Consider the following 288,358-nt stretch of genomic DNA (forward strand, 5'->3'; position numbering starts at 1 on the left):
GTGATTTCTTCAGAGAATGGATTGTCCAAGGTCAGTTTCTCCTGGGGGGGGGGTTGACGCCTATTAGGTCAGTGCCTGCTGGGGTTGGGCCCTGGGATTTGCCCTCCTCCTGTTTGCTGTTTTGAGTTGATAGCTCTGCTAGCCTTTTGACTTCCGCTTGCAGCTCGGCCATTTGGGCCATAAGTTCGGCCTGGCTGAGTTGGTGAACTCCATTGTCAGCCATGCTGGAAGGTTGATAAACCCTGCGTAAGAGAGGAAAACAAAAGCACACTGTGAAAATAGAGTGGGGTTAGATATCGTGCCCCACAAATAGAGTGGGGTTAGATATCGTGCCCCATGGTGGGCGCCAAATGTTTCGTCCTGTAAGTGCCGAGATTAGTGGCCTCCAGTTGAGCACCTGGATTCGTGGCTGAGCTGAACGTCGTCCAGGTATGAAGGTACAATCTTAACCTTGGCCTTCTGAAACACGGCGGCGGGAGCACCTGCAAAGAGCACTCCGACACTCAAGTAAGTATGAGTTATAATCAAGTAAGGAGTAATAATCAGAAGTAAACGTAGAACCTGAGTCTTTATGAGTTAGAGGACTTAATTTTATAGACGTTTTTGGATTGATAGTGGATTTTGTAGGTTTCGATATTCCTGGTGAGTGCAGTTATCAGTATCTTTCATACGTATAGAGGCGTGATCGTGTAGTGTAGTCTGTTTAGCGGTAATGGTTTGGGAGATAAGATTATTTTTCTATTTTGTTTGTTTCCGCTCTTTGAGGTCGGTTTGCGACTGAGTTTGATTGCCGAGATCGCGTGATACACGTCAGATGTAATAAATAAAATTTTCAAATTAATGGTCATGTGCTCCCCTATACACCTGCATATCTGAAACTAAATGGCATCTATTTATATTTCGTGGTAATTTATTTAAAGTAAAGAAGAAAAAAAAAAAAGTGGAGTGCGCAGAGTCGGAGACTCATGCGATTCTTTTTATTTTTTTTGTTTTCGTAAAGCATTTATTGATGTGAGCTTACACCCCATAATCTTTTTATTAGTGCTAGTACTTTTTTACGAGATGACTACATCTTTGAAAAAACTAAAGGCAAGAAAAGTAGATAATGACTGGATATAATTAATAAGATTGTGAGAAATTATTTTATTTTATTTTATTAATATATATGTAGGGTTGAGTTGAGAAATATTTATGATTTTAAAATATATATTTAATATGAAATTATATGATCATTCATGCATTTTTATTGTTTTACTTTTAACATAAATATTTAAAAAATTATAGGCATTAAATTAAATTAGTCTATATCAGGATGATAGTATTATACTACCATCTTGAAATGAACAAGTGGCAAGTTGAATAAATAAAGGTTGTCTATAAACAATGCTCCAATGTGTGTCTCAGATAAGGCACACTACCACATGTTAAATATTGCTATTAATAACGTAAACTACAAGAACATTTATATGCAAAAACCAAATCTAAGTCTAGCTTCGCATCCACTAGCAGCTTCGAACTTTCAAGTTTGAATTTGAAAAATATTAATACATAAAATATAAAACTAGTACGTGTTCGTCACAAGACGTCGTGTATTTATTTATTAATCATTTGAAGAATAATTACGAATTTTAATCCATCTTTTTAATATTTAAATAACTAAGAATTTATATTTATATTTATATTTAATTTTTAAAATATAATTTACTCCTTGACCCATTAGATTAAAAATTGAAAAACCAAAAAAATTAATAAAAAATATTACGTACATACAAAAAATTATAGATAAAAATCAGTCATTATGTATTTGTGTATAAATACATATATTATTTAATTTATTTTTAATATATATTTAATATTTTATATTTTATAGAATTGGTTAATTTATTGGTTATTTTTTGTATACACATAATATAATATAGTTAAAATTGACACATCTAAAAATTTTAAAAACTATATATTTAAAATTGAAACGTTAATTAGTTTGGTTTTAGTTTTATTTGGTAATTACTTCCGGAGTTTGGGTTAAATTTATTTTAAATAGTTTAAATGCAAAGTAAATAAGAAAAAAATGCGGGACATTGTTGATATTTAAGAGGAAACTTCTCAAACGAGACAAGCTGAAAGTTGGACCCCCTAATACTAAACAACCAGAAATCTTGGTCCACTAAATGTGGAGCCTACAAATGCGACAATAACTCTTATGTGTTTACTCATAATATATAATATGTGTTTACTCATAATATATAATTATTTATTATTGGGTAATAAATTACTAGGTACACAAAATAATACTCGAATCCCAAATAATCCAAGTGATTCTCTTAGCACTAAGTTAAAAATCATATGTGATACATAATGGGTGTTCAAAATCGATCTGGATTGAACTAAACCGACGAATCGAACCGAAATAATCGAAAACAGGAGAAATCGAAAATTGAAAAAATCGAAAAATTTGTTTTGTTTTTTGTGGTTCGGTTCGGTTTTCAGTTTTGTCTATAAAACTCTAACCGAACCGAACCGGTTTGGCAAAAACCCTAAAAATTACTAAGCCCACTCCCCCACACCCCCACACCCCCCCCCCCAACGAATGAAACGAGTGCTGCTGCGCGAGTGCGCGTCCCTAACCCCCAAATCCCCAATCGAAACCTAACGTCCTAACCTAACTCAGTAGCTCTCTCTTTTCAAAATATCTCCCTCTGCGCACCCAGCCAGCCACCCACGTCCTTAAGTCTCCACACCTGCGGCACCCACGTTCCTCCCAAGTCCCACCACCGCGAAGCTTTCCTCCGAATCCCAACGCCGAAGCCTTCTTCTTCGCGGACAGAGCAGAGATCCCCCACCGTCAGTGCACCACGAACATGAAGCTGTCGCACAACAGGCCAGCACCCACTGACCCAGCAGGCCAGCACCACGACACCACCCACTGACAGGGCAGCACAGCACCACGCCAGTGAGATGCCACCACCCAACAGCGTTTCTGGGTTCTGGCCACGATCATCAGTTCAACACATCTCCTCCCAAGTCAATATGGAACCCGAGCCACCGATTCAGGTAATGTTTACCATTTGCTGTTTGCTAATGCATTGTTGCTACTTGCTGTTTGAGTGTTTGTTAGGTAAGGTTGGTAACTTGGTATTGAATTATTGATTAATTATTTTATTGTTGATATTGTTGCTTGTTGCTGTTTATTGTTCAATTGATTGAAATAAGTTTATTGTTCATATTATTGTTCAGTTTATTGTTGTAATTTGGTATTGCTAGTTATTGAATTATTGTTCAGTTTATTGAGATTAGTTTGTTGTTCAGTTTATTCTTGATAATTTGGTATTGCTGGTTATTGATTTATTGTTCAGTTTATTACTCAGTTTATTGTTGAATGTTGATAACTTGGTATTACTGGTTATTAATTTATTGTTCATTTTATTACTAGTTATTGATTTATTGTTCAGTTTATTGCTGGTTTTTAATTTATTTGTTGTTGTGTTTCTTTCCTTGATTTATTGTATTTGTTTATGTAGTTTGACGTTAGTTCAAGTGAGAATATGGGCGACACCGGATTGCCGTCAGTTCCTCTTCCGAATGAATCAACAAGCATCAGATCTCTGACTGCATTGCCTCCTGTCCCAGCTCCTTATCAAAACACAAGGAAGCTTGCTAGTAGAGACCGAGAGAAAATGCGGGATGTTGAAGAAGCTCCCGTTGATGACTTCGTTGAAACTGAGACCGACGAAGGTAAGAGAAAACCTTGTAGACATAGGTCTTGGCCATGGGATCACTTTACTAAAGATGAAACTAGTAATCCACGGTATCCTAGAGCTAAATGTAATTGGTGTGGGGCTAGTTATGCTTGTGATACACATAAAAATGGCACAAGTAACATGAAAAATCACTTGTTGTCGCAATGCAAAAAATTTCCGAAGGAAGCATTAGATCCTACCCAAAAGATTCTTTGTTTTCAAGATGTGATAAAAGATGATAGGAAAGGGATAGGTAGTTCACTTTCTACCGTGTCATTTGATGTTGATCGTTGTAGACAAGCGCTTGCTAGAATGATTATTGTGGATGAATTGCCTTTTTTGCATGTTGAGGGGGAGGATTTTCGTTATTATACGAGTTGTTTGCAACCCAAGTTTCCAATTCCTGGAAGGCTCACAGTTGCTAGGGATTGTTGGAAGCTTTATTTGATTGAAAAAATTAAGTTGAAGTCTGTTTTCTCTCAACCAAATCAAAATATTTGTTTGACAACTGATTGTTGGTCATCTGTGTAAAACTTGAACTATCTTTGCCTTACTGCTCATTACATTGATGCTAATTGAAAACTGAAAAAAAAAAAAAAGAATCTTGAATTTTTGTGCCATCAAGAATCACAAGGGAAAAATAATTGATAGGAAGATTGAGAGATGTTTGTTGAGCTGGGGGATATCCCGGATTTTTCTATCACTGTTGATAATGCTAGTTCAAATGATGTTGCACTTTCTTACTTGAAAAATAGAATGGAGGATTGGAACTCACATCCATTAAGGGGAGAGTTTTTACATGTTAATGTTGTGCTCATATTTTAAATCTTGTTGTGAATGATGGGTTGAGAGAAATGCATGAGTCAATTTTAAGGATTAGAAATGCAGTTTGGCATGTGCGTGCATCACCGGGTCGTACTGAGAAGTTAAACTATGATTAAGGAAGCTAGAATTCTGGAAAAAGGCACTGTCCATTTAGATGTTCCTACTAGGTGGAACTCTACCTTTTTTAATGCTTGAAAGTGCTTTGAAGTTTCAAAAGGCATTTAAACGATTGGGGGAGAGAGATTCTGAATATGCTATGATGGCTGGTGGAATTTCTAAGCCTGAGAATTTGGAGAATGCAAGGCATTTTGTCAAGTTTTTAAAAATATTTTATGAGGTAACTAACAAAGTTTCTGGTTCAATGTTTGTGACATCTTCTCAACACTTTAATGACTTTTATATAATATTGTCTACACTTAAGCATTGAATGGAAAGTTTAGATACGGTGCTTTCAAGCATGGCTGAGAAAATGAAGTCCAAGTATGATAAGTATTGGGAAAATATAAAAAACACAAACATGATGATTTTGTTTACAGTGGTTCTTGATCCTAGGTATAAACTTCAATTGATTAAGTAGAGTTTTGAAAAGTTGTATGAAAAAGAAGATGCTGAATTCTTAACTTCAAAGGTGAAGGAGATGCTTTTCAAGGTGTTTGATAGCTATAGGCTATTTGGTGGTAACTATCAAAGATCTACTTGGCAAGATCCTCCTGAAATTGGCACACAAGAGCTTGAGGCACATGAAACTTCTTTTGCTATAGAATTTGAGAAGGAAATGCAATTCAACGAGAGTGTTAACAAGAATAATGAGGTGGAGTTATATCTTATGGAGGCATTAGAGAAGAGTGGCGTGCAATTTGACATTCTAAATTGGTGGAAAGTGAATTCCACTAAATATCCAATTTTTGGGCAGATTGCAAGAGACGTCTTAGCCATGCCAGTTTCCACAGTTGCTTCAGAATCGGCATTTAGTATTGGAGGAAGGGTGTTAAATAATTATAGGAGTTCTCTAACTCCGATGACAGCTGAAGCGTTAATTTGTACACAAAATTGGCTCCGAAATTCTCCAAAACTTGTCCTTGAGGAACTCATCGAGGAATTGGAGAAGTTGGAATTAGGTATGGTTAAGTTTCTACTTATAATTTTCTTTATTTTAATCTTGTTTTTATTAATATATATTATTTGTTATGATTGTTTCTTGTTTTATATATTTTGTAGAAGTTGCACCCAATCCTGATCCTAACGAAGAAGATTCTGGTGTTGAGTCTGATTGAGTATATCTTGTTATGGTAGGAATTGTTCTCTTTATTATTAGAATGTATAACTAGATTAGTATGTTTTTCTACTAGTGTTATATTATTATTATTGTTGTTCTTATTATGTAACTGCTTTTTTATTTTAGGTTGGTTTGCGTTAAGAATTTTTATTTTCAGTTGTGATGACTGTTAAACTTTAAAACTTCTTTAATTGTTGTATTTGAATTCCTTTTGTGGTTAAATTTTATTATACCAAGACTTTGTTAGCTATTGTATATTTGTGTTGGTCGATTTCAATGTTATGACTTTGTGAAATAGTATAGTAGTATTTTTTTTTAATTGATTGAAAAAACCGATCAAACCGAACCAAACCAAACCGATTTTAATTGGTTTGGTTTGGTTCGGATAGCTTCGATAAAAAAACCGAACCAAACCGAACCGCAGTTTAATTAAATGATCAGATTGGATGACTTTTTCCTCAAAAATTGAACCAAACCGCACCGCAAATACCCCTAAATTACATATACCATTTTAAAATAATAATAATAATAATAATAATAATAATAATAATAATAATAATAATAATAATAATAATAATAAAATCAATATTATTTTGTTTTTCTAAAATTTTCATTTGCCGTTAAACTACTACATACCATATGTGGTAATTTAAGGTCTTCAATAACTACTAGTTAAAAAAATGTCATGTACATAATAAACAAACAAATATATATATTATTGCAATTACTCCAATGCCCTCCTTTATTTCATATACCTACCCTATCATATTATTAGCGAGCCCACTAATTCATCAAGGTAGTGTGTTAGTTACACTCAACTCAACACAACAAGTTTTATATATATTTACTAATTTTATATATGTTTTAAAAATTGCAGTTTGAGTGAATAGCACTATACAGTGTCTATAAATAGTGGTTCCTAATGGCTATTAATGCAAAGCACAAACAACATAACACATATATCATAGATGATGAAGTTCCTTTTGGCTATTGTGTTGTGTGGTGTGGTGGTTCTTGGAACATTTCCTTTATCATCAGATGCACAAGCATCACAACTAGACCCTTCCTTTTATAGCGCCACGTGTCCCACTGTTCATTCCATTGTTCGTGAAGTCCTTAGAAATGTCTCTAAAACTGATCCCCGTATTCTTGCTAGCATCATGAGGCTCCACTTCCATGATTGTTTCGTACAAGTACATATACTAATCCGTATATCTATACCTATACCTATACGTACATCCGTGTTATATATGTTGGAATTATATATAATGCATGTATATGTATGTAGGGTTGTGACGCATCGCTTCTGTTGAACAACACCGCTACTATAGTGAGTGAACAAGGTGCAGCTCCAAATAACAACTCCATTAGAGGTTTGAATGTTGTGAATCAGATCAAGACAGCCGTTGAAGCTGTTTGTCCAAACACTGTTTCTTGTGCTGATATTCTTGCACTTGGAGCTGAGATTTCTTCTGTTTTGGTACGTCTCTAACCATATTTTTTATTAATTTTAAAAATAAAAATATTACATGTCCATACAAAATTAATTGATAAGTCAATCGTTATATATTGTAATATATATTTATATTCTATATGAGTTATTAATTTGATTCATACGTAATATATAATTGTTTGAAAATTTTCATTTAGTACTAAATTTATAAAATTATTAGTTTCTTCATTAATATTAATTAATAAAATGAATAATCACAATATAAATTAGTCAAAAGAGAAAACAAATGATAGTCAAGGATATATTCAGTGTCTCACCCACATCTTTGAAAACCAACAAACGATTATAATGTTATTTAAGTTTCAAATTGTATATAAATTTTAAGTCAACCATGTTTAAGTTTTGCATTTAATTTTATTATTATTTTAAAGAGTCTCGCTAGGAATTTAATGGTTTATTTGTAAAACCACTCATTCTAAAAGCTAAAGCTGATTTTGGGGTTCACCAAAAATCGAACTCTTGACCTTTCAAATCTAGAACTCTAATACCATGTCATGATACCACTCATCTAGAAGCTTACGCTGATGAAAAAAAGTAACACTAATAATTATATTTCTAATACTCCCTAAACTTTCATTATATGTATTGTACAGATATTCAATTGGCTCCCCATATTTTTCTTATTTTAAAATAGTACCTCTATATATGTTGATTAATTACAGGGAGGTGGTCCTGATTGGAAAGTTCCATTGGGAAGAAGGGATAGTTTAACAGCAAACCTCACACTTGCCAATCAAAACCTTCCAGCTGCTTTCTTCACTCTTCCACAACTTACAACAGCCTTTGCTAATCAAGGACTCAACATTACAGATCTAGTTACACTCTCAGGTATATATAAACATAAATATCATAATAAAATGTGAGTATTAATTAATTTGAATTGTTCTAGTAATTAACTTATTGACACATTTAAGTAAATGTTAGGAGTTTAAATTTTGCCTGTTGCATATAACAGCTCAAAAAATAAAAAAAATAAAGGATGAACATTTATTAATTGTTTTTTTTTTGGTGAAGATTTATTAATTAATTACATTCAACAATAATGTTAATTAATCACACTGTTAAAATAAAAAAAAAATACATTTTTTTCTTTTTTTCAATAAATTGTTAAATATTATCATTGTATTTTTCTAACACTAGATATATGAAATTAAACATATAGCGATATCCGTTGGTTCCAACACAATTCTAACAATTTTTATGCTTAAATTAAATAAAAAAGTAATTTCACATTGATAGTATAATTTATTTTTAAAATACTGAGTGTAAAGTAGTATTATTGACATCATTAAAAATAATTATTTTTAATATTGGCTATATAAAAAGTTATCCAAACCAACAAATTAAATGTAATGAGACGACTGTATAAAAGATTGTGTTAGCATTATTTTCTTATCGTTAGTGTGTAATTGTATAGGTGCTCATACATTTGGGAGAGCTCAATGCCAATTCTTCTTCGCTCGATTATATAATTTCAATGGCACTGGCAATCCTGATCCAACCCTAGACAGCAGTTACCGGCAAACACTACAATCACTTTGCCCTATAGACGGATCAAAGAATACTTCTGTGGTGAACTTGGATCTAACCACACCCGACACGGTCGACAACAAATACTATTCCAACCTTCAGGCTCAAAAGGGTCTGCTTCAAAGTGATCAAGAACTCTTCTCTACACCAAATGCAAGCACTACCGCCATTGTCAACAATTTTAGCGCTAACCAAACCCTATTCTTTGAGGCCTTTAAGGCTTCCATGATCAAAATGGGTAATATTGGTGTGCTTACCGGAACAAATGGTGAAATTAGAAAACAATGTAATTTTGTTAATAGCAACTCTATGGGGTTGGCTAATGCTGCATCTAATAAGGAATCTTTCTCAGAAGATGGCATGGTTAGCTCCTACTAAATAAGTTGATTAGTGCTTTTTAATAAAGGGTTTCTATATATCGGCACATGGATACAATGTGTGTGCTTTAATTTCCCATGGATATGTAACTTTGTACTCTATAGTCAATGTGCTTTTTCTGTGTATTTTTATGGGTGAAAATTCAGGTGCAGAATACTTGACAGCCGTTAAATGATTTGACTGATTTGACTAAATTTTTATCTAACAGCTCTCAAGTATCAACTTCACATGAAGTCGACTTCACCTGAGTTTTTATCATTTTTATGATATCTATTGAGTCGTGTCATGTTGAGAATCGATGTATGAACGAATTTAATATCTTTAACAATAAATGTATTTCTTCGTGATCTAGTTTGTTACTTTTGATTTTTAAGGGTAGTAGTTTAATTTTAACATTTTAACATCCATATCAATCTATCTATTTATAAATTGAGTAATGCTAAGAAATAACATTATAACAATCAGTATTCTAGCATGTTGTTAAAAAAATTCATTGTGAAATCCACTAGAAATAAATTTTTAATTGAATTTTGAATGTTTTTATTTTAAAAATTTTAGATTTTTTTTTTGTGTGTTGAATATTTGCTATAATGTTGGTCCTCAAGGCTTTTAATTTTTTATAAAATTTTAAACTAATTTAATATGTTACGATACAAAAAATATAGGGATCAATTTTTAGTTAACACACTGTAGTTAGGTTTATAATTTAAGATTTAGAATTAAAGTTTATGATTTAAAGTTTAAAATTTAAGATAAACAAAATATAATTTTTAAAAAGTTAACTAATATTGGTTAAAAAAATTGGTTATCTAACATTACCTGTCACGATATTATTTTATTTTTACATATATATAATAATTTTCAAAATACAAATAAATATCAATTATTATATTAATATCTTTTAATATTTAAATTTTCTGAAATATGGTATAAATTTTATTATTCAAATAATATATAACATAATTTAATGATTGAATTGATGAATTCATAATACATAAAAAAATAAATTAGCAATGTAAATCCACAAAGCTTACACCTAATACACATAACTAAATTAAAAGAGAAATAATGGAAAATATAATAAATTTTAATTTGCATCCTACAAGCAGGTAATACTGAACCAACTCTTGGAATCACTTCTCTTCTTATGACAACATGCATGTGTATTTTATGGTTTAGTATATCAATCATATTTGTTCTGACTTCTTTATTATATTTACTTGATTTAATATATGAATTAATTGATTTTTTTGTGACTTATTAATTAATTGATTGATAGATTTAATATGAACCCTACGAGTGTCATTATAGGATGAATTAAAGATCAACGGTCGGTCGACTCCATAATAATTGAATTTAGGGGTGTCCATGGATCGGATCGTATCCGCAAATCCGCGGTAAATATCCGTATCCGATCCGAAAATTGCGGATACGATCCGATCCGCAAATTGATCGGATCGGATCGCGGATATCTGCTCTACATCCGCGTATTCGATCCGCAGATCTGCACTATAATAATTAAAAAATAAATAAATATATATATGTTTGGTATTATATTTACTTGTTTGTATGTTTTAGTTAGTAATTATTATTCATATATTGTATTATTTTATTTTTGTTATTTAGAGAGAGTTTGATTAAATATTTTAGGAATAAATAAGTTTAAAAGTATGAAAGAAATATTTTTATCGAATTATTTTACATAAAAATATGATTAAAAAGAGAAGGTTTAATTATGCGGATATATCCGATATCCGATCCGATCCGAAAATGTGCGGATCGGATCGGATCGGATCCGGCACTAAAAAGTGTGGATATCATATCCGAGATCCGATAGAAACTGTGCGGATCGGATCGAATTTTCGACCATATCTGATCCGATCTGATCCGCGGACACCCTAATTGATTTTCCCTTCAGTATTACTAATTAAATTATAATCCGGAAATTGCAATGGGGTCTATACTAGACCAAATGTACATTTTATTTATCCGTGATTAAGAAATCTTAAAAGGACAAATGAAAGAACGAATGAAAGAGAAGAAAGAAAATCGAACCTGAGTCTCTTATTATTAATAAAAAAATATTTTGCTATGTTGTTACCCTTGCATTATACACGTGTAGCTAACTATTTTTAGTTTAGCTAAGCTAGTTAGTACGCAGAAATAGAATAAATCACTCTTCAAGCCAAAAAAAAAAAAGGAACAAATTTCTACCTACCTATACAGCTATACAGCTATATACTGAAAATCAGGATATAGATAGTCTTCATTACGTGTTTTGTTAAATAAGTTAATTTCGCTTAGACCAAGAGTTCTTTTGAAAAATTTTAAAAGTTATTTTTTTTAATTTATAAAAAATTATATTAATATTATTTGATATAATTTTTTAAATATACTTTTTAAAAAACTATTTAAGAATTTAAAAAAATAAAAAAGAATTTAATTAAATTATTTACCTAAATTGGCTCAAGTCTTTGACGTGTTTATCAAATTTCTCTAGACTTAAAATCTGTGACACGCACTTAGTTTAATTTGATTAGAGCACGAGATTAGAGTAAAACATGTGCAACCGGCTTGGCAACAAAAGTCTAATGGATTAGGTTGGCTCCTAACTAAAAGTTTGAGAAATAATACACTTAATAATCTTATATACAGAAAATACAGACATTTAATTTTTAATTAATTAATATTAATTAACTTTAATATTTAAGTTTATAATTTATGATTTGAAATTAAGTATATATAATTTAAGATAAACAACTTAATTTAAAAAATAATTGATATTAACTGAAAAAATTAATTACCTAATGTTCGAGACATTGTTGTAGTGTTAGCTTTTTCAAATTTAGATTATGAATTATTGAAGCAAGTATATTTTACTCACCACAAGATGATGATGACCTTTTTCTTTGCCAGCAATGAGGTCCTATCAATAAATGATGATCCATTCATTCCTCCCCGCTCCCCCTCTCACTTTTTTTCTCAAAACAATGCATTATAGTAATGTCTAAAATATATAATAATATACAGAATAACATAATTTTAACTTCGTTCCCAAAATTAAAATTTTTTTTTTTATTTTACACAACACATATATACATACTCATACACACACTATTATTACAAATTCTATAATATTCTGAACTTATCCAAGATTCGAATCCTTGTATAGCTGTATGTTTATAAGACATCTAATATACTCTAAGATAAAGGGACTATTTTTCAATCTCAAAAAGATGTTTATGGTACAACTAAAATTTCAAAAATTTTTTTGGTGCAAATGACTAATCTCAAATATTATTTTAAGAGTTAACTTGTATATATTACTTACTCAAATTTTTTATATCTACTAAAAATTCATGCCTCAAAATAATAAAGACTAAAATAGAAAAGGAAAAGCGGCCAATCTCAGATATCATTTTCAGGACTTAAATCTCTTATATATCACCTACTCAAATCTCTTATATCTGCTAAAAGTTCATGTCTATGTCTAAAAGTAATAAAGACTAAAGCATTTGTTTACGTTTCGTAAATGAGGTAAACATTGTTTTCAGTTTTGAGTAATAAATGCTAAATATAATTGCCCTTAGATACAAGTTTTGCCTTATACTTCAATATATTATCATTTGGATGTCTCTTAATTGCAAATATTCATCTGCATCCTAAGAGTTGGATAGAGCCTATGTAATTCTTCCCTCATTGTTTGGTATCAATTAATGTGGTGATTGAAACCGAAGAGGGAATGTTATTAAGGAGATTAGAGGAGTCAACGTTAAAAGTAGTAAGATTGGAACACTCCTGGCTTATTAGTTCTACATGAACTAGAATTCCTATCAGTGAAGTAGGTATTAGAGTAATTCAGTGTAGGGAAATTTGGATTCATCAAATAAGGCATGTGTTGTAATCAAGACTTTCTTTCCCTTACTTGTGGTATGAGATATATCTCTTGTGATTTGTGTATGCAAATTTAGTAAGATTGTGTGGCCTTAGTTAAGAATAACATAGTTAAGGATAATATGAAGAGAAGAAAAATATTAATATAGTTTGAGTGATACTATGTGTACAAGTTATTTTGTAATTAAATTTAACAAAGTTGGTGTAAAATCGAGTGAAAAAACATACGTGCATATATCACTATTCTTTTTTTTTTTTTTTTTGCGTTTTGTGTAGCATACAAATTTTTATTGAAGAGCACAAAAATTTATTGATATAGCACACAAATTTTCAAAACATAACACACAAATTTTGTAAGTAACACAAATTTTTTAATGTAGCACAAATACTTTTGCGTATAGCACACATATTTTTGCACATACTACATAAATTTTTGTACATAATACAAATTTCTACTGCGAATATATTTTGTTAATTGGGTAAATCAATATTCTAAGTACGTAATTTTCCAAAAAATTTTATCCTACGGTACATAAAAAATTATACGTTATGCAACAAAGATTATTGTGCTGTTAAAGAAATGTAAGAAGAAAAAGAAATAACAGTCGACAATCGTTAAAAAAAAATGACGCAAATTTTTTATTTTTAAACAACTTAATTAAATTTATATTAGTCATAAAAAAATTTGGACACCTAACATTTTTGAATTTAGTTTATGATGATGCATGAGTTCATATGGAGAAACATGATGAGTATTAAGAGAAAAAAAAATCTATAATGATGTAAGAAGCAAAAAGAAAATCTTCATTCAATATAACAAAGATAAGGAACGAATGTATGTGTTATACTGTGAGGACAAACACCTCTAGCACAATTTAAATTTTTTTTTAATAATATATCATTAAAATATTTATTATTTTATTGTATTATTAAATTTGATTTATTATATTAAATTATTATAAAATTTATTTTATTATCATATTATATATTTTTTATTTTCACTATCAACATACATTTTTTAAATCCATCCCCTGCCAATTCTATTTCAGTAACATATTTATGCTTTTCTTGACATTCACTCTTCTATATATCATAAAATATTCATTCATATATTAATAAACATATATGCATGTGAGATTTGAGAACCCACTAAAGGTGCAGCCCTCCTGTGAATTTGTGACTTTAAAATGGTTAAAGGAAGTAACATTATAACAAATTATAGGTATAAATGAAATGGACCTAATAAAGTTCTTTATTTATTTATTTACTTTTTAATATCTCCCTCTAGACCATAATATAATGAAGTCAATTATACTGTGGAAAATTTAGAAAAGAAGCCTGTTACCTAATAATAATGTCCCATGTTACTGTCATTAGTCATTACAACTTTAACTTTTTTTTTTCTCTCTGTGACTGTTATATACGACTTGTTATAATAAAGCACCGTCAACAAAAAAAAAATAACGTTTAAAGCAACCTTATCGTTTTTGTTGAATTAGATATGATATTTATTCAACATGATGCTTTTACAACACCCAATTTCCACAAATTTCATGTGAGAGAAAAGTCATTGGTACACGCCTTTCGTCAATCACAGCTTCTCATACAATAATTTCTATATGTATGTTATATATATATAGAAATGAGAAATTATTAAACAATGCATGAAAAGACTTTGTTGAACTTAATTGTGGGAAAAATTATATTTTTCATCCATGCAATAGTATATACGACACAAAATTCACACTCCTCCATCAGAAATTTTAATATAGATGGACCAAATGTTAGATAATTTTTTTTATTCTATAAAAATAATTAACATATAATTATTAGAGTTAATTTTTTAAAAAATTTATTAATATATATATATATATATATAATTATAATTTTTTTCATAATTTTATTTTAAATATTACATAAAAAAAATAACAATATCAATAGTACATTATAAAATTATAAAACATCAATAAGTTATAGCGTATTTAGTTAAAAATTATCACAAATCTTATTAATTAAAATTAATTCTTCTAAAAATTTTAAAAAATTTGAAAATAAATTATAAATAATTAATTATTTGAAAGACATGGTACTATTATAAAATACAAGATATAAGATATTTTTATAAAAAAATTTTTAACAATTTCAATTTAAAAGAAAAATAAATATTTTTTACAAAAAAAGAATATCTAAAGTACATAATATAATTATTAAAATATAACTACATAAATTATTATTAATATAATAATATATATGTTAAATATTTTAATATAAAAAATAAATTATTTTTTTAAAATAAATATAGAAATTATTATATAAAAATTAATTTAAAAGGTACAAAGACTTGAGAGTATAATATTAAATTAGTTAAGTAAAAAATATTAGTGAATTAAACAATTAAAACATAAATTCATCACATAATAAAAACAATTTTGCTATGTTACCAACAGTATTTCTGCCAACTTATGCTAACTCTAATTTATAACGGTATTTAATGGAAGTGTCTTTATGGATGTATCTAATAAAAATAGTTTATTTTATGGCTGTGTCTAATAGAATATCTTTATAGATATATTTTCTGAATGTGTCTCTTTATACATGTGTTTAAAATATAATAATTAAACATTATTGGTAATAAGTTGGCAGATAATATATTGGTACCCTATATTTTTTCTAATAAAAAATAATACATATAAAATTTTTAAATTATATAATATTTTTTTAATTTTTTAAACACGTATCTTATATATAAATATAAATTTTTAAAATTTTGAGGGAGCGAAGTCACTACTCGCTTCCCTCTAAGTCCGTCCCTCTCGCCTAAATATATTAAACAAAATTATAAAAAATTAACTATTAATTAGCCAATTTTAACGTTTGGATTTATAATTTGACATTTAAAATTAAAGTTTTATGATTTAGAGTCAAAATAAATAAAATAATTTAAAAAAATTAGCTGACATTGACCGAAAAAAACTTAGTTATCTATCGTTACTCATAAGTTAAATCCATAAAAGAAAATTATGTTATGAAATGTTTGAATATTGGATGTGTTTGATTGTAATGGATCAATTTAGTTAAGATTTAATTTGAAAATATATATCAATTATAAATTCAAACGTAAATTAGTTGAACCAATTATTACCCCTTGACTATAACTTTATAAATAGTCTTTCTAGATGTTGAATATTACACATTTGATAATAATATCATTAATAAGAATTTTCTTGTACTCTCTTCTTGATTATTTTCTTTTAGTTAGAGATATAATTATTTATGTATTTTTTGTTATAATTTAAATTTTTAAAATTAAATAAATAATTTTATGACATAATATTAAAATTTTTATAAATATATATACATATATAATATATGTATAGAATTTTCACATAAATTTAATAAAAAAGAAAAAAAAATCTATGTAAAAATTATACAACTTCAAATTTTTTTTTGTATATATTCTTTTATTAGTTTAAATTTTTTGAATAAATAATTTTATAATAATTTTTTATTCTCTCCATTATTATATAACAAATTTATCTTATTTTGTTGAATAATTATTAAGGTAAATTATTAATATTGAAAGAATTGGGTTATATCTTAAATTTAAGGTTTAATTATTCTGTCAGTCCTTATAATTTCACTAAGTTTTTAATTAAATTCCTATACTTTTTTTCTTTTCAATTGAGTGCCTATACCATATCTGATTTTGTAATTAATTCTCTACCGTAATAAAAACGCTGGAATTAATAGAATATTTCGTTAAACAAAACGAATATGTCTAATATTTGACTGAATATTCTATATAATTTAACAGAATATTCCGTTAATTTTAACGTTTTTGTTACGGTAGGAACTTAGTTATAAAATCTTATATGATATAGGAATCTAATTGAAAAGAAAAAAAATATAAAGACCTAATTAAAAATTTAATAAAACTATAAGGACCGTAATTAAACCTAAATTTAATTTCAATGTATTGTTATTAGTACTAACACTTGACTAATCACTCGTTATTTTAAAGTTTTACAAATTAAATAAAAGTAAGAACATGTGATTTGATAGTTAATGCGCTAACATTTAGATTCCTAATCATTCTCAAATATATTATTTATAAATGTTCATAAATTAACTATAGTTGATGACCACATCAACTTGCTTATTTATTTAGATAATAAAATCATTCTTCTTAAAAATTTAAAAATCAAACAATTTTTTTTATAATCAACAAGAATTAAACTCTAACTTTTTTAAGTCACAAAAACTTTAATATTATTATATTATAGTATCACTTTCTTTTAAACACTTAAATTAATAAAATAAAATACATAAATAAATATATTTCTAACCATTTATTTTTTGGATTATTCCCTTGTCACGGCGCCGTAGTACATGAAAAATTAATTTGAAACAGCAAGTGCGTGAGACATGAAACGAAATTAGGTACACAGAGGGCATTGTAGTATTTAGTAAAAATTCAGGTGAAGTCGACTTCACGTCAAGTTGATATCTGAAAATCGTTAGATGAAAATTTAGTCAAATCAATCAAATTATTTAACGGCTCTCAGGTATCAACTTCACATAAAGTCGACTGCACCTGAATTTTCACCTTGTATTATTCATCATGGGTCATTGTTGTGCATTTGAGTCTTTCTCTAATCTCTATAAATAGAGAGGCCCTTCACCATATCTATGTCTTAAATTCTCCCAACAAGAAGGGAAGTTAATTAAAGAAACAGCAAGAACACATCTATCATGATGAATTCCCTTTTTGGTCTCACTAGTGTTTTATGCTTTGTGGTTGGAACACTAATATTACCCTTTTCAAATGCACAACTAGATCCCTCCTTCTACAACACCACATGTCCCAATCTTCATTCAATTGTGAGTAACGTCCTCACAAATGTCTCAAAATCTGATCCAAGAATGCTTGCTAGTCTCATCAGGCTCCACTTTCATGATTGCTTTGTTCAAGTATGTATACTGATCTTATTTTATACTATATACTATTAAAATATTATATTATTATTTGAGATATAACTTAACTTTTAAAATAAGTAATTAGATTGAAAATATATTTATGTCGAACAACATATATCCATTTGATTCAATTATTATTTATTAAGAAATGGGTTAATTTTATTTTAATAATTTATTATATAAAAATATAATAAATAAAAGGAAGTATAAGTAAAAATAATATATATATTAAAAATAAAATTACAAGATCCACTCGATATTTTTATTCACTATAACACATGCGGAAAATAGTGATAAAAAAATTGGCAGCTAATTCCAAAACCGCCACAAATTAAAAAAATAAGAACGATTCAATCAGCGTTTATAAATGTGTAGCAGAATACGATGGATTAGCGGAAATTTTGTGGACAAACTACATACTACTAAATCAAACAATTTTTTAATAATATAACACATAATATAGTTGACACACGCGCGAAGACATCATTCCATACATATCATACTATCATATAAAATAAATTTAAGGAACAATGTTTTTCTCTACAAAACGTTGCTTCTTCAATAATAATAATAATAATAATAATAATAATAATAATAAGGAAAAAGGACATGATCTGCAGAGGGGTGTACGTAGTACTCTGTAGGGTGGGTACCTTTGATTTGGTTTTCTCAATGAAACTTCAGTGTAGTGGTTGGCACTAACATATTGTGCTCTGCCTTTTTTCTATTTACTTAAGAAAAAACATTTTATTTATTAAATAAGGAAAAGTTTAGGCGTCAGCAACTTTATTAAATTCTGGCCAGCATATAATCAGCAAAAAAAATGAGCTATTGGATGAAATCTCACATCAATCTCATATCATTAAAATCATCATTGATGGCTATTTGATGGTTACAAATCACAATAGTTACTCCTAGCATTTCTCATTAAACAATTATATAGCACTTACATATAACAGTAAAAGAGAAATGTTAAGAGTTAAGACTATCAAAATTTATTGTTTTTAAATATTATTTAATTATTAATTTAATTTTTTAATTTAATAATTTAATAATATATTTTATTTTATAATTTGAAATATTAATGACTAATTAATAATAAAAATAATAAATTTAAATAATTTTTAAATATTTTTTGTAGTAAAATATTAAATTTAAATTTCAAAAGAAAAATTAAATATTTTTTATGTTAAATTAAAATTAAAAAATAAGTCTAATATTTGATTACATTTAATCTTAATATATAAAAATAAAGATAAATGTTAATCTCTTTTTTTTTTAATTTAGAAAAGAAAATTAATACAAGATCAAACAAAAAAATTACAAGAGGTTATTGAAAACTAACAACAAAAAATAAAAGAAATCAATAATAAAACAAGGAAGCAGAAAGAAAAGGGGGAAGGAAAAGTAGAAAGAATGATGGAAAGGGATTGGAGGAGATGAAGGTGGACCATGGCTGCTTTGTAAATTGGTATGGTGGCGACAACTCTCCAAAGATTACTTCATTCCTTTAATTATGAGAGACAGAAAAAACGCAGAGAAATTTATTTCAGAGTGCAATTTCCTTTCCCCAAAATGATAATAATCAACTATTTAATTTGTCCTTGTGTTCTACCATATACAGGAAATAAAATACACTATTCACTTTAAAAAATTCAGAAAATTTGAAATGGCAAGAGATTTTCCTATATATATTGGCAGGGTTGTGATGGATCAATTTTGTTGAATGACACAAGTAGCATAGTGAGTGAGCAAAGTGCAGTACCAAATAACAACTCAATAAGAGGTTTAGATGTTATCAATCAAATCAAAACAGCCGTGGAAAATGCATGTCCTGCTGTTGTTTCTTGTGCTGATATCGTCGCTCTTGCAGCTGAAGTATCTTCTGAGTTGGTATGTAAAAACTAGTTCCATTCACCTATAATATTCTTATTCAAATGAATTTTATCTTATTATGCTACTCATGTCTACCTTGAATTATAGAATTACTTTAGTGTTCAATTATATATTGAATTTAATTTTAATGTATTATCAATATAAAGTAATTTTATACGTGTATTTAATTATATAATATTACATCAATAAAAATAATTATTTTTTATATCGAGGGATCTCATAAAGACACGTAAAACGTCTTTTTGTAAAGACGTTTATATGTCACATTATTATTGGACTTATTAATGAATCATTTATTTTTAAATTTCTTAATAAATTTGAATAACATTGATTTTTTTATTACAATAACAATAAATTCAATTTTTTTAGGAATTTAATTATAATTTTAAATTTTTAGGAATTTAAATGTCTGAAAAACAAAAAGTTAGGAATATATTTGTCTTTTTATCAAAAAATTTAAAGATATTCGATTTAGATCGTGTAATTCGATCGGATCAAATCAGGTCTAATAATTGTAATACAGACCATTAGATTTATTATTGTTACTATAATAAATCAATTTTGTTCTAGTTTATTAAAAAATAAATTATTAACAGGTTTAATAAAGATGTTCAATAATAAAATAACACATATAAACGTCTTTAAAAAAAATATTTTAAGTATGTTTATTAAAATGGTCTCTTTTTATATTTACTATATATAAATAGTTATCTAAATAACAGATATAATTGTACGATTATGTAAAACATTTTGTTCTATCAATATATCAAAATTAAACTCTTATATATTTGTGTAAAATATTTATACAATTATTTAATTATATATCTTTTAAAAATTAATATATATTCACGTATAATAAATTTAAAAATGATTATTTTTATTAATATAATAACGTGTCTAAAAAAATTCTTTAGACTTATAACGTGTTGACAAATTAAATTCTTAATTTTTAATTAAATGTTGACTAATTATTTGCTTTAATTTGTAGAGTTTATCAAATAATTTATTTTGTGATGCATGGCAGGCGAATGGTCCTAGCTGGCAGGTTCCATTAGGAAGAAGGGACAGTTTAACAGCAAACCAAACACTTGCTAATCAAAATCTTCCAGCTGCCAACTTCAATCTCACTCTACTTATATCTAGATTTGCTAATCAAAATCTCAACATTACCGACCTTGTTGCACTCTCAGGTATATATCATAGTAACCTTCAGTTCTCAAGAGGTTTCAATTTTTTGATAAAATGATTTTTAAAAGAAAGAAATATATTTTGTCTTTTTAAGATGATCTTAATTTGATAAAATGCATTAGATATTGTGAAACATATTCCAAGAAGAATTTTAAAGATTAGATTTCGATGTGATTTTAAACTCTGTATTTTTTAAATTTCGTAATTTTACAATAAGTAATTTCTTTTACATAAAAAAATATTCCAAAAAAAATTAAAAAAGGATCTAGAGAATTTTTTTTTGGGGACTTTGTATATATTTTTTAAATAATTTTCCAAATGCTTCAACAAAAGATTGAGTTGAATGCATGTTCATTCACAACTTAAAAAAATATATATTGCATTTTGTAAAATAAAAATTATTTTAAAAAATTAAAATATCATTTCCTTTTTTAGGAGCCATTTTGTCAAAAGTTAAAGTTAAAGTTTTTAGAGGTTCAAGGTCGAAGTTTAATTACCATATAAATTGAATATTTTAAATTTTCTAGAAATTAAATTTACCCTCTATAATTATTAAAAACCGAAAATACAATCTATCGCTTTTTCCCAATTTAATTGTCATAAGAGTAATTGAAAAAATAAAATAAAAATTATATTAGATTCCATTTTGAAAATTTAATGTGTGTGTATATGTATATAAAGCACAAATGATAAACTTTTGTGGTAAATTATATATCTTTTTCATTTAAAGTATATGATAATATAAATAGAACTATGCTACGTGTATATTAAAATCAGTCACTAAAATTAACTACTAGTATAAAATACATGTTGAAATATAAAATATATATTAAAAATAAGCTAAACAATATATATATTCATACACAATTCTATGATGACTGATTTTGATAGTTAATTTTAGTATACAAATAATATTTTTGTGACTGAAAATATAGATGAAGTTGTGTTAAAAAATTTGCAGGGGCTCACACAATTGGCAGAGCTCAATGTAGATTTTTCAGCAATCGATTATACAATTTTAGCAGCAGTGGAAACCCTGATCCAACTTTAAACACAAGTTACCTACAAACACTTAAATCAATATGCCCTAATGATGGCGGGTCAGGGACTAATCTCACCAATTTGGACCTAACAACCCCTGACACATTTGATAACAACTATTACTCCAATCTTCAACAACAAAATGGATTGCTTCAGAGTGATCAAGAGTTGTGGAACACTACAGGTGCATCTACAATTAGCATTGTCAACAGTTTTAGTAGCAACCAAACTCTTTTCTTTGAGGCATTTAAGGCTTCAATGATTAAGATGGGTAACATTGGAGTTTTAACTGGCTCTCAAGGTGAAATCAGAACACAGTGTAATTTTGTCAATGGGAATTCTTCTGGATTGGCTACTCTAGTCACCAAACAATCACAAGATAATGATGGAAGGGTTAGTTCAATCTAATTAGAGGGAATTATCTATGCTATTAAGATATTCAGAGAATAGGGATTATACCAATAAATGAATAGATAAATGTCATGTGCTTATATTATGGTTCATTATATTGTTGTTATTATAACTTTTTGTGCACTATTCTATATATGGTATTGGTTGCTTTATTTGTACTGTGAGAATTGAGATATTGAAATAAAATATTCCTCTCAAAACGAGAGCTTCTTAATATTCAAAGTTCAAACCCCTAATCTTGCAAGTAAAATTCACCCAAGATACAACTCATCTCAACTTAACTAACTGTTCTAGAAGTGCACATGGGTCGAGCTAAATAGAATTTAACTAAATTTAAATTCAACTCAAATATTTTATTGGATCTATTTTTAAAATTTAAATTTAGGGATAAGTATTGTTTTGGTCCTTAACGTTGATGGTCAGAATCAAAACCGTTTCCATCGTAATTTTGGATTTAGAATCATCCTTAACGTTTTTTTTCGTATTAAAATCGTCATTTTTAATAAAATTTTTAATTTTATTCCTAAACTACCCTTATTTTAATAAAATAAATATAAAATAAAAAAAAATAAAAAACAGAACGCGTTTTGGGGGAAGGTGATGAAAGGAAACGCGTTTTTGTTGGGAGGGGGAGGGGGGAAGGGGAGGGGGGGAAGGAAACGCCAAGGAGGGAGGGGAGGAGGCCATCGCCTTCACCGTCGGTCTCCGCCTTCATCGCCGGTCTCCGCCGTCGCTTCTTGCCATCGTGGCCACCTTTGGGTCCTTCGCCATCGAGCACGAGCAGCGAGAAAGGAGATCTGAGAAAGAGAGAGGGAGCACTGGTGGAGGGGAGGAGGCCGCTGCCATAGCTGCCGCCACCATCCGACACTTGCATCGTCGCCGCCAGAACTGCGAGCAGAGGAAGACGTCGCCGCCGTTGATGCATGCTTCTGCCGCCGCCGTGGAGTGCGTTGCCGGCAAGGGGGAGCCCAAGCTGCCGATCTACCCAGCCGTGGAGTGCGTCGCCGCCGTTCATGCATGCTTCTACCACCGCCGTACTACCCAGCCGCCGTCACTCTGTCGCCCACGAGCTGCCGGTGGTCCTGCTTCGGCTTCTGCATCTGCTTCTTCTTCTGCATCTTCTTCTTCCTCTTCTGCATTTGCTTCTTCTGCATCTGCTTCTGTTGTGTTGATTTTTTCTACTTTCTGCTTCTACTTGTGTTGATTTAGTTATTGAATTTGTGGAATTTGTGTTGATTTGTTGAATTTCTGATTTCTTGATTTGTTGAATTTTTGCTTCTGCATCTGTTTCTGCTTTGTGCTTGATGTTGTTATTCTTGTTGGTGCTGGTGCTGGTGCTGGTGGTGGTGGTGGTGGTGGTGGTGGTGGAGGTAAAGGTGCCGATAGTGGTGGAGGGTATTTTTGTCCAGAAAAAATTAAAAGGACGATTTTAATACGAAAAAAACGTTAAGGATTATTCTAAATCCAAAATTACAATGGGGACGATTTTTATTTTGACCCTCAACGTTAGGACCAAAACAATACTTATCCCTTAAATTTTTTAAACTAACATAAAATAAGGTGGAATAAATTAAGTTGACGAGATATACTACCAAAAAATTTGGTATTACCAATAGTATATTATGTTGGAATAAATTTCAATATCCCAGATCATCCATATTGAATCATAAAAAAATATATCATATCATAATGCGGAAGCATACCTAAATTCATAAACATGAATCATACGATCGGAAGAGTTTGGATCTTGTGATTCTTTCGATCTTCCTCAACCAAAGCCTTCTGTATTCCTAGGTGGTTGAACTGCAACTCTTTTGAGCATGGCACCCATTAAACCCTTAAGCCCAAATAAAATAGTATCTAAAGCCCAAAAGATAATTATCTAAGGAACAAAAGATAATATCCGGTTTTATTCTCATTTAATTCCAAATCAAAAGTAATAATGACTTATTCAATTTAGCATTTATAACAATAAATGAGATCACCATTATATAAGTCATTTAATTTGAAATAGCATAATTTGTGATTATAATTAATATATGTATTGCCCACAAATAAGTTAGAAAATCAAATAATTTCCTAACAATCTCCCACTTGGGCTATACATATAGTATTTCTTGACATAATCACATCTTTATAAACTTTATGCGCGCATCTGAATGCTATTTCTCTCATTACTTTAACAATCTGGTCCGTCTCATACATTAGATATGGAACTACCGCAGCTTTTATCACATTAAATGCCGTGACTAAACCACGTCAATCACCATCCTAATATACTTAACGACATAGATCAAATTTGGATGAGTAATATGGAAATTACATGCCAAGTGATCTCATGCATGTCTATTTCCAGCTGGTCCAACTTTATTGAGATCAAACACAATATAAATATTGCAAAATGAACATTTCACATAACATGAAATAAACCATCAACTTAATTCTGCAGAAAAAATAACTCAATATCTGTCATAGGACATACAGCATAAACTCCCACTAAACCAAGACATCACAACTATTGACACCCATCCGAGCAGTGTGCTCATGAAAGACTTTAGGGATCAATCCCTTGGTTAATGGGTCTGCTAGCATATACTCTGTTCCTATATGTTCTATGGAAATCTGTTTTTCTTGAATTTTCTCCTTGACAACTAAGAACTTGATGTCTATATGCTTCGATTTTGTCAAGCTCTTATTGTTGTTGGAGTATAATACTGCTGAATTGTTGTCACAGAATATCTTTAATGGCTTTTCAATGTCATCTACTATACGAAGCTCAGTGACAAAGTTTCGCAACCATATGCCATGTTTGGATGCCTCAAAGCAAACAACATATTCTGCCTCCATTGTTGAGGAAGCTACAAGAGTCTGTTTGTTAGACTTCCATGCAATAGCTCCTCCAGCCAAAGTGAAGATACAACCTGAAGTAGAGCGTCTACTATCTTGGCATCCCGCAAAATCAGAATCAGAATACCCAATGATCTCCAAATTTTCTGATCTCCGATAAGTAAGCATGTAATCCTTTGTTCTCTTTAGATAACGCATTACGCGTTTAACAACTATCCAATGATCCATGCCTGGATTGCTCAAGTATCTACTCAATACTCCCACTATAAATGATATATCGGGACGTGTGTAGACTTGAGCATACATTAAGTTCCCTAGTGCTGATGCATAAGGTTTATCATGCATTGCTGTTCTCTCAAGATCATTTTTAGAAAATTGCTTGAGACTGAACTTGTCTCCTTTAGTTACGGGTGTGTCCACTGGTCTACATCTTTCCATGCCATGTCTACTTAAAATCTTTTCGATATAGTTTTTTTGTGATCATCCAAGAATACCTTGAGAGCGATCTCTTAGTATCTCGATTCCTAATATAAAAGAGGCATCACCAAGATCTTTCATTTCGAATTTGTTGATAGAAATTTCTTAGTTTCATGCAACAAGCCTATATCGTTGCTAGCAAGTAGAATGTCATCAACATATAAGACCAAAAAAAAAGTATTTACTCCCACTGAACTTGTGGTATACACATTCATCTATAATATTTACCTCAAAACCATGAGGTAATGACTTAATTAAACTTGTGATACCATTAATGGAAAGCTTGTTTGAGACCATAGATAGATTTTTTTTTTTTATTTTTCTATTGGATCTCCTTAATGACACTTCTTGAGGTTGTTGAGCTTGCTGTATGGGTTGGGGTTGATGAGAATTCTCATCATTTTCTTGTACTGTAGCAGTATCTCGAGCAACAACAATATTCTCATTGTTCTCTTGTACTGTAACTGGATCTACAGTAGGATTCTCATTTTTCTCTTGTACTATAACTATATCTTGAACAACAATAGGCACAAGGACCTGATCATTGTCAGTTACAGAATCCTCATCAAAAGCAACATTTCTAATATTTTCTTCCCCCCAAACTCAACATCCTCAAGAAATCTCGCATTTTCCGTTTCAAAATAGACCTTGATGCAGGATTGAAAAACTTGTACCCCCGTGGGCTCAGCGTAACCAACAAAGTAGCAACTAATTGTCCTTGAATCTAATTTTCTTTCATGCGGCCTATAAGTTCGCGCCTCAGCTGGACATCCCCAAATATGCAGATGCTTTATACTGGGCCTTTTCCCAGTCCAAATTTCATATGGGGTTTTGTTAACTGCTTTGCTTGGCACCCTGTTAAAGATGTACACAGCGGTCTTTAAGGCTTCTCCCCAGAGTGATTCAGGCAAGGAAGAATGACTAATCATACTTCTCACCATGTCCTTAAGAGTTCGGTTTCTTCGCTCTGCAACACCATTCATGCTAGGTTTGCCTGGCATGGTGTATTGCGGAACAATACCACACTCATCTAGGAAAAGAGCAAAAGGCCCAGGACGTTGCTCACCTGAACCGTCATATCTTCCGAAGTATTCACCACCACGATCAGATTTGACAGCTTTAATTTTCTTTCCAAGTTGAAGTTCAACTTCAGCTTTAAAAGACTTGAAAAGATCCAAGGCTTGGAATTTTTCATGAATTAAATATAGATACCCATAACGAGAGTAATCATCTATGAATGTAATAAAGTACTGTTGTCCATTCCAAGAGACAGTAGGGAATGGGCCACATATATCGATATGTATCAGTTCTAAGACATCTTTAGCTCTCTCGGCACCTAATTTCCTTTCGTTTGTCCTTTTTCCCTTTATGCACTCAATACAGACTTCAAAGTCCGTCAAATTTAGGGGTCCAAGAATTCCATCTGACACGAGCCTCTGAATTCTCTGTTTAGAGATGTGACCTAGGCGTTTGTGCCATAATGATGCCGAATTCTCATTTAGTTTTCGTTTTGTACCCGTTTGCAGTATTTCATTATTATAGGAATTTAAGTCAAGCCTATATAGATTATCCACCAAATGACCAGAGCAAATATTATTTGAATTATAAAAGAGACTGACTTTATTGTCTCCGAACGAATAAAAATAACCTGATTTGTCCAAACGAAAAACAGAAACCAAATTTTGTCTAAATGACGGTACATAAAATGTCTCTAATAAATCCAAGTAAAATCCACTCGTGAAACATAATCTAAAGGTTCCTATAGCTTCGACTGCAACTATATTACCGTCTGCCACATAGATGTATCTTTCAGCATCACTTGGCGGTCGGCTCCACATGCAACCCTGCATAGTAACACTTACATGAGTAGTAGCAGCAGAATCTACCCACCAAGTATCAACAGGTGCATAACTTAAACTAGCCTCAGAACAAACGAAAGTAAGAATTATACCCTTCTTTACACGGCAGGTGACATATTTGGTACAATCCTTCTTCATGTGTCCCACCTTCTTACAGAAGAAACAAGTTGAAACTTGATCCTGTTTCTTAGCCTTTTTTCTGCTGAGAAGGCACATCCGCAGTGGTATTACGCTTTCTTCTATACTGAGAAGATGAAGTCATGTGAACACTTTCAGTCTTATCTTGCTGTAGCCTCTCTTCTTCTTGCACACAGTGAGATATAAGCTCATTTAAGGACCAAGTGTCCTTCAAAGTGTTATAACTCACTTTAAAATGCCCAAAGTGTGCAGGAAGGGAAATCAAAATGAAATGCACGAGTAAATCTTCAGACAACTCTAACTTTAGTGCTTTCAATTTTGAAGCAAGATTAGACATTTCCATAATGTACTCCCTTATATTCCCTTTACCTTTATACCTCATGGAGACAAGTTTGCTCAAAAGACTACTTGCCTCCGCCTTTTCATTCTTAGTAAAGAATTTTTCAACATCCTTTAGGAACTGTTTGGCATCTTTATCCTCAGTAATTGAGCCCCGAAATGCCTCAGGAATTGAGCGTTTCATGATCATAATGCTCATTCGATTGGATCTCTCCCACTTCTCTATTTTAACCTCATTGAGATTTTCCGGAGTGGAAGTGGGTTTCTCCTCTCGAAGAGCTATATCTAGATCCATACAACCGAGGACAATCTCCACGGTATCCTTCCAAACTTTAAAGTTTGAACCATTCAGCATAGGGATACTGCTAATTTGTGTAGAAACATTGGTAGCTGAAGCCATAGTTTCTAGATTAGAACAAAAGGAACATGTAGTAAACATTAGTTAATTAATGGGAAAAAATCCATATTGAGATATATAGTACAACATTAATTTTCAATCTTTGGATAGAAAAATTAACTGTAAGTGATACTCTCATTGCAGTAATCAAATATTGTCAAAATTCCTGTCACACATTAAGCCTTTCTTTGGACCGACTTAATGTGCACATGGACACTTAAACTTTGCAACCTACTTATTACCGCATATATTTTCTATTAATTGGCCAAACAATAACCTTCCTTTGAGCCGATTATTAATTGCATAATTAATAGAAAATAAAAAAAAGTGTGCAATGCTTATTATTTGGCCAAACAATAAACTTCCTTTGGGCCGATTATTGTTCGCATAAATAATAAGTATTACTTTATTTTTAGTTAGTTACCCAAACATTTATTTACCATCAATATGTGTATGTAATTCGGCCAAATATAGGCCTTCCTTTGGGCCGACCAATATTCGCATGAATTACATAACACCATATTCCTAATGTTTTAAATAAATCAATTTTCACAAAAGAGGCTACTTTGGCAGCATAATGTTCAATCAATTTATTCCAAAACCAAATCTTTATAAAATAAATGGGTATACTAATCCAAATTGTTACTAGTTTCTTTATGTAACAATTAAATAATATTTTCTATTATTCAAATATTATTAATATGTATACATAACTTGGCCAAATATAAATCTCCTTTTAGATCGATTAATATTCGCATAAATTACATATACATGATAATTCTTATATCCTAAAAGGATAATCAATTAACTTTACACTAAATTAATGGCACACATAATTAAATCCAAAATAATCATAATAATATTCTTTAGAATAAAACATCTATTTATTACGTAAATTAATTGTTATATATATATATATATATATATATATATATAAATAAAGATTGCAATCACAGCATTAGAATAAAAAAATTGTTAACCTTTAAAGTGATTATATATCCTTATACTGTGAAAGGTTATATATACATTGCTGTTTGCGTTGCCTCTCCACAACGCATATATATGTATAAATCTAATAAAATAAAATTGAATATTTTCGATGATTAAATTATGGATGGTTTTGATATTAGAGTAAAAAATTTTGATATGGAAATAAAATGAGTAATATACTTTAACATGGTAATTTTTGGTGTTTTTTAAAATTGTGGGAGTACACAAATCAGACCCTCCGATTTGTGTTTAAAAGTTAAAAAAATTCAGAGTGCACAAATCGGAGGGTCCGATTTGTGTTAAAAAATTTGAAAAAATTCAGAGTACACAAATCGGACCATGTGAGTTGTTTGATTTTAAAATTTTGCTTAATAAATCGCATGGTCCGACTTGTGGTTAGGCAAATATGAATTTTGGAAGCTAGAAAACGGACCATCCGAGTTGTTTGTTGTTATCAATTTTTTTATGAAAAGAAGAACTCGCATGGTCCAAGTTCTATTCACTGACACCACATGACTGTGAAGCATCTGTATTTCCCACATCTGAGTCCAACACCATTTCTTCTTCCATATTCAAATTAAAAAGTGTTGATATTACTTGTTGGAATAAATTTTAATATCCTAGATCATCCATATTGAATCATCAAAAAATATATCATATGATAATGCGGAAGCGTACTTGAATTCATAAACATGAATCATACGATCGAAAGAGTTTGGATCTTGTGGTTATTTCGATCTTCTTCAACTAAAGCCTTCTGTATTCCTAGGTGGGTGAACTGCAACTCTTTTGATGGGGAAAGAGTAACAAAGGCGGCTTTGGTATATTGGGGACCGAAACTCTCAAGGTCTATTTATATTTGAGCATGACACCCATTAAACCATTAAGCCCAAATCAAATAGTATCTAAAGCCCAAAAGATAATATATCTAAAATCCAAAAAGATAATTATCTAAGGAACAAAAGATAATATCCGGTTTTATTCTCATTTAATTCCAAATCAAAAGTAATAATGACTTATTCAATTTAGCATTTATAACAATAAATGAGATCACCATTATATAAGTCATTTAATTTAAAATAGCATAATTTATGATTATAATTAATATATGTATTGCCCACAAATAAATTACGAAATTTGTAGAACCTATGCACAATTACTCAAGAGGGGGGGTGAATTGAGTATTGCAACAACAATGAATCTTTTTGCGAAAGTTAAAGACAATATACAAAAGTGTTATTGTACTAGTATTTTTCCAAGAGCTTAACTCAATTGCTAAGCATTTATAAGGAGCTTTTACTTTCCAATAGACACCAACTCAAATAAATTGATCAAGCTTTTCACCAGTCGGACTTAAGCTATTCCTTAAGTACTTACGAAGCTACTTTTCGATCACAATTTATTTGCTCAAAGGTAAAAGACAATAATATTGAAGAGATGAGTTTGGAGAGATGCAAACGCTGTTTAGAGTGGTTCGGCACAATCCTTGTCCTACGTCCACTTTCTTTCTCAATCGCTATTGAGAAGTTCCACTATTGCCAAGCTTCAAGGTGCTCGCGCAAAACCTTTTACAATCCGAGTCCTTAGTTTCTAACACCTCACGGTATATGATCACCACTCGTATACTAACCCACTCCACTTAAAGATACCTTCTCTAAGATTTGCCTTGAGTACTTAGTATACTTCTTTGGTATCCTCACCGACTATAGTGTTTATAACTCTTGACTCAACCTTGGAGATCACACTCCAATTTACAAAGTGTACAAGAAAACAATTCTCAAAGAATTGTTGAGACGAAATGAGTACTCTCTAGAAGAGTGTATGATTACAAGTTTAGCACTATTGAACCAATTGATATTGCTCTCTCAAATTGTGTATTATAACACCTTAAAAAAATGTGTAGAATGAAAGAATATGAACAAGATAGTTTGCAAAATACTCAAGTATATGAAATAAGGCTTCAATCCATCTATTTATAGACTCCCCAAACCTTAGAAACGTTGGGGAGTTAATGGGATGGAGCCTTTTTGTCAAAACTAGCCGTTTTTTATGTTTTTGAATCATTTGCATCGATGCATAACACTTTGCATCGATGCAAATGTGTCTTTGAAGCTGAAATTTGAATTTTCAGCTAGGTTGCATCGATGCAAGATGAGTGTGCATCGATGCAAACCTTAAAGAATGGCTTAAAATCACTTCAAAATACTTAGGATTGATCTCAAACTTGTTGGAGTCAATTCCTATGCTTTTGTACCTTTGAAAACAAGTTTTTAAACCATTTGGCTAGCATCGAATTGCAAGATGTGCATCAAAACATTTTGTGAGTGTGTGTTGAGAGATTTAGCAATTGGTTCTTAACAAGAAGTTACCTAAGTCCTAAGACACTATACTTGTCTTCAAATGTTGTGGACTTGAGTTTCTTGTTGTTGTTGTGTTGCTTTCAACTCTTCATTCCTCAACGTTGAATGTTGGTTGATCTTTCAACATGCTTGTTCATTCAAGTTGTTTGTTAATTTGTCTTTCATATCGTTTGTTGGTTTGTCATTCATCAAAACCTACGAATACAAACTTCGCATACAAGCAACATGATTTACAAAATTAAATAATTTCCTAACATATTATCGATTGATAGTCAAGACAAAAGTAAATATTCATCGCACTGATCTTTGTTGGTAATTTTTGAAACATCGGTTACTCCAATTAAATTCCAATAATTTTTTTCAAACATCATACTCAAATAATAAAAATACACTGAGTACAAATTATAAATAATGTAAAAAATATAAACTAAAATAAAAATAAAATACATAAAAAATAAAGTCAATTGTAATTTCAACAATGTAGGGGTCGTTGTCCTCAATCACAATCCACGTTCCTACTCATCACTCCGTTCTCTAACACTATATATCTTTGACCATGTGTCCTGATATATAATCAATGTATATAATTTAATAAATTTTATATAATAAGTTAATCAAATATTATATTTAAAAATTTAATTTAATAAATATACTAGATAAAAATGACGAATTTAAATCCGAAAATATATAATTTGGATCCAGGTTGAATAGGAGTGAATTGGATCTTGAACACTCTTACAAAGGACTATCCGAAAATATATATCGCTCTCATTAATTATTAAAAAAATAAAGACCGAATCATATAGAATTTGATGAATTGAATTATATATGACCATGGACAATTATTTTAGATATTAGAATATACAAAAAAAATATTATTTATATATTAAAATTAAATCAGTCATCAAGATATTTATGTATAAATAAATATATAATTTAATTTATTTTTAATATATATTTATATTTAAACATATATTTTATATTAGTGACTAACTTTAATGATTGATTTTAGTATATGTATAAAATAATCATAGAATATAACTATGTACCTACATCCTAAGCGGCATATCGTCATCTTTCACCATTTTGCTCTCTATATAAAGGTTCATTATTTTGCATGTCTCTCACATAAATTAAAAGAGAAATCAAAAGTGTCTTTAATTTTAGAGGAAATAAAATTAAACATGAAGATGATGAGTAGTTGCCTTGTGTTTATGTTAGCAATAACGTCGTCATCAGAGGCACAGCTTGATCCCTCGTTTTACAATGAAACATGTCCCAATCTCCATTCAGTTGTGAGTCAAGTCATAGTCAACGCTTCACAAACTGATCCTCGCTTTTTTGCCAACCTCCTCAGCCTTCACTTTCATCAATGTTTTGTTCTTTGTAACTTGTGTAAGTATATATACTTATTAACTTGCGCATAGGGAACACATAATAATGCAACAAATTCATTCTAATAACGGAATACATACATTTAGTTCGTTATTACTTGGTTCTTTATAACTTCATCACTAAAATTTTAATTCATTTTTTCTATAGTTTAAAGTTGTTACGGCCTGGTCCAAACTCACACGGGTTAACCCGACCCGAGTTCCCGCCGGCCCAATAACGCGTCCTTCACCCGATTCGGATACGCGTCCCGTACGGCTCGCACATAGCCGCGGGACAGCGCCCTTGGGGGTATGGGCCTGACTACTGGAGGGGCCCACTACTGACATGTATATAAGGGGGAGACTGCCTCTCCCCCCAAGGTACGTTGCATTTTTTACACCACCTTCTTTCCGCCTGCACATATTCTGACAAGAGCGTCGGAGTGTCTTTGCAGGTGGCACCCCCCCTCTACACGCGAAGTGCTCGGGACCTCGCATACCCGGGACCAGGAAACCACGACCAGACGAGCCTCTTCACCATTCCAAGCGTTGACCCCAGGGTCCCAACCCGAACCGTCCGGTACCCGACTTATCGAACATTGGCGCCGTCTGTGGGGACTCGTCCATGGATTTCGTGCTGGTCCAGACTGGGACAGGTTCTGAGGTAGCGCCTCCCGTGCTCGGGGGAGGCGCCGCCGCGACGGAATCCCGACAACAGCAACGGTCACCCCCGAGGGATGCGACACAGACTCACGAGAGACGCCCCTTCGGGGGGACGGGTGATAACCACGCCAGGATAATGCAAGAACTACGCCACAGAATGCAGGACTTAGAGCGCAGGCTAGCAGAAACAGAGCGCGACCAACGCTCCCCGGAGCGGAGCCCCACCCGTTCCCTTTCAAGGAGCCGCTCGAGGCGCACGCCGAGCCCCCAATACGAATCGGAGAGCACTGGGGGGGCGGGTACGCCCCAGAAGAAGAAGTCGCGACCCCATTATCTACGCCCGACACGAAAGACGGCGCGCGTCGAACAGGGGCGACGAGGAAGCTCACCGCGAGAACAACGAGTCGAGAAGAACTGCCCGAGGACCCGTCATAATAGGAGCGACTCCTTTCCACCACTCCGTACTCGAGGTCCGACTACCGAAACACTTCGACAAGCCGACAGACATGAAGTATGACGGAACGCAAGACCCCCTGGAACACTTGACGGCCTTTGAGGCCAGGATGAACCTAGAAGGGGTGGGAGACGAGGTCAGATGCCGCGCTTTCCCGGTCACCTTAGCGGGCCCGGCAATACGGTGGTTTAACAACCTCCCGCAAGGCTCGGTGACCCAATTTTCCGACATCAGCCACGCCTTCTTGGCTCAGTTCACCACTAGGATTGTCAAAGCCAAACACCCAATTAATTTGCTGGGGGTGACACAAAGACCCAGAGAGCCGACCAGGAAGTACCTGGACCGTTTTAATGACGAGTGCTTGGAAATTGACGGTCTGACGGACTCAGTGGCAAGTTTGTGTTTAACGAACGGACTCTCGAATGAGGACTTCAGGAAACACCTCACCACAAAGCCCGTCTGGACAATGCAAGAGATCCAGTGCGTGGCCAAAGAATACATTAACGACGAGGAAGTCAGCCGGGTTGTGGCTGCCAATAAACGGCAGCCGGCCTATAACCAAGCCCGGCACTTCGAAGCCAGAGAAAGACCAAAGGAACACGCCAGGGACGGCGGCCCGAGTAAACCACCCAAACCGTTCCCCCGAGTTGGGAAGTTCACCAACTACACCCCCCTCACGGCATCGATCACAGAAGTTTACCAACAGATAGCAGAAAAGGGGATACTGGCGAAGCCCCGACCACTGAAGGGCAGGACGGGAGGAAACAAGAACCTCTACTGCGAGTATCACAAGGGTTATGGGCACAAGACCCAAGACTGTTTTGACCTAAAAGACGCCCTCGAGCAAGCTATCAGGGACGGCAAACTCGCCGATTTCGCCCACCTTATAAGGGAACCAAGGAGACGCAACCGAGACCACGACACCGAAGATAGATCCCGATCAACGAGGCGACGATAAGAACCAGAAGGTGACGACCACGGCCTCACGGTGGTAAACGTGGTAACGGCCAGAAATACCGCCCCGAAGTCGAAATCGGCACAGAAAAAAGATGCCAAGGTCCTAGCTATCTCCACCTCACCCGTTAGAAGTCTTAAGGGTCTCCCAACTATCTCTTTCGGCCCGGAGGATCAATGGTTCGACGAGGCGCCGGAAAGTCCGCCCATGGTCATCACGGCTAGGGTCGGAACTGGCCTCGTCAAACGAATCCTGGTAGACACGGGGGCAGACTCAAATATCATGTTCCGGAACGTTTTCGATGCCTTGGGATTGAGAGATTCCGACCTGACGACCCACCAGCACGGTGTGGTAGGGTTAGGTGACCACTTCATCAAGCCGGACAGAATCATCACACTCCCGACCTCTGTGGGACTAGGGCAAAGAAGGAGAACAGTCATGGCATACTTTGTGATATTACGAGATTTGACGGCTTATAACATCATCCTGGGGAGAAAGACCATTAACGACTTGGGGGCAGCTATCAGTACAAAACTACTGGTGATGAAGTTCATCACCGATGACGGATCCGTGGGATCCCTCAGAGGCGACTTGGAAACGGCGGTCGCTTGCGACCACGCCAGCCTTTCTCTCAGAAAGAATCCAAAGAAGCGTCAGGGGTCTTCCTGGCCGACCTGGATGCCAGGGTAGACGACAAACCCAGACCAGAGCCAGAAGGAGACTTGGAAAAGTTCAGAGTCGGCGAGGAGGACGATAAATTCACATTCATAAACAGAAACCTCCCCCACGAGATAAAGGAGCCTTTGATGGAAATGATCAGGGCCAATGCCGACCTCTTTGCCTGGACACCTGCCGACATGCCCGGGATAGATCCCCAGCTCATGTCGCATCACCTGGCCGTAAAGGCAGGAGCCAAACCAGTGGCCCAGAGAAGGAGAAAAATGTCGCAGGAGAGGGCGGAAGAGGTGGCCAAGCAAACGGCCAGCCTCTTAGAAGCGGGATTCATCCGGGAACTGGACTACTCGACTTGGTTGTCGAATGTGGTTCTGGTTAAAAAACACAACGGGAGGTGGAGAATGTGCGTAGACTACTCTGACCTCAACAAGGCTTGTCCCAAGGACTGCTACCCCCTACCTAATATTGATGCACTCGTCGACGCGGCGGCAGGGTACAGATATCTGAGCTTCATGGACGCCTACTCAGGGTACAATCAGATACCGATGCACCGACCTGACGAGGAAAAAACGGCGTTCATAACGCCAGGGGGCATCTACTGTTACAAGGTAATGCCGTTTGGTCTAAAAAATGCCGGAGCCACGTACCAAAGGTTGATGAATAAGATATTCAGCGAACTCATGGGCAAAACAGTAGAAGTCTATGTGGATGACATACTCGCAAAGACCGCACGACCTGACGATCTCCTGAGTGACCTTAACGGTGTTTTCTCGTCCCTACGACAACACGACATGAGGCTTAATCCGCTCAAATGCGCGTTCGCCATGGAGGCCGGAAAGTTCCTGGGCTTCATGATCACTCAAAGAGGAGTGGAAGCCAATCCCGAAAAGTGCCAAGCGGTCCTTCAGATGAAGAGTCCGGGTTGCATCAAAGACGTCCAGAGGCTTGCCGGAAGACTGACAGCTTTATCCCGTTTCCTCGGCGCATCGACAGCAAGAGCCCTACCCTTCTTCAATTTAATGAGAAAGGGAATAACGTTCGAATGGACCCCAGCTTGCGAAGAGGCATTCAACCACTTCAAGGAAATCTCGGCGGCACCACCAGTTCTCGGGAAACCCAGAGCCGGAGAACCGCTCTACCTCTACCTGTCAGTAACCGAGGAAGCGCTTGCCGCGGTCCTCGTCACAGAAGTGGCAAAGACACAACAGCCCGTTTACTTCGTGAGCAAGGCACTCCAGGGACCAGAGCTGAGGTACAGCAAACTGGAAAAACTAGCGCTGGCGCTCCTAGTGTCCTCCCGAAGGTTAAGACAATACTTCCAGAATCACCGTATAGTCGTGAGGACAGATCAGGCGATTCGACAAATACTGCAAAAACCTGACTTGGCTGGTAGGATGATGACCTGGGCCATCGAGCTCTCGCAATATGACCTACAGTATGAGCCCCGACTTGCAATCAAAGCCCAGGCAATGGCAGACTTTTTGGTGGAGGTAACAGGGGATCCTCCCGAAGAAACAGGCACACGGTGGAGGCTTCATGTCGACGGAGCCTCCAACCAAACGTCCGGAGGAGCAGGGGTCATCTTGGAAAGCCCAGCAGGGGTCATCTACGAGCAATCGACCAAATTCAAGTTCCCAGTGTCGAACAACCAAGCAGAATATGAGGCTCTCCTAGGCGGACTAATGCTGGCTCGGGAAGTCGGGGCGACGAGGGTCGAAGTATGCAGCGACTCCCAAGTCGTCACCTCACAGGTAAACGGAAGCTACCAAGCCCGGGACCCCCTCCTCCAAAAATACTTGGAAAAGGTTAAGGAAATGACAAGACAGTTCCAGGAGGTCATCGTCCAGCACGTTCCAAGAGAAAGGAACACACGAGCAGACCTCCTGTCGAAGCTGGCGAGCACAAAGCCAGGATCGGGCAACCGGTCGCTAATCCAGGGCATGATAAAGGAACCAACGGTCGCCCTCCACTTGACGGAGTCGAGCCCCTCATGGCTAGACCCCATCACCAACTTCCTGGAACTCGGCAAGTTACCCGAAGACGAGAAAGCAGCCAAAGCTTTGAGAAGGGAGGCGGCCAGATATGCAATCATACAGGGACAACTATTCAAAAAGGGACTTAGCCAGCCCCTATTGAAGTGTCTACACCCCGACCAAACGGACTACGTGCTCAGGAAAGTCCATGAGGGGTGTTGCGGACACCACATCGGGGGCAAAGCCCTAGCAAGGAAGCTCATCCGAGCAGGATACTACTGGCCGACAATGATGAAGGACTCAAAGGAATTCGTCAGAAAATGCACGAAGTGTCAACAAAACGCCAACTTCCACAAAGCACCGGCCTCCGAGCTAAGCTCGCTAACGACTACACGACCTTTTGCACAATGGGGAGTCGACCTCCTGGGACCTTTCCCGGTCGGCCCAGGACAAGTCAAATACCTCATTGTGGCCATTGACTACTATACCAAATGGATAGAGGCTGAACCGCTAGCCACGATATCGTCCTCCAACTGCCGGAAGTTCATGTGGAGGCAGGTGATAACCCGTTTCGGTATCCCGGAGGTCGTTATCTCAGACAACGGGACCCAGTTCACCGACAAGAAGTTCATGGAATTCCTCTCTGGCTTGGGGATAAAGCAAAAGTTTTCCTCAATAGAACACCCCCAAACAAACGGGCAGGTAGAGGCCGCAAACAAAGTCATCCTTCTTGGCCTAAAGAAACGCCTAGACAGTAAGAAAGGAAACTGGGCTGACGAACTCCCCTCTGTCTTATGGTCCTACCGGACAACCGAGCAAAGTGCCACGGGGGAAACTCCCTTTCGCCTAACATACGGGGTCGACGCGGTAATACCAGTCGAAATCGGCGAACCAAGTCCCCGACTACTACTCGCGGGCATGAGCGAAGCGGTCGAGAAAGACCTGATTGAAGAAACAAGGGAGATGGCCCACCTAACAGAAGCGGCGCTGAAACAAAGAATAGCCCTGCGTTACAACGCAAAAATCCTCAAACGAGACTTCGAGGAAAAGGACCTCGTCTTGCGGCGCAACGACATCGGCGTCCCGACCCCAGGAGAAGGTAAGCTGGCGGCAAATTGGGAAGGTCCCTACAGGGTAAGGGAGGTACTCGGCAAAGGCGCTTACAAACTCGAAAAACTCGACGGCAAGGAAATACCCAGAACATGGAACGCAGGTAACCTAAAGAGGTTCTACTCCTGACCCACCGGCTCACCGACCAGGGAGCCTAACCAGATAGTTGACATTTGCCCTATCTACACGTTAATTCATCTTGTTTAATTACTTGGTCAAATACTTGCCCAACTGATGAGTAATTTTCACTTGTTCAAATTTTTTACTTGATAAAACTTTCTTACTTCACATCTGTTTCACATGACTAAAACCTAAAACGGCACCCCGGGATTGATCACCCCGGAAGCCAGACGGCTCATAGGCCTCAACCAATTCGACGACGACGCGACCAAATCGGTCCAAACTGTTACCAAATGTGAAAACGGCGAGACGGGCACAAGAAATAAGCCCGCCCAGAATAAACGGTAACACGCTAACGGCAACACGACAAAACAGCGAAATAAGTACAAATCACAGCAATCAAACGACGATAACTTATAAAGCGTCAAAATATGGAACGGACAAGTAAATTGTTCAAAACAAACAAAACGACAAAATATCCTAAGTTACAAGACTTCACTTCCTCGGCATATCAACAAATTTTCCGTCCTGGATAGTCTTGAAAACACCAATTGACGACGTCTCGAAATCAGGAGCAGCAATCCTCAGCTGAGCCTTCAGGGCATCTTCGGTCATCAAGATAGCATTCTTCCCTTGCTCCTTGGCCACCTTAAGCTTCTTCTTAAGCTCAGCGGCCTCTGCTTTAGCGGCCTTCGCCTCCGAGACGGCCTGATCCCGCTCCTTTTCCAAGGCGACAACCCGACCCTGAGCGGCGTTCAGTTGACCGTCCAATGTCATCTCACGCTCAAGAAGCCGGGCCACGGTCTCATCGGACGCCTTCAACCTCTCCGCAACAAACGACGACTTCTCCTCAGCAGCACTGAGCTTCCCCCCCCCCATCTCGGACAGCTGACCTTGGAGGAGCTCAACTTGAGCCTTAAAGTCATTGTTCGCCTTAGCAGAGGACTCAAGCTTCCTCCGAAGCGCCTCCGTACCGGATAACTCAAATTCGGCCTTCCGAGCTATCACGGCCCCACGAAGCAAGGTGCGATACATCCACCTCGCCTGCCCGGACAGCTCGGTTTCATGAAAATGCTCTTCTGTCCCGGGTATCAGTTGGGAGTCAATGAATTTGGTAGCATCAAAGTTCCTCTCCATTATGGTAAGGGCCCTTTCCGGGCTGGAAGACATCTTTCGCTTCTTAGGAGTATGGATAAGCTCCACGTCACTGTCCGGATGAGGGGTGAGAGTCACGTGCCCATCAGCGGGCCCTTCATCGCGGGTAGGGGAAGCCTGACCCCCTACGGTCTGTTTTCCCGACGTTTCGGTATCCCGGGTAGGGGAAGCCTGACTCTCTTTCTCCCCTGAAGGACCCTCCGACTTACCGACGTCCTTCTCTTGGGCATTCTCGTCATCACTTGCCCCAAAAAAGGTCTTCATCAGATTCTCAAGACCGGTCACGGTGGCAGACATTTCCACTGTAGCAAACAACAAGCACGATTAGTCGTTAGATCGGAAAGAGAAAAACAACGACTAAGAAACATAGGCAAACAAAGAAGACAACTCACGAATATAGCTCCTGGCGGCCTCCCGCTCACCCATAAGAAGATGTGGGTTCACGGGGTTCTTTTCAAAGATAGCAAGAAGGACGTCAGCTATCTGCCTATCTACAGCCGACAACCTTTTGTACGACACTTTGACGAAAGGATTCGACCCCGCGCCAAAACTCCAGTAAGTCTGGATAAGGCGCTCCCCCTCTAACGACAACCAGAAGGGGTGACGACCCTTGATGGGACGAACCTTGAAATACTTATCCTTAAAACCATGGTAGGAGTCCTCAAAAAGGCTAAAAATCTTCCTACCCTGGGCAGCACGGAAAGAAAGAAACCCTTTCCTCGCCTTCCCCTGTTTGGAGGGGTTGGTAAGGTTGAAATAAAAAAGAAAAACGTCCACCGACGCCGGCAGCTCCAAGTACTCGCAGACCATTTCGAAGCAGCGGATCGAAGCCCAGCTGTTCGGATGAAGCTGAGACGGGGGGACGGATATCCGGTTCAGCAGTGCCATTTGAAACTCGGAGAACGGTATCCGAACGCCAACTTGCGTGAACATGGACTTATAAAACCAGATCCAATCGGGGACGCGAGGAGAGTGAAAATTGAGCTCATAAATACGCTCATGGGGAGCAGGGACAATGGCCTCGTAGTTGGCCTCTTCGTCAGTCCCCCCACACAAGTAGCCGGCTTGCCGGAACTCCGTCAATTCCTCCAAACCCATCTGGTTGGGTGAGCTCCTTATATCATCAGTCACCCAAGCATACGAGTCGTAAGCCGCACCAGATCCGGAAGACCGGGAGACAACGCGAGGCATACCTACAGCGGGGGTACCACTCCGTTAGTCTATGAGGTCGGGAGCCCGAAAAAACTCAGAAACTACGCCTGTTCAACTCAATCATGACCAGACACGGCTAAAAACTACGCCTACCACACAAACCACCCAAAAAACCTATCCTGGAATGGTACCCCTTCCCTAACTCACCTACCCCAACATTGAAAAACCCTTCAACAAAAATAAACTAGCCATGCAACAAACGCAAGCAACAATCGCACAACAACAGGACATAACACAGATACCAAAGGAAAGAAGCCAGAAAATTACCTGGAACGATGAAGGAAACTTGGACTGAAAGTTGAAGCAGGAGGGAGTTCGCACTGGAAGCTTTGGATGTTAGGGAGAGAAGGAGTTGGAAATAGTAAGAGTGGGAGGTGGACAGGGAGAAAACTGTTTAAAAACCACCTCCAAAAGCGCGAAAGGAAGCAGGGGCAAGATAGTCTTTGCGCACAGGTTTTTTCAAATCATTATGAGCATTAAATGCCCAGCGCGGAGAACGAAACGGCAAACAGATGCCACAGCAGATCAAGAGACACGCGCACAAGAGACGCGTCTCTCCCACGACCAGCCGACCCAACGACAACGTACGAACGTAGACATCACGCGCCACCAATGGCCCTCACGGCCATCGCTGATGCGTCGGGGGCACTGTTACGGCCTGGCCCAAACTCACACGGGTTAACCCGACCCGAGTTCCCTCCGGCCCAATAACGCGTCCTCCACCCGATTCGGACACGCGTCCCGTACGGCTCGCACATAGCCGCGGGACAGCGCCCTTGGGGGTATGGGCCTGACCACTGGAAGGGCCCACTACTGACATGTATATAAGGGGGAGACTGGCTCTCCCCCCAAGGTACGTTGCATTTTTTACACCACCTTCTTTCCGCCTGCACATATTCTGACAAGAGCGTCGGAGTGTCTTTGCAGGTGGCACCCCCCCTCTACACGCGAAGTGCTCGGGACCTCGCATACCCGGGACCAGGAAACCACGACCAGACGAGCCTCTTCACCATTCCAAGTGTTGACTCCAGGGTCCCAACCCGAACCGTCCGGTACCCGACTTACCGAACATAAGTTTATAATTAACTTCTTATAATATATAGATAAAGAATTATTGTTAAATCATCTCGATTAATTGTTGCCGTTTAAAAAAAAAATATTCGAATCAAATATCTAACTATTAAAAAAATTCTTTTAAATTAATAAAATTTAACTAAAAATTTCATAAAATCATAGAAACCTGCTGAATAATTAAATCAAATATATATACATAATACAGAACTTAAGTGGCTAAGGTCTTTTTACGCCGTTATTATGAGAGAGTAAATAAATTTTAAAGATATAATTATTTTTATGCATCTTTTTATCAGTCTAAGTGTTTGAGAAAAATAGTATTAGACATTATATTAGAGTTTCATAACTAAAAAGTTTAGAGTTACACTTCTATTTTTATTGAACTTCAAAAGATAAAGAAAATCATTATAAGACAAATAATAAAAAAAAAAGAAACCTATATAAAATTTATGCAAACCCGAACTCAGAAATTATTATATGAACGAACATATTAGAGATATAAATAATCATTCATCTGTCTCCTTTTATCAGTTTAAATTTTTAGAATAAGTAGTCCCATGACAATAAGAATTAAGTTAATTATTATGTTACAACTTATATGATTTTGGCAGGGGTGTGAGGCATCAGTGTTGTAAAACGCCACTGCTAACATGGCGAGCAAGCAAGACGGTAGTCCAAATATCAACTCAATAAGAGATTTCGATGTTGTGAATGAATCAGATCAAAAAGTGGTTGAAAATGCTGGTCCTGGTGTTGTTTCTTGTGCTGGTATTCTTCCCCTTGCGGCTCAAATAATATCTAGTACTCAGGTAATACAGCTAAAAAAAAAAGAAAAATAGTTCTCATAAATTAAAACCAATTAAGCAAGTAGCTGAATTTTAATTTAATTAATTAATATGAATAGTCTGATGGTCCTTCTTGAAACGTTTCACTGAGTAGAATGGATGAATTAAATGCAAGCCAAAGCCTCGCTAATACAAGCCTGCCAAAATTTTCATTCAATGTGACTCAACTTTAATCAACTTTTGCTGCTCAAGCCGTCAACACTACTGATTTAGTTGTACTCTCAGGTATATATCTTAGGAAGAAGATTTTACCGTTAATCTTGATTATAAATTATATACATAATTGAAATAAATGGTTAAAATTTCTGTAACATTAATATTTCTGATATACTTAAAAAAATTTCAATATCTTAACTAATAACATAAATTTTTTTTTAATTATATATATTGACCCTAGCTACTCAATAAATTTAGAATTCAGAAATTAAGTTTTAGGCAAAATAGAAATATCTTTAAATTTTGATTTTTATTATAAAATTATTTCTCTCAAAAATTTAATTTGATAAAAAAAGGTCATAAATATTTATTAGTAGTCAAAATAATTTATTCATACATAAGAAAACATATTAGGTAGGTAACAATTTTATATACTTCTACCTAAAAATTTATAAAACCTTTTAGAAGAAATAGTTTTTAACATACTACCAAAGTATTTATAACTAAGAAATTATAATTTAATCCTTATTGTTTTTATAGAAATATTAAAAAAATCAGCAGAATTTATTATTTTTTGTTATTATTCAATTATTAATTTAATTTTTTTAGTACATCCTTTTAACTTACATCTTAAAAATATTAATAATTAAATACTGGTAAAAAAATAGGACAAATGACCCATATAAACCAAGCATTGGTTAAATTTACACAATTCCACCAAAGTAAAAAATATTGCAAGGTTCTACCAAGAGCACATTTCTATATAGTTCGAATTACACTAATTTAAATTACACATTCATAGTAATTCGAATCACACTGATTCGAACTACATACACTCAAGCACTAATTCAAATCAAGCTGATTCGAATTACACACAGACACAGAAAGAGACACTAATTCGAATGGGCTAGGTTCGAACTACTCAAGTTTTCGTGCTCATAGTAATTCGAAACAGGCTGTTTCGAATTACTCCATGTTTTGCCTATATAAGAAGTTCGAACCAACCTCATTCGAACCACTATTCCAAATCCATACCCCACCAAATTCCAGAGAAAACCCTCTAAAATGACTCCAACAAAGGTTTGAGCAGAATATTTAGCCGATGGGGGATAATCTGGACATACTTTATCGATTGGATGGAGTAGCCCATATAGCTGGTGTCATCAACGAAGAGGTTAGTGCGAACTTGTTCTTTTAAAATAGGAGCGAGTAACTTAATTTTTTTATATATTTATTGTTAGTGGTTTTGATAGTGAATGATGTTAATGGCATTGTTAGTGAATGATTTTAGGGATTTTATTAGTAGTTTTGATAGTAAATGATGTTAGTGATTTTGTTAGGGGTTTTGTTAGTGGTTTAGGGGGTGAATGATGTTAGTGGTTTTGGGGGTGGTTTCGTTAGTGGTTTCGTTAGCGAATGATGCTAGTGGTTATGTTAGTGATTTTGTTAGTAGTTTTGTTACTGGTTTTGTTGGTAGTTTTGTTGGTGATTTTGTTAGTAGTTTTGTTACTGGTTTTATTGGTGGTTTTGTTAGTGATTTTCTTAGTGGTTTTGTTGGTGATTTTGTTAGTGGTTTTATTAGTGGTTTTGTTAGTGAATGATCTTTTGTTAGTGAATTATTAAAGTTGTTTTTTATTTTCTGGAACATTATCTTTGCAGCCCCAGTGATGCATCTCGAGCATCCGACGGCAGCAAGGTATGCGTATGGACGAGAGGTACGTTCCGTACTTGCAGATGGTCGGCTTATACCATCTTGCGAGGCTGAACGAGAGATGGTTCAGACTGGATGAGCCCCTGATCAGTGCGTTCGTTGAGCGCTGGCGTCCGGAGACGCACATGTTCCATATACCGTTCGGAGAGTGCACTATTACACTGCAGAACGTGGCGTACCAGTTAAGACTGCCAATCGATGGACGTTATGTTAGTGGTTGCCTGGCAGATTTCCAGACGTACATCCAGGGTGGTTGGCCAGCTTGGGTGTGGTTCCAGGAGTTGCTGGGTATGTTACCTCCTGCGAACCAAATCCAGAAGTTTGCAGTGAACTGCAGCTGGTTCTAGGAGACCTTCGGAGAGCTCCCTGAGGGAGCCGATGAGCCCACAGTTATGAGGTATGCCCGGGCCTATATCATGATGCTGTTAGGGACTCAGCTATTTGTCGATAAGTCCGGCAACCGCATTCACATTAGGTGGCTCCCATACGTAGCTAGGCTTGAGGACATGGGTGGGTACAGCTGGGGATCAGCTATTCTCTCATGGTTATACCGGTGTATGTGCCGAGTGGCGAACAGACATGTGGTGGAGTTAGCCGGACCGTTACAGCTACTTCAGTCATGAATCTTCTGGCGCTTTCCTAGATTTAGACCCGCTGGATATGATATGTTCAGCTAGCCGTTGGCCTCGAGGTACTGTTAATTTATTCTATCGTCTACTATTATTTTATGATATCTACGTTTATACTATTATATTAGTTGGTGATATTTTCATTTCGTGATAACATGGGAGTGGGTTGCAAGTGGTCTGGTCACAATCCTACAGCGAGCGAGAAGGGACCTCGAGTGCAGATGTGGAGGCTCATGATAGACCTCTTACAGGCTGGGGATGTAAGTATTTGAACCATTCCTTCTGATTTAATTTCTCTTTCGGATTAGCAAGTGATCTTGGCTAAACACTGATGCTATGTTTTCACAGTTTATTTGGATGCGGTACAGCTCTCCGGACGTTCTTCAGGTTGTGCATCTGGAGATATTGGAGCCTCGGCATATGACGTTATGGAGATGTGTGACGGCCCTGATATATTTTGCCGTCATAGAGTGGCACTAGATAGATCGGGTGCTACCGTAGTTTGGTGGAGTACAGCCTCAACCCCAGCCCGCCCTCGACATCGACTTCTTGATGTCCAAGGATGGCAGAGGTGGTGATCGTTGGTTCCCGTACAGCTTGCAGTTCTGGCATCTTCATTGGGAGAGCCGGGCAGATCATGTGCTCCGGTTTGATGTTGTGCCAGACCTAGGTCCGTCACATGGTGGGAACATCCAAAAAAGCCGGTGAAAATAGGCTTGCAAACTGTCCACATGTCCCTCCATTAGAACAATACTCGTCCTCAGCACTGCAACACTACCAGGCATCGTCAGCTGCACTCCCAAGACCCACTGTGGCAGCTCGTTGTATGACTCATCTCAATCTCCGTAAATATGGGCGATAGCCTTCTGCTTGGCCAACCAGACCCTCTTATAAGTCGGCCTGAACCCAAAGTGTGCCTCCGTCGCATTCAGCAGTACCTTGATGCACACGGATGCATCAGCTCTAACCATCTGCAAGATGAAGGCCGAGATCACATGATAATCAAGACTCCTGTGATCGCTCGAGATCGACGTCGCGAGACAAGTATGAGGTCCATTGTACCATTTTACCTCCCAAATACCCTTGCGTTGCCGGAGACTTAGCCTAATAAACCATGTGCACCCGTTTCCAAACTCAGAACACTTCCCTACGTACCGGCGATAATCGGACTCCACCACTTTATACTGTACCCCGCGTCGGATGCTATACGTCTTCACGCTTAACACAACCTCCTCTTTATCCTGAAACTGCTAACCAACCTGAAACTCTGTAAGACCCCCAGTTCCCTGGGTATCTCTAGCACCAAATCCAGTGGGTTCCGCAGGAACCCCCTTCTGTCTCATGGCATCCAAGTCCAATGAAAAAAGTGCGGAGGGTACTGCTGAGTCCCAGAGCTAGAACCACCACCAGCCCCAGCTGGGTTACTCGCTGCAATGTCATCGCCACTGTCATCAGCAATGCGGTCAGGCTCCACATCATCATCCAGCAATGCATCACCGATCCCAGCCGGTGTCCCATACTGCAAAGAAATCGGCACCCTCTCTACGATACCAACCTCTCCGCCACCACTGCAGTTGAGATCAACGACGAACGACGGGGACGCCATATGCTCCTCCCTAGGTGCATTCACGAGAACGGACGAACATGTACCAACGGGTCTCAAGCTTGAACCAGCTACGGTGCCTAGAGTTTGGGTATTCCAGTTCGAACCTCCCAAGCTAGATACAACATCAACCAACTTTACCAACACCTCAGGTGTCCTGACCTCGAAAAACTGGCGACGACAATAGAACAGGACCTGCAAATCCTCGTCACTCCCTATAACGAAAGAATCGTACTTCATGTCATCTCTAAGCACTAAGATCGGAATGCGGTAGAATAGCTTCTGAACACGTTTCACGCCTTGTAGCCCAAGTTTCTGTATTATAAAATTCAAGAAGCCATCGAATTTTGTCGTTGGTCTCATAAAAATACTCAGAGGATCTTTATCAGTAAACTTCACACCGGAGCGTGTCTTTCTCTTAATTGACCCTCTATAATGCACCAACACTACAAAGCTCTCCTCACTATCCATTTAGTCTCACTCAAATGAACTCAATTCACGTTCGCACCATATTTATACACGTTTTGGGCTTCTTAATTCGAAACAGTCCAATTCGAATTATATACACATAATTTGAATCAGATACATTCGAACTATAATCAGAATTTCTCACCATGTAATTTGAATCAGATAGATTTGAACTCCCCATGACTAATTTGAATCGAGGTAATTCGAACTTCTCCTTACATGGTTCGAATAAGTTGGATTCGAACTATTCACACTGCAAACTCCCTCACTAATTCGAACATGGTTGATTCGAATTACTAAGTTTTTTAGTTCGAAAGGGTTTGATTCAAATTATATAGAGACATGTTTTTGGTTGATCCATGTCTCATTTTTCTGTTTGGCTTAATCACGTAAATTCTCATGCAAGCTGGCTTAATACTGCCATTTGCCCCAAAAAATAAATTCTGCTAGGTATTTAGAATTCGTCTTGTTTTTATTTTTCTAAATAGAATAGTCGCTTCAAGAATATATATATATATATATATATATATATATATATATATATATATAATTTCCGAGTGAAATAACATCTTAGACATAAAATCAACTAATCTAAGACAAATTTTGTTTTTTTCAGGTGCTCATACAATTGGAAGAGGTCATTATTGCTCTCACTTTGGTGACCGATTAGATAATTTCAACAACACCGGCCAAGCCGATCCAACTCTCAACAAAACTTATTTAGAAACATTGAAACTAAATTGCAGCAACGATACCAATAATCCGGTAACATCACGAATTTGGACACAACAACTTTGACAACAACTACTACCAGAATCTTCAAAACCATGAGGTTCCAAAGTGACCAAGTATTGTTCTCAACAACATACCGTTAGCATTGTAAATGGTTTCATTAATGACGAGAACGCTTTCTTTGAAGCCTTCGTCTATGATCAAAATGGGTAACATTAGTGTGTTAACTGGGTGTCAAGGTGAAATTAGAAAGCAATGTGACGTTGTGAACCCATCTTCTGTTGGTATGGTCACTGTTATCTCCCAAGAAGAAGAACAACAAGAATCCTCTCAAGAAATCAGTATGGTTAGCTCCATTTAAATTTAATATATATATATATATATATATATGGAAATTAAATGATATGATGTGTGGAAGTGTCGCTAATAAAGTGCTGCTATATGGATTCATTTTAATTTCTTGTATGTATGCTTTGCTTGTTTTAGAATGTCGCCTTTAGTTTCCTTGTCTTGTAAAATGTTAATAATCATGTAATATTTAGTTATAATAAACTTCTCCCTTTCTATCTCATTTTCTTTGCGACAAATGTTAAAATATACTTTTACTTAACAATTTAAATTTTTTAAAAAAATAATTTTTTAGAATTTTAATAATCGAAAGAGAATATTATAAAAATTTTCATTAGTAATTATATTAAATAAAAAATTTTACTACAAGAGACACGCCGATTAGCGGCGGTTTTTTAGGAATTTGTGGCGGTTTTTAACCGCCGCGAAATGAAATTCCAGCGGTTCCACAAGCGTTGCCTATTAAGGGGTGGAGATTTGATTTTGCGGCGGCTTTGAAAAAACCGCTGGCACAACCGCCTCTATTTTGATAAGTGGATTTAAAAAAAATCTGCAGCAGTTTTAAAACCGCCGCAGATTTGGGTGGTTTTTTAAAAATTGCGACGGTTTTGAACCGCCGCAATTATCATACATGAGCTAAAAAAAAGAGACACCAATTATAAGTGATATTATTTAAAAAGGGTGTAGATTCAAATTGTAAAAATTTTTTAAGAGCCATTTTTTTTGTTTGTAAATAAAAAAAAACACTTAATCAATTAAATGTAGAATTGTAGCTATCAACACATACAAAGAAAATGTAAATGGCTTGCTAGCATAACCTTTCCTTTAGGTTCTTCAAGAACAAATTCAGAGCAATCATGACTATAGTTATCAATGGCCCCATAATAGCTCCCTACAAAATAACACACTCCTTCAATCAATCTAACAATGTCATGGAATACAAAAAAAGTCTATCTATACAAGTTGACATATAGATTAAACCAAACATGATCAGAATGATGCCTTCAGAACTTTCAGAAGTTAGAATCTCTTGGGAATTCGGCATTTTATACCGGAAATTATTAGCAAGGCGATACATCACATTGCCTCTCCAAAAATCAAAATTGAAAGGAAAAAAGAGTAATGATACACCCTTCCAATCGCCTTCTTAAATATCCTCCTAATTCCTAAATAAGGTTTAAAAACAGAAAAACCAATATGCCAAAATTAAAAAAAGCAACCACATTTTTTTAATCATGGTTACATGAACTATTCATTGGACCCTAAATGTTTGGCATATTATATCTTAAAGTTGTTAACAAAAGCATAGTCTACAGAAGTCCACATCACAGTAGCCAATTCCAAAGCTCAAAAAAATAAACATGACAATATCAAGTTATGCAGTTAGGCTAGTCTTCAAGTCTAAAACAAAAATCTTCCAAATGAAATAAGTTACTATAAAATGCTTAAATTACTAGTACTTGATAATTTTGTTAAATTCTGAAACAATATTATATTCAATTTTCAATGACGAATATAATAAATAGTGTTGGATGATTCTTATAATTAGAAATCACAATTTGATCTATTTTATGTAGAAGATGACTCAAAAGTCAACATATATTGGCTCTTAGGTGCATGCAAAAAATAAATTGTTAATTCATATGTGAAGTGGTGAATAAATTTGTACACACAACAATACAAACAATCACATTTCTCAATCACTGAATCAAATATTCTGCAGAATTTATTAATTTGCTATCTTCTTACCTTCTTGTTAAGTTTTCTTGGTATTATAGAGCTGAGGTCACGATTCCATTGCAGCTCTCGTTCCTTTCCATAAGGAAAAAAGAAAATAAAAAAAAATAAGTAAGCCAAATATACTAAAATAGTATCTAATAAATTCAAAAACACCAAGCTAAAGGCGGCACCCTCTACATAGTATTTTGAGGAAAAGAAATTACATAGAACATATTTAGACATCAGACAAAACCAATTAAGATATATAAAAGACACAATTAACACATAAAAACTTGGAATTGGACTGCAGAAATGGGTAACACAACACTGACAAAACACGTTCATTGTCCATTAAGCCAGATGCTCACAATTTTAATTTTCAAATGGGTTCATACTAGCTATCATACTGTGCATGGGGTTGTCTGATTTTACAATGGGAGAAGAAACTTCAGCAGAGAAAAAAATAATCATAGAAGATCTCATACCAACTGTTCTGACTTCCTAGTCAGTGACAAGTCAAGATTACTCAACCTGTAGATGCCTCTAAGTATATGAATATAAGCTCGTTTTGTCACTATCTCACACAAACATACATGAACATGCACAATCATTTTCTGAGACTTCTTATTCTAGGTACTCACTTAAACATCAGAGCTAGATCAAGGAGTCAATCTCTTGATTGCATTTACCCATGATTTTCTAGACATAACCAAATTTGTCAATCACTTGATTACATTCACCCCATGATCACCTAGACATAACCAAATTCTGTCAATCTCTTCATTACTGCTATCAAGCCAAGAATATAGTACCTTGCCATAACTGATTAAGGGATTAACTATCAAAGCCCTATCTTCCCCGAACCCAAATAGAACGACTGGTAGCTAGCAACTATATTTAATAATTTTAACAGAAACCAATTTCAAACATATAATTGCCTACAGAGATTTCAAGAAAAATACAATGACAACATGGTTATTAAGCTCTCAGTTACTAAAAAAAATAAGATAAAATCTAAAGCTCATAAAATCCATAAAAACAAGGGAATTCCAAAAACTAAAAAGATAGAACCACCATATTTGAGGAATCATTATTATCATCCTCACTCATATTTTGGTCCTTTCTCACAAATTAATAATCTTTTACTAAATCAACATCAATTACTGCATTTAGTGAGAAAAAAATTAATAAGTATTTCATCAAACACTTGGAGTGCTTAAGAATTTGAAACAATTCAATTAAGAGAAACTAAAACTCATTAAATATTGTTATATCAAAGAGCAAATCAATCAGAATATCAGAATAAAAAACAAATAAATGAATAGAAAGGGAAGGAGAAAAGATAAAATTCAAGTCAAAAGCAAGGTGATATACTCTGTCGGAGTATATATACTCAAAGGACCAAAAAGAAAAGTTGACTACTCTAGCACTAACTAAAAACAGAATTCTTAACTAACTTGCTATAACTCTAACTAACTTTGACTCTTTCATCTCTCTTTAACAGCTCGAAATGGAACCTCAACTATTCTAATCTTGACATTATAATGATTGAAATATAATGATATTCAAGCATTGCATTGTGTTGGCCTTATTATATTAAATGTATAATATGATGGCTAAATAGCAATGACATATATACATAACATAAATAGAGCTATGATGAGGGAGTTGGGGGTTAAAAAGAGATTGGCATTAAAGTTTCATGAAAGCCGTAAGGAATTTTGCAGGGCAATGTAATCTTGGCAATTGCCTCACCACTTAACTTCTTTCTTTCAATTATATGAACCTGTATTCATGCATGCAATTATAATAATTATTATTATTCTACATATACATGGCATGGAACATAATTAAGAAGTAGTTCCTACTTGTGATAAGTTAGTGTCTTCATGGTGAACAAAAGCAATGATCCAACCATCATCTTCTTCTTCTTCCTTTTCAATACCCTCTTCTTCTTTAGGGACAAAGGCGAGTCCAGTGCAGAACACATTGCTGTTTTCAAATGCATGATATTCCATTCTTATAATCTTTTCCTAATTTTATTTACACATTATTCAATTTTGTAATTCATCAAATTAAACAATACTCAATGCATATATGATTATTAATTGTACCTCAGATTATAGTTATTTTTCAAAGTATAACTTAGCTAGACTTCCGTATTTTAACATATCTAACAACTCAAACACACAAATCCAGGATTATTAAACACAAAAACTAAGCTTCAGTAATTTATAAATAAATAAATAGATACCTACAGCAAAGTTTGCATTGGGATCCACCACTTGGGTGTACGCGTATTTATTCATAACTCCTATAAAATTTTCATTGAGCACAGAAAAATTCATGAAATATAACCATACATCAACTCTCCCTTCTTTATAACCTCTTATAAAATAATTTTAATATCATCGTCTGAACTACAAGACTCAGTACATTCTTTTGAACATGCTAACATTCACTGAACAGGATTTCCAAAGATGAATGCATAGTGCTAAGCCTATTAATTGGTTCCATTGATTTCCTTTAAGAATGCTAAACGGTGAAGAGTAGTCACTATTTCCTTATACTCTGTGCTTCCTTACTTACACTTTAGACCCCGCAATGCAGATTTCTATATTCTTGAAAACTGACATGGATGGACCTAAGTCAATTATATCTTTGCTAGTAAACTCAAAACATTGAGCTAGAATGTGTTGCAATGATAACTACTATTATTGAAACTGGCATCTAGCTCTTGCTTAATGTAACAAAATTCTCTTTTCAGCTAACAATTTTAATACAAAAAAAAATACGTAGAAACAAAAAATATAACTCTAATTCAAAGTTTAAATTAGGAATCTCAAATTTGACACACTTCAAAAAGCTTTCCATACACAGAATCTAACACCACCACTATGTATACACATAATCTAACAACAACACCATGTTAGATGATGTAGATAGAAACTTTGTTTTTTTTTTCTTGATTCTGTATAGTTATACAATTGGGGCAAAATTGGGAGCAACAAAATTAGGGCAGAATTGAATTGGGGAAAAAGAAGAAAGGGGAAGAACGAACCATAGAGAGGGGAGAGGGAGCGATTGAGCAGCACACAACAGCAGGGTGGGAAGGGTGCCGACGATGACACCAGGACGGACGGACGCCGGCGACTACACGGACGTACACCTCGGATTGAGGAGACTTGGACGACCGCTTTAACTTTCCTTTCGCGCGACTGAGCTAGACAGCGTAGGGAGCACACGAATGACGAAGAAGAACGACAACACGGACAAAGTTGTTGGAACTGACGGAGGGAATGAGTTACGGTTGCAGTGTATCTTAGAGAAGGTGATTGGCGTCTTTCTTTCCCTAGGGTTCGAACGAAAAGTGAAAGAATGACGTCTTCTGTTTTTTGCCAAAAATTTTATTAAACAGTTCAAAAATATGTTCTTTGAGGCAGTTGGGAGATAAAAACGCCACTGATTTCATCAGTCAGCAACGCTTCAGGTGCACACTCCCATCACCGCTGCTATTCCGTTAATTGGCGGCAGTTCCAGAAACAGCTGGTAATTCGCGGCCACCATTTGCCGTGTATCTTGTAGTGATTAAACTAATAGAGTTAACTTAATACGAGGAATTTAGTATAATTAATCTATTTATCTAAAATAATATTTTTTTATTTTTTAAACTGTTATATTATTATTATTATCATTATTATTATTATTATTATTATTATTATTATTCAATCAATTAAAAACAATAGGATATCCATGATTTAAAAAAAAAAAAAAACATATACACAGCAACATATGATATCAACTTTATATTGAATATAATCAGGTTGTGAGATTTTATATCTGCACTTGATTATTTTCTTTTTTTTTCCTTTTTTGTGGGTTTACTAATTTTTCTAGTACATTGCTGTGAGTCAAAATATAGGAGCTTAAAATTGGGCATTATTTGGTTTGATCTGATGAGAATATGAGATCATCATATCAATGGAGTAGAGAATACGTGCAACAGAGTGAGAGGATTAGGGATTTTGTAACATCATAGATAGCAAAGTCTAAAAGAATATGTGCAACAGCAAAAGTCTAAAAATTAGGTTGGGATATCCTAACTAAAACTTTGAGAAAATCTGTAATAAATTAAAATATTATGTGACCCTCATTTGGTTATGCATGTGTTTCTAGATATTCTTCATACAAACAAAAGTAATTTAGCTGTCAAATTAAATTAAAGTTTGTTAGATGTATGAACTAAACATTATACCTCATCACTTAAGGTAGAGTAAAGGAAAAATAATAATAATAAAAAAAACCAGAAAAAATGCAAGAAAATAGATTTCAAATGTAATATTAATATTTCTTAATGGCACCCAGCCACGCAACCACCTCTATATTTATGTTGATGATTTCAGATGTAGAAATTACTCTATTTTCAAACACAGTTATACGAAATAAAAAATACTCGCACGATGATATTTTTATATGAAGATGATATTATGAACCTTTAGATAATTAGTCAAACATGTTTAGTGTATGTTTGGGCGCCATTATTTTGTTAAAAAAAAATCTTTTTTCAATGAAAAAAGATCTTTTTTTTATTTTTTAACGTGTTTAGCAAATTTTTAGTAGTAAAAGTAAAAGCACTAGTAAAATAAAAAAAATATCTTTTTTGAGAAGCTGTAATTTACATCTTTTTAAAAAAAAATTCTTAAAAAAAAGATATTTTTCATGTAATAAATAAACAAAAAAGTACTTTTATATTGTTATACCCAAATATAATTGATTGATAAAAAGACCTTTTTACATGAGATATTCAAACATAAAATTATTTTTACTTCTCTATAAGATCTTTTAAAAAAAGATAACTCAAAAAAAGATCTTTTCTTAAAAGCTCACTCAAACAAGCCCTTAATCAAATATATTAATTTATCTAATGATTCACAATACTATCTTCATGTGAAGATGTCATCACCGTACTAAATAAGTCTTTATTTATTCTTGCCAAGAAGTCGTCAGACAAACACGACCAACGAGTGGGGTTCGTGCTTATTTCCCATTTTACTTCTTTTTTTATACATAAATAGAATTTTCCTTATTTGTGTGGGTTTTAATTCCAAATTAGTTGATTCTCGTTTTCGTGCGAGTCTTTTACTTTAAATACTTTATTGTTGTTTATTGTTTGTTATTTCTCTTTTGAATGTTCAACGCTACGGTCCTCTCACTTTATAAATATGTAATAATACACTTCCTCATCACCCTGTTACCACAGCTACATATATATTTAAAATATTCTGAAATATTATTATTTTATTTTTATATAAAAAAAGCCTTGGGTTACACATCAAATGCATACTCTTAATGAGAAACGCGACAAAAAAGATAAAGATAAACAGATATTCACACAAAAGATAATGCAAAACATGCATGATTAGGAGGGAATTTGCTTTCTAACAAAAAGCATATAATGATGCGTGACTTTATTTGTTTTATAATGGTTAAAGGAAACGTTAGATGGGGTAAAGAAAGAAGACCATTATTTAGGTCTTATTCTACTCTCTTTTTAATTACTTAACCAACCTACCACACGAACCAAAAGTAATAAGTCAATGTTAAAAATTGACTCATCGAAGTCTCCAAGAGAGATCTTAACTTATTCATTGTGAATATGTACGTACATTCATGGTAACTTGTGGTTTCAAATGCTACTTGGTAATGAGTTTTATCTTTTGTGGCAGCCCGTAAGGGTGTTCAACACATGGTCTCCGAACTTAAAAGTATATTTTATTCGGTTTTAATTTGTTATTTTTATTTAGTGTTATTTTTAAGTTGAATTTTGTGTATATTTAAAAATATATATTTTAAAATAAAATTGATAATATTATATTATATTTTTATATTTTAATTAATATTTTTTATATTATATAATATTATTTTTGTTTTAAAATAAATTATTTTAATATAAATATGATATAATATTTTATCAAATTTAATTTTTAAAAATAAAATTCTATTATTTTAATATATAAAATTCATAAATTTATATATATTGATTTTATATTAAATCAATCTAGTTTCATTCAATTTATATCAGATTATTTTTGTTAAATTAAAATAAATTCAATAATTTTTAAAATTAAATTCAAATTTAATTAAACCCGATCCCATTCAACATGCCTCCAAACAGGCAAACACCCCTATTTTGTGAAAGAAAAATATACATAGGAAACTATCACAGTGCAAAATTGTAGAAAAATCATCGATTCTTGGCCCACCACGTGCTATATTTAATTTGTGTATGGCAACTCTTTTTTTTTTTTCATGTAGGACACATTATTTACAATTATTGTTGTTGTTTAACAGTCAATAATTTACTTGATCTGTCTATTCTATAATATCTACAGTAATGACTACTATGTTGCAAAATATTAGTGCATTCTAGATGAAGTGTACATATATATATATATATAGAGGAATAGAGGGCTGCTATGTAAGCAAAATATTAGTATATTTTAGATAAAATAATTATAAAAAGTATATCGTTTTTAAAAAATGTATTGCTTCTAAAAAAATAAATAAAATAATAAATTATGAATTTTAATTTTTTATTATTTTATAAAAATATATGTAACTCTCAACTTTTTTTAAAAAAATAATATGTTCAACCTTGTTAATAGTTTTTTTTTTTTTGAATTTCAGTTATTCATATAAAATATAACCAAAATAAAATATTAACATTTATTTGTCTAGTAATCATTATTCAATAAAAAAAATTAAGGATAAACCCTGCTATATGTGCATAATTAGAACAAAATGTGAAGTGTTGCGTAATTAGCTATTGGTGCGTCAGTTTAAAAAATTATTGACTATTGGAGAGATTTTGAAAAAGAATTATTTATTTAAATGAAAAAATATAAGATAAGAAAAAATTGTATCCAACTCTAAATTTTAAGACATCAAATTATCGAATATTTCATCTTATAAATTCTTAATTTTTTTTATACGGAACTAATTTCATTAACTTTTTCACACCTGTAACTTTAATAACGAACTTTTTACAGCTTTCTTTTTATAGTTGTACTATTTTGTTAGGATATTTGTTAATCAAACTTAAATTATCTATTATTAAAATATTTTGATGTTTAGGATTTAAAACTTTTGATGGATAGATTTATAAATATCCAATAATGGTACCGTTTACCTCTTTTTGTAAGGGTTAAGCGTGTCATAGTTAGTAAAAAAGGTTAAATTCAATACTTATATATTTTATAATATAAAATTAAATATTAATATTTTTTATAAATAATAAATTAAATTAATTCTTTTTCAACGGTTAAAGCGTTTCCATGCAACTTCAAGGTTACGAATTCAAGCAGTAAAAATAATCGATCATTGATGTGATTATCAATTTAGGCTGGGTGCATTATATTTTTGGGTAAAGTATTAAATTGATTTTTTATCGTTGAGTTTAATTTTATTTTGGTCTTTAAATTTTAAAATGTTCTATTTAAATTCAAAAAAATTTTTTTGTGACTAAATATACCACAAAAAAAGACCTAAGAAAAAGAGTAGCACTCCTTTCTAATAATAATGTCTAAATTATTAGGGGACAGTAACCACTCTAGGTACACCTGCTTGTTTAAAGCAGCAGTCTTAGCCATTAAATCAGCCGCTCTGTTTGCTGTGCGCTGGATGAGCACTAAAGTAGTTGTCCAATTACACTGAAACTTCTCTTTGATTTTATCAAGCAGATCAGAGTCATTCGTAATCATGCTGGTTGTGCCTCGCGAAACAAGAAGAAACACGTCAAGATTATCAGTTTCACATATGACCTCTTTGCACTCGCAATCCCAAGCCATAACAAGCCATCTCCAAATAGCATGAAACTCACACAACAGAGAACACTAGAAAGAGATATACTGGCAGAACAATCTTTCATCCAAATTTTTATGCTATCTCTAATAATACATCCAAAGCCAGCTAATTGCTCATTTTCAAAAACGCTTGCATCGCAGTTCACTTTACAGACATTCATTGGAGGTTGGTTCCCAGTTATATTGCAAAGAGGAAGGAATAATATGTTTTTGGTTGGTAACAACCTTAGAGAAATCTCGAGCAGTATGTTGAACTAAGTGAACAATTTTCTCCTTACTTCATAGATCATCTTGATGGAAGATGTCATTGTTCCTATCCCTCCAAATCCACCAAAAGGCCGCTGCAAAGAGAAACTCATTTTTGTTGAGATTAGAACGAATCCAAGACACAAAATCCAAACTAGAGTCCTCAGCGGTCATTCCCAAATTTAAGCTAATCCAAATCTGACGAACTTTTTGACAAGTCCTAAAGCAGTGGTTAATATCCTCTAGAGCAAGATAACATCTCTGACAAAAATCAGAAGTAGCAAGACCTCTTTGAAATCGGTAACTAACTGTGGGAACTCCGTTATTGAGACAAAGCCAGAGCAGGCACTTTATCTTCTCCGGTATTCTCAAGCGCCAAAGCCAAAGCTAATTTTCATTATCATTACAACCAAATTTCTTTTTCAATAGCCATTCATACCCGCTTTTAGTCGAGTAGGTGAAAGTATTTGAATTTGTCCAAAACCAGCCTGTTTTATCTCCTGCCTGCTTGATAGGATCAAAGAGCATCAAATCAAGTTTAACTTCTTTCGGAATCATTGTGCAAAGAATATTTCACCGTCAATATCCATGGTGCCATACATCTTCTAGCTTCAAGTGAGAATAAGAGATGTGCACAAAAGGAACCAAAGGAGATAGCGTTCCACATGGTCGCCAAGCATGATACCAAAAGGATTGAGACATCCTGCCTGTACACCAATCAAAACCATCACGAAGCTTTTCTATTGTCTTATAAATCGCTCGCCAAGTGCTTGAAACATTATTAGAAAAATTGGGTGAAAAGCAAGACCTCCTAGATAAATATTTTGCCAACATAATTCTTACCAAAAACTTATATTTATTATGTCGTAATTACCAAACAAGCTTTCCTAATAATTAACATTTTATTTAGTTTTAATATAGTTCTTCCGTAAAGTTAATATTAAATAATTAACGTCACCGTTCTACCAAACTTTAATGTCCTTTTTCAGGAAATCAAGAGGCACACAATTAGTCACTGTTCTTAGTTCAAGCACATGAAGAACATCTTCGAAAACACGTTTTTCGCAAAAAAGTTTGCTGGTGGCCATGAGGACAAGACCATCATCGCTTCTACCGCAAGAAATTTTTCTCGGCAACTGAAGAGTTTGGTTATATAAGATTTACATATCTGAAAATTGAGTTTCGTTAATTATTTAATATTGACACAGTAGAATTACATCAAAATTAAATGAAACTTTTTGAATTTAAATAGAACACTTTAAATTTTAGAGACTAAAACACGATTAGACTCAAATATAAGAGACTAACTTTGATATTTTACCCTATATTCACTGGATGTATCTAGGGGTGTGCATGGGTCAGGTGAAACCGGGTTTGATGTGACCCAAATCCGACCCGAAATATATACCGGGCTTATTTGTTAGACCCGAACCCGACCCTAGACCCGATGAAACCTGTACACTTTCGGGCCACGATTATACCGGGTAAAAATCGGGTGAAAATCGGGCCGTTAACATTATATTACCTTGATACCTTCTTGTAAGTTAACATGTAAAAATATCCAAATTTTCAAGACTCCAATAATTATTTGACATGGTAAAATTCACTTAGAAAAATATAATAAGAAGCAACTCTTCTCTAAAATTAAAGTATAACCATAATCAATACTAATATTGCCTAATAACACCAAATATTTAAATCAATACAAATAATACAAGATTATGCATTAGTCTAAAGTCTTATGCATTTTAAACATAAAACATTAACTTATAGTCTTATATATAATGACTAATAACACAAAATATTAAGATTTACAACACTTAAATTTCACATAATAATAGCCATCATCTATCACTAATAACACAAAATATTAATTATGTATGATGACCGGGCCACCGGGCCGATTTCGGGTGACCCGAGCTATAGCCCGGATCCGACCTGAAATAATGACCGGGTCTATTTTTGAGACCCATACCCGACCCTAGACCCGATGAAATCACACCAAATTAGCCCCTAAAATGTTCGGGACCGGACCGGGCCATGCACACCCTTAGATGTATCCCTTCTCCGAACCCTGTTTTAACTAGAGAGATTTGCGTTTTTTCCAAAAAAAGTGTGTAGACATAATAAATCAAAGTATATTAAACCAAACACGCTAATAATAAAAAGATATTTGCATAATTTATCACTTCTATTTTTTTTTTAAAAAAAATCCCTGTATATACATTATACACCTAACACGCTGTACATACACCAAATCAATTAAACCAAAGTTCAGATAGTACACACTACACACACACAGGCTTTCTCAAAAGTTGCATTGCATGTGATTGAAAATTTGAATCACAGATGAAATAAATTAGTTGTATTTATGACCCATATAGGTCTATAATATACAAACATGCATGTTTCTCTCTATAAATAGGGCCTTCTATGCCAGGTAAAAATATGAAGCAAATCAGACATAGAAGTACGATTCTTTTGTTGTGAACACTTTAAAAATGAGGTCCTTTCATGTAAGGTTGTTCTGTTTCGTGGCTATGACTATGCTCATGCTTGGAGCACTTCCATTTTCCTCAGATGCACAGTTAGATCCATCATTTTACAAAAACACTTGTGCCAATGTTCATTCCATTGTTAGAGAAGTTATAAGAAACGTTTCAAAATCTGATCCAAGAATGCTTGGTAGTCTCATGAGGCTCCACTTCCATGATTGCTTTGTTCAAGTATGTTTTCTCTTTACTTTAATTACTATATATGCCTTTATGAGTTTTGGTGCCACACTCTTTCTTCTTTAATTTTCTTTATTATTATTATTATTATATCATAAAATATATTTTTTTATAAAAATATCATGTGCACATTAAAATCTAGTTCTTGTTGGATGGCTTTTGCTCCCATTTCGTCCTCTCTTTGAAGTTCTTCTCCACCTTGTATTCAACATTAATAATATGGAACAAGTGGTCCAAACATTTTAATTTGTTTTATTTCTTAAAAATCTAGTTTCTCAACTTGTTTCTTCACTCCCTTTAATCCAATCCTCAATAGGCTTGTAAACTATTATCATCTTTAAATCTTCTCCTCTTGAATATTTATGTGTAATATTTCCCATGAAGCACACTTAACATAATTATTTTTGTCTGAGACATTTTCTGAGATTTGCAAGACATTTGAAATAATTTATTTCAATTAGCGTCTGATGTGTTAACTCGTCTATTATTAATGATAGTTATATTATGTTACTTTTTGGCCTTATACACAATATGTAGCTAATTAATGACTGGAAATAATTGGTCATACTTTTCCTTATTCTACATATTTCTTTCTTTATTTTTCTCTATAATTATGACCCAAAACTAATACTAATATTTTAGTTTGACTTCTAATGTTACTTATGCTATGTGCGTATAGATTATAGACTAGGCTTATACACACTTATTTATTTGTTATATTTACACTAATAGTCATTAAATAATTATTGTTGCTTGTGGCAGGGTTGTGATGCATCAATTTTGCTGAATAGCACAAGTACCATAGTGAGTGAACAAGGTGCAGGACCAAATAACAACTCAATAAGAGGCTTAGATGTTGTGAATCAGATCAAAACAGCGGTTGAAAATGCTTGTCCTGGTGTTGTTTCTTGTGCCGATATTCTTGCACTTGCTGCAGAAATTTCATCTGTTTTGGTAGGATCTTGATCCATGCATTTCTTGTTTGAATTTCACTGGTATTTAGTTTATTGGAACGTTTTGTTTTGTAGGTTTTATATTACAATCTAATTATATCATGCATGGAAAGTGTTAAACCGGTTTTATGTTGTGACTTGTGAGCTAATAAAAAATTGCCAAGTAATTATTATGAAGTTGTATACATGTCTAGTTTAAATTTTAAAAATTACCCAAAATAGATAAATTATCAACTATCCTTTATGTAGCTACTAGTTTCTAGGTAGCACTTTATTCTTTTGATAATATTGTTTTTAAACTGCCCCAAATGGATTAGTACAACCACTACTTTTTTAAAGGCAAAATTATGCATACCATTCCCACTTCACTTTCACTTTAAAATTTGTAAATATATGGGTACACCGGTATTTCGATAATTTTTAAATATTGATTTTAATTATATATATTATATTTTTTTTATAATTAAAATTAATGATAAAAAATTATTAAAATATCAGTGTATCAATATACTTGAATAAAGTACTTTTTAATTTTAAAATACTTTCAATAATTTTTTATCTTTTAAAATAACAAACTATTAAAACAAAATACTTTTTAATCTCAAATTTAAATTTAAATTAAGTTCTAATTCATTTCTAAAATTTAAAATATTTTATTTTTATCTCAAATATTTTGTTTTATTTTATTTTTATTATATAATAAAATTTATCTTTTTTAAAAAATAAATTTTTATTATTATAATAATAAAATATAAGACGTTTAAGACAAAAATACAATATTTTTAACACAAAAAATGAAATTAAAACTTAACTCAAAATGTGAGATACTAAAAAAGAATTTTATCTAAATCCGTTAATATACATTTGGCTTTTGGTCATTTGATGCTATATCCCTTAGAATTTAGATTTCTTTTATTGGGAATAATGTTGATATACTGATCTAGTAACTAAACAGAGGAAATAAAAATTAGCTTGAAGAAATAAATCATTAGAAGGCACTAACTACAACTTACATATATAATACACCAACTAAGTTTTAATTTCATATATTTTTAATTTTGCAGATCTGTTTTAATATTCTGAAAACCTTACTTTCTTGTTAATTAATTTGTACAACTATATATATTTACAGGCTCATGGTCCTGATTGGAAAGTTCCATTGGGAAGAAGAGATAGTTTAACAGCAAACTTTACCCTTGCTAATCAAAAACTTCCGGCTCCAACCTTCAATCTTAGTCAACTTATCTCTACTTTTGCCAATCAATCCCTCAACATAACTGATCTAGTTGCACTTTCAGGTATATGATTTTTTTTTTAAATAATTATGTAGTTGCTTCATGTGTTTTAAATTATATATGATAATATATTGTTAATTTTATTTGAATAGCATTTTTATTTGATGTTATTTATTACAATGACTCATTTTTATTAGAAATATAACCATTTATATCTCTCTTTTCTATCATGTTAAACTTCTGAAAGAAATGACTTGATGATATAGGATCAGAATTTTTATGATAAAAATGTTTAGAGTTTGATCCTTATTATCCCACGAAAAAAGAACAGTATAAGATAAATAAAAGGAGAATAGAAAGTCTGTAGAAAAAAAAAATCACGCAAGTTCGAAAAAAGCTCTTGCGTAGTGCATGGAATTTGTTAGAGATATGATTATTTATGTTATTAGATGTCAGTCAATAAAAAATGAAGATTGTATTTATAAATGTTTAAAACATTGTATATATATGAAAATTTGCAGGTGCTCACACAATTGGGAGAGCTCAATGTAGATTTTTCAGCAGTCGATTATACAATTTTAGCAACACTGGAAATCCTGATCCAACTTTGAACACAACCTATCTACAAACACTTAGATCAATTTGCCCCAATGGTGGACCAGGGAATACTCTCACCAATTTGGACTTAACAACCCCAGACACATTTGACAACAAATACTTCTCCAATCTTCAATCTCTAAATGGATTGCTTCAGAGTGATCAAGAACTTTTCTCTACAGTTGGTGCATCTACACTTAGCATTGTGAACAGTTTCAGCAGTAACCAAACTCTTTTCTTTGAAGCATTTAAGGCATCAATGATTAAGATGGGTAATATTGGAGTTCTAACTGGCTCTCAAGGTGAAATCAGAAAGCAATGTAACTTTGTTAATGGAAATTCTGGATTGGCTACTTTTGCTACTAGAGTAGAATCATCAGAACAACAGGGTGTTAGCTCAGCCTAAAAAGATTATATATTTATTGTGGGTTGGAAATTTTAAAGTAGTTCTTCTATATTCACATACATAAATAAGTCATGTTGTTTGTGGATTGGGATTGATTTTGTACTTGATAGATGTATGGATATCCATTTGTGTTTTGTATCATTTAATTTCCAATAATGTTATATGAGAATCGACTGTTTTTTTATGTTGTTGGATTTTTACGTATACCCTTCTAGGCTTTTATATACAATAAGTGCTTATTTGAATATCATTAAATCGACAAAAAAAAAATTAATAAAAAAATTTTTTTTAGTGTGTTTAGTAAATTTTTAATAGTAAAAATAAAAGTTTTAAAAAAATAAAAAAAAATTTGTATATAAAATATGCAAACATAAAATTACTTTTACTTTTATAAAAGATTTTTTTTGAAAAAAATGCCCCAATAAACCCTAACGTTAATTAAAAGAGAAGTCATTTGTTAGAAAAAAAAAATTGAGGAATCATTTGTCATTTTAGAAATAACCAAAAATAACCAAAATAGCAGTTAATTGACTTAATTCTTTTTCATTGATATTTGACAAGGCCTTTCATAATTTTTCTCCACAAAAATTCCTTTTTGGGTTGCACAAAGCCCAACTAGGGTTCACCAAAATATTTATTTATTTTTTGGTAATGCTTCAAAATATGTAAGAATAATGATTATAAGAAAAGGGCCAAAGGCAGCAAAGACCATGGATGAAGGCAAAGTTTTGATTGAAAACCCAACCAAATTAAAAATGATAAAGCCCTATAATCGGAGTAATGATTATGGAAAACCGTGCCATTCAGTTGTCTTTGCTCCCATAATCACATGAAGACGGTGTGATTATCGATGCAGGAAAAGCTCTTGTTGAATCAATTTTGTAGTTATGTATTTGTTGGAAGGGCCAAAGTATGAAAAATGGTTAAGGATCTATAGATGATTGAGATTAATTTATCACCTTTTAGAGTAATGTGATTTTTACACATTTTCTTGTTTACTTTTTATATATAAGATCACTTTTTCGCTTGATAAGTCATTTGTTATAATTTTCAGATGCGTGTATTTGTATGTTAAATATTTATTGATTGGTTAGATGAAGAACAAAGTATAGAAAGCATGACTAGGGAAGAGTAGAGTGATTGACCCTAGATATTTGAGAGTTAGAGTGATATACACTACTAATGAGGGTTCAGTGCTTGGTTCTATGTTCCCTGCTTTCATGAGTTATCTTCTTACAAGTTTACTTGTCCTTACTATATAATTTGAATTAGTGAAATTTGATTTATATTTGTTTTGAAGAACTTATTTTCTTTTAACCAAGTAGACAGAATCATCATAACATATAGTTACATTCATAGGTTGCATCTCATGAATCTTACTTTCCCCATTCATTCTTTATAACTTCTCTTGAGTTTAGCATGAGGACATGCTAATATTTAAGTGTGGAGAGATTGATAAACCACTATTCTATGGTTTATCTTGTGCTAATTTGAGTGATTTTTATCAACTCTTTGCTCACTTATTCATATAAATTGCATGGTTTTACGTTTTCCTTCCTGATTTTGTGCTATGATTGAAAACATGCTTCTTTGGCCTTAATTTCACTATGTTTAATCCTCTTTTATTACCATTCGATGCCGTGATATGTGCGTTAAGTGATTTTAGGGATTATAGGGCAGGAATGACTTAGAGGATGGAAAGAAAGCATGCAAAAGTGGAAGGAATACAAGAAACTGAAGGAACTCCTAAAGCTGTCCAGCCTGACCTCTTGGTACTAAAATGGTCATAACTTGAGTTACAGAGGTCCAAATGAGGCGGTTTCAGTTGCGTTGGAAAGCTAACATCCGGGGCTTCGTAATGATATATAATTTATCATAGCTGTCCTGAAGTTAGGCAATGCAAACGCGTAGATGACGCGCACGCGTCGCATCTGCAAAATTTCAATCCACGCAAACGCGTGGACGACGCGTCCGCGTCACTTTGCCGCGTGCTGAACGTAACAGAAATCGCTGGGGGCGATTTCTGGGCTATTTTTTACCAAGTTTTTGGCCCAGAAAACACAGATTAGAGGCTATAAAGTGGGAGAATGCATCCATTCATCGAGGAGAACATAAGACAACATTCATTCTCATAATTTTAAGTTTTAGATGTAGCTTTTAGAGAGAGAGATTCTCTCCTCTCTCTTAGGATTTAGGATTAGGATTAGGATTTAGGATTTCTATTATGATTAGGCTACTTCTCTTCATCACAGGTTCAATGTTCTTTTAATTTACTTTCTACTTCTATTTATTTTATTACTTTAATGGGTATTTATCTTTCCAAATTGGTTTATGAACCCTTCATGTTAGGATTTTCTTAATTAATATAATTTGAGGTATTTCAGACTTATGATTGTTTTATTCTATTTATGATGCTTTCAATTTAAATTAGATTTATTTTCCCTTTTGGTTTTGGTTAAGTAATTGGTAACACTTGAGTTATCAAACTCAGCAGTAGATTGAGATTTGGTAATTGCTAATTGATTTGGATCGCTCTAAAGCTAGTCTTTCCACAGGAGTTAACTAGGACTTGAGGATCAAATTAATTAGTCCACTTGATTTTCCTTTATTTAGTAAGGGTTAACTAAGTGGGAGCAATAACAATTCTCATCACATCTAATAAGGATAACTAGGATAGGATTTCCAGTTCTCATACCTTGCCAAGAGATTTTTCTAATTATTAATTTATTTTTCTTGTCAATTAAATTACTTGTTCAAACCTTTTTAAAAATCCCAAAATATACCTTTGCATAACCAATAATAAGAACACCTCCCTGCAATTCCTTGAGAGACGACCCGAGGTTTAAATACTTCGGTTATCAATTTTATCAGGGGTTTGTTACTTGTGACAACCAAAATTTTTGTACGAAAGGATTCTCTGTTGGTTTAGAAACTATACTTACAACGCGATTATTTTTACGAATTTTTTTACCGATAGAAATTCGATCGTCAGGGACAAACCCATCACTAAGAAAAGGATTGAGCATACAAGAGAGTCCACTCATGGACCTCAACAAGAGCATGAGGAAGTCCCTCGTTAAGAAATCCCTGAGATGCCTTAAGGGATGCATTTTCCTCCACACAACTATTAGGAGCAACTCAACACCTCTTTAGGAGAATTGAGTTCTAACATGGAGCAACTAAGAGTGGAGCACCAAGAGCACTCCATCATCCTCCATGAAATCAGAGAGGACCAAAAGGCCATGAAAGAAGAGCAACAAAGGCAAGGAAGAGACATAGAGGAGCTCAAGCACTCCATAGGATCTTCAAGAGGAAGAACTAGTCGCTGTCACTAAGGTGGACCCGTTCTTTAATTTTCTTGTTCTTATTTTTCTGTTTTTCGTTTCTATGCTTTATGTTTTGTCTATGTTTGTGTCTTCATTACATGATCATTAGTGTTTAGTGTCTATGTCTTAAAGCTACGAATGATTCCATGAATCCCTCACCTCTCTTAAATGAAAAATATTTTTATTTGCAAAAGAACAAGAAGTGCATAATTTCAAAAATTATCTTGAAATTAGCTTAATTATTTTGATGTGGTGGCAATACTTTTTGTTTTCTGAATGAATGCTTAAACAGTGCATATTTTTTATAGTAAAGTTTATGAATGTTAAAATTGTTGGCTCTTGAAAGAATAATGAAAAAAGAGAAATGTTATTGATAATCTGAAAAATCATAAAATTGATTTTTGAAGCAAGAAAAAGCAGTGAAAAACACAAGCTTGCGGAAAAAAATGGCGAAAAATAAAGAAAAAGAAAGAAAAAAAAAAGAAAAAACAAGCAGAAAAAGCCAATAGCTCTTTAAACTAAAAGGCAAGAGCAAAAAGCCAATAACCCTTTAAACTAAAAGGCAAGGGTAAAAAGGATCCAAGGCTTTGAGCATTAATGGATAGGAGGGTCCAAAGGAATAAAACCCTGGCCTAAGCGGCTAAATCAAGCTGTCCCTAATCATGTGCTTGTGGCGTGAAGGTGTCAAGTGAAAAGCTTGAAACTGAGCGGTTAAAGTCGTGGTCCAAAGCAAAAAGAGTGTGCTTAAGAGCTCTGGGCACCTCTAACTGGGGACTCTAGCAAAGCTGAGTCACAATCTGAAAAGGTTCACCCAGTTATGTGTCTGTGGTATTTATGTATCCGGTGGTAATACTGGAAAACAAAATGCTTAGGGTCATGGCCAAGACTCATAAAGTAGCTGTGTTCAAGAATCAACATACTAAACTAGGAGAATCAATAACACTATCTGAATTCTGAGTTCCTATGGAGGCCAATCATTCTGAACTTCAAAGGATAAAGTGAGATGCCAAAACTGTTCAGAAGCAAAAAGCTACTAGTCCCGCTCATCTAGTTGAAACTAATCTTCATTGATATTTTGAAATTTATTGTATATTCTCTTCTTTTTATCCTATTTTTTTTAGTTGCTTGGGGACAAGCAACAATTTAAGTTTGGTGTTATGATGAGCGGATAATTTATACCATTTTGGCATTGTTTTTACATAGTTTTTAGTATGTTTTAGTTACTTTTTATTATATTTTTATTAGTTTTTATGAAAAAATCACATTTCTGGACTTTACTATGAGTTTTTGTATTTTTCTGTAATTTCGGGTATTTTCTGGCTGAAATTGAGGGACCTGAGCAAAAGTCTGATTCAAAAGCTGAGAAAGGACTGCAGATGCTGTTGGATTCTGACCCTCCTGCACTCGAAATGGATTTTCTGGAGCTACAAAAGCCCAATTGGCGCACTCTCAATTGCGTTGGAAAGTAGACATCTTGGGCTTTCCAACAATATATAATAGTTTATACTTTTCTCGAGATTTGATGGCCCAAATTGGCGTTAAACGCCAGCAAGAGACCCTTTTCTGGCGTAAAACGCCAGAACTGGCACCAAAACTGGAGTTAAACGCCCAAACTGGCATCCAAGCTGGCGTTTAACTCTAGAAATAGCCTATGCACGTGTAAAGCTCAATGCTCAGCCCAAGCACACACCAAGTGGGCCCCGAAAGTGGATTTCTGCACTATCTGCACTTAGTTACTTATTTTTTGTAAACCCTAGTAACTAGTTTAGTATAAATAGCACTTTTACTACTGTATATCTATCTCTAATCATCTTTTGATCATCTTTTCACTTTTATGTTACATTTAGGAGATTGGCCATTTGGCCATGCCTAGACTTTTTCTCTTATGTATTTTCTACGGTGGAATTTCTACACCTCATAGATTAAGGTGAGGAGCTCTGCGGTTCTTCATGAATTAATGCAAGTACTATTATTTCTCTTTCAATTCACGCTTACTTCTTCTCCAAGATATACTCTCGTACTTAATTCAGTTAAATCAGAATGAAGAGGTGACCCGTGACAATCACCCACTATTTTCGTTACTCGCTTAGCCAAGATTCGCGTGCCTGACAACCACAAGTGGTCTACATGATGTTCAACATAATCATTGGACGACAGCCGGAGTATAATCTCTTGGGGCTCTAATCCACGATTTGTATCGTCTCTCCTGACAACAGAGCATCCAAATCCGTGAGACTAGAACCTTCGTGGTATAGGCTAGAACCAATTAGCAGCATTCCTGAGATCCGGAAAGTCTAAACATTGTCTGTGGTATTTCGAGTAGGATCTGGGAAGGGATGACTGTGACGAGCTTCAAACTTGCAAATGTTGGGCGCAGTGACAGTGTGCAAAAGGATAGAGAGATCCTATTCCGACGCTAGTGAGAACCGACAGATGATTAGCCGTGCGGTAACTGTACCTGGTATTTTTCATCCGAGACGAGAAATCCGAGAGTTGATTAGCCGTGCAGAAACCGAAAATGGTATTTTTCATCCGAGAGGATTATACAGCTTGCCATGGAAGGGAGCATGCATGATTGGAAGAAGACAATACGAAAGCAGAGGTTCAGAAGCAACAAATCATCTCCAAACGCTTATCTGAAATCCCCACCAATGAATTACATAAGTATCTTTATTTTATTTTATGTTTTATTTATCTTTTAATTATCAAAACCTCATAACCATTTGAATCCGCCTGACTAAGATTTACAGGATGACCATAGCTTACTTCAAGCTGACAATCTCTGTGGGATCGACTCTTACTCACGTAAGGTATTACTTGGACGACCCAGTGCACTTGCTGGTTAGTTGTAAGGAGTTGTGAAAAGTGTAATCACAATTTCGTGCACCAGCGAGTTGAACGGCGACGGCTCCCTCTCTTCTTCTCTTCTCCCCTATTGCAGCTCCCTCATCCCCGGCGCCCTCTTCCTCTCGGATCTTCTTCTCCCTTGCCAATAGCGGCGGCGGTAGTGGCAGTGACACCCACCACGCCGCCGTCCTCTCCTTCCCCCTCTTCCTTTCCTGTGTCTCCCTTCCCCTCTCTTCCCTTTATTTCTTCTTTTTTTTTTTCAATTGAAGCTGTGTGTGTGTTGTGATTTGGGGGTGGCGGCTAGGTTAGGGTTTGGTGAGGTGAGTGTGTGTAAAAATTAGGTTTAGGGTTAGTTTAGTAATTTCAAATAAAAATATGAATAATATAATAATTGAAACCCAAATTAAATCCAACACTAATTATATTTAGAAAATACTATTTGCTCATTAATTTTATAAATTACTTTCAATTAAATGCTCAAATCCAAGATTTAGAGATGACATAATTAATTTTCTTTATTCACAAAAACTGAAGTATTAAATTTCAAAATCTTAATTATTTAAATCAATTCATATAAAATTCTTACTGTTTTAAAATTACTAAACTTTATAATTTAAATATAGAAAACCTCAATAATTGTAAGATTGGATAAGAATCTTAATTTATTTCAAATTCAATTAATTAAAACTTGTATTAAATATTCTTTAATAAAGAAATCTCTGGAATTAAAACCACAAATAACTAATTGAATTTGAGATTAATTTATAATAAATCTTTTCAAAAGTTTTGGGTCTTACATGAAAGATATTAATTAGATGTGCTAATTTATCATATATGTATTTACGATAATATTTGGTAACAAAAAAATAACAAAAAATAGTCAGAATTTATCTTATTTAATATTTATTAATTATTTATCTTATTTAGCATTCATTAATTGTTGTAATAATTAATGAATGTTAAAAAGGCAAGTTTTGACTTTTTTTTCCCTCCCTATCATTATTTATGTATTAGAAGTATCACCATTGCAAGGTCGATGCACCTTTTTTTCCTTCACAAAAATGGTATAATCAAGACAGGTTGAAAGACACAATGTTGAGTATTGATTTATACTACCATATTTTAGTCAAGCATGTAATATTGGCAGATAATGCTTCTAAGCAGTTGATTAAGCATGAAAAAAAAAAACGGTTGATTAAGCAACCGCATAAATCTAAATGTTATTCAAGTAAAAGCAATTGTATATTATTATGAAGCATCACTTATTTAATTTAGTTGTCATGAAAATTTATCGTAAAAATTGTATTAGTAAACTCATTTTATTTGTTTCTGTGGATAGCACGGATTTATTTACTAGTAGTCACTTATTTTTTTAGTATTGAAACGGGGCTATTAACCCATTAACTTAAGACCAGTAAACAAAACACCATTAACTTACATCATGGTCCAAAAAAAGAGGACTATTTGGAATTTATTCGCAAAAACATTAAACTAACTACTAGTATTAAATTTTGGCCCAACAATGGTTATTTGCCTATAACGGAATCTGTTATAGTCTTATGCTCCTAAGTGTGTGCAGTGCTTCTAAGTTAGTGCAGTAGTGTAGTGCTATAAATAGGGGTGTTTATAGATCGGATCCGATCTGCATATCCGCGATATATATCCGAATTCGATAAAAAAATTACGGATATGGATCCGATTCGTAAGACTATTGGATCGGATCGGATTAGATCTGCACACTAATAGGATCGGATCACGGATTTCGTGTAGGTATCCGCATATCCGATCCACATATCCGCGTATCCGCAAAAATAAAAAAATAAAAAAATAAATATTTTTTTATGTTTTATTTCGACTAATAATTATGATATATGTTGTGTTATTTTAATTTATTATTCAAGAAAAGTATGATTAATGTTATTTTAAGAGTAAACATATTTAAAAGAATAGAAAAATGAATTTTTATTGATATTATTTTAATAAAAATAACCTTTTAAAAATAATTGTGTTTTGCAGATATATCCGCTATCTGATCTGATCCGATCCGCAAATGTGCGGATCGAATCCAAACTAAAAAATTACGGATATTGGATCCGATTCGATAATTTTAATGCGGATTGAATCGAAATTTTGGCCATATCCGATCCGTGTTCACCCCTACCTATAAATATAAAACTGCTGCATAAAAGTTAATGTAACTCTAATCTTCTATACATAATAATACTTTTATTCTCTTGTATTCAAATAAATTAATATTTCTTCCATCTTATCATAAATTCAACCATAACACTTTGGACATAAATAAAATAGAAATAACACAGTTGTCTTCACATTTGAATTCATGAGAAATTAAGACTTATTTATTGATTTTTTAGAACAATATTTTTCTATTTATACTTGTGAAAAATGCACATAACTATTTAGATTGATACATAAATTAATAGAATTGAAAGAGAGTGTAAAATGTTTTATCAAAGCCTGGTGTACTATAATTGCTTGACAAACAATCATGCATATCTAAACTAATAATGTATAATTTTTAACAACTTAATTAAAATCTAACTACTACATAACCAATTAAAAACCTAAATCAACTAATAAATATACATCAAATTAACTACAAATTAATTATTATATAAAGATTAAAGAAAATTGAAAGAACAAGAAACTAACTAAACAAGAAAATTAAAACTCACCAGGTCGTAGGACGAGCAGACGATGAAATCGGCAAGAAGAAGATAGTGTATGCAAGAAGACCAAGCAACAATGTAGGGGACGAGAGGATAAACCAAAAGCGAGATAACATGAGCTGAAGTGAGAATGAGAACACTCAATTGTGATTTTGATTTGCGAATCATAAGATAAATGAAACAGAGCGAGAGATTAAAGAGGTGGAGCAAGAGATGATTAAAAAGGAACTAGAGGTGATTTAATTTCACAGCATGCATGAAAGTGACAGTGAAAATGATTTTGAGCGATTTCTAGTTTCAAAACATGAAAATTTGTTTATTTATATTCTAATGGAGAATAGATAACAGTTTTAGTAAGTTTTTAAAAAATTTAAATATATTTGTTAACACATTAACAAATATTTAAAAGAAAAATATTACTAAATGTATATATTTAAACAAAAAATTAATACAGAAAATTTTCCTTTTAAAATTAAATCAAACAAGCCCTAATTTTAGAGCGTATTTTAATTTTTGTAATGGCTATTATATATTTAAATAATAATACACAATTAAATTTTTTTATAAACTAAGTCCAATCAATTTAAACAATAAGCTTTGAAATAATGTTATTTATAACTAATTTTTATTAATTTTAGACCAATTTAATTGAACTTAATTAACAAAACGATTTAAATATATAGTATTATTCATATTATATATTAAAGAAATTTTAACTATGCAAAAAGAATTGTTTGTTTGACTTACAATTTAGTATTATTCAATAGTAGGCCATATGTAGGATTTTTGTGAATCGTTCCCCATGCGTGGGTATACGAGGCTATTCAACTTACTCTTTTAAGTGCGAGAATAATCTTTAATTGTAGAAAAAAAAATTTAAACGGTCCTAATAATTATCTTGAAAGATAATAAAATTCTTAATAAAAAAAAATATTATTTTTTATTTTTAATTTTTATTTTTTGATTATCTCCTTTATTAATATTTTTTTTCTGTATTATTAAAGATTTATTATTGGTGTCGTACAAAATAGTGTAAATTTATAAAATGTTGCTTTAAAATTGTGCTAATTACAAAAGGATTAATTGGATTTATAAGTAAAAAAACTAATAATTTGGACCGTATTGGTTGAAGATTACTTGTATTTTAAAAAAAATGTTTTAACATTATATTTAAAAAATATTAAAATATTCTTTATGTAAGAATTTTAAAATTATTATAATATTTTTATAGGAATAATTAATTAGAAAATATTAGATAAACAAATTAATTTTATATCCAAGTTTCACCAAATATTTTTTTTTTCCTTTCTTACGTATTTTTTCTTTCTTCTCCAACTGATTTTCACTGTGGCCATAAATTATTGAATCAATTTTGGTTGAACTTGATTACCAAAATGACTTATTTAAGTAGCATTTTTGTAATCAAGTCTAAATAAGTTGGTGCAAGCCCATAAAAAAAGTGCGCGCATCAGTCTTTACTTCTCTTTTTTAGTGCTTTTTATACCACACAAATTTTTATTAGAGAGTATACAAACTTATTGATATAACACATAAATTTTGAAATATAACAAAAAAAATTTCATATAACACAAATTTATCGACATAGTATAAAAATTTTGATATATAATAATAATGCTCATATTTTGTATATAAAACAATTTTTTTCTACGAATATATTTAATTAGATGGATAAGTTAATATTTTGAGTATGTATTTAAAGAATAAAATATTTGCATAGTTCACTTTAATAGGCTAAACAACTTTTTTAACATTAATTAGTTTCAAAGAGTCCTCATAGTTCATATTTAGTTTTCTAATAGAAGAAAATCTTATGTCCTAAGATGTTTAAGTTGTGATATTGATGATTTGTTAAATCAGAAGGGATTAAGAGAGGGAGAAAAATAATTTTTTCTCGTTTTAAAAAAAATAAAAAATCTCTTCAAAAATATTTGTTAAGTTATTACACATTTATATATTATGTATTTCTTCTATACTCTCACTAAAAAAATTACAACAAACCTACATCTACTATTGATAAAAAAAATCTAAATAACACTAACATATCTCGTAATAATTAATTTTAAAAAGACTAAATTTTACATGATTCATTAAAATTGTATAATTGTATTATAAATAGAAATCTTACATAGGAAAAAAAGACAAAAATGTTTTTATACTTGACTTTTAAAAGACTAAAATAATTTTTTAAGATGAAAAATCCTGAACAACTAAATACCTTTTTATAATAAAACTTGTTTAATTATATTAAAAAATATAAATCTCATCTTTTAAAGAGACTAAAATATTCTTAAATGTTTAACAGAACAAAGCGATCAATCTTATCTTAAATATCAACGTAATCAATATCTCTTTTCATAAGCTTTCTTAGACTTCTTGTATATAACAACCACATGGATATGTACCTCAATATCCATATAATATCTTTATCTTTGTTTGGATGATACTCGTATTGTCGTTTACTATATAGGGAAACATAAATGATAATAACATTGAAAGGAACTTGTTTTAAAACCAAAACTAAGATTGAATGGAATTATAAAAAAGTTCACGACTTGACTTATGCATATTTTTTATTAAATAAATTTTACTCAACTTTTTCTAAAATAAAACGTAAATTATCCTCTTTATATAACATGTCATATTATTATTGAATGAAATATATTATTAATTTTTAATCTAACCTAAATTTTGTTAACATAATCAACTGGCTATAGTATAACTTTTTTACAAATTATAAAAATTACTAGCGAAGTTTTATTATATAATTTTTTTTTCAAAAAATTTAAGAAAGAAAGAGAGAAAAAATTTTGAAAATTTTAAATTTAGTGCCTCTTAAATTGCTTTTATGTATTCTTTTTATCTTTTGATTTTTTTTATTTTGTGATTGAAATTGATTAATAAATATATAATTTGAAAAAAAAAAACAAAAATTACAAAGTTAGACTTTTTTAGTAATTTTATAATTTACAAAAAATGTTACATCATGATTAATTAATTAAATTAACAAAATTTATGTTAGATTAAAAGTTAAAGTTCACCATAATAAATCAATTCATCATTTCATTTTTTTTTGTGACTATTCATTTTATTTTATTTAATAATAGAAAGAAATGTCATAAAAGATAATTTACTATTTAATTTTGAGAAAATTTAATAGAATTCACCATTATTGACTTATTGTCCTACAATAACCTTTAACATTATTCAAATCTTTTCTCTTTTTTAATATATATTACATTAAATATAAGATTAATATTTTATTGAGTAATTCGCTATTTTTTACTACTAATAAAGATTTAGGCAATGATCGACAAAACTAATCATATTGAATTATTGAAATTTATTCTAATATTCTCGAAAACTAAAATATCTTTAACAAAACGTTAATCTTCTTTCCAGAAAATAACATAAATATTTTTCTTCATTCTTCTTTATCTTCCTCTTATAGTTTTTTTTTTATTTTTATTATCATTTTTATTACCACTAATGCTGTTAGAAAAATTCTAGAATTTAATCCAAATAAAAAATCATAATTCTACATCACAATTTCAACACTAGACTGCTATTTATTCCTTAAAAAAAAAAAAAAAAAAAAAAGCAGACAGGAAGAGATAGATATTAGATAAGGATGCACATGAGGATGCCTCTTAGATGTTGTATCTGGATTCAACTCCCATAATTTTGATACTTTGTATTATATTGAATTAGATTGTTAATTTAAATTATATTCATCTAAATTTTAAATTAAAAATTTATAATTTTAAAATTTTAAATTATTTAAATAAAATGATATGAAATAGAAAAATAAAAATAAAACCAACACAACAAACACTATTTAAAATATTATATCGATATATTAAAAGGTTTTGCACATATCTTAAATATATTTTAAATTTTAAATATTTTAATTTAAAAATTTAATTTGTGATTTTTTAAATCAAATATTTAATTAATCATACGAATACAATAATACGAGTACTTAAAATTCTATTACATAAAATTGGAGGAAATAAAAAATAAAATAAAATCAGACCATATAGTACATTGTGCTGAATTTTTTTAGCTAAATACAAAATATAAAATACATATTTTTTTAATTTACTAAACATAATTATCTTTTATTTTTTATTTTTGAAAAACTTCTTCTAACAACGCAACAATTATTCTTTTTAGGCTAAATTTTTTTATAGTTACGTTTTATTTCTTGCGCATTAAATTCGGATATTAATCTACTTATGGTTATTTTATTTTAAACAGAAAACGAATACAGAAAAATTCCTCTCTCAAAATTAAACCAAACAAGCCTTAATTTTAGGACATGTTTTAACTTTTGTAATGGCTATTATATATTTATATACATACCATATTTTTAAAAAAGAATGTGCTATTTTAACTTTTAGAGACGATGGTATCTAACTGTCTATGTTATCCTAATACACACGTAAGAAATTCAAGATTTGTCGTATGCATATTTTTTATTATCCTACAATGACTTTTACATAACTGATTTGAGCAAACATCAATTTTTTTCTTTTTTTGGAAATACATATTGATATTCATTGATAGAGGAATAACCTTATTTAAACTGAGATTCTCTATCATTATTTATTTATATCTGTTGATGATTAATGTTTTTACTGTAGGTTATATCTATTTAAGAGCAAACGGTTAGTTACAAAATACTTGCTATTTCTAAAGTGGGATCCAAACTCTCTAGGTTCTTTTCATAATATCTCCAACCTAACCTACTAAAGAAGAATTTGTTGTAGATCGAAACTCCATTCATAGATAAATTTTCTATGAGGATGCCTTAAAATAACTAAATTTAATTTGGGCTGGTAGAACCAACTAAACTTCTAAATGTTAAATATAGTTAATCCATATTAAAAGTAATTTTTTCAGGCTGATGGGCCAAGATAAAAAAATAAAAAACTTTTTAAACTGTTCGTATACATTATAGTTAGACATAAATAGCAGTTTGAGCATGTCCCAAAAAAAAAGCAGTTTGAGCCTATGACCCAAAATAATAAAAAATAAAAAAAGTAGCAGTTTGAGCCCAAGTTGAAATGGCACAAGAGGATGCCTCCTAGATGTTGCATCTGGATTTTACTCCCAGATATCTTATGATTTTGATAATTTGTATTGGATTGAATTAAATTATTAGTTTAAATTATATTAATCTAAATTTTAAATTAAAAATTTTGTAATTTTAAAATTTTAAATTATTTGAATAAAATTAGATGAAATAAAAAATAAAAAAAATTAATATTAGTTAAAATATTATATTAATGTATTAAGAGATTTTGTATATATCTTAAATGTAATTAAAATTTTAAATTATTTTTTAATTTAAATTTTTTTAAAAAAATAAAATATTTAATTAATCATACAAGTACAATAATACGAGGACTTAAAATTGTATTAAATAAAATTAAAAGAAATAAAAAAATAAAATCAAATTAGACTATAACATATCTAATACATTGAGCTGAATTTTTTTAGCTGCATACACAATATCATTGTTCGCTTGCTCGGGTAAATGACGTTTCGGATGGGGTTGAGGTTGGAGCAATTGGTGAGATGGTAGATTCAGACTTGAGCGCAAGTTTCTCGAGGAGGATGATAATCTGAGTCATTGGTGGTCAGCGGATGGGGCCACCTGTAAAGATATTCTAATGTCAAAATTAGTGTCCGTATGATGAGGAGGCTGAATAAGGTAAAAATGTTACAGGTAGGTCCCTCCCCATTTGTACTCTGAACTCGGGTGGGTTCCTTTCTCTTAGACCCATCTACCTGAAAGTTTTTGCTAGCTGTCCAGGTTTCCTTAGTAGGACGTGAGGTGGCGCCTGAATTCAGGTTGAGCAACACGCCGGGTTGATGGTTCGTGATTGGATCTGGAACCCTTGTCGGGTCAGTGCCCCCAAAGTACCAGGCTGTGAAGCTCAGAGCTTATGGTTGGTATGTTCGAGTCACCTGCACTTTCACGGGTCGAGTCTTGTCTAGCCCGAGAACCCGTTGACAAAGTCTATGGCTCCAATGCGCGTGAATTATTCCCAATCGTTACTTAGGGCGTCACTTTGATTTCTGTGCCGAGAACATTAAATGCTCTTTAAAGACTGATTTGAAAGTAGGGAAAAGTCAATTGGCAACTTAAGAAATCTCCAACTCCTATATCTCTTGGGAAACAACTTCACCGGTGGTCTTGGTCTCCTCAATTCACTCACACAATGCAGGCAATTGACAAAGATTCTTTTAGCATTTAAATCCCTTGGTGGAACACTTCCAAACGCCATTGGAATTCTTTCACAATTTCTTTAAAGGTTTGATGTGAGGAGTTGTAACATCAAGAGTGAAATTCCTCCACAGATTGAAAACTTGAAAAACCTATATGATTTAAACATGTATAACAACCAATTTGTTAGAGAGATTCCAAGCACAATTGGAAACTTAGACAGCTTCTCCAACTATTGGACCTTTCAAAAAATAGGCTAAATAGTTCTATCCCAGAATAACTTTTCAGGATTCAGAATTTGAACCAGTTGACTCTTAGCTATAACAAAATTTTGGGACAATTCTAGAAAGTGTGGATCATCTTTCTTTTCTAAAAATACTTTACTTAGATTCCAACAATCTAACCTCCACAATACCTTCCACACTTTGGAGTCTTAGTAATATCTTGGAGGTAAATTTATCCTCCAATGGTCTTGAAGGATCTTTGCCAGCTGAGATAAATAGCATGAATGCTGTGATCAATTTGGATATTTCACATAACACGCTTTCAGAAAAAAATTCCACCGGAATCGGTAGCTTACAAAGAATATTGAATCTCTCGTTAGCTTATAACATGTTATAAGGGCCTATTCCTAATTCAATTGGGAACATTTTGAGTTTGAAATTTCTTGATTTTTTTCATAATCTTTTATCAGGAACCATTCCTAAGTCTTTTGTGAACATTGTTGATCTCAAGTTTACAAACTTGTCTTATAATAGGCTACATGCTAAGATTCCTTATGGTGGCAAGTTTATAAATTTCAAATATGAATCATTCATTATGAATGATGGACTCTGTGGAAGACCAAATTTTAGAGTCCTACCATGTTCCAATGATGGTGCAAAACATAGTAGGAGATCCAAAGCTCTGAAATTGGCAATACCCTTAATTGTATTATGGATGATTCTTGCATGTGCAGTTATTTTGATATACAGAAGAAAACTAAGAAAGGGTTCAGTTGCTGAAGACTTTCCATCGTTTCGATTTCCAAGTCGAATTTCCTAATTTAAACTCATGGAGTCAACACAGAAATTTGATGAGAGCAATCTTATTGAAGAGGGGGTTTAGGTTCTGTTTTCAGAGGTGAGCTTTTAAATGGAACTATGGTTGCTGTTGAAGTATTCAACTTGGAGATACAACAAGCACCAAGAAGCTTTGATGCAGAATGCGAAGGGGTGCGAAATCTTTGCCATAGAAATCTTGTTAAAGTCATCAGAAGTTGCTCAAATTCCATTAATTTCAAGGCCTTGGTGATGGAATTTGTAGCAAATGGGAACTTGGAGAAGTGGTTGTATTCTCATAACTATTTCATACCGTTCATGCAAAGGTTGAAGGTAGTAATAGACGTTGCATGTGCATTGGAGTATCTACACCATGGTAACACTAGATCTGTGGTACATTGTGATCTGAAGCCAAGTAATGTTCTGTTGGATGAAGATATGGTTACACATGTTTGTGATTTCAACATTGCTAAACTATTAGAAGACGGCCAATCTGAAATCCATACAAACACCTTAGCCACCCTTGGTTTTACGGCTCCAGGTATTTTGACTTGCATGCTCTTATTTTTCATTAGTTCTTGTTAAATAAAGCTTTTAGAAGAAGTAATTTAATATTATAACATCAGAACTTGCAATTGTGATTGTAGAGTATGGATTGGAAGGAATAGTGTCCCCAAAGGGAGATGTATACAGCTATGGTATTATGCTAATGGAAGTCTTCACAAGAAAGAAACCAACTGATGAAATGTTTTGTGAGGGACTAAGTTTAAGGTCATGGATCCAACAGTCATTGCCACGTGGGATAATTGAGGTTGTGGATCCTAATTTGATGGAGGGAGAGGAACAAGTTGTTTCTGCCATGGAAGTAGCCTTATCAAAAATCATGGACTTGGCTCTGGATCTCATGACTCTCCAAATGAGAGAATTAGTATGAAGGAGGTCTTTGTTCTGCTAAGCAAAATTAAAACCACATTTAAGCAGAGATGATGATGACACAAGGAAGAAATTGAAGTTAAGACTATCCATTATAATTTTATGTTTTTGTTGACCTCTATGTTGCTTGTCTAAACTTCTATTTATATATACTAGTATATCTACCTATACTTGCACGAGTTAATATATGAAATATATAAAGTATTTATTTTTTTAAAATACAAAAAATTATTACAATAAAAATTTTAAATTATAAAGTCACAAGTAATTAAAAAATTTAATTATTTTTAATATAAAAATTATTTAAAATAAAAAATAAATATTTTATGTGTGTTTAAGTTAAACATACTACTTGATGCATATCAATGGCTAAGAGAATGAGCGTTGAATCTTGGCCTCTTTGCTTTTACTTTCAAATTGAAAATCTATTATGAGAGATTATGCTATCTAAATTATAGTCTGTTGGCTATGAAAATATAATAATTATTATTAATTAATTATATATAAATTATTTCTCTATATTAACATACTAAAGAGAAAGCCAATGAGTTATAGCTCAAATGGCATAGTCTTTTCATACTTATCTAAAAGGTTGCGAGTTCAAGTCTCCTTATCTTTGGTAAAAAAAAAAAAACTAAAGAAAAAGCGTATTAACTCATTGACAAAACATTAGAGTCAAATAGTCACAACTAGAAAATGGATTAATACAGACAGATTTAGTCTTTATTACAGACGGATTTTTGGTTACCGACGGATTTTGTCCTTCTGTAAAAGCCCCGTCAGAAATTATTTACCAACGGATTTTTTTTTGTCGGAAAATTACAGACGAATTTTTACCAGTTACCGACAGATTTTCCCTTTGTAAATTTTCTATCCATTTCCCAAAGGCGACGAACTTTTCGACGAATTTTCTGTCTGTAATTACAGACGGATTTTCAGACAAATTTTTCGTCTGTAATTACAGACGGATTTTCCGTCTGTAATTACAGGCAAATTTTTTGACGGATTTTCCGTCTGTAATTACAGGCAGATTTTTCGACAGATTTTTCGTCTGTAATTTGAACTTTGAAAAATCATCCCACGTTCTGATTACAGACAGAAAATCCGTCTGTAAATCCGTTAGTAAGGTAAAATAGAATTTTTTTTATTTTTCTAATTGTAAAATAAACTTGTTTTCATATAAAATAAATATAAATTTAATACAAATTTTTATCTAATTTGTATTCGAATATTTATAATATTTCAAAAAATAAACAAATTCATCGTATTATGAAGTACTATAAACAAGCAAGTCAATATAATTCAAAACATAAACAAAATGTATTGATCATCAACTATAATTTCTAGTATATTGTTCAACTATACTAAAACTATCAGCTATAGTCTTCATTGTCATCTTCATCCTCATCATCATCATAGTCCTCATCCGAAGACATTAAGGGTGGCGGCGATGGTAGTGGAACTGCACTAGAACTACTTGACGCTCTAACCTTCTCATAATAGCTAATCTTTCTTTTGTGACACATTTAACTTAGACAATAAGAGCTATATTTCTCACTGGAAGTGCTAGTTTCCACAACAGGACTTCTGGTTGCCACAGGAGAAGAATCAGGTGATTGTTTCTTCTTCTCAGTAGTAAGAACTTGAGAGAGAGCAGCTACTACTGCTGCTCTTTGTGATCCTTGACTTCTTCCAGTTGTCTTAGGGCTAGAACTTTTGGTTCCGGATGATGATTTAAATGCAGAGTTTAAAGCAGCCAAAGTTTCTGCTCTTTGTCTTGGTCCTCCTTGATTCAGCCCATTCAATCTATTCTGTGACTGTGAGAGTAGAAAGTATTAGAAAGAAAGGCAAGTTCCAACGGAGTATGAAATCATCATGATTTGTGACTTGATTTGGAGATATTCAATTTAATTTAAAAACTATGATATCTTTCCTTCATTTTTCTTTTTGGCAAATTTAATTTAAATACTATGATATTCTTTCCTTCAATTTTCTTTTTGGCAAAGATGGAAAAACCTGAACCTGTACCTACCTAAATATAATTATTAAACTTACCACTAATAACAAAAGAAAAGATATCATATACAATATTCTTAAATGCTTCATCATTATCCTACACCCTCTTGTTAGGAGAACCTACTTTTGGTTGAATTTCATTGACTATAAAACAACAAAGAAAAACATAGTTTATACAATCTTAAACATGTTGCCATACCATACTGGATGTCATATCAGAAGATGAATTAAAGGCATTAGACAAGGCAAAGAAAGCTTCAGCTCTTTGTCTTGGTCCCCCTTGACTTGGCCCATTAGACTTTTCCTGTCAACATATTCAGCAAGCATAGTTAAACAGATATTCATTGCACAACATATTTACTGTACAGCATTAGAGTAAGAAAAACAGCAAAACTTTTGTCATCAGAATTAATAACTCAGGTCTATACCTCTACAGCATGGCGAATCCCGAAGAGTAATGTCACCTTTTTCTGGAAAGAGTTTCCCTGAACCTGCATTGCATCAGGAAATAATCCATAAAGTGGCTCATTTTGAAACATGGACATGCACATGGATTACCTAATCAATTTCATAAATCACACATATATCTGATATACTTTGGCTAAGTATATGTATTGATAGCATTATGTAGCACTATAATAAATATAATAGTAACTTTTACATGCAGAAAACTGTAATCAACAACTGCAGATGATAATAATTGCCAGAACAAAGTCATTTCTAAGAAAATAAGACAAATAAAAAATTAGAATTCTGTTATGTTGTAGCACATACCGAAGCTTTAGCATTGTCCCATGGAAAGTATGTTGTGAAAAGCATGGTTCATTCCCTTCTGTTACTTTATATAGCGGTACCCGAGGAGATAGTCCCTCCAGTGATACAGCCTTATCTATATAGCTCTGAGAAAATTTTTCAGAAGAAATCAAGTAAAGGACAATATGAGAAATAAATGCTCGAATCTGTTGAGCATGTTTACCTGGCCAATTTCAAAAGCATTTTGTTTTTCTTTTGGGTCCACAGACTGGCCAATCCAAACAAACACTTCTGCACTTCTTGTACAAATCAATCAAATCATTTTTCTCTGAGTCAGATCCCCTATAGTTTGCTTCAAACTCCTCAATATCAGCTTCAGTGACCTGTTAGCAAGTATCATAAAACCTTGTAAATGCAAATAAGAACTGTGCGACAAGAAATCAGAACAAAATCAGGATCAATGCAAACAACCTTCTTGTACATTGTTCTAAAGTAGTTGTGAAGATTCTTGACAACATCCCCGGCAAGGTCCTGATTTTCAGAAACAAATATAAATGAATAATGATGTACATGACACGGAAAAAAAATGCTGAAATGCTTATATTGCATTCTGCTGTACATAAAATCATCATAACAAGAGCAGATTCCTCCACCAACAGTTGACAGACCATAAAAGTTTAATTTGAATGAATCTAGAAAAATGCAAATTACAGATATGTTATCTTGTGGCTTCAATGTTGTAAATGCATCTACAGATACGAGAAACCAAGAACACTCACAGCATCATCAACACAACCAATCTGATCATAAATGGCTCGCTTTTCTTCATCCCCAAGAATCGTGATAACATTTCGTAGTTGCTGAAATTTTGCTTTAGCCTCCTGTAAATGATTAATTGAACCATAAACATCAAATTTAATAGATGGTCAGAGGCCTAATTAGACAAAAACATGTTTGATGCTATTGTTAAATGGAGTGTTCAAAGAGCTTCAATAGTATTTTGCTGAGAAGATACTAAATTTTCATGGATATTTCAAAAATTTTCAGAATATTAAAGGGTACAATGGAATCTTTGGATATCAACGTGGCTCCACCCTGCTTACTGTAAAACAGAAAACATTAGATAAATACCTCATCACCAGGGTTCTTGTCAGGATGCAGCCTCAATGCTAACTTGTAATAAGCCTTCTTTATTTCCTGTTGTGATGCTGTTCTCTCTACACCAAGTACCTAAGAGCAAAGAAGCAACAGGTCAGTGTCCAAAATATCAGTGCTCTCTGCGCATTGATACAAATCAAGAAATGGAAACGGGTAATGTCATATACTCATATTTCAAAGAGTAGATGATCACCTAAGTCTTGATTAAAAACTCGCATCTGCAAGAAAAAAGCTATTTAAAACAGAAAAGCATTCAAGGAATATTTTATTTATTATTAATTATAAGTTTATAACTAGCATGCCAGAAAAGAAAATGTCCTTAACACCAAGGTGGACATAAAAAATCTTAACTCAATGCATCAAATTGATCTATAGTCTTCATAGAAAAATAACTCATTCTATATGTTAAAGACACAAGTACCTTATTATCAATAAACTCATCTACCATCAACAAAAATATTCATGAAAAGCATGTTCAGATATAAATTAAGAGCATGTGAAAGTGTTAGGTTAGGCTTAAGTGACATAAAAAAGATTCATCCAACCTTGATTAGCTCTGCTCTTCTTTCAGGATCAATCCCAGCCACACCAAATATCATATTTTCAGCAGAAACATCCATTTGTATTGCGACCTCATAGCCCACAAAAGCAACATCTCGTCTCCACTGCACCCATACCCACAATGAACAAGAAGTAAAAGAATTAATTAATAAATCTTAAAATTCTAAAAAAAATCCAGAAATAATCAAACAATAAATAAATAAACAAATAATAACTATGATTGTAAATCATTAAGAGCTTGAAGAAGAAAAAACTGACCTCCAATTAAATCACAATCCTAGGGTTTATCAATCCCAGCTACTGCATGCACCATCAAATTTCTTCAAAATTCAAACAAAAGTATGGATCATTGTAATTGTTATCTCCTGCTGCTACTATTTCATGTTTCAATGACAGGAAAAACATTATTATATATAAATAAAACCCAAAGTAGTAGTACTCTTTACTACAATGTTATCCATACTGTATGAAAATTGGAAAAAACCTCACAGCAAGCTAGCTTAGCATATAATAATAATAATATTGAATTTTGAAGCTCTCTGCTGCATCCTACTCACATTGAACTAACAAGTGCCAAGTTTTAAAAATTATTCCAATTGAACTTGCTTACATTCAATATTTTTATTATAAGTTCAATTTTCCTAAAACTTTCTCTAAATGTAAACTTGCAATTTGTCATGAGTTTGTACTTAATTTATTGCCTAATGCTTGAAACATATCTCATTTAGATTATTCTCCTCTGTAACATGGCAATGATGGTTCTTAAACACATCAATTAACCTGATTACATCATTCAGAGCAGAAAAAGGGCAAAAGATTTCACATCAAAACAGCAAACATCATCGGATTATTAAAAACTGAAATTCATGCAAAGAAGAACATGAAGAAAACTCCATCAGCAGAGAACATACTAAGAAGATCAATAATCCTTTTACCTCTGAGGAAAATTAAACTTTATACGTTAGAAATGAAAATTTAAGAAATTAAAAAGCCTGAAAAAAACAAAAACTGAAAAGAAGAAAGCAAAGTAAGTTTATGTACTAGGTTCTTACTTGCAATCAGCAGCAATTGCAACCAAACCATCAGTGCTGAAACCATCACAATTTTGAAGGGAAATAGCTTTGAAGTTTGGAAAAGAGCGCACCAAGAACTTCAAACTCTCATCAGTAACAGTCATCCTCTTAAGCCTAAGCTCTTCAAGAAAAGGGTACTTTTCAGTAAACACCACAAACCAAAAGTGAATATCAGCACCCTAATTTGCAGGAACCAAGTTGAAATCAGAGAAACGTGGCTTCCCTTTTAGTGTAACACTTCTTATGTTTGGGAACCTTCAGGTTAAGATCTCAGGGGACACAGAGTAGCAGTTACCTATGAACACGTTCCTCCTTGACCATCTCTCAGCGTTGTACCACTCCTTGCAAACCAGTGACATAGAGCTTCTGTCCTTTCTTGATTTCAGCATCCCAACAACACGCTCAAGAACCTCATCTGGAAAACACGATGAACCTCTTAGAAGGATCACTATCACACTGCAGCAAGAAGCAGCAGCAAAAGAAAAAAGATAGTGCAGTGAAAGGAAACACCAAAAATTGAAAAATCATGAGGAAAAAAGTTTCAACAACAAATTTTAAATCAAACTAATTATTAAAATCAGAAAAAAACAAATCTAACTAAACCTAATCTAATCAAAACCTAAAAATCCACTAATCAGAAAACAAATCTAACTAAACTAATTACTAAAATCAAACTAATTAAACAAAATTAATTGAACTTAACAGAAATTAAAAGAATTTTGAAACCAAAACCTGGAAGCATTGACTGGAGGAGATGATGGTTGCGGCGCTGAGAAGATATGCGAGCCAGAACTGAGTGGGGATAAAAGGAAAGAGAGAGAGAGGCACGGCGGTGGTGGGGATAGACGCTGCTGCAGGTGGCGCCGGCGTGCTTGAGCTCACCTGAGATGAAGAGAATAGGAGCTTGAGCTTGATTTGTTCTGTGAACGAGAAAGAATGAGAGAGACAGGGGCTGTGTTCTACTGGTTTAGTGTTTAAAAGAGAGGAGAAGAAGGAGAAGGTAGATGCGGTGGTTAGGGTGGCGGCGGTGGCGCTCTGAGTGAGGAAAGGAGAAGAAGAAGCTCATGCGTGCGACGGAGAAGTTCCTAGAAGGAGAGAGGAACAACTCTGATCTCTGATATTTTGTGTGTAAAAGGAGCTCGATTGGGTGGTGATAAAATTAGGGTTACTTTAATATTTTCGATGAAAAATTTAAATTACAGACGAATTTTTTGTCTGTAATAATTTAATAAAATGCAACGTTCTGTCTATTTAATTATAGACAGATTTTTCGTTTGTAACTATTTTTTACAAAAAAAATTAATTTTACCGACAGAATTATCGACGGATTCTATTTTTCGTCTGTAATTTATGTTAATTATTTCTTTTTGTTTTTCGACAAAAAATCCCTCTAAAATTCCGTCTGTATTTTCGTGGGATAAAATTCGTCGAAAATATCCGTATGTAATAACTAGTTTTCTAGTAGTGAGTGTTTATTTATTTATTTTTTAAGTAAAAGAGTTTAACACAATAAAGTGGAGCAACAACATACCAAATATAAAAAACTAAACAACAAAAAATAAAAAAAAATCAATCCATAATTATCTTTGACATTACCATCAACCACTATTAAAATTAAATATTTGTTTAATTTATTATTTCTCAAACTTTTGCATGTGTATCTTATATATAAAATTATTGTATTTTTATGTCGTTATCCATTACTAAAAGGGCTTGACATAAGAATAACATCTAAGAATTTTAGATCTTTTAGTTATCTTAGTCCTTACTTAATTTGACATGGTTTAAGATAATAATATTTTTGTTCATTGCGTGCCTCAATACTATGGTCCAGGTCCAAGTAAGTCAAAAAAGGCCAAACCCAAAGGTTAGCCCTTACCGCTTACCCGACCTCTTCAAAGAGGTCGGGTTCGACATAAACTGGCAGATAACACTTATTCAAATAAGTAACTGCCCCTTAAAAATCTTTCATCCACTTCTAAAAGAGATATCTCAACAACCTTAAGATAAAGGGACGATTATCCACATTCAGAAGTGGAACTACTCCAACGGTGGTTATTAGATCATCACCTATAAATACACTGACACACTCAAGTAAAGCTAAGTTCTAATATATTAAACCTGCTTAACCCCTTGCTGACTTGGGCATCGGAGTGTCTTTGCAGGTACCACCCCCATTCCTCAAATATACAACTCGGACGACGGCTCCCAAACATAGAGCAAGTCGGAGACCACCATCTTCTAACGTTAGGGCCTTTCATTCAAGCCCAGTCCATCTAGTTTAGGTTACCCTCGTAACATTAGCGTCGTTGTCGGGGACCTGGGGGATCAACTCATAATGGCGGATGACCAGAACGAGGATGGACATACTGCATCAGAATCTGAGCAAGAGCATCAAGATGCAGTCAACAATGACAGAGCAATAATATCTCCGCAAGGAGCGGACAAACATCACAGAGAAGGTCTCTCAGGCATTCAAGATTCAAGAAGAATCTCTTCTGAGGTGCACGAGCCAGAGAATGAGGGACAACCTCACGCTGCCGATCTCATGGGCTGCTACATGGCCACCAAGGATGGCTAGAACAGCTGGAACAAGAGCTGGAATGATAGCGAGAAGTGGAGAGAAACCTAAGAAGAGAGGTTGAGCGACAAAAATAGCTTGAAGAAAAGCTCTTAAGACTAGAATCCAACCTCCGAGATAGGAGTTCTCGCGTTAACCAAGAAGACACCACGTTTGGGGGAGAAGATCCGTTCAATGAAGATATCACGAGGGCAAAAGTTTCAAGAAACTTCAAAAGCCCTAACATGGATCTGTACGACGGGACCCCCGACCCAAAACACCACCTCAGCAATTTCAAAAATTGGATGTATCTAGCCGACGCCTCTGATGCTACCCATTGCAAAGTCTTTCCAACGACTTTGATAAAGGCGGCGATGAAGTGGTTCGATAGCCTCCTACCCAGGTTGGTCACCAGCTTCGACGACCTCTCGCGTAAGTTCCTTATGCGGTTTTCAATCTAGAAGGACAAAGTCAAACACGCGCCTAGTCTGCTGAGAGTAAAATAGGAGGTCGGAGAACCCCTGAGAGACTACATGGAGAGGTTCAACAAAGCATGCTTGGAAATTCAAGATTTGCCTACGGAAGCAGTGATCATGGGCCTAGTAAATAGACTCCGAGAAGGACCCTTCTCTCAGTCCATCTCGAAAAGACATCCGACTTCTTTAAGCAATGTACAAGAAAGAGTTGAAAAGTACATCAACATGGAGGAGAATGCCATATTACGGGAACCAGGCTGGCGACTCGGGCACCCTCACTCGTCAAGGGAGAAGGAGAGGGAGCCCAAGAAGAAAGAAGAAGTCGGGTCTGAAAGGCCCACAAGATATCATTCTCATACTTCCCTACGAGTTTTCCTAGTTGACATTTACAGAGAAATTTATCACACTGAAAAGCTACCTCCCCCTCGATGCATCAAGAACAAGAAAGGGGGAAGTCGTAGTGAATACTGTGAATATCACAAGTTATATGGGCACTCTACCAATAATTGTTACGACTTAAAAAATGTAACAGAAAAGTTGGCCAAAGAAGGTCAGCTTGATAGATATCTCATGGAAAGATCGGACAATCATGGAAAAAGGAAACGAGATGAGGAAGATCGGAGAGATCTGCCACCACGGACCCCGGAACGACATATACATATGATATCGGAAGGGTTTGCTGGGGGAGGACTCACCAAATCATCTCGTAAAAGACATCTGAAGGAAGTTTACCAAGTTGGGAGCGAGCTGCTCGACCTCCCAACCATCTCTTTCACCAAAGAAGATGGGCAGGGTATTGTTCCTGGACATGACGATCTGGTGGTAATTACCATGATTCTCGCCAACGCTCATCTACACAGAACACTGGTGGATCAGGGGAGCTCGGCAGACATCCTGTTCAAGCCAGTGTTTGACAAGTTGGGATTGGACGAAAAGGAGTTAAGGGCATACCCTGACACCCTCTTCGGACTGGGGAACACACCAATAAAACCACAAGGATTTATATCCCTACATACAACTTTTGGAAAGGGAATAAAATCCAAAACTCTAAGCATCGACTTCATTGTCGTTGATGTGGGCTTGGCCTATAATGCCTTTATAGGTAGAACGGCCCTAAATTGGCTTGGAGCAGTGGTATCTACCCTCATCTTTGCATAATATTCCCAACAGCAGAGGAATTGCAACCATTAGGGGAGATCAGAAGTTAGCGAGAAAGTGTTACAACAAAAGCCTAAACCTGAGGGGTAAAGGCAAGGAGGTGAATACCATAGAGCTCGGAGGTATCCGAGTTAAAGAAGAATTGTGACCACAACCCGGAGGGAAGACTGAAGAAGTGCAGATCAGGCAAGAAGACAGAAAAATTACCAATATATGGGCCAATTTAAAAGGAGATTTGAAGCAGAAGCTGATAAGGCTCCTACAAGAAAATTCTAACCTCTTCGCTTGGAAAGCTTCCGACATGCCCGGGATAGATCCCGAGCTCATGACGCATAAGTTGTTGGCATACCCAGGATCCCGACCTGTTCAACAGAGAAGACGGAAGCTCGATCCTGAACGGGCTCAAGTGGTCGAAGAGCAAATACGAGCCCTCCTAGAGGCCGGCTTTATCAGAGAAGTCAAGTATCCGGCCTGGCTGGCAAACATGGTACTAGTCAAGAAGCAGAACGCGCAAGTGGAGGATATGCGTTGACTACACCGACTTGAATAAGGCGTATCAAAAAGACTCATATCCTCTTCCAAATATTGATGCCCTAGTTGATTCCAGCTCGGGATATCAATACTTGTCATTCATAGATGCATACTTGGGATATAATCAAATCCCGATGTACAGGCCGAATCAGGAGAAGACATCTTTCATCACTCCTAAAGCAAATTACTACTATGTGGTCATGCCCTTCAGGCTAAAAAATGCAGGAGCCACATACCAAAGGTTGATGAACAAGGTGTTGGAAGTATATGTGGACAACATGTTAATAAAAACCAAGGATGAGGCTAATCTCCTGACCGACCTCTCACAAGTCTTCAACATTATAAGGGCGCACGGGATGAGACTGAATCCCGCAAAGTGCACCTTTACAGTGGAGACTAGAAAGTTTCTAGGATTTATGCTAATATGAAGGGGATCGAAGCTAACCCCGATAAGTGTATAGCAGTCCTAGAAATGAAGAGCCCGGCCTATTTAAGAGAAGTTCAGCAACTGAATGGCCGACTTGCAACTCTTTCCAGGTTTTTAGCAGGATCACCATTGAGATCCCTACCACTTTTTTCTCTACTGAGAAAAGGATGCTAGTTCGAATGGACTCCCGAATACGAAAAATCTTTCCAGGAGTTCAAAATCGACCTAAAATCGGGGAAGAACTCATCCTGTATTTGTCTGTAGCCGAAAAGGCTGTGGCGTCAGCACTAGTATGGGAGGATAAGGTCGGGCAGCATCCTATATACTTCACCAGTAAAGTTCTGCAAGGCCCCGAGTTAAGGTACCAAAAACTCGAGGAGTTTGCGTATGCCTTAATAGTGGCATCTTGAAGGCTATGGCCTTATTTTCAAGCTCATACATTAAAAGTTCGAAACGAACCAGCCCATGAAGCAAATTCTTCTAAAAATAGATATTGCGGGAAGAATGGTTCAATGGGCTATAGAACTATCCGAGTTCGACCTAAAGTATGAAACTCGGACAGCTATTAAAGCCCAGTGCCTGACCAACTTCATGGCAGAATACGCGGGAGATCAAGAGGAGGGCTCTACAACTTGGGAGTTGTCACGTGGACGGATCTTCCAATAAAGTCGAAAGTGGTGTAGACATAATACTGGTCAACCAAGAGGGGCCCCAAATAGAAGTCTCCCTAAAATTTGAATTCCTGACCTCCAACAACTAATCAGAATATGAAGCCTTGATTGCCGGATTGAAGTTAGTAGAAGAAGTCAGTGCAACCAAAGTAGTGGTCTTTAGTAACTCTCAAGTGGTGACTTCTCAAATCAACGGAGAGTATCAGGCTAAAGACCCAAACATGAAAAAGTACTTAGACAAAATTTTGGAGTATCTTAGGCAATTCTCAGAGATCGAGGTCAAGCACATAACTCGAGAACTTAACAACAGAGCAGACGCCCTCTCCAAGTTAGCAAGTACCAAGCCGGGAGGAAATAACAGAAGTCTGATCCAGGAAATCGTCCAAAAGGCCACTGACACGAAGACAGAGGCTAAACAAGATGTCCTAGAGGTATCCAGCTTAGACCTCGGGTGGATGACCCCATTAATCGAATACATAAAATTCAACATCCTACCCAAGGAGGAAAAATAAGCCAAGAAAATCCGAAGGGATGTACAAAGTTACACCTTGGTGAAAAATATCCTCTATAGAAGAGGAATATCCACACCATTGCTGAAGTGCGTCCCGACCTCAAACACGGCAGAAGTTTTGGAAGAAGTGCACAATGGCATCTGTAGAAATCATCTCGGAACAAGGTCTTTAGCCAAAAAAGTTATCCGAGCTGGGTTTTACTGGCCGACCTTGCAGAAGGATGCTACCGACTTCGTGAAGAAATGTCGGCCATGCCAAATGCATGCTAACTTTCATGTCGCTCCCCCCGAAGAACTTATAAGCATAACTTTTCCATGGCCTTTTGCAAAATGGGGATTGGACCTACTCGGACCTTTTCCCCAAGCGCCTGGACAAGTAGAATACCTCATAGTGGGAGTAGACTATTTCACGACGTGGATCGAAGCAGAACCCTTAGCCACCACCACAGCTCAGAGAAGTCAGAAGTTCCTCTATAAGAATATCATTACCAGGTATGGAATTCCCCATTCCATCACCACGGATAATGGTACCCAGTTCACCGACTCTATATTCAGAAACTTGGTAGCCGGTATGAAGATCAAACATCAGTTCACCTTGGTTGAGCACCCACAAGCAAATGGACAAGCAAAAGCAGCTAATAAAATTATATTGGCCGGACTAAAAAAAAGGCTTCAAGATGCAAAGGGGGCTTGGGCCGAGGAGCTCCCTTAAGTGTTATGGGCATACCGGACTACACCTCCGTCTGCCACTAGAGAAATAACCTTCCGACTTGCTTATGTCATAGAAGCCATGATACCAGTTGAAGTCAACGAGCAAAGCCCAAGGGTGAGGTTCTATGAGGAGGTCGGCAATCTTCAGCCACATAAAGAAGAACTCAAACTACTCCCTGAAGTCCGAGAATAGGCCCAGATAAGGGAAGCAGCGCTCAAGCAAAGGGTGCAGAGTAGATACAACAAGAAAGTCATTCGTAGAAACTTCGCCTCAGACGACTTGATTTTGATTCATAATAACATTGGAGTAAACAAGTCAGGTGAAGGAAAGCTCGCTGCCAATTGGAAGGGGCCATATAAAATAATTGAAATACTCGGAAAAGGTTATTACAAAGTATCCGACCTAAATGGTACTGAGCTCCCCAGGTCGTGGCATGCCTGCAACATGAGGAGGTATTATAGCTAGAAGCAAACTCCGCTCCCTGATGTACTCTTTTTCCCAACTTCATTGTTTTTTCCCAAAAAGAGTTTTCCTGAAGGGGTTTTAACGAGGCATCAAAGCGGGGACTAAGGATTAAAAGTTTTAAATCCCTTAGTAGCTTAAACAACTTTTGTAAAAGTTATCTCTGTCAATCGACAAGCATTTATTTTAATCTCTTCATAATTCCATTATTATTATTATTCTACGAAACGCACCGATTTAAGCTCGAAAAAGCGTGAAAATCCCTTGACCGACCTGAGTGGTCGGCGAAATAAAACGACGAGGTACAATTCGATGTAAAGAGGTTACAAAAGACGATCATGATAACTCGGGAATAATATCGCTAACGACTTACAAGTCGGAAAGCCCGAGAAAAACAAAAGTGCATCGCAAAAATAACCTATGTTATGAAAACAATTCAATAAACAAAATTGAATATGTAAAGTCGAAATAATGGAATACGAAAGAGGTACGAAAATCCCTCAAGGATAGAGGCGAAGGTTTTCTCAAAGTTACTCAGCAAAAAGTTTTTGAAAAAGTTTTGGACGATAGTGAAATTGTCTAACTTAGATAAAACTGTCCATATGACGAAAAGCTTTCTTTGCAAACTTGAAAGATCAAAACAACAAAGGTTTTTCACAAAAAACCTTATAAAGTTAAAAGACCATTCAACAAAAATTTTTTCAAAGAATAAAAAACGCTAGCAAGCGTACATAATAAAAATATTTTGTTAAAAGGCTCTTATCCAAAAAAATGACCAGCAAAACAAATAATTGTTGTTAATGACCCTATTAAGGGTCAAATGTCAGAAACCACCACATAAAACCAACATATAAAAATAAATTGTTCAAAAAGGGCCCACAAGCTGGGCCCTAATAGCTAGATCACTGGAAAAGAGGATTGGAGTCATCAACAGGAGTGGAACTCGGGTCTGCTGTAGGAGTCGGAGGGGTCGGAGGGATCTTTTCGGTGGCAGAGGTTGGAGCTTCGGATGGATGAGAAGAATAGCTCGGCAGGAATCCTTCCTGTTGCTCCACCATTGACAGAACGAGGAGGAAAGACAATCTCCCCATTAACGACCACCTTGTCGGGATGGAGGGGTGACAAGTCCAAGTTGGGAGCGATGACTCCGACTTGTTCCTTGAACACCCTAAACGCCTCCTCCAAGCTCTCAACAATAGAATCCTCCAGATCCTAATAGGCCTCCCGATTCAACTCCAGCTTCTTCTACAAATCAATATTCTCAGAAAAAATCCTCACAGAATTTTGCTGAGCCTTGCTCTTTATTCTCTCAACCAAGGCACATTGAGCCATCAACTTTTCTCCCTCTCCTGAAGCTGAGTGAGCTCATCCTTTAGCCAGGTATTCTCCTCTTACAGCCTCTCTTCTTCTTCCTGATATAGGACAATCCTCTCCTGAAGGTCCTCTATAGATTTTTGAAAAGAACTCAAGGGAGTTTTGTCGAGTATATCAAGAAAGGCAGTACAGACCCCAGCAATATGAACTCCCCCCTGAACCAAAATCTGAAAATGATTTCAAAAGGAAGCATCATCCATAGCAACTTTGCTGTGAGAAACGATGTGCTTCTAAACGAACCTCGGACCATCAAAACGGTTTCCGAGCTCTTGCGCTTCTTCTTTTCAGGCCCAGAAGAGAGCTAGACTGGGGGGACATGGGCAGGATGAGGAAGAGGAAAAGCAGGGATAGGGTTTACCAAGATCGGAAGAGAAGAGGTCCCCAAATCCTGAGGAGGAGGAGAAGCATTAAAAGCTCCGACTTTTGTAGCATCAGCTCGAGCGTAGATCTTCCTCTTCGCCTCTTGGACCTTCTAGTAAGCAGCACTTGACCCGCTTTTCACCATTTCTAAAAAAAAAAATAAAAGTTGATCAGACCACAAATCGAAAAAGAACACATAGCAAGTCGGAAATTCATCAAAAAGCAGCCACAAAGAAACAAAAACTACCTAGCTCAGTTTGGACGAAACTCGGAGGGCCAAGAAGGAATTTCTTAGTATCCAGATTTGGAGCTTGCCCCCAGGCCTCTCGAAAATATCCAACAATGGCCTCCTCTACCTCATCCAAGTCATATAGGCTATATTTATCAACGGGGGAGGCCTCCAACCAGTATAGAGGAAATCGGGGTTCGTTGTTCTCGTTCAAGAAAAAAGGATGGTGGCCCTCTACAGCCTGGACCTTAAAGAAAAAGTTTTTGAAATCATGAAAGGACTCATCAAAGATGGAAAAAACTTTCTGACCTTGAATAACCCGAAAAGACACCCACTGCTATTTGTTCTGTTTATTGGAAGCACTAAAGGGCTTGGTCAGGTGGAAGAGATAGAAAACGATTTCTAAAGAAATCAGAAAATCAAGCTCTTGGCTGACAAGTTAGTAAATCCTCATAAAATCCCAAGAATTGGGATGAAGCTGGGAAGGGGCAACTCGACAATGAGATAAAACTCCCATCTCAAAGTCGGAAAAAGGAAAGGAAACCTCCAAGCAGGTAAAAAGGCAGTCATACATGAAAAAAAAAGTGAGGCTCAGAGTCATTGATCCTCCCACAACAAACCCGATCGTCAGGATCTGGGGCCACTAGTTCGTATTTTGGTTCATCAGCCTCAAGACTACAAATTCTATGATGGGTACAAAGTTCGGTTATGAAGACAGTGTCCATTAGAGGTTTTTCAAAAAGGACGGAATCATCTACCCATCTCAAGAGAGTCTCATGAATACGAGAAGATATTTTTTCAGCAATGAGGGAATGTATATAAAAGTAATAAAACCTTCAAAGAAAAAGAAAATCATCAAAAAACAGGGCCCCCAAAGATGAGACAGTTTCTTCCAAAGCAAACAAGGAAAACAATCACTAAGCGGCAAAAGAAACGATTTTTGTAAAATAAACATGCAAAAATTCTAAAGCTTCGCACTACAAATAAAGGAATGATAAAGGCATAAAACTCCTTCATACGCACAAGTACACCAAACAGAAATAAAGAAAGTATTGCATGAATGACAAAGGAAGATAAAGAAGAACCAACCTTCTTTGTAGAATCAAAGAGAAGCAGTCATGGCGAAAGAAAGCGGTGGAGCACCAACAAACGAAAAACCCAAAGTTTAGAGTAAGCAAATGCAGATATGGGAAAGGTAACTTCGAAGACAAGACGAAAGAAAACAAAGAAAGGATAGGGAAAAGTATTTATAACGTATTAGGGGCAAAACAGTAAAACGATGCTACGTCGTTACCAATATAACTGCTCCCCCACATATAAATACAAGACCCGAATGGATGCGACGTTTGATTAGACGCGACAGTTGAGAAATTCAAAATCACGCTGGTTTTACACTAAAATCTCATCGTTTTTCCGACTTGAATAGACCCGAGTTCAATTAATACTCGAATCCAACTCATAGCTAAGAGATCGGACTCGAGTAGGGGCACTGTTCATGCCCTGACCTAATACTATGGTCCAGGCCCAAATAAGCCAAAAAAGGCCCAATCCAAAAGTTGGCCTTTACCGCTTACCCGACCTCCTCAAAGAGGTCGGGTTCGACATAAGCTGGCAGATAACACTTATTCAAATAAGTAACTGCCCTCTAAAATCTCTCATCCACTTCTAGAAGAGATATCTCAACAACCCTAAGATAAAGGGACGGTTATCCACCTTCAGAAGTGAAACTACTCCAACGATGGTTATTGGATCATCACCTATAAATACACTGACACACTCAGGTAAAGATAAGTTCCAATACATTAAACCTGCTTAACCCCTTACTGACTTGGGTATCGGAGTATCTTTGCAGGTACCACCCCCTATTCCTCAAACATACAACTCGGACGGCGGCTCCCAGACATAGAGCAAGTCAGAGACCACCCTCTTCTAACGTTAGGGCCTTTCATTCAAGCCCAATTTATCTATTTCAAGTTACCCTCGTAACAATTTTGTAATGTGGTTTTACGGTGAAAATCTCAATAGCCATGGTTGTAGACACATCTTTATTGAACTAATATTTTGTTATCTATTGTCTTTTTATTTTATCTTTTTTATACATTTAATTTTATTTTGCTTTATTATTTCAATTATTTAAAAATTAGCGGCTCAACAGATACGGTCGTGTTTGTCAGTCGTAATTTTTTATTATTTGTTAGGAGTTAATTTTTATTTTTTATTTTTAAAATGATAAAATTAATAAAATAATTTAAAAATTAAGAATAAAAAATTTAATAATAAATATAAAAAATTTATAAGTTATTTAAGTTTTAAGAACATATAAAATTTATAAATTCAAATTAAATAAGATATTAAGAAAGTTATGTATAATAAAATCAAGAATAAGTTACAAATTAATTATTTATAAATATTATTAAATTTATTTATTTTTTTAATTATATTTAATTTAAAATAAAAATAAATATTTATATTTAAAATACTCTTTATTTTTATGCATAATTTTAATTTAGTTTAAATTTAATTTCGTATTTTATGTTTTATTAACGTGTTTATAAAATATAAAAGGATTAAATATTACATTTGGTTGAAAAAAATGACTTTATTACGGATAGAGTTAAGTAAAGTCCGGTTGAAAATTTTAAAGTGTGACTAAAATTAAAATTAAAATATTCTCAAAGTACAAATAAGATAGAATTAAATTTTAAAAAAGTTTTTATTGTCAACCTTAGTTTGGATGAACACTTTACAACCTAACTAATGTCATTTTTGCTCAAACCTCTTGATATCATTCATGAGTCATACCCTACCACTTGCTCTAACTTCTTATCCAACATACACCTCATTCTCAATACCCAGGTCAAAAGGACTGAACCATTATCTTTACTCCCGTTTCCATCGTTATTCTCATTCTCAAATATGCTTTGATTTTTTTTTCAAAGAAAAAAATAAATGGACTAAAATTAAAGGAGCATTATAAGAAAAATACCTATTCAACCACATTTTTTTTTAAATTATTTTTGAAAAACGTAGTCTATGAGAATAAGCAACGGCCAAATAGATATCTCTCAAAAAAACGTAGTCGTAATCCAAAAAATGTAGTCGTAGTCTAAGACATCTTTTTTTTTGCTACACTTTTCAAATATATCTAAATGGGTATTTTTTTTGTAGTGGAGCAAATTAACAGAGATGGGCTTGAGTGCATGTTTGAGTCCTAACAAAAATTGAGAAAAGAGAAAAGTCGCTGAAGTGTATGTATTGTATGTTTGAGTCGCTAGTTATTAATAACTTATTTTATTAAATGAGAAAAGGACAAACAGGTTCCTAACTTTTTGCCCTACGGACATTCTTATCTGTGACCATTAAAAAATACTTTTAAGTTCTTAACCTTCACAAAACTTGGACAGATCAGTTCCTGACGGAAGTATTTGGACTGATCAGTCCCTGACGTAGGCATTTGGACTGAGGGACTGATCCGTCCAAATTTTGTGAAGGTCGGAGACTTAAAAGTATTTTTCAATGGTTAAGGACAAAAATATCTGCAGGACAAAAGGTCAGGAACCTATTTATCCTTTTCTCTTATTAAATAAAAAAATGTTAAAGTTAACTGCAGCATGCTGATTCTAACATGCATGTATACTAAAACACAAATAAAAAGAATTAGCAGTCATGTGTTATTAATTATATTTAAAAGATGTTATAATAATATAAGGAGAAAACTGAGACTAAATTTTTTTTTAAATAGTTCAATACCATTAGTATATATGACTTTAATTCTTTTTTGTATATATTTCTAAAATTTTCTCTTTATAAAATTCTGAATTTCGGCTATTAATGATTTTAAATTTTAACTATCTTTTGGATTATTTTTGTTTAAAAAAATTTTTAACAACAGTATTAACATATTTAAATTTTTCTATTAAAAGTTATAACTTAACGTGAAAGGTTGCTCATGAAATGATAACAAATTTTATCCAATTTTTTTTCATGCATTCATTGATTAATGGTATATACTAATTAAATAATATTATAAATTAAATAATTTTTTTAAAATGAAGATATATATATATATATATATATATATATATATATATATATATATATATATATAATGAATTATCTATTTATATTTGTTATTACAATTAAGATAAAATTATAAATTAAAGTGCAGTACTACTTAATGAATATTAAATAATGTGAATAAGGATTAATTATTTTTTTATTTTCATTCTTTTTAAATTTCATAAATAATAAAATAATTTATTTTTAGTAAAAAATTTATTAAAATATACATTTTAAAAAAAATTACTTTATTTTTTATTATTCATATAAATTATATAATTGCAAAAAATATATACTCAATTTTCTTCTCTCAATTTTCTTTCACTGGGACCTAATCTAGCATAAATAAAAAGTTAAAAAGTTATAACCAATATTCTAACAATTTTTTGTAAAAATAAAATTTTTTATGATAATTTATAATTCTTGTGGCATGTTCAATTATAGATTGTTTCATTTCTTGTAATTTTTTGGAGACAAAAGGAAAATAATATAAGTGTTTAAATATATAATTAATTTAATAAGTAAAAAAAAGATAATATTAAACTAAAAAAATATATTTTTTATCAATAAATTACAGCTTTTTTTCCTTTAAATTTAAAGTAATAAATTGCATTAATAATTATACTAGCAAAGCATTCAACAAAATTTGATGGAACTTCTTCGTTATTCTATTGTTGCCGATCTGATGTCTTTAAACATCTTCATCTTTTTCTAATTAGCAGTTTATCTTCAACGTGATGGTGCTCCTCTATTGATGCTGTTAGGATTTGGTTGAATTAGTCCCACATTGCTTATGATAGCAAATGGAGTGAGTGGCCTAGACTATAAATATGAGGTTAAGTTCTCCATATTTTTTGCACCAGTCGGAAACACTTAAAGCTTGTATCTGACTTTTCTTTTCCTCTATACTCTTTGATTAGTGAGTGTTGTGAGGTGTAGTCAAATATTTGCTTTGAGAGTGTGGGTGTACTGGGGTGCCGGTGTTAGAGAGAAAGAAGTCCATGTGTTGTAACAATTTTCACATAATGATATTCTCTGGTTGTCATTTGACAACGGCCGTAGTTTTTTTCTCCAGTAATTGGAGTTTCCACGTTAAATTTTTGTATTGTGATTGTGTCTATTTTATTTCTCTGTGAAAGGTATTTTCTCAAGGGGGAATGGTGAATTATTCCCAACATGTGGTATCAGAGCTTCGATTCGGTGGGATTTATTCTTAGTATGCTCTGTGGTTGCAGCCTAGTCTGACCTTCCACATCAGAAAAGAATTTTGTCCTGTGGCTTGAGGTTGATCTTTGGTTGCTGTTGTTGTTGCTGGAAGGCAGTGTGACACTGTGAGAGTGCAGTTTGGAAAGGTTCTGGCTAAGGAAAGACTTGGTATTTAAGTGTGTCCATTGTGACCCACCTCTCTTTCTTGGGGACCCTTCCTAGTGCACGGTCTACAGTTGAGTTATACTATTCCAGTATACGGTTGCAACAATGTCAGGATATTCAAGTGCTGTGAAGCTTGAAATAGAGAAATTTGATGAAAGAATCAATTTTGGCTTGTGGCAAATACAAGTCAAGGATGTGTTGATACAATCAGGTTTGCACAAGGCGTTGAAGGAGAAGATCTCTGGTATGAAGGATGAAGAATGGGAGGAACTAGATTTGAGAGCTGCAAGTGCTATTTGCCTGTGTTTGGCTAAAAATGTTCTTGCAAATGTGCAAGGAATGAAAACAGCCAAAGAACTTTGGGATAAACTCGACGGGTTGTATCAGGCAAAGGGCATCTCAAATCGGTTGTTATTGAAGGAGCAGTTCCATAATCTACGCATGGATCACAATGGGAAAATCTCCGACCATCTTAGTGCTATCAATGGTATTATCTCTGAATTAGAGGCAATTGGAGTGAAAATTGATGATGAAGATAAGGCACTGAGGCTCATATTGTCTCTTCCCTCTTCCTATGAGTACATCAAACCTGTTTTAATGTATGGGAAGGAAACTCTGAATTTTGAAGAAGTTTCCAGTAAGCTCATTGCTGAAGAAAGAAGAATGAAAAATGAGGGTAGCACTTCATCAGATTTGGCGCTTGTAGCTAGAAGTGACAATTATGGAAAAGGAAATCGTGGAAGGAGTGTAACATGCTGGAAATGTGGAAAGCCTGGGCATGTAAAGAGAAATTGTCCAGGTAATGCGGTTTCAGAAAAAGGCTCTCAATCTGATACTTGCAATATTGCTCTCTCTATGAGAGAAGATGATATTCTCTAGAAGACAAGAAGTATCCTCATGGTATTGCCGCACTGCCATGGATAAGGATAAGTTGTGGCAATCGGGTCCACAATTGCACACGGGCATTGGTTGGCGTTGAGATGCAAGGTGTGTGGCGGAGTTATGTCAATGGCTGAAGAACTTCCAGGAAAAGCCAATTTGGAAGTTGCACCATGAATTTTCAGCAAGGTTTCGATCTGTACCAAGGCGAAATGCTTGGAGTGGTCTAATTCCAAGTGAGTATACTTTCATGGTGGAGTATGATAGTTCTCTGAACTATGATTGTCGGTATAGACAATGGCAGCAAAGAATTGTCGGTGTTAACTATGGAAGCTGAAGATGTGTGACTATTTCAATCAAGGTGGAGATTGTTAGGATTTGGTTGAATTAGTCCCACATTGCTTAGGATAGCAAATGGAGTGGGTGGCCTAGTCTATAAATATGAGGCTAAGTTCTCCATATTTTTTGTACCAGTCGGAAACACTTAAAGCTTGTATCTGACTTTTCTTTTCCTCTATACTCTTTGATTAGTGAGTGTTGTGAGGTGTAGTTAAATATTTGCTTTGAGAGTGTGGGTGTACTGGGGTGCCGGTGTTAGAGAGAAAGAAGTCTATGTGTTGTAACAATTTTCACATAGTGATATTCTCTGGTTGTCATTTGACAATGGCCGTGGTTTTTTCTTCAGTAATTGGAGTTTCCACGTTAAATTCTTGTGTTGTAATTGTGTCTATTTTATTTCTCTGTGAAAGGTATTTTCTCAAGGGGAAATGGTGAATTATTCCCAACAGATGCCAACCTAAAGTCTTTGACATCTTCCTTCATTAAGCCTTGCCGTCGTCGTGTGTTCTCGCTTCCAGTCTGAAACAACGATGCTGCTCTTTTGCTTCTTTGGTTCATCTCTATCTCAGTCACCTTCGTCAAAGATGACATCCCATCTTTAAGACCAGACGACTATGATGGCTAACATTCTTCAAATAAGTTTGATAAAATTTCTTTTCATCTCAAGTTGCTAGTTGTAGATGTGCTAAGAGATGAGATTCTAACGATTGTATAACTGTAATTCTTCTGCGTTTGGTGCATGAATTTTTAACTTTTTTTTTTTTGCATTATTTATTTCAATTTCAAAGTTTGGTTATTTTTTTTACAGAGACTTTATTTTTAATATTCATATATTTTTTGTTTTGAATTTCAACCAAATATTTAAAACATCAAAAAAAATTTCAAAACTTATAAAAAAATGATTAATTTGATTAACCAACCGTTTATCTTTTTAAATTTAGATTATTTATATAAAATATAATAAATGAAGAATTGAAATTTGATGAATTCACAATGAGTAGTGCTGCACTCTATACTTAATAAAGAGTGTTTAAAGTCCATTTTAACTATTTTTTTTAAATAACTAAGTTTTATTTAAAGAGTTTATTTTAGTATAATGATAAATTCTTAGGTATTAGTACGTTAAAAATATAAACAAATAATAAAATGACATGTAGGTTATATTTTTTACGTCAATAATTAATTTTTTAAATATATATTATATCATTATTTTTACTAAAATATCTTTATAATTTAATAACAATAAAAATATTTTATTAAATTTTATAAAAAATATTTAAATATTTTTTTTATATGAGACAAATTTTTTTTAACTAATCAAAATTTGAAATTTAACTAACTTTAATTTTATATGCTTAAATTTTAAATAATTTTTTTTGGTGACTAAACAAGGAAAGAAACAAAGCAAAAACTATTCTAAATCCGAGCGGATGATTCGTTGGAGATCAACACTAGGCTCAGACCAAATAACATGATTAGAGTTACTCTTGGCACCATATTTAGCCATCCAATCCGCAGCTCTATTTACTTCTCGGGACACCCATTCAACGTGAACAAGCCAAGGACGAGATAAAAGCTCCTGAATCTTGTGGACCAAATCTGTTACTTCAGATGGATACCCACTTGTAAGCTCATGCATGATGGGCAGAATGTCAAGGCAATCTGTTTCACATATAATATCCCTCAAACCGCAATCCCAAGCTAAAACCAACCCCCTCCAAGCAGCAAATAATTCACATCTGATTATAGACCAAGGGGGAATGCTTCCAGAGCAGCCCGAGATCCAATCTCCTTTAGAATCTCTAATAATACACCCAAATCCTGCTAAATTTGAATCCATATACAAGCTTGCATCACAATTAACTTTAAAACTATTGCCTACCGGTGGTTCCCAACACAGGCAATTTCGGAGAGACCTAAAGGCATTGCTTCGATTCCTGTAAACCTGTAAGTCCTTGGCGGTAATTCTGGCCAAGGCAACAACCTTATGGTCTGTCCAAGGGTTGTCAGTGTTGAATATGTCATTGCACCTATGTCTCCATACCCACCAAAGCCCTGCACCAAAGGACGCCTCATTGTTAGCCAAGGCCTTCCGAAACCACTCTTCAAGAGCAGTACCAGCCGTCGAGTCCAGGATACTAGGATCCAACATATATCAGATTGCCTTTGATCGTTCACAGTCTCTAAGGCAATGCTCCATTGTCTCCTGCGCCTTGTTACATCTCTTACACTTATCTGAAGAAGCTAAATGCCGCTTGAATCGAAAGGTCTCAGTTGGTAGAGCATCATGTAAGCTAAGCCACATAGTAAATTTGAACTTCTCTGGAATGTTTGTGTTCCACAACCAGTTCCAATTACTGTTGGCATTCCAATTTAATGTTTTCTTTAATAACCATCTGTAACCCTCCCTTGCACTATACTTTTTTGTTGCTGCAGGCCACCACTCCCACTGTGGCTCCAACTCAGTCAAACTAGGATATCTCAGACCACAAATAAACTGCTTAATCTCATGCGGAATAGGCGTGGTAAGACTATCAACCTCCCAAGACACCCTTTTCCACAAGTCAGCCACCATGAAATCTGATTCAGAAATATGTACATAAGGAACAAGGTTGCAAAGCTTACCAAAAGGAGTCCACTCATCATACCAAACTGATTTGTGGACATCTCCAATATGCCAATGAAGCCCTTCCTTGAGATGCTCATAGGCACTAACAATGTTCTTCCAGGTAGCCGATGAAGAATTTCTACTGTTTCCGTTCATACCAGATTGATTCCTGAGATATTTATGCTTCAGAACCTGCACCCATAACTTCTCACTGTTATTTAGACAATCCCATACCAACTTTCCCAGAAGCGCCATGTTAGCACAGGAAGTATCCCTAATACCCAATCCTCCTGCCTTTTTAGGAGTTATGGCGACCTCCCACCTGACCAGAGGCAGCCCTTTTCCAGTCGCTTGGCCTTTCCACAGGAATTGTCTCATCAAGGAATCAATTTTATTACATGCATACTTCGGGAGAAGAGAAATTTGCATTTCATAAACTGGGATAGAGGCCATAACCGATTTAACAAGACAAAGCCTCCCTGCCTTATTCAGTAGGCGTCCTTTCCAACTGGAGAGCTTTCTCGAAATTTTTTCAATAATCTCCTGAGCCGTCTTTCTGGAAGCTCTGGCATGACCGATGTTAATTCCCAGGTATTTACCCAAATCATTGCAGAACTGGATGTTAGAGACCCCTGAGAGAACCTCTTTTCTCCTCTCCGACACCCTCTTGGAACACTGGCCTTTGACTTATGAAGATTTACCTTTAAATCTGACGCTCTAGAAAACAAGTCCAAACAATGCATGACCTCTATTACTTGAGCTTTTGATGCCTTACAGAAAAGCAAAAGATCATCTGCAAACATCAAATGAGAGAGTCGTGGTCCATTCCTAGAAACTGCAACTGGGTTCCACAAACCTTGGGAAACTCTATGAGAGATAAAGCAGGCAAGCATTTCCATACAGAGTACAAATAGATAAGGAGACATAGGATCTCCTTGCCTCAACCCTCTCTTCGGATTGAAATTTTGGAGCCTGTTCCCATTCCACAAAACTGCCAACGAAGAGGAAGTCACACAATTCAATATAAGATTAATGGTAGCCTTTGGAAACCCAAACCGGACCAAAGTAGCTTCCAGAAAACGCCAGTCTACCCTGTCATAAGCTTTTTCCAAATCAATCTTGAATGCCATGGTCCCTTTTCGAGACTTGGTGTTCCTCATGAAGTGCATAATCTCTTGAGCAATGATAATATTCTCTGTGGTTCCTCTTCCTGGAATGAACCCTCCTTGCAAAGGACCAATGATCTCCGACAGGAAAGGTCTGAACCTGTTAACTAGAACCTTTGTGACAATTTTATAAATTACATTACATAAGCTAATAGGCCGAAACTCCCGTAAGGAAGAGGGAACTTCCACTTTAGGAATTAGAACAATGAGAGTATCAAAAATAGCCGCATTCAATGGCTCACCCTCAAAGGCTCGCTTGACCAGTCTACACACATCGTTGCTAAGAGAGTCCCAGAACTCTTTGTAGAAAATTGCTTGAAATCCATCTGGCCCTGGGGCTTTAAATGACCTCATGGTCATCACAGCTCTTTTAACCTCTTCAGACGTCACCGGTTCCACTAACTTTTGACAAGCCTCAGTACTAAGAGACGGGCAAGGAAAATGCCCCATGGCGTCCAGGTCAATATCCTCTCTTGTAGAAAAGAGCTTTTGAAAGAAAGAATTTGCCGCCATTTATAGAGTCGTAGTCTCCGTGGTCCAAGACCCATCCTCCAAAAATAACCCATGAATTTTGTTCCTCTTTCTCCTGATAACTGTCTGCAGATGAAAAAATTTGTATTTCTGTCTCCACATCTCACCCATTGTTCTCTAGATTTTTGATACCACAACAACTCTTCTTGAAGAAGGACAGCATTCAGTTCCTGATGCAGAACTTGCTCTTTGATCCTAAGCTGTTGATCCTCCCGACTTTCCAGAGTAATCTGAACGTCATTCAAAAGCCTCTCCAACTCCCTTTTCTTAACAAAAATATTGCCAAAAACCTTTTTATTGAAGCTAGTTGCATCTTTTTGAACCTCCAACAAACATTTAACTACATCCGGAGCTCCTCTATTCCAAGCTGTATCAACAACATTCCTAAAAAGAGGATGAGTCATCCACACAGCCTGGAATCTGAATGGACGATGGCCCTTGGTAGCCCTCTTTGCCATCTTGCACCTAGTGAATAATGGGCAATGATCAGAGTGAAGGCGCGCCAGCACCTCAGTATAAGCCTCCGGAAACATTAGTCGCCAGTCCTGGTTGATGACTGCTCTATCAAGCTTCTTGGCCACCTGCACCCCACCTTTCACCTTCCTGTACCAAGTGAATCTTCTCCTAATAGCCCCCATATCAAACAGCCCACAATCCTCCAATGTTTCCGCAAATTGTTCTGCTCTAGCAAGTCTAAATTGCCCCCCTCTAACTTCACTCTGCAACAAAACATCATTAAAGTCCCCTAACACAATCCAAGGTCCGTGGATCATATTAGCAATCCTTGTCAAGTCACCCCACAGTTCTTTACGCCGATGTATATGCGGATTAGCATACACCGCACTGCGGTAACTAGATGTATTGCCCATAGTGATTTCAAAACTGATACATTGATCAACTACATCCAATACTCTCACAGAAATATTTGAATTAGAACATAGAACCCAAATACCCCCACTATGACTATTAGCCTCAACAATACCAACACCCTGGTAACCTAGATTATTCCAAAAAGATTTCATCCTCTCGAAAGCAATATGGGTTTCAAACAGAATGAAAAAAATAGGATGAAATTTATTCGCTAACTCCTTACTATGAACCCGGGCCAATTTATTAGAGGCACCTCTAATATTCCAAAATAGAAAGCTTAAATCTAAATAATCCATAAAACAATTTGTATTGTAAAAAGGATCAACCTCAGCTGAAGTCCCTAACGAGATGATGAAGATCCACCATCATATCCCCCTGAGCCTTGCTTGTCCTTGTTCAGTTGTTGCCCGGTTTGTCTGTGTCCCTCCACTGACAACCCTTCCAATTTGCCGATTTGCTGCTTGCTGGTGTCGCCAAGGCAGTCCGGAGTCGACGGCGAATTCTGCAAAGAAGAAGGGCGCAACCTCTTGTGTCCGTTTTTGATAATGGCAGTGAAAGTCGGCACCGCAACGGAGACAGATTTGCCCTTCACCCCTTGCTGTTTGGAAGATGTCATGCGTGCCTTAGATCCGCTAACCGACCCGGTCTTCACCCCTGATTCGGCTCCTCTCATACGTAGCCCAAAGTCACTGTTCTGGTCCAATTTCTGATTTGAGCGCACCGGCATTTTATCTTTAGATGTTTGTTGGGCTTTGTTTGATTGACTCAATTTTCCTCTCCTTTTACCGCTGACTTTGGTCCAGCCAGCCTCATTTTCCAAATGTTGGGATCCCACTTCCTTCCCATGCAACGTATCATCTAATTCCTCCCCAATTTCTGCAACTATCACTGACTCTTTGGGATTGCATCCAAATTCAAAAATTTTCTCTTTTGAAGCTTCCTGTGGCTGCACCACCCGGGCCGCCGTCTCGATCACTGATGTTTCCTTTCGATCCACCCTTTCCGAATCTATTGGGGTCATTCTGCAGTCAGTTGCTGGATGCCCGAAACAATTGCACTTGTCACAAATAAGGTGTAAGCATTCATACTCCACCTTATATTCAAACTCATCGACAATTACACTCCGGACCACCGGCAAACCAAGATTAATTTGCACGCAAGTCCGAGCAAATTTTCCCCTTTCCGCCAACTTAGTAGCCAGATCCACCTTGACTGGTCTTCCCACAGCAGAAGCGATTCTCATCATGGCTTTATCCTGATAGTACCATCTGCTCAAACCAGAGATTCGAATCCAAACCATAGTCTCCCCGAAAGTGTCCTCACAAGGTTTAAAATCTGGTCTATGACTTGACCGCAATATAGTGACCGAAGATCATCCATGGCCCCCCTAGTAAAACATTCTCTCGATCGTCCATGCGATCAAATTTAACGAGGAAGTACCCAAAATCCACATCCAAAATTTCATATCCACCGGTGATCCTCCATACCCCTTTCAATTTGTGATGTAAAAAATAAAAAAAGTTGTTATTTTTTCTCTAAGATTCCAGTGTTGTTCGTCTCCTCAAACCTCTTCTTTATCTCTGGAAAAGAATAAGCTCTTGCTGGTTGCCGGAGCCTCCACCGGCAAGAATCTCGGCCTCTTCTGCTTCAACGAAGATGACACCGAAGCCCTGCTCAGCCAGGTTTCCACGGTGAACCCTCCCATGCGTGACGGCCCCAAACATGCTAACCCTAACCCTTTTTCCCCGAGCTCCAATCAGCACTGATTCTGTTGGATCCGACGAAGACGGCGAGGCCGGACTCTTCTGCTTCCTCTCTTTTGCCAGAGCTGCTCACCATCTCCTCCTAGTTGTGCATGGTTGGAATCTGTTGCAGCTGCAAGAGACGAAGCCCGTCGTGTACCACTGCTCGCTGCTTGCCTGAAGCTTTCCTCTGCTCTGCTCTGCTCCGCTGCACCTTCTCAAGCGCAGCAAGTCCATCGCCGCACCAAGAAGTTCCCGCTCTCTCCTCGACCTCGCCATCTCCTTTGACTCTGTGATTCCAAATTTGGGTTGTTGGTGGCAGGGACGCAAATTGAGGCTGTGATTTTGGTCAATGTTAGCATGCTTTAGCCTTGCTCATACCATTACTAATTGGAATTTCTTCGAACGGGACATGATTTTAATCATATGATTGTCTGAATTTTAAGATCTGGAAACTAAGAACTCTGTTGGATCATACTTGTAACTTTGAATGCTTAATTAATTTATAGGGAGTGTATTGCATCTTTTAAGATATTCCAAGGATTTCATAGAGCGAATTGGTCTTTTCGTGCAGCTGGTTCTGATGTTGTCAGCATGAAATGCAGGCTGATCGTGTTGATGGATGCTACGTACTTAATGGAAACAAGAATTATAGCACATTTGACTAATAGTCTAGACAGATGCTGAGAATGGATAGCACATTTGATATATTGAACTGAATCGGGTTGTCTATGCAAAGACAGACATAACAGCTGTGTCAATAGGAATCACTGCATTCATCATTGAGAAGGGAATGCCGGGGTACTTGTACTGAACCTAGTCAAATTTAAAGTGTACTAAAGTCTCTGCATTTCAAGCTTACAGTTCAGTTATTTCTTCAAAATAAATATTAAAGCAGTAATTTTTACCAAATATAAAAGGCGGGTCACTGGCTCCTTGTCGCGTCTTATAGTTCAAATTTGATTACCAAGTCCTTAGCTTGCAAAATTCCTTCTCTAAAATTGAGGGGGCAAAAGTAGAGTCATGTAACTGAAAAATAAATGGCTAAAACGTTGAGGCAGTGCATAAATGATAAGTCACGTGGATATGGGGGAAATTAGGAGTGGAAGATTAAAATTATGAATTTTGCTTCTGTTTGATTTCAGATTCAGCACAGCCCAGAAATTGGATAAACTTGGAATGCGAGGAAGTGATACGTAAGTATGCATGCTTGTGACAACTTTTCTATACTTAATCCATTTTTAGTCGATGTGCTTTCCTTTTACTGATAATAAATATGACTTGTTGGCAGATGTGAACTCTTGTTTGAGAATTGCTTGGTTCCTGAAGAAAATGTTCTTGGGGAAGTAGGAAAAGGTCTTGCAATAGCTTCTATGATCATATTTATCAACTTTAGAATAAAATCATCTTTATGTTATTTTGTATATTCAACCCTGCAAAAGTTTGTTGTATGACCATCATTGGTCTTCTGTAATATCCTAATAAAAAACTGCTCGTGTTATTCAACCATAGTTTATAATATCAGTCCTTTCTTGTTTTAGGAGTCTATGTCATGATGGCTGGGTTGGATCTGGAGAGACTTGTTTTGGCAGCTGGTCCCCTTGGTATCATGCAGGCATATCTTGATGTGATCCTTCCTTATGTTCGACAAAGAGAGCAGTTCGGTCGTCCCATCGGGAATTTCAGTTTATACAGGTCCATATTGTTGAGAAATGGTTTTTCTACAATCATCCTGGCATTTTATTACATGTAATTTTTAGACATTACATTATTGATCGATCTTCTGTTACAAAACATGAGTAATGGCTACTGCTTTCAGGATTGTGCTGGAATTATACTTACTGCTGCTGAGAGTGCAACCCAAGTTGCTTTGCAGGTAAATAGTTTGCACAGGTTATTTGTTGCAGCTACTATTCTTTGAGATTTTGGGGTAATACTTTTCAGCCAAAATGTATAGAAATCCTGATGATTATTAAATAAAATATTGTAAGTTGGGAAGAGCTCAAGTGATTTTAGAAAATTATTAACTCTGCATAGGTTCTTACTCCTAACATTTTGGGTAAATTACATTTGACCTCTCTTGAAGTCAGATAATACTATTCGTCGCTAGTATCAATATGACAAATTAAGAAATTTTGAATAGTAGCCTAAAGTCAGGGAAGGTTGGCATAATTTACGCTAACCATTTTTTCGTTGTTTTCTTCTTGTGTTACTGTGCTTATATTAGCCTTCAAAATTTGCAGGCAAAACAATGTTTGGGAGGAAATAGATATGTGAATGAGTATCCAACTGGTCGTCTTCTGAGAGATGCCAAACTATATGAGATTGGTGCAGGAACTAGTGAGATCAGAAGAATGATTATTGGACGTGAACTCTTCAAGGAGCAGTGGTGAAATGTTCATTATGTAACAGTAAATTTCATTCATCAAAGGGGACTAAAATTAGTCATGAGAATCCATTGTTAATAAAGGAAAGCTATTTTTACCAAAAATGTTTCATCTGTTATTTGTAGTTAATTTCTGAAGCTGAAAAATGATCACACCACCAAACACATTCATAACAATACCAAGTAAATATATTGCACATGGAACCATGGCATGAAATTTAGAAATGATCACCATGATTCCATAGAGTATGTAACTCGAGCAGTTACAGGTAATCCAATGTCAATAGTACAGCCCTTATTTATAGCTAATATTTCAGATTTTTCTGGCTTAAGAGTTCATAAGACAAATGATCATAACACAAATAGCATCAAGTGCATGCAGTAAATAAGATAGAAACAAGGCTAACATAACATGATTGATTGAAACTTTAGACTTTGAAAACTTTTGGAGAATAATAATCTGGTTGACCCATTGAGGAGGACTCTGAAGGCTCCGTAATCATTGGTGCCTCTTCCAAACTGCTATTGGTTTCAACTTTTTCATCATTGTTGGTGGCACTGCTAAAAAAAATGAATTTAGTTTTTAGGTACTTCTACTTATAAAATTAATGCTTATCAAATTTGAATTAATAGTTCACCTCGAGTCACCAATCAAACTTAATGATATTATTATTAGTTGTTGTAAATAATAATAATAATAATAATAATAATAATAATAATAATAATATATTGCCAATATTAAGTTGAACATAAGCTCATATACTATTATAATAAATATTTTATATAGAATAAAATTTAATAATGTAGTCATAGTTAAAAGAGTCATTATTCTTGCCAATGAGTTATAGTTTAAATGACATAGTCTTCTCATACTCAATTAAGAGGTCGCGGGTCTGAGTCTCCCTATTTTGGTAAAAAAAAAAGAGTTATTATTCTTTATGTAATAGGATTTAAATTTTTCTACATATATTTATATTATTTATATTTTTTATTTAATTCAGAGTTTTTTTTTTTATTTTTTTAGGATTAATTTTAACATTTATAATCATATAAAAATATTTTAATATTATTTATGATAATATTATTTTTTTCTAATTTTATTTAGTTGTTTCTTTTTTATTCTTTTTTAATTAATTTTTACTCCTATTATTATATAAAAATACTTTAATATATTTTAAATTCACATAACAAAATTGTTAGTGCAATTAATTTATATTATGTTATATCATATTTTTTAATGATATAAAACATAAAAATATAACTTAGTGTCACATAAATACTTAATAAAGTAAATTAATTAACAAAATATTTAAAAATATATAATTTTATATTTTATTAGATATAAAACCATAAAAAAATTATGAAAAAATTATAAAAACTGAGATAATTCTTTTATTTACAAATATTTATTAATTTTTTAAATTAAAAAACTAATTATAATTATATCTATTATTAAATATATAACATTATATTTGATTATACAATATTTTAATTTTCGACCCTCCACTCTTAGATTTCTGGATCCGTCCCTGCTTATAAGTTCGCTTAATTTTTATTTTAAATTTTATATATCTGAATAATTTAAACTTAATAATCTAGTATTATTCCATCTAGCCACTAGTAGTTTTATTTAACAAAAATGTTACTTGTTCCTTTTCAAAGATTAATTATTATTTAATTAATTTTTTATAAAACTATTTTCTTATTTTTAAAGGATACAACGTTTCTAATCAAATATAATATAATTTATATCCCTAAAATCTCTGTAACTTTTCTTCAAAATAAAGTTGTTATTTTTTTCTCTTTCCACTCTCCTTGTTTTCTAGTCATTCTTCTCTCTACTCTCTTGCATTGTTTTTACCTTTGACGTTGTTGCATTGTTATTTTGTACTTTTACTCATTGGAAGTTCAATTAGCTTTCACCTATTCTTTCTAGTGTTCATCCATTTCAGGTAAATTATAATTCTTTATATTTTTTGTCTTTTTTATTTGGCAAAAAGAATAATTTTTGTATTCAACGTTGATGAAAAAAAAAATAGGAAAAACATGCAATTGTTGAGATATAGAAGAACAAGAACTAGCATTACAATTAAATTTAGAGCATGAAATTAGTTGCATAAATAAAAAAATCTATGTTGAACCAATTACATAATGTTTTTAAATTTTTACCGGCACATCCAAAATAAAATAATAGCACATAAAATATTTTTTAAACACATCCAAAATAAAAAATTAAACATATTATCAAATACTTACTCATGAAAATATGATTGAAAGTGAAATATATTAAGAAAAAATTAAGAATTTATTTTCTATTAGTTAGATTAAATGAATTAAACAAACACACCCTATAATAAATTATAAATATTACCCACAATCAAGAAAAATTATTATTTTTCTTTTTCAAGTCACGTCCAAAATACCATAATTGCACACTAAATGATTTCTAACACATCCAAAATTCATTCGAAAATTTTATATAAATATTTTTTGAACATATCCAAAATTAAAAATTAAACATATTATCAAATACCTACTCATGAAAATATGATTGAAAGTGAAATATATTAAAAAAATAAAAAATTTACTTTCTACTAGTTATATTAAATGAATTAAACAAACACACCCAATAATGAATATTACCCAGAATAAAAAAATATTAATTTTTTCTTTCTCAAGTCACATTCAAAATACCATAATTGCACACTGATTTTTAACACATCCAAAATTCATTCGAAAATTTTATATAAATATTTTTTGAACACGTCCAAAATTAAAAAGTAAACATATTTGATAAACATAAAAAATTCATCATATGAGTGACGTTTAAAAGTGTTTTGGGATGTTTTAAAATTTTTAAAATGTCTTAGTATGTTGTACGTGATTTGTAAATTAAATTTAGATTTTTAAATTTTAGCTTTTTTAAATTTTTGAAAAAGAAACATCATATCTATTAAATGTGTTTGTTTCATTTTTTTTAAATTTATGAAATAAAAGGCTGATTGAAGGAATAATTTAAAAGATACCAGTTTAAAATTGCATCTGCATGTTCTTGCACCACCTTCCAAGCCATCATCACGTGTTTTTCATCCGTCAGAGTTGCGCCAACAGCACACCGAATCACAAAAATTTCTTCTACCACAGCATGACTCATATATACTCTTCCAGAATCATTGATGGAATCCAATAATTTTCTGTTGATTTGGTTTACTTCATCATTAGCCATCTTCGCAACTGAAGGTATAACTCTGAAGCAAACCATAGCGAGGTTTCTAGGAACCACGATCTCAAATCTCTTATCCAACTTAACCAGCTCTTCAAAGATCTTTGCCATCTCAACATGGCTCCTTAAGAAATTCCTGAGATTCGAAAGGCCGTAACTTCGAAGAACAAGCCACACTTTGAGCGCACGGAACCTTCTGCTAAGCGTAATTTGCCAGTCTTTATAATCTACCACTTGCTTAGAATTGGAAGTGTTGTTATGTAGATAAGAAGGATTTGTTGAGAGCGATTTTATCAAAGAATTTGGATCTTTAACCCAAAGGCAACAACAATCCAAATTTGTTAGAAACCATTTGTGTGCGTTGAAGCTAAAAGAATCTGCATATTCAACGCCATTGATCATGTATCTGAACTCTGTACAAATGCACGCGCTACCTGCATACGCGGCATCCACGTGGATCCACATCCCGTAATCTTTTGCCACGCGGCATAGCACTCCAACTGGATCGATGGCCATTGTGGAAGTCGTTCCGACCGTTACACACAGGTAGCATGGAACTAATCCGTCACGGAGATCCTTCTCAACGGCTTTCAACAGCGATTGTGGTAACAACGCAAACGAACTTGATCTTGAAGTTTTAACCGCTCTGAAGTTGTTTGGATCAAACCCTGCAATATTAGCGGCTTTTTGAATTGCGCAATGAGTTTGATCTGAGCCATACACTACGAGCTTTCTGATTTTGTCTTTTCCTATCTGTCTAAGCATTCTGTCTCTGGCGGCTACTAGTGTTGCTAATACTCCCTCGCAAGTTGTGCCTAGCATGACGCCGCCGCCGTGACCTGTAAAAAGAAATTCTTTAGGTAGGTTGAGCTCTTGGCCGAGCCAGTCCATGACAGTGCTCTCGAGTTCGGTTGCTGCCGGAGATGAGAGCCAGTTGAATCCAATAACGTTGAATCCGGTGCTGAGCATCTCGCCCATAAAACCAGCAATGCTGCCACTCGATGGAAAAAATGCAAAGAAGTTAGGACTTTGCCAGTGTGTGATTCCTGGAATTATGTGTTCTTCTATGTCTTGAAGAATGGTTTCTATAGGTTCAGGGTCAAAAGGAGCTTGAGATGGAAGTTTTTTTTTAAGATAACCAGGTTCAACTTGACTTAAAACCCGATAATTGCTAATGTTGTGATAATAGTCGGCAAGAAAGTCAACAATCATATGGCCTTGCCTCCTGAATTCTTCAGGATCCAAAGGATTGTTCATGGTAAATGGATTGTAATTATGTTTATCATTTGTGATTACAATTACTTTCACTTGGAATTGTAATTGATTTATCTATAAATAATAAATCTTGGTGTAACCGATATTTGAGTTCAATCGGTTTATTACACCGTACTTCACTCAGTTTCTTATAAATACGTGGCTGTAATTCACTAGGTTTGTTACAACTGATTGACTCAGAATAAGTAACATTCTCTTCTTTCTTTTTGAAATTTTCCTCTTCTCCATTCTCCTCCTCCATCACGAGATCGACGCTAAAGGTGATGGATACTCCTATTTCACAGATCGATCTGCAAATGGTAGCAACCACAGTAGATCAGAACAATCAAATGCAAGAGAATTTAAATCGAGCCAGCTTGGGAGAAAGTTCAGGTACTCTTACCTCCTTCGATAGCATCGATCCTGAGTTCAAATCATTATCATGCTTGAAAACTGAGCAATGTCAAGAACCCTAACATAAACAATTAAAATAAGTGAGCATATAAATTAAAGAGAAAACAAACAACAAGTGGAGTAGAACAGATCAAAGAAAACTATAAAAACTTCTGACCGCAATACACGTAATCATCCTTGATGTTCTACAACTACAATGAAAATTAATAAATTGACTGTTGAAGTTGTCCACCCATAAATGGTACCAAATGTGTGCATGGCTCAATACACCTCATTTTCATTATTTGGCCTTTGCTACTATTGAGTATGTTATTACGCTAATATGATCTTAGAAAGTTTGGTAGGAAATTATTTTTTACTAATAATGCTTTCAAATAAAACTGTGGTTTTTACTTTTATCTACATCTTATATATTTTTGTATTAACAAGCATTTTCATACATTTTCACCAAACTAATGAATTATACTATTGCATTGCATTGTTTTGAATTTATTGAAGTATTGGCAAACACTAAATATAATTAATCTATACTAACTTTTTAGGATGCTAGTATATATTATATATAAATAAATGATAATAATATTGAAAGGAACATATAAAGAAGTTTTCGACTTGATATATGCATATTTTTTATGGTAAATACTATTATACCCACTCTAAAATAACATGTAAATTATTATTTCTGATATGTCATATTCTAATGTATGTTTATTTATTTTAAATTTTTAGTAAAATTTGTTAGATGACTAATTTATCTAATAAAATAAAAAATAAGAAATTGATTTCGAATCATTAAAATTTGTTGAAAATTTTAAAAAATATTTGAAAAATAATGTCATATATTACTCTTTTAATTTTCACACAAAATCTCTAATTTTTGACAAAAATTAAATAAAAATTCAGACTTTCATAAAAAATAATTACAAATTAGCTACATTAATCTTTAAAACATAAGATATAAAGTGTTTCAATTTCTTCTTTTTTTTCATATAATTCGAAACCAAATTGTATAGAATAAATTTTCAAATTTAAAGATTTACTTGATACGATAAACTTTTCAAATTAAAAATTTTTACGGTGACACTAATTTATGTTTCTATTTTTAATTTGTCACATTAATATTTTAGTTTAGAATTTAGTTAATATAAGAAAATTTTTAAATTAATATTTTAATAAATATATAACAAATGTATTAAGATAAACATCGAATTAGTATGTGACACATCAGAAAGAGTAACATACATGTTCTTTTAAAGAGGGTAAGATAGCATTCACCATTTTTTATTATCCTACAATAACCTTCGTATAAAGAAGTTCACCACTTGAATGGAATTATAAAAAAGGTTTTTAATAGTTTAGAAGGGAGGAGTTAAATTTATAGCCTCTTTTTATGTTTTTAAAATTGAACGATAAATTAATTTTTTAATAAACATGCAATTATTTAAACTGCGAAAATGTAATTATTTAACTGTACACACTTATATCAGTTTGGTACTGCCTATGAAAAAAAGTAAGAAGATAAAAGTGACCAAAAAACTATTTCAGATACAAATTGAAACATATATTTTTAAAAATTGGACTCTACACTTTAGATAGAGCCCATAAACAAAAAGACAAAAAATACCTCTTACCCTTGCTTAAGAAGCCTTGTGGCTTATCTCTCTCTCAATTCTCTTCTCCTCGTTTCAAGGGAAGAGAGTACAAAAAATTGGAAGAAGAAAAAAAAAAAAGAGTACTTTTTCAATTAATAATTTTTTTTTCAAAAATAAACTGGTTATTCATTTTATTAGAAAAAAAATATAGTGTCCAAATGAGCCCAAAAAAAGAAGGAGATATTCCCATTAATACTTTTTACTTGTAATATTTTTAACAAGTATCATTAAAATACCAATTATACTATATATATATATATATAATTAATTAATTATTAAATTAGTCATTAGTATAAATAATTAAAATATATATTAAATTTAATTAAATAATACAAATATTTATACACAATTTTTTTATGTGCATGTACCAGCCATAAAATGTTAAAATACTAAAGTTGGATGTTTAAACATTCTTATATGAATTTATACACTAAGATTGAATGGAATGTGGCGTATGATACTTTTTATTATCCTATAAGTATGATGCTTAACATAAAAAATTAAAAGAAGTGAACGTATAAATTAAAAGAGAAAAAGAAAATGTGAGCAATAGAACTCATTCGAAGAAAATACTAATGTTAGCAAGTAATAGTAACAACAGTTTCCATGACACTGCAACAACAATAACACCTCCTGTCTTATTAGGTAATAGAGAAGGAGGAGAAGATACACAACAACAACAATAAGAACGACATGAAAGTTGGTGGAAGGAAGCAAAGCATCAACTATTGTTTTCACTGCCCATGATTCTTAAGAACCTGTTCTATAACTTAATCACTTTGGTTTCTGTAATGCTTGCTGGCCACCTTGGTAATCTTCAACTTGCTGGTTCCACTCTTGCTAACTCATGGTTCAGTGCCACTGGTATGTCTCTCATGGTAACCATACAATTCTTTCTTATTTTTTTCTCACTTTCTTATCTGGTTTAGTTAATTTGTTTGAAAACTTATCTAAAATATCAACATTCATTTTAAATACATAGCTAAAATTATTATTAACACACCTTATGTTGAATGTGACATTAAACTCTAATGTTGTTTCCCATGTTCTTATCTTAGGTTGGATTAAGTGGGACACTAGAAACACTATGTGGGCAAGGATTTGGTGCAAAGAAATACCAAATGCTGGGAATTTATCTCCAATCCTCATGCATCATATCTCTTGTTTTCTCCATCATCATATCCATGATTTGGTTCTACACACAACACATCTTAGTACTACTTCACCAATCCCAAGACATAGCAAAAACAGCAGCACTTTACTTGAAGTTCTTTTTCCCAGGCTTGTTTGCATATGGATTCTTGCAAAACATTCTTAGATTTCTTCAAACACAATCTGTTGTGACACCATTGGCTATTCTCTCAGCTATCCCATTGTTGATTCACATTGGCATTGCATATGCATTGGTTGAGAAGACAGGTTTGGGTTTTGTTGGTGCACCTATTTCGGCTTCTATTTCACTATGGATAGATATTGTTTTGTTGGCTTTGTATGTTATGTTTGGAAAGAAGTTCAAGTTGACATGGAAAGGATTTTCTACTCAATCTTTTCATTATGTATTGCCAAGTCTCAAACTTGCTCTACCTTCTGCAGCAATGGTATGGTATGAAACATTAACAAACTCTACTTTTTAACTTTTTCATCTCTTAAAACCTAAATTAGTAGTAAGAAAGTCAAAAACTAAAAAGTTACCAAAATAAAAAAACAAAAGCAAAACTGATTAGTTCTTTAATTTTTAAAATTCCAGTTATTAAAGAATTTAATCTTTTTCTATCAAATTCTTTTATTAGAAAATATGGGGACTAAATTTTTATTTTTTATTAGAAAAAAAAATTATAGATTAATTTGCCAATTTCTTTATATTAAAGATTAACAGTATTTTCTAAAATTAACAGTATTTTCAAGTCAAATTAAGAGAATACTGTTGCAAGTTAGTTATAGAGAATTATATTTATGAATCTCATTAATTATGTTTTTTTGTTACGCAAGTTTGGAATATTGGGCTTTTGAAGTCTTGGTTTTCTTAGCTGGACTAATGCCTGATTCAGAAATAACCACTTCCTTAATGGCAATATGGTATGTATGGTTCTAATAGTTTAGATTTTTATTTTCAAATTAATTAATTTTACTTTAATTTCCATAAATTTAATTCTCCTTAATTTTTCTTAAAAACAAAAATCTGCAGTGCCAACACAGAATTCATTGCATGCATGATCACTTATGGTCTCAGTGCAGCTGCAAGGTTAGTTAATTGAACGTTTTCTTATGCCTTAGATCTTATTATTATTATTTTCAATTATTGAAAAACCTTAGTTTGATGACAGTGCCCGAGTTTCAAATGAACTAGGAGCAGCGAATCGCGCTATGAGTGTGACTCTTACTCTCTCAGTTCTACTTGGTTTGTGCTTTGTTTTGACACTTGTGACTGGTCATAATATATGGATTCAAATGTTTAGTAGCAATTCTAAAATAAGAGAGGAGTTCGCTTCAATAACACCCTTACTTGCGATATCCATATTACTAGATGCTGTCCAAGGTGTCTTATCAGGTTTAGTTTCTCCGAGCTTTTCTTCTTCTTTGTCTTCAAATTTGATCCTCAATAACAATTCATTCCAAGGTTTAAAAATTATTAAGATAGAAACTTAAATGCAGTTATTTTTATATGAAGTTGATAGTTGAGAATCATTAGATAGTAATTTAGTCAAACATATTAAATTATCTAATAGTTATCAACTATCAACTTTATATGAAAACAACTTGAATATTCACCGATTATTAATTAGGAAAATGGATCAATTTGAACATATATGCAGGAATGATTAGAGGATGTGGCAGGCAGCAGTTGGCTGCATATGTCAACCTTGCAACTCTTTATCTCATTGGTTTACCAATATCATGTCTTCTGGGATTTAAGACTAATTTGCAAGTCAAGGTAAGTTTTTGAAAAATAAGCATATATTAGTCTTTTACTTGTGTTTATTATTCATTACTTAAAGGACAAATTAATAATTAGACTGTATTTTTTTTTTGAATTTTAGTAAAATTCATTTAAATCACTCCCCTATTTGTTTAAATGACATTTAATTTTCGTCCATCTAGGACGAAAAATTAAGTTTTGTTTATAAAAGTATTTAATGTTATATTTTTTAAATATAAATGTGTATTTAGTTTGTATTTTTATTTTCAATATTTTTATTTTAAAATTTTATAAAAAAAAAAAGAAAAACAATAAAATTATTTTCCTGTTTCTATCTTCTGTATATTTTCTATTTTTTTATATAAAATTTTAAAATATAAAAAATACTAAAAAAAAATACAAATCAAATACACCTTAAGCCTTAAGCTATCGAATTTATTGTTATCTAAACTTTGGAGGAGGTTGATATTAATTTGATTTTTATTGCTGTTGAATCATTATCAATTTTCTTTTTTGAAATTTATGTTGTGAAACAGGGTTTATGGATAGGGTTGATTTGTGGGCTGGTTTGTCAAACTGGAGCACTATTATTTTTCACATGGCATGCCAATTGGTCCAACCTCCATCTCTCTCTAGACACAGATAGACACAGAGATCAACCGATTATTGTTTAACTCATTTCCAAATTACAGCTGAGGCTTTAGCTGAGTAGTCCATTATGTCTCTTAAAAAAACTCATTTCCAAATGTTACTACATACACCATTATTTCTTGATCAAAATAAGGTGTCAACTTAATTTATTTCTGTATTCTAAACTTTTTTTTATGAGAATAGTTGTAAAAATTGAATCAGTGATAAAATCGGTCAGATTATTGATTTATTGGTTTATTAATTCAACCGATAAATTATTAGTTGAACCAATAAAATTAGTTCTATATAAATAAAAAATATAAAATAGTAAAAAATTAAAAAAAATTTAAAATACATATCTTTATCAACATTTTAAGAACAATCAAGTCTAAAATTCTAAAGATAACTACTATAAAGATGGGCACGGATTCGGTATATGCACGAGAAGTTTGTGCAACAAAACGCCAAAAAACTATTTGGCGCACCGAAAAAATATCAAAATCAACATGTATTTTTTGTAGGATTTTTTTCACAATTACACATAAAATAGAGGGGTAACTTTTTTTAATATTTTTAAATGAATACATTTCACTTAGTTGTTAAAAGCCGCTAACCTTCTCCTCCAGGTTCTCTTCCTCCCCTTCCTTTGCCGTCACAAGTCGCACTGTCTCTTCCATTATCTCCACCACCAACAACGACTCAAACCTCCCCACCGCCTCTCCTACTCGCTGAGATTGTGAGCTGGGCCGGTGAAAATTATGAGAATAGAGTCGCGAATAGTGGCGAGAAGAATCGAGAGTATTGAGCTGCATGTGGTTTTGCCAATGCCACCTTTGCCACTAATGAAGACCCATTTGAGAGTTTCTTGTTCTAGGATGTTCTGCACCGTTCCTTCTGGCAAATTCTGTTGATCCACCATGACCACACTACTCCTGTTTCTCTCAACTGCGTTTTCAAATATTCCGTCAAGACCTAAAACTATATTTGGCGTTTTTGAATAATTAATTAATGTTTATGACAACTATAATTAATAAAATTAATTTAGCAGTTATTAATTTTTTGTATCATATTATTATAATTAATAAAATTACTTTAAAAATTTACTAATTTATCAGATTATATTACTATAATTAATAAAATTACCAAAAATATAAGTAATTTTCTAAAGAGTAAATTACCAATTATGCCCCCGAATTTGTAAAACGCTGACATAAATACCCCTAGAATTCGATAACGACAATCATACCCTTGAAAAATTTAAAAACGAATCAGATCTGCCCAACTGTGAGGAGAACCCTTCTCCGTTAAACGGAGTTTGTTGATGTGTCAAACGGAAGTCCAACGTGGCATCCGTATTAGACTCTCAATCACGTTTTGTCCATGTATCCCCAATTCAACAAACCCTAATTGCCCAATTGAGATGAAATGACAGAATTAACCCTAAGTGAAACATCATAGTTAACTAAGACTATGTTGGACGCGGGAAACTGAAGAGTTTGTGGGTGGTCGTCTCTGTTTCTGTTCGTCTATTGTCGCTTTGTATTCGTTTGTTGGATTTGTCAGCGTCACATGCGGTATCACGTTTGGCGTTGATACGGAGTGAAGAAGTCGCCGTCGATCAACCAAGGTTTTGGTAAGCATTTTATGTTTGCGTTGGTGTTATTATCAGTCGTTTGGGGTTTGCAATGGAGGTATGATGATGGTGTTTTCATGTGTCGTGTTAGATGTTTATGACTTTTTTGATGATTTTTGTCAGATGGCTACGCATATCACATTTGTTTATCACCATCGGGGTTGGTTAGAGAAGGGTGCAGATGGTGGGGTGAAGTATAATGGTGGTTTACTGAGTATCATCGAGAGGTTGCATGTTGATACTTGTAATCTATTCCTTGTTGAAGGCTTGTTTCTAGATTTAGGTTATACTAGGTATAATGAAGTTTATTGGTTGGAGCCAGGGATGGATTTAGCTAACGGGTTACGGGTGCTCAGAAGGGATGCCGATGTGGTTAAGATGTGTGATGCTGCACTGAGAAATGAAAACAAGGTTCACTTGTATTTTGAGCATCCAGTTGATATGGATCCAGAGTATGTTGATGAGGCTGAGGTTTTTGCTAACGAAGATGTTGAGATGCCTTGCTTAGAAGACCAGGAAAATCATGACCAGGAACCGCAACAAAATAAAGAGGAGGAAGGATCTGAACATACAGAAGTAGAGGGAGCTCCTTTATTTAATGAAGCAAATGAACAAGAGGATCTCCCACAGCACGAGGAGCAACAACAAGAAGAGGATGAACCAACGTTGAAGAAAGGGGGTATGATGAAGCATTGCCAGAGGAGGCTGGTACTGAAAACCTTTCTAATCAAAGTCAGGCTGGAACAACTGAAAATGAGGCCCCCAATGAAGGAGACAATCAGCAGACCCATGTTGAAGACCATGAGAGGCCATCGAATCCTGAAGAAGTTAATAGCAGGGGAAGAAAACGCAGGAAGAAACATGCGAGGCCCCCACCATCTGGTAGAGATCAACCTGCACCACAAAACAATAGTGAAGGACATGCTGGTTAGTATATGAATTGTAGATCCTAGTAGTAATGTTGTTTTTTTTTTTTGGGTTTGTAAATGTATTTGCCATTAACTGTCCGTTAATTAATAACCTTAAACTATGAATGCGTAATGTTGTTGAACTAGATGAGGATGCGTCTTGTGGGGTTCAAGGTCGGAGAATTCATCGAAGACCCCGTCCATCCGGCCAGAGGATTCTGCCACCTAGGGAAGAGAATCAGGCCCCAAGGGTGGTTGTGCCTAACCCGAATGACATTGATGAAGAGCCTACTGAATATCAGTATCACTCTGAAGAGCTACACACCCCACCAGGTTCTGATTCTGAGGATGAAAATCCAGTATTCCCTCAGTATAATCCTGATACAAAGTTTGGCAAAATTAGACTGGAGTTAGGGATGGAGTTTGGCACGATGCAGCAGTTTAAAGATACAGTCAGGAAGTATAGTATTCAGATGGGCAGAGAGGCATTTTTTCTCAAGGTTGAACCACATAGGTGCAGGGTCATCTGTTACAATGAAACATATCCATGGGAAGTTTACTGTGCAAGGAGAAACCAGCCCCCTAGTTACCAAATCAAAACACTGGTCGATGAGCATACATGTCCTAGGAGTAATAAAAGCAGGTCAGTCACTTGTAAATGGGTGGCCGAGGAGTTGATTAGCAAGATTAGGGTATGTCCTAACTTGTCCCATAGAGAGGCTCGAGAAATGTTCAAAGTTGAGTTTGATATTTGTGTCGGAAAGAGGATGATGTTTAGGGCAATGGAGAAGGCTAAGGATGTCATCGAGGGCACAGAAAAGGAACAATATTTGAAGTTAAGGACTTACTTGACTGAGCTGCGTAAGGCCAATCCAGGATCCACTTGCCGTATGAGCACAACACCACAACAAGAGGCGCTGCCTAAGTTTAGAAGTCTATACATCTGTCTAGAAGCATGTAAAAGGGGATTCAAGCAAGGATGTAGGCCTTTCCTATGCCTTGATGGAGCATTTTTAAAGGGTTATTTTGGGGAGTAGCTGCTGACAGCCGTTGCTCAGGACGCCAACAATCATCTATTCCCAGTTGCATATGGAGTAGTTGATGCAGAAACAAAGACCAATTGGAAAGAATTTCTAGAGTATTTGTTGGATGATATCGGGGATCATAGGCAATTCGATTGGCACTTCATGTCTGACAAACAGAAGGTTAGTAATTAAATTGTGTGTGCAATTATGTTATAGTATATGATGTCTAACTTAGTTATTTACAGGGGCTAATACCTGCTCTACAAGAAGTTATGCCAGGGGTTAAACACAGGTTCTGTACTATGCATATGTGGAGGAATTTTAACAAGCGTTGGAAAGACCTAGAACTGAAACAGTTGCTATTTCAATGTGCAAGGGCACTGACTGATCAGGAGTTTAATGAAGGTATGGATGCCATAAAGAGAATTAATACTTCTGCTTGGGAATATCTGTCTAAGTATGAGCAAGAAACTTGGTCAAGATCAAGATTCTCCACTTGGCCCAAAGTGGATAACATAATGAACAACAATGCGGAGTCTCTTAATGCAACCATGGTGGGGCTAAGAGGCAAGAGCATCATAACCATGTTAGAGGAGATTAGATATTACCTCATGATCACACAAAGATGCACTCATGGCCTACACGGGTAAACTGGCGCCTATCCAGACGAGCAGACTGGAGAAGGAAAAGAAGGAAGGAAACTAATGGGAAGCTCAATGGGTGGGAGATGATGAGCATAATGTCTTTGAAGTTAGAAGGCATGGTCGAACAGTTCGGGTCAACACTCATGAAAGGACTTGCACTTGTAGAAAGTGGCAACTTACAGGTTTGCCTTGCTGTCATGGAGTTGCTGCAATTCAAAGAAAAAATCAACGACCAGAAGATTATGTCCACCATTGGCTGACTATGGAAGCATACAATAGAACATACCAATTTCACATCAACACTGTCCCTAGTCAAGAATATTGGGCTGATGCAGAAGGTCTGCCGTGTCTCCCTCCACCTTATAAGAGGCCAATAGAAAGACCTACAAAGAAGAGAGCAAGACATGAATCAGAGAGACAGAGTGGGAGCCAGTACAAAATCAAGAGGAGCTATGGAAAGACAAGTTGTAAATATTGCAAAAAGGTAAATAAAAACTCACTTAATCAATGCCTGTTGATATTGACTGTTCTACTGTGTTAATGCTTGGAATGATGTTGTCTTCGTAGGTGGGACATAATTCGAGGACATGTCCTGATAAGAAGACTCCTGCTGCAGCAGGTCAGCCGACAAGAGGAGGAATTATGCCACCCAGGGGCTTAGAAGACATGTCAGACTCAGAGCAGGAGATGTTCTGGGAAAAAACCATGGATGCAGTTGAAGAGGAGCTCACCCAAGGCCACCCACAGTCTGAAGTTGATGAAGAGGTAGCTCATTTCTCAATAACTGTTGTTTACACTTAACTCACATGTACTAAATAGACTTTATTTGTTGTAGGCCAACATCAACACATCAGGTACAACAAGTCATGGTGAAGGAGGGAGATCTGCTATATCCAACCCTGCAAGGAGAGCACCAAGATCTAAAACTCCCTCCAATGCTGCTGCGGCTGCTGCTGCATCTACTAGTAAGGAAAGATCCAGGGTCAAGATGCCTATTAGGAGACACCCCTTAGCCCAACCGATTATGAGGCCCACATCTCCAGCTCCAACAGCCCAACCCAATGTGAGGCCCATAGCTCTAGGCCCATCTGCCACTCCAGGGCCCAACCCACCATTTAGGCCCCACAGATAAGGCCCATTGCACCTCCTACAACACCTGCTGCTGGTTCAGGAGTTTCAGACTCCACAAGGTCTCCACTTGTGTCAAATGAAACCATGAATGGTGCATCTAAAGCAACCACTTCTAGGTTCTCAAGGTTCATGCCAAAACAGTCAACTTGAGGGAAACTTGGGTGCATAATTAGTTGATCTTTTTGGGTTATAAGTTAATATTTAGTTGCAGTAGTTTATCTAGTTTTTGGGTTGTATGTTGATATTTACTATAGTTGGTTATTGCCTTTTGTTGGACAATTTGAGTATTTTGATATCTGGTATTAAGACTGATTACCCAGTTTGTAGTATTTTGGATGGAACAATTAGTTCTAATGCCTAATGTTATGCAGACCAATTAGTTAATCTTGTGCCTTTACCAATTTTTAGTTCTTTTGCCTTTACCAATTAGTTCTAATGCTTAATGTTATGAAATTACTTTTGATATCTCAGTTACCATTTTAGTTAGATTCACTTCACTCAATTCATGCTTCTATTACTGATGCAATCGAATTCAAGACACATTTCCAATTCCTCAACAAGTAACTAAATAGCAACATCAATGTCAACATAACTTCTAAGCAACAACAATAATTAACATTCATTAATAAACCCTGTCCTACACTCATCCCTTCTCCTACCTAACCAAACAAATCAAACTCATACATAAACTCAGTACAAGTCCACCCAGAATGAAACACACAAGCAATTCAACTCTCTTCATCTGCTCTATCAACATCTCTCCATCTATGTGTGTCATCTCAGTCTCAATACTGGTAAACCTCCCTTTCAAGACTCCACATATATTGCATACTACTGTGCCATTATTAGAGGATTCCTCCACCCCAGCAGATTTCTCAATAGTTTCATCCATCCACTGAAAATAACAGCACCCAGTGTTCTTCGTCTGCCCAACACAGATACAGTTCATCAAGCTCAATTCTCAACCGAGGGGGGAGGGGACAAATGTAGCAGCATATTCATACATACCTTCCACAGAGGACACCTGAAAAACCATCTTCCTGGGTTTCTTCTTGTCTTCGACTTCAAAGCCACCACCTGAAGACGGCAGAAGCATGTCCCATCATATGGCTTCCTCACGTGTTCTTCGACCCCTTTGGAGCTACAATTTTCCATGGACGGTGTCCTTCGATTACAATTTGACATGACTCTGCTTCCACCATGCATGGCTCTGATTAGGGTTTTGCTTGCTGATCAATTTGGAAAAAACGTTCTCACCTACAACTATATAAGGGAGAGAAGGGATTGAGAGTCTAATACGGATGCCACGTTGGACTTCCGTTTGACACATCAACAAACTCTGTTTAACGGAGAAGGGTTCTCCTCACAGTTGGGCAGATCTGATCCGTTTTTAAATTTTTCAAGGGTATGATTGTCATTATCAAATTCTAGGGGTATTTATGTCAGCGTTTTACAAATTCGGGGGCATAATTGGTAATTTACTCTTTTCTAAATCATATTATTATAAACTATAAAGTTACTCTAAAAAAATTACTAATTTTACATAATTATTTTTTGTATCATTTAACTATAATTAATTAAATTATTTTAAAAATTATTAATTTAGGTTTTAAAGTTTAGAATTTGGGTTTAAAATCTAGATTTTAGAGTTTATGGTTTCTTTTCTTTTTTTTATTCTTGATATATGTTCATTCTATTATTTGAACTTAGAACTTTATATATATATATATATATATATATATATATATATATATTTTCCAAATCAACGGTAACACCTATTAATTTAATAAAATTAATCTAAAAAATACTAATTTTTTATAACATATTACTATACTCTAAATAATTAATAAATTTTTCTGACATTTTACAATAATTAGTAAAATTAATTTAACAATTATTAATTTCTCATATCATATTATTATGATTAATAAAATTACTTTAAAATTATAGCAATTTCTCAGATTATATTACTATAGTTAACTAGTGTATGTCCCCGTATACTGTACGGGATAATTAATAAAAATATATAAATTTTTTTATTAAAAGAGATTAAACAAAAAATATATATAATAATTATTACTATAAATATTTTACAAAGTTATAATTAAAATTAAAGTTTAATTATTTTTAATGTTAAAAATATTAAAAATAATTAGTATTTGTATTTAGATTGGTTGAGTGGTCATCTCACTCATCTACCTAAATAAGTATTAGAGTTTTGAATCCCGCCTTGTCTATGTAACAACTCACTGGTTAGTGGCATACCCTTAATAAATGGAGCGATTAGTTCTCGACCTACCGAGTTGAAAAATACAGTGAAAGAAAATAGTATTTGTCTTAAAAGTAGAACAATTCTCATTGATGATAGCAATACTTATGGAGATTTGCCTTTGTTAAAATTTAACGGTGACAGTTTTATTTATTGGTATCATATTCATTTAGAAAGTCAAATAATATGATCAACGTTGTTACCACCGGTTAAAATTTTATATTTTATGACATAATTTTCAAGCTTCTAAACTTATAAACTTATGTCATTACAAAAGCTATTAGATTGATTAATATTTCTTACAAACCGAATGACTACACTATCTTATAATATGATGTACAAAATAATTTTTTATTTTAAAATTAATTCTGATTAGTGAAAAAAATTCAAAATATTTTTTTACATAAATTTAAATTTAAATTTGAATTCAGAATTGATTAACAACTCACCTTTTTTAAAATTTTAATAACAAAAACAAAATTAGTTAACTACAAAATATTTAACATTTAATAAGTTTAATCATTTAAATTTTAATTACCAAAAATTAAGTTAAAAATTAATTATAACTTAATAATATATATATATATATATATATATATATATATATATATATATATATATATATATATATATATATATATATATATATATATATATATATTAGTACACAAATAATAATATTAATTTTTTTAACAGAGCTAATGTATAATTTATTAAGGATTGATTTATTGTCTAATTTTTTTTATAACCTTTGTAGTATGTGAAAATAGTGATATTATTTTTTATTATTATTTAAAAAATTATTCATAATTTTTTATGTAATTAACTTAATTAATAACTTTTATTATTTTTTTCTACCAAAAAAATTATGTTTATATTATTTGTATATTTTTTAATACTAATAAATATATAAGTATTCGTATTATTATATTTATTGTCTTAGATAATGCTTAAGTTACTTATTTCTTATGTTAAATAATATAAATTATATTTTGTATATTAAATTCATCAATTTATCCATATTAAGAGGAGAAAAATTATGCAATAGATCATATGTTATAAAGATTAGTTAATTTACATATAAATTATTTTTAGAAAAATAAAGAAATAATTTATCACATATAATAATCCTTGATATATGTAGTGTTATGTATATATTAGGATGATCTATTTTAATTATGTGAGTGATTGTTATTATTCACTTTTTTATTAAGATAGTAAATAATATTTAAAATTAAAAAAAATAATTAGAATTTTTTTAGTTTGATTATAAAATGATTAAAATCTATTGTAAGTATACCTAACTTTTATATATCCTAAATATAATCATATTTAATAGTATAGTATCTATTACAGTAATGATTCAAAATATTAACTCAAGCGATTAAGATCAACCTAGGTCTATTGTTAGGATCCTAAATCCGAATTAGGTTCATTGTCTTAAAACCCAATGCAGATAAAGTTCACGTGTCCTATCTCAAATCAGCTCAAATTGAATTTTTGTTGTTAGTTAGATATAGTAATAGATACTCGTGTGGGCATTGCGGACTCCTTCCGCTCTCGTTTAAAAAATATATATATATTCCCTATCCGCTCTCCATCTTCGTCGCAAGTCCCCCTATTTAATTATCCCCTTAACGAATGATACTCACGATTATTTATAATATTCTTTGAAAATTTTTGAAAAATAACAAAAAAAACTATAATATAATAATAATAAAATAATCAATTCAATATAATTCAACACAACTCATAATATATTCATTATAAAAAATAACATTTTAAAAAAATATATAAAAACATCTTCCAACATAATAACATAATATAATATTTTAGGGCGAAACTGAACGACATAATGACGAACTTAAGAGGCAGAGAAAGTGAGTTAGAGGAAGAGTAGATACAAAATCAAGGTTAAGGATGAGTCTAAAAAAAAGAGTTTAAATTAGAGACAGGAATTAGGATTACCAAAATTAAGAAATATATATATATATATATATATATATATATATATATATATATATATATATATATATATATATATATATATATAACGGGTCCCTTGAAGAGGGTACCTATGTCCCTATTCTAGTCTATTTCACATGGATAGGTCTTCACCCGTAAAAATTTCACTGATCCTCATTTAGTCCCAAATTGCAAGTAATCCGGCGAATATCTATTTGGCTAGTCTTTTTTTATCATTCCAACTGCTAGCATTTGTTGGTTCGTTCGTGACGTGAAACTACTCTAGCCACTTAGTAAATTCCTAGATAAACAAAGTTCAAGCTATATCATTCTCATAAAGTCACATGTTTCTTGTTATAACAATATTAATAGAAAATAAGTGGTTAAACACTAAATGAGCCACATTTTTCATATATATATAACAATGGCTAATATCACATATTATAACTTGTGAAATCATATTATAAAATATTGATAAGTTTGGACAACTTTAAAAAAATAAAAAATGGAGAATGCAGAAAATTGAGGATTGAGGAGACCACCAACCTGTCCGAGAGAGGACGCAGAGGATCGAGACGACAACGACGAGGTAGGTTGCTTGCGAGCCAAAGACGCGACGGCGCAGGGGAACCACAGAGGTGACATCGTCGAAGACGCACCGTGTCGGCAAGACAAAGCAGAAGAGATTGCCGGCGGTGAGGTGAGGTGAGGTGAAGTTGAGAGAGATTAGGGTTCGAGTATTCCTTTTTTTTAAAGACCAAAACGACGTCGTTTTGGTGAATAAAAGAGAAAAAAGTTTCGAACTAGCCGAGTTATGCCGATTCGCCGGTTTTTATCCAAACCGGACGGTTCACCTGGATGAAGGTAGAAAGGAGAGCCTCATTAGACTGGTGACATTATAGGGGTGGCAAACGTGTAACACCCTAACATTTAGCACGTCATGATCGTACCAAAAGTAAGGCGTTATGGACCTGATTTCCTTTATTATAAATTTACTATTGAGCCTTTACGTCGATATCGCATTTTAGTTTTTAAGAAAATTTCAGAAAAAAGATTTTAGTAATTAAAATCACATAACAAAAGATTTTCAAATAATAATAATCACATAATTACTAATAATAATAGATGCTATACGATTAAATTCAATGTAAAACTCAAATACAATATCTATCCCTCTGGATAAAATAAAAAACCCTAAAGCAACAAGGACGAGGGAACTCTATAAAAACAACAGGAATCACAAATAAATCTACTAATCGTCTGCAGCTTCTTACTGAATCTCCGAACCTGTGTCACTGAAAGGGTGGAAGATTTGGGGTGAGAACAAACCACACGTTCTCAGTAGGGAATGGGAATGCCGTAAAAGTAATGAAATAAAGTGCAAATAATTAACTTTACTCAATAAAAATATATTTTTATCAAACCCTTTGAAAATACTCTTGGTTCTACTTTAGACAATTAATTACCTCCTTTTAAAATCTCTTAACTCAAAACAAATCTTAAATATAAAACTAGTCACATTTTCTGTCTCTCAGCCACATAGTTAATCCTCAGTCAAACGTCAACTCGTAATTACTTTAATACACTCACAAACAAGTAGTGCAAGCAAGAGATTCAATTCAATATACAAGCAAGTCACAACAAGACAAACAGTACAAACACAAAGTAATAAGACAAGCAAGCGCAATCAACTGCAAATGTGCAAACAACATGATGCATGTCTATCCCTAACGCAGGCCATGAGCTCATGTGTCGGTTGCCTACCCGCTCCCGACATTACCCAGGCACAAGTCCCAGGTATGGCTTTCTAGATGCATACAGTGTGCTTATAAGTCGTACGGCCAGGCCGCATACAGTGTGACTTTAAGTCGTACGGCCAGGCCGCATACAGTGTGACTTTCCAAATCAATTAGCGTACATCTGAAAAACAGTTCTCAGTGTGTGGGCGTCCCCACTTTACATTTGGCACTAAGGCCCAAACAATGTCACATCTGCTCTCCTGTGGCAGACACTTCATTAATTAATATATTCCTTTAATCCTTGTTCTCTGCTCTCCTGTGGTAGAGATCCTTTTAGTTAATATATTCTTTAAATCCTTGTTCTCTGCTCTCCTGTGGCAGATATTCCTTTTCTTAATAAACCGAGCTCAAATCATTACTTAAAACAAAATCTCTCTTTAAAAGATTGGGTTTAAAACATTATATTTTTCTTAAAAAATCAAACTTTAAAATAGAATAAATCTTTTCTTAACTAAATATATATCAAATAGTTTAATTTTCCCAAAACCAAATCTTTTAAAATAGTATTCCAAACAAAACCTCAATTTCATCAAAATTTCGGCAGTATCTCCCCTAAAACTCGGGATATGCCACCCTTTTGGGTTTCCTCTTTCTCAACAAATCACGGTCTTAACTCAAAATCAATCTTAAAAACCAAAATCAGCATTGCCAAGCATCTTTAAAACCATCACAGATCAAACATTCATATATTTGCAATAATTCAGTAAACTTCTTAGGCATTCAAAATTTAAAATACTTAATTTAATAAAATACCCCCTACCTCCGTATGAAATTAAAATCAACGAAAGTTTCGGAAAAACTTTCTGATCAAGCTGCTGAAGAGGAAAGCGTCAGAAATCATATGTGCCTCTTAGAAATCTAGTTGGCCGAACTGAAAGAAAAGAGAAGCTACGTCACCGTCAACTTCTACCGGATAAAAGTAACGCCAACATGTAGAAGAGGAGGATACGAACACTTTTACCGGATTAGATTTTTTATTAGAGTTACGGATCTCAAGAAATTGGAGCCGAAAACTCATGGTTTCCATTCGGTCTTTCTTTCTTCTTTCTCCCAAGTTCACTCAGTGAATAATGAATAGAAGGAAAGATGATTGTGATAAGTGAAGTTTTGTGGTGATTAAAGCATTATAGGTGTCATTAGTTAATAAGGAATGAAACATGTGTCATGATATTAACATATATATACATATATGTATTAATACAAGCTACCCTAGGTTTTTCTTACTTTTTGTTTCCTTAATGGTTTCGGCGAATAATAATAATAATAATAATAAGCTCAAATGGCATAGACTCCCCATACTCAATTAAGAGGTTGCGAGTTCGAGTCTCCTATCTTTCCAAATTTTGCCAATGAGTAATAGCTCAAATGGCATAGTCTCCCCATACTCAATTAAGAGGTTGCGGGTTCGAGTCTCCTATCTTTGGTAAAAATAATAATAATAATAATAATAATCAATTTTAATTTTGTCTACTAAAATAATTTTTAATAAATAATTCAAACTAATAAAATAAGTTATAATCAAATTAAATTTTAATAATAATAAAATTTTATTTAATTATTTTTGTTAGAAATAATTTTCTTAAAAACAAAGTTCAACAAATATAATAATTCATAAATAACTAATTATTTAATTTTCGAAAACTTGGGATCTTACAAAACGGGCCTAAACCCATCGGGTCGGCCCGCGTAACCCGTAAAAAAAGGCGGGTTTGGCTGAAAAATTGGGACCGCCAAATAGCAAAAGCCTGCCTAACCCGCACTGCTTAAACCGCAGACTTTGGCAGATTTTGGCGGGGCGGGACGGGCTTTCCCGCCGGGCTTAGTATTTTTTGGCAAGGGGTATTTTTACAATTTTTTTTTGCAAAAACCCAACTTACAAGAGAATGAAGATGAAAATTGAGTATTTTGGATTATGTTTATTTTGTTTCAGAGACAATATTTATAATTATGTTTTGGATTATGTTTATTTTGCTTTGAAAACAATATTTATAATTATATTTTGGATGAAAACTTGGTTTATAATTATATCTACTTGTCTACTTGATATACTAAAACTGAGTTTTTCCCCAGCTAATAAAGATGACGTGTCGATCCCTCGTGACTCCGTTTTCCCTCCAAAATGAATGCACTTTTCTCTATTCTAAATTATTTTATAAAAAATATCTTTATTATAATTATATTATAATTAATATTTAATAAATAATATATAATTATACTAATTTAAGAATATATCTTCATTATAATTATATCAAATCAATATTTAATACATTATTAAACTACTTATTAATTATCAATTAAAAATATTTTTAATAATAATAATAATAATAATAATAATAATAATAATAATAATAATAATAATAATAATAATAATAATAATAATATATGATAATGATATGATAATGACACCGGTCGTAGTAATCATGATAAGAATATTTAATTCTAATCATAAAATGATCAAATCTTATGATATTAATATGGCACATTAATTTTAAATATTTTTAGTTATTTTAATTATATTAATTTTAAAAATATTGATATAATTCTAATTCTTATTCATTATCTAATAATAATAATAACCCGTATATAAAATCTTATATTATCATTTCAATTAAAATAATAATACACGGGTAATTATAATTTAAAATTATCTGTATATAAACTATTTCAATTACTCGTATACTAAAACTGGGTTTTTTCTCAACTAATAGAAGTGAGGTGTCGATTCCTCATGAATCTATTTTCCCGCCAAAATGAATGCACTATTTTCTCTTTTAAGTTTATTTTATAAAAATATCTTTATTGTAATTATACTATAATTAGCACTTAAGTAATAATGCATAATTATACTAATTTAGAAAAATATCTTTATTATAGTTATATAAAATCAATATTTAATGCATTATTAAACTATTTATCAATTATAATGGAAAATATTTTTAAATTACAATTAATTATATTAATAATAATAATAAAAAAAATAATAATAATAATATAATATGATAATTATATGATAATGGCACCGGTTATTAATAACTAATTTATATTTCTCTGAATAAATTTATTTTAGAAAAATATCTTATTATAATTATATTACAATATTATAATTAATATTTAATAAATAATACATAATTATACTAATTTAAGAAAATATTTTTATTATCTATTTATTCTATCTATCTATCTATCTATCTATCTATCTATCTATCTATCTATCTATCTATTCTATTATATATAAATCGAATTTTTACACTTAATAATAGAACTGATGTGGCATGCTCTTGAGGTATTTTCTGATTTATTTTATTTAATTGGTTAAAGTAAATCAATTATAATTAATTAATTATATTAATTAATTAATTCGATTAATTATATTAATTAATTAATTTGATTAGACATTTAAATCTCACCATTTATTATAATTTATATGAATTGATTAATTATAATTAATTATATCAATTAATTATACAATTATATAATTAGTTATTTTTTTATATATCTATTGTATTGATCATTTACATTAGTGAGATTATTTTTATTATTAATATTTATAAATATGCTATTATTTATATAATTAATTGAATCATCTTATTTGTTTAAATTTAATTCTATTAAATTAGTTATTTAAGGTGCCATCGCTATTTCTATTTTTAAAGAATTTTTTTAATATTATTTAACAGTTCTAATAACGTAATAACAATTAAAAAAGACAGAACAAAAAATTTTTTAATGTAAAAATAGGGCAAAAAGAATAAATTTATTTAATAATTTTTTTAGGATATATATGTTTTTTTTATAGATAATTATTGTAAGACATGAAAAATTATTAAATTCTAACAATAATTTTTTATATATATGTTTTTTTAATATATATGTTTTTTTTTTGACAAAATTTTACTCATGATGATAATTCTTCTAATGGTGTAAATGCGAAAAATTATATTTTTACTTTTTGATATAATCGATATATTTTTAACAATGAATAGTAATTAATCCCTAATATTTTTAATCAAAGCACGATAGTTTCTATTTATAGATATTAATGGATGATTGTTTCTTTAAAAATAAAATGCATTATAATTTTAGGTTATTTTATAATTAACAATAATACTTGATTAATTATTTCTTTAAAAATAAATTACATTATGATTTTAGGTTATTTCACAATAATCATTAATGTTCATAATATTGAATTACTCTAAATTTTTTATTTTCTATCGTTAGTAGTTAATCCCAACTTAAAAAGATTATGTTAAATTGTTGAATAGTCAAAGTATAACCGAAGTTAATTTAATTTATTTGTTTATTAATATAATTGATTGAAAGCATAAATGATAAATAAGATAAACAAATAATTAGAAAAATAAAATGTTAGTAATTACTTAAAATAGATAACAAAATAAGTTATAGGGTATTACTTTATTTAAATTATTAATAATTAAAAGAATAAAAAGGTCAGTAATTATTTTTAAAAATGACATTAAATTTAGTTTTATGGTACTAATTTATTTGAGTTATTGAAAAAATTTTATAATTTTCAGATTTATACCTACTCAATTTATGTATCTTATTTTATTCTATTTTAACAAAAAATTGAGACGTGCATTTTTAATTATTTATTTAAAAAATATAGCAAAATGAGTTATATTAACTAAAATTAATTATCAATAATTGATATCAATTAATTGATTGTATTAATTTGTAAAATTAATAACGTATAATAAATGTTGTGAAATTAATTATAATAAATTAATAATTAATAAATAAATAATTAAAAATGACTTTTTGTATTGCTTTTTAATGGCTACACATTTTTATAATTTTACTTTTTCTTTATCTCTTTTTTTCACATTTATTTTTTTTAATTTATTGTACTAAATCAATTATACTAATTATTTGTATTAAATAATTAAATACTTTTTAATGGGTTATTATAACTGTGTCTTTAGACTATAGGATAAAAATATTATAAAAAATACTTTATAAAAATTGTTGAAAAATAAATATTTTTAAAATGTGTCCTTAAGACATAAATTAACTAAATTATTTTTTAATTTAATATGTTTGATTCATTCAATTATATTAATTATAACTAGTCAATTATGTAATTTGATTTGATTAGCATAAATATTTTATTATTTAACATTTTATTTGATTCATTAAATTGCATTAATCATAACTTCAAATATTTAATTTAATTAGAGTAAATATCAAATTATTTTAAATTTTTTTAACTCATTAAACCAAATTAATTATAACTAATTATTTGTAATTTTTTATTTTTATTTTTTATCTTAATTTTGCTAATATTTTTATATGATTTTGTTTTATATTCTTTTTTTTTTATTTTGATTAATAATTCTTAAGGGTATTATTATTTTATTTAAAGATAATTTAAATTTTTTGTAATATTTTTATAAAAGTTGATTAATAGGTTTTTCTTCAAAATATTTTTTTGAAATTTTTTTAATAAAATCGTATTTTGATTTTTCTCTTTCATCCTTTGTATTAATTAATTATATTAATCTTCTATTGCAATACATTTTTTATCTACTCCACACATTATCTTTTCTATCTTATTTTATTTTTTTTAATTGCTCTTTTTACTTTATTTTTAATTATTTATTTTGCTTTTGCTTCTCATATATAGATTTATTATAATTCATCACAGGTTCTTTTTGAATTAAAATAATTATTTAGGTTATATTTTACCATTGATGCTTTTATTTTGTTTAGTGTATTTTTTTTAGTCTGTGTTTAATATAATAATCTGTAAATATTTATTCTATTATATAAAAATTAAATTTTTGCACTTAATGATAAAATTATTGTGGCATATTTCTGATGGTGTTTTTCGATTTATTTCTTTTAACTCATTAAATTCAATTTATTATAATAAATTAATTATATCAACTAATTGATTTGGTTAATTACTTAAATATCATACAATTTATTATAATTTCTATCAATCAATTGATTGTAATTCAAATTGAATGATTATTTTGTTACGAAATTATTATTTTCTAATCTATTTATGGGCAATACATATATTAATTATAATAGCAAATTAAGCTATTTTACATTAAATGATTTATATAATGGTCATCTCATTTATTATCATAAATGCTGAATTAAATAAGTCATTATTACTGTAGATTTCGAATTAAATTGAGATTAAAACCAGAGATACTATTTTATTTTACCTTTAGGGTTTAATGTGTGTCATACTCAGATATAAATGATGATGACTTCCAAATTTTGGTCTCCAACACATCAAAGCCACATCCGTAACTATTTTTTCATAAAAGGAATTGCGATTCAACTTTATCATGGATACAGAAGGTTTTCAAAGAACAAGGAAATTGTCTGAATTTGCACGAATTCTAAATGTTCGAACTTACGATGTTGTTTCAGTTGGTTGTCATTACGAGAATGACTCTAATCTATACGTGTCTAAGTACTAAAATAGATTAAATATTATGTAAGTAATTTATTTCTAATATTGGTATTTGATTAAATTAGTTTTAGAGAAATTTAAATTATTGACTCAATTTATACATTAGGACTATTTTTTTTGAATATATTATTTTTACATTTTTTAATATACATTTTTTTCTGATTTTTAAGTTTATTTTTTTTCTTGGATATATGTATCACCTTTTTTTCTTATTTTATATTTCAGATTAGTAATATAATTATTAAGAAAAATGTATTTAAAAAAAGAAATATTAAAACATCACTATTTAACAAAAGGAAAGATACGTGGAAAAAAGAAAAATAAAAAATTAAAACATCACTATTAGAAAAAAAACTGTTAATATGCGTATGAATGGGGTCGGGATTGAGGAATATATATGGATATAAAAAATAAAAAATTATTGCACGATTGTAGAATAAAAAATACTCATATATATAAAATGAAATAATTATAACAAAAAATAATTAATATATATAATTTAAATGTTTTTAATAATTGGTAACATGGAGTTTAACAAAATATAATTCATATATTTTTTTATTTATGTATGTGTATATATATTAAGAAAAACTACCATAATATATATACACGTACATATATTTTACAAAATTAATATATACGTATATATAAATAATAAAAAATTATTATAATTTTTGAAAATTACACATGAACTCTTTTTTTCTCTCAAATAAATTTATTCTAATTATATTATAATTAGCTCATGAATAATACATGATTATATTAATTTAAGAAAATATCTTCATTATAATTATATCAAATCAATATTCAATGCGTTATTAAAATACTTATTAATAATCGATATTTTTAATCCTTCTAATTATATCAATTGATATAGTTCTAATTCTCATTCAAGTGCAATAATTTTATTAGGAGATAGTTGATGCACACATTAATAGTGGCCCATTTAATTTGATATCAATTAGTTAGTGGATAATAATAATAATAATAATAATAATAATAATAATGTCTACACGGTACATGCATTATATTTTAAAAAAGTAGAATATATTTTAAAAAAAATTAGAGTATCAATAATCAATTGTGATTAATATCAATATTAATAATTAATTCTTATAATTATTTTTATACTACTAAAAACTACATATAGTTTTTTTTTTTGTAGAATAAAAAAGGTTGTGATTCATAATATTTTCGTAAAGTTATATCATATGTACACAAGATTAAATAGATAACAAATTGAATGTAATTAATATGTTTTATTTTCTGCTCATATTTTTTTATAAGGAATGTTAGGGGCCAGCAACTTTTGTGATTTGTAGTCATCAAATAGCCATCAAGATGGTTTTAATGGTGTGAGATTAGTGTGAGATTTCATCTAATGACTCACTTTTCTTTGCTGATTACATGCTAGCCACAATTTAACAAAGTTGCTGACCCCCTAGACTTTTTCTTTTTTTATTAATTATTTTACTTTTTATATTTACAATAAATATTGAATGTAAAAAAGAAAAAAATAATATTGAATGTTATCTATTTTATTTATTTAGAGTCATAATTAAATTTGATATAATTATAGCAAGTATTTAAAATTAATAATAACATGATATTATAATTTTAAGTTGTATAATATAATAAAAAAAATGTAGCAATTTATGTATGATTCCTATATAGCAATAATATTATATATATATTTATATATCTCCTCTTTTAGCTCTTTCTAAAAATATTGGCATATAATTAATGTCGATAACATATATATTAAACAAGTATCTCTATTAAATTAATCATAAAGGTTAATAAAATATAATGACATAAATTTTACCTAATTGTTGCAACTAGCAAGTATCTCCATTGAAAATATTTGTTAATTATTACCGTGTATAATTAGTATATATATATATATAAGAATTAATAGTGAATTGTTACCATTATTTATCATCTAAAAAATTCGTACTTCAAACATAGATTTATTATTTTTCATACCTAAATGCTACTAACTACGATTCTATCAACAGTGTTACCTATGATAGATTATATAATGAAAAAGTTTGAAAAATAAAGGCAAAAATTATAAGGTTATGGAAAGTCTTATCCAAATTTGACAAGAACAAGACGACTTCCATAGAAATGATTCTCATGGATGATAAGGTAAGTTGATTATTTTTCATGATTCTTTTAAGGGATGCTAGGTCCATTTTATAAATATTTTTGGTTCATATTTTAAGTTTATTTGATAAGTAAACCCTTGCATGAATCAAAGAATGTGCGATTTTATAGATTTATAAGTGCTAATAGTCTTTATATTTAATTTGTTTTATAGTGTGATAATAGCCAATATATTTGTTGGTGGATTTAACTATCTCTATATTATTTACAATCACATTCAGTATATATGTCTGATCTATTGAAAAAAGTAGATTATTAAAACCGATTCATAACTATTTTAGAAGTAATCTAATTAACACTAGATTAAAAAAAACAATACATAATATATTATTTTTTTATTAATCAAATTATTATAATTTAAATTAATTTTTAAAAAATAATTTAAAATTATAATTTCAATATTATCACGATGGACAGATAATTACACTTGTTTATTAGATATTTACAAGATTCTAAGACCGTCTCCCTAGACGAAGCGTGGCGGACTTCCCCGCTTGCCACCCTAGGTGACAACAAGCAAGGGAATGAAGGGAACACCTTGGAGAAAGCTGATGACGGTGGTGGCGAAAATGTAAATGGCGAAGATGCTATTGATGTTGATGACAGTGATGCAAAGCTCACTAAATCAGATCGTGCTTCTGATCGCGAGTCTCAAGTTAAGGTAGGTGATGGATTTTCCGTGTTGTATTGCATCTGTTGCTGCTGTGGTTTGTATAAGTGTTATCTATGTTCGTCTCTATGATGAGATTCTAGTGTTTGAATTGATAATCTTATGAGGAGTTTAAGGTCTGATATATAGCACATTTTTTTAGTTTTAATTAGCTCAGTGCCTTAAAGTCATTATAATAAAATCTAGTTGATAAAGAAGTTCCACACTGATAAACCTATTTAGGTATGTGTTCCTTTGTGTGGAGTTTGTATACATTAGAGATTTAGATGAGACTGTGTGCATTTGTGGTTTGCATTTAAAAAATTAGTTTGAGTCCGACGAAGATCAAAACAAATGGTAGTTAGTCGAATTGCTAATGTCAATTACAAAAATGGATCGAATGAGTTGCTAGATAGCATTTCCTGTCAACATTATTTGCTAGTATTGCTACACGTTCAAGCCTAGTTCAAGCCAAGTTCATTTTAAGTTTCTGGTTTCACATTTGCTGCAATTTTTTCTCAGGATATTAAACAGCGCCTCCAACAACATAAACAAGAAAATTCCCTCAGGGGAAACCAATAAGCAGAAAGAACAAATGCTACTAGATGCTAAGGTACAGCAACTCTAAGATCAACTCATTCAGGCTAAAATCTATCTTTCCTTGCCAGTAGTAAAAAGCAACTCCCATCTTACACGGGAACTACGACTACGGGTAAAGGAAGTTTCACGAACACTTGGAGATGCAAGCAAGGATTCTGGCTTACCTAGGAAGTAAGTAACTATAAGAACACTGTTGTTTCCCTGTTTGTGTTCCCATGCTAGCTTATTATATTCAAGTTTATGTTTTCTTCTTTAAGTTTCTTTTACTGCTGCTTATAAAAATGACGAGTAAGTAATTTCTCTACCAAGCTCCATTTCTCGTCATAATATGTGTCTTACTATTGGCAGTGCAAATGAGAGAATGAAGGCGATGGAACAAACTTTGTTGAAAGGGAAGCAAGCTCAAGATGATTGTGCTGCTGTTGTGAAGAAGCTTCGGGCTATGATCCACTCAACAGTGGAGCAGCTCCATGCACACAAGAAGCAGACTTTGTTCTTAACACAATTAACAGCAAAAACATTGCCAAAAGGTCCTCATTGTCTTCCACTGCGCCTTACAACTGAGTATTATAGCTTGAATTCTTCTCAGCAACAGTTCCCCAGTCAAGAGAAGTTAGAAGACCCTCGACTATACCATTATGCAATATTCTCAGACAACATATTGGCTGCGGCTGTTGTTGTGAATTCAACTGCTGTTAATGCTAAGGTATCTGTTTTTCAATGTTGCGAATTCTTGACATCAAAGGAAAAATGGTGGAGTGTGCTAGGGGTATAGCTGTGCTTTATCTATTTTAACTAAGAAAGATGGTTTCTATTTTATTTTTGCCCCAAGTTTGTGAAGTAAAAGAAATTAAAAATTATCAGCACTGATGCTGTTTCGATTCCCCATTGACATGACTTGCTTATAATAATTTTATTTAATGAATTTGCAGGACACCTCAAAGCATGTTTTTCACATTGTTACTGAGAGACTCAATTATGTGGCAATGAGGATGTGGTTTTTGGCAAATCCACCCGGCAATGCAACCATTCAGGTTCAGAACATTGAAGATTTTACTTGGTTGAACGCAAGTTATAGTCCTGTTCTTAGGCAGTTGGGCTCTCCATCCATGATTGATTATTACTTCAAGACTCATCCAGCAACTTCTGATTCAAACCTGATGTTTAGAAATCCAAAATATTTATCTATCTTGAATCATCTCCGTTTCTACCTTCCTGAGATCTTTCCAAAGCTCAACAAGGTGCTGTTCTTGGATGATGATATAGTTGTGAAGAAGGATCTGACTGGTCTTTGGTCAGTTGATCTGAAAGGCAATGTAAATGGTGCTGTAGAAACTTGTGGAGAAAGTTTTCATCGATTTGATCGTTATCTTAACTTCTCCCATCCTCTTATCGCAAAGAATTTTGACCCACGTGCCTGTGGATGGGCATATGGTATGAATATATTTGATTTAGTCGAATGGAAGAGGCAAAACATCACAGAGGTGTACCACAACTGGCAGAATCTGGTAAGTGATACAGTTTGGTTTACCTTTTCAGTATGTATCCCATATGATTGGTAATAAATTCACATAAATTATATGTAGATTAGTGACTTTTTTTTCACCATTAAACTTATTAGCTAATAAATAGGCATTTAAGGCATGTTATCAATATGTTTCATACTATCATTCAAAAATTGCGGATAGGAGTATGTATAATGATTTGAACTCGGTTTGACTGTTTGAGAAATGGAATGTATCATGTATGCAACATTAGGCAGTTTGCGATTTCCTTAAACTATTTTTTGACATATCTTGTTTCTTGGTCATAGAATCGTTGACTGATTTTTGTTTGCAATTAAATTGAATTACAGAATCATGATAGACAGTTGTGGAAGTTAGGAACACTGCCACCGGGTCTCGTAACATTCTGGAAACAAACTTTCCCACTGAACCGATCTTGGCATGTCCTGGGTCTCGGCTACAACCCCAATGTCAACCAAAGAGATATTGATCGCGCTGCCGTTATCCACTACAATGGCAACTTGAAGCCATGGCTTGAGATAAGTATTCCCAAGTTCCGAAGTCATTGGACAAAGTATGTCGATTATGCATGTGTATTTGCGAGAATGCAACATCAACCCATAGAGATGTGTCTTCTTGGTACATTAAACCACTGATTGAAGTTTTCTTGGCACTAGCCATGCTGCAATGCACCGTACAGGTCTGCATTTTCATGTGTAGGGCTTCTAATTTTTTGCTAAAGCTTTACAATTCTTTTTGTATTGGTTTTCTCTGTTTTATGTCGGTATTTTTTGGATTTGGGCATAGTAGAGATTAAGAGTAAAAAATCAGAGTATCAATTTGCAACCATTGAACCTTGATCACTTACCAACAGAGATGCTAACTGTACTTGTAAATGAAAATAGCTATTTTTAAGTTCTCTCCTCTTTGCCTCTTTGTTGTAGCTTGTATCCTACCATTTCCCTAAACAGTTCCTTTGTCTTGTAGTTGTACAATTCCTTGTTCTTTTATTGAAGTTGACACTCTTTTCAATACCCTTAATGCTATTAATCATTTTTTAAGCTCCTAACCCATCATTCATATTAACTTCATGTGGTTATGTTTTGATTTCAAATGGATTGTTATATGTTTCCTCACCTTGTTTCTGGTTTACAAGGATATATGTAGGTGCTAATATTGTAACAACTTAAACTATCTCTACTATGCTGGTTGCTCAGCTAAGAAGTTAGTTTGATGTAGTAAAACATAGCATCACCTTGCTGCAGTAAACGGTGAGCTTCTTGCCACCAGAATTGAGCTTCTCCTTCTAACTGATACGTGGCAAACTCCATATATTGATTTTTCGGCACATGTTGAGCATGCAATGCTCTTTCCATGGCAAACTTGGTGCGGAATTTAGAATATCCACAACTTAACCGGCAAGTGCATTAGGTCATCTAAGTAATATCTCAGGTGAGTGGGGGTCGATCCCACGAAGATTGTCGGACTGAGTAACAATAGTTATCTAATTGGCTTAGTTAGGCAAACAAAAAAGGTTGTTTGATGATGTAATTCACATAAAACAATGAACAAGAGAATAAAGAAAGCAAATAAAAGGTTTGGTGTAAAAACAGTGAGAGAAAATAGTTAAAGTTTCGGAGATGTTTACTTTTCCAAATTAAAAGTTCTTACCAACTATTTTAACAATGCATGATTCATTCCATGGCAAACTGTAATTAACTAAACCCTAATCTCTTAGTGATTTAGTTTCCTCTAACCTTCATTAACCGCCACTCTCGTGGTCACTTAATTCCGATTAGAGGGTTAAGTTCAAAAACTAGTTTATAGCCACAAAAACCCTAATTACCCAAAGCTAACAGGATTATATGTCACATATTCCAATTAGTTCATGTAATTAGCAATTTAGGAGGAATTTGTTTTCAAGATGTTGTTCAAGCGAGATAACTCTCTCGAGAATCACAAGAACTCATGTAGAATAAGGGTCATACTCTCGTTCCACCCAGATTCATAAGATTAAGAACGAACATTAATTAAAATAACAAAGCAATAATCTTAATTCATAAAAATAAACAGAGCTCCTAACCTTAACCAAGGAGGTTCAGTGGCTCATGACTTACAGAGAAAATTAGGGTTCTGAAAAGTGTGCGGAAGAGAAAAGATCCGGATCCCCTCTAAAGGGTAAATCTTTTTCTTTTTATATCTAACCTAATTTGATTTGAAAATAAAATAGAATAATAATGTCTAGGCCTAAAAAATTTTATTTGTAAATAAAAATAATTAAAATATGATAAAAGATAACAATTAAAAGCTAAATCCCACTAAAGATGCTTCCTTGGGTGAGTTTGACCCATATTCTGGCATTTAACTGGCATTTTTCTAGCGTTTAGCATTGGCAAGGGGAAGTTCTGGCATTTTTCTATCCTCTTCGGGTGCTAAACGCCAGGTTCGGTATTTAGCGCCAGAATTGGCAGTGAATACAGAAGAAAAGTATAGACTATTATATATCGTAGGAAAGCTCTGAAAGTTGGCTTTCCAATGCCGTTAGAACCACGTCAATTGAACCTCTGTAGTTTAAGTTAGGCTCGTTGGAATGCAAGGAGGTCAGGGTTGATAGCATCCACTTTCTTCCTTTGTTTTTTGCACAAAACTCTGCCAAATTTGCCTGAATTTAACCTGAAATAATAAAAATATTAAAACAACCCAAAGTAGCATCCAAAGAGGATTTTTGCACTAAAATATTATGAAACTAAATAAAATCTAATAAAAAATAACTAGAAAATGAAGGAAAAAAAGGTACAAGATGCTCACGCATCAGTGATCATTGACCATTAACCCTTGTCAAGATCTTTCTTAGTTGATTTCTTTAATTGCCTTAGTTTAATTGTTTTTTATATTTAGTTATTGTTTATTTCTTTAATTTCTTACTATTTACATTTTTCGTTATTGCGACCGAACCTCTAATTTCTTTATAGCCAATAATTGAACACTCGATTGTAATTCCTAGGGAGAACGACCCGGAATACTACTTTCGGTTATTTTGATTTGTATTATGACAATCATTTAAACTTTAATTCTTGTTAATTGTTGGTTTGAAACTATACTTGCAATGCAATTCTTTTTGTGAAATTCTAGACCGACATAAATCCTCCAAAGAGGTGTTATATATTAAACAAGGTTATTGATTTTAATTTTCAAGTATAAAGAAACATTTTGATTTATTGCAATTCACCTTGGGGGTGTCAATTGGGATTAGAATTTTTTTCTAGTTTCTCATAAACTTAAAAATGTGTCTCTCCTTGTTTTATTTTCATTGTCACATAATCTAAGTTATCTTGTCAAATTAAAAATTTTTATCATTAAGATTATCTTAATTTGGTCTCTCTTTCTTTTTTTTTTTTAAAGTGCAACTTGTTTCAAACAATCTAAGAGTGATGAGTCCAAAAGAGGAAAAAGGCATAAATTAAGAGCAAACATGAGTGTTTACTACAAGAAAAATGTTAAATATCGTTAGATTTATCGTCGAATTTAGCGTCAGAAGTTACCGGTAGATTTGGCAATAAATTTGTCGAGTAAAAAAGTTACTATCGTATTTGATTTTCCGACAGTAAATTCTCCGGTAATATTTGGAGGGAAAAAAAAAGAAAAATTAGTGCAACCATTACCATTAGAATTACCGGTGGATAAATCCGCCCAACAAGCTCAATTAATGGAATGCTACGTTTTGGTTACACACAATGCATTACCGGCCGATAAATTTGACGGTAAATTTGTCCTAAATTAGAATCGTGCACGCCTTTCCCCTCATTTTGAAAGACCCACTCTCTCTCTCTCTAAACCTCCTCTCTCTTTCTTTCTTTCTACATCTCTTTCCACCAAATACTACAAAAAATGGGACATAAAATGGCATTAATATTATAGCAGTTTTTTAAAACTACCATAATATCCGAGTATTATGAAGTTTTTTATTGCTTCCATAATTGACTTGCATTAAATGGCGGTTTTTGTTGATTCTGGTGGTTTTAAAATGCCATTATTACTGCTATATAAAAAATTCTAACCCTAATCCAACTCTCATTTTCCGTTGAAATGCAAAGGTTGAATCACTGCCATAGTGATCTTCTTTGTGATGATCTCCTCTGACTGATCTCCTCCGGCAAGGACCTCCTCCAACAATGACCTCATTCAACGACGTCTTCCTCAGCGGAGATCTTCTCTGGTGACCTCTCCTCCAACGACAATCTCCTCCTGCGACGGTCTCCTGATCGCGGATTTTACGAATCACAAAATACCGGCAAGTGTACCGGGTTGTATCAAGTAATATCTCAGGTGAGTGAGGGTCAATCTCACGAGAATTAATGGATTAAACAAGCAAAATCAACCGATTAATCTAGTTAGACTAGCACATTAGGGTTTTGAAAGGCTTTAAGCATAAACAACAACTAAATAAAGGAAAACATAAGAAAACAGTGGATGTGAGAAATAATATGAATAAAAGAGTTAAGGTTTCAGAGATGTTAAAACTTCTAGATTAATATTTTTCACTTTCCACCTTGATCGTGAAAAAATACTTTTATGGCAAACCGTTAGTAATCAAACCCCAATCCTTTGGAGATTTAATTTCTCTTTAACCTAATTAATCGCTAATCCCTTATTGAATTACTTAAGAAAAGAGTTGAAGAACGTTCACTGATTTATAAAGCCACACAATTCATAAGAATCTTCCCTGGTTGATTTTATGTCACTTATCAATCCAGTTTCAAAACTTAAGAATTATGAGAATCGGTTTTCAAGCTTAATTCAATTAATCAACTTTTCCAAGAAGCTAAGAGAATTCAAATCAGAGAAGAATTGTTTCCCAATACATTCAAACCCTTTAAGATGAAGAACAAAAACCTATTCTTGAAAAAAAATTAATGCATAAATCAAAGGTGTAAAAAGCTAAAACATTAATCCATAGAATAATAGAGCTCCTAACCTTAACTGAGGTGAATTAGAAACTCATGTTCTTCCTCGAAATCCTTGAAAAATTAAAACTGCCAAAGCAACCGAAGAAGAGAGCTCCCCTGGAAGAGAGCCTCCCTCTACCTTAAATACTAACCCTAATTTAAAATTCAAATTCAAATTAAAATAGAATCAAATCTATCTAATTAATAATTTCCTCTAGTATAACTTCCAATCTTTATCTCCTTACAATATTCAATTAATGCTGTCATTAATGGACTTGTGATTTATCTTCCAGAAGGTTGAAAAATTGGAGAAGAGTTGATCTTGAATTGAAATCCTGGGAGAAGTTGCAAAGCCCAAGTAGTACGTGGCTTACACCACGTTATACGTGAAGTACGTTTGGCTTTGGAATGTATTTTATTGGGCTCACGTACAACATGAAATAGGCTACATTGTACGTGAGCCACTTTTCTCAAATGTTGCCTCCCCTTTTCTTCCTTCATGTTATACGTGGAAAATTCCACGTTATACATGAAAACCAACTTGTGCAGATGTGTGTGTGCACACTTGCCAAAATTCTCTTGTTGTGCATACGCATACGTAAAATTGCCCATGTACTACGTGAAATGGTGAATGATAGTTATTTGTGCATATGCGCAGGTCCTTTTTCTTCCTTCACGTAATACGCTATATTGTTCATGTATAACGCCATGACTTCTTTTGTTTTCCAGTGAGCTTTTTATATCTTCTAGGGAGCTTTCTATTTGATACTGTTGTCACAGAGAGCTTTCTGTTTATTGCTCTCCATCCTTTTTTATGTTCTGTTTCTTTCTATTTTTCTTCTAAAACTTCCTGAAATCAATGAAATTCAACTAATCAAAGTAATGTTCATTCTAACTTTAAATTCATTGATTATTCAACAGAATTTCTTAATAAATCAATTAAAATTAAGAAGGAAAATCACTAAAGATGCACACGCATCATCTCCGCCGGCGACATCTCCTACTGTGATGATCTCCTCCTTTGGCATTCTCTTATGCCAGCAATCTCGTCCATCAAGCTACTGTTCTGTGAGATTCTCCCCCCACAAACTCGCGAGGTAGGTTCTTCTCCCTCTTTTCCTTTGTTCCATAGTTGTCAGAACTGGTGCACGGAATTTAACTTCGCACAACTGAACCAACAAGTGCACTGGGTCGTCCAAGTAATACCTGAGGTGAGTCAGGGTTGATCCCACGAGGATTGTCGGCTTGGATCAAACAATGGTTAACTTGTAAATCTTAGTCTGGTGGATAGAGATGTTGTGTAGTTGTTTAAACGCATAAAAATAAAATAAAGATAACGTTACTCAGTGGTTGTGAATCTAACGATAAGAAGATGGTTAAGGCTTCGGAGATGCTTTGTTCTTCTGGATCAATACTTTCTTACTGTCTGCTCCAACTGTGAATGATTTCTTCTATAGGAGACTGTATGTGATCAACGCCAGTTGAGAGGCCGCCAATCTTCCTCTAGGCTGAACACCAAGTTTAGTGTGCATTCAGTCTGAATAAGGGTGAAGCTTCTGTAGTTCATCCCCTTGGTGATCCTACTCAAAACGCCACAGACAAGGTCGAATCTTCTGGATCAGAGAATGCTGCGCCTTGATTATAGCCTTTACCACAAAGACCCTAATCTCCCCATACCTCGGCTGAACTGATGTCTCGAGAAGTCCCCAACGAAATCATGGATTAGCCGTCTAAGAGATGTATAATCAAGCTAGTGGTTCATTGATATCCGATGAAAGACGCTCGCTGAACCCATGTAGAATAGAGATAACTTGTGACGGTTCAACTCATTCATAAGGTTGAAGAACGAAGATACATCTTAGGAGAGAATCAAACACGAATTGAAATAAAACAGTAGTACTTTTATTAATCCATAAAACTCAGCAGAGTTCCTAACCTTAACCTAGGAGGTTTAGTGGCTCATACTATACAATGAAACTCGAAAATATGAAATAATTTCTATGGTGGTTGAAGATCCTAAAACAAGGGTGATCTTCTCCTATATATACTAATCTAATAACTAAGGATTATAGAAATATGATAGGCTTAGGCTTGTAGTGCGAAAATCTACTTCCAGGGCTCACTTGGTGAGTGTTTGGGCTAAGCTAAGGGTGTCTCCACATGCTAGTAGGCTGCTTGGGCGTTGAACGCCCACTTTGGACTCCCCTTTAGGCGTTGGACGTTAGCTGCTCCCTTTTGGGCATCCAACACTAGAAAAAGGGTAGATGGCTGGCGTTGAACGCCCGTTTTGGGCCTTCATCTCCAAAGACAAGTATAGACTATTATATATTGATGGAAAGCCCTGGATGTTAGCTTTCCATAGCCGTTGAGAGTGCTCCATTTGGATGTCTTTAGCTCCAAAAATGCTTGCTTGCTTGAGTGAACGGAGGTCAGATCTTGCTGCATCTGCTACGCTTTCCTTACTTCTGAATTAGACTTTGTCAAAACTCTCAGATTTCAGCCAGAAAATACCTGAAATCACCATAAAACACAACAACTCATAGTAGAATCAAAAAATGTGAATTTTACAGTAAAACCTATGAAAATATAATAAAACTTAAATAAAACATAACAAAAACTATATGAAAATGATGTCAAAAAGTGTATAAAATATCCGCTCATCACAACACCAAACTTAAACTGTTGCTTATCCCCAAGCAACTAAAAACAAAGTAGGATAAAAAGAAGAGTAAGATACAATAAATCTCAGAGTTTTCAATGAAGTTCAGTTTCAATTAGATGAGTGGGACTTAGTAGCTTTTTGCTTCTGAATAGTTTTGGCATCTCACTATCCATTGAAGCTCAAAAGTGTTGTCATCCTTGGGAAATTAGAATCCATATGATATTATTGAATCTCCTAATTTAGTTCTTTTTAATTCTTGAACACAGCTTTTAGAGTCTTGTTGTGGCCCTAAGCACTTTGTTTTCCGGTATTACCACCGGATACATAAATGCGACAGACACTTAACTGGGTGAACCCTTTCAGATTGTGATTCAACTTTGCTAGAATCCCCAGATAGAGATGTCCAGAGTTATTAAGCACACTCTTTTTGCTTTGGATCATGACTTTTTTTTACTTGACACCTTCACACCACAAGCATATAGTTAGGGACACTGTTCCTTTGGAGTGCTTAGGCCAAGATTTTGTTTCTTTTAGGCACTCCTAACCATTGATGCTCAAAGTCTTGGACTATTTTGTCCTTGCTTTTTGGTTTAAAGGATTATTGGCTTTTTGCTCTTGCCTTTTAGTTTAAAGAGCTACTGGCTTTTTCTTTTTTGGCTTGCTTTTTTTTTCTATATATATATATATTTTGCTACTTTTTCTTGCTTCAAGAATCAAGTTTTGGATTTTTCAAATCCTCAATAATATTTCACTTTTATTATCATTCTTTCAAGAGCCAACATTCTTTACTCCAATATTAAACATGCACTGTTCATTCATATATTCAGAAAATAAAAGCAATGCCACCACATCATATAATTGAACTATTCTTAATATATAACTCGAAATTCATGCATCTTACTTATCTTTCAATAAAATAATTTTTCTTTTAAGTAAGGTGAGAGATATATGGAACATTTTATAACTTTAAGACATATATAGAAATGATCATGCAATAAGAACATGAGAACAGACAACAAAACATAATGGAAAATAGAAAAATGCAATAAAATCAAGGGGTGATGGAACGAGACCACCTTAGTGACGGTGGCTACCACTTCCTCTAGAGAATCCAATAGAGTGCTTGATGTCTTCAATGTCATACCCTTGTCTCTGTTGTTCTTCCCTCATAGCTCTTTGATCTTCTCTAATTTCATTGAGAATGGTGGAATGCTCTTGATGCTCCATCCTCAGCTGATTCATGTTAGAGCTTAATTCTCCCAAAGAAGTATGCCATTGATCCCAATAGTTTTGAGGAGGAAAATACATCCCTTGAGGCATCTCAGGGATCTCATGTTGAGGCGGCTCCACATGCTCATGTTGTAGTTCATGTGCCGGCTCTCTTGTATGCTCCATCCTTCTTTTAGTGATGGGCTTGTCTTCCTCAATTAAAATGTCACCTTCTATGGCAATTCCAGCTGAATTTCATAGGTAATAGATAAGATGACGGAAAGCTAACCTTGCTTGGGTGGAAGGCTTGTCTGCCACTTTGTACAACTCTTGAGGTATCACCTCATGTACTTCCACCTCATCTCCGAGCATGATACAATGGCTCATGATGGCTCGGTCTATGGTCACCTCGGACCGGTTGCTAGTAGGGATAATAGAGCGTTGGATGAATTCCAACCATCCTCTAGCTATGGACTTGAGGTCAAGCCCTTTTAGTTGGATAGGCTTACCTTGGGAATCCCTTTTCCACTGTGCTCCTTCCACACAGATGTCTGAGAGCACTTGATCCGCCTCTGATCAAAATTGACCCTTCTAGTGTAAGGATGTGGGTCTCCTTGCATCAAAGGCAAGTTGAACACCAACCTCACACTTTTTGGACTAAAGTCTAAGATTCTCCCTCGAACCATGGTGCTCCAATTTTTAGGATGAGGGTTCACACCATGGTGACTCATGCATTAGCATAGATCTCTTACACCATCAAGATCCCAACCTCTTAGATGAGATTTATTAGGACTTCCCAACCTCTTCTCTGGATTTCATCTCGGATCTTCGGATATTCATTCTTCTTAAGCCTAAAAGGGACCTCAGGGATTACCTTTTTCTTTGCCACTACTTCATAGAAGTGGTTTTGGTGGGATTTAGTGATGAATCTCTCCATCTCCCAAGATTCAGAGGTGGCAGCTACGACCTTTCTTTTCCTCTTTCTAGAGGGTTCTCTGACCTTGGGTGCCATAAGTAGGAATGAAAAGCAAAAAGCAAAGCTTTTCCACACCAAACTTAAAACTTTTCTCGTCCTCGAGCAAAAATAAAAAGAGAAGAACAGAGTAGAAGAAGAAGAAAATAGATGGATATGGAGGGAGAAGAGTAATTCGTCCAAGTGAGGGTGAAAGGTGTATGAGTAGTGTGTGGGATAAGTAGTATGAGGGGGGTATTTATAGGGAGGTTATGGGTAGGGTTTCGAATGAATGGCGGGGGGGGGGGAGAGGGGAGAATATGGGAGGGAAAAATTTGAATTTTAGTGGGTAGGGGTTGGTGGAAGTTATGATGGTTTGGGGAAGAGGTATGAATGTGATTGGTTGAGGATTTATAGGGAAAAGTGTGTGGGGAAGTGTGAAAAAAGAGAGAAGAAGGTGGGGTAGGTGAAGATGCTGTGAGACCCACTGGTCCTGAGAGGCTAGGGAATTCAAATTCCCTGCCCTCCTTATGGGCGTTGAACGCCCAGCTCATGCTCCATAGCTAGCGTTCAACGCCAGCTTGCTGCTCCACTCAGGGCGTTGAACCCCAGGAGGGACCTCCTTCCTGGCGTTCAATGCTAGGTCTTCTGCTTCTTTTGGGCGTTGAAAGCCCAACCTCTGCTCCATGGCTGGCATTGAACGCCCATCAAGGACACCCTGTGTGGTGTTCAACGCCAGTTTGGCTGCTTCTAGTGGGCGTTGAACGCCCACTCTGCCTTCCTTGTCTGGTGTTCAATGCCAGCAAGATACTTATTCCAGGGTATTCTGTTTCCATCTCTGAACCTTTCTGTCTCTATTCTAACTAATGCATGTGATCATGACCCTAAAGAAACAACTAAAGAAAAATAAACTTAAGGAATTAATCATGTAAAATAAACTTTTAAAAGAAATAGAAATAACTAAATATGATTGGGGTGCCTCCCAACAAGCGATTCTTTAACATCACTAGCTTGATGGTTTGCTCCTTACAGAGATTGATATGGGTGACGTGGCGAAAATTGACGGATTAAGAAATTGTTATAAGAGATGCGTTGCAAGTATAGTTCTTAACCAACCGAAAATCTGCTTATCAATTTAAAAGGGGTTGTCACAAAATTAGAATTAAAATACTGGGAGTATGAATCCCAGGTCGTCTCCCAACGAGTTACAGAAAGGTGTGCTATTTTATTAATCTGATGTTTTCTAAAATAGTTTGAATTGATAAACAGGAAATTAAATCAGAGAATTTATGTATTTTAAGTTAAATCCTTGAATGGGAGTAGATTAGTTGGAAGCCCTATTCTTGTTGGAGTTCTCTCAAGATTAATTTATAATTGAAGGTTATTCTGCTTAGTTATCCCTTACTAGGTAGAGGAAAGTCAAGCAAGTTGGAAGGCGACTTCTATTCACAAGTCCTAATCCTCTCCCTTGGGAAGGACTAGTGTTAGTGACTAGAGAGCGATCCAACAATAAACCCAATTACAATTTTTCTCTTGAGCATTCCAACTCAAGGTTCTCCTTTCAATCATCTCCCAATCAAGTTATGGAACTACTCGCTCATTATGAATGTAAACTTCACGAAATAAGAAAGGAAAATAAAGAAAGACATGATAAATAATAATAAGAAAGATTAATTAAAAATAAAAATAGTTCTTGTATTAATAAATTCTAAAAATAATCCAACAGTAATTCTGAATAAATTAAGGACATGGAAGAGTAAGTGACAAGTAAGGAAACAAACTAGGATAATGAAGTCTTGGCAGAGGTAATAACTCTTCTAAATATCCCAATCCAAAAAGCAATCAAAACAAAATTCTAAGAACTATGAATGTGTAGAGAAAAAAACCTAGAGGAGGAGTAAAATCAGATCTAAAACTAAAAATTATGCAGAATGAATGTTGTTTCTTGGTCTCTGCATGTTCCATGGCTCTAATCTACTTTTCTGGGCCGAAAACTGGGCCCGAAATTGCCCCCAGCGAATTCTGCAGATCGCGCACGTCACGCGATCGCGTCGTCCACGCGTTCGCGTCATCCAGCGTTTTGCCTTGCCACGCGTGTGCGTCGTCCACGCCTTCGCATCGCTTGTGCGGTTTTCAGTTCGCGCGTTTGCGTCAGGCATGCGAGCGCGTCACTGTGATTCCCTCTAATTTACGCGGTCGCGTGAACCATGCGTCCGCGTCACTTCTCGCTGGTCATCTCCTCCATTTCTTGTGTTCCTTCCATTTTTGCAAGCTTCCTTTCCAATCTCCAAGTCATTCATGCCCTATAAAGCCTGAAACACTTAACACACAGATAACGGCATCGAATGGAATAAAGAAGAATTAAAATACATAATTAAAAGTCTCTAGGAAGCAAGTTTTCAACCATAGAGTAATTTTTGGAAGGGATTGTAAATGCATGCTAATAATATGAATAAGTGGGTAAAGAATTGATAAAACCACACAATTAAACACAATATGAACCATAAAATAGTGGTTTATCAACCTCCCCACACTTTAGCATGTCCTCATGCTTAGTTGAAGGAGATAAAATAAATGAGTAGGAACATGTAAAGCTTATGTAATGCAATGCAACCTATACATATGAATGCAACTATATGATTCTTGTCCACTTGGTTAAAAGTAAATAAGCTCTTCAAGACAGTCACAAATCAAATTCCACTAATTCAATTAATATATAGTAACAACCGATAAAAATGCAAGAAGGTAGCTCATGAAAGCAGGGAACATAGAATTAAGCACTGAACTCTCACTTATGATATATGTATGCTCTAGTCTCTCTAGTGTATAGGGTAATCACTCTATCCTTCCCTAATCATGCTTTCTAATTTTTGTCCTTCTCCTAACCAATCAACAACATTTAATATACCAATGCAAACATCATGAGGTCTTTTCAAGGTTGTAATGGGCCAGGGTAACGGTAAGGATACATATATGGCTAAGTAAGCTTATAAATTGAATCTTTAATTAACCCAAGCTTTCACCTAACATTCATATATGTATTCTATATAACTTAAATTTCATACCTAGCTACCCAAAATTTTCCTTTCACATTCCATATTCATGTATCAACTTTTATTTTAACTTTAACACATATGCATTGATCTTTGAATTTTAACTTAGCATTGGGGTAATTTTATCTCCTTATTTATTTATTGACTATTTTTGGATTTTTTTTAAATAAAAATAAACACAGGTTATCAATGCATATAGAATTTTTTTTAATTTTCTTTTATAGTTTCACATGAGCATGTACCCAAATTCCCATTATATTATCGTGACACATTCCTTTATTATCTTTTGTTCCCACAATCTTCCCATACTCAATTAACACATAATTCTATCTTAAGCTAACCAAAGATTCAATTGAGATATATAATTGTTTTTCTGTTTAAGGCTAGTGATGTGGTAAAATATAGAACAAATGGGATTTAAAGGCTCAAAGTGGCTAACAAAGGTAATTGAAAGGGTAGGCTTCTTTGGGATAAGTGAGCTAAACAAATAATGGCCTCAATCATATGCAAGCATATAAATATATTAAACATTGGACATATAGGATGAAACAAAATATAGATTACAATCATAGAGAAGTAAACACACAAGAATAAAATAATTATGGTTAAATAATGTAACCATGTGTTTTAGGCTCAAATCTCACAGGTTGTGTGTTCTTTAGCTCAAAAATCATGTTCCAAATACAACTTCAAGCAAATTTAACGTAAAAATGTTGATTAAAATTAGTGAAATTTTGTTCTAAAAATAGGGTCTTAGAAGAAACTTATTATCTTTTCAATCAAGTAGAACATGCATGCAACTAACTTATTACTATGCAATTTATCCTATTCTACAAAAGAAAAACTAACTAAATATCCTATTTTATTGGTGTTAAGGAAGAGAAATTACATCCGAAAGTCAGGTACTGACCGACCTCCCCACACTTAAGGCTTTGCACCGTCCTCGGTGCCATCTGTCAGGAACAAGGGTGGGCTGGTAGCAGTATCTCCACAGTAGGGACTGTCATGGCTCCCTGTGCTGGTAAACGAAGTGGAGTCCGGGGTGTCTGAGTCTCTGTATTTTCCTTTAAGTAGCTCCTTGAGGTATGTGAATCGGCGCTTGTTACGGCGCTCTCTTAGCTTTGCTTTGTGTTCCTGCCGATCCAACCTTTCAAGTATCTGATGGAGCAGTTGGTTTGTTGTAGGTACTTGTGGTGTTGGAGGAGGAATGTCTTCAGCTGGTTCAGTAGGTTGGCTTGTAGTGGCTGCTGGAGGTCTGATATATTTCCCATTAGGGACGTATTGATCACCCCGTGGAAGCATGGCTTTGGTGTTTTCAGCTCTGTAGGAGACTCTGGATGCTGAGACAAGATCTGAAATCAAGGCGGGAAAAGGTAAGTTGCCCGCAATTTATACATGTCCCATGGCATTCCAGATGTGTCTTGGTAGGTTTAGAGGCTGGTCTGTAAGGATGCACCATACTAGAACAACCATGTCTGCAGTGAAGGAGGACTCGTGAGTGCTCGGAAAGACATAATGGGACATGATCTGTGCCCATACGCGAGCCTCCAAGGTAAATGCAAAAGCTGAGATTCCCTTAGGGCGGGAACGGTGGTATCCGTAGATCCATCTGCTGTCAGATTGTGCGATAACTCTGAGAACAGCGTCCCAGTCAAATTGGTACGTCTGGCGCTTGAGTGAGGCTTCTTGAAATGCGTCCAGTCCTTCTGGAGTAGGGGGAGATCTAAAGCTCGCTGAATGGCCTCTTCTGTAATGGGGACTTGCTTTTGACGGACATAGACAGACTGCAAGTTTGGTAGGTGGAAATTAGAGTAGAACTCGACTACCCAGGAAAGATTAACCTGCTGTGGCTGTCTCAGAAGGAAACCCCATTGTCTTCGTTCAATTTGCGGCTCAACAAAGGTAGCAATATGGGTCGGGAGGAGAAGAAGGTGTTCGTTATTGTAACTCCTTTCTGCTAGGATGGGGAACATCTGCTCACAGTAGCGATTGAAAAATCGCACAGTGTCCTTTGCTGGGAAGGCTTTCTCTTTTTCATCAACCTTTATAATCCTCTTGATTCTTTTTGTTGAGGGCTTAACTGCAGTTGAAGAAGGCTCTGCCACTAAAGCTCTTTTTGTTCCTCTCCTCGCTGGTGGTTTTGAAGTAGCTTTCTCTTTACCTTTCTTGGTGGCCATCCTGAAAAGGTAACAGGAAAGTAACTTGAATTTAAAGGGATAGAGCAAGGAAGAGGATGGTATAGGTGGTAATCAATGCACATTAAAGATGAATGATGTTAACACATGGTCATGACTACATGTGAAAAATCATCAATGGTAATATAACAAGTGCATATGATGACAATTAAATGCAAGGTGTTTATTGGCATGCAGGCAAAGGCATGAGTAGCATAGAACAAGTATTCAATGTCCAAGTTAGATTACCAAGTCTTTCATACTAACAATCTGTTTGTAATGACAATTATATTGGATTAATGCGATATGAAAAAGGGTTTTGTGAAAAGCAGGCATTTTAGAGTGGTAGGATAAAAGATATCGCAAACATTGCATAATGCTATACGGGCATTTTCACAAACACATAGCATGCATGGGAAATAAGCTAATGAAAATAATAAATTGAACATGCAAGCAACCCTGAAAAACTAACATATAATTGCCAAACAATTTTGTTAACAATCCACAAGCAAATAATAAGAAACAATGACTCAAATAAATTTCCAACACCAATTAAAAGAAAAGGAAGAAAAAGAAAACATGGATAATGAAAGAAAAAAGAAAAAAGTAAAGAATTAAGCATAAAAATAAGAAGAATAATAGAAAAGTAAGGAGGGAAGAAGAAAAGAAAAACCTTGATAATGGTGGTGAGAGAGAGAAAGTAGGAAGTGAGAAAGAAGGAAGAAGGGAGGGGAGGGGGAAGAAGAAGGGGAAAAAAATTAGGATTTGGAAAAGAAAAAGATAAGATATTTTGGCAGATTGGGATGAGTTGTGCAGCGCAAGCGACGCAGACGCGTGGGGTACGCGTTCGCGCGCATGGCGCTTAGATGAATCGATACGGTCGCGTCGGGCACGCGGATGCGTGACTTGTTTGGTGCGACTGGCGCGAGGGCAGCCTCGCGTTCGCACAACTCGCTGTTCAAAACTATATTTGCCAAAATATTGGGTGACGCGATCGCGTGGTGGACGCGATCGTGTGGATGGCCAAGATTGGAGGATGATGCGGACGCGTGGGACACGCGATCGCGTCGTAGGGGTTGTGCGTCTAGCACTATTCCAGCCCCACTCCAGCCTAACTTGCTGCCATGCACCCTTTCCTACGTCGATTTTCAGGTCACGCGTCCGCATGGGTGACGCGGACGCGTGGGAGGCCATTTTCCCACATGACGCAGTCGCGTGGATCAATTTGTGCCTAAGGCACGCCTCCAGCCGCGCTCCCGCGTGACTTTCTGTTCGATAGATTTTCTTTCTTACTCACCTGCGACGCGGACGCGTCGGCGACGCTGTCGCGTCGCGTGCTATTTTTATTTTTTATTATTATTTTTTTATGATATGCAATATGCAAATACAGATGCAAACTATAGGCACTGGTACTGAGAAGAGTTATTGCTAACAAAAACTAAGAAATAAAAAGAAAGGAACGATTATACCATGGTGGGTTGTCTCCCACCCAGCACTTTGCTTTAACGTCCGTAAGTTGGACGCTCCACTAGCTCAGTCTTCTGCTATGGGTGGATCCTCCAAGAGGAAGATCTCTAGCTCCTTGTTTTTCTTCATCTTCTCACCATGATATAGTTTTAAACGATGTCCATTCACTTTGATGAAGTCAGAGCGTGAAGGATGACTTAGGTGGAAAACTCCGTATGGCTCAGCCTTCTCTACTCTATATGGACCTTCCCATCTTGATCGCAACTTGCCTGGCATGAGCCTCAGTCTAGAATTGTAAAGGAGGACTAAGTCCCCAGGTTGGAACTCTCTCCTCTTGATGTATTTATCATGCACAGCCTTCATCTTTTCCTTGTACAGCCTTGAGTTCTCATAAGCTTCTAGGCGAAGGCTTTCTAATTCTTGTAGTTGCAACTTTCTTTCAGCTCCGGCTTTCTCAAATCCCATGTTACACTCTTTTACTGCCCAAAAGGCTTTGTGTTCTACCTCAACTGGGAGATGATAGGCTTTTCCATAAACTAAGCAGAAGGGACTCATCCCAATGAGTGTCTTGTATGCTGTTCTGTATGCCCAGAGTGCATCTTGTAGCCTGGTGCTCCAGTCTCTTCTATGAGGTTTGACTATCTTCTGCAATATACGCTTTATCTCTCTGTTGGACACCTCAACTTGCCCATTAGTCTGAGGATGGTAGGCTGTTGCTACTTTATGAATTATCCCATGCTTCTTCAGTAATCCTGTTGGTAATGGGTGCCTTGATCGCTCACGATTGCTCGTGGTGATCCAAAGCGGCAAATAATGTGATTTCTAACAAAGGAAACAACAGTGTTAGCATCATCAGTGCGGGTAGGAATTGCTTCCACCCATTTAGAAATGTAATCCACAGCTAACAATATATAAAAATAACCATTAGAATTTGGAAATGGACCCATGAAGTCGATGCCCCAAACATCAAAAATTTCACAGAAAAGCATAATCTGTTGAGGCATCTCATCCCTCTTGGATATATTACCAAACCTTTGGCATGGGGAACAAGATTTACAAAATTTAACAGCGTCTCTAAAAAGAGTAGGCCACCAGAATCCACAGTCTAAAATTTTTCTGGCTGTTCTTTGAGGGCCAAAATGTCCTCCACTCTCAGATGAGTGGCAAACCTCTAATATGGACTGGAATTCTGATTGAGGCACACACCGTCTAATTACCTGGTCAGCGCCACATCTCCATAAATATGGGTCATCCCATATATAATATTTGGACTCGCTTTTCATCTTGTCTCTTTGATGCTTAGTAAAGTTTGGAGGAAAAGTGCAGCTAACTAGATAATTAGCTACTGGTGCATACCAAGGGACTACCTCAGATACTGCTTGCAGGTTATCAAATGGGAAATTATCATCTATAGGAGTGGAGTCATCCCTGATGTGCTCAAGGCGACTCAAGTGGTCAGCCACTAGATTCTGGTTACCACTCCTGTCCTTAATTTCTAAATCAAATTCTTGTAGTAGTATCCAACGTATAAGCCTTGGTTTGGATTCCTTTTTAGCTAATAGATACTTTAGAGCTGCGTGGTCTGAGTACACTACTACTTTGGTACCAAGTAGATAGGCTCAGAATTTATCCAGAGCAAAAACAATAGCAAGTAGCTCTTTCTCAGTAGTAGTGTAATTAGACTGAGCGGCGTCTAAAGTCTTAGACGCATAAGCAATTACAAAAGGATCCTTACCTGCACGCTGAGCCAGCGCCGCTCCTACTGCATGGTTGGAAGCGTCGCACATGATTTCAAATGGCTGGCTCCAGTCTGGTCCTCTCACAATTGGGGCTTGAGTCAAGGCAGTCTTCAGCTTATCAAACGCTTGTTTGCAATCTTCACTGAACTCGAACTCAATATCTTTCTGTAGTAGTTTGGATAAGGGTAGTGCTACTTTACTGAAGTCCTTAATGAATCTCCGGTAGAAACCTGTATGGCCAAGGAACGAACGGACCTCCCTCACAGAGGAGGGGTAAGGTAAACTAGAAATAACATCCACCTTTGCTGGATCTACAAAAATGCCAGTATTAGACATAACATGTCCTAGTACAATCCCTTGTTTTACCATAAAGTGACATTTTTCAAAATTCAATACAAGGTTTGTACTGACACATCTATCTAATACTCTAGATAAACTATCTAAGAAAAGGCTAAATGAATCACCATAAACGCTAAAATTATCCATAAAAACCTCCATACAGTCCTCAATAAGGTCAGAGAAAAGACTCATCATGCACCTTTGGAAAGTGGCTGGTGCATTGCATAAGCCAAAAAGCATTCTCTTATAAGCATAAGTTCCAAAAGGACATGTGAAAGTGGTCTTTTCCTGATCTCCAGGAGCTATATGAATCTGAAAATAGCCTGTGTAACCATCTAAAAAACAATAATGTGATTACCTGACAGGCGATCCAGTATTTGATCAATAAATGGAAAAGGGTAGTGATCCTTACGAGTGGCCTGATTGAGGTGCCTGTAATCAATGCAGACCCTCCAGGCGTTCTGTACTCTGGTTGCTATGAGCTCTCCATGCTCATTCTTCACTGTAGTGACTCCGAACTTCTTGGGCACCACTTGTACTGGGCTTACCCATTCACTGTCTGAGATAGGATAGATGATATCTACCTCAAGTAGTCTGGTCACTTCCTTCTTAACAACCTCTAAGATAGCGGGGTTCAGTCTTCTCTGGGGTTGACGAACAGGCCTTGCTCCGTCTTCTAAAAATATTATGTGCTCACAAACTTGAGGGTTGATGCCTACTATGTCTGCCAAGCTCCACCCAATTGCCTTCTCACACTGAGCAGCTGTTCTTCTTGTTGGGAAGTGAGTTCCCTTGCAATGATGACTGGGAACTTCTGCTCGTCCTCAAGGTAAGCATACTTGAGGTGTGGAGGGAGGGGTTTTAATTCTAATTTCTGCTCATGGTCAGGCTCTGGATTGTCTGGAGCTGGTAACAATGGTAAAGTGCTCTCATTGTCCTCTGAGAATGTCCCCACACTTGGACCTTGTCCTATGTACTTCTCTTCTAATTCCTCCTGGTGAACTTCAGCCACGGTTTCATCTATGATGTCACACTGGAAGATAGAATGATCTTCCGGAGGATGTTTCATCGCTTCGTTTAAGCTGAACTTCACTGCTCTGCCATCTATCTCAAAGGAGTAGGTTCCTGAGAATGTATCCAGCTTGAACTTTGAAGTCTTCAAGAATGGTCTTCCAAGTAGGATGGATGATGGCCTTCCTGAGTCATTAGGGGGCATTTCCAGAATATAGAAGTCAATGGGAAATAGGAGCCCCTTAATGCTCAATAATACATCTTCAGCAATTCCAACCACTGTAATAATGCTTTTATCTGCTAACACAAAACGAGCTGCTGACCTTTTCAAGGGAGGGAGCCTCAAAGTATCATATATAGACAAAGGCATTATACTAACACATGCTCCTAAATCACACATGCAGTCAGAAAATATCACACCACCAATAGTACAATTAACCATACATGGACCTGGATCACTACACTTTTCAAGTATACCTCCCATTAAAGCAGATATAGAACTACCTAGAGGAATAGTTTCTAATTCATTAATTTTGTCTTTATGTATGCATAAATCTTTTAGAAACTTTGCGTATTTAGGTACTTGTTGAATAACATAAAAAAGGGGAACAGTTACCTCAACCTTTTTGAATATCTCTACCATTTCGGGATCAGGTTCCATCTGCTTCCTGGGCTTCCTTGCAATTTGTGGAAATGAAATAGGAATGGCATTTTTTGTAGTGTCTGCGTCCTTTGGTGCTTCTTCCTGTGATTGAGCTTCTTCTTCAGCCATGTCCTGTATGTGCTCTTCCTCTTCAACATCTTCTACTTCTACTACCTCTTCAGCTGAGGCGTGTTCTGGTAGGCTTGGCTCCTCCTGATTCCTCTCTTGCAATGTGGTTCCTGACCTTAGGGTGATGGCATTGATGCTACCCTTTGGATTGGGTAATGGTTGAGAGGGGATTCCACTGGAGCTCAAAGGCTGGTTATTGGAGTTATTCAGCGATCCAATCTATGAGACAAGAGCTTGCAAGGTAGAGTTCAGACCATTTAGAGTAGAAGTAAAGTTGTTTTCCATGGCCTGCTGTCTTCGATCAATAGATTGTAGTAACTCATCATTAGAAGATGAAGAGGGATAAGTGATCTGAGAGGTCTGCTGTTGGTTGTTCTGTGGTCCTTAGGATTGCCTCAGGTGAAGTGCTCTGTAAGGCTGGTTCTGGTTCTGCTGCTTGTTGTTGTTATTATTCCACCTCTGATTTCCCTGATTGTCTCTGCCTCCTCTGTTATAGTTGTCCCTCCAGCCATGATTAGTATTATCTTTCCAGCTCTGGTTGGAGTTGTCTTGCCAACTCTGGTTATAGCCGCCACCTTGATTATATCCTTGATTAGGGTGGTCATAAAAGTTATGAGTGGCTGCCACAGTGTTGTCTTCCTGCTGGAGCTACGGACATTCATCAGTATAATGGCTATAATCAGCACAGATTCTGCACACTCTCTGTGGAACTAACTGCTGGCTTTGCTGTGGTGGAGAAGGTTGGGCTTTCTGAGCTTGTTGTTGATTCAATTGCATCTGCCTCAGTAAGTTGGTCATCTCACATATACTCTGAGTCAGAGCAGTAGTCTCTTTGCTAGAAGATACCTCTGCAACAGCTTTTGACCGACTTTATTTCTGCCTATGATTCCGAGTAGATTCAGCTAAGTCGTTGATCAATTGCCATGCCTCATCAGTGGTCTTGTACTTTTTCATAGACCCATTGCTAGCACTTTCCAATTTTGTCTTATCTTGAGGCCTCATGCCCTGTGTGACGTAGCCGAGCAACACTATCTTGTCAATCATATGGTGGGGGCATGCTTCCAGAAGATTGTTGAAGCACTCCCAGTATTCGTAGAGAGTCTCGGATTCGTCCTGAACAATCATGGAAATGTCTTTCCTCAGTTTATCAGTAACTTCAGTTGGAAAGAATTTTTTCAAAAATTCTCTTCTAAGCGTATCCCAGTCAGAAGCAGTTGCTGCGGGTTGAGTGTAGTACCACTCTCTCGCCTTTACCTCAAGAGAGAATGGGAAGGCTTTTAACAAAATAGCAGTTTCATCTGCACCATCACGCCTGACAGTAGAACAAGCTGCTTGAAAATCTCTAAGGTGCTTGATAGGCTCTTGAGCAGGTAAGCAATGAAACTTGGGCATCAAGTTGAGCAGTGCAGTCTTTATTTCAAAATCTGTAGCCACTGCTCGGTGATGCGCTTGAAACGGTTGCATTGAAAAATCAGGGGCTCCAGCCTCCTGGATAGTAACTCTCCTAGGTGCTGCCATGTCACCTGCACGTAAATCAACCGAATCAGCAGAAAGGGAGCTTGTTTCTTCCTCAAGTGACGCTTCAGATTTGCCCTCGGAGAGGACTAACTGACGCCGAGCTTGCCTTATTCATGAAATAGTTCTTTCAATCTCAGGATCGAATATTGGCAAGCTTGGATAACGAAGTGAACGCGTCATTTAATGAAAGAAACCTGCAGCTCATAGTAGCAAAATAAAATAAAATACAAATAAATAAATTCCAATCAATAACTTAGCACTCTATTGCAACTCCCCGGCAACGGCGCCAAAAATTGACGTGGCGAAAATTGGCGGATTAAGAAATTGTTATAAGAGATGCTTGCAAGTATAGTTCTTAACCAACCGAAAATCCGCTTATCAATTTAAAAGGGGTTGTCACAAAATTAGAATTAAAATACTGGGAGTATGAATCCCAGGTCGTCTCCCAACGAGTTGCAGAAAGATGTGCTATTTTATTAATCAGATGTTTTCTAAAATAGTTTGAATTGATAAACAGGAAATTAAATAAGAGAATTTATGTATTTTAAATTAAATCCTTGACTAGGAGTAGATTAGTTGGAAGCCCTATTCTTGTTGGAGTTCTCTCAAGATTAATTTATAATTGAAGGTTGTTCTGCTTAGTTATCCCTTACTAGGTAGAGGAAAGTCAAGCAAGTTGGAAGGCGACTTCTATTCACAAGTCCTAATCCTCTCCCTTGGGAAGGACTAGTGTCAGTGACTAGAGAGCGATCCAACAATAAACCCAATTACAATTTTTCTCTTGAGCGTTCCAACTCAAGGTTCTCCTTTCAATCATCTCCCAATCAAGTTATGGAACTACTCGCTCATTATGAATGTAAACTTCACGAAATAAGAAAGAGAAATAAAGAAAGACATGATAAATAATAATAAGAAAGATTAATTAAAAATAAAAATAGTTCTTATATTAATAAATTCTAAAAATAATCCAACAGTAATTCTGAATAAATTAAGGACATGGAAGAGTAAGTGACAAGTAAGGAAACAAACTAGGATAATGAAGTCTTGGTAGAGGTAATAACTCTTCTCAATATCCCAATCCAAAAAGCAATCAAAACAAAATTCTAAGAACTATGAATGTGTAGAGAAAAAAATCTAGAGGAGGAGTAAAATCAGATCTAAAACTAAAAATTATGCAGAATGAATGTTGTTCCCTGGTCTCTGCATGTTCCATGGCTCTAATCTGCTTTTCTGGGCCGAAAACTGGGTCAAAACAGGGCCCGAAATCGCCCCAGCGAATTCTGCAGATTCTGCAGATCACGCACATCACGCGATCGCGTCATCCACGCGTTCGCGTCATCCAGCATTTTGCCTTGCCACGCGTGCGCGTCATCCACGTCTTCGCGTCGCTTGTGCGGTTTTCAGTTCGCGCGTTTGCGTCAGGCACGCGAGCACGTCACTGCGATTCCCTCTAATTCACGCGGTCGCGTGAACCATGCGTCCGCGTCACTTCTCGCTGGTCATCTCCTCTATTTCTTGTATTCCTTCCATTTTTGCAAGCTTCCTTTCCAATCTCCAAGTCATTCATGCCTTATAAAGCCTGAAACACTTAACACACAGATCACGGCATCGAATGGAATAAAGTAGAATTAAAATACATAATTAAAAGTCTCTAGGAAGCAAGTTTTCAACCATGGAGTAATTTTTGGAAGGGATTGTAAATGCATGCTAATAATATGAATAAGTGGGTAAATAATTGATAAAACCACACAATTAAACACAATATGAACCATAAAATAGTGGTTTATCAATGGGCTCAGAATTTCGCCCCTTATAGTGAACTTTCTTCCTATCTTCTCATGGATGAGCTCCACATGCTCTAGAGACAAGACACGACTCACTGTATGTGGTATGACTGGTTTCTTGGTGAAGACAACTCTCATGCCAGGTGAGAGGCCTTCAGTGGAATCTTTTTGTCCCTCCAGCCTTTAAGTACTTTCTTCTTAGTACCTTTGGTTTCAGTGCTTGTTGATGGCTACCCAACACCAAATTTAAAATTGGTCTCTGGGGGCTTAGTAAAGCTCTGCACTGAAAGAGATGGTCGGAACACTAAGTGTTGCACGGTTATCTCTCTTTTCTCGGAGGGAGAGTTGGGGTGAGGCAACTTGAACAAGATGTGCTTCTCTCCTACTTGTAAAATCAGTTCTCCCTTTGCTACATCAATGATAATATTGGCAGTGGCTAGGAAAGGTCTTCCAAGGATAATGAACTCATCCTCATCTTCCCCAGTATCTAAGATTATGAAGTTTGCAGGGATGTAAAGGTCGTCAACCTTCACCAAGACATCCTCTACTAGGCCATATGCTCTTTTTATTGACTTGTCTGCCATCTCTAGTGAGATATTTGCAGCTTGTACCTTGAAGATTCCCAACTTCTCCATCACAGAGAGTGTCATGAGGTTTATACTTGACCCTAGGTCACACAGAACCTTCTCAAAGGTCATGGTGCTTATGGTGCAAGGAATTAGGAAGCGTCCGGGATCCGGAAGCTTTTGAGGCAGCTTCTGCTGAACCAAAGCATTGAGTTCTTTGGTAAGCACTGGATGTTCTTCCTCCAATATCTTTACTCCAAATAACTTGGCGTTTAGCTTCATGAGAGCTCCTAGGTATCGAGCGACTTGCTCTTCCCTAGTTTCCTCTTCCTCATCAGAGGATGAGTATTCATCAAAACTCATGCATTGCAAGAGTGCATGCAAGGAGACCTCTATGGTATCTACATGAGCCTTGGCTTCCTTTAATTCTTGGATAAGGACTTCATCAGTGGGTGTTGAATAGTCAGTATGAACACCCTTACTGGTATTCAACGCCATCTCTTGTGGCTTTTTGGGTGTTGAACGCTCAGTGGGGACATCTTCATTGGCGTTCAACGCCAGTTTCTCTGCCAATTTGGGCGTTGAACGCCCAGTAAGGAAGACCTTACTGGGCGTTCAATGCCAAGAATGGCATATCATTGGGCATTGAACGCCCAGTAGGGATCTCATTATTGGCGTTCAACGCCAGGTTACTTCAGTAGTGATGGCCTTGCACTATTCTCTTGGGTTTACTTCAGTGTTACTAGGAAGAGTGTTAGGAAGATTCTCAGGGATTCTCTTGCTCAGTTGACCAACTTGTACCTCCAGATTTCTGATGGAGGATCTTGTTTCAGTTATGAAGCTATGAGTGGTCTTAGAGGGGTTGGAGACTATAGTGACTAAGTCAGAGAGACTCTGCCTAGGAGTCTCCATATGTTCATGAGAATATGAGAATGGTGGCCTGTTGTTGAACTTATTCTTCACCATAGTGGGGTTGTTAACCTCGCCAGGATTGGTGACCCAAGCGGACGTCCCGGCGTCAGTTTGGTATCAAAGCAAGGTCGGTTCTCTAAAAATTTATTTGGTTCGTGGGTACGGTCTTTAGTGCAGTTCTCTTGCTGTTGGTACGAGTCGTCATCTTTCGGGTAATATTGTTCTTTTTTCTTCTTTTGGTGTCTTTTCTGTTGGTGATTATCATTCATTCCCATCATCATTGGTGCATTTCCATTATCATTGTGCATCATCATAACATCGACACCAAGCACCAACCTCATTGCATAGTAGTAAAAGATGGCTTCAAAGCATAGAACTACTCAAGAGATTGAAATAGAGGAGTTAACGTCGTCAAGTTAAGGAGTTGCAAAAGCAACTTGCAAAACATGAAGCTGCTCAAAATAATCATGGCAGGCAGAGTGATGATAGTTCTTCTAGTGAAGAAGATAATGCAAATCCATTTCATTATTCTTTTTCATCTGAAGATTTGTCTACACGAAGAGCACGACACAACATGACTCACAAAGTTAAAGACTTAGGAATCAAAATTGATATTCCTGAGTTTGAAGGGAGACTCCAACCAGATGATTTCATCGATTAGCTTTGCACAATGGAAAGAGTGTTCGAGTTAAAAGACATTCCAGATGACAAGCGCGTGAAGCTTGTAGCAATCAAGTTGAAGAAGCATGCATCAGTTTGGTGGGAGAATCTCAAGCATCAACGAGAAAGAGAAGGAAGAAGAAAGATCAAGACATGGGATAAAATGCGCCGTGAGCTCAAGCGCAAGTTCCTTCCTGAACATTACAGGCAAGACACCTTCATCAAATTTCATAATTTGAGGCAAAAGTCGTTATCTATGGAAGAATATACAATGGACTTCAAAGAGCTGCTTATGAAGTGTGACATTCAAGAGCCTGAAGAACAAACAATTGCTCGTTATCTTGGAGGGCTGAACATAGAAATTTCTAATGTCGTTCAGCTGCAACCATATTGGACCTTGGATGATGTCATTAGACTGTCATTAAAGATTAAAAAGCAAAAAACACAAAGGAATAACACTCAGTCGCCGAAGGACAAAAAAGTCATCTTTGATGTTCAACAAAAAGTGAAGAATAATTTTTTAAAGGCAACAAGGAGCGTGGATCATCAGGTAGGAAATGTTTCAAATGTCAAGGTTTTGGGCATATTGCTGCTGATTGTCCAAACCGAAGGATTATCACTCTTGTCGAAGAAGAGATTAATGAAGAACCAATTCAGGAGCAAGAGGAGGAAGATGAGGTTGACTATGCTATTGAAGAAGTTCCACCCAATTGTGGAGAAGTTTTAGTAGTTTGTCGAAACTTGAATACTGCAAGGGTATAGAAGACGAGAGTTGGCAACGCCACAACATCTTTCACACAAGACGCACTGTTAAAGAGAGGTCATCATAGACAGCGAAAGTTGTGAAAATGTTGTTTCAAATTATATGATAGACGAACTGAAGCTTCCAACTGAGTTACATCCTCATCCTTACAAGTTGCATTGGTTAAAAAAGGAGAATGAAGTTAAAGTAACAAGGTGATGTTGTGTCCAATTTTATATGGGAAGCAAATACAAGGATAAGGTATGGTGTGACGTCATCCCGATGGACGCGTGTCATTTACTGTTAGGACGTCGTTGGCAATATGATCGTCGAGCTATTCATGATGGTTTCAAAAATACATACTCTTTTATCAAAGATGGCAAGAAGATCATATTAACTCCGTTACAACATGGAGATAGTCAAAAGAATCAAGCTAAGCTATGCCTTTTCACATCTTTCAAATGCACTCACCAATGAAATCTTTCGCCAATACAAGATGAGCCTTTTTCAACTCAGGGAGGATAATGCAGGAGTCCTTTCCAACCCAGGGAGAATGATGCAGGAGCATGTATCTTTATGTTTGTGTCGTTAATTAATTAAAGTAATCTAGTTTAGCATATATTATTATTTTGTGTTATGAGTTAGTCCCACATCGCTCGAGTCATGAAAGTTCTCCCTTCTCTACTAGTATAAATATGCGTATATACCCCTTTTGTTCATAAGTTGAATTGATTGAGTATATATTTAAATAAGTTGTGTGCTTATTTTCCTCTAAACTCTTGAGAGTAAGAGGTGCATCCTTGGCTTAGCCAACCAAAGTGGGTTCTTGACTACTTTCACCATAGCGGGGTTGTTAACCTCGCCAAGATTGGTGACCCAAGCGGACGTCCCGGCGTCAACAACTACTACCAGAATCTTCAAAACCATGAGGGATTGTTCCAAAGTGACCAAATATTGTTCTCAATAACATACCGTTAGCATTGTAAACGGTTTCATTAATGATCAGAACGCCTTCGTGAATTCTATGATCAAAATGGGTAACATTGGTGTGTTAACTGGGTCTCAAGGTGAAATTATATAGAAAGTAATGTGATGTTGTGAACCCATTTCTGTTGGTATAGTCACTATTATCTCCCAAGAAGAACAACAAGAATTATCTCAAGAAATCAGTATGATTAGCTCCATTTAAATTTAATATATATAACTTAGGATGATGTATGTATCCTATGGATGTGGAAATTAAATGATATGATGTGTGGAAGTATCGCTAATAAAGTGCTGCTATATGGGTGCGTTTTAGTTTCTTGTATGTATGCTTTGCTTGTTTGAGAATGTCGCCTTTAGTTTCCTTGTCTTGTAAAATGTTAATGATCATGTAATGTTAGTTATAATAAATTTCTCCTTTCTATCTCATTTTCTTTGCGACAAATGTTAAAATATACTTTTACTTAACAATTTAAATTTTTTTTAAAAATTATTTTTGTTCTTGTGTGATTACCTGGACGTGACCTCGGCTAGGGAAGCTGACGCCGAGCTTTAGCCTTCAATGCCGAGCTATAAGCTGGGATGATCTGAGCTCTTCGTCCAGAGAGATATCATGTCACGAAGAGTATGAACAAAGGGAGAGTGTACCTACAAAAGGCACTTCGATACTTAAGTTAGTACTGAGAATTCAGTGTATCGTTTGAAGATAAAATATCATACCTTTATAAGTGAGATAAAATAGGTCGGTACGTTTCTATTGATCATCTGATTGAAGAGCAATTAATAGGTTTTAATAAGTGATAATGTCTGGTCGGACGTTTTTATTTCAAGATGTTGTCTGTTGAGTCTGATTGTAACGTATAACGCCGAGTTATAACATAAAGTGTCGAGTTATGGTGCATAATGCCGAGTTATTGTATATAATGCCGAATTATGACGTTGGATTTGTAACGACCATATCATAGCCCCCAAGCTTAGCCTGGCTATATTTTGATAAAGCAGGTTGAGCTTTTTTTACTTATAACTCGGCGATTTGAGTTATAGATATTGAGCCCCCGGATCAACTTACTTTATTAAAATAATGAATAATTTGAATTTCAGACGTGATTTGAAGTTAACGTATATTGGAAAGTGTAGTAGTCTTGTTATTGATTGTGCCTTTGATTTTTCCAATGTAATTTTGAACCGTTGATTTAATAGATGCAACGGTTAGGTTTTTTCATGGAACTGAATAGTTAATTTGAATAGTTGCTGAGACGATTTTGATAAAAGTGAATTGGTTGGGCGAGAATATTGAGTTAGTTCACGTTGTTTGGTGATTTGATTGAGTTTCATTGCGCATGTGTAAACGATGCGACTTTGAATTGAAGAGTTGTCGCGAATGGATAACTGTTTGTACATGTATGATATGTGATTGAGTTTGTTGACTATTGATAGTCATAGTTCGGAATTGAAGATTAAGTTTGATTGCGCATGTGTAAACGATGCGACTTTGAATTGAAGAATTATCGCGAATGGATAATTGATTGAAGATTGTGTTTGATTGCGCATGTGTAAACGATGCGACATTGAATTGAAGAATTATCGTGAATGGATAATTGATTGAAGATCGTTGATAGTCATAGTTCGGAAGATAGTTGATATAGATCTGATGATAGTTGATATAGATTTGACAATGACTGATAATGATTGATATAAATCTGAAAAAAGAGATAATAGATATAGATTTGAAAATAGAAAAACAGATATAGGTCGGCGAATAGAGATAACAGATATGGGTCGGCAAATAGAGATGACAGATATAGATCGGCAAATAGAGATAACAGATGTAGATCGACAAATAGAGATAACAGATATAGATCTGAAAATAGAGGTGATAGATATGGATCGAAAAATAGATATAACAGATATAGATTGGCAAATAGAGATAACAAATATAAATCGGCAAATAGAGATGACAGATATAGATCGGCAAATAGATATAACAAATGTAGATCGAAAAATCAGATATAGACCGGCAAATAGAAATATCAGATATAATTTGGCAAATAGAGATATCAGATATAAATTGGCAACTAGAGATAACTGATAAAGATCGGCAAATAGAGATAACAGATATAAATCGGAAAGTAGAGATGACAGATATAGATCAGCAAATAGATATAACAGAAGTAGATCGGAAAATCAGATATAGATTGGCAAATAGAGATATCAGATATAAATTGACAAATAGAGATATCAGATATAAATTGGCCAGTAGAGATAACTGATAAAGATCGGCAAATAGAGATAACATATAAATTGAAAAGTAGAGATGACAAATATAGATTAGAAAATTAGATAACAGATATAAATTGGCAAATAGGGATAACAGATATAAATCGAAAAATAGAGATGACATATAGATCAGAAAAATAGAGATAACAGATATAAATCGGCAAATAGATATATCAGATATAAATTAAAAAATAGAGATGACAGATATAGATCAGAAAAATAGAGATAACAGATATAAGTTGAAAAATAGAGATGACAGATATAGATTGGAAAAATAGAGATAAAAGATATAAGTTGAAAAGTAGAGATGACAGATATAGATCAGAAAAACAGATATAGATCGGCAAAATAGATATACCAGAGATGATTTGAAAAATAGAGATGACTGATATAGATCAAAAAAATAGATATAGATCGACAAATAGATATACCAGATATGAATTGAAAAATAGAGATGACAGATATTGATCGAAAAAACAGATATAGATCGGCAAATAAATATACCAGAGATGATTTGAAAAATAGAGATGACAGATATTGATTGGAAAAACAGATATAGATCGTCAAATAAATATACCAGAGATTATTCAAAAAATAGAGATGACATATATTTAATCGAAAAAACAGATATAGATCGGCAAATAAATATACCAGAGATGATTTGAAAAATAGAGATGACAGATATAGATCGGAAAAATAGATATAGATCAGCAAATAGATATACCAGATATGAATTGAAAAATAGAGATGATGATCGGAAAAACATAAGTATATCGGCAAATAAATATATCAGAGATGATTTGAAAAATAGAGATGACATATATTTGATCGGAAAAACAGATATAGATTGGCAAATAAATATACCAGATATAATTTGAAAAATAGAGATGACAGATATTTGATTGAAAAAATAGATATAGATCGGCAAATAAATATATACCAGAGATAATTTGAAAAGTAGAGATGACAGATATAGATTGGAAAAATAGATATAGATCGACAAATAGATATACCAGATATGAATTGAAAAATAGAGATGACAGATATTGATCGGAAAAACATATATAGAACAGCAAATAAATATACCAGAAATTATTTGAAAAATAGAGATGACAGATATAGATCGGAAAAATAGATATAGATCGGCAAATGGATATACCAGATATAGATTGAAAAATAGGGATAATAGATATAAATCGGAGTATAGAGATGATTGATATAAATCGAAAAATAGAGATTACTGATATAAATCGGATAATAGAGATGACTGTTATAGATCGACAAATAGAGATTTTTGATATAAATTGGCAAATAGAGATAACAGATATAAATAAAAAAATAGAGATGATTGATATAAATCGAAAAATAGATATAGATCGGCCAATAGAGATGACTGATATAAATAAATAGAGATGACAGATATAGATTGGAAAATAGATATAGATCGGCCTTTTTCGGGCCTTAATGATTTATTATATGACCTTTGTTTACAAAGGTGCAGGTAAGTTTGAAGTCATTGGAAGGAAATGGGGCCTATAGAAAGAAGGGTGTTTATTTCGAGGCCCACGGTGGGCGCCAATTGTTCTTGTGTGATTACTTGGACGTGACCTCGGCTAGGGGAGCCGATGCCGAGCTTTAACCTTCAATGCCGAGCTATAAGCTGGGATGATCCAAGCTCTTCGTCCAGAGAGATATCACGTCATGGAGAGCATGAACAAAGGGGGAGTGTATCTGCAAAAGGCACTCCGATGTTTAAGTTAGTACTGAGAATTCAGTGTATTGTTTGAAGATAAAATATCATATCTTTATAGGTGAGATAAAATAGGTCGGTTATGTTTCTATTGATCATCTGAATTGAAGAGCAATTAATAGGTTTTAATAAGTGATAATGTCTGGTCGGACGTTTTTATTTTAAGATGTAATCCGTTGAGTCTGATTATAACGTATAACGCCAAATTATAACGTAAAGTGTCGAGTTATGGTATATAATGCCGAATTATTGTATATAATACTGAATTATAACATCAGATTTATAACGGCCATGTCAATTTTGTTTTGACATAATATTAGAATTTTAATAATCGAAAGAGAATATTATAAAAAATTTTACTAGTAATTATATTAAATAAAGAGAATAAGTGAAAAAAAAATACATTAAACTAATAGAGTTAACTTAATACGAGAAATTTAGTATAATTAATCTATTTATCTAAAATAATATTTTTTATTTTTTAAACTGTTATATATATATATATATAAAAAATATAGAATTTATACATTGTAGGGGTTTAACATTGGTTATAATATATATATATATATTTTTCAATCAATTAAAAACAATAGGATATCCATGATTTAAAAAAAAAAAACATATACGCAGCAACATATGATATCAACTTTATATTGAATCAGGTTCTGACATTTTATATCTGAACTTGATTTTTTTTTTTTTTTCCTTTTTTGTGGGTTTACTAATTTTTCTAGTACATTATTGCTGTGAGTCAAAATATATATAGGAGCTTAAAATTGGGCATTATTTGGTTTGATCTGATGAGAATATGAGATCATCATATCAATGGAGTAGAGAATACGTGCAACAGAGTGAGAGGATTAGGGATTTTGTAACATCATAGATAGCAAAGTCTAAAAGAATATGTGCAACAGCAAAAGTCTAAAAATTAGGTTGGGATATCCTAACTAAAACTTTGAGAAAATCTGTAATAAATTAAAATATTATGTGACCCTCATTTGGTTATGCATGTGTTTCTAGATATTCTTCATACAAACAAAAGTAATTTAGCTGTCAAATTAAATTAAAGTTTGTTAGATGTATGAACTAAACATTATACCTCATCACTTAAGGTAGAGTAAAGGAAAAATAATAATAATAAAAAAAACCAGAAAAAATGCAAGAAAATAGATTTCAAATGTAATATTAATATTTCTTAATGGCACCCAGCCAGGCAGCCACCTCTATATTTATGTTCATGATTTCAGATGTAGAAATTACTCTATTTTGCCTTTATTTATTCTTTCCAAGAAGTCGTCAGACAAACACGACCCGAGTGGCACTTTTTAATTTAAATATGGAAAGAGGATAGGTGTAGGACACAGTTATGGAGTGTATGAGTGCTTTACGCAGTTGTGGTGTCAAGAGCAAATCGGACCGTCCGATTTATATTTAAAAAATTCAAAAAAAATTACATTACACAAATCGGACCGTCCGATTTATATTTTAAACAATTAAAAAAATTAATATTGAAATCGGACCATCCGATTTTTGTTTTCAAAATAAAAAAAAAATTAAAAGTACAAATCGAACCATCCGATTTGTGTTCAAAATTTTTTTAACAAAGAAATCGCACAATCCGATTTCTTCACTTTAAAGTTCAGAAAAAATTATCCCACATTCATGTCTAGTACCACCCACCTCCACACCCATACACAACACACACAAAATCTGCATATCCAAAAAAATTAGCCAACGAGTGGGGTTCGTGCTTATTTCCCATTTTACTTCTTTTTTTATACATAAATAGAATTTTCCTTATTTGTGTAATTATTTTGTGGGCTTTAATTCAAAATTAGTTGATTCTCGTTTTCGTGCGAGTCTTTTACTTTAAATACTTTATAGTTGTTTATTGTTTGTTATTTCTCTTTTGAATGTTCAACGCTACGGTCCTGTCACTTTATAAATATGTAACAATACACTTTCTCATCACCCTGTTACCACAGCTACATATATACAGCACTAATTAATAATGATGAAAAGCCTTTAAATTAAATAAATTAAAAACGAATGAAACTTTATAAATATTATTATTTTATTTTTATATAAAAAAACTTGGGTCACACATCAAATGGCTGCTCTTTGCATACTCTTGATGAGAAACGCGACAAAAAAGATAAAGATAAACAGATATTCACACAAAAAATAATGCAAAACATGCATGATTAGGAGGGAATTTGCTTTCTAACAAAAAGCATATAATGATGCGTGACTTTATTTGTTTTATAATGGTTAAAGGAAACGTTAGATGGGGTAAAGAAAGAAGACCATTATTTAGGTCTTATTCTACTCTCTTTTTAATTACTTAACCAACCTACCACACGAACCAAAAGTAATAAGTCAATGTTAAAAATTGACTCATCGAAGTCTCCAAGAGAGATCTTAACTTATTCATTGTGAATATGTACGTACATTCATGGTAACTTGTGGTTTCAAATGCTACTTGGTAATGAGTTTTATCTTTTGTGGCAGCCCGTAAGGGTGTTCAACACATGGTCTCCGAACTTAAAAGTATATTTTATTCGGTTTTAATTTGTTATTTTTATTTAGTGTTATTTTTAAGTTGAATTTTGTGTATATTTAAAAATATATATTTTAAAATAAAATTGATAATATTATATTATATTTTTATATTTTAATTAATATTTTTTATATTATATAATATTATTTTTGTTTTAAAATAAATTATTTTAATATAAATATGATATAATATTTTATCAAATTTAATTTTTAAAAATAAAATTCTATTATTTTAATATATAAAATTCATAAATTTATATATATTGATTTATATATATATTTAATTTTAATATAAAATTAAATATTAATATTTTTTATAAATAATAAATTAAATTAATTCTTTTTCAACGGTTAAAGTGTTTCCATGCAACTTCAAGGTTACGAATTCAAGCACTAAAATTAATTAGGGGTGTGCAGGGTCCGGCTTGGCCCGAAGATTCGGCCCGGTCTTGAATATTTTAGGAATTAATTTGGTGTGATTTTATCGGGTTTAGGATCGGGTAAGGGTCTCAAAAATAGACCCGGTCATTATTTCAGGTTGGGTCCAAGCCATGGCATGGGTCACCCGAACTCGACCCGGTGGCCCGGTCATCATATACAATTAATATTTTATGTTATTAGTAATGGATGATGGCTATTCTTATGTGGAATTTAAATATTGTAAACTTTAATATTTTGTATTATTAGTTATTATAAGACTATAAGTTAATGTTTTATGTTTAAAATGCATAAGATTTTAGACTAATGCATAATATTGTGTTATTTGTATTGATTTAAATATTTGGTGTTGTTAAACAATATTAGTATTGATTATGATTATGTTTTAATTTTAGAGAAGAGTTGGTTCTTGTTATATTTTTCTAAGTGAATTTTACCATGTCAAATACTGGTTGGAGTCTTAGAAATTTAGATATTTTCACAGGCTAGCTTATAAGAAGGTATCAAGGTAATGTAATGTTAACGGCTCGGTTTTCACCCGATTTTTACCCGCTATAATCGTGGCCTGAAATTGTATAGGTTTCATCGGGTCTAACAAATAGACCCGGTATATATTTCGGGTCGGGTATGGATCACATCAAACCCGGTTTCACCGAGCCCATGCACACCTCTAAAATTAATCATTGATGTGATTATCAATTTAGGCTGGGTACATTATATTTTTGGATAAAGTATTAAATTAGTATTACCGTTGAGTCTAATCCTGTTTTGGTTTTAAAGTTTAAAGTATTAATTCTATTTGAATTTTAAAAAGTTTTATTTAGTTTTAATATAGTTATTCCGTAAAGTCAATATTAAATAATTAATATCACCGTTCTACCAAACCTTAATGTTATTTTTAGAAAATCAAGAAGCACACAATTAGCCACCGATCTTAGTTCAAGCACATCAAGAACATCTTCGAGAATACACTTTTCGTGAGAAAGTTTGCCGGTGGCCATGAAGACAAGGCCACCATTGCTTCTACTGCAGGGAACTCCCCTCGACAACCGAAGAGTTTGGTTATATAAGATTTTTATATCTAAAAATTGAGTTTCGTTAATTATTTAATATTGACACAGCAGGACTATATCAAAACTAAATGAAACTTTTTTTAATTTAAATAGGACACTTTAAATTTTAGAGATTAAAATAGGATTAGGCTCAAATATAGGAGACTAATTTTGATATTTTACCCTATATTCTTTGGATGTATCCCTTCTCCGAACCCTGTTTTAACTCGAGAGATTTGCGTTTTTTCCAAAAAAAGTGTATAGACATAATAAATCAAAGTATATTAAGGGAAGTTAGATATCATCTAATTTCAAAAGATATTTGCATAATTTATCACTTCTGTTTTTTTTTTTTTAAATCCCTGTATATACCTAACACGCTGTATATACACCAAATCAATTAAACCAAAGTTCAGATAGTACACACACAGAGGCTTTCTGAAAAGTTGCATTGCATGTGATTGAAAATTTGAATCACAGATGAAATAAATTAGTTGTATTTATGACCCATATAGGTCTATAATATACAAACATACATGCATGTTTCTGTCTATAAATAGGGCCTTCTCTGCCAGGTAAAAATATGAAGCAAACCAGACATAGAAGTACGATTCTTTTGTTGTGAACACTTTAAAAATGAGGTCCTTTGATGTAAGGTTGTTCTGTTTTGTGGCTATGACTATGCTCATGCTTGGAGCACTTCCATTTTCCTCAGATGCACAGTTAGATCCATCATTTTACAAAAACACTTGTGCCAATGTTCATTCCATTGTTAGAGAAGTTATAAGAAACGTTTCAAAATCTGATCCAAGAATGCTTGGTAGTCTCATGAGGCTCCACTTCCATGATTGCTTTGTTCAAGTATGTTTTCTCTTTACTTTAATTACTATATATGCCTTTATGAGTTTTGGTGCCACACTCTTTCTTCTTTAATTTTCTTTATTATTATTATTATTATATCATAAAATATATTTTTTTATAAAAATATCATGTGCACATTAAAATCTAGTTCTTGTTGGATGGCTTTTGCTCCCATTTCGTCCTCTCTTTGAAGTTCTTCTCCACCTTGTATTCAACATTAATAATATGGAACAAGTGGTCCAAACATTTTAATTTGTTTTATTTCTTAAAAATCTAGTTTCTCAACTTGTTTCTTCACTCCCTTTAATCCAATCCTCAATAGGCTTGTAAACTATTATCATCTTTAAATCTTCTCCTCTTGAATATTTATGTGTAATATTTCCCATGAAGCACACTTAACATAATTATTTTTGTCTGAGACATTTTCTGAGATTTGCAAGACATTTGAAATAATTTATTTCAATTAGCGTCTGATGTGTTAACTCGTCTATTATTAATGATAGTTATATTATGTTACTTTTTGGCCTTATACACAATATGTAGCTAATTAATGACTGGAAATAATTGGTCATACTTTTCCTTATTCTACATATTTCTTTCTTTATTTTTCTCTATAATTATGACCCAAAACTAATACTAATATTTTAGTTTGACTTCTAATGTTACTTATGCTATGTGCGTATAGATTATAGACTAGGCTTATACACACTTATTTATTTGTTATATTTACACTAATAGTCATTAAATAATTATTGTTGCTTGTGGCAGGGTTGTGATGCATCAATTTTGCTGAATAGCACAAGTACCATAGTGAGTGAACAAGGTGCAGGACCAAATAACAACTCAATAAGAGGCTTAGATGTTGTGAATCAGATCAAAACAGCGGTTGAAAATGCTTGTCCTGGTGTTGTTTCTTGTGCCGATATTCTTGCACTTGCTGCAGAAATTTCATCTGTTTTGGTAGGATCTTGATCCATGCATTTCTTGTTTGAATTTCACTGGTATTTAGTTTATTGGAACGTTTTGTTTTGTAGGTTTTATATTACAATCTAATTATATCATGCATGGAAAGTGTTAAACCGGTTTTATGTTGTGACTTGTGAGCTAATAAAAAATTGCCAAGTAATTATTATGAAGTTGTATACATGTCTAGTTTAAATTTTAAAAATTACCCAAAATAGATAAATTATCAACTATCCTTTATGTAGCTACTAGTTTCTAGGTAGCACTTTATTCTTTTGATAATATTGTTTTTAAACTGCCCCAAATGGATTAGTACAACCACTACTTTTTTAAAGGCAAAATTATGCATACCATTCCCACTTCACTTTCACTTTAAAATTTGTAAATATATGGGTACACCGGTATTTCGATAATTTTTAAATATTGATTTTAATTATATATATTATATTTTTTTTATAATTAAAATTAATGATAAAAAATTATTAAAATATCAGTGTATCAATATACTTGAATAAAGTACTTTTTAATTTTAAAATACTTTCAATAATTTTTTATCTTTTAAAATAACAAACTATTAAAACAAAATACTTTTTAATCTCAAATTTAAATTTAAATTAAGTTCTAATTCATTTCTAAAATTTAAAATATTTTATTTTTATCTCAAATATTTTGTTTTATTTTATTTTTATTATATAATAAAATTTATCTTTTTTAAAAAATAAATTTTTATTATTATAATAATAAAATATAAGACGTTTAAGACAAAAATACAATATTTTTAACACAAAAAATGAAATTAAAACTTAACTCAAAATGTGAGATACTAAAAAAGAATTTTATCTAAATCCGTTAATATACATTTGGCTTTTGGTCATTTGATGCTATATCCCTTAGAATTTAGATTTCTTTTATTGGGAATAATGTTGATATACTGATCTAGTAACTAAACAGAGGAAATAAAAATTAGCTTGAAGAAATAAATCATTAGAAGGCACTAACTACAACTTACATATATAATACACCAACTAAGTTTTAATTTCATATATTTTTAATTTTGCAGATCTGTTTTAATATTCTGAAAACCTTACTTTCTTGTTAATTAATTTGTACAACTATATATATTTACAGGCTCATGGTCCTGATTGGAAAGTTCCATTGGGAAGAAGAGATAGTTTAACAGCAAACTTTACCCTTGCTAATCAAAAACTTCCGGCTCCAACCTTCAATCTTAGTCAACTTATCTCTACTTTTGCCAATCAATCCCTCAACATAACTGATCTAGTTGCACTTTCAGGTATATGATTTTTTTTTTAAATAATTATGTAGTTGCTTCATGTGTTTTAAATTATATATGATAATATATTGTTAATTTTATTTGAATAGCATTTTTATTTGATGTTATTTATTACAATGACTCATTTTTATTAGAAATATAACCATTTATATCTCTCTTTTCTATCATGTTAAACTTCTGAAAGAAATGACTTGATGATATAGGATCAGAATTTTTATGATAAAAATGTTTAGAGTTTGATCCTTATTATCCCACGAAAAAAGAACAGTATAAGATAAATAAAAGGAGAATAGAAAGTCTGTAGAAAAAAAAAATCACGCAAGTTCGAAAAAAGCTCTTGCGTAGTGCATGGAATTTGTTAGAGATATGATTATTTATGTTATTAGATGTCAGTCAATAAAAAATGAAGATTGTATTTATAAATGTTTAAAACATTGTATATATATGAAAATTTGCAGGTGCTCACACAATTGGGAGAGCTCAATGTAGATTTTTCAGCAGTCGATTATACAATTTTAGCAACACTGGAAATCCTGATCCAACTTTGAACACAACCTATCTACAAACACTTAGATCAATTTGCCCCAATGGTGGACCAGGGAATACTCTCACCAATTTGGACTTAACAACCCCAGACACATTTGACAACAAATACTTCTCCAATCTTCAATCTCTAAATGGATTGCTTCAGAGTGATCAAGAACTTTTCTCTACAGTTGGTGCATCTACACTTAGCATTGTGAACAGTTTCAGCAGTAACCAAACTCTTTTCTTTGAAGCATTTAAGGCATCAATGATTAAGATGGGTAATATTGGAGTTCTAACTGGCTCTCAAGGTGAAATCAGAAAGCAATGTAACTTTGTTAATGGAAATTCTGGATTGGCTACTTTTGCTACTAGAGTAGAATCATCAGAACAACAGGGTGTTAGCTCAGCCTAAAAAGATTATATATTTATTGTGGGTTGGAAATTTTAAAGTAGTTCTTCTATATTCACATACATAAATAAGTCATGTTGTTTGTGGATTGGGATTGATTTTGTACTTGATAGATGTATGGATATCCATTTGTGTTTTGTATCATTTAATTTCCAATAATGTTATATGAGAATCGACTGTTTTTTTATGTTGTTGGATTTTTACGTATACCCTTCTAGGCTTTTATATACAATAAGTGCTTATTTGAATATCATTAAATCGATAAAAAAAAATTAATAAAAAATTTATTTTTAGTGTGTTTAGCAAATTTTTAATAGTAAAAATAAAAATTTTAAAAAAATAAAAAATATTTTTAAAAATTTTTTTTTAAAAAAAATATTTTTTACATAATAAATAAACAAAAAAAAGATTTTTATCTTATTTTATCCAAACATAATTAATAAATAAAAAGATCTTTGTATATAAAATATTCAAACATAAAATTACTTTTACTTTTATAAAAGATCTTTTTTGAGAATAATGCCCCCAACAAATCCTATCGTTAATTAAAAGAGAAGTCATTTGTAAGAAAAAAAAATTGAGGAATCATTTGTCATTTTAGAAATAACCAAAAATAACCAAAATAGCAGTTAATTGACTTAATTATTTTTCATTTGACATTTGACAAGGCCTTTTATAATTTTGCTCCACAAAAATTCCTTTTTGGGTTGCACAAAGCCCAACTAGCGTTCACCAAAATACTTTTTTTTTTGGTAATGCTTCAAAATATGTAAGAATATATGATTATAAGAAAAGGGCCAAAGGCAGCAAAGACCATGGATGAAGGCTAAGTTTTGATTGAAAACCCAACCAAATTAAAAATCATAAAGCCCTATAATCGGAGTAATGATTATGGAATTTTTTTCTATTATTACCGAATATTATGGAATTCTTTTCTATTTTAAGATATAGACCAAGATTACTAATTAAGAAATTAAAATACTCACCATTATTATATGCCAATTTTCATGTTTTATTACTATTACAATCTTTGAATACGCGAAAAAAAGTGAAATAATATACATTAATTTTAAATTGTCTATCAATCGATGAAAATATCTATAAAATAGTGATTACTCACTAGATTCAATAGTGAATACATGTGTTAGATCAAGAAAAGGATAAATTATTAAGATAGAATTAGAAAATTTATACTGCTGCAAAAATTAATCACAAAATAAATAAATGATAATAAAGTTTTGAATAATTTAAAAATATGGTAAAAATAACAAAAAACATCATATTAATTTATAAGAGAAAAAAGTTTTTGTATCTAGACAAATTATTTATATATTTGATCTGAATTTTTTTTAAATATTTGGATATCTATTTAAATTAAATATAAAAATTAGAGCAAACTTAGATCTCTATACTTTATTTTTATTTTTTTTTTAAATTATCATTTACAAAAATATCACCAAACTTAAAATCATTAAATTATAAAGATAAAAAAATTTTTTATCTAATAATAGTTACAAAAAATATCGCATCAAAATATAATCCCTAATTTTTTTTAAGAATATATCTTCTTGATTATTTTTATCACTTTTGCAATAAGTCACCAAAAAAATATATTTTAAAATTATTTTTGTTAGTTAACCACAATAGAAAAGGGAAAAAAAAACGTACTGACGGGCGCTGTATGAAAGAAAGAACCGCTAAAACCACACTACTTTTTTGTTTTCCTCCTTAAACCCTAAAAAGCAGCTACCTTCTCTCTCTCTCTCTTCGCATTCATTCATTCATTCATTTCATCAAACACTATGCCTGCAAACAAGAAGAACCGTAACAAACACAAAGCTGCTTCTCACGACCCTTTCTTCGCCAACGATTCACGTAAGCGCCGCAAGCCCAACCGCGACGATGCCGATGTCAATGCCGCCGATGAGATTGACAGCGACTTCGACGACGATGACTTCTTCGCCGGGGAACACGGGGAAGACCTATCCGAGCAGCAGCAGGAGGAAGAAGAAGAAACCGGAGCTGAAGCTCGGAAGAGAATTGCCCAGGACTTCTTGAGAAAGTATCGCGATGCAGCAAAGAAGAAGGAAGATGAAGATGAGAGTGAAGGTGCTGATGAAGACGAAGAAGGGTTCAGAGATTCTCTCGTTGCTGAGAAACTCATCAAGGACCAGCAAGAGGAGAGTGGCAGAGTCAGAAGAGCCATTGCTTCAAGGTTAGAAATTACGATCCTAATGTTTCACTTTCAAGCTTTTATTTTAGTTTACTAGTTTTAGATTAGGTTAAATGTGTTATGTGTTTGCGATCTTCATGAAATTGTAACATAGGGGAATTTCGTTTTTAGGGTGCAAGTGCCGGAGACTAGTGGTACTGACGGTGGGTTTAGGGTGCTGGTGAAGCACCGGCATTCTGTGACTGCGGTGGCCCTGTCTGAGGATGATACGAAAGGATTTTCAGCTTCAAAGGATGGGAGTATTATGCAGTGGGATGTGAGTACTGGGAAATTTGAGAAGTATAGGTGGCCGAGTGATCCGGTGCTGAAGAGTCATGGATTGAAGGATCCGCAGAGTAAAGCTAAGAAGCAGAGTAAACATGTGTTGGCATTGGCCGCAAGTTCGGATGCTCGGTATTTAGCAACTGGAGGTCTTGACAGGCATGTTCATATATGGGATACTCGTACCAGAGAGCATGTTCAGGTAGCTATTCATTCTTCAATAATCTGCAATTTGTGATAACTATATTGATTTGAAATTTAGCAAGGTCACAGTGTTCATTTTCTTTTTTTGCAATTTGTTTGTTATCTGCACTATTAAGTTATCAAATAATGGAAAACCAAGGGAAATGTAGACCATGTTTCTCCTATTGCGGCATAGTAATTTAGTCAAAGCACAGGCTTCTTCTATGACTGAAGTTATAGGATCTTGGACATTTTTGTTGGGACTTGCAAAGAATGGTTCTTACTCTCCTCTATTGTTTTTACAGGCATTTCCTGGTCACCGAGGCCCTGTTTCTTGTTTGGCTTTTAGACAAGGAACTTCAGAGCTTTTCTCTGGTTCATTTGACCGAACGATTAAGATATGGAATGTCGAAGACAGAACTTACATGAATACTCTATTTGGCCACCAGAGTGAAGTGATAAGCATTGATTGCTTGCGCAAGGAAAGGGTATTAACCGCTGGGCGCGATCATACCATGCAGATGTTCAAGGTACTATGTTTCTCCCCTAAAGTGAAATTTAGAGTATTTGGCTATTAAACAACTCGTATGTTAGATACTGCTTGATTTCTACTTTTCTTTTTAATGCTATTTTACTTTTATCTCTTTTGTCTATGAAAATTTCTAGTGATAAAATGAAAATTTTTGAGCTACAGACTTCAATTTACTTTTTATGTTTTCTTTCCTTTTCCCCTCATATGGGAGTATAATTTTGTATTGTCTTTTTCTTGATGTGTATTCTAGGTTCATGAAGAGTCCCGTCTTATATTTCGCGCACCTGCATCTTCGTTAGAATGTTGTTGTTTTATTAATGATGGTGAATTTTTATCTGGTTCGGATGACGGAAGCATTGAGTTTTGGAGAGCAGTGAAAAAGAAGCCTACCTACATTGTGAAGAATGCTCATGCTTTACCAACAGAAAGCACAAAATCTGAACAAATCGATGGTGGAAGAATGCCCAGCGGTAACTTAGGCAAAACCCTTAATATTCTTTCCATACAATATGCCTTGTTCAATCAAAGATCTCCTAAAATATGAATGGTTAATTACAAAGTGCATTATTTGTTGCTTTTCTTCCTAGCTGCAAGTTCTGCAATCTCAATGCATGAATTGTGATGCTTAGTTAAACTTACCTAGTTACCTTACAATCCTAAAGTGATACTATTATCTTTGTCTACAGAAAATGGTCATCACCATCCCGAGACTCAGCATCCTTCATCAGTATTTTCGTGGGTCAGTGCGGTGACTGTTTGTAGAAATAGTGACCTTGCTGCCTCTGGTGCTGGTAACGGTTCTGTTCGATTATGGGCAATAGAAAGTGAGACTAATAATATCAAATTTTGTCACAATGTGCCATTGGTAAGTAAAAGGAAATGCCACAAAAAACAATTGCCTTTTTCCTTGTGAAATTTTGTTCATAAAATTTGTAGTTCTATATGCTAAATCAAGTATTGTGCAATTAAAAGCAATTTCCAAAATGTTGAACCTCCTACCCATTATTAGATTTGCATTTGTGCAAATGTTGAGTTTGATTTTGCAGTTGAAAAGCCCACCATGACTCAATATTTTGGCCCTTAAACCATTTTGCATACAGGTTGGGTTTGTGAATTCCTTGACTATTGCAAAATCAGCAAAGTTTCTGATTGCTGGAGTTGGACAGGTAACACTTTGCTCCATCTGTTTATATTCTGCATGATATCATTCTCTTTCTTTTGATACACAGTTTAGCTCAATGTTCAACTGGCTCACTACTTATTTGAGCCTTGCTCGGTTCTACTTTGACTTTATTAGCCTTAGGAATAATGGGAAGTTTTATTGTGCACTTACCATCTATGCCATTTGCGTTCTCTTTCTCTCCTTTTTGGCCTAAACTTTAGCTTTTCTCATTCTTGTATGAATATAACTAAAAGTGAGTATAACCGTGGTAGTAAATGAACTTTCTCCTGCTGCATGCAACTCGGTCTAAGAATACTTTGTTTTATATAAGATATAACTATTAACAATGGATTTATGGCTATTCACGTCTGACGAAGCATGGCGTATAAATGATATTTCCTCGGAAATGAAAATTTTCAGGACTTTAAAACGGGAGGCTGTGTGAATTGAGAATCGTCACATTTATTTACTAGTAACTTGTCTATCTAGGTGTTCCCCCACTATCATTTTAAGTAAGTAGCATACGACTAATTAGATTAAAAAAAAAACGATATATATTGATCCCTTTCACTAGCCATTGTTGCTGTACAGAAATTTAGAATTATCGGTTTATCCCCTAACATAAGATGTCTTTGTTTACTTACAGGAACCTCGTCTAGGCAGGTGGGGACGAATCCCTGAAGCTCGAAATGGAGTTTCAATTCTACCTCTTAAGATATCATAAGAGCAACCTCAATTTTGACTAAATACTAAATGCAACATTTTGAGTTGATAGGTGTCGCAGATCCCAGTTATATGTATTCCATTACATTTAATTTTTGGCCCCCTTCTTAATAGCTATCTCAGTAGTGTTCTGTTACATCTTTTTGAGTTCCTGAATTTTGATTTATGCGTTGACAAGGCCACGAAGAATTGATAAGGGAAAACCGTGCCATTCAGTTGTCTTTGCTCCCATAATCACATGAAGACGGTGTGATTATCGATGCAGGAAAGGCTCTTGTTGAAACAATTTTGTAGTTATGTATTTGTTGGAAGGGCCAAAGTATGAAAAATGGTTAAGGATCTATAGATGATTGAGATTAATTTATCACCTTTTAGAGTAATGTGATTTTTACACATTTTCTTTGCTTTTTATATATAAGATCACTTTTTCGCTTGATAAGTCATTTGTTATAATTTTCAGATGCGTGATTATGTAATGTGTCTTTATACACTAAGTTGGTGAGATGAGATTAGATGAGATGTGAAATTTATCTCACGAAAATTTATCATCATTCAATGGTTGTTTGACAGATGTGTATTAACACAATTGTTACAATCTGTCCTCTTCACACATAGTAAAGCAACCGATACTTACAACGACTAGCACCTGAGATTCGACAAAAGCTTAGTTGAGGACCTTATGCGTAAATAATTTGTACTAAATACATGTCTGATTGTCTGAATGTTAAATGGAATCAACAAAAATCAATTCTGCAATTTATAGATTGCTCATCTTAGTCAAACCAAAATTTACTATTGAGTTCAAAATCGATTATACTATTAAGTCATTTTCCGTTCTGCTTAATAATTGTGATTGTTTAACATTTTACGGGGAAGCAAAAACCTACCAAATACTCACTAAACAAACGGAAGATACCCCGAACTTGAATGATCAAACATTCAAAGCAGTTTAATATCGTACTCGTTTGGAGGGGATGCTTGAATAGAATGAAAACAAGACGAAGGGAATTATGATTATGGGGGAACTCCAGCTATTCGAAGGGAATCACCGGTATGATTTCGGTGTCTTATTTGTTATTTCTAACGGAATTCATATAATAATTCGGCAGAGTGAAAGTAAATAAATAGTTACAGGTGATTGTGTTTTTGAAATTAATTTTCATGCTCTGTAAGTAGGGATGGCAATCTATACCTTACCCGCGGGTACCTAATCCGTTTGAGTAGGATTGTCTATCCGACCCGTTGCGGGTAAGATCGGGTGCGGTGCGGGTTTATCTGCGGGTAGGATAGGGTACGAGTTCAAAATATATCCTACCCTACTCTACTCGCATCCCTAATATATTATATAATATATATGTAGTAAAGAAAGTGAATGTTGAACTTACCATCTTCCTCTTATAAAAACTTGAAATAACCACTAAGTTAGCTGATGATCATATTATTTGTAATTTTATGGGTTTTTTACTTAAATAAAATGTATGGGAGTCAAAATTACCTGATTCCCCTGAAACAAATTCTGCAACGTAAATCCCCTCTTGGTATTATTATATAAATCGTCCTAGGCTGCATAGGGTTACATAAAACGTGAATCATCTTAGCCTGGGACGATTTATGCATGAACATGTTAGGCAAATCAAACGTAAATCGTGGCAGGGTCTCCAGGGTTAGAAGAAGAGCATAAATCGTCCCAGGGTGGTAGGTTTTACGTGTTAATGGGCTAACTCTCACTGGGCTGCCACGATTTATGCATTATTGGGACCCTATTGAGCCTGGCACAATTTATGTTTGTTTTCGTAACACTAACTGGAGACCCTGCCACGATTTACGTTTGATTTGCCTAACATATTCATGCATAAATCGTCTCAGGCTAAAATGATTCACGTTTTATGTAACCCTATGCAGCCTAGGACGATTTATATAATAATATCAAGAGGGGATTTACATTGCAGAATTCGTTTCAGGGGAATCAGGTAATTTTGACTCCCATACATTTTATTTAAGTAAAAAACCCTAATTTTATGTTAAATTTCTTTAAGATTTTATTGTTTTTAATTTTAATTTGAACTTAATTTTTTATTTTCTATTTTATTAATATGTACAAAATTTTAAATGGTTAAATCTTATATTTATTTAAATTTTTTTTATTTTTCTATGGGTAGAATCAAGTAAGATAAAGTTTAGAATTTCACAAGTACGAATAAGGTTAGGACTGAGAAATTCTCAACCTGTGGGTAAGATAGGATAGAATTCGCGGGTAAGATAGGATAGAATCTAAACCCTACCCTACCCATTCGCGGGTAAGATAGGATAGAGTCTAAACCCTACCCTACCCATTACCAACCCTATCTGTAAGTGTAAAAAAATTTCACACAAACAAATAATTGTGTTTCCACATCAATTAAAATAATTAATTTTCAAACTTACTTAAAAAAATTATTTGGATGACCGAATAAAATTTTACATTAATCATGCATCAAAAATTAAAACTATTTTCAGCATTACGTGGAATGTACAATAACAATTTTCACTATAAACATGTAAGAATCAAGGTTTTACAACGGCCCCACTTTTTCAACCCGACTGAGGGGTAAGAGTTGAAAAACCATAGGAGTGACGATCTTCCGATCTTCCGTGTTGTTTAATGATGCCAGGGGAGTGACGAGATCGAAGTTAATGATTAGAGCCTAAATCATGTATAATACGACAGTTATGTGTAACTCGTCACATCAACTAAACAGCCTATTCAAGTAGGTTTTGGAAGGAATTTATACAATATGCTTAAGAAACCAACCAGTACAGGTTTCAGAATCCAGAGTATAAATGTATAATTTTAACAACTTTATTGAGAGCTCAACTACACATACCCTATCTCTTCATTTGTTCCCTTGGAGCACAAGTGCAACTCGCACTCATCAAGCTATCTGGTAGTAACAATCCGCGCGACCTGATCTTTGAGTTAACCAGTTGAGTAAGGGACTTCCCTTCCTATAAAAAATCATATAAGGTTACATTAAGAGAAAGAACAAGTCAAGGCAAGGAACTCATTTCCAGACCTAAACACTGGGAATGACGAGACGTACTTTATATGAACAGTTCATGAAAGAGGTGAAAATTCAGTAGCACCCTAACTGGACGAGCTAAAAATTGATATGAACAGGTGAAGAATTCAGTTGCACCTAACAGCATGAGCTAAAGCTCATTACACAGTGAATCTCTAGCTTCAGAACTAGGTGGGGATAACAAATCAATATTCCTATTAAAAATTGAAAGAGCACACATCGGTGTCCTATTTGCCGGCCAAACTCCAGAATTTATCTTCCCACCTGGTTAAATGTTGCATAGTTAGCCACCCTAGCAATTCACAGGAATTTACATTAGCTACTTGTACTTTCAGTCACTTTTTTGTCATCTGCTGTATCCTGCTTCTTGTCCTGACCATCAACCAATTCCTGATCCACAGAAGTAGCAGCATGTAAATCCAGATTTTCACTTTGTGTTTGAACTGGTTCACAGGTTTCAGTGCTTGGTCTCTCATCAAGAGATTCTGATGGTTCAGAATCCACTGGTTCATCCTTTGTAGGCGGATCACCAGATGAGTCAGATGATGGCTTAGTTGTGTCAGGATCTATGGTCCCTGATTTGATCTCAGGTTCTCCATTGGGAAGACCAGAAGGGTCACCAGCATCAGAAGACTCCCTCCATTCAACCCACTCAACTGGTTTTTCAGTTCCGTCATTTTCTAATTTTTGTATTGCTTCAGGTGATGATGTTGCAGTGTCTGCTAACTCCTCATCTTCACCCCCAGTTACATTATCATCTCTACTGGTATTGATGGCACTCTCCTCAGCATTAGGTGATGAAGAAGCAAGAGAGGCAGTTGAGCGCTCATTGACTGCCCGATCTCTATCCTCCTCGAAAGCAAACCAGTTGGAATTCGTAAAGAGAGACCCACTGCAAGTGGCAAGGCAAATGTTGAGAAAAACAAACCAAAGCAAAATTAACAGAACAGAAATGATAGTTCATTCCACTTAGAAAACTGAAATAATAATGACAAAAAAAAAGGCATGCCATTCACCTTTCATGGTCCTCTCCCAACCGTAAAGAAGAAATAACCACCTCTGCAGATTCATCATCAAAATAGACATCCTGCTATACATAATCATTAATATCAGAAGCTTCATTATGGTCATGAAACAAATCTAAGAAGAAACATAAGAAGTGAAAAAGACAATCATGATAATCACAATTTTAAAAAAAGAAAAGGATAAAATAAATTGTGCAGTGACTGCAGAGATTTGTGCAGGTGAAAACTTAAGATATACAGAGCTGGGATTGAATTCCAGAATACACACCTTGTAGCTAAGATCATGGAAACAGACATCCACGAATCACTACTACTTCTACCAACCCAAATGGTTGGAGACACTATCATAGACCACAACAAAAAAATATAAAATATACAAAGGGCTTGTAGAAAAGGCATAAACTATGGATATTCAAAAGAAATGTAGAAACATTAAGTATTCTCGATATTGAGGCACTATTATTGATGAAAACTCACACCAAGTTGGTATAGATAGTCTCTTTGTTTTGTCATACAGTTCATATATATTCTCTATCAACTAACAAAAATAGCTCAAATTGGATTTCAACTTCCTCATATTCCCTTCTTTCTTAGGTTGGTCTATAATTATTAATATCAAAATAGCCAATTCAAGCAAAGACTGCAAACAGTAAATTATAAAATAACACCTAGAAAATGCATTCAGTCAAGAAATTCACAAGAAAAACAACAAAGCTTAAATTCCAATAACCCACTCACTATAAGATCAAAAGTTTCCCAAGGTTAGGTGCATTAAACAAGCAGTCTAAAGCTCATATAACAGTATATGGAGACTGGAAGATCAAACATCTATGCCTGTATTGTATGCACAACATACTTGAGAGGTGAATGGTGAACCTAACTAATGCCCTAATGTAGCACAAATCTTGCACAAGACATTACCTTTTCCATCTAGGTTTAAATTGTTCATGTGAGAACATCCAAGTAATTAACTTCCACAAAGGTAATTATAAATTCAGTTCACCACAAGTCCTAGTACTAAGGAAAATAAAAAGCATACCTCATCATCTCGTTCAAGTGAGCCATGAACCTGAAACACATTTAGGTCAAGAATTAAGAACTATAGAAGACATTATGTTGATAAGTAATGGTACCAAAACAATAGTAAACAAAGCAGGATAATAATTGCCATTGAACTTTTGGAAGAAATTAACTATCAACCACTACAAAAAGCAGGAAGCGGTCCATGAAGAAAACATGCAAAAAGCACAAACTGACTATTTGTTGGAAAATTTTCATCAGCAATTTCACAAAATAAGTAGCAGCTGGTGAAATTGAGAAGAGTTTATTGGCAGTTTTCAGTAAGAACCACAATTTCCATTAAATTAAAGAACCTGAATAACATGCAAATTCCAAAAAAGCTGAAAAACTATGTGCTTTTCACCCTGCTTGGAATTGATTATAACAATGGAAAAACTGTTGCAACTCACTTTCTCGTACACTTGTACCTACCAGACAATTTCATAAATTACTCTTTTAGGCCTTCTTGGACCCAGAAAAAAGCTGTTGCATTTGAGTTAAATCACCTGATATTTTGACACTCCACACAACTTATCATTTTAGGTATTCAGTTTACTTCCAGCCATTTTTAATAAGACTGTTTAACTGGCAACAATAATAACAGATCAAGAACCAATACTATTAAGTTGATAAAATAAACCTTGAAATGCTCTTATGAAAAATTATACATGTTTAGTTTCAAAATTCAGGCCTATAAATAATGACACTAAGAAAAGCACATTCAGCTTTGGACTAATGTAAGCAACTTTACCTCTTCAATGTCTTCATTATTGTAAATACCATAACGGAAGGCCTGACTTAGGTTATTTGCCAAGGCTGCAACATCATAGTCCCGATCCTGGTAATCATCCTCATCACTATCCCTATTCCTGTCATGCAACGCTGTCGGTCTCCTGTAACAACCAATTTGTTTATAGTTGTTAGAAGACAACAGACATACATAAAACTGCACTTTGTGACCCACACTAAGATGGAGACTAAAGAGTTAGAAGAGAACCCACACAAAAGCCGCCACAGGTCATAACCCCAACAATTATAAGAATTTATTTTCAATGACCAAAAAGAGTCACAGTCAAGCTCTTTTGGTTTCAACGCGCACACTGACTGTAATTCTTTTTTGTAGCAGGATAAAAAATGAGTGAATGACTACAATCCCACAAACTTCAAACAGATGGTAGAGTAATATTCACAACGGAGCTAAAACACTCAATAGGATCTTTTCCATCGTAAATAGCATGCAGTCATCCAGGAGGGGGCAAATTTAATTTAAAGCTCATTTAGAGTACACGTGCTGATCAACCATTTGTTAGAAAGAATATGGAGCTAAGACAAATAGAACATACCCACATGCCCACTGATAGACATTTTCCACAGCATTCCGCTTTGATAGAATGTTCATGTACCAATCTGTCCATTCACTGTATCTCTGCGAATACAGAAAAGTTTGAGAAAGGGAGCTCAGGATAGACAGTGTCAACATTCATTTTATGCAATTAAAAGCTAAAACAACAGACATTCACTTACTGAAAAAAGCTGGTTGAACAATAGACATCAAACAGTATAGCCATACAAGTTTAAGCACTATAAAATCCTACCACAATAATTGCTGCAGACATAGTAACAGACCTGCAAATGTTCCTGAATCACACTGTTGTTATTGCCAAACTGGACAAGTTTGTTAGATATGCGAGTTAAGTGTCCTATGCTTCCTATCCTAGGTGGTGCTTTGTTTTCAGCATGTGTTGTTGGCTGCAAGATATTTGCAAATACAAATCGGATCATTAAAATGTTATTCATCTATATACAGATGAACATATTTAAACAAAAAATTTGTTCGAGACATGAACTATAGAAAAAATGCTGATGCACCTTGTTTGCACCAGATTCCAACGTGTTATGTTTTTCTGCTTGAATAATTCGCCCAACAAAATCACAATCACGGAGAAGATGTTCCACGAGAGAAGAATTCTTACTCTCCAAGCATGAAATTATGATATTTTCAACATGGTGATGCAAAAAGTTATTGTATGGGTACCTACAATATTCAAACAGTGTATTAGCAATAAAATTGGATAACTCTACCCCCACAAATAACAGAATTACTAAAACTTACTCAAAGAACAAGTCTATAATTCTTTGTACTGCTCCAAGATCAATCAATTTCTTTTCAGCAGCTTCACTACCAACAGTTACCAAGACCGATAGAAATTCTACAATCTGAAAGGATGTGTTCTATTAATAATTTAAAATCAAAGCAAAGCTGAAATTACCATTCAACATCTTCAAAACCATGGTTCAGGGTTTAAAATAGCAGTAGCAAAGGTCAACCACCAATGACTAAATCTCAAAAAGCAATGCATTTTGTCCACATACCTTCAAACGATGTTTTCCGAGAGGTGGTTGTAACTTGCCAAAGGTGGTTAGCAACTGACTTTCGGCAGAAGAAATATCCAAAAGCTTGAGTAGATCACCTACAGAAAAGAGACTGATGAGCATTTATTTTCTCCAGCAGCTTTCAAAATAAATCATGAAAACAAGACAAGTACACATGCCAAAACTAACTTAACTAATTGAAATGAACCCACTTAGTACAAAACACTTGTCAAATATTAGCCCTGGCGCCAAAAGCAAATGAGCTTAGATGGCATTCCATAACACCCAAGTCAGAGATAAACGACACACAAGGTCTTCATTTGGATGGGTCTAATCTAGGCAGTTAACAGGAATATAAAACATGATGAGTTCCCTGGAAAGAGGACCGAACTCAAACCACAGCCATTCAGTTTCTCTCATTTCAAAAGCCTTATTCCTAAACTAGACCTATAGAGAATTCCCTAACAAGCATCATAGTGGTGAAGGCAGGTTGGCTGACATCTGTCAACACCATCTGCAATAATGGCACTGGGGTAGCTATTAAAAAACATTATTTTAGACCTCATATGTTCTTATGATCCTAAAACAAATAAAGTTTTCTAACATCAAACAAGGAAGTAATAGGTTCTTTCTGGGAAGAAATTTTACCTAGGTTCTCAAGCATGCCATCAACGGTTTCAGGATTTGCAGTTACCGTAGAGCCATTATTCATTTTATATGCATTAAATCCTCCAATAGTAAGTTTCTTAGGATCTAGCAAAGATATACATATGGACAGAGAGTTAACAAGAACAGATTTTGGCCGAGAGTCCTCCAGAGCATGCCGGAATAATCTTCCTATGAAGCTGCAGATAGAAGATAATATAAGATATTAGTAAACAAAGAACACTTAATGTACCAACCTCAAGTCCCTAAAAATCAATATATGGTAGCATTCGTTTATAAAAGCTGTCTTGGGAGTATACCTCGGGCTTTTTATTTTGGAACAAAGCCCTGCTGGAGCACATCGTGTAATAGCACACAGGGTTTCTGCTGCATTAGCATGCACCTCAGGAGAATCCTGTAAAAACCACAGTAGAGGAATGTACTGTTAACATCATTCCCTAACCTCATTTCATAAAGAGAAATAGAGAATACGGTTACGTGCATTATCATTACACCATTCACTCGAGCTTCTCAGCAACAGGTCAAATGTTGCAGGGACCTTTTGATTACTAGGATATGTTTGCTCAGAAGGTAAAATATGGTTATTTCTTTCTTGGATATTGTTAAGATCCAATTGCAAGGCATGGGGACTTGAGTCCCACATTTAAAATATAGGAGGTTAATTGCTGGTTTACAAGCCCTTGATCTCTGCAACCCACTACGCTAGGTTTTTGTTGTGTGATTCTTCCCAAGGTTCTTATCGATTGATATCAAAGCCTTCCACCATGACTCTAAACTGAAATCAGGCAATGTGAGTGGTGTCTAACAACATCATAGTCTTCCACTAGGACAACTCCCCTGGCTTAGTGCACAACCATCCTGTAGGGGCACTAGGGCTGTGAAATTATGTTAGGATTCATACGCAAGATATGCGACTTGAGTCCCATTTCAGAAGTAGGGATCTATAGCCTTGTGCTCTCTAACCACAATAGCTAGCTTTTGTGGAGCGGTTCTACCAGTTCTTATCAGATTCTTGAGAATAGTGTGCTTGATTCATTTATGGCTTTTCTTCATTTATCTTGGTGTATATTATCTTCTTGCAAACAATATACTTTTTTAATTAAAAAAAATATCCCACTCCCACATAGTAGCATATCGACAACTGGGTTTTCCATATTTTTATATATTTTGAAAACCAACATTACTTACTGAAGAACTGAACTTGTCAACAATCATATCAAGCACATCAGTGTCTTCAATCCACTTCATTGCATCCACATGATTTACATACATATGCTCATCAGCACCAATCAAGCGTATCAAAACCTGGGTTTTAAGGGACAGAAAAAAGAAAAATTATTACCAAGATAACAATTTACTTGCACACTACAATACAAGGGAATAGAAATCTTAGTTACCCGTGGAAGTAAATATCTTTTTAAGACTAAAATAATATAATGCATGTGACCAGCAAAAGTAATATCATTAAAAAAATTCAAATATATTTTGTGCCATAAACCAACCTCCATGACAGATGTAATTCCAATCAAATCGACTAGTTTATTCACAATTTCCTGGTGAGCCTGGATAGCCATAAGGACAACATATTAGCAATTACAACTACACAGAAGCACAGCGCAATATATACCACAAAATGCAGAAAAGTTCAGACCTCAACATTTTGAACTTTCAAAACAATGACAAATAGTTACAATTAATTCATTATGCAACACTAGCGGCTTAAAAAGGATACTTTTAGATTTTTTTTTTAGGTATCTGTACAATGAAAAGGAGGAAGATAAATAGTTTGCATAGAGGAAGAAAGCTACATTTTGAGGAAGTGATTAAGAGTTTAACGACTGTTACTTCCAAGCATGGAAGGGATGTGAAGTAGGAAGAAGAAAATAGAATGAGTAGTTACCGTTGGTTGCTTCTAAGAAGTGGGTGATGGTGGTTTTTTCATAGGAGTAAAATAGATAGATGAAATTTGGCACAAAAATTGGTCAGGCTCCTTCAAATATTGTATAGACATAGATGTATAGATTTAGACGTACATATAATAAATCCTCAAGAGAGGACAAAGAGGCAAAACTTGTAATTATCATAACAATTAATTAGCAATATTGAAAAGAAAATGTCTAGTTCTGCAATAATCACGTCCACTATACGATTCAATGTGATACAGAGATGTTTCTATGTGGAATAAATAAATAAATAAAAGATGGGGTGGACTTACTTGAACATATTGCACAAAAGGAACTGTCTTCCGTAACAACAGGCATACAACTACCTAACAACATAAGAACTTGATAAATATGCACCCAAGATTATTTGTTTAGAAGATATTATAATAAATTAAAATGAGCGACAAGGAAAATAAACAGAACATAGTTATCAAATAATTATTCAAATTGTAAATCAAGAATGACATTGAATAAAAAAACAATTAGAAGAAATTAAAGAATAAGGAGTGAAAAGTAAACCTGCATATATATCATAGATCATATACATAATGTATATGCAGAATATATCAGAATCTGTGTTATATCACGGCAAAATACTAAATGTACTAACTTTAAACCATATACCACAGGCAGGATATCAAAGAATTATAAGATTATGTTATATCCCATCCTCCTCCTTCGCTCTAGCATTTTTTTTCCCCTTTATAGAACTTCATCATTTGCTCTATTCTTCTCACACTGCACCATCACACAAGGGACATACTAAGTCATGATAGGAATTTTGCCCATCTGTCCTTAGTTTATTTAAGGTAAAATGTGAAAATTTCAGGGTCTTTTCGGCTTTGGATCATGTCAGGTCTTCATCACCAACTCAAATTTTCTAATGCAACCCAGAAAAACTCAAGAGGACCCTGAATCCTAGAACACGATTCATGCAGCAATTCACTCTCCAATTGGGATTGTCTGTGTCGCAAATCGTATCACACCAGTCAACACAAATCACAAACCACAAGATTTCTACAACTATGAAACATACTGCTAATTTCTAATTTTGTAGAGCAAGTTTAGACCAACTCAACCAGCATTAGTTTTGAAATCGCAAATAAGTTTGAGGTTACAAAGCAGAATAACCCTTTGTGCGAAATTTTACTTCTAGTCAAGCTCAACTCTTCCCACTCCAAAAGTAATTTTTACAGTGACCAAGCATGCAGTAAAATTCAAATCTCACTAAATCAGTACCTTGCAAAAATATCCAGCAAGTAAATTTCCATGAGAGTGATCTGGCTCCAAAAAGGAGAACAACTTAGTCATCAACTGCCCAAAAAAAAAAAATGAATCAGATCTTCTCAAAAATAGTGAGAAAAAATCATTTAGATATAATGTCTTACTTCCTCATCCTCTACAAGAGTCGTGAGTATAGCATCAACTTCGCAGGTGAATACCTCACAAGCAATAAAAGGGAACCTGTTACAGAATAATAGGAAAAACATGTATCATCACAAAAATCTACCAAACAGGAACTTAAAGCAATATCCAATCCAAGCAACCTACTTGAAAGTTCGCTTCTTTTCAGCATCCTCAGCAGCTTCTTCAACGATGTAACGTATCAATTGTTCAACCTGTGCTTTTCCAGACAAACTGCAGTACAGCAGTAGACAACATAAAACCATTAAATGAAAAAAGAAAAACAACAGTACTTCACCAATCAGATAGAGGGTAACCTAACTGTCTTGGGGTGAGGGTGGGATAGACAAAACCATCAAGAATGACCAGTTTAAAAGTGTTTCCAATAAAAATAATTTGAAATAGGACATAATTTGAAATGGGACTTTGTTGTTTCACTGTAACAATTGGCCAATCACATAATATAGTATCAATAAGGGACTAATTTATCTAGAACACAATTACACAACCAATATCAAAAGTTTAAGAATACGGAGTTAAAATCATAGGCAGCAAGAGACAACATCAAGGAGTTTATTAGACAAAATCTGTGTCTTTTCCTAAGTGGCTGTTTCAATATGTGGTGTTGTGGATTGGGGAAGGGGGGGATGAAGAATCCACCTAAGCATCCATAAAATAGTTTTACCAAAAAAAATTACACTAAGATACTTCATTAACATCATCCTGGGAAAATTAATCAAAGCAGGAACAATAAATAACTGAAACTGCAGTATGAATTAAGAAAGTCAACTAATAACAGGGTTAATAGAGTTATTCAATTTATCTTTTCACTGTGTATACTTTAGTCTTTGGTTTTCAATTATTTCATTGTAGACCCATAATTACCAATAATCTATGGTGTTTTACTATTGTCATCATGGCAACCTTTCATCTAAATTATGTCACCAAGCGACAGATCACAATGAAAATATGTTAATAAATAATCATGTTAATATGAACGGCTTTAATTATTTCAAGCAAGTCTCTTGTCATACCATTCCCACCCATAAGCAGTATTCATAAGAAAAGTAATTATTCATAAGCTGAGATCTTAAGCTGTCTAATGAATAATATTATAGTTCACTACATAGAGACCAGTTTCGTCAAAAGAAAACAAAAGCAGATAAAACGACTAAAACAAAGCCAAAAAAATTCTAATAAGAAATTCATCCTAACAGAAATAAGAGTATTACAAATTTATAAGGCGACTATTAAGAGCTTTGCATTCTTGTATAATTTCATCTTCATCAAGTAGTTCTTCCAAAGTGAAATTGTCCCTATCCAAAATGGTCTCCACCTGCAATATAATACAATACACATAACAAATAATAAAATCACTAACAAATTGAAGTTAAATCGATTTCAGACTCCCAAAGAAATAAGGAATAAACGCAATCCAAATTTTAACTCTAGACTACAGGTTGCAAGCTTTCCTACACCTTTGAGAAAAAAGATTTTATTTGGAATATCAAAGAAAATGTTAGAAATGAATTGCGTCTTTGTTAGTTGTGAAAATAAACCTTCTCATAAATTACAATGCAGCAGATTATGTACATACTACTACTGTTACACTGATCTTACGAACTCAAACATTTCTGAATTCATTCAAAGCAAATTTAAGCCAACAACCACCTCTCAGTATCGTTGGTTTAGTATAATATCTGCAAAGAATTCCCCCAAGAGAACCTAAAATTCATGTGACAGTAACTACAAACAGTAAGACGTACAAGAAATCCATCGCCGTACTATTCAGGCAGGGATCTTCATGCACCAAACAAAACATCCAAGATTATGGAATAGTATATCAAATTTCAAAAACATCATTTCATGTAACACTGCGCAAATTTCACCACCAAAAAGAAAAATTCACATCGACCAATCATGGCAAAGCACCGATCACTCTGATTCTCACAATAGCAACAGCATCAGATTCCACAATCAATCATCCAAAAACTAAATCAAATCAATCGCATAGTAAATTAATTGCAAGAACCCTCCGTACGGCCACATTTTCCATAGAACCAAACGGAAAATCAAATCCGAGCAAACACCACATAAATTAAAACAACCAACAAATCAGTGCACTAAAGCAGCTTGCAGAACAACGCACAAAAATCGAAGAAGTATATGAAATGAGAGAGTACGGAACTCACAGGAGACGCAGTAGACAAGCCAGCCATGCGCCAAAACATCTTGAATTCTCAGAGGAGGAAGAAGAAAGAATCGGATCTGGCAGGGCGCAGAAACCCTAGCGGCTCGGGTTCCCAAATCGAATCAGGAACGGGGGAAACCCTAGAATCGGGAACAGCGAGGAGGTTGGATAGATCGAAATGGAAGCGAAAAGCAGAGAGAAAGAGAGAGTGAAAACCAAAAACCACCTTAAATCGCGGGAGAAAAGATTGTTTACAAGCAAATGAATAGCATAGCACTGCAACCTTTCATCAAAGCATTCATTCGTATATATATATTTACTGTGAATGTGAATTTTGAAATTTGCATAGGCTTTATTAGCTTACTCTCTTATTCATTTTGATTTTTCTTTTTCTCTCATTTGCACACATTCTTTCTTTCTTTCTTTCTTTTTTATTTGAAGAGGGGAAAAAATATTTCTCAAAAAAAAGAAAAATACACAACAAATTTATAAAATCATTTAACGAGAATTAAATAATATATATAATTTTCTATTTTTTATTGATTGGTTCCATTATTTTTAGAATAATTTTGTCATATATAATATAATATTATATATGTAATCTTAGGAAAAGTGAGTTCAATTTATATGAAAGACTTTAGATAAAATAATAATTTGATGTGATTTTGTATGAAATTGAAAAAATGATGGGTAAGGAAATACAAAATATCATGAACTGTTTATGGCTTCTCCTCCAAAGTTGGAGGATTATTGTTGTCCACTTGCTAAGTCGCTAACGGGAAGCACTCAACGTGTCTCCAAATTTTTGGATCACATTTTCTTTTCTCTGATAAATTTCATTCCTCTGTTGATATAAAATTTTGCAATCATAAGATAGTCAAAGAAAAGCTATCGTCTAAAGTCTAAACGGGACAAATAAATAAATAATAAATAAGGAAAAAACTATGGTCTAATATAAAATATCAAATTAGTCTTCAAAATAATTAAATGCTTTAATAATTTAGTTTCTAAAAAATACCACTAAATTAAATTATTATTTTGTATAATTTTGTTTGTGTATCACTGTTAAATATTACATAATGAATTGAAAAATGGCATATAATAAATTAAATTTATATGTCTATATTTATTAATGACATGTGAGTATGTGACAAAATGAACATTATATTAATCTTTTTTTAAAAATCAAATTGAATTGCTGAATTTTTTTAAAAACAGGTTAATTTAAGCATGATATTTCGTAAGTCTATTTTGAAGATAACCCTCTAAGCTATCTCCTTGCAGCATTTATCGCCAATCAACATCATCAGTAACGTAATTTTGCAGTGAATACGATAAATATAAATACAATAATTGTGTAGCAAAACAATGCCATCTTTTCTTCTTTCTTTCCTTTTTTTTTTTTTTTTTTTGATAATTTTGCATGTCCATTTTGTCAAAAACCTTTTCTCCAGGATACCCAAAAAAAAACTTTTGTCCAGTATTTCAATTTCAATTAAGAACTAAATTTGGAACAACTGTTTGTTTGAACCTAAACCTTTTTCACCTTTTAATTTATATATATGGTTGTGTTTGTGTCTTTGAGGTATATTTTGGAGAAAATAGTTGATTTTGTATTTTCTTAAACACCATGATGCACTTAAGAATTTGCCGAGGTAAATTTATCTTTTATAATAAGTTCCAACGTTTTTAGAATTAACCTCAACTTTTTTAAAATTTAAGAAAAAATTGAATTCAACCCACCGAATTGTTAATTTTGAAAATAGTCTCAGTAATTTTTGTTTGTCCTTTTATATTCTCCAGAGTCACCAATAATCTTCATTTTTAGGAATTTCACCTCTCAGCAAATCATATTAAAATTTTTTAGCCAATTTTTTTCTTCTCTATCATAACACATTTTTTCTCACTTAAAATTATTTTTTGTTTCATTTATTTGGCCATTTAAATTTAATTTTTAGCTAAATATGTTAATTTATTTATTTATAATTTTGATTTATTTTTTCATGAAATATCCATTTCTTTAGAATAATAATCAAAGATCATCACTAAATTAAAATATATGAATTATATTAGGATGACTATTTGAGGATAATTATTATCTAATATTGAATAATTTTATTGGATGTATTTATAATATAATAAATTTTATATTTATTAGCAATAAAAGAGTAATTCTCTTTCTAAATCGAACAAAAAAAAAAAAGAAGAAAAAGATATTTCATATTTTAGCTTATATATTGTACTATATTTTTGCTACACTAGAAAACAAAAGACTAAAATAACAATAATGTGTTGAAGGATGGGTTTGCTTGGTGTATTGGAGATTTGAACCAGAATTTTTGGTTTTCTAGCTGGAGGAGAGAAGGACGGTTATCTAATGAGATGGATTATGTCCACATTTCTGATTCGAATCTCCGGATACAGGATATTTGGTCGGTTGGTAGGTGGCATTTGGATACTCTTTATTCTCCTTTATCTCAAAATCTGAAAGATAATATTCTCTCTTACAATCCAGATGAACAAGCAGGTCCGGAAGTGGGTTGGTATTGGAGTGGGTCTGCTGCCAAAGTCTATGACTCACGCAATAGTTACTTGTGGTTGTGTAAGCAGCTGTTTGGTTGGGAGGAGAGGGAGAATTGGCTTTGGCTTTGGCGTCAGCTTGTTCCGGAAAAGCATAAGTTTTTGGCTTGGTTGTGTCTTAAGGAGGCTCTTCCTACTGCAAGTTTTCGCTTTAGAAGAGGGATGTCGTCATCGGATAGGTGTCCAAGATGTCTTTCTAGCCAGGAATCGGTTATACATTGTATTCGGGATTGTCCAAAAGCTCAGCTTGTCTGGCAAAGGTTGGATATTCCTTGTCATCCTTTAGATTTGAAGAACTGGTTCTTGTATCATAGCAGAGAGCACCCGTTCAAGTTCTTTTCGGGACTTTGGTGGATATGGCGAGCAAGGAATAACGACATCTTTAATCCCCACGAAACTTGGCCTCCGGAAAAAGTCATTTGTCTGGCATTAACTTCAGAAAAGGAGCTTAGAAATATTTTTGAATTACAACGTATGTCCCTTCCCTCTACTCTAAATGGTTTTTGGAATCCCCCATCCATTGGTACTTTTAAGATTAATTGTGATGCTAGTTATTTTGGTTCGGGTGATAGTGTTGGTTTTGCTTGTGTTATTAGAGATTGTAATGGGAGCTGGCAAAGGGGGTGTTTAGGAATGATTGAGAGTAATAGTATTCTTCAAGGAGAATTGTTTGCTATTTGGAGAGGATATCTCTTAGCTTGGGATGTGGATCAACGAGATGTTATTTGTGAGACAGATTGTGTGGAAGCATTTAATCTTGTTACTCAAGATGGTTTTGGGTTTATTGATCCACTGGTGCTCAAAATAAGAGATATCATGCATTGGAATTGGCGTGTTGACTTTCGTTTGATTATGAGAGATGCAAACACGGTGGCAGATACTATGGCAAAGATGGCGATGAAGTTACAACTTTCGCATGTGGAGCTTCTTTCACCTTGGGAGGAGTTTAAGAGTAGTCTTAAACGGGACTGTCCCTCTATTTAAGCAGTTCCTTGTTTTGTTTCTTTTGTTTTTCTTTGTTTAATTTATTTCAGTCACCAAACAAAAATAACAATAATGTAAATACAAATTAGACATGGAATAGGCTGAACCCAAGCCATAGATGATTGCATTTTTTATGAAAAGATAAAAGAAGAGATATGTTAAACGATATATTTATTTTCTCTAAAAAATACAAACACTCGGTAGCGTTTGTTTGCAGAGATTGGAACTGAGACTGAGATAGAGACTCAATATTATGTTTGTTGAGTTAGAGATTCATACTTAAATTTCTGTTTTCGTCTTTAAATTTTTAGTATTTCAGTATCTCCAAAAAGTAGGGACACTGGAGACAGAAAATTTTAAAGACAGGACAGAAATTTTAATTATAATTTGTACGTAAATTACCCCATTCTAATTCAATAATTTTAACATTAACCCTAATGTAAATCAGGGCTTCATCTTCTTCACTGCAGCCTCTGAAGCACCATTTCAAGAACGGCCATCTCGTCGCCGCTGGCCTAGCCACCGCTAGGTAAGTGATTTGCCGCTTTCAAGTTCATCTTCGTAGCCCCCTTCTTCTCATCTCGTCGTTTTCTCCTTCACAGGATAATCGAAGAAAGAAGCTGCCGCCTCTCGCCGGTTGCTGTCGACGTCAACCACTAACTCGTCATCCTAGATGCTCTGACCTAGGTTAGTTCTATACAAATGTTGTTTAATTTACTGATTCCTTTCATTTTTTCGGTCGTGTCCTAATCTGTGTATTTGTTCGTGACCTAATAATAGGACTTTTCTCTTCTTCTGATGTTCAATTTGATCTGTGAATTTAACTATTACTGTTGTGTAATGCTTAAATCAAATTTGTTCGTGTTTGAAAGGTGTATTTATACTCAGAACCTGTTAAGCTTTTGTTTTATTTGGCTACTTAGTTTTGGAAAAATTAAAATTTGAAATGAGACAAGTTACTATTTTGCTTGATTTGTCGTTATTTTGTTAATGGTGTGAAGTAGTAGCACTGAAGTTGAAGAAATTCTTTACTTTGTGTTGTAATGTAGTTTAGATTTTGTTCCTTTGTTGAAAAAATAGAGCAGACTGTCTGATTTATATAATGTTAAAGGTATTGTAATATAGTTCAGGTTTTTAGTTGCTTGATTTATGTCAATTTACCTGCTTTTTCATGTTGCTCTTAACAGTATTGTGTAAAAAAGTCTAGTGCTGAAAGCTTGAAATTGAGTTTAAGGCCCTCTCTGATGTAACTTCTGAAATCCTATGGATGAAAAATTTATTAGCTTAGTTGTAGTTTAAGAGTTGTGGCACTCCTGTAATATATTGTGACAATGCCAAGGCTATTCCACTATAGCTAATAAAATTTTATATAAAGCACTTTATTTGAAATTAGGTTGCACTTTGTTAGGGGAACGTGTTAATCAGTATCAGTTTTGCAAATTGTGTATATTTCAAGAGTTGATTAAGTTGTTGTTATCTTTACTAAACCCCTCTCTTATCAAATGAAGTAGACTTTTTATTTTAGCTTAAAGGGTAAAAACTAAGAGAGTCTTGAGTCTATTGAATCTTTAAAATTAATGATTATTAAGTTAATTTGAATTATTTAATTTGCACAACTCTAATTAACTTTTCTCTTTTTAGTTGCTTGACTTGTTAAGACCTTGTTAGTTAGTATAACTCCAACTAATTTTTCAGAATCTAATTTGTTAATTTATTGGGGCCTTGCTAATTAGTATAACTAACTAAATTTTACACTCCTTACTTGGTCAACTGGTCACAACGAGACTTTGCAGTTTAGATCAATGAATTCTAATAGCCTTTTCACGTTTTATTCGTTAACTTCTTAGGATGAATAATCTCAACCACATTAACAAAGTTTGTATGATAATCATGGATGATTCGAAGTAATAACTCTTGACACAACTCTTTCAATCTCAACCACAACAGCTTTTGGAAGACTTTGATTTGCTTAAAGTAACTGAAAAATTGACTTTTAGTTTATGAAATGAGAGAGAAAAATCGATATTATCACTTCTACTGTGTTTCTATTGTATTTTCTGTTTTGATTTCCAATTGAAACTAAAATAAAATTGAGATGTAAATTGAGTTACATGTCTTTTGATTCCAGTTTTTTATTCTTCTTTTTGGTTCTAAGAAGATATAGCAGATTTTACATGAAGAAATGTTAGATTAAGTTGAATGTTTATGTGTTTTTTAATGTAATGACTTTGATAGGAATAAATGGAGCGGTCGAAAATTATCAAGCAATACGTGTGTTTTTATGAAGAGATGAGATCCAAGTATGAAGGATTCTATATCTGAGTATCATAACTTTCTATAGATTATAGGATTGCTTGGGAGCATTAGATGGAATTTGTATAGAGGTGACAGTTTCTGAGTTTGAAAAGGCAAGATATCGAACAAGAAAGGGTAAAATCTGCACCAATGTCTTAGGAGTTCGTAACTGGGAGACGAGATTTGTTTATGTACTCAATGGATGGGAGGGATCAGCATATGATTCATGGATACTTCGAGATGCAATAACTTGTTGTAATAGTCTTAAGATACCCCACGGTAATTATGCCATCTTTGGACTTAAGCCTATAAATATAGCTTGAGTTCACAATAGTTAAGCTTACGTTGTTTGCATTACTTGTCTATAGGTAATTACTATTTAGTTGATGCTGGTTACACAAATGGTCCGGGGTTTCTAGCACCATATAGAGGTACTCGATATCATGTTAGAGAGTGGGCCCAAGGAGCACGTGTACCTCGCAATTACTAAGAATATTTTAATAGGGTTCATTCTTCTGCCAGGAATATTATTGAGCGATGCTTTGGTTTGCTGAAGAAGAGATGATCAATCTTAAGAAGTCTTAGCTTTTACCCTCTAAAGACACAAACTCAAATAATTATTGCTTGTTATTTGCTGCAAAACTTTATTCGAAAGAGTATGGATATGGATCCGGAGGAGCAAGGTAGCATATTAGAGGAATTTTTGCCCGATGGAGATGAAGCACATGACGAAATGATTGATGTGGCTGAAAACACGAATGAGTGGACACACTGGCGTGCCAACATAACAACTGAGATGTATGAAGAGTGGCGAATAAATCGTATGAAATAGTAATAGCTTAATTTTTAGCAGAGTAATGAACATTGTAATCGATTAAGACGTGTTATAATAGCTGCATTTTAATTTGTAAGACTTGTTGTGAAGGAAAACATTGTAATAGTAACTTTTTATTTGTAATAGCAACTAATTGTCTGTGGCTTACTGAAAAATATTTGTATTTGTTCATGTTAATTTATTTGTGGTTTGTGGTTTACTTGTGGTTATTTATGTTAATTTTTGCTTTTAGGGTGAAAATGTTTGTGGTTTGTGATTTATTTTTAATTTTGTGTTACTTTTTGGTTATATATGTTATTTTTGTTGTTTAGGATTTAGTTATGTTAATTACAATAGTTACACTTGTATTTATTTATGGTTAATTATGTTAATTTTGTTAGGTGAAAATGGACAACAAACGCATGTAAAGTGATGAAGAGGCTAATGCTTTCGTTGGTTTCATGGAGGAGTTTGTGGTAGATGGTCAGAGGGCTGACTATGATCAATTTAAACCCGGAACATTTGAGAAACTAGCTCTGAAGATGTTGGAGGCCTTCCTCCCTGGGTGTACCCTAACTGCGAAACACTGCAAGAATAAGCATAAGCGGTTGAAGGAGAAGTATCAGCACGCCGCTGACATGCTTGGAAAAAAAGTGATAATAACAACATAATTATGATGAATAGTTCTCAAGTCATCTTCTTTGTTTTTTTATATAGTAATTATCATAAATAAATTTATAAAATATTGATCAGCTCAAGATACTTGAAGGTGGAATAGCAGCAAACTCTTTCCAAGTATACTGATTCTTAGCTTTTCTAAAAAGCACCTACAAGTTAACCAACATTAAACGAAACAAACAAACAACTAAGAACCAATTATTATCATTTTTTTTTTAAAGTAAGAGCTCAACACTAAAGTGGAGCATTGTAGCCAGTTACAAGAACAAACAAGCTAAACAACTCCTATGTCATCTCCGACATAGCCATCGACAACATGAGTTATTTACAATACCATTCCTTAGCACATGAGAATGATTGCTCTACACAGTCACCAACCCCTGTTGTCTTACTCTGAAATATGGCATCGTTCCTGCGTAACCAGATAATCCATATAACTGAAAAGAACCCAATTAGCCAATTTTTGCGCCTCTCTTTTCTCATTGGCACGGATCTCCAACTTTCAAAATGCTCCTTCAACGTACTAGGAACAATCCATGTCTGTCCAAACGCCGATATCCAAGCACACCACACCTGCCAAGAGAACTCACATGTAATAAATAAATGTTGTATATTTTCAACATCCTTCTTGCATAGCACGCACATCACATCATTCTGTTGTAAGAGACCCAGTCTACTCAGTCTGTCTTTTGTGTTGACCCGGCCTACCAAAGTAAACCACGCAAACAGCTCCACCCGAGGCGGAACTAGGCCTTTCCATACCTCCTTGGTGAACTTGAACTGCAGAAACTCCTCATCCAAAGTCTCTTCCTGCAAAACTTGAACAAATGAATTAGTTGAATAAACACATTCCTTATCAAATTTCCACACCACTCTGTCTTGTATGTCCGCTATCAGTCTAACAGATTGCAAGACATTAAGCAGTTGGTTCAGTGTATCAGTCTCCCATTGTCTCAATTCTCTTCTCCACTGTAAGTGCCACACCCACTCTATCCCATCCCAAAACCCACAATCCCCAATTACCGATCTTCTTTGGTTTGAAATCAAGAATAGTCTCGGAAAGGAGTCTTTAAGCTTTCCCGTTTGTAACCAAGTATCCTCCCAAAATCTGGTGGATCTTCCATCACCTACTTCCATGGCCAGCCCATCAATCATCTTCTGCTTTACATGTTGCTCCCTTATTTGCACTTGACATATGTCTTTCCACGGTCCCCCCTCTTTGGTAATGTCTGGGTTGACAACAAGTGATTTGGGTTCAAGCTATTGTATGAGCACACAACCTTCTTCCATAAAGGACATTCCTCCTTAGAGAACTGCCACCACCATTTAAACAGTAGAGCCGAATTACGGACCACCGCATCACCCACCCCCAAACCTCCTAGCTTCTTCGGTGCCTGTACCAACTCCCACTTCACAAGGGCCATGCCAGGTCGACCATCATCCTTCCCCTAAAAGAACCTCCTCTGCAAGGATATAATTCTTCGAGCAACCGCATTGGGCATCTTGTACAGACTCAGGTAGTAAACAGGCAGGCTATTGATTATCGACTTAATAAGCACCAACTTACCAGCCTTACTAAGTATCTTTGCTTTCCACAAGCTGAGCTTCTCTTCCACCTTTTCTATAACCGGTTTCCAAGTTCTAACCAGTCGCGGATTTGCTCCTAGACTAATGCCAAGGTATCGAACCGGTAGAGCTGCCTCTTGACAACCTAGTAGCTGGCACATCCGATTAACCCAGTCCTGGCTGCAATTAACTGGTATCAAGTGAGACTTCTCAAAGTTAATGCTCAACCCAGACATCATTTCAAAGCACCTCAAAAGCCTCTTATAGTTCCTCAGTGTCTCCTCCTCCGGTGGACAGAATAATATAGTGTCATCTGCGAATTGTAAGTGTGATAACTCTATATTATCCCTACCGACTAAGAGTGGAGATATCCGACCATTTCTAACTGCCTCCCCAATCATCCTGTTGAGTACATCCACCACCAGAACAAACAAGAACGGCGATAATGGGTCGCCTTGATGTAATCCCCTTTCCATTTTGAACGGTTTCGATGGTGAACCATTAACCATAATAGAGATAGAGGCCGAAGTAACACACTCCCTAACCCATGCCCTCCATTTCCTACCAAAGCCCATCTTTTCCAGCATAGTGTCAACAAAACACCATTTGACTCTGTCATAGGCTTTTTGGAAGTCCAGTTTGATGATCGCTGATTTCTTCTTCTTCTGTTTCAACCATTGCACGGTTTCACATGCAATTAGCGCTCCATCGTGTATCTTTCTCCCCTTCACAAAGGCACTCTGTGATTCTCCGACTAAGCTTGGCATAACCCTCCTCATCCTTCGTGTCAGCAATTTAGAGATAACCTTATATACACAGCCCACTATACTGATAGGTCTGAGATCTTTTATCTCCTTAGCACCAACGAACTTCGGGGCCAACGCTACCCATGTGACATTGGCATCTGCTGGTAGTCGTGCTGTCTCAAAGAACTCCATCACAGCTACAGTGAACTCCGTTCCTATCTCGTTCCAGCACTTTTTAATAAAATTCATATTGTAGCCGTCATTCCCTGGAGCCTTAGAAGATTCACAGTCCCATACTGCCTCCTTCACTTCCTCTACTGATGGTGACGCCTCTAAGGTTTCTGCTTCCTCCCTCTCCAACCGATTCACTAAACCGTCCCTAAAGCTCACCCTTGGGGATGCTTCCTGATGGTATAGGCATTTGTAGAACTCCCGGACAGCCACCTTGATTCTTGCTTGATCCTCACTAACCTCCCATTAATCACCAACGAATCAATCCTGTTATTCCGTCTTCTCGCCGATGCAATATTATGGAAGTACCTTGTGTTCCGATCCATCTCAGTAGCATGCCGAGACCTTGACATCTGCTTCCAGTTCATCTCCTGCCTCATATACCATTTTTCGTAGCAACTCACTAGTGCCCTCCTCCTTGCCTCTACTGTGGCGTCATACCTTCCACTGCTCACCATATCATCTACCTTCCTTATTTCTTCCTCAAACTTGGTGATCCTTTCATCCATATTCTCAAAGTGCTGCTTATGCCATCTACTTAGAGGTTCTGTTAGTGCTTTCATCTTCTGTAGGAATTGTACATCACCTAGTTCCCTCCATTCTTCCTTTACCATATTCAAGAATCCTACATGCGTGAACCATGAGTCCAATGTATGGAACGGTCTTGGACCATCAGATCTTCTGCTATCTTCCATAACCAACGGGCAATGATCTGATAAACTTCTCGGGCCACTCCTTAGGCGCGTCTCCGGGTACATGTCCAGCCACTCCACGGAGACTAGACTTCTATCAATACGACTGCATGACTACCCTCTAAACCATGTGTACTTTCGATCATTCAGAGCCAAATCAACCAGTTCCATATCATTCACCCATGTCCTGAAATCTGTCGCAGACGCTGGTAAAGTAGTCGCTCCTTTCCTTTCTTCCAAGTGCAAAATTTCATTAAAGTCCCCATAAAACAGAGCGGTACCTGACACAATCCTGCAATATAGCTCAATTCTTCCCACACGGCGATCTTCTCGGCTCTATCATGTGGTCCATACACTAAGCAAATAGCACAGTGAAAGTTCTCTTTTACCACAACTCCTTCAATGCACATCCATCTATCCCCTTTATAGCAATTATATAGTTTAAATGCCCCTTCATCCCACATGAGTAGCAATCCCCCAGACATCCCAGTAGAACTTACAGACTCCCAACATGTTCCGTTGCTTCCCCAGATTTGAACCACATCAAATTTAGTTACTAGTTCTTTTTTTGTTTCTATCAGACCTAACATATCCAACCTAAACTTGTTTTTGAAAGACTTTAGCATACTAATTTTTGCATCACCTCCCAACCCCCGTATATTCCAAGCACTAAAAATCATGCAACCAAATTATTACACACCTGTTTCCGATTTTTTGGCCGGCTTCTTCGAGCTTTTTCTTTTTGCTTAGCCTGCCGACGTTTCATAGCGATAGCTTCATTCTGCTCTTACAAAATAGCCATGATATCCTCCTCATCACTGTACTGAGCTTCTGACTCCACGGCTAGTTTCCAAACCTCTTTGTCTCGGCTATCTCCTCTTCCCAACTCGGCCTATGTTCCCCGTGGTCTGTTTCCTTGCCATCATCCACTTGATCCCCCCTCACTGGCCTATATTCAGCACCATTCTCCCTTTCTGCCTCCTGACCTTCGCCACTATCAGCCAATCCAGCCGGTGCAATCTCCCCCTCCTCTAACCCAGCGCGGTCTCGAAATTGCCTCCTGCCCTCCACTCGCGTGTTGCACCTCCTTGTCATATAGTCAGAACTAGTCTGTCTCAAAGCTTCGGCAATTTGCAGCCTCTTCGAGTCATCTGGTGCTAAGTAGGTCCTGTTCACATGTTCCTGTTCGTCAATCCCACCATCCACTCCGGCGGTCAGGTCCTCCGCGCGCCCACCAGCCACAGCCTCCGGTGCACCCTCTTCGCGTCCATCCCCATCAACAACGCTACCTCGCACACCATTCCATGCATATTTCCAGTGATCGGACTCAGCAGGCGTAGTCACTTGTTTCCTTGCTTGCCGGTTCGTCTCGGCGGGCCTGTTTACGTTGTTATGTTCATCAAGCCCGCCAACCACTGCGGCTGTCAAGTCCTCCGCCAGCCCACCAGCCACCGCCTCCGGTGCGCCATCCTCGCATCCACACCCTTCATCGCCTCTGCTTCGTGAACCAACCCCTGCCTCGTTCCAGCAACCGAACTCAGCCGGCGTCACTTGCTTCGTTCCTTGCTGGTTCGTCTTGGCAGACGTCCCCCTCTCCTGCACATCAAGGCACGCATGAACCTGCTCCCCATCATGTCTCGCCTCATCAGCTCGTTGCCCCTTTGGAAGCGCCGCGTTCAACAGGCCCTGATTCAGGGTCGCTAGTCCCTGCCGGGTCATGGAGGAGGCCGGGTTAGGGCCAACCCGGTTAGGGAATCCATCTGAAGGCCTATTGCAGCAGGCCCAGTCCGCGTCCCAGCATGTGGATTGCATCTTTAGCTTGTTAGACCTTACCTTTGCTAGCCCACTTCCACACCTTGACCCAACATGAAGATTGCAACCAAATCATTCTTCATAAATATAAGAGGCCGTTTCCTCTGAATCAGCAACCGTATTTATTGCATAGGATCCCTGGGAATCTTCTCTGTCCATTAATTTCGTATAACTGCCTTTTTTGTCCAGCGAATTTGAAATTCTGAAATTCCATTCATTCAAATCTATGCTTGAAATTACCATCCTAACCTCATCTTGTTCTTTGTTCCTATTATCCTCCGTCATCACCACCGCCGCCGGATCCCAGGCTACCACCCTCTGTTCAACTTCAGGATTCGATATTCCACTAGGCCCTACTTGTTGTGTGTTTTCTATGTTTATCATATGCCAGTCCCCTACCTCCGCTATGCTTTGTCCAAAACATTCCTCCCTATAAACCTCTCCGCCCACTTCTCTTACCATGACGTCGAATCCACTTGCCCCTATTGTAACATGGATCCATTCGTTGATCATATCGAACACACACGTATCAATTAGGACTTTACCCACACTAAATGAGTTGCACGCTTCCGTTAGCTTGTCGCATTCCACCACTTCGCCCCATAACTCTCCTATTCTGCAAAATGTATTTTTCGACCATGCGTGTAGAGGAACTCCATAACACTCCAACCACACTCTTCTGGACTCACTTTTCTCAGTCTCATCCCATCTCCAGATCATATGAAACAATTTAATAGTTCATTCATTCTGAAGGTGTAAGCTTCTTCAGCCCTAATCACCGTGTCGAACGTAATCATAGCTTTATATGGCCCCAACTCCCTTACCTGAGTTACCCCTGGATAGTCCCTATGGATCTTTTGCTTCAGTGACTGAAGATCAATTGCCGATTTTGTATTGCCGACAATGCTTCTTTGTATCCATACGACGTTCTCACTTGCTATCTGTACTTCTAAACTCTTATTCCATCCATTACTTCGTTGATCTTTGACTGGTTTACCTGATTGCTGCTTAGCCACTCTTTCTTCACCTACTCCCCCGCTCTTTGTTTGTGATTGACTTCCTCCAGCATTATGCCTGGTCACCACCTCGACTGCTTTACCTTTCGTATTTTGTATCCCAGCTCCTCTTCTATATTTGGCTTCACCAACGAACAATCTTTTCCTTCTCAACACCATGCCATTCATCTCTGCAACAGCCTTCAAAGCCCCTCCCTTTGTAGTGTATCGTATAAAAGAGAATAGATATATCTGGCCATTTTTATTCTTACGCGACAGGTATATGTCGATGATTCTACCTGTCCATTTGAACAAATTGAAAAGTTCTTTTTTGATATATCCTCCGACAAATTGTCGACGAAAATTGAGAAAGAATCAAGCTCTAATCGGTGATACTCTTCTTTGTTCCAAACCCAAGGATCTTTACCGTGTTTACCCTGTGTATTTGTCCCTCCCCTTGTGTTTCCCCACCTCACACTCTCTCGACCCTTCTCTCTCATTTGTAAAAATCCACCTCGCTCATCCTTATTATCATAAATTCTAACTTTGATATTTCACTTGACTGATGCGCCATATTCCGCATCACCATCACCACTACGATCTTTTTTCCATTCTTTTTTCTTCTCTCATATTCTTTGAAAAGAAAGTTCTACCATTCGTTTATCTCAACCAATTATTATCATTAATATAAGGTTTTGAAACAAAAATTAAGATTGTTTCAAGAAATAACTAAACTAAATAAATATAACAAGAAACCTCACCTCGACATTCTCTAAGATGTTTACTATATCATAGATCCGTCGTCTTTCAACACCTGAAAATTTTGCCCCCAGAAAAAAATTTAAAAATCGAAAAACAATAATTAGAAATTATAGGTATCGAAGGGTCATAAAATACCTAATCAAAAAGCTGCATCGTCGAGGGTTAAGGTTGCATTATGAGAAAAATCAAACTGGATTTGGGGGTTATGGTTGTATTTTAAAATTAAGGGCATTTTTGTAATTTTAAGATTTTTAGTCTCTACTTTTATTTTAAACCAAACAAGATACATAATTTAGTTTTGTATACTTCTACACCAAACACAATACTGATATTTATTTCTGTCTCTGTCTCTCGGTCTCTATCTCTGAATCTCAGTCTCTCAGCCTCTGTCTTGCAAATAAATGCTACCTCAGGCCCTTAATGTGGTATTTTAACACAAGAGTAAAGTATTATTTTTGTCTTCAACGTTTGTAGTAAGTCCTAAAATTGTCCCTAACGTTTTAAAATTGGCTCAATGTTGTCCTGCCGTTTGGAATCTGTTAACAGAATTGACGGCGAGACAAAATTGAGACGATTTTGAAACATTAGGGACTTAAATAGGACAAAAACGTTAGAAACAAAAATGATACATAGAAATAAATTTTAATTTTATCTTTTAATAATATCAATTTTTACTGTACATAGTTATTTAATTATTTTTTAATCACATCCAAGTAAATTACTTAATTACATTGCTTTCATTCTAAATAAATTTATTTTTTTTTATAATTTTATTCTTAAAGATTTTTAGTCATCATGATGTTTGTAGAATGACTAATACATAAACTTGCGGAAAAGAAAAAAATGATACATATACATAAAGTATAAATTGTACCATTTATCTCTAATGTATCGAAATTCTTTAATGTCTAATTTAGTTAGACTTTATTTTTAATTTTATCCTTCAATAATATCAAATTTGTACGGTAGATAATTATTTAATTATTTTTTTAAATTTTATTTTAAATTACATTATTTTTTCTAAGTGAATTTATTTTTTATTAAGAGCAAAATAAAAAAATAAATTAAGTAATTATTTGTCATAAAAAATTAAAATTATTAAAGAAAAGAGTAAAATTTATTAAAAATTAAAATTATTGAAATTATTGAAGAAAAGTTATTTTAACTTTTTAATAAATTTTAATCTTTTTTCAATAATTTTAATTTTTTTTGCGACAAATAATTATTTAATTTATTTTTTAATTTTGCTCTTAATAAAAAATAAATTCACTTAGAAAAAATAATATGATTAAAAATAAAATTAAAAAATAATTGAATAATTATTTATCATAAAAATTTGATATTATTGAAGAATAAAATTAAAAATAAAATTTAACTAAATTAAACATTAAGGTCGCGTTTGTTTACAGAGACAGGACATTGGGACAGGGACACAGAGACACAAAATTGTGTTTGACAGAGGGGACATGGACAGAGACAATGTGTTCAGAGACAATGAATTAATGTATTTTGTGTCCATCCTGACAGGAATGACACAGAGACACTAACAAAGGATACAACTTATTTTTTTATTTTTTCTTTCACTATTCTTGTTAAGTTTTTGTAATTATATTTTTTATTATTATATTTTTGCGTCTCAAATTTTTGAATGAACAAAAATGAGAATAAATTAAATTTTCATAATTTATTATAGTTTATCACCAAACAGAATATAAGAACACAAAATTTTGTGTCTATATCCTTTATGTCTTGTCTTGTCCTATTCTCAAAAACAAATGCAACCTAAAGAATTTCGAAATTTTAGAAACAAAAGGTACAATTTATACTTTATTGTATATGTATCATTTTTTTCTTTTTCGCTAGTTTATGTACTAGTTATTCTACAAACATTTCATTATGAGTAAAAATCTCTAAGAGTAAAATTATAAAAAATAAATTTATTTAGAATGAAAATAATGTGATTATGTGTAATTTACTTAGATGTGATTAAAAAATAATTGAATAACTATGTACCGTAAAAAATGATATTATTAGAGGATAAAATTAAAATTTAATTTCATATATTGTTTTTGTTCCATTGTTTTCGTTCTATTTAAGTTCCTAACATTTTAAAATCATCTCAATTTTGTCATGCCGTCAATTATGTTAACAGATTTTTAACGGCAGTACAATATTAAGTCAATTTTAAAATGTTAGGGACTTAAATAGAACGATTTAAACGTTAGGGACAACTTTAAAACTACAAAAACAATACTTTACCCTTAATACAATAAGGGAAACAATTTTTTTATTTTCTTCAAGAATGCATGATTAATAGATGGAGATCAAAGTAGTTGGAGATGAAAATTATTGGGACTATATATCGAGTTTGTACTTATCTTTTTTATTTGTTAATGCATAATAAAGTCTATGTACAACCCTTTTATTCTTTTAAATTAGTATATAAACCTAAATCACTCACACACATATGTGTATATGTATTTTTGGATTTTAAGCCATGATTTATATATCTGGTGAAATATTCTGTTTATGTTTGAAAATTCATTGTATTCTTTATTTTTATGGATTTTTTTAAAGTTTTTCTGATAATATAAATTATTCCATGCGATTATAAAGGTTAATTTTTTCATATAAAAATTAGATGGATGTTACACTGAGTTATGGACGTTAGGAGGATTATACATTGTTATGACGACGGTATTTTTTAAATTGACGACAAAAAATAAGATAGTTTGATTTATGTGGGGCAAAAATATTCGATTTTTTGCGTAAGAAAATCGGACCTACCGATTTTATGTATGTAACTTTCTTTTAATTTTGATAGAATGCTGATCGAATGGTCCGATTTGAATTCTTTAAAAAATTTGAAATGATAAAAAGATGTTTGGACCGTCCGATTTCTTTGGTTATATATATCTTAGTTTAGCCGAACTTTTTACTTCTTCTTCATCTTTCAATTTTTAGATCTTCTGAAATTCATCCTCTCTTATTTTTTTCTCCATTGTTTTAAAAGAAATAATACCAAAGTTGAGAGTGTTCAATGTGAGTATATTATCATGGATGATAGAGTTATGTTAAAAGTATATATATTATCATAGACAGATTTTATTTCAAATATCTAAAGGAGTGAAATTTATATGTAAGAATTCATTAGATATTATTATTCTATTCACACGGTTATTTGAAGAGCTAAAATGTTTGATTTGTGAGAAGATTGATTCTCAAATATCTAGGAGAATGTCGTGTATTTTGTACAGATACCCTATATTTGTGTTTGGTGGGTTCGTTCAATTTCAAACCAAATATGTAACCAATAAAGTGAGCATGCAAAAAATATTTTCAATGTATATTGAAATTCGGTCCCAAATATCATTCATCGAACTGTATATTGAGTTTGAGCAATCTGAAGCGGACCGAGATATTGAATTGAAAGATTATAACAGTAATAACGAGAGGAGTTTGAAAGTAACTATGAGGTCGTTGATTTAGGTGTAGACGAAGATCAAGTTGGCGGTACTATGGAGGTAGATGTGGTGGATGTGGCAAATGCACTAGCAAACTAGCATCTGTTTGAGGAGCCGACTTCTATGCGATTGTTGGATTTGGAGGCCATGCATGCACCAGAATTTTTTCAATATATAAATACAGATATGTAGTTTAAATATTTGTATGATAGATTAATATTGTAAATCGATTACAGTACATGACCAACATATGTGATTTGTAGAATATAATTTATTAAATATCATTGAATAACTTATTTATTTAGTTAAAATATAGGATAATTATCTGTTTATATATATTTAGTAATTATTTATGTATATTTTTTAATTTAGTAAATAATATTTGATTATTTATTTATATTTATATTTGGATAATGACAAATATTGAATTATAATCTATGATTTATGCATAAACCTTAACTTTTGTGACAAATATTTAAAAGTTATTTATTTAGCTAAAATATAGCATATAATTACCTGTTTGATATTTATTTATTAAAATTATTATTAGATACATTAAAACTATATTTTTTAATGTTTAAAACCTATTTATTTTATAATAATAATTATTTATTATTTTCTATTTATATAACCAGAATAATTTTTAAAAGTATTAAACACCTCAATATTATTATTACACGCACGCACAATAATAATAATATACCTTAATTACTTCACTAACTAAGAATGAAAAATGATTAATTATTATATTTAAACAATTTCAAAATTTTTACTTCCAGTACAATACAATAAAAAAATGATTTAATTACTTTGTTGGTTCCTATAGTTTTGCGAAATTTTCAATTAGGTCCTTATACTTTTTTTTCTTTTAATAGAGTCCTTACACCAATTTTTTTTTTAATTGGGTCCCTACATTTTTTTTCTTTTATTTAGGTCCCTATACCAATTTTTTTAGTTGGGTCCCTATAAAATTAAGTCAATTACTTCTAAGAGGGACTTAATTGAAAAAAAATTAGTGCATGGACCCAATTAAAAAGAAAAAAAAGTATAGGAACCTAATTGAAAATTTCACGAAACTATATGGACAAACAGAGTAATTAAACCTAAAAAAATATATTAATTAAATATTTAACTAACAATACACAACAAAAAATGGTTAATCTTTAATTAAATATCTAAATAATATATTTATAATAATAATTAATTCAATAATTATTCAAAAAAATTTTAAATTTATTTTATTTTACTAACGATTTCTAACAAACAATAACAATACTATATATATATATATATATATATATATATATATATATATATATATAGTATTGTTATTGTTATTGAAACTTACATAATAATTAGGATGATCAAGATAATTGTTGGCTAGTATAGTCACTAATAATTAGCAATAGTTTTGCAGTAACAGTTTTGTAGTTAGTTAATTACACTAAAACAGTCCTGGCAGTAAGTAGTTAGTAGTGTGATTCATCATTCTAACACAGAACTCATTTTGCTCTTCCTAACTCACTGGTAGCACTCTCTCCAAACTCAAATCCTCACTCATCAATAGAGGGTCTTACATGGTGCGGTGAACGTGTGTTACAAAGGTGAGGACCGAGTGGTATCCACCAGCATCGGTTAAGAAGCGTGGGTTCTGTATTGCTGAAGAACACGTCCAATTTTGACGGATTCAGCTTTCACGAATGACGAGTCCAGAAGATTCCACGGATGATTTGCTTTCCACCATGGACTTCCAAACCTTTGCGAAATTCATGTCACAATTCCAAAGTCTCCAAAATCACGCTCCACGGCCTCTATTGAATTTCCTTCAAGATCCAATAAGCCCATTCTTCTTGCATCCGAGCGAAAACCCTGGAATCGCTCTCACCTCTGTTCTATTAACCAATCAAAATTTTCACTCCTGGTCACGCTCATTCTGGCTATCGCTAAAATCCAAGAACAAGACAGGCTTCGTTGATGGAACCATACCAAGACTAGAACCAGGTGATGAACTCTTCAATGTATGGGATCGCTGCAACACCTTTGTCATTTCTTGGATTCACGCTTCACCTTACTCTGAGATCCTTCAAAGTGTTCTTTGGTGCAACGTCGTAGCAGAACTATGGGCAGACCTGAAGCACCGATTCTATCAAGGGGATATCTTTCGCATCGCAGAATTAGAGGAAGAAATGTTCTCACTCAAGCAAGGTGAGTTATCAATTATATCATTCTTCACCAAACTCAAAGGATTTTGGGAAGAATTGGAGGAATTTCAACCAATTCCACAATGTGAGTGCTCGAACTCTTACACTTGTTCCACTGGGCGTACCTACAGACAACAAACTCATCTTATTAGATTCTTGTGCGGATTAAACGACCAATACAGCGGTGTTCATTCTCAGATCATACTTATGAATCCCCTCCCCAGCCTCAATGGCGCATTCTCATTGCTTCTTCAGCAGGAACGACAACTCAACTCAACAGATCAAAGAGAGGCCAAAATCCTGGTTAATTCAGTTGGGGCAATGAAACGAATGGTTCATTTAGCTCATCTCAGCATAATAGAGGCAGAGGATGCGGTCGTGGAAGAATCAGCAATTTTGGTGGACGTGGTTCACACAAGAAGTGTTCTCATTGTGGCAAATCAGGCCACTTAGTGGATACTTGCTATTTCAAACCTGGATTCCCAGCTCATATGTAGGCTCGGGCACTACTAAAGTCTATAAACAACATGATCACTGATGAATTTGTTAATTGTAACACCCCATTACCCTAAGCCTTACCTCTAGTCGTAAAGCAAAGGATAACAAAGTGCCACGACAGTCCTAAAGCTTTTAATATATAATATATATCCAAGAATTTATATAGCTAGAAGCCCGACGAAGGAGTAAAGCTCAAAGTCGCATAAAACAGAATTACGAAATGCGAAGCGTTCTCACACGATAACTATACACGTAAGTACGAACAGAACAAGACTTAATATATATAAAACCTTGTAGATAGCTCCATGATACACAAGGTAATAATTAAATTAAACAGGATATATATAAGTATGATATTCAAAAAGAGGATTAGTCACAGCCTGCGGAGTTTAGGCCGGCTAGTCAAACTGAAATACAAAAGAGTTTTAGAAGTTTAAAACAGCTTATACAACTTATCTCTCAAATGAAGCTTCTAAGGCCATAAAATCTAAAATAAAATGGTGAGAGAAAGTACTACAACAAATAATCAAAATACAGAGATAACAAAAGATCCTCTGCTCTATCACCATCCGCAAACTCACCGAGGTGGGTTGCGACCTACATCTGAAAAACAACAATATATGGTATGAGAACCGGAGGTTCTCAGTATGGTAACAGTGCCCACTATATAAGATATAAGGTTCCAGGACCCCAAAGACAATCATAGAACTTCACATCGATATAGAATATTCAAGCTTAACAAAATAAATAACTTAAACCATAAACTATAAACATGGTTATCTAAACTTAGGGGATTTCTAACTAAAACTAGTCACACCGCTGTATCCCACAGCCTTCGCCAACCTAACCTCCGTGCGATCTCATTGCCACCGCCTACCTAACCTCCTCAGCATCAGACAATCACAAGTATATTCAAACAAATAATACACAGGTAATATTCATGTATAGCAAGTAATTCAAGAAGCAAGTAGGCATATTATACATTTAGGCAAACTGCAAGTAATCAAAGTAAACAAGCACATAAGAGATACATATGATGAATGTCTGTCCTATTGGCTGTGATATCACTTATCGGTTATAGTGCCGATCCTGACATAAAATCCAGTCGGCAACTCCTGAATTAGTCTCTCTGTTGCGCATACTCAGGAGGAATAATTCCAAGGGATGAGTACCCTGCCACCTTCTCCATTCAAAGGGAAACGTTCCGAGGGAGAGTGCCCTACCACCTTCCTTTGGAAGTCGCATGATTCCATGGGATAGTGACCTACCACTTTGCAACCAGAGAGAAACCGCATACTTAGGAGGAATAATTTCAAGGGATGAGTGCCCTACCACCTTCTCCATTAGCGAGAAATGTGAGTGGGAAGCCCTGCTTCAACCTTCACATCCAAAAGTAGGCGGGAGACTGTCACAGCCCCTACAACGGAGAACAATGCATATCATAATCACATAGTCCATCTTAGAGGCCACTATGCATAGCACACTTCCGTTCATACTCATCTCATAAACCATAATCATTCAATTCCAAGTCTCAAACTCATCATCCATCCTGAATATCACAAGTTCATTATCAATATAGTACACCGTCAAATACCTAACTAGTCCAAACCCCGTACATAAAAAATCTAAGTCTCCGTCTTCTAATTTATTACCAGAAAAATATCTAGTTAAACTCACTTATGGTATTCTCTATGTTTCAAAGCCTAAAATCAAGCTAAGAGATCTTAAACAAGTGTTATGAAAGTTTGCAAGCTTGTCGGGAAGGTAATACGGTTAAAAACAAAATTTTTATTTGAAAAGCAGGGCTTGTGCGTACACATAGGGTTGTGCATACGCACGCACCAGTAGAGTTTTCTTAACTTGTGCGTACGTATGAATACGTGCGGACGCAATCAACAGAAGGCTCTTCTCAGCTTGTGCATACGCATGATGTTGTGCGTACACACAACTTGCAGATTTCACAGAGTGTGCGTGCGCACACCCCTTGCATGTACGCATGAGTCACAACACTCGTTCTGCTTGTAGCGTAGGCACAGGTGTGTGTGTGGGCACACAAACCAGAACTTACAATTTTCTGCAATATTACAGAATTCAGATTTTTTACACCAACTTCCAACGATCATATCTTTTTTTACAAAATTCCGATTTCCACGAAATCTATACCATTTTAAAGCTCTTTAAATTATCTTTAATTTGATACAAAATTCAATCAATTTTCAAAAGCTGAAGCTCAAGATATGATCTGCCAAAGTTGGCCCAAAATCTATTTTTACCAAAAATCTTAAAAAACTCAATCTAACATCACATTTTCACATACCAACATCAAACATAGGGTTCATAAAAATAACTAAACACAGGGTTTTAGTGAGACCTTACCTTATCCAATGGCATTAGAGGCAAAACCCAACAATATTCCAATGCTAGATCATCCCTAAACAAATAAAATCACAAAACTTACTCAAAAACCAAACGTAAAAATGCGAAATTACTTAGGGCAGAAAATTGGAGTAGGAGATGTGAGTTCTTACCAGAAAATCTTCGTTAGAAATGATGGGCTCGGCGAGAGCGACGCGTGGCCACAAACGACTCGTCAATCGGAGCTCCGTAGCTCAAGATATGACCAATTGAAGGAGGAGATGAATAGTGAAATCTCATTCTCTCTTCATCTCTTCACTTCAGCGACCCCTTTCTTTATTTCTAGGGTAAAATGAGCTGAATGCTCATTAATTGGCACTTATATATGTTGGGATTGGGTCAAACCCGTTAGTATTTTAGGTTCGTTTGACCCACTTTGGGCAAAAACCTTTAAAATTAGTGTCCAATTTTCAATAATAAATTATTTTTGTTCTTTTAAAACAATAAATTCAATTTTTAAAATCTTATTTTTCTCAATACGCGGTTCCGATCAGACTAGAGCCGGTACTGCCAGTTTAAGTGGCGATACGCATTTTTACAAAAACTTTTCATAAAAGATACATTTTCCCACTTAAAAAAATTCATTGAATTCAAAATTCGCCTTTTTATTTTTAAAATATCATTTCTATATTTTCGAACCTATTTCGGACAGTTAAAAATTATCATTTTATATTATCCAAACCGTCGATTTAATCACGGGTCTTACTTTGATAACAGCATCACACCTTCGATTTCTAAAGAAGGCGGTAATAATGTGGACAACTTGTTCTCAATAGAACAGCAACAAGCAATAATTGCATTACTCAACAATCATGTAGCATATTCTCATTGTGAAAGTTTGGCAAATACTGTTCAAGCACCATCTCCAGGTATATTCCACATATTATCAATCTTTAAACACAAATTAAATCCCAAAGATTAGATTCTAGATACGGGTGCCACTGCACACATATCATATTCATTAACAAATTTTGTGTCTCATCATCAAATCAATCCTGTTCTTGTAAAAATGCCAAACGGTTCTCAAACAGTTACTACCATAAGTGGAACTATTTTCTTCTCTAATGATTTCTATCTCAATAATGTCCTATATGTTCCTGCATTTTCTTTCAACATCATATCAGTGTCTGCATCCACTAAAACCCTTTCTTGTCAATTTTTGTTTAACGAGGATACTTGTGAGATCCAGGGACAGCAGACTCTGAAGATGATTGGCACTGCTAGGGTACAATATGGATTATACATTTTGCAAAGAAAGTCCCATGCATCACAGATTGTCAACATGAGTCTAACACAAGCACACAACTCACTAGATTTCACATCTCCACAAGTCAAATTCAATCAATTGGCACCATAGATTAGGACATATTGCACAAGACAAAATAATTGCCATGAAGAGTATGTACAGTTTTTTGAAACCCCCCAATTAGCAATGGCCTATGTGATTTTTGACACTTTGCTAAGCAGAAGAGGCTTCCTTACAGTTTAAGTAGTGGCAAAACTGAAAAAATTTTTTATTTGATTCATGTAGATATTTGGGGACCTTTGTGCACCACATCCATCCATGGATATTTTTTTACTATAGTTGAGGATAAAAGTCGATTTACATAGTTGTACTTCTTGAAAAATAAAGGAGAAGCATCTATTTTTTTACAAAATTTTGTTCAATTTATTAAAACACAGTTTGATGTTGCTATTAAATCCATTAGATCTGATAATAGACCTGAATTTGCTATATCGAATTTTTATTCAAGAACTAGTATTCTACACCAAACCATTTGTGTTGAAACCTCTCAACAAAATGAAATGGTGGAGAGAAAGCATCGAGATATTCTAAATATGACTAGGGCCCTACTTTTTCAATCCAATTTGCCAAAATGCTATTGGACATATGCAATTGCACATTCTATACACATTTTAAATCGGGTTCCTAGCTCATCTTTGAATAATCTCAGCCCATACCAGGTTTTTCATAATAAAATTCCAACCATCGATCACTTGATAGTATTTGGTTGTTTGGCTTTTGCTTCAACCCTCACAGTACATAGGACTAAAATTGAAAAACGAGCAACTAAGTGTGTCTTCTTGGGTTTCAAAATAGGCACAAAGGTTTTACTCTTTTAGACTTATCTTGAAAACAAATTTTAACTTCAAGAAATATTGTGGTCTATGAAGATATTTTTCCTTTTCAGATGCACCATGATATCATTAATTCTAAATCTTCTACTCATCCAATAGTTTCTCCCAGATTACACAATTTTCCACCACGTATTGATGACTTGGATCAATTACTGAAAATTAATGAAATCTCAAATCAGGTTTTCAATTTGGCTTCGGCTAACACACTTACTACTCATAATCATGGCAACACTACTAATACACCACGTAGAATAGATAATGCATCCATTAATGATTCAACATGTAGTTTAGATGCATCAAATTCACCGTCTGCATATAGACCAGAAGCAACAACCTCCAACCCATCTACTAGCATGGATACATCATTAGAATTAGGATAAACTACCATACCCGCCCCTCTTAGAAGATCTAATAGAATTAGACACAAACCACAATACCTACCAGACTTTCAATGTTTACAAAAAACTACCTCAGATTGCCAATCATCTCTTATTCAAACAAAATACCCTATCTCCAAGTATGTTTGTTACAACTCCCTGTCTGAGTCACATAAAGCATTATCCAGCAACATCTCATCCAACACTGAACCACAAACATATGAGCAAGCTGTCTTACATGATTGTTAGAAGGATGCACTTAAGGCAAAACTAAAGGCCCTAGAAGATAACAAGACCTGGATTTTTACCCCTCTTCCAAAGGGAAAGCAGGCAATCGGGTGCAAGTGGGTGTTCAAGATTAAACACAAGACGGACGGTACCATCAAGAGGCATAAAGCATGCTTAGTCACCAAGGGTTATACTCAAGTTCCTGGATTTGATTTTTTTGACACCTTCAGTCTAGTTGTCAAAATGTCTACCTTGAGGATTTTATTAGCTTTGGCTGCTAAGAATAATTGGTTTGTACAACAATTAGACATTAATACCGGATTCTTACACGGAGACTTACCTGAAGATGTGTTTATGAAGGTACCACCTGGTTTGACAGCACCCTCAGGTCATGTATGCAAATTGCAGCGATCCCTTTATGGTTTGAAACAGGCCAGCCGTCAATGGAATTCCAAGTTGTGTTGTGTTCTACATGCTCATGGCTATACACAATCAAAATCCAATTATTCCCTATTTAGTAAGAAAGTTGGCGGCAAATTCTCATCTATTCTTGTGTATGTTGATGACTAAGTGCTTGCAGGGAATGATCTAGGTGAAATTCAGCACATGAAGCAAGTGCTAGATGACAGATTCAAGATCAAAGACCTGGGAAGCATCAAATATTTCTTAGGTATGGAAGTTGCAAGAAGCAAAAGAGGGATCTTACTATATCAGCGCAAGTATGCTCTTGAGTTAATCAAAGAATTTGGGTTAATAATAGACTCCAAACATATCTCTACGCCTATGAACTACACTTCACAGCTCTCCAAGACCTCTAGAACAGCACTTGAGGACTTGAAACCCTTTAAAAGATTGATTGGCCGCTTGCTATATGATAAACCCCATTTTTCGGGATTATTTTGTGTTGAATTTAGTGAATTTTATCAACTTTTCTTATATTTATTCAATGGCATGATTTTGTGAATTTTTCCTAAATTGTGCTTAAAAGTGAAAACATACTTTTTAGGCCTTAAAGTTGCTAAATTTAATTCACTTTAATTTCATTCAATGCCTTGATATGTTTGTTGAGTGATTCCAGGTTTGTAAGACAAGGATTGGATTGAAGAAGTGAAGAAAAAGCATGCAAAGTGGAGAATTCATGAAAAATGAGGATTTGTGAAAATCATAGCGACGCGCACGCGTGACCCACGCATACGTGTGACCAAGGAGATTCGCCAAGCGACGCGCACACGTCACCCACGCATACGCATGCCACTGGTCACATGTCCTCATTAAAGGAATACGCTGGGGGCGATTTCTAAGCTCATTCAGGCCCAAATCAAACTCATTTATAAAGTATTTGAAGCCGAAATAAAAAATGGAGAAGGGGAGAGTAATTAGGTGTAGTTTAGTAACATGCTTTAGGTCATATTCTAGAGAGAGAAGCTCTCTCTTCTCTCTAGAATTAGGGTAGATTACGTTAGATTTCTCTTAGGTTTATGTTTAATTCTTGCTTTAATTTAGTTTTATTACAATTTATTGTTCTCACATCTTTGTTCTTTTAGTTTTATTGCTATTTCCTTTATTATGTCATTTTATGTTCATGACTCTAGTTGATTTTAATTTTTATTTAATGCAATTTTGATGTTTCTTTGTTTATTGATATTTATTTGAGTTATTATTATTGTTTTCTTGCATTTGGTAGTTTTAGATTTTATTATTTCTTCCAATTTTACCATGCTTTTCTTTTATGCTTTCCAAGTGTTTGATAAAATGCTTGGTTGAGTTTTATAATAGATTTTTGTATTCTTGACTTAGGATTGGTAATTTGGAGACTCTTGAATTATCTAAATCTCTTGTTGATTGGTAATTGAAGGTTGCTAGTTGGCTTGAATTTCACTAAATCTAGTCTTTCACTATGAGTTGACTAGGACTTGTGAACTCAAGTTAATTGTATTCACTTGACTTTCCTTCATTTGTTAGAGGTTAACTAAGTAAAAGCAATTTACACTTACCATCACAATTGATGATGATAACAAGGATAGGAATTCCAATTCTTAACCCTTGTTAAGACCTTTCTTAGTTGTAGCTTTACTTTCTTATTATTTACTTTCTTGCTCATCATATCAAAAACCCCAAAGAATCCCCATAACCAATAATATGCACACTTCCCTGCAATTCATTGAAAGACGACCCGAGGTTTAATACTCTCGATTTTTATTAGTTTGCTTAAGTGACAAACAAATTAAACTTTGATTGAGGGTTGTTTGTCGGTTTAGATCTATACTTCGATGAGATTAATTTTGTAAAAATTATATACTGACAATTTCCCTTCGTCAAGTTTTTGGCACTGTTGTCAGAAAATTTCAAATGTGCGCTTGTTATTGGTTATTGTATATATGTTAATATTGTGAATAGCTTGATTTTTGGTTTGTTTGCTAGTTTTTGCTAGTTATAGGAGTTTGTTTTCTTTGTTTCTTATTGACTTTTGTTTTTATTTTCTCTTGTTACTATGAATTCTCACCATTTTAGCTATGAGTTTGGTTCTAACTATGTTGTAGGAAATGGAAATTACAATGGGGATATGCATCAAGGATGGGACAATCAAAGGTGGGAGGAGCCTCAAGCATATGATCAATTTTCATGGTAACAACCTCCTCCAATGTACTATGAGCAAGGACCATACCATGATGCATACCAATCCAATGGATATGGTAGATCTCCTTGTGATTATCAATCACAACCACCATATGCCTATGAACCTCCTCTTCAACATTGTTCTCAACCACCATACTCACAAGCCTCATACCATCAAATACCTCAATATAACCATATCTCATATCCACCATACCAACAACCTTATGAGCCATATGAACTATACATAGAACCACCCCAACTCCAATATCAATACCCCTAAGAACCACCACCTCAGTATACACCACCTTCATATGCTTACCAAGATGAACCACCTTTCTATTATGAACCCTTTCTCCCAAACAATGAACCCTCATATCCACCCCAAATCCCAATGGATGACACTCTCATTTGAATTCTCCAAGAGCAAAGGGAGCTTTATACTATTCTTCAAGGGGTAATAACCAACTTAGTCTCCCAATGCTTAGACACTCAAAGCACTCCCATGGCTACATGTGAAGAATCAATTGAAGAGCATAGCATGAAAGAGAGATTAGAAACTCCGGTAGAAAATGAGGAATAAGACTTTATATTGGAATAATTGGAGGAAGCCATAATTGTTGAAGAGGAAGAAGAGGTTGAAGACTTAAGAGATATTGAAAGCCCATGGGAATCTCAAGTCATAGACCCTCCTTCCAAGAAATCTGAATTTGATATTAAGGAGGGTGCGCAACCTCCAAAATATATTCCGCATGAAGAATCGGAAAGAGTGGAGCAAGAAACAAGTCCCCTTGGTGATGATGATGATCCCACATCAAGTCCTCCGAGTGATGAATTTGCATCCGCGAATGAATTCCTTGAGTTTAAGGAATCTTCTCCAATTGAGTTTGAGAGTGATGTTGAGTTAGATTTTTCTCAACCTCCGATTATGATTTGAGTGATGGAGAAGAGTTGGATGAATTTAGTGAGGAAAGTATTGAAGGTGAAGAATTGTCTTGTCAAGAGGTGAAAGTCCTTCGGAAAGGATGGACGGGAGTGGAATACGTTTTGTCAAGACCATTGAAAACTTCTCTACCTAGGTCACCATCTATTCCTTTATTTGAGTGGGTAAAACTTATTTCTGTTAGCTTTTTTATCCCTCTTGAGTATGGTTTGCTAGAAACGGATGGTCAACTTAGAGCGCTTTGTGAAAAATGAAGCGTAAGAGAAGGATAAATAGTAGTTGGCGTAATAAATCAAGGCTCATTATGGTTAAGATTTCAAGGATTAGATGTAAAGGTTGGACTAGTGCTTAATTGGATGGGTCTAAGAGAAGAGTTTGGTATTTAATTGAGCATTTGGCTTGTTTACCACCCAAATGAAACCACAAGGATCAACTTGAAAATGGGTGTGAAAATAAGATATAAGATCCCGGATCACTAGATGAATGTCAATTTTGGGAGCCTTAGCTTGTGTGGAACTTCATCAAAACTTGGCACTATTAATTTTGAACTATAGAGCTTATTGGAAGTTCAAGCATTGGTGGAAGTTTAAGGAAGAGTACAAGCACAAGCCAATATGACAAGGAGCTTCCCAAAATGTCTAACTTAAGGACTCTAAATAAAAGTGCTAGGTGGGATACACCCCACCATGATAAACTCTTTCCATTCTCTTGTACATATAATCAATGAATGAATTGAGTTATCCTTGTTTGGTACTTTTCTTCTTTCCATACTCTTGTATATATTGCCTTATGTATTAGTTCGTTTGTTTAGATTTATGCCTTAAGTTGTAGGTTATTTGTTTTGAATTGCATCTTTGTTTTGAATTGCATTTTTTGTTTGAATTGCTTAGTTGCATGTTTAAATAGTTTTTAGAAGTTAGGAATTTTGGTAATTTTGATTTTGGTTGGTGTTAGACATGTAAATAGTGGGTGGGAGTGCCCTATTTCTATTCAATTAAAAAAAAAGGGTCCCCTCACACGTACGCATGCCCCAGGCGTACGCGTGACCTCCAAAATATGACCGTGCCAGGATCGTGGTATTGTGCCATCGCACGGTCCAAACAGAGAGTTGTGCGCGTGGTGTGTGGAAATTGTGCATTTAGCACAATTTCTTCCCACGCGTACGCGTCACCCCCATTTATCCCAAGTCACACTTACGCGTGACCACCCTTGTCTCACATACTTATTTTCTTCTCTTCTCTCCGTTTCTTTTCTTCTTTTCTCTTTTCTCCTCTTCTTTTCTTCTCTCAACCATCATCCTCCACCACCATTTACCATCCGCCATCATGTTCTTTAGTTAGTCAGTTTGTTAATTAGTTAGTTAGTTAGTTTAATTTTTTGTTTAATTTTCTATTTTGGTGGTTAGTGTTGGATTATTAATCTGGTTGTGCTGAGAAATTGCTGCTGATTATTGATAGGATGCTATTTTAGCATCATTATTGTTAATATTCATTGTTGAATTTTCTTATTGAAGTTATACTTTATTGCTTGGTACTGAGTTTTTCATGCTTAACATTTGTGAAGTACTTATGACATTGCCTTCAAAACTTTCTAAATCTTTTGAATTGTATGATTTGGCCACATGTGATTTGAATTCTTTACCTTGACTAGGCAATTTTTGATGTTGAATGATGTGCATTTATCTTAATGCATTATATTGCTTGATCATATGCATCCATATGTTATGCTTGTGCCTTAATGACATGTTGACCCTCAATTGTTTAACTATGTGCTCTACACATATTTAAAACTAGTCATTTTGGCATAATGCTTCATTTGTGAAATTGGATTGTAAGCTCATCTAGGGACATTTTTTGAAATTCTCAAACTATATGGACCATGCTTGCTATGTGATTGATTTTCACTTCTATCTCTCTTTTCCTAAGTTGCATAGCAACCATGTATCCAACATCATGTCAATTAGGTGATGCAAACAAACTTCAATGTGTGTCATTGTTTGATGTGTGAGTTCTATATTTCATTTGATTCATTGAATTCTCTTGCACATCAACCAATGTCCATTCTTCATCTATTTCACATTTGCTTGATTCTTGCTTGAGTACTTGTATGCTTCTTCATTACTTGTTTATTTATCTTAACCTACAAGTCTTTTAAAGCATCTCAAGCACACTAAAATGAGTGAAGTACATACTTCTTTTGTGTAGTTGTGACATAGCTTTTAAATGTTAGTGTGTGTGTTCTAAACCGCATGCAACTTAGAACTCACACATTATTTTCCTTATTGTCACACACTTATTACTTCGCTTCATTTTAGTGATCCTCACCTCATTTCGACAATATATGCTTCCTTGCTTTTGCATTTACTCGTCTTACTATCCTGTTTTCTATCTTTCAGGATGACCCATCGGTTGATCCACCAGCTGAAGGTGGCAATTCGTGAAGTCGCTGTACCCCCTTGCTCATCTTTGAATGCACCGAGGACGGTGCAAGCTTTTAAGTGTGGGGAGGTCGTCCGACCAATCAACCAATTTTTTGGGTGAAAATTTCTAATCCAAACACTTTCACATTTTATTTTTTCATTTTCTTCTATTACCATGTCTTTTAGAATTCTTAGTTGCATTTTCTTAATTTGCATATATATAATAAGCTTAGTCAAAATAATGAGATTCTCCAAGGAATTTATCTATAGGGCACTCCAATTGATTTGAGTAAAAAAAATTTATTGAACTTTCTTGAATTATATATTGTGGAACATATTTTTGAGTTAAGAACATATAAGCTTGTGAGTTTTTTAGCCTAATTGTGTGGTTGCATCATATAACCACTATTTTCCTTCTTGTGTATATTATTCTCTCTCTATGATTGCAATCTTTTATTTGTTTGATTTTTTATATCCATTATTTTGTGTATGAATGCATTTATATGATTGAGGCCTTTATTTCATTTAGCTCACTTATCCAAATAGCTTTACCCTTTTATCTACCTTTGTTTGCCAATTTTGAGCCTATTTTAATCTCTTTTTATTCTTTATTTTAGCACATCAGTACCCTAAGTGAAAAATAATAAATATCCTTCATTTGGATCTTTGATTAGCTTAGCCTAGTGAGAGTGTGTATCATTTAAGTGTGGGGAAGCTTGAAAATATTGGTTGAGATAAAGGTGTATTTTTATTGAAGATCTTGAGAATTGGGTACACACTCATGTATTAAATGATTAAACCATATGCAATGATACTCTTATATATATATTATTTTGAAAAAAAGAGAGAAAAAAAATATATAAAAAAAAAGAAAGAAAAAAAGCAATAAAAAGGGAAAAGGGGACAAAATGCCTCAAAGTAAAGTAATAATAACAATGCATATATGTTATGATTGAAAAGAATGCATGAGTGTGTGAAAAAGTGAGAATTATGGGTAGCTAGATGTTGTATTAGAATTGTATAGGTTGTTATATGTGTTTGATGAGAGCTTAGGTTAATCAAAGGTTTAAATTTCAAGCTCACTTAACCATATATATCCTTACCTTGACTCTAGCCACATTACAACCTTGTGAAAAGTTCTCATGATATTTTTATGCATGCATTGAATAATTGTTGATTGTTAGATGAAAAATAAATCTTAGAAAGCATGATTAGAGGATAATTGAGTGAATCAACCCTATACACTTGAGTGACTAGAGCGGATACACATCCGGTGAGGGTTCGATTGCTTAAATTCTATGTTTTCACCAGTTATTATTTCTTATCTTGCAAGTTTATAATACTTTTCAATAACTCAATTCAATTGTGGATTTGATTTAATTGTGATTGCTTTAGCCCTTATGTTTGTATATGCATTCTTGAAAATTGATTTATTTTGACCAAGTAGTTGAATACATTACATATAGATAGTTGCATTTAGATATTTTGCATTGAATAAGTAATACCCCTTTCTTGTCTTTCTTAGTTTAGCACGAGGATATACTTAGTTTAAGTGTGGGGAGGTTGATAAACCCTATTTTTAAGGTTTATCTTGTGTTGAATTTAGTGGATTTTATCAACTTTTCTCACATTTATTCAATGAAATAGCATGGTTTTGTGAATTTCTCCTAAATTGTGCTTAAGAGTGAAAACATGCTTTTTAGGCCTTAAAATTGCTAAATTTAATTCACTTTAATTCCATTCGATGCCTTGTTATGTTTGTTGAGTGATTTCGGGTTTATAAGGTAAGAATTGGATTGAAGAAGTGAAGAAAAAAACATGCAAAGTGGAGAATTCATGAAGAAATGAGGATTTGTGAAAATTATAGCAATGCGCATGCGTGACCCACGCATACGTGTGACTAAGAAGATTCGCCAAGCGACGTGCACGAGTCACCCACGCGTACCATGTGACCTCATTAAAGGAACACATTGGGATAATTTCTGAGCTCCTTCAGGCCCAAATCCAACTCATTTCTAAAGTATTTGAAGCCAAAATCAAGAATGGACAAGGGGAGAGCAATTAGGTGTAGTTTAGTAACATGCTTTAGGTCATATTCTAGTCTCTCTCTTCTCTCTAGAATTAGGGTAGATTAGGTTAAATTTCTCTTAGGTTTAGGTTTAATTCTTACTTTAATTTAGTTTCCTTACAATTTATTGTTCTCAAATCTTTGTTCCTTTAGTTTTATTTGCTATTTCCTTTATTATGTCATTTTTATGTTCATAACTTTTGTTGATTTTAATTTCCATTTAATGCAATTTTGATGTTTCTTTGTTTATTGATGTTTATTTGAGTTGTTATTATTATTTTCTTTCATTTGGTAGTTTTAGATTCTATTATTTCTTGCAATTTTACCATGCTTTTCTTTTATACCTTCCAAGTGTTTGATAAAATGTTTGGTTGGATTTTAGAGTAGATTTTTGTATTTTTGACTTGGGATTGGAAATTTGGAGACTCTTGAATTATCTAAATCTCGTGTTGATTGGTAATTGAAGGTTGTTAGTTGGCTTGAATTTCACTAAATCTAGTCTTTCACTATGAGTTGACTAGGACTTGTGAACTCAAGTTAATTGTATTCACTTGACTTTCCTTCATTTGTTAGAGGTTAACTAAGTGAAAGTAATTTATACTTACCATCACAATTGATGATGATAACGAGAATAGGAATTCCAATTCTTAACCCTTGTTAAGACCTTTCTTAGTTGTAGCTTTACTTTCTTGTTATTTACTTTCTTGCTCATCGTATAAAATACCCCAAAAGAAACCCCATAACCAATAATATGCACACTTTCCTGCAATTCCTTGAGAGACGACCCGAGGTTTAATACTTTCAGTTTTTTATTGGTTTGCTTAAGTAATAAACAAATTAAACTTTGATTGAGGGTTGTTTGTCGGTTTAGATCTATACTTCGATGAGATTAATTTTGTGAAAATTCTATACCAATGATTTCCCTCCGTTACTATACTTAACCAATACAAGGCCCGACATTAGTTTTGTAGTCAACCAGCTTAGTTAATACCTTAATTGTGCAACAACTGATCATCTCAAGGCCTCTCTTCACATCTTACAGTATCTCAAACATGCACCAGCTAAAGGGGTCTTATTCTCATCCGATTCTGAAGTGCACTTAATTAGCTATGCTGACTCCAACTGGGGGACTTGTCCGGACACAAGACGACCCATTTTTGGTTTTTGTTTTTTCCTAGAAAACTCCATCATTTCCTGGAAAAGCCGTAAACAACAGACTGTGGCTAGATCATCCTGTGAAGCCGAGTATCACGCCTTAGCACTGGCAACTTGTGAAGGAACCTGCATTGTGAAGATCTTAAGTGATTTTGGATTCTCTTTGTCTCGACCTATGACGATCTTTTGTAACAAATAGTCTGTTTTGCATATCGTCACCAATCCCATCTTCCACGAACATACGAAGCATGTGGAGATAGATTACCACACAGTTCAGGACAAAGTCCAAGAGGGTGCACTAAAGCTTCTCCCGATTCCATCAGCTGGGCAAATTGCAAATGTTTTAACAAAATCTCTGGCTCCAGGCCCCTTCAAGTTCTTTGAATCCAAGCTAGGAATGTTTGACATCTACACTCCTAGCTTGAGGTAGGATGTTGGCTAGTATAGTTACTGATAGTTAGCAATAGTTTTGCAGTAACAGTTTTGTAGTTAGTTAGTTACACTAAAACTATCCTGGCAGTAAGTAGTTAGTAGTGTGATTCATCATTCTAACATAGAATTCATTTTGCTCTTCCTAACTCACTGGTAGCACTCTCTCCAAACTCAAATTCTCACTCATCAATAGAGGGTTTTACAATAATTAACAATGTAAAATTTTGGACAATTAATTTTTTTTTTCGATCTCCTTGACATTGTTAATATTTTGATGGTAGCACTTTTCTTTTTTCTTACTGAATTTGTACAACAATGGAAGAAGAAAAGAGGAATGTGGGGTTAAAGCCTTGCAAGTGTTATGAAGAGTGAGAGTGAAAAAGATAGGTAAAGGAGTGCTTCGAAGGTTTCTAAAGAGAGCGAGTCAAGAGGTTAGAATATTCTGCATGCGAGACAAATGGCATCTGGTACGCAAATCGAACGGTTCAAATTGTATAATCAGACCGTCCTATTACTGATTCTCTATTCGAATCGTCCGATTTCTTCAGTGCAGTCATCACAATCCGATGAATCTTTCTACACTCTAATAACGCCACATTACACTAATCCTATTATCCTACCCCATATCAAAATTAGAAAGTTCGCAGCGCTACTTCTATAAATTTTGTGGCATTTTTCTTATTCACTCTTAAATCAAAATCTCTATAGTTCACTGTTCACCTATGCTATCCTGCTTAAATTAGCATTCATCGTATAAGACTATAAGGGGTCATGTACTTGTATATCTGCCTAATCCAATCTAAATGCTTAGACCCGTCTTCAAATGCATTATGCCACAAAATTAAGTACTCAGACCAAATAAAGAATTCCAAATCCATCCAAAAACGGGGCAACAAAATTTGTGAAATTTGTTACTACTATATCCCACAGGTTCCAAATTATTAAGGGTTCGTTTTCTTCAACCAACCTTGCCGATACCCTTGAATCGTGGGCATTCGATATGGGAAAAAAAAGAAAAAAACCGACTTGCCTTTGAAGTAATTCTTTAATGTTGGTTTTTCTTGAAGCAAGACATTAGAGTTGGCAAAATGGACTAAGGTAAAATTTGGATAAATAGCTTAATTAAGTTTTTTTTGATAAAATAGTTTAAACAATAAATGACGTAGATTATAAATAAGTTATTTTGTGTTTGGATTTTTAGTTCTAAAAGTGCTTATTTTCTAGAAGAGTTATGCTACACATACAAGTCTTTCTAGCTTATAAGTCTTACAAGTTGGACCAAATATAACAAAAACTACATTCACCTACTGGAGCGTGATAATACGCGCGTCACTCAACCATTTCCAAAGCGCGCTCTCACTCACCATTATGGAAGACACTTCTTCTTCTTCACGTTCCTCCTTCTCCTCCTCCTCTTCCTTCTTCTTCTCCTTTTTCTTTGCGTTTCTCCTCCTTTTTCTTCGCGTGTTTCATCTTCATCTTTGTTTTTTTTATTACCGTTGTTATTGCTGCATTTTTTTCCTCCTCCTCTTTTTATTGATTTTGTAATATTATATTTTTTTCTTTGTTTGATTTTTTCTCCTGAGAAGAATGATAAAAAAACGAAATAAGAAGATGAGGAAGAAGAAGCAGTAGAAGATGAAGAGGCAATAAAAGATGAAGAGGAGGAAGAGGAAGAGTTTTGAATTATGCAGAACTTATCAGAATAAAAATACACCCAAAAATTTTTAAAATACACCCAAATATCTTCGTATTACACCCAAATATCTTCGTGTTACACCCAAATTTACTGCAAATACAGAAAATATTTTCTCTAATGCTGCATTTTTTTCTTCTTTTTTTCCTTATTTCTTTCTTTCTTTTAGTTAAATGAATGTAAGTTCATCCTCTTTCAAGTAATTTTGTAGCACTATGTATTTTTTCTTCTTCTTTGTTTGATTTTTTTGTTTTTATTCTTGTTACGAGAGTAAAACAAGAAGAAACTTGAGAAGGTAAAATAAAAATAAAAGATGAATAAGAAAAAAAAGAAAAAAAAAAGATTATGATGATGATAAAAAAAAGAAGAAACAGTAGAAGATGAGAAGGAGAAAGAGGAAGAGTTTTGAATTATGCAGAACTTATCAGAATAAAAATACACCCAAAAATTCTTAAAATACACCTAAATATCTTCGTGCTACACCCAAATTTGCTGCAAATACAGAAAAATATTTTCTCTAATGCTGCGTTTTTTTTTCTTCTTTTTTTCCTTATTTCTTTCTTTCTTTTAGTTAAATGAATGTAAGTTCATCCTCTTTCAAGTAATTTTGCAGCATTATGTGTTTCTTCTTCTTCTTTATTTGATTTTTTTGTTTTTATTCTTGTTAAGAGAGTAAAACAAGAAGAAACTTGAGAAGGTAATATAAAAAAAAAGATGAATAAGAAAAAATAGAAAAAGAAGATGGTGATGATGATAAAAAAAAAAAAGAAGAAACAGTAGAAGATGAAAAGAAGGAAGAGGAAGAGTTTTGAACTATGCAGAACTTATCAGAATAAAAATACACTCAAAAATTCTTAAAATACACCCAAATATCTTCGTATTACACCCAAATATCTTCGTACTACACCCAAATTTGCTGTAGAAAAATCTTTCCTCTAATGCTATATTTCTTCTTCTAAATTAAACCACACCTTAGCCTTGGATTCAAAACAATAATCAATTTCGTTCTGGTTTAATTGGCAATCTAAACCTGAATTATTTGTTATTTTCAACAAACGAGATAACTGATGAGGAAGGAGAAAGAGAAAACGAAAAGAGGAGAAAAAATTTCAATGAAAAAAGAAGGAGGAAGAGAAGGAGGAGGAAGAGGTGGTGGTGTTGATGGCGACGATAACGAGAGAGAAAAATTACGAAAAAGAAAAAGAAAAAGAAGAGGCACAGAGAAAGAAGAAGAAGAAGAAGAAGAAAAAGAGGAGGCACAGAGAAAGAAGAAGAAGAAGAAAAAGAGGCACAGAGAAAAACGTGAAAAACGCATGAATATAAATGACTTGTATGACTTGTATGGAAAAACGCTTGTATGTGGAGAATAACTCTTTATAGAAATGTGATAAAAAGTAGTAGTATTATAAGAGAAATCATTTTTTTTAACTTCTCTATAAGCTCCTAAATAGATTCTTAGAAAACTGTAATTTGGTTTTGAAAATTGTACCAAACATTAATACTACTACTTTTCATAAGTCAAAAACTCAAAAAAGTTATTTTTAAAGCTTCCCAAACGGGCCCTAAATCAGTCGGACCAACTCGTAAAAAAGAATAAATTGGAAAAAGAATTAGAATCCGCCAAATAAAAAAAAACTTGTTAAACCTGCGGATTTTAGCAAGGTGGGGAGGGCTAGCCAAAAGTTATTTTATTTTATTTTTTATTAAATAAAATAGTATTTAGTACTATAAAATTAACAATTATATAATTTTTTAACACATTTTTTTATTTTTCTTTTTATTATTAATTTTATTTTACACTTCTATATATATGTTCAAATTATATAATTTATTTATTAAAATAAAAATAATTTATTGATAAATATTATATTAAATAATTCTATCGAAATTAAAAATTAAAAAAATAATAATAAATTATATTATAATTTGATTATTTTTTATTTATATTTAATTTTTAAATATTTTTATTAATTTTAATTAATTTTATTTTTTTTAAAGAATTAAATAGGCTAGTTCAATGACGCGTCAATTCACCATAAAACGAAATAAGCTAACATTTTAAAACTACTTTATTTGTGAACGAATTACCTGATTTGCCACCCCTAATTTGTATCATTAGGATGACCAACAAGATAAAGTACATGTTTGATCAAGTCATTTCCAAGCAATCTTGTTCTATCAAACCCAATTTAAGAAAGTCATGCTGCATAATTTTTCAGGAGTCTATTCACATCATCTACATTTGTTGTAAAAATTAAAATACAATATACTAAATAAATCAAAATATAATAGTTTTACCTTTGTAACTATTTTATTTCTTAATAAGTCGATGTGTATTTTTTTTTATTCTTTCTAAGTAAAATAATAGTAGTATCCAAGCGATAATAAATTATTTTAATTTGTTAAGATAAATTATTGGTCATAGAATAATAGAAAGATGCTATAATAATGATCAGAATCAAACTGATAATTGAATCGGTTAAATTATTGGGTCATTGAATAATTTATAAAGTAATTTATAAATTAATTTATATCTATTATATTATTATATACTGTAAATATTTATTAAAAAGTATATATTGTGATGAGTAAAAATTTTTATTTTATTAATTTGTAAATATTTAATAAAAAATATATATTTATATTAGTATTTAGGCATAATTAAAAATATAATTAATTTAAAAATAAATAATGAAAAAATAAGGAAGAAATAAAACATAATGCTAAAATTAGTCCATTTAGGTATCAATGTAAATCGATATATTGGATTTTTTATTAGAAGATTTAATGAGACTCTATTTAATATAGAAACTAACTCTATTTACTTATCATGTTTCTTTATATAGCAATTTATTTAATTATATTACGTGTACATTAAAATTAATTATCAAAATCAGTTATCAGTATAAAATACATATTAGACTATAAATATATATTAAACATAAATTAAACTACACATATATTTATACATAAATATATTGATAGATGATTTTAGTAGTTAATTTTAGTGTACAAATAGTATTTTTACAATTTATTAGATAATAATAAGTTTGAGTTCCATTTAATGATCTGTTATTGGCTAATAAATTACTGCATATACAAGGTAGAATTCAAAATTCCTGACACTTGCTTAAACAGATGAATAAGTTGACCACTCGACTAACCCAAATTGATTGATCATTATATCTTTATAAATAAGGATAAATATTGTTTTGGTCCTTAAAGTTTGAGGTCAAAATCAAAATTGTCCATACTTTTTTTAGAGTTTGACTATTCTATGTCTTAAGGATATTGATTAAGCACTCTGTGATTCTCCAACTAATCCTGGTATTACACTCCTCATTTTTCTTGTCAACAATTTAGATATAATTTTATAGACACATCCAACCATACTTATAGGTTTGAGGTCTTTTATCTCCTTAGCCCAACAAATTTTGGAGCCAACGCTACCCACATGATATTAGACTTTGCTGGTAGCCTTACCGTCTCAAAGAAATTCAACACAGCAGCAGTGAAATCCGTTCCAATCCCATGCCAACACTTTTTTATGAAGTTCATTTTGTATCCATCACATCTTGGAGTTTTAGACGATTCACAGTCCCAAATTGCCTCTTTCACTTCCTCCATCGATGGCATCACCTCAAGGGCTTCAACTTCCTCCCTTTCCAACCGATTAACTAAACCATCTCTAAAACTCAAACTTGGAGTAGCTTCCTGGTGGTACAGACTTTTATAAAAATCTATGGTTGCAACTTTTATTCTTGCATGATTCTGCACTTGTCTTCCATTAATCACCAATGACTCAATCCGGTTATTCCTTCTTCTCGTCGAAGTAATATTGTGAAAATACCTTGTATTCCTATCCATCTCCTTATCATGCTGAGATCTAGACATTTGCTTCTAGTGAATATCCTGCCTAACATACCACTTCTAACAGCACCTCATTTATGCCATTCTCCTTGCCTCCATTGACCATCATAAAGTCCACTACTGACCATATCATCCACCTTCTTTATCTCTTCCTCAAACTTCTTTATCATCTCAGTGATATCCCCGAAATGCTGCTTATTCCATCTACCCAGCGGTATTGACAACGCTTTCATCTTTTCTAAGAACTATCCATCTCCTAATTCCCTTCATTCTTCCTTCACCATTCTTAAAAATCCTTCATGTGTGAACCACGAGTCCAAGCTACAAAACGGTCTAGGTCCTTTAAATTTTCTTCTGTCCTCCACTATCAAAGGGCAGTGATCTGATAACCCTCTTAGTCTTCCCCTCAGTCACGTCTCCGGGTACATATCAAGCCAACCCACACTAACCAAGGTCCTATCAATACGACTGCACGACTGTCCTCTAAACCATGTATACTTGCGATCATTAAGCGCTAAATCAACTAACTCCAAGTCATTCATCCATCTTCTGAAATCATCAACAGACGCTGGAAAACTATTTGCTCCTTTCATTTCTTCTAAATACAGGATTTCATTGAAATCTCCTAAAAAACAGAATGGTACCTAATACAACCCTACAAGATAACACAACTCTTTCCACATAGAAGTCTTCTCAGCTCTCACATGTGGTCCATACAGTAAACAAATAGCACACTGAAAATTATCTTTAGCTACCACCCCTTCTACACACAACCACCTATCCCCTTTATAACAATTAGTCAATTTAAAAATTAATTCATCCCATATTAACAACAACCCTCCAGAAGCCCCAATAAAGCTTACAAACTCCCAGTTAGCTCTGTCACTTCCCCAAATGCGTATTACATCAAATTTAGACACCACCTCCTTTTTTGTCTTTATCAAACCCAACATGTCCAGCTTAAATTTACTTTAAAAATTCTTTATCGTACAAAATTTTTCAACGCCTCTTAATCCCCTAATATTTCAAGAGCTTAAAATCATTTAACAAGTTTATTACACACCTGTTTATGATTTTTTGGCCGACTCCTTTGAATTTTTTCTTTCTGCTTTGCCAGCCTCTGCTTCAGAGTAATTGCTTCATTTTGCTCCTGTAAAATAGCCATGATGTTCTCCTCGTTGCTACACTGAGCACTGGACTCTACCGCTAACTTCTATTAGGGGTGGCAACGGGGCGGGTAGGGGCGGGTTTTTGCTCTACCCGACCCCGCCCCGCCCTACAAAAAACCCGCATCAAACCCGCCCCGCCCTACCCGCGGGTTGTAAAATGTTAAACCCTAACCCGCCCCTGCGGGTACCCGCCCCGCCCCTACCCGCCCTTATAATTATTAAATCCAACAAAAAGATTAAATTTTAAAAATTATATAACCACAATTTACATACATAATATAAATTAAAGTAAAAATTTATATATGATATAATATTATTAATCATTTTACTAATTATTTTATATATATTACGTATATTATATATTAAAAATATATATATTTACATATATATTATATATACCGGGGCGGGTAGGGGCGGGTTCAACCTAAACCCGACCCCGCCCCGCCCCGCCCAAGAACCCGCCCCGTTAAAACCCGCCCCGGTGTGGGGGCGGGTAATTACCCGCCCCGAACGGGTAGGGGCGGGGTGGGTACCCGCGGGTTCGGGTAGTGTTGCCACCCCTAACTTCTATGTCTCTTTGTTCTCTACCATTTCCTCTTGCCAACTTTGCCGTTGATCCTCCCTGTGGAACCCACTACCTCCATCTAGGCCAGCTTCCCAGTCAGTTCCGTCTTCTGCGTTACTCTCACATTCTTCCTCTTATTCATGGCCCTGAGCATCTGCCCCGTCCTCCTCCAATCCTTTCTCCTCCTCCAGTCGCAAGATTGTTACAGCGCTAGGTCTCCTTTGTCCCTGCTGTGCAGTTTTTGTTGTTATTATTTTTGTGCCATTTCCACGCCCAACAATAGCAACCTCCAGTCCTGGAGCCACTGCCTCAAATCGCACAATTCTCATCTCGGACTCACATTAGACGTTCAAGTGAGAAGCACTTTGATTGGCGGTTCTGCCCATCTGATCCTCCCACCGCCGTTCTATCCGTCCGTGGGTTGCCTCCGCCTCGTCGCTCGTCCCTCTACCGCGCCGTGCAATCACGACGACCCGTGCGTCCTCCTCCATCACGCTAGGGTTTTCGCTTTCCTCTGCCGTATGCTCGAGCCTCCCAGCCCCTGTGGCATCGTCAAACCCAGTCACAAGCTGCGTTGTCCCCTTGTGGAACCCGTTTCTTTCATGCTGAGTCAGCAAAGCAGCTGGGTCACCCCGGCCCATTTTGGGAGCCCACTGCAAGGCCTTTTAGCATGGGCCATCTCCTTTACACGATCATGAGGTAAGGGTCCCCAATTGTTGGGCCTATTTGCTCCTAGCCCAAGTTCAGCTCCTCCATGTGCACATGTTGGATTTGCATTGCACGTGACATAATTATAAGACACTGTTTTTGCCGAATTTTTCTCTTGATTGATTTCAAATGATCCCTGAGGATCCTGAGTCTCCTTAAATCCCGCATGATTATTGTTCTCAGAATAATACATTGAATTAATATGATTCCATTCATTCAAATCTATGCAGGAAATTACCCTTCTGTCCGTATCGTGTTCTTCCTTCCTTCCTTCCTTCATCATCAGCAGCGCCACCTGATCCCATCCAGCCATTAGCAGTTTGCCACCATTGTTTAGTATGCCACCAGCACCCTCGTACTGCATCTCATCTCTAGTAACTCTTCGCTGGTCCCCTTCCGCAGGCATTAATTCACGAATACATTCTTCTCGGTACACCTCTCCATCCACCTCTTTTACGTGAATGCCAAACCCACTTGCACCTACTGTAATGTGAATCTGCTCATTAATTCTATCAAAACAACACGTATTAATCAGAACATGACCAACACTGAAAAATGCACACGATTCTGTAAGTTTATCGCACTTAACTACCTCATCCCATTAATCCCCTATCTTTCAAAAAGTCTCAGTTAACTATACATGTATTGGAACTCCATAACATTCTAACCAGACTCTTCTCGATTCACTTCTCTCGTTCTCATCCCATCTCCACACCGTATAAAACATTTTTTAAAGGTCGATCATCTTAAAAGTGTTAGCTTCCTCAGCACTTATCATAGTATCAAACGTTAATATTGCCTTATATGCTCCCAACTTCCGCACTTATGTTACGCCTGGCCAATTCCTATGAATCTTTTGACGCAGTGCCTGAAAATCGATTGCCGATTTCATGCCTCTAACAATACTTCTTTGCAGCCAGGTGACGTTCTCATTCGCTATCGGTACTTCTAACTTCTTTGTCCACCCATTCTTATTCGGCTCTTTAATAAGTGCAACACTCTGCTGTTTTACGACTTTCTCTTCAACTACTCTTCTACTCCTTGTCTGTTCCGCGCTTACTCCACCATCATATCCTGTTATCTCCGTTTCTTCTTTACCCTCCGTATTTCGAATAATAGCTCTCTTTCTATACTTCGCTCCTGCTATAAAAAGCCTCTTTCTACGTAGCACCATACTTTTCATATCTGCAACAGCCTTCATTGCTCCTCCCTTTGTAGTGTACCATATAAATGCAAATAGATATAGATCTAGCCCTTTTTGTTCTTTCACAATAGGTATATGTCTATGATTCTGCTTGTCCATTTAAACAAGTTGAACAGTTCTCTCTTTAATATATCTTCTGGTAAATTGTCGACAAAAATGGAAAAAGATTCAAACTCCAATCGTTGATACTCTTCTTTATTCCAAACCCTAGGATCTTTCTCATGTTTTATCTAATTAGTTCTTTCCCACCCTGTATTTTTTCACGTCGCACGCTTCCGCTCTCGCACTCTATCTCCCTCTCTCTCTCATTTCTCTCTCACATTATTAAAAAGTATTTTTCACTCTTTTATTAAAATATACACTAGTAGACCAAACATTCAGAAATTAATTAAAGAATAGAAGTAAAAATGGTGTTGTTCAAGTATATTGTTGCATGGAGTGTAATCCACAAATGTGGATTTGCAAAACTCAGTAACCTGCAAAACACAGGTTATGTTTTGAGTGCAACGGAAAAAGGAAAAGCTGCATGCAGGCTCCAAAACGCAGCTTGCGTTTGGCAGAGAAGCAGCTTGAAGCCTCGAAATGTGTCCCTGCTATCTGCATGTAGACAATGACTAAACGATTGACCGCTTGGGAACTTCTAAAACGCAAGTTACATTTGGCAGCAGCTAAGAACAAAACGCAGGTTGTATTTGGCAGGCTCCCTGGCTGCATGAACGCCACGTGTTGGAGGAGAATGGTGATGGAGTCTATAAAACCCAAATTTAACGTAAAACACATGAAGCAAAGGTAGAAGAGGTGAAAGGCTTGCTGAGGTTATAGAGAGGGGTTTTAATTTGTAAGGTTGTGCTGAGAGTTTGTGGGAGGAAGAAGAAGAGTAGAAGGTTTAGGGTAGATATTATAAAACAAAAAATAGTTCGTAATTTTACTAAACATGAAGAACATATTATTGAGTATTTGTATCATCCTCAATGAGTAAATAATTTTTTTTAATATTTAATGATATATATATATATATATATATATATATATTTGAATATTATTTATTTGTATTATAATAGGTAATATTATTATTATCGTTATTATTAACATTATTGTTTGGGTTTATTATTGCTACTGTAATTATACTATTATTATTATTAGTGACATTGTTGTTATTATTATTATTATTATTATTATTATTATTATTATTATTATTATTATATTTGAGTAATTATTATTATGATTAGTATATTATTATTTGTTTATAATAATACTGGTTATGATAATGACAATAATTTATTGTTATTTTTTAATAATTAATAATATTATTTATTAATTTATTATTATTTTTTAGTGATTTATTATTATTTTTTAGAATAAATTACCATTTGTATCAATGAAAGATACAAATGCTGACAAATGTATCCATATAAGAATAAAACGACAATTGTACCCACGGAAGATAGCTTCCATGTGCCAAGAATACCCTAATGGACCAATTGTGTAACCAACGTCCGGGTACTCTTGGCACACGGAAGCTATCTTCCGTGGTTATAATTGTCGTTTTATTCTTATATGGGTACATTTGTCAGCATCTGTATCTTTGATAGGTACAAATGGTAATTTATTCTATTTTTTATGATATAATATTACTGTTTAATATTATTTTTTATAATAATATTATTTAAAAAATATCACCGTTCATGAAAATTATTATTATTATTATTATTATTATTATTATTATTATTATTATTATTATTATTATTATTATTATTATTATTGCAGGTTATTATTATTGCAGGCTATCAGAAATTTGTTGTCCAGAAAATTATATCCGCCAGAAATCTTTAATGAGGTAGCTTCAGCGTCATTAGCACTCATTGGGTTTCAACATGTTTCGCGAGTTGACAAAATGAGAAGCCATTCTGCACTACTCATTGCCTTGGTGGAACGATGGAGGCCGGAAACACACACATTTCATCTTCCGGTCGGCGAAGTGACGGTGACGCTGGAAGATGTGACGTGTATTCTAGGCCTCCCGATTAATGGGGCGCCTGTTACGAGTAGATTAGACAGCAGTCACCAGTTTTTGGTGGAGAACTGCATCGCGTGTTTCGGTCGAGAGTCCGGTCCGCAAGATCATGTCTTGGGTAAGGTTAATCTTGCATGGGTCCGGCGGTGCAGAGATATTGAGCCGTGTGACACGCAGGAATCTTTTGAGCGGTACGTACGGGCTCACATTTTCTGCGTGCTCGGAACGGTTGTGTTTTCGGATAAGTCGACCACTTCACTGAACTCGAAGTTTCTTCCTCTACTTCAGAACGGCACCATAACCCTTACATTTCGCATAGAATGTCTGCGGCTCAAACTCATACACAGTGTAATCAACTCCTCTAAATATAGTGTAGCTTTTGATTGTAGATATCACCGACTCCATGGAACCAAGTTCCATTCTGACCCTAAACTTGCTATCTTCCGCTGCAACATTGCCTCCACCTACGACGAAGGAACCACTGTTAGTACAAGGCAAATTAATGGTAGTGGTAACTTTAATTAATAACCATAAGATAACATACCAATATCTGCATACTCAGGAAATTTCGGGGCATGCATGACTTCGAAATCCAGAGTCCACATAAAAGACGAAATGCCAAACGGGTGCCGGTTTACAATCGCATCCACCTCATTCTGTATTGCCAGATTGCCTGTCAAGTCTCCGTCATCATTTTCGTCATCGACCTCATAGTTAGCTTCAAACTCCTCTTCACTATCGTTGTTATCTTCTTTCTAATCTATATCCCCGAGTTCATCAATGTTGACATCGTCGCCAATCGCATCCATTCCCGTATGCTGTTCAAACTCAACGTACAACTCTATCATCGGCACGTGAAATCGGGTTTGTTGATAAATATAGAACATTTGCTGCATGCATGCGTCGTCAGTTGAAATTGTATCATTCCACCAAATACTTATACAGAATTTCTGTACAAAATACTGCTCACTTTTTTCGAAATGTGACTTTGTATGTTCTCACAAAGACAATTTTGCAACTCTACAAAACTCATGGTACATGGAATAGCAAATGAAAATGGATATTCACATATAAAAGTTACTGCTTCGTGTGTGTTTGGTATAATCTCACCGTTAAAATATACACTCGCATATTTGCAATACCTTTCATAACTTCAACCTCACCTAATCTGACTTTTTTTAGACTATTAAATGCCAAAAAAAACTCACTATGTATCATTCGACTATGGAAAAAAGAGTAATAGAAGTAGAAGTGAAGTGAGGACAGTAGCATCAGTTTCGCTTCGTATTTATAGGCAAAACTCTTTTTTAAAATATTTTTTTATTCAAATCGTAGGCTGCGTTTTGAAGCTTCCAAAATTTGTTTTGATACACAAAAAACGCAACCTACGTTTTGGACTACGAAAAAAGACGCCCATTTCCAAAAATAACTTGTATTTTGGGCTAAAAAAATATTTCGAATTGCTAAACGTTGCCTCCGTTTAGCGAATTTCAGAAATTAAAAAAAATAAAAAATCCAAGACGCAAATTATGATTTCATCTGACACCATAACAATGAATATTTTTGCCAAGCCTCCATTTCATAGTGTTACACCATACTTTTTTGTTATTTGCAAAAAAATGAGCCCCAAACATTACTCCCATTTCAATTATTATCAGAAATGTTCAGAACAGTAATTTTAGTTATTATTTTATCTAACATAAATACTAAATTATTTTTAATAAATAAATTTTATTAATTTATATATACAAATAATAAAAATATAAATATAAATATAAAATACATGATTTTGTGTATAAAATATTTATTAATATAAATATAAATTATCATTAATCATAACAAAAAAATAATATTATTTACTGAGGCTGGCGAAATTGTTATTTGACTTCTTTCTATTAGAAAATAATAAAAATTAAAAAAGAACAAAACTTGAGCGCAGCGGGCTGCAGGGTTTGGTGGAGGAGGGGTTTTTGCAGCTTCCATTTCCAGCTTCACTACACTCATGAGATGAATCCCTGGAAAAAATACACAGAAAAATTATGCATCATCACCGACGCTTCACCCACTTCTTCAACCTCTTCTGCACCAATACTCCCCTGCGGACACTGCGCACTATAACCCCTTCCCTGCACCTGCACCTGCACCTGCACCAACACCACCGCGCCCTTTCATTTTCTCCGCTGCACCGGCATCCACCGGATCCCACCCCCTCCCTCTTCAAGGACGACCCAATCGCATTCCTCTCCAACTCCTGGGTCGACAACTTCCGCCACCCCAACGCCACCGTCACCAACCTCTCCCCTTCCTTCCGCCGCCTCGACCTCTGGCTCCTCGCCTACCAGAAGGTCGTCGCCGACGACACCGGCTCCTACCTTCCCCGCTCCTCCGTCCCCTCCTCCGCCCTCAACGACCTCCTCTCCCTCCGTAACGCCGTCCTTGACCGCAGATTCCGATGGGGCCAGCGCCTCAAGTTCTTCATCAAGTCCCCCAAAGACACCACCGATTATGAATCCCTATCGAAGAGGAAAATCAAAGCCATATTAACCACCACACAACCGACCCCTTTTCAGGACAAGATTGTTCAGGAGGTGTTGCTGATGATCTTGGAGCCAATTTATGAGGCTCGGTTTTCGAGCAAGAGTTTTGCCTTTCGCCCCGGTAGGACTCCTCACACTGTGTTGAGGGTTATTAGGAGGAGTTTTGCAGGGTATTTATGGTATATGAAAGGTGATCTGAGTACCCTTTTGGATGGAATGAAGGTTGGAATGGTGGTTGGTGCTGTGATGAGGGATGTGAGGGATAAGCTTGTGGTTGATTTGATAAAGGACGCATTAGTTACTCCGGTGGTGAAGACCGAGGTTGAGAAGCCCCAGAAGAAGAAGAAGAGGAAGTACCAGAAGAAGAGGGTGTTGGCTGAGGATGAGCCTAAGCCTGATCCTTATTGGTTGGATACATTCTTCGGGTTTGCGCCCGAGGAGGCCGAGAAGGTTCCTAATTGGGGGCATTGTGGGATTCTTAGCCCGCTTCTGGTTAATGTTTGTTTGGATGAATTGGATAAGTGGATGGAAGGGAAGATTAAGGAGTTTTATGTTCCTTCTAAGAGTGATGTTATATGGAATAACCCTGAAGGGGAGGCGGAGCAGGGTAACACGTCTTGGCCGGAGTTTGTGCCTACGAGTGGACCAGATAAGACAAGGAAGATGGATTATATAAGATATGGTGGTCATATCTTGGTTGGTGTTAGAGGGCCTAGGGCTGATGCAGCCTCGCTGAGGAAGCAGTTGATTGAGTTTTGTGATCAGAAGTACATGCTCAAGCTCGACAATGAGAGCCTTCCCATAGAACATATAACTAAAGGTATAATGTTTCTTGACCATGTGTTGTGTAGGAGAGTTGTTTATCCCACTCTTAGGTACACTGCCACCGGTGGTAAGATCATAAGTGAGAAGGGTGTAGGAACCCTTCTGTCAGTCACGGCGAGCTTGAAGCAATGCATCAAGCAGTTTAGAAAGCTGAACTTTCTCAAGGGAGATAGGGATCCAGATCCCCAACCTTGCTTTAGAATGTTCCACGCTACTCAAGCTCATACAAATGCTCAAATGAACAAGTTTTTGGGCACCATGGCTGAGTGGTATAGGTATGCAGATAATAGGAAAAAGATTGTGAACTTCTGCTCTTACATCGTGAGGGGCTCGCTTGCAAAGCTATATGCTGCAAAATACAAGCTCCGGTCAAGAGCAAAAGTATACAAAATCGGTGCGCGTAACCTGAGCCGCCCATTGAAGGAGAAGAAAGGGCAGTCTCCTGAGTATCAGAATTTGCTAAGGATGGGCCTTGCCGAGTCAATCGATGGGCTCAAATATACAAGGTTGTCTCTTGTACCGGAGGCAGATTATACTCCATTCCCTAGTAACTGGAGACCGGATCATGAAAAGTCATTGCTGGAATATATAAAACTAGAGGATCCAAAGACATTGGAGGAGCAACAAAGCAGCATAAGGGAACAAGGTCTTGTTTCACCACAAGATTACATTTCAATGCTTGTTTGGAATTACAAAAGGAGTACTCTTCCTAGGGATCAGCTCTCCTTTGTTAAGAGCGATGAAAGTACGGTGGGAAATCAACAGTTGCTGGTTGGCTCGAACCAGGATGAAGATGACCGCAAAAGCAACGAGGAAGAAAATGATGAAAATATGGATGCAGCACAAATGTAACAAAAGGTTTGTAATGTACTCACAAATCAATATTTTAGTTTAGCTTATGCTTTCTTTGATTACCCATACGTTCTTTCAATATATATTGGACATGCCGAGAGTTTGAGTCTTATTTTTGTTTCCTGCTATAATTTACATTACAAATTGACAATATTTTTAGCTACTGCCTCTCTCCGTTTGGTGCTAGTGATGGTATAACATACTTATGTATTGTTATATTTGCCACTTTAATAAACTGTAGGATACTACCATGATCACTATCAACAAACCAATCTTTAGTCCAACTATGAGTTGTTGGCTACATGGAATTCTATTATGCTGTTCATCATAAACTCATGAATCACTACGTATTGTAGTTGTACACTGGACTTTCGAGTTTTGCCTCTCCTTCTTGTCATATTAGCAGCATTGTCAGAATATCTGTTTGACTCAATTTTTGGTATTCTTGTAGAAAAAGTATAGGAACCAACGTTTAAGTAGTTAATATTAGCCATTTTTTTTCTTTATTGAAAAATTATTTTTTAACCCTCATTTTTGGAATATTTAGTGTTGGGGGTTAGAATTTAAGATTTAGGATTTAGAATTTCGAATTTAAGATTAAAAAAATAGCAGATATTAGCCGAAGAAAGTTGACAACTTAGTTAAACTTATTCTTATAACTTACTCATCAATGCCAAATGTTTTACCTGGCCTCTTACTTCAACAGTTCAACCTGTCTGAATGTCCAATAAACCCATCTTTCTTGTTTCAGGTTGATCTCTTCTTTCACCTTCTCACTGTTGATGCTTGCCTGACAAAGGATTAAACAAGAGTGAGTAGTTCTTTCGCGCTGGTATGACTTGGTACTCTGCCTGTGAAGTTCCAACACTGAGGATGAAGATAAAAATTTAATCACTTAGAAACACATACAATCTTTCAGCATGCTGTTGTGGACTGCTTTTTTTAACGAGACTAGTCGATGGAGTATGCAACTTTCTGTGCAAGAACCATGTTGCTTTTTTTAACGAGACCGGAGGAAGGAGTATGCAACTTTCTGTGCAAGGACCATGTTCCTTATACGGGTAGATGCAAGTGATAAGGATACAGGAATTGAGCTGCAAAAGAATCGGTTGAAATACATGATAAAATTTTCTTGAAGTTGGTCATTTGTTCATATGTATTAGTCTTAAATTTTGGGTGTCTTCAACTCCTACTAGGAAGCAGAAGCATTACATATTTTGTTTTCATTAATTCCACCAAAAAATGGGGAAAGGTTGAGATAGCAAATTAGCAGTTTCACTTGGCTCTCAAATCATCAAGAAATTTTGAACAAATTGTTTGTTAATATAACTTTAAAAAATAGAAGATAGTGGAACAAAAATAGTGGTTCTGGGGCTACACAAATTTGCTTTTTTAATTCTTGTGAATTTTGGGATACACCAAAGCCTTGGATTAAGTTCTAAGTTTCAATGGTGTGAGTAGAGGTAATGAAATCTGAACTTACTTACAAGACCCTCACACCCTTTCCCAATGAGAAATCAAAATATTCAATCTCTTAACAAATTTGCTCAATGCCTGGCTACCTAAATCCTAGTAGTTGATGTCCCTAATTGTCTGATATTCCTTACAAAGTCTTGAATAAGAAAATTGAAATAAAGAGATCAATCACTAGTTCATGAGCAATATTTGTGATCCAATACATTGATGAATGAGATAAAATAAATAAGACTAAGCTGAGAAGTATCCCAAGTTAGTTCTCTAGCTACCCTCTTCAATAAGCTCCAATGAATTGTGCTTCACCTGTCAATAATGTAAACAAAGGGTTAAACTGTTAAAGATTCTTACATTATACATATGATGATGAAGCATTAAAGATAAATCACAGTCACAAATGTACCTATTAAATATAAGCTGATAATTAGTGTCACCAAAATGGTAAATATACAAGCCCTCACACTAGCAACACTTGAGGTTGACCTACATACAACATAGGCAGTTTCATCAAATGAAATGAGAGTTGTTCAATGACCAATGGATCAATTTAGTAATATGAGAAAGGTTTCATGAGTTAAATGAGAATTACCTTGCTACTAGGTCCTTGACAGATTCAGTTGTTAAACCAAAACCAAAAGGAAAGAGTGGATCATAGTGAGGATCCCCAACATTCATAGGGAGTTGATCCACAGATTTGAACCATGTCCTAGCAAGCTTGCCACTAAAACCATAGTCGCCAAAAAGGGCATCGGTCACGCCTTGGCCTTCAGTGCCCGGTAACCATGCTGCCACCAATGCGTCTATAGAAGAAATGTACGGTTCTATCACAATAGGTCTACCAGAAACAATGATAACCACACACTTAACATTCCCACAGACATTGTTGATTATATTTGGACCAGGATCCGTCATTGTCAAAGTGGTGCTGTCACCAGCAGTCTCGGCGTAAGGAAGCTCACCAACAGCAACAATAGCATAATCAAAGTTGTTGGACTTTACAAATTCGCTATCCGGGTTCTCACGAAATACAACTTCAGTGCTTGGATCAACTGCTGATTTTATGGCACTAAGAATGGTTGTTCCTGTTCATGGAAAAGAAAAAGACTTTAAACTGTTTCTAAGGTTCCTCGGATGAGCCGAAACTTTTAGACATATCTTTAGTCGCTTACCGCTTGTGTCCATGTTGCCACTAAACCCTTGCCATTTGATTGTCCACCCGCCACATTGGTAACCCAAATTGTCAGCATGTGTACCAGCAACTAGAATTTTCGGAACATTCTTTGAAAGAGGCAGAAGTGGAGCACTTCCATTTTTCCCATTCTTAAGCAGCACAAGAGATTTTCTCACAGCTTCCCTTGCAAGATCCCTGTGTCCCTAGATACACAACAGGATCTTATCATTACAGAATATACATGCTTTTGTTGCCAAGTTTGTTACAACAAAATCCAATTTATGGTTGGGATGGTTTGAGCTCTCACCTGACTTCCAAGCTGGTCGACTAAACTGAAATCGGCTAGAGGATTTTCAAAAAGACCCATGGTAAACTTAACAAGCAAAATTCTCGCCACAGCATCATCAATCCGGTCCATTGGAATGACATTGTTCTTGACCAAGAGATTAAGATCCTGAATGAACTCATCAAACTTGTACGGGACCATCACCTATAATAGTAATTAACAGAAAGAATAAGTTCTATAGCAGAAATTTAGTACTGCTGACAATTTGGCCATAAAGAACAGACTAACCATATCAACACCGGCTTGAATGGAAGCTTGGACAGAGTACGTGTAGTTTGAATCTGGTGGCGATGTGATTTTGTCGATACCTTGCCAATCAGAGATGACAAATCCCTGATAAATAAATAAAAAAATTTAGTTAGTAAGCATCATGCAAGATACACCTATTGCAATGTGTGTCAAATAGACTTCTCAAGGCTTCAAATCCAATATAAATTTTATAATAGATAAATAGAAGAAAGTAATAATCTAATATTGTTACTAGTAGGTGTGTGGTTCAAGTATTACTTTGTTACTCAGATTCCATTCCCACGGGAATCAAATATACCCAGAGGGAAGGTGGGAATTGAAATGATGGTATTTTGATTTCTTGGAATCAAACTTGCTTGGAAATAGCTTTTTAAACTTTGAACCAAACATGGAAATATGATATTCCCATCTTAAAATTCTTAGGAATTATTTATAATTTCCCCAACCACACACACCCTGAAGGTATTTCATATGCCTCCTCAAATAAGCATGACAGAAATATCAAATGGCGATTGAAATTTTCAAAGAAAAATGACATGAAAACATCTCAATGTGGATATAACAAATGATGATAAACAACTAAGGCTTAAAAGTAGAAGGTTTAATATCAGTGAATGCTACACAATGTAACTTAATTATGTTGCTTTCCCAGATTTTTTTCTATCCATAATAGAGATATACAAGACAATATAGTAGTAGTGAAATTCACAAAAAAAGATTAGAAAGTAATCAAATCACCTTAAACTTAAGGGTGTTCTTTAGGAAGCCGGTGACTAGATCACGATTTGCATGCATCTTTACCCCGTTCCAACTGGAGTACGAAACCATCACTGTCGAGACCCCTTTGATAATGGAATCAGAATAGGCAGGCATATGAAGGCTAAGCAATCCATGCCAGTCAATCACAGTGTTGTTCTCATTAACTCCCTTGGTTGTACCACCGTCTCCAACAAAGTGCTTAGCACAAGCAGCTACCTTTGTCCTGCAAGGAATGTATAAACTTGATGAATGATAGAGGGAAAACAAATGAAAATTTTATTCATGCAACTACATCAAAATACAACTTCATCATATAATCCTGATTTTGCTTTCTTTTTCCACTCCTCGTTACTTGTTGTATTATATGATGTTCTTGTTACTGATTTGAACTCTGGAGCATTACCAAAACTATGCTCACTACTCACAAGAACATCCTAAAAAGACTTTATTATCTAAATTAAGTTGAGATTATGAATGAGTATCAATTATTGAGAACCACATGGCTACCACAATGACAGATACAACATATCAACACCTTGCAGATACAGAGACAGAGGCATACGATGGCTCTTTCGACACAACGTATAAGATTAATTCAAACATTAATTTCTTAAAGTTGAAACTTATTAGTTAATTATTACATTACAACATTAGTGATGCATAAGCACTAAACATGAAAATTATGTAACTATGTACCATAATTCACCACCAGGCAAGGACAACATTTTAGGAAATATGTTCATAAACACTTGAGGAAAACAAATAAGGAAACACAGTCTTTCTTTTAAATGGATTTACTACGATTAATTTCTTACTTGCCACCAACATATGGAAATCCCTTCTTGGCATTGGCAGGGAGACTTCCTTGTAGTCCAGGTATTATCTCTGTCATTTGTTCCACAATTTTAGGATCCTCACTGTAGCTTTCATAACACCGACCCCATCTTGGATCTCTACAAACCTACAAATAGTGTTCCAGAAGTAATTAGTTAAGTTATCAAAGGAAGAAATGTGAACACATTACGCCTAACAAGAATTTTTCCTACACAAGTTTATCATTAGACTCTTGCTTTTTATTTACCGCAATACATGGAGCAAAGACATAAGGAATCCCCGTCGCTCTGACTTCGAGAGCAGTTGCAGCTCCAATCTTTTGGGCAAGGTCAGGATCTCTGTTAGTCAAAGATTATTAGAACAGAACAAGTGGTGGATGAACTAAATAAAGCATATAAACAACCTAATGCATCAATAAAACACCATTAAGATTACAAACACAATGATATTGACTTGTAAACCAAAGTATATTTCAGGCTAAATTAATTGATATCATAAGCAAATTTATTTTAGTACCATCATTGCACAAGAATGATAGTTTGCTCATTGTGGCAACAAGATCCTTGAACCAGATAAATCATTAAATATCAAGTGAAGTGCGAAAGTTCTATCGAAAGTTGTCATGTAACATGCTGACAAATAAACAATCAAAATCTCAACTTGCCTGGTACATCCAAGTCCAACATTATGGGGAAATATGGTAGCATTATAGACATTGTTGTGGCCATGAACAGCATCAATCCCATACATCATTGGAATACCCAATCGACTTGCCAAAGACCCTTTCTGAAATTCATTTATCATGTTAACCCAATCTTGAGCAGTAGCTTTCGGAAGTGGTTCACTTCCACCGCCACTTAATACACTCCCTGCAAGCAATTAAAAGAACCAGCTAATTGATAGTTCCTTAATAATGTCATCACTTCCTTTAATTTTGGAAACTTGCCTTTTTGTTTGTAAAGATCTTTTGTAAAAAAAAAGCTAAAAAATCCCCAAAATTTATCATTCACTAAAAAGATCAAACAGGAATGAAGGGGGCAGAGATCCAAGTGAAGTACAAGGCAAAGGAAGAAAATGGCAGAAAATCGGCAACTTTCCGATTTTTCAGGCTTTCCTTCCCCGCCAATAGAATCAGCATGCCATTTCTCATTTTGGTAATAAGTCCACAGAGAGATTCTTAAGTATTCATATTTACAAGTAAATGCAAAAATGTTAACATCTATTATAAAATCTATAAAGAAATTGTCATGTTTAGTGAACTAAAATGTGAAAGAATGAAGACACTAAGTAACAAACACAGAAAAATTCCCTCAACATAAGTGACAAAAGTATTGAAATTGTATGTTGCAATGTGATTGGATGTGGGAGTGGGAAATTGGTGGAAATCACGGGAATGGAAGTGTATGAAAATAGGCCACATCATTCTAAAAATTTCCCAACCTATAAACAAGACAAGGAAATTATGTCATGCAAATATTTCAAAGACAGGACACAATCACCAACTAATCATATGGTTTAAAACATTCATAAAAAAAAAAAAAAATTCAAATACAATGCTCATAAGAGGGGGGGAAACAAGCAATAAAACACTTTCCAAATATGCCCTTTAACTACTTCTTACTTCTTACCAATGAAGCTGTTTTTCATGACCTCAGCATTAGCAACACTCCTATCAATTTGAACCATTTGGCCAATCTTCTCCTCAAGAGTCATCCGATCAAGTAAGTCCTTAACACGAACTGCAACTGGTTGCTTTGGATCTTTGTACTTCATATACTCTCCTCCTTGTGCTTGTGCTTCACCAATTGAAACCAACCAAAAACAACAACATAGCCACAAAGAAACCAGAAAACGAACCAATGCCCTATTCATCTTGTGAATTTCCCAGCTCTAGCTTCTTCACCTGCAGAAACTGTCACAAGAGAGAAACAAACCAAATAAAGATTCAGTTATTATTATTATTATATTTGTTTATACCCCACTTGGATTCTAAGGGAAAAATGAAAGGGGAACAGAGAAAGAAAAGCATATCCAATGAAATGGGTAGAAGAAAACTAAACCTCAATTACTTGAAGCAGCAGTTTTTTTTTTTTTGGATTATTTTAAGATAAAAGGAAATGTGAAAAGGGGTACATACAGAGTAGATAACCAATCAAAGATCAATCACACTTGTTTAAATTTGCAGCAGAAAACAGTTTCCACATAATCAAAGTAAAGGAACAATCAAAAGAAACAGCAATAACAGCACACTTTGAAGTTAAGTAGGTATGAGGGAAGATGTGTGTGTGCGTGTCAGAGAGAGAGAGAGAGAGAGAAAGAGAAAGCTCACAAGGAATGCAAAAATGGAGTCTTTTAATGAAAAAGTTTCAACTTTTGACGGAATGGTGAAATGGGGTGGTAAGAAAAAAAAGCAAGAAACGGCAGAGTAGAGAGTGGAGAAGGTGAAAGGCGTGAGTGGGAGACACTTGACACTATTTGCGTCTGTGTTTGACGGTTTTATTTTTGTCTGTGAAATTTTGGAGGTTACTTTTCTTAGCTGAGACTCAGAATAAGAATCACTTAAGAGGAAGAAAAAAAAAAAAAGTGATTGGCAATGGCGATGTGATGGGAGTTGAGACATCATGTGGGTACGGGAAACTAGGATTAAAGGTCATTTTTTTTTCTTTTAATGTAATGTTTGAACAGTCACATAGTTATAAGTGTTTCATTATTTGAACATCAAAATCATCTGGATCATGAAATGACACCATGATCTAAAAGTAACGACTTTTTAATATTTTGATGATCGTTATAGAATTTAACTCTTATGCATTATGAGTGTGAAGTCACTTTATATTTACTTCCAATCAATCAATTCTACTTAGTAAATGGTCAAGTTTATTCTTGAAAAATTATACGTTCTTTGAATTAATATTAAATTTCTTTTAATTAAATTTATTTTTAAAAAAATTTAAATAAAAATATTTTATATATTTTAGTAAGATAACAAATGTGAAAATATATTATTTTAACTTATGGTTGCATTTTGGGCTTATTTGAATGAGTTTTTAAAAAATATTTTTTTTTGAATTATTTTTTTTATTTTTTAAAAAATTAAAAATAATTTTATGTTAGAATATTTTATGCAAAAGGATATTTTTATGAAAAAGTATTAGATATTAAGAGTCAATCTGTTAACTTTTGATAATTCAATTAATAATTTATAATTTTAATTATTTTAATAAATTTGAATTTTAAAAAATGACATGAAATTTGAATAATAAAAATTGTGTGGAGTAATCGTCCACAAAGTTACTGTGATCAGCGTCTATTTTTGGAGGGGTGGAGATCACGCAACCTAATCTCTAAAACAATGGCATGGTGGTTATTCATGGCTTTCAAGATTTCATCGCCCCATTTTCTTGCGACATGGTAGGCTGGTAATCTATACCCTATCTGTGGGTATCCAATCCGGACCAATCCGTTCGGATAGGGTTGTCTATCCGATCCACTGCGGGTAGGGTAGGGTACAGTATGGGCCGGGTTTACCAGGTAGGGTAGGGTACGGGTTCAAGATGTACCCTATTCTATACTACCCGCACCCCTAATATATTATATAATATATATGTAAAAGTTATGTATGTAGTAAAAAAAAAAAAAGTGTTGAATCCACAATCTTCCTCTTATAAAAACTTGAAATAGCCACTAAATTAGTTAATGATTATATTATTTATAATTTTATGTTAGATTTCTTTAAGATTTTATTATTTTAATTTTAATTTGAACTTAATTTTTATTTTTTATTTTATTAATATGTATGAAATTTAAAATTTTAATTTTAATATGTGCTTGAAAATTTTTTTTTTCTGCGGGTAGGGTCGGGTAGGGTAGGGTTTAGAACTTTAGGGTACGGGTAGGGTTAGAGTTGAGAAATTCACAACCCGCAGACAGCGTAGGGTAGAATTTTAAAAAAGTTTTCAATCTGCGGGTAGGATTAGGGTAGAGTTCAAACCCTACCCTACCCATTGCCAACCCTAGACGTGAAGAGGATGACCTCGCTCTCATTCCCGTTCCATCCAGATCATCGTTCTGGTTAACATGTTAATACTTCTGACTCAGTGTAGCCTGCTATCATGCATCTGATGCTCAGAGATACCATGCTCCGTAACAATGGCTTCAACATCCTATCCCTCTCTAGAAAGGTGAAGTACGCCGAGCTTGTGACCCAGGTGCCGATTCGCTGCCGCTGCGATGCGCTGCCGTTCCAACCGCAATAACCGCTACGTCGCCGGTTCATTGGTGGGCCACTGTTTCGTGATGGTAAAATCGATTATCGCGAAAACTCGTACGTGTTCTATCACCCGATTGCCATCGAACGTGTATCCCTTGACGTCATTCCGAGGTCACGAACAAAAATCCTGCATCTTCTGATGGCTTCGTCGATGGAACGTATATTTGAAAAAGAAAGAACGAATGCATCGTCCATTGATGTAGGTTATGAATATTTTTTTAATGGAAGTGTCTTTTGTGAATGTGTCTTTTAAATGAATGTGTCTTCTGATGGAGGAGGGAGGTCAAAAAGGGACAGCCGTCGTGGTTGGGGGATGAGGCTAGACTTGAACGGTGAAAGATAGGATTTATTATGTTTAGTAGCGGTAATTGGGGGTGAATTAGGTTTACCATGAATGATTGGACATGTTTTTTTTTTTTTTTTTTGAAATGGACTCTAAAGTCCAGCCTAATACAAATTGGTAGGAGTTGGCAGAACCCCTCTTGGTTACCCAGCGAAATTGTATTTTTATCTATCAATTATGTGCTTGTTTGGGTGCTATTAAGTTGACAAAAAAGTTCTTTTTCAATGAAAAATATTTTTTTATTTTTCATCGTGTTTGATAAATTTCTAGTAGTAGAAATAAAAATATATTTTTTTAGAAGCTACAATTTACATCTTTTTTTCTTAAAAAAATATTTTTTACATAATAAATAAACAAAAAAGTACTTTTATATTGTTATACCCAAATATAGTTGATAGATAAAAAGATTTTTTTACATAAGATATTCAAACATAAAATTACTTTTACTTAATTTTAATATCTTTTAAAAAAATAACTTGAAAAAAGATATTTTCTTATAAGCTCATCCACACAAATTTCTTATGTTTAGATACAAAAATATAAAAGTACTTATTTATTTATTTATTATGTAAAAAATATTTTTTTTAAATTAAAAAAAAATATGTTGGTTAGTTTGGATTGGCTTTTAAAAAAAGTATTTATTTTTTTAAAAAAGATATTTTTTAATAGACAAAAATTATTTGACAATTAGATAAATCTTTTTTAAAAAAAAATTAAGTATTAAAAATATCTTTTGTTTTTATTTTTTTAAGTAAGGTATTGTTAGCATTTAAAAAAGACAAATAATTTGCTTTTTTTAATAAAAATATTTTTTTAAAAGACGGATCCAAATAAATTTTAAATTGAATAAAAATACTTTATTTAAAAAAATACTTTTTCATTCAAAAAAGCTAATTCAAACCGAAACATAAATGGTAACTTCTCAAAAAAACTTTTTTTTTTAATACTTTTACTATTAAAAATTTGTGAACGACACAATTTTTTTATTAAAAAAGATATTTTCCTATCAATTTAATAGCACTTAAATCATCATTTTATAGTAAATTATTTTATATTAATTGGCTGATTTTAAAAGTGAGAGGGAGTAATCCATCTTGAACAGAATTTCCTATAAATTAATTAAAAATCTTGATAACAAGTGTATTAAGAAATAAAAAAATGTACTGAATATATATTTTTAAAGTACTCTAATTATATCCATAAATTAATACTGGTGATTTCATGTTATTTTCTAAATTTGACAGCCAGAAAAATAAAAAATAAAAATATCACACGGTAAGTGCAGTGAGGAAAAATTAAGACATATAGTTGAGGATCTTTCAAATTCTAATAGTGTTCTTACGTGTGCAAAAAATGTATAAAAAGTCCATGAACTTGATTAAAATCTTAATTATTCAACTTCTCTAATATCATCAATTGTTAGGTAAAGTACTTATTACTAGACAATAGTATAATTAAACTTTATTTTCTTATATTTATCTTTTTTAAGATTGTATCTAGCTAGCTAGTAACATTGCTACAACAACAAATTGATTTCAAAATAACTTTGATTACCCGCATAAATCTGAGTTAGAATGAATAGCTTTACACCTGCCCTTAACTTCTTTTGTGGTTTTAGTCCTGAAAAGTTCTTTTGTTAGCACTAATAGCTTTATTTCGTTGATCCATAGACAAACAAATTGGGAAAAGGGAGATTCTTGAAACAAAAAAAAAAGGGCCATATTTTTGCCAAAAGGTTACTCTTGAAGAAAAATAAAACAAAGATAAGGATTATGATATGATATCTTGTAAAAGATTTGGATGGCTACTGTGGTGGGATACCATAATCAAAAGTATAGAACATGCAAAGTATGTTTTCGTTAATGAACAAAAAATTACTAGCTTTTCTATTGAAATTTTAGTTAGAGAATCGGATTCTCCCTTATTTTCATTCCACCATTTCATTATTTTGTTCAAAGAGTTCACCCTTTTCTGACCTTCGTTTGGTAGTAAGCTCACACTATTTATTATGGTGGTTTATGAATTCTTAAATCACAACAAATTTCTAAAACTATATACCATGTAATGCTTAAATGTTTGAACTGACAATTGGATTGTTTGCATTTTAAATTATTAACGATTTCAAAGTTGCTTTTATATTAATAATATTCACGATTTATATTATTATTCTATTAGTTTTTGGCTTTTATTTAAATAAAAAAATTATTATCTACCAATTTAAATATGGATACAAAAATATATGGTTTTGCATTTAGTTAAATAAAAAAAGTTGCATCACACACCTAAAATGTAAAAAATAAGACAAAATTATAAAGAGAAAGTACAGGGAGCCAATGGAATATTTGTATAATGTGTACGATGGAGGTTTAGGGAGTATTAGAGATATAACCATTATTGTTACCTTTTTCCATCAGCATAAGCTTCTGGAATGAGTGGTATCATGACATGGTATCAGAGCTCTAGATTCGAAAGGTCAAGAGTTCAATCTTTGGTGAATCCTTACTAATATGAGGACACTGCACGGAATCAATATTTTCTCAAAATTTCCAAATAAAAAATTATCAGAATCTCCCCGACGCTGTTGACGATGATGGAAGTGCAGTGGGTAGCGAAGCAGAGTTACTAGCGGCCAGGGCTGAGCTTGAAACGGCTGGGGTGGTGGAAGGACAAGTCGTCGGTGACGGTGGGAGTAACGAAGTTGATGAGGGGGTTGAGGAAGGAGGCATCACGTTGATTGAGGGATGCATCCAGGAGGACCGCGGGCACCTAAAGACAAGTGACGACACCGGTGCCTTGCTTGAGCTGAGATCAGATAGTGGCCAGTGTCTTATCCAAAGATATAGGAGGAGGGTCTGCAAACAGGTTGACTATGGCATTGAAGGGGGTGCTTTTCGACATGAGGACTTGGAAAATAATGCAGAGGACAGCGACAGTCAGTGTTCAAAGTTAGAGGAGCAATTGCTGGAAAACAGAAGGACCTAAGAGCAATTGCTGGAAAACAGAAGGACCTGGGAGCTGGGAAAAGAGTCAGGTGCTGTGTTGCAAGATAAGGATGTGGACATTATGGAAATCCTCCAAGCACAGAACGCATAAATAGCTCGTAAAAGAAAAGTGACAAAGCAGAAGGCGAAAATGAGACGGTGCAGACCAAAAAATAAAAACCAGGTGTGTAAAAATATTTTAAATGATTTTTAGTTCATGGAATGTTAGGGGGTTACGAGGTGATGGAAAGTTGCGAATGGTGAAAGACCTTAAGAATAAACATAAGTTAGATATGGTTGGATTAATTGAGACTAAAAAGCAGGTAGTGACGAGGTTTAACGTTACAAGAATATGGGGGCAAGATGGTTTAGGCTGGGAATATGTAGGTTCTGATGGTGCCTCTGGTGGATTATTGTTAATTTGGAATGATTTGGTGTTTAAAATAAATAATTGCTATAAGGGGGAGAGGTGGTTGTGTGTTGAAGGAGTAATATTAAAGAGTCTATTCAATTGTTCATTTATCCTGGTCTATGGTGCACATAATAGAGATGAGAAGAATCAGGTTTGGGAGGAGACTATTAAGAATTACAAGCGGATGCTGAGGTGCTTTGAGTTGATGTCAGGGCTTAGTATCAATTTTGATAAGTCCAGCTTGATTCCAATCAATTGTGATGAGCAGTGGACCCAGCGTATGCGTAACTTGTTGGGTTGTAAGGGAGACACTCTTCCAGTTAAATATCTTGGAATCTCTTTAGGTGCAAATTCGAGGTTGGTGAAGACTTGGAAGCCTATCATAGACAAAGTGGAGGAAAAGCTCAGTCTGTGGAAAGCTAAGGTGTTAAATAAAGCTGAAAAATTGGTGTTTATCAAATCTGTATTAAATAGCTTGTCAGTGTATTATTTGAGTCTATTCAAGATGCCAAAAGTTGTTGCTGAGAAGTTGATTTCATTGCAGAGAAGATTCCTGTGGTGTAAGGAAGATGGTCGAAATGGTATGGCTTTGGTAAGATGAGAAGTGGTGCAGGCTCCTAAAAAGCTAGGCGATTTGGGAGTTGGGGACGCTTTGATTCAAAACACTGCTCTGTTATTTAAGTGGTGGTGGCGGTTTGTAAAAGAAGAGTGCCCGTTGTAGAAGAAGGTAGTGTGTTCCTGCCATAATCTGAACTCAAATGAGTTACTATCAACTCAAGTACTACCTACTAGAGGAGGCCCATGGAAGGATATATGCCAAGTACATATCACAAATCAACAGATTAGGGATAAGATGGTCACAGGCTTGTCAATGGAGGTGGGTGATGGGCAACGGACTTGGTTTTGGGAGGATGTTTGGCTTCTCGGTGGGCCTCTAAAGGATCGGTTCCCGAGGCTTTTCTCTGTTTCAAACCAAGGTGGATCTGTTATAGGGGATTGTAGGTTTTGAGATGGGTTAGAGTGGATTTGGAATTTCCAATGGAGGCATGAGCTCTTTCAATGAGAATTGGAACTTTTGAGCCAATTGCATGAGGCTCTGAGACCTGTGAAACTAGTACATAACAGAGAGGATAAAGTGGTGTGAAAATATGATAGGCAAGGTATTTTTTCAACTAACTCGTTTATGCAGGTGATACAGGAGGAAATGCTACCAGAGGAGATAACCAGTTTCAGCTTTACTAGGACTATTTGGAAAGGTTTGGTTCTACCAAAAGTGGAGCTATTTGCTTAGTTTGTGCGTATAGGCCGAGTGAATACAAAGGAAAGGCTAAGCCGGTTTGGTATCATCACTGAGGAAGATAATGTTTGTGTGTTATGTAATAATGATGTGGAACATGTACATCACTTGTTTCTAGGCTGTACCTTTGCGTGGCAGGTGTGGAGTGCTTGGATATCAGCTTTTGGCCGACAATGGTCTTATCCGGGTTCGATGAAAGCATTTTTTAAGCTGGACAGACGAATCGAGGAGTAAGGAGAATCAAAGGCATCAGTTGAGGTGCTTCTGTGCGATTCTCTAGAACATCTGGATGGAAAGAAATAGCGGGATCTTCCAGAATACAAGCAAAGGCGTTGAAGAAATTATCAACATGACCTTCATCAGCGCTAACGAGTGGAGTGGTGTGGATCCCTTTTGTTGTTGATGGCTATGCCGGAGATGACTTGGAGATCAGTTGTGTTGTTTTTATTTATATTGGATTGTTGACTGTCCTTATTTGCTCTACCTTGTTGTGTTGAGCTTTTGTTTTAAAAAAATAACAAAAAACATTAAAATCAAAATTGTCTCCAATCTTTTTTTCTTATTAAAATCATTCTCAGTGTTCAAAAACGCTTTAAAAACATCATTCTCACTTAAAATATTAATTATATGATCATTTTGCCCTTGATAAAACATTCTCTTCTATCCATTAACCAGCTCTACTATCATCTTCATCTGTTCATTACTATCACCATTACAAGAGCCCCTCCCTCCTCCAAATCTCTCTAAAGCTGCTACAACAACAATACAACAACAACAAACCATAAAGCACAATATTTTTTTTTTGTATTTTGTACCAAGACAAACCAAAACACAATATTTTTCTCTGCAACAACAAAACACAAAAACCACTAGAAGTTGATGGAGCACTTCTCCTCAAAACAAACCCCAGAACACCCAACACCTACTTTTCCTCACCCATGGAGCACTAAAGATGATGATTTTATTCTTGCCAAAGTCCTCCTAGAAGCAACCGGATCTGATGCCTAATGTATGTGCCTTCGAAGAAGCCGAACAGAGAGAATCAAAACGCAGAAGGGGGGAGAGGAAGAGGAATCGAAGAAGGAGCAGAGGTTGAGCAAGACGATGCTTGCAACAAGAAAGACCATTGTTGTCGTTGTTGAACTGAGGAGAAGGGAACGACGAGAGAGAGAGAGAGAGTCCAACTTTGAAGGGAAAGTTTGGATCTGAGTTTCGGCTTTCTTCGAGACATTGTTATTGAAACCGTACCATCTAGGGCTGTTCAAATTCAAACCGATCCAAATTAAACCCCTCATCTAATCCGATCCAAACCGAAAACCAATTAAAACCGCACTAATTCTGATTTGATTGGATTCTATTTTTTACAAACCGCTGGATTGGATCGGATTTCGGATCTACTTTTCATAACCGATCTAGTCCAATCCAAACCGCACAATGTGCTATAATATTATTATTTTATTATTATATTTACAATTATAACATGTTCAATTTGTTATATATTTTTTTTATTATTCATGTATTATTATTATTTAATAAATATTTTATGTTCAAAATGTTATTTATTTATTTATTTTAACTAATCTATAATTTTATTTCTATTGTTATGTTATCGTTGGCTTTTTAAGATATTGTTAAGACTTTGTTATGTCATTGTTGATTATTTACAATTTGATGTTGAGACTTGTTATATGTATTTAATTTTTTTATTTAAAAAATCGCAAATCCAAACCAATCCAAACCGCTTGTAATCAGATCGAATCGGATCGGATTTCCAAAAAAAATTCATCCAATACAAATCGCACCACACATAAATTAAACGTTCGGATCGGATGACTTTTTCCCTTAAACCGAACCAAACCGCACCGCGAACACCCCTAGTACCATTAGAGGCCGCAATCTTCAGTGACGACAACAAGCCCGATGGAGCTGACGGACCTTGGCGGCGGTGACAAGCTTAGAAAATGAGAGAAAAAGAAAGAGAGGGGGGGTAGGGTGAGACCAGTTATCTTGATGCCGAGCTCCTCAATATTCTCTGGTACAGCGAAGGCGGCTAGGGGGCGGAGGTGAGTGGCGTGGTGGGAGAGCGAGTAGTGGTTGTGTGGAAAGGGAAGTGTAGGGAGGGTTTGGTGAAATTGAAGGGTTTTTTAAATTGGGAATTTGAGAGTGAAGAGTGATGAGTTAAACGAAGGTAGAAGATGAAAAAGAATTTGAGGTTAAGGGTATTTTAGTAAAAAAAAATTAAGAAAAGGAAGGTTTTATAATGTTTTTTAATGTTAAGGATGATTTTAATAAGGAAAAAAGGTTAGGGACAATTTTGATTTTGACCCCAGAACTTAGGGACAAAAAAAGTACTTAACCCTTAATATTATAACTTAAAGAAACACCATGCTAATTTGATTATTAATATAAACGAAGAAAAAAGTTAACCAAAGATTTCACATTTTTCACAACAACTATTCATACCATAAAACAAAAAGTACCTAGATTAACTAATAACTTCACATACTATATATAGTTATATATTTTAAGTCTTTGAGTATGAAGAAGTCTAGATTCTAAATATAATATCAATCCCAAAAGTAATATCACAAAGTTTCAAATTACCTAGATCATTACCTTCTAGTTACATAAACTCGAATTAAATTTTCTTTGTTTGGAAACCATCTTAAAAACACAGAAATATGTGGTTTTAAGTTTATGCATTTTCACAAAATCTTTTTACTTAAGACCAATTTTGTATTTCCGTTCTCTGTTTTTACTTTTTAGCACATTCATTCCCATGCTTTTAGTATTCTTTGAGGGTTCAATAACCAACTTTCAATGCTCTGATCCTCCAGTATAAAGTAGTAACTTAATAAAGTGATACGAGATATATTATGTAAAAAATAATAATTAGTCTATAAAAAATAAAGTAATAAATAATTATGAAATTATAATTATAAAAACTTACAAATCAATCAGCTTTGATGTCATTTAGTTAAGGTCTTGTAGTGATGTAGAATGACATATTTGTTTAACAATTATTTTTTTAGTATGATTTCAATGATAATTTCCAAAAAAAAAATATCAAACTAAAATGACGACAATGAAAATTGTAAAATAATGTTATGCAGAATATCCCAAAATACAAAGTAATTCCTTTATTCAATACACTTTGCTTGTAACATACTTATCTACCAATGACTTTATAAAAACAATGATAAAATCAAGAACACATATAACATAATATTATGGTATTAAATCAGAAAAAATTAGTATATCCTCTGTTTTTTTTTGTTGATGTGTCTTTTACTATCCTTTCATTTGTATTTTTTTTTCTATAATCCCTGAAAATCAAATTAAAAATTAAATGTTCAACAAGAGAACATAATGTGCATAATGTACATAATGGAACTCAGTTTACTGACTCAACCTTCAGAAATCTGGTAGACGACTTAAAAATAAAGCACTAATTCACATGATAGAACATCTTCAGGCCAATGGCTAAGCTGAAACTGTTAACAAAGTCATACTGGTTGGGTTGAAGCACCGATTGCAAGAAGCAAAAGGAGCATGGGCAGACGAGCTCCCTTAAGTTCTATGGGCATATCGGGCAACTTCCTATTCCACAACAGGGGAGTCACCTTTCCGACTTGCTTACGGAATAGAAGCCATGATCCCTATAGAAATTGTTGAAGAATCACCTAGGATTATATTCTACAATGAAGGATCCAATATCCGTGCACAAAAAGAAGAGCTCGACCTCCTTCCAGAAATCAGAGAACGAGCTTGGATTAGAGAAGAGGCATCAAAACAAAGGATGACTCTAAGGTACATCCAGAAGGCTATCAAAAGAAGCTTCATCAACAACGACCTCGTACTGATCCGAAATGACATCGGAGTTCAGAAGCCAGGTGAAGGGAAGCTAGCAACGAATTGGAAGGAACCTTACAAGATTGTTGAAGTCTTAGGGAAAGGTTGCTACAAAATATCCGATCTCCAAGAATGGGAGCTCTCGAGGTCGTGGCATGCGAGTAACCTAAAGAAATACTACAGCTAGGAAGTAATCCTTGTTCCCTGGTGTACTCTTTTTCCAACCTTAAGATTTTTTCCCTAATGAAGGATTTTTTCTAAAGCGAGATTTTAACGAGGCACCAAAGCAAGGGGATAAGGGTATTTAAACCCTTAGTAAGTAGGCTTATGTAAAGGAATTTTTCAGATATTCATGAAATTTCCACTTTTCTTCTAAAGGTTTCCTATTAAAAACGCATTAATTTAAGCTTGACAAACCGCGAAAATCATTGCCCAACCTAAAATGGTCGGCAAGATGAAGCGACGAGGTACAAATTAATGTAAGAAGTTATATAAACAACTCGTGAAAACTGACCTCAATTATAAGGTGGATAAAAACGAAGTGTAGAAGTAACTTAGTAAAATCCGGCTACATGAAGTCGGAATCTAAAAGGGAAATCCATACAAATAAGTCCATTATTCGAGTTTCAAGAAAGAAATAACGTTCAAAAAGACATTAAGGTACAACACCAAAAATATTAAGGTATACCAATTTTGACTTCCCAAAAAATACTTAACCCACTTATCAGAGGGGAAGAAAAGTTCTTTAACGATCAAAAGTAACTTGAATAAAACTTTAAAAAAGTTGTTAGAAATACAATTATAACTGAAATAAAATGTTCAAAGAGCTACTAGCTATTACAAAAGTAAAATTGTTCAAAGACTCACAAGTCGGGCCATCTCAAACATAACCAGATAAAAGGAAAAACTATAATGTAAAGCCAAATAATGGATTAAGGGCTTTTCCGGTATTGGCATCTTCACCTCGGACAGGAGGGGTAGGAGGATGCACCGAGACCGGGACAGCAGGGATCGGAGGCGAAGAAGCAGTTTCAACATTTACTACCTCAAATTGAACCTCGAGAATCTGGGAAGCTTGTCCGGCTTGAGACTTTAGGTCACACACAGGATCCTCCTCATCATCCTCTGGGCCGGGACGATCTTCCCATTAACTATTATATTATTTAGACTAAATAAGGAGAGGTTGACCCCGAGAGTCAGGACCTGAACTTGAGCCTTCAAATTTTTAAACATTTCATCCATCCGAGTAACAATAGATTCTTGGAGAGAAGCATATTCCTCCCTGACAGTCTTCAATTCCTCCTGGAGGTCGAGTTTCTCTCCATAGGCCCGGGTATAACTTTCCTCCGCCCTCTTCTTTATTCCTTCTGCCATAGTCGCAGCAGCCTCAACAGTCTTTACTCGAGCCCGAGCTATCTCCAGGTCAGATTTTAGTCTGACCTTCTCCTCCTCCAACTCATCTTTTAGCACCTTTAGCCTTTCTACCTCGGCTTGGGCAGCTTTAAAAAAACTTTGTGTGACATTAATAGGAGTCTTTCTCAACTACTTAGCCAGGGAAGTGCACATTCCTGCCAGCCGAATGCCGTTGCGGGCCATAAGGTTGAGATAATTTTGAATAGCCACATCATCCATACTGATGCGGCTATGAAAAAGGATATTCCTTTTGCTACAGGCAAATCTGTCAAATCCTTTGTCGTAAATGCTCACCTCCTCATAAGTCTTTTGTTTCTTGAGAGCAGGCCCTAGAGATGACGGAGAAGTCGGAGCAACAGGACTCTCTGGAGGAGGGTCAGGAGGGATCATCCAACTTCTTAGGGTAGGAATGATCTTCTTTTGAGCCAAAGGACCCGAATCCGACTTCTTAGGGAAAGATTGGGAGGAAGTTCCCCCGGCTTCTTTGTCCTGAAGACCTCGGACCACTACTGTCTTCTGAGTTTGGCGCAAATGTTTCATCGCCGCATTTTTAGGAGCCATGGTCTCTTGAAAACAAAGACAAGAAGCACATGAGAAAAAACAGAAAATGATTAAAGGGCCATAAAAGCTAAAGGTCGAAAAACTACCTAACTCGGACCAAAGCTGACCAAGGTCCTCTACGAATCTTTTAGTGTCCAAGTGAGGAGCTCGGCCCCAACACTCTTTCAACACGTTCACAAAACTTCTTTTAATCTCATCTAAGTCATCTACTTCGTACCTACCTATTACCAGTTTCTCCTCCCAATACAACGAGAAAGAAGGTTCATCATTCTCATCTAAAAAGAAAGGTCGGGTACCCTCTACTGCTCGGATTTTAAAGAAATAGTTTTTAAAGTCATAAAAAGAGTCATCAAAAATAGAAAAAAAAAACTTTTCTACCCTAAACGGCACAAAAAAAAAAAACAGGAACACTTTCCTTTCGACGATCCGGTCTTGGTGAACACAAAAAGGTAAAAAAAGACCTTAGCAAAAGGTCGGACATTAAGCTCCCAACATAAAAGCTGGAAGATTTCAAGAAAGCCCAGGAGCTCGGATGAAGCTGAGAAGGGACCACATTACGGGCCCAAAGAATATTTGTCTTAAAATCAGTAAAGGGGAGTGAGATGCCTAATTTGGAGAAGAAGCAATCATAAGCATAGAAAAAAGGTGCTCCGACTTATCTAAAGGAGGAAAACACACTCTCTCCTCGGGATCAGGTACTATCAACTCGTAATTCCTCTCATCCTCTCTATTATCACATATCTTATGATGCCTACGAAAAACATCAATATACTCTCTATCTAACACGGGGACACAAGAAAGGTCGGGAGTATCTTCCAAATTTAAGAGACCAGGGAGAACTTTGGTAGACATATTGAGAACAACAGAATGCGACATAAAACTACACCTATAAATGCAAAATAAAGAAACCGTTACTAAAAAGAGCTTGGACATCGTCCAAAACAGGTCGGGCAAAAACAAATAAAACCAATCAACACAATTTCAAAGCTCTTCTACATACAAAAAGCGTCAAAATGGTGTCTTTCCTATGCTATCAGTAACGACATCATCACATAGTAGCGATACCATTGGGGGCAATACGACAACAAACAACAAAATGGTTACATTTATAGTTCCACAAAATATCAGAAATTTCCAGATAACCAACAATGATTCAATCAACAAAAAGTGGTTGCAGTTCAATTAACAAAAAGTGGTTTCAAAAGAAATTTTTAGACAAAAGGGCAGTAGTCAATGACTTTCTCAAAGAAAAGTTTCAAAGAAAATAACTAAGACTGTCGCCGAAATCCAAATATCAACAAACAAAGAGTCCACTGTGAAAATTACTATTCAAAAGCCATTCAAGACAACTACACCACAAATAGAACACGAAGTTACTAAGCACCAATATTGAGGAAAGTGTCGGAAGGAAGAGGGGCACGTCAAAACTGCAAATCACAAACATTCCTCTCCACAGGGTAAGATCTTCAAAGGATCCAAGATGAAGAAATCTTGGAATCAAGAGCGACCAGAAGGCAAGAACAAAAGAAGAAAGATTCTTGTGAATAAAGAAGATAATGAAAAAGCTTTCAATAGTTGGGAAAAGGGGACGAAGAAGAAGAGGCAAGACGCTTTTATAAGAGACAAGGGACAAAATGGCCTCTTAACTCCTCTTTAAAAACATGTGCGGATCCCAAGAAAACTGCCGTGCAACGTTTGCCCTGCATTAAAAGAAACAACGTTCAAATTTTTGAAAAATACGTCGAGTACCTGACGTCCAAACCAAGGCCATGAATTGTTTAAGCCCGACCTCTTGAAAGCTCAGGGCTCAAACAGGGACATTGTCATATCCTATCCCAAACAAATAAAGCCAGGCCTAACAAGGATAAGGGTCCTAATCCATAAAAGGGGCCTCCAATCACTCGACCTCTTTAAAGAAGTCGGACGTGTCGACAAAGGAATGGTTTACTTATTCAAGTGAGTAACCGTCTCCCTGAACCTCTCCAACTATCTCTATCTTTTCTAAAAGATAGATTCCAACAAACTCGCAAGATAAAGGGAACGGTTATCCACCAATAAATGTGGAACTACTCTAACAAAGGTGGTTGACACTCTGCTATAAATACCCTGACACCTCTCAGGTATAATTTACGTTCTAATCTACAAAAAATATGCCGAAAGCCCTTGCTAATTTTAACATCGGAGTCTATTGCAAGTACTACCTCCCACCTCCTCACGAGGAACTCGGACGGCAGCACCTCGGCGTATGAACAAGTCGGACATTGCCTCATAAAAAGTCTGGACCTCACATTTGGACCCAAATTAACGTTTCAGGTAACTTTCGATACACATGTGTTAAGATCTTTTCTTTCAAAAAGAAATATGAAGGATATATATATATATAAAAGATTTGTTTTTTAAAAAATTGAGATTGAATTTGATGTACATTATTGTTAATAATGAGGGAATAATTAAGAAAGCTTTAAAAAATAGAATTCTGAGATTGACTCAGATGCACATTAGAGTTAATAATGAGGATTAATTGAAAAAGATAAAAGGAGAAAAATAATGAGAAGATTGGATTGATAGATATATAACAAGTTGGTTACTTTTTTTTTCTATTTTTACTGTTAACAATTACAAAAATATGAAAAAAATTTTATATTTTACTAGAAGTGTGTGTGAAAAATTGAGAATAAATAATATTTTAAGAGTGTATTTAATTTGTATTTGTATTTTTTGTTTCTGTTTTTAGTATTTTTTGTTTGCAAAATTTATGAAAAAAAAAGTAAAAAATACGAGGTAAAAATAAAAAGCAAGATTTTATTATATTCATTGTTCTCTTTTTTTTTTCATAATAAATGGAACAACTTTTAATTTTTTTAAAGAAGGATTAGTAGATGGAGACCAAAGTAGTTGGAAATGAAAATTATTGGGACTATATATTGAGTGTGTATTCCTCTTTTTATTTATTAATGCATAGTATTATCTACGTACAACTTTTTTATTTTTTAAATTAGTAAAACAAACCCTTGAAACATTTTAAACCTGGATTGATAGATTTACTGGGATACTCTGTTCATGCCTAAAAACATTTTCAGGATCCACTTTTCTCTTTATTTTCACAAGGCTTTTAAAGATACTAACTCCATAATACACGTTACCCCATGCTGCTGCCTCTTTAAAGTTTGTGGCATTCTTCTTGTTCACTCCCAAATCCAGATCTCTATAGTTCACATATGCTACTCTTCTTTGGTCATCCACAGCAGGGGTCATGTACTTGTAAATCTCCCTAATCCAATCTAAATGCTTTGATACATCCTCAGATGCATTATGCCACAAAGTTAAGTACTCAACCATATAATAGAAATCTGATCTAAAAGGAAATGGCGTATCATAAAAATTGAAATCCCACATTGCTCCACCCAATGGGTTCCAAATCATTAAGGGATTATCTTCTTGAAGCAACCTTCTTGATAACTCTTGAAACGCGCCTACTGGAGTTGTAAAAATATCTGACTTGCCTTTGAAGTAGTTTTGGAATGTTGATTTTCCTTGAAGTAGGACATTAGGGTTTGTATCGTTAGGGTAGCCAGCAATATAGAGCACAGATTTGATCCAACTCATTTCCAAACAATCTTTTTCCATCAAACCTAACTCTGGAAAGTCCTTTTGCATAACTTTGAGGAGTCTATTTGTATCACCTACGTTTGTTGTAAAAATACAAATACAAACATTAAATACAATACAATTTGATGTTTTATATTAAATATATAACTATTTATATATTTTACCTTATGTTTTAAACTTTTAGAGCAAGTAGGATCATGATACTAGATCAAAACTTTTGTGACTTAAAAATTTAGATTTCAACTCTTTTTATCTTAAAAGATATAGAATTTCAGTATAAGATTGAAAAAAAAAAGAGATAATTTACACTTTAAGTGTTAAAAAAAAAAAATCTCTCCTATATAGGATATGCTAGATATATAATGATTTGTCTAACAGTTCTCAATTATCAACTTCACCTGAAGTTGATTGCACATGAATTTTCATTTTATAGAAAACATTGAAATGGGGATGCATTGCACATTTTAAAGAGACTCACCAAGAAAGAGGGCATTGTAGGAAGTTGAGATGGTTCTCCCAGTTTTATTGGCAGCACTAACTGGTTGAAAGATGACTCTTATGAAAAGATCATTGTCAATAAGGGATGCAGCCACCTCTTGCCACTGCGCAAAAATGTCTTCTGCGCCTTGTTCTGTTGTCTTTCTAACTGTAAACACGGTCACAGATTTTGGCACAGGAACAAGCTTTATCTTCCACCAAAGAATGATCCCAAAGTTTCCACCTCCACCTCCTCTAATGGCCCAAAACGGGATTTCTCCCATGGCTTCCCTGTCAAGTATTCTCCCATTGGCATCAACAAGTTTTGCGTCGAGGACATTGTCGGCTGCAAGCCCATACTTCCTCACCAAGGCTCCGAATCCACCTCCCGCAATGTGCCCTCCGACACCTATGCTTGTGCATATGCCTCCAGGGAATCCATGAACTTCACTTTTCTCTGATATTCTATAATAAACTTCTCCGATCGTGGCTCCAGCTTGAACCCAGGCACTATTGTCTGTTATGTTTACGATAATTGTACGAAGCTTAGCCAAATCAATGATTATAAAAGGAGTTTCAATCTCAGAAACATATGAGACTCCTTCATAGTCATGGCCGCCACTTCGTATTCTCATGTGAATACCCAATTTCTTTGAGCAAATAACTGCAGCTTGAACATGTGATTCATTCAAAGGTGTGAATATAAACTCTGGTTTTGGCGTTGAAGGTGTCAAATACCTTAGGTTTTGTGCTGTGGAATCAAGAGTGCTAGTGAATAATGATTCGTTTTTTCTAGTGATAATTATTGTAGAAAATTGTTTTGGATTGCTTGAAAAATATGAGCTTAGACATTGGATAAAATTTTCTTCGATTGAAGCTGAATCTATCAAAAAAACTGATAACAAAAGCACTATAATTGACAAGTATGAAGAACTTGGTGATGGCACCATGGTTTTATGATCGAACATGTCAGATGTTATGTCTATGATTCTAATTCTAATATATAGTACAACGTAAGTACCAATTCATAGAATTAATGATATAATTTTAAATAAAAGAATAAACAAAACTATTATCTTAAAGTCTTATTATAAAATAATTATTTCTTTATTTAAAAATTAGAAAGATATTTAATAGAATTGATGACTAAAAGGATATATACGACGAATCATATCTCCACTTTAGAACGTGTTAATTGAGTAGAATCAACACAAACAAAATTCAAATTTTATTGAATTAAGCATTCAATCATATCGATTTAATTAATTATAGTATATATTCATACTAATTATTTAGTAATAAATCACAATAGATTTACCTTCGTAACTTTTGTTTTTATTTCTTAACCAAGTCGATGTCTATCTCTTTTTTATTAAGTTTCCAAGTAAAATAATATTAGTATTCAAATGATAATAAATTATTTTAATTTGCTAAGACCCATTATATATATATATATATATTTTTTTTTATCAAAGATATGAGACTCGAACCCGCAACCTCTTAATTGAGTATGAGGAGACTATGCCATTTGAACTATTACTCATTGGCTAAGACCCATTATATTGTTCACTAAATAATAGTAAGATGTTATCAAAACCTGTGAACAATTTAAAGACAGGAACAATCTTATATATTATTAAAAATAATTTGGCTAGGTAAGCAATTAAAATATGGTCAACTCCATCCAACTATAATATGGACTCTAACAAAAGGTCCAATTAAATGAAAAAACACCATTCTCAATTCTTATTAGGTCGATCTTATTGTCAAAAAAGAATTGGAATAGGTTTTTTTCTCGATCTACAACTTTAAAATCTTCCGACTGTCTCCATATTGCATATAGAGCGGCTTCCCGTGCCTAGAGCTAAAATGTCGATCTAAAAATAGTCTTCTCACTAAATTCTTTGTGCATTTTTTCAGTCCTTCCTGTATATCCTCATCCTCAAACTAAATTATCTTGTCATCTTCCTCTTCTCCATTAAAATTTATGTGATCAGAAACTGCAGTATTTGCTGCCATTGGAGTCCAAACAGACTCGGTAAATGTATCACACAAATTAGGATTCCCTACCAAATCCTAACAGAGCGGATGACTAAACCCCAGAGGCATGACACTTTTCAAGAATTATATCTTGAACCTAAAGCGTTGGAGCGAGGATATACAAATAGCAGATGCATAATTTACCCACGTCCCAGTATGGATCCAACTCTGAGGATTACCATAGCAATGCAAAACCAAGGGACTAGGTAGGAGAGTCGGAGAGAGGCGATGGGAAGGGTCCTGGAGGCTGATTTGTTTAATATCAAAGGGAATGAAGCAAGGCTACTGAAAGTTAAAGTACTGTTGGACATATCAAAACCCCTGCACAGAACTCTAAAAATTGCAGGAAGAAATCAGAAGGTTATTGAGGTTCAGCCAAAGTATGAAAGGATTGGTAATTTCTGTCATTACTGCGGCTTCCTTGGACATGAAAATAAAGTATGCAAATAGTACTTAGAGGACTCTGCAACTGGAAAGCAACAGAAGAAAAATAGGGGTAGTGGTTACAGGCAGAGTGGGTTGGGAGAAAAATCGAAGAGCAGAAGGAAAATCAACATCCGAACAGATTCTCAGCAGAGGAGGGAAGGAAGACAGCAAGTAAGAAGCCAACTCCAGTTAACTTAATCTGGGTCTTTGCAAGTTTATCGATGAATGAGAGTAATATACAAAAGCCAAAAGAGGAGAAAGAAGTTCAAAGCAACCAAAAAGAAACTTTGGTAGAAGAGGAAGTAGAGGAGGAAGTAGCCGAAAGTGAGAGAGTCTTGGAGGCAGGAAGAAAGGAGAAAAGCTTCCAACAGATCTCGGATAATACAAATAACTCAAGAAGCCTCCCTAATTCTGATTCTATAGAGAGACAGAAAGGAAGGGATGTGAGGAAGAAGATAAAACTGAAAAAACTAGCAAGGAAGGGGGGAGAAGTTAGTTATATCGCTGGAGTTAAGAGAGGGCCTGAAGAGATAGAAGAAGCAGATAGAAGGAAGAGGCAGTGTCAGGAAGGAACTATATCAACTGAGAAGGGGGAGGGTGCCACCCTACAATGGGCACCCCAGGAGGGATAAAGATGCTGACGTAGAACTGTCAGGACTTGGGAAAACCCCTCATAGTTCACAACATCAAAGGGATTGTTAAATCTCATTCCCCCGAAGAATTGTTTCTATGCGAAACAAAAAATAATGCCTCGAAGGTAGAAAGCTTTCTGAGGAGGATTGGGTTTCAATCATGGTTCTTGGTGGACCCAACTGGGATAATAGGAGAGTTGGCATTAGCATGGAAAGAAGGAGTTACTATCCAAGTAATGGACCATGGAAGTTTCTTTATACACTTTGAGGTGGAGGACCAGCAAACAAATCACTCATGGGAGGCAATAGGAGTTTATCTGTCCACGGATGATGCTGGGAGGAATGGGCAATTCATGGAGCTACTTCAAAGAGTAGAAGGCACTAGGAGGAAGATCATATTGACCGGAGATTTTAATGCAATTCAAACTCACAATGAAAAGGAAGGTGGAAGAAAAAAAATCAGAATCCTCCTTGAGGGAGTTCAACGACTTCATTAACATGGGGGAACTTATTGATTTGGGATTTGAAGGTGAGTTATTTACTTGGAGCAATAGACAATTTGGAGAAAATCTGATCAAAGAGAGGCTAGATAGAGTCCTTGCCACTATGGAATGGAAAGAGACTTGGCCGAACGCATATGTGGCTCATTTAGAAGATTGGAGATCTGATCATAAACCACTACTGCTGAACCTTGAGAGAAACAACAGGAGATATAAAAGGAGATTTCGATTTCAAGAGAGGTGGTGCAACAAAGAAGAAGTGGTGTCTTTGATCAAAGACTCATGGAGTGAAGAAATAGAAGGTTCACCTATGTTCAAACTTGCTGGAAAATTAAAAAAGTGCAGACATAGGTTGGTGGAATGGCAAAAAGAAAAAGAAAAAGAAAGACTCAAGGCCGAAAAAGAAAAAAGAGAGCATGCTGACCCGATTGCATTGAGGATTATGGAGGCTGAACTAGAAGAAGCCTTAGAATTTGAGGAAAGATATTGGAGGGAGAAGTCAAGGGTGCAGTGGCTGCACTGGGAGATAGGAATACAAAATTTGTTCACTCCAAGTTCAAAACAAGGAGTAGGAAAAATAAGATCTAGTTTTTACAGGATGATGAAGGTCATATAGAAGATAAACTAAAGGGATCGCAGCTATTGCTCAATAATATTTTGAGAATCTGTTTTCTTCAAACAATCCAAGAGACCCTAAAGAGGAGCTGCAAGGGATCCCCAAGAAAATCAATGCAGCAACAAATAGGAACTTGACTCAACCAGTTACAGTAAAGGATATTAAAACGGATGTCTTTTCAATAAATTCATTCTCAGCCCCGGGAGACGATGGTTTCACAGCGAAATTCTTTCAATTCTTTTGGGAGACAATTAAAGGCAATGTGATTCGGGCAGTCAGAAGTTTCTTTCAGGGAGGTAAATTGTTAAAGGCTTTTAACCATATGCACATATGTCTTATTCCTAAAGTTCCTAATGTTAGTTGCATGAAGCAAATTCGGCCTATTAGCCTTAGTAGTGTCTTTTATAAAATCATCTCTAAGATTCTAGTACATAGAATGCAGTTTGTTATGAACAGACTAATCAGTGACAATCAAAGCGCTTTTGTTAAAGGGAGGTTAATAAGCGACAATGTTCTTATAGCTCATGAGTTCATACACTCTCTGAAAAATAAGAGATATAGAGAGTGGGATTTAGCTCTGAAGCTGGACATGAGCAAAGCATATGACAGGGTGGAATGGTCTTTTGTTTGGAATGTCATGAAGAAGTTGGGTTTCTGTAAAAAATGGTTAGATTGGATTTAGGAATGTGTGATGACGGTTTCTTACTCTGTTACTGTGGATGGTCAACCTCATGGCTATTTCAAGCCATGTAGAGGGCTGCAACAAGGCGACCCTCTCTCTCCCTATTTATTTCTATTTTGTGCAGAGGGACTCTCCCATCTGCTCCACAGAGGAGAACAGAGACATGATATTTCTGGATTGAGACTCAATCACAGATGCCCTAGAATCAGTCATTTATTTTTTGCAAATGACTCTATCCTATTCAGTAGGGTCTTGGAAGGAGATTGTCAGAACTTACTGAGTATTCTACAAGTATACGAAGAAGTCAGTGGACAAGTGGTTAACTTAGATAAATCTTCAGTCTTTTTCAGCAACAACACTCCAATTCGGACTCGGGACCGATTAGCAGAGATATTACAAGTTTCCCATGTCAGTAATCAGAACAAATACCTTGGCTTGCCTTCGGTTGTTCAGAGATTGAAAAGAGCAACATTTAATTACATATGAGACAAGGTAAATCAAAAACTACAACACTAGAAGAGAGTTTTCTTGTCTTCGAATGACAGAGAGGTTTTGATCAAGGCAGTAGCCATAGCGGTTCCATTATACACTTTGAGTTGTTTCAAGCTACCAGACTCCCTACTAGAAGATATACAACTTTCTATGCTCAAATTTTGGTGGGGCCAACAAAGGGATGAAAGAAGAATACATTGGATTGGGTGGAAAATTACATGCAGACCGCAGGCTCAAGGAGGACTGAATTTCAAAGATTTAAAGGCCTTCAACCTTGCAATGTTAGCAAAACAAGGGTGGAGACTTTTAAAGCGGCCAAACTCCCTGATATCAAAGGTGTACAAAAGTAAATACTGTAAATACACTGATTTCCTAAGAGCAGAAGCAGGGAACAACCTATCATGGGGCTGAAAAAGTGTATTAGAAGGAAGAAAAATCTTAGAAAAAGGCCTACTATGGAAAATTGGAAGAGGTATCTCAGTAGGATCAGAGAAGATTCTTGGGTCAAGGAATTTACTACAATTACTCCTAATTCTAATGTCAGACCAGAACCAATACCAATTTGGGTTTCAGACCTCATATTACCAAACAGACAATGGAATCAGAGTAAGATCAGAGAATGGTTCAATCCGGAAATTTCTCAAGCAATTATACAAACCAATATACACAACGGGAAAGATACTATTACCTAGATGAAGGAAAATAATGGATGCTACTCTGTGTCCTTAGGTTACCATATAACCTTTCAATTCAATCATCCCCTAATTGATTTTCTACCTGAACAGTGTAAAACCAAGAAGCTATGGTCAGGAATATGGAATTCAAAGAGTCAACCGAAGATAAAAACCTTTATGTGGAAAGCCCTCCATAAAGGATTACCTGTAAAAGTGAAGCTCCACTCAAGAATCCCTTCAATCAGTCCAATTTGTCCTCGGTGCAACGAGCAAGAAGAAACAGTAGTACATTGTTTATGGATGTGCCCAAACTCGAAGGAAGCATGGAGAGTAGCTGGACTTCCTTCACCGACTCGCGAAGTAGAAACCTGGAAATGGTGGCCTAAATTTCAGAATAACATCGAAGGAGGCAGTAACATGGAAATGGTGGCCGTAAATCTTACCTGGCAGAACTAGAAAGCTAGAAATGAGTTTATATTTGAGCAGCGAAGGAAGACTCCATGGATATGTCTCGAAGAGGCTCGAAGGATAGCAAATGAGAGACCAAGAACATGTTAAATCCCTACAATTGAGTCCACTGTAATAGCACAGGTTTTGTCTTTTGGTGGAACTTTTCCTTTTTTTCCCTTTTGTGTGTAGTCCAATTGGACCTTTCTCTTTCTTAATGAAATTTAATTATCGTTGGAAAAAAAAAATGAAAAAACACCTTATAATCTTATCCAAAATTAACTTTATTTTCACCTTTCACTTATACTTATTGAAAGTTTGAAAAAACCATCACACAACCCCTTGGTTCTCTCTTCCATAGCCGCACGACTCTCTATGTAGCACATTTCACTGTGCCGCTGAATGCTTGATGTAGATCGCGACTAACCGCCACACCTAAAAAAAAAATATCTGATTGCTTCCAAAATAAATTTAAATTTAAAAAAAATTGTCAATGCAAAAAAGAAACATTTGAATGAGCACAAAAGAAACGTCCACTAAAACACAAGTGAAATATCTAAATGAGCCACAAAGAAACATTCAATTTCATCTCAGGCAAGTATCGAGTGATCTAGAAAAAACTACGCAATTAAACAGACTGTTTCAAATTACGTGACTTGAGTTAAAATTATCCATTAAAATTGTCTATCTTTCATATTAATTGAAACGTTTCCATTTGTAGAGTAACAACATGAGAAAGTTTTTAATCTATTCTATTATATAAAAATCAAATTTTTGCATTTAATGATAAAGCTGACGTGTGAAGGTTGTGGTAGGCTTAGAGAAGGGGGGTTGAATCTATGTCTTCCTTTTAAGTTGCTGTTATGACCCTTTTTAAACAAAATTACAATTCTGATTCTGTTTGAACTCAGTAGCAGAAATTTATGAGACAATTTATTTTTGTCTCATGAATATCAGAAAACAGAACATAGCAGAGAAGAAAAAGCTAACACCAGCATGTATCCTTGTTCGGTTGCCTTGTGCTATGCAACCTACATCCAGTCTCCTCCACAACTGTGGAAGAATTTTCACTATCGTTAACAGTATTACATACACCAATTTCACCGGATTGACACAATCTTTTCACACTCAAGTTCTAACCTAACTTGACATTGGCTATGCTAATACCTAACTATTCACTCTTAGTGCTAACCCAACTAAGAAAGGGATACCTCACAGGTACAAGATACAAGACATAGACATACCTAAAGAAATCTGAAAATAACTCTAGGCTTTTCTCTCAAGTATTTCACTCAGCCTTTTTCCACTCATGGCTTTTACTTGAGCTTTCTCACAATGTCTTTTCTCACAAGAAATTACAGAAAGATAAACATAGAAAAGTACATTACAATCTGTAAAACATGAAGGAGATTGACTTCATCAACAACCTCTGTGCTATGCGAAAAACCAGATTAGCAAGCCTCTGATTTAGTTCTTCATACTGGCAGAATGCACCTTTGATTAGGTTACACTGTCCAGTTAGTTGAACTTCTTCAAAGACTTCTTCTCAGAACAAAACCTCAACACTCTTGTTATCTCTCCTTGGTTTCTGAATGAACAGCAAACCTCTTTTATTTCCTTGCATGTTGCTGGGTTCTTCTTCCAAGGTCAATACCTTGATCCTTGAACTTCACCAACCCACATATTCACTTTTTCTTATTAAACCTTAGATTAGAATCTTTGCTTCTGACTTCTTCATCTTGACCGAAAGCCATAAAGTAGCAACCACAAAGGTCTTCCAATGGTCAACTTAATATGAACCCTTGAAAACTAACTTGGTCCCCAAGACAAGTTTGAGACCTTGGATATACAGCAGAGAAGAACAGAAAATAACTTTCCTTTGTATCCCATTTCGGACAGAGCAGAGAGTTGGGAAGAAGAGAAGAAGATCTGATGCATGCAAGAGGAAATGAGTTACCTTTAACCTAAGCCTGATTTGGTTTGGATTTTCTAATTAGACTTCTGTGTTTCAAGCTTAATCCTTCTCTCTCTTGCTTCTTTGGTGACTAGCTTAGGGAAGAAGCTCTTTCTCTCTTTCTCACTTTTCTGATTTTTTGATTTGACTGAGATAGAGAAGAAAGGAACGTTGATTTGGTGAAAGCAAGAGAGAGGAAATTGAAATTCAATTCGGGCTTGGATCGGGTTCTACTCAAGTTCAACCCGTTGGTGCCTTGCCTTTGCTTCTTTGAAGAATTTAGCTTGAGATGAATGGCTTGGGCTTGTTTTTATTTTCACTTACCATTCAGCCCATTAGCAGATATATTTTGTTTGATGTTGGGCTGCTGCAACACTTGTTTTTGGCCTACATCACTTATCAAAAATAATCAAAACTAATTTGATGATTAGCCCACTAATCAAATGTTTGTCATTATCAATTTTATTAATTAATTTCTTTACTCAACAATCTCCCCCTTGATGACAAACATAATCAAGCAATGATAAAAAGGAATTAAATTTTTAGTAAAGTTAGAAAACTTCCCTTTGATGTTACTTGCTTTAGTGTTGCTCCCCCTTTCCTTTTCAAGATTAGCTCCCCCTGGATTTATGCTTTCCTCTTTATTCCTGTTTTACATTGTACTTAAAGAGAACACAATAGAGAGTTGTACACAATTATCTTGTTAAAGGGATATCAAGCAAACAACACTATATAATCAGCCCAACAACAAGCTAATATCAGCAGCAAAAGAATTCAGCATGTGAAATCAAGTTTTAATGCAGCAATCAGACAAAAATCCCAAAAGAATTACTAGTAGCTGTAGCTACCATCCTATTATCCTAGTGCTATTACT

At 34.4% G+C, this 288,358-nt stretch overlaps 17 protein-coding genes, 2 long non-coding RNA genes and 5 pseudogenes across 30 annotated transcripts; 14 read left to right on the top strand and 10 right to left on the bottom strand.

Annotated features, from left to right (window-relative positions):
• Positions 1–6,711: 6,711 nt before the first annotated feature.
• LOC107638826 (peroxidase A2) lies at positions 6,712–9,618 on the top strand. Its single transcript, XM_016342224.3, has 4 exons — positions 6,712–7,031; positions 7,127–7,318; positions 8,014–8,179; positions 8,769–9,618. The coding sequence occupies exons 1-4, from the start codon at positions 6,807–6,809 to the stop codon at positions 9,257–9,259; spliced, it is 1,074 nt and encodes a 357-aa protein (XP_016197710.1). The 5' UTR covers positions 6,712–6,806; the 3' UTR covers positions 9,260–9,618.
• An 8,226-nt stretch (positions 9,619–17,844) lies between these two features.
• On the top strand, positions 17,845–22,880 carry LOC107638830 (peroxidase 15). The gene is made up of 4 exons (XM_016342227.3): positions 17,845–18,124; positions 19,832–20,023; positions 21,051–21,216; positions 22,176–22,880. The coding sequence occupies exons 1-4, from the start codon at positions 17,906–17,908 to the stop codon at positions 22,661–22,663; spliced, it is 1,065 nt and encodes a 354-aa protein (XP_016197713.1). The 5' UTR covers positions 17,845–17,905; the 3' UTR covers positions 22,664–22,880.
• Positions 22,881–33,257: 10,377 nt separating this feature from the next.
• LOC148566637 (peroxidase E5-like) lies at positions 33,258–49,342 on the top strand (annotated as a pseudogene).
• A 12,175-nt stretch (positions 49,343–61,517) lies between these two features.
• On the top strand, positions 61,518–65,263 carry LOC107638832 (peroxidase A2). Its single transcript, XM_088483865.1, has 4 exons — positions 61,518–61,882; positions 62,651–62,842; positions 63,974–64,139; positions 64,598–65,263. Exons 1-4 carry the CDS (start codon positions 61,658–61,660, stop codon positions 65,077–65,079), a joined length of 1,065 nt encoding a protein of 354 aa, XP_088339991.1. The 5' UTR covers positions 61,518–61,657; the 3' UTR covers positions 65,080–65,263.
• A 15,436-nt stretch (positions 65,264–80,699) lies between these two features.
• On the top strand, positions 80,700–82,222 carry LOC148566638 (putative LRR receptor-like serine/threonine-protein kinase At3g47570; annotated as a pseudogene).
• A 1,397-nt stretch (positions 82,223–83,619) lies between these two features.
• On the bottom strand, positions 83,620–85,232 carry LOC107636004 (villin-3-like; annotated as a pseudogene).
• A 1-nt stretch (position 85,233) lies between these two features.
• On the bottom strand, positions 85,234–86,715 carry LOC148566639 (chaperone protein dnaJ 6-like; the record flags this gene model as incomplete). The annotated part of the gene is made up of 5 exons (XM_088483868.1): positions 86,641–86,715; positions 86,069–86,167; positions 85,717–85,818; positions 85,409–85,468; positions 85,234–85,320 (listed from the first exon to the last, which is right to left on the bottom strand). Coding segments are annotated over exons 1-5 (423 nt in total), but the record flags the coding sequence as incomplete, so codon positions are not given.
• Positions 86,716–87,704: 989 nt separating this feature from the next.
• Positions 87,705–88,257, bottom strand: LOC148566640 (protein TRANSPORT INHIBITOR RESPONSE 1 pseudogene; annotated as a pseudogene).
• Positions 88,258–90,822: 2,565 nt separating this feature from the next.
• LOC107636005 (uncharacterized) lies at positions 90,823–91,923 on the top strand. The gene has a single exon (XM_016339546.1). The coding sequence runs from the start codon at positions 90,823–90,825 to the stop codon at positions 91,921–91,923; it is 1,101 nt and encodes a 366-aa protein (XP_016195032.1).
• A 16,212-nt stretch (positions 91,924–108,135) lies between these two features.
• Positions 108,136–109,175, bottom strand: LOC148566641 (uncharacterized). The gene is made up of 2 exons (XM_088484359.1): positions 108,261–109,175; positions 108,136–108,219 (listed from the first exon to the last, which is right to left on the bottom strand). The coding sequence occupies exons 1-2, from the start codon at positions 109,173–109,175 to the stop codon at positions 108,136–108,138; spliced, it is 999 nt and encodes a 332-aa protein (XP_088340485.1).
• Positions 109,176–110,745: 1,570 nt separating this feature from the next.
• Positions 110,746–113,158, top strand: LOC107637571 (isovaleryl-CoA dehydrogenase, mitochondrial-like; annotated as a pseudogene).
• Positions 113,159–113,450: 292 nt separating this feature from the next.
• Positions 113,451–117,646, bottom strand: LOC107636006 (tyrosine decarboxylase 1-like). The gene is made up of 2 exons (XM_088483866.1): positions 116,178–117,646; positions 113,451–113,712 (listed from the first exon to the last, which is right to left on the bottom strand). The coding sequence occupies exons 1-2, from the start codon at positions 117,629–117,631 to the stop codon at positions 113,580–113,582; spliced, it is 1,587 nt and encodes a 528-aa protein (XP_088339992.1). The 5' UTR covers positions 117,632–117,646; the 3' UTR covers positions 113,451–113,579.
• A 2,623-nt stretch (positions 117,647–120,269) lies between these two features.
• Positions 120,270–123,285, top strand: LOC107636007 (protein DETOXIFICATION 19-like). Its single transcript, XM_021122328.2, has 7 exons — positions 120,270–120,572; positions 120,753–121,297; positions 121,684–121,770; positions 121,880–121,936; positions 122,019–122,242; positions 122,508–122,626; positions 123,148–123,285. The coding sequence occupies exons 1-7, from the start codon at positions 120,438–120,440 to the stop codon at positions 123,283–123,285; spliced, it is 1,305 nt and encodes a 434-aa protein (XP_020977987.2). The 5' UTR covers positions 120,270–120,437.
• Positions 123,286–125,907: 2,622 nt separating this feature from the next.
• Positions 125,908–126,819, top strand: LOC148566642 (uncharacterized). Its single transcript, XM_088483867.1, has one exon. The coding sequence runs from the start codon at positions 125,908–125,910 to the stop codon at positions 126,817–126,819; it is 912 nt and encodes a 303-aa protein (XP_088339993.1).
• Positions 126,820–144,409: 17,590 nt separating this feature from the next.
• On the top strand, positions 144,410–147,053 carry LOC107638833 (putative galacturonosyltransferase 4). The gene is made up of 4 exons (XM_016342231.3): positions 144,410–144,658; positions 144,836–145,193; positions 145,420–145,995; positions 146,343–147,053. Exons 2-4 carry the CDS (start codon positions 144,849–144,851, stop codon positions 146,646–146,648), a joined length of 1,227 nt encoding a protein of 408 aa, XP_016197717.2. The 5' UTR covers positions 144,410–144,658; positions 144,836–144,848; the 3' UTR covers positions 146,649–147,053.
• A 34,763-nt stretch (positions 147,054–181,816) lies between these two features.
• LOC107636011 (peroxidase A2) lies at positions 181,817–185,800 on the top strand. The gene is made up of 4 exons (XM_088483864.1): positions 181,817–182,419; positions 183,188–183,379; positions 184,511–184,676; positions 185,135–185,800. The coding sequence occupies exons 1-4, from the start codon at positions 182,195–182,197 to the stop codon at positions 185,614–185,616; spliced, it is 1,065 nt and encodes a 354-aa protein (XP_088339990.1). The 5' UTR covers positions 181,817–182,194; the 3' UTR covers positions 185,617–185,800.
• A 1,485-nt stretch (positions 185,801–187,285) lies between these two features.
• On the top strand, positions 187,286–191,087 carry LOC107638834 (U3 snoRNP-associated protein-like EMB2271). Its single transcript, XM_016342232.3, has 7 exons — positions 187,286–187,828; positions 187,958–188,309; positions 188,596–188,820; positions 189,073–189,292; positions 189,509–189,687; positions 189,923–189,988; positions 190,631–191,087. Exons 1-7 carry the CDS (start codon positions 187,416–187,418, stop codon positions 190,706–190,708), a joined length of 1,533 nt encoding a protein of 510 aa, XP_016197718.1. The 5' UTR covers positions 187,286–187,415; the 3' UTR covers positions 190,709–191,087.
• Positions 191,088–193,417: 2,330 nt separating this feature from the next.
• Positions 193,418–204,887, bottom strand: LOC107638835 (SIT4 phosphatase-associated family protein). 10 transcript variants are annotated; one of them, XM_088485732.1, is made up of 21 exons: positions 204,654–204,887; positions 204,429–204,567; positions 203,469–203,572; positions 202,384–202,470; positions 202,221–202,296; positions 202,072–202,146; positions 201,105–201,158; positions 200,392–200,451; positions 200,078–200,194; positions 199,189–199,283; positions 198,872–199,068; positions 198,224–198,321; positions 197,964–198,067; positions 197,720–197,885; positions 197,477–197,599; positions 197,194–197,276; positions 196,602–196,743; positions 195,831–195,860; positions 194,783–194,853; positions 194,031–194,658; positions 193,418–193,692 (listed from the first exon to the last, which is right to left on the bottom strand). In XM_088485732.1, the coding sequence occupies exons 2-20, from the start codon at positions 204,465–204,467 to the stop codon at positions 194,082–194,084; spliced, it is 2,298 nt and encodes a 765-aa protein (XP_088341858.1). In that variant the 5' UTR covers positions 204,468–204,567; positions 204,654–204,887; the 3' UTR covers positions 193,418–193,692; positions 194,031–194,081. The 10 variants fall into 10 exon arrangements, with proteins under 10 accessions (XP_088341858.1, XP_088341856.1, XP_088341854.1 ...); XM_088485730.1 differs by having other exon boundaries at positions 193,788–194,658; XM_088485728.1 differs by having other exon boundaries at positions 194,783–194,856.
• A 6,720-nt stretch (positions 204,888–211,607) lies between these two features.
• On the bottom strand, positions 211,608–212,933 carry LOC107636012 (uncharacterized). Its single transcript, XM_016339552.1, has 4 exons — positions 212,541–212,933; positions 212,113–212,351; positions 211,864–211,927; positions 211,608–211,733 (listed from the first exon to the last, which is right to left on the bottom strand). The coding sequence occupies exons 1-4, from the start codon at positions 212,931–212,933 to the stop codon at positions 211,608–211,610; spliced, it is 822 nt and encodes a 273-aa protein (XP_016195038.1).
• A 12,033-nt stretch (positions 212,934–224,966) lies between these two features.
• On the bottom strand, positions 224,967–230,724 carry LOC148566643 (uncharacterized). The gene is made up of 3 exons (XR_015880695.1): positions 227,274–230,724; positions 227,122–227,176; positions 224,967–226,294 (listed from the first exon to the last, which is right to left on the bottom strand). It is a non-coding gene; the product is annotated as an uncharacterized LOC148566643 (long non-coding RNA).
• A 16,102-nt stretch (positions 230,725–246,826) lies between these two features.
• On the top strand, positions 246,827–249,737 carry LOC148566644 (uncharacterized). Its single transcript, XR_015880618.1, has 2 exons — positions 246,827–247,533; positions 247,773–249,737. It is a non-coding gene; the product is annotated as an uncharacterized LOC148566644 (long non-coding RNA).
• Positions 249,738–252,643: 2,906 nt separating this feature from the next.
• On the top strand, positions 252,644–256,252 carry LOC107638836 (Intron maturase, type II family protein). 2 transcript variants are annotated; one of them, XR_015880737.1, is made up of 3 exons: positions 252,665–254,980; positions 255,726–255,806; positions 255,894–256,252. XR_015880737.1 is itself a non-coding variant. In XM_016342235.3 (2 exons), the coding sequence occupies exon 1, from the start codon at positions 252,800–252,802 to the stop codon at positions 254,972–254,974; it is 2,175 nt and encodes a 724-aa protein (XP_016197721.1). In that variant the 5' UTR covers positions 252,644–252,799; the 3' UTR covers positions 254,975–254,980; positions 255,726–256,252. The 2 variants fall into 2 exon arrangements, 1 of the variants encoding a protein (XP_016197721.1); XM_016342235.3 differs by having other exon boundaries at positions 252,644–254,980; positions 255,726–256,252.
• Positions 256,253–256,349: 97 nt separating this feature from the next.
• Positions 256,350–262,435, bottom strand: LOC107638839 (uncharacterized). 2 transcript variants are annotated; one of them, XM_021120714.2, is made up of 12 exons: positions 262,136–262,435; positions 261,435–261,718; positions 260,471–260,675; positions 260,054–260,144; positions 259,788–259,933; positions 258,952–259,195; positions 258,193–258,297; positions 257,926–258,108; positions 257,617–257,821; positions 257,037–257,529; positions 256,851–256,930; positions 256,350–256,753 (listed from the first exon to the last, which is right to left on the bottom strand). In XM_021120714.2, the coding sequence occupies exons 2-12, from the start codon at positions 261,676–261,678 to the stop codon at positions 256,725–256,727; spliced, it is 2,025 nt and encodes a 674-aa protein (XP_020976373.2). In that variant the 5' UTR covers positions 261,679–261,718; positions 262,136–262,435; the 3' UTR covers positions 256,350–256,724. The 2 variants fall into 2 exon arrangements, with proteins under 2 accessions (XP_020976373.2, XP_020976374.2); XM_021120715.2 differs by having other exon boundaries at positions 261,944–262,331.
• Positions 262,436–277,859: 15,424 nt separating this feature from the next.
• LOC107636013 (monolignol oxidoreductase AtBBE-like 13) lies at positions 277,860–279,989 on the bottom strand. The gene is made up of 2 exons (XM_016339553.3): positions 279,023–279,989; positions 277,860–278,618 (listed from the first exon to the last, which is right to left on the bottom strand). The coding sequence occupies exons 1-2, from the start codon at positions 279,987–279,989 to the stop codon at positions 277,957–277,959; spliced, it is 1,629 nt and encodes a 542-aa protein (XP_016195039.2). The 3' UTR covers positions 277,860–277,956.
• Between the last annotated feature and the right edge of the window lie 8,369 nt (positions 279,990–288,358).

This window comes from Arachis ipaensis, chromosome B4, assembly GCF_059453495.1.
Source record: "Arachis ipaensis isolate K30076 ecotype BB chromosome B4, ASM5945349v1, whole genome shotgun sequence".
Classification (NCBI taxonomy): Eukaryota; Viridiplantae; Streptophyta; class Magnoliopsida; order Fabales; family Fabaceae; genus Arachis; species Arachis ipaensis.

Coding starts and splice junctions, on each gene's coding strand:
- LOC107638834 (XM_016342232.3), top strand. CDS start 187,416: ATGCCTGCAAACAAGAAGAACCGTAACAAACACAAAGCTGCTTCTCAC. Junction 188,821..189,072: donor ATACCATGCAGATGTTCAAG/GTACTATGTTTC, acceptor TGTGTATTCTAG/GTTCATGAAGAGTCCCGTCT. Junction 189,989..190,630: donor TGATTGCTGGAGTTGGACAG/GTAACACTTTGC, acceptor GTTTACTTACAG/GAACCTCGTCTAGGCAGGTG.
- LOC107638836 (XM_016342235.3), top strand. CDS start 252,800: ATGCATCATCACCGACGCTTCACCCACTTCTTCAACCTCTTCTGCACC.
- LOC107636006 (XM_088483866.1), bottom strand. CDS start 117,631: ATGAACAATCCTTTGGATCCTGAAGAATTCAGGAGGCAAGGCCATATG. Junction 113,713..116,177: donor GCAGATGCAATTTTAAACTG/GTATCTTTTAAA, acceptor CATTTTTTTTAG/CAGTGCCACCAACAATGATG.
- LOC107638839 (XM_021120714.2), bottom strand. CDS start 261,678: ATGAATAGGGCATTGGTTCGTTTTCTGGTTTCTTTGTGGCTATGTTGT. Junction 258,298..258,951: donor AGAACACCCTTAAGTTTAAG/GTGATTTGATTA, acceptor TTTATTTATCAG/GGATTTGTCATCTCTGATTG. Junction 258,109..258,192: donor TTCAAGCCGGTGTTGATATG/GTTAGTCTGTTC, acceptor TTACTATTATAG/GTGATGGTCCCGTACAAGTT.
- LOC107638830 (XM_016342227.3), top strand. CDS start 17,906: ATGATGAATTCCCTTTTTGGTCTCACTAGTGTTTTATGCTTTGTGGTT. Junction 18,125..19,831: donor TTCATGATTGCTTTGTTCAA/GTATGTATACTG, acceptor ATATATTGGCAG/GGTTGTGATGGATCAATTTT. Junction 21,217..22,175: donor CGACCTTGTTGCACTCTCAG/GTATATATCATA, acceptor AAAAATTTGCAG/GGGCTCACACAATTGGCAGA.
- LOC107638835 (XM_088485728.1), bottom strand. CDS start 204,467: ATGTTTTGGCGCATGGCTGGCTTGTCTACTGCGTCTCCT. Junction 198,068..198,223: donor TCGGAAAACATCGTTTGAAG/GTATGTGGACAA, acceptor ACATCCTTTCAG/ATTGTAGAATTTCTATCGGT. Junction 196,744..197,193: donor GTCTATCAGTGGGCATGTGG/GTATGTTCTATT, acceptor TGGTTGTTACAG/GAGACCGACAGCGTTGCATG.
- LOC148566641 (XM_088484359.1), bottom strand. CDS start 109,175: ATGAAATCTTTTTGGAATAATCTAGGTTACCAGGGTGTTGGTATTGTT. Junction 108,220..108,260: donor AAAAATCTAGAGAACAATGG/GTGAGATGTGGA, acceptor TTTCATCTGCAG/ACAGTTATCAGGAGAAAGAG.
- LOC107638833 (XM_016342231.3), top strand. CDS start 144,849: ATGAAGGCGATGGAACAAACTTTGTTGAAAGGGAAGCAAGCTCAAGAT. Junction 145,194..145,419: donor CAACTGCTGTTAATGCTAAG/GTATCTGTTTTT, acceptor ATGAATTTGCAG/GACACCTCAAAGCATGTTTT. Junction 145,996..146,342: donor ACCACAACTGGCAGAATCTG/GTAAGTGATACA, acceptor ATTGAATTACAG/AATCATGATAGACAGTTGTG.
- LOC107636007 (XM_021122328.2), top strand. CDS start 120,438: ATGATTCTTAAGAACCTGTTCTATAACTTAATCACTTTGGTTTCTGTA. Junction 120,573..120,752: donor CCACTGGTATGTCTCTCATG/GTAACCATACAA, acceptor TTCTTATCTTAG/GTTGGATTAAGTGGGACACT. Junction 121,937..122,018: donor GGTCTCAGTGCAGCTGCAAG/GTTAGTTAATTG, acceptor GTTTGATGACAG/TGCCCGAGTTTCAAATGAAC.
- LOC107636012 (XM_016339552.1), bottom strand. CDS start 212,933: ATGATTGATGGGCTGGCCATGGAAGTAGGTGATGGAAGATCCACCAGA. Junction 211,928..212,112: donor TTCTCATGTGCTAAGGAATG/GTATTGTAAATA, acceptor GTTAACTTGTAG/GTGCTTTTTAGAAAAGCTAA. Junction 211,734..211,863: donor TGCTGCTATTCCACCTTCAA/GTATCTTGAGCT, acceptor CAAGCATGTCAG/CGGCGTGCTGATACTTCTCC.
- LOC107636011 (XM_088483864.1), top strand. CDS start 182,195: ATGAGGTCCTTTGATGTAAGGTTGTTCTGTTTTGTGGCTATGACTATG. Junction 182,420..183,187: donor TCCATGATTGCTTTGTTCAA/GTATGTTTTCTC, acceptor TGCTTGTGGCAG/GGTTGTGATGCATCAATTTT. Junction 184,677..185,134: donor TGATCTAGTTGCACTTTCAG/GTATATGATTTT, acceptor GAAAATTTGCAG/GTGCTCACACAATTGGGAGA.
- LOC148566642 (XM_088483867.1), top strand. CDS start 125,908: ATGCGTAATGTTGTTGAACTAGATGAGGATGCGTCTTGTGGGGTTCAA.
- LOC107638826 (XM_016342224.3), top strand. CDS start 6,807: ATGATGAAGTTCCTTTTGGCTATTGTGTTGTGTGGTGTGGTGGTTCTT. Junction 7,319..8,013: donor CTGAGATTTCTTCTGTTTTG/GTACGTCTCTAA, acceptor GATTAATTACAG/GGAGGTGGTCCTGATTGGAA. Junction 8,180..8,768: donor AGATCTAGTTACACTCTCAG/GTATATATAAAC, acceptor GTAATTGTATAG/GTGCTCATACATTTGGGAGA.
- LOC107638832 (XM_088483865.1), top strand. CDS start 61,658: ATGAGGTCCTTTCATGTAAGGTTGTTCTGTTTCGTGGCTATGACTATG. Junction 61,883..62,650: donor TCCATGATTGCTTTGTTCAA/GTATGTTTTCTC, acceptor TGCTTGTGGCAG/GGTTGTGATGCATCAATTTT. Junction 62,843..63,973: donor CAGAAATTTCATCTGTTTTG/GTAGGATCTTGA, acceptor ATATATTTACAG/GCTCATGGTCCTGATTGGAA.
- LOC107636005 (XM_016339546.1), top strand. CDS start 90,823: ATGGAGAGGTTCAACAAAGCATGCTTGGAAATTCAAGATTTGCCTACG.
- LOC107636013 (XM_016339553.3), bottom strand. CDS start 279,989: ATGTTCGATCATAAAACCATGGTGCCATCACCAAGTTCTTCATACTTG. Junction 278,619..279,022: donor CTACAATGCCCTCTTTCTTG/GTGAGTCTCTTT, acceptor CAACAAACGTAG/GTGATACAAATAGACTCCTC.